Consider the following 267069-nt stretch of genomic DNA (forward strand, 5'->3'; position numbering starts at 1 on the left):
TAACAAGCACAGGAGGTGAGTTAGGGTCTTCTGATATCTATTAAAATATTGCGCTTTTCTGTTAGCGCGGATTCACACTAGTTTCAGTCCAGTGTATATTCCATCCTCTCGTGCTATGTGGGCAAATGGCAGGTTGATTCTGCTAAGAGTATAGACTTTGCTGGTTAGGGTTTATTGAAGCTAATCTATCTTCCATTCCTTCATTTATTCTTTCTTTCTGAATCCCCTCCTCCCCACCACCAACTTTTGCTGCCTGAGAGTTGTGAAAATGTAATATTCCTGTTGGGTGTATGACTGGATAGTGATCCAGTGCTTTTTTTCTGAGGAAAGAGGTGGGGGAACTCTCACCCGGAGCAACTAACGGGAAGAGGTGGTGTGCCTCTCAATACATGCGCGCATGCACTCCCAGAACTGCATGATGATGTCAACTTCTAGGAAGTGACATAATCACGCAGGTGTGGCTGCCCTGGGAGCACTCCTGTGCTCCATGGGAAGGTCCGATTCAGCCCGGAACGGGCCACTCTGCCCTGGGAGAACACTCCCCCACCTGACAGTGGCAGGATCTGGGCCATTTCAGGCCCAAATTGAGCCAAAATGGGCCACAAACAGGCTGATGCCATCCGAGAGAGCGCTCCCCCACAGGGCAGCAGCCTGAACCTGGCTGTTTAGGGCCTGTTCTGGACTTTTCTGGGCCAAAATAGGCCAGAAACGGCCTGGATTGGCCTGCTGCCACATGGGAGAGCATTCCCTCACCCGGCAAAGGCATAATTCTGGCCTTTTCAGGCATGTTCCTAGTTATTTGGGGCCCAAATTGGGCCCAAAGTGGTCAAAAGGTGCTCAAAATGGCCAAGATTGGGCTGCTGCTGGGTGGGGGAGTGTTCCCTCACCCGACAGAGACCTTATCCTGCCCGTTTTGGGCACAATCCTGGCCAATTTGGGCCCTAATTGGGCCCAAAATGGCCAAAAGGGACCCCAAATGACCAGAATCGGGCTGCTGCCAGGTGGGGGAATCTTTCCCCACCTGGCAGGGGCCTGATGCTGGCCATTTTGGGCCTGATGCTGGCCATTCTGGGCCTGAATTGGGCCCCAAATGGCCGAAAGTGGCCAAAATGGCCAGGATTGGACTGCTGCTGGGCGGGGCCAAAATGGCCAGGATTGGACTGCTGCTGGGCAGGGAAGTCTTCCCCTGCCTGGCAGGGGCCCGATGCTGGCCATTTTGGGCCTGAATTGGGCCCCAAACAGTTGAAGATCCTGCCCTTACTGGGAAAAAGAGGGAGAGAAGGAAATACTAATTCCTTTGTTCCTGTTGGGTGTATGACCAGAGCAACTAGGAGCCAGTCAGGATCCATAGAAGGGCTGGCAGATGGGAGGAAGGGAGTGAGAAAGAAAAAGGAGACTGTCTTACTTTTTAGTTAGGTAAGAATTGCATCCCCAGATTGATAGGTTGGAGAGGCCCTGTCTCAGGACACCTCAAAGCCAAACTACATATTATTACAGCTATAGTTCCAACCCATCACCACAGACACCATTTTAGTCATTTAAATTTGCCACAAGTGCCCAATTTTGATCAGGCCAGTGGCATGGCAGGCTGTTGTGGTGTTTGAAAAGGCATGGGGGAACAAGATCTCAAGGTGCTGCCACATTGACCTTGTGGCAGTTTTTAAGTGGCTAAATTCTCCTCTGAAATGGCATTGGTGGCCATGGGTTGGACCCATGGCTGCTGGAATGTATGATTTAGCCCCCCAAATCAGCCTTTTGAGTGAGGACAGGTGTAAATAGTAATGGAGTTGAGATAAAATTTTGCCTCCAGAGGAGTGGGCTGAAAGAAAATCTTTGCTAAATATTCCTAAATATTCAAATGCTCAAATCTTCTAAATATCCACATTATAAATGAATGTGTCCAGCAAGACTGTTTCACCTATAAATAGTTTCTATCCTTTTTATGAATCATCTTATTCCTCTATCACTGGAGGCAAATAAAAGTTATGTTCTCTTCCTTTTTTGCTCTCTTGGTGCTGAACTTTTTTTTTTTAAAGTGACAATGCAAACTTTTACATTTAATATTACAATTATTTCAAAAATATTACAAGTTGAAATGTTTGGCAGCAGTTAAGATACAGAACTGACATCCGAGTCATCTTTCGTAATCTTTCAGACCATATTTCCAGTCATGGTTCCTTGGAATTGGTATGGTTTAGGCGATCCAAAGCCATCTTTTCTGCTTTTCTGCTATTGTTTTTAAATCCTTAAGACTGTGTTAAATGCTTATAAAATTTTAATTTTCTGTTACACTAGTATGTTTGGCTATGAAATGTTTATATGAACATATATATGTTATTCTTCATTGTATTTATCTTACTGGATTTTTAACCGCTTTAATCCCAAATGGTGCTGAACTTATTATTCTGAGCATTTCCATTTTAATATCTGATTTGAATCTTGTGAAGAGACTGCCCAGTCTGGTCAGTGTATGGATAAAGGGGCATTCCTGGCACCTGACAGAATATGTTGTGTTTGAGGATGTACAGATGAATGAGTCCCTGATAATGAAAGTTATTGGGAGTCTGTGATGTCACTTAATACCGGGACAACATTTATTGCAGGGACTAATTCTTGGAGTTGTATCTTCACTGAGTGGTCCATTGTTGTTGGTGAGTGCTTCAGGTTGGAGAGGTGCCTCCAAGCAAGAACAGATCTCCTGTACAGGGCCTGTGAGAGGGGTGGATCTAGGATAGGCTGTAGTTCCCTAATGATGCAGTGGGGAGGTTTACCTGGGAGCTGTAGGTGATAGTAAGTGATGCTTTGTTGTTTTCTCTTCTGGGTCTGCCCTGTTAGTCCTTTTCCCTGAGAGTACTATTGTTTTAGGAATGTTTTGAGTAAACCCTGCAGGTATTTGTCCCAGTTGGTGTCCTTATATAAGACAACCAAATCTAGCATCTTCTTTTCTTAAAACAATGGGTCTCAAGCCAGGGTCTGTAAGCTGAACTCTTTGATCTGGTGGCATTTACCTCTGATCCCAGCCAACTATATTTCCAAGGGATGAACTTTCGAGAGTCAAAGTTCCCTTCCATTTTGACTCTCCAAAGCTCATCCCTTGGAAATTTAACCGGTCTTTAAGATGCCACTGGACCTGAATTTTGCTCTTAGATTGCAGACCAGCACGGCTACCCACCTGAAAGAGACAGATGCAATTACTTGGCGCTGTGGAGCGGAGACATTCTGCACGTACTCAGAGACACTATTTATTCTTTCTTCTGGGCCTCGGGTTGTCGGCTCTGACATTGAAACCGTTCTGGAGCGCCGATCTTTTTCTCTGTGTGTTTAATTTCGGTTTTTTGCCTACTGCAGAAGAGAAGAGGAGGGCACAGAGCAGGGGGTGGATGCGGGGGTTGTTTTGGGTCATGTGGTTGCATCACGTGAAAGGAGAGTCAGGCCCAGCAGCAGCGGCACGACTGAGAGACGGAGACAGAGGCAGACACTGGACGCTGGGCTTGTCGGGACGAGCGACGGCAGGCTGGCTGGCTGGGCGGAAGCCACCCAGGGTGAGCTCCAGCGCCTGCTGCTGGCTCTGCCTGCCTGTTCTGCTGCGCCCTGGAGAGGTAAGACGTTGGCCTGTCCCCTCTGAATTGCAGCAGCCCCGATCAGCCTGGCGGAGGGGTGAGAACGGGATCCTCCTCTCTCCTCCCCCACATCCCCATTCGGGTGGCGTTTTCCCTTTCCCTCGGGAGGGTGCAGGACCTGGGTGGATAGGCAGGAGAGCCCTGGGGCCGATGGAGGCTGTAAATCCTGCCCCCCCCCCCCGGTCTCAGATGCCGTTTGTGAACGTTGAACTATGGTGGGTTTTTTCCCTTGTGGTAAGGAAGAGGGTTTCTTGCTCAGCAGAGATTTCCTGTGGTGAAAATGGAGAGGGTTCATGGGCGGGCGGAAGGGGGGGAACAGTCGCGAATGCAAGCTTGCCCTAAGGTGTGGAATAAGGGGTGGGTGGGTGCGAAGGTGGTGTGTATGTGACATGCACGGAGCCAGGTGGTTTTCTGATTTGTGTTCTTCCTTTGTTCTAGTGGATCATCTGATTCCCCTCCACCCTACCCCCATGTGTGTGTTTTGCCTACATTCTGTCATCCAGCCAGGAGGCTATATGGGAGCGAAAGCAGTGACTGGGAAGGAAGCCTCTTGTTTGTGTGTGTGATGGTGGGAGACTTTGCAGCAGATCATCTCTCTTTCTCCTTTTATAACACCTTCTGTGTGCTTCCTCTCTATCTGTCACCATACAAGAAATCTGATGTCTAACCCTCTTCTTTGGGATAACTGTGGGGATGGCAGGTCCAGCGTTACTAAATAGCACCTAAGAGTAGCTGTTTTGTTTGCGGGAGGAGAAGGGGGAAGCTTTCGTTGTTGCCTGAAAATTATTGATTTAATTGGCTTGTTAGTCTTGTTTTATGGAAAGAGTACACATATTATGCTCTGGCCTATGTACAGTAATTTCTTACAAATAATATTTACAAATTATTTTAATTATTATAGGTTGGTAAAGCTGGTACCTGAAAACGCAAGTGGAGGGGAGACTGTAATGGAGAGAGTGTGCTTTTGTGAGATTTGTTTGCAATAAGTAATAATTGATAATGTGATACATTTTGCTACTTTCATAAGCAGAATCTCCATCCCTGGGTTAATCTGTGCATGTCTAATCTGCTTTCATTTCAAATACAAAGGAGATCTAGTAATTTGCTGGCAAGGTTGCTCTTTTCTCCTCTTTAATTTGCTGGTATGTTTCCATTGCTTCAAAGATGGTTTGTATTCAATTATGCTCTCTTGAAAAGTGTAGGAATACTTTGATTACATAGCCAATAGGGTGTAAAGAGTCATCCAGAAATCACTGTAGGTCTCCTTTAAAACATACACACAAACACACACAAGAGATATACTACACAGTATGCTGTGAAGCCCATTTTACTGTTGTTGAAATTTGCCTGCCCATGGCATGCCCTTTCTTGAGCCACATGCTGTGTTTTCAAATAAGAGGTTTTGATAAGTGTTTGCATTCAGCAGGGGTTTGCAACACCATAAAACATACTGGCAAGATTGGTTTTTTTGAGACTGGTATGTGAAGTTTAAGATGTTGAGCTAGTCCCCGTTTAATGAGATTTAAATGTACAGTATCAAAATAAGAGTGGTTGCAATAATGTATAATGTATTGTATTTACAAGTGCCAAATATGGTTACATGTTTAGGATTCTCTTTTTTAAAAAACCTCATTCAGTACCCTGCTTTTCATCCTAGGTTAATTTGAATAAAAGGAGCCCTCATTCAATCAAAATCCTGTTTGCATGGCTCCAGTGAAAATGTGAAAGCCCCCATTTTAAAGTGTTGATGATGTCTTGGTCCCTGTGACTAGACATAAACTCACTCCTTCCTATAAACTGTTCTTATTTCTTAAAATCACTTTTTTACATGGCCACATGGAAGTAAAAAACAAAAAGGGACCCAATGATAATATAATCCAGTTCCATCTCAAAGCAATCTTAACCCATGCTCAACCACCAATTGCCCTTCTTGCAGATCTACATTGCTGTTCTAAACAGAATTCTACCCCTCTGAACCCATTGAAGTCAGTGACACTGGTTATGATAGCATTGCTAATGTTTTTTATGCTGGTTATAGAGGACTACAGGCATGGAAGTGGACTGAAGAAGGCAGTTCATGCTGGTGTTCTAAAATACTTCTTGAACAGACTGGATGATTTAGGCAAGAGATCCAAGCTGCATATTACCAAGGAAGGCAAGAAAAGTAGACAGTTTGCCCTGGGGAAAAATTCTCCCTAACCCAAAATACAGTAGATGAACTTTAAACATGAAGCAAAGTCTGTTCATCAAGTACTATGTGATTAAAAACCAATAAACAAGATGGAGCTGCAGAAATACTACTATATTTATGTCTCTAGTGCTTAAAGCATCACCAAAGGCTGTGGAGAAAGATTCAAAATAACACTTGTAGGCAAACAGCTTGCATTCTAGAACACATGACATGCAAGGAAAACAAAAAGGAGTGGAAAATGGAATAAAAGCAAAACTCGAGCTTAGTCATAAACAGTCTGAACCTAGCCATTCTTTACTCGCAAACACATTTCACAATGATTTACTTCTACATTACGCAAAGGACTACAGCTAATGTTAGGTAAAAGTAAAAGCTAGACGTGCAAAATGAATGGAGATTGCTACTGAGCCTTCTTGCCTGGGCAGACTGTTCATCCCTAGGTATCCATACCTTCATCAAGCATCAGCTTAATGGGAAATGATTGAGAAACATTCAAATTCGGGGGTGCAAGGAGAGCACCACATTTTAAGGTGCCTGATGTCCAGGCTTTTGGGAGTTTTCTAGCTATTCCTAGTTTGTTTACATCAGTGTTCTCTTTCCACAAAAAGGCAACTTTTTAGGAGGTTCCAATACATGCTTAATTATTGTGTATAAACTCTAGAAACTAAGATGTAAGGCTTTAGAATGAGCTGTGGGCTAGGACATTTCAGTTTCCTGTCTCACCTCAGTTATAAACTTGCTTGGTAACTTTAGATAACTCATTTCTTCAGGCTTACTTGTATGATGGGAACAGCAAGACTGGCATATGTTAATTTCATTAGGATTATTAAACAAGTATATCTTAAGTGGTATACAATTATCATCATCATCATCATCATCATCGGTGTAGCAGTTGGGGAAAGCCCTATATGTGTTTTTACTTGTTTGATAATTTGTCAGTTAATGCCAGTGTCATCTGTTCCTTTACATTACTTCTAAGTGGAAAGGCAATAGTAATACAGATAATTTTCATGATAAAGGAGCAAATTTGAAATTGATGCCAGATAAAACCTAAGAAAAGATTTTGGATAAGAACTTGAGAATGGGACTATGTCTTGCCTCTATTCCACATAGAATGTATTATGTAGACACTCTTTATTCAGTATATTTATGTAGGTGGATTTAGTTGAAGGTGCTAAATGAATGTAGACTTTAGAACATGCACACAAGGACTTGAGAATGACCTGAATCAGCAAGCATGTTTTTCTAGTAATGTTTGGGATTCCCTTATCATAAATCCATTCTGAGGTCTTTGTTCGCCTTGAATTAATGATCTTTGTCCTAACCTAAGATTTCCTGGATTTTATATTTACAAATCAGTGAGTGTGTTCAGTAAGCAGCTGCCTGTGGTTCAGGTTGGAAAGATCTACTGATAAAGGTAGTTACATTTTTGTTGTGCTGATCTTAGCAAGCCAATTGGACAACTAATACTTTGTGTGCCCCTGGTCCCACAACAATACCTGACAATTGTGTGATCAGGTGCAGTTGGAAGTGTTGGAAATAGCTCATACAATGCATTCAATTTCAGTCTTGTCTCTCAAATGAACATTAATTAGGATTTATTGTATTTTAAATATTTATGCCCCACCAGGAGGGATAATTGGTCCTTGGTTCCATCTCCAAGAATGCCCTCATCTAACTAATCTTGCTAGCACAACTGGCTTCTGATCAATCTCAGATGGCCATCCTTACTATGAACATATGAAATAGCCTTCTTCTGAGTCACACTGTTATTCAAGCTAGCCCATAACAGCCCTCTTGGAGTGGAGTGGATTTCCAAGGCTTCAGGCATAGGTATTTCCAGCCCTGCTACCTGAAATATTGAATATATCCTTACATACTGAGAAGGCTCATTTGCCACAACACAACCAACTTGGAAATGAAATGACATATGCGAGTTTGCAACACAGAGGTTGATCAGGCAGCTGTTCATGTTTAAATAATTGCTTGGATATTTGGGCAGTCAGATTTGCAATATTAGAATTTTAAAAACTCTTAAAAACAAATTCTCATTGATGCCTTTGCGGCAAAATTTTGTTCACCTTATATCTTTAAGAGTTTAATATTGAAATCAACCCAATAATGCTGATCCCTTCCCACTGCAACCCAAATGCTGTAGCATTTTAATAATGATAAAAATAATAACTGCACTTATATACTTCTCTTTTTGACAGATTAGTGCCCTATTCGGAGCAGTGAACAAAGTCAGTGTTGTTATTATCCCCACAGTGTAGTTGGGGAGCTAGGGCTAAGAGGAATGGCTTACCAAAGACCACCCGTGGAGTTCATGGCAGTAGTGGGATTTGAACCAGCAGAGTGCTGATTTTCAGCCCAGCCACTTAACCCTTATGCTACAGCAGTGGGCACTGGTAGGGGTAGAGGGAAAAAATGCATTCCTTGGATGTGAAAAGCCTTCTGTCCCCTGAAATGCTCCTGTGGATTGACACTGAGACTGACTTTTGATCCCCCTTGCTCAGTCTTGTTTACTCTGATAGGCAGTAGTTCGTCAAGGTCTCAGGAAGAGAAAAGTCTTTCTTAACACCTGATTTCTGAGATATTTTAACTGGAAATGCTGAGGATTGAATCTGGAAACTTCTGTATACACAGAATATGTTCTGCTACTTAGTTGTGGCCTCTCCCTTGCCATTTGAATTACAGGAGGCAGAAGGTACTTGTCTTCTGCATCTGAAGAGACCTGTGAGACCTGATCATATACAGTGTGGGGGGGGGGGGGGTTCACTGGGCCCAAAGCCACAAAGTTGTAGTTCAAGTCTTGGGAGTTTCTAGCATGCTGTGATTGGTTCCAGTGTTGCTGCCATTTTTTTTTTGCTTGGGCTCTCCATTCTTCCTCTCACCCACTATGGAGTTGCATGGGCAGTTCTGTTGGAACCATGATGGTCTGGCTCAAAACACTTTCCACCTCCTTCCTCTTGACTGGTTTGTCAGAGGTGTGAGAGGTGGAGGCCATTTCATGCATCATCTTATAATTTTTCCTGCACTTTTAGCAGTATGAAATATGTAACTAATCTAGATGGAAGGGCCAGAGTGTAAGATGCCAAGTCTTGTCAGGGCTGTCACAAGGCATCATCCAATCAGTATTGGCAAATCAACAAACATACTTCTTGCATCAGTTTCTTGGCTGTTTGCTTGATAACCAATTCAAAAGTTGTTTCTAGAGGGTTTATTGAAGCTTGAACCCCAGTCACTTTTTCTGGCTAAAGTATAATGACCTGTGACCTGCGGTTTGTAGAACCAACAGTTCTACAACAGTTTGGTGTAGTGGTTAAGAGCATGGGAATCTAATCTGGAGAACTGGGTTTGATTCCCCACTCCTCCACTTGAAGCCAGCTGGGTGACCTTGGGTCAGTCACAGCTTCTAGGAGCTCTCTCAGCCCCACCCACCTCGCAGGGTGATTGTTGTTGTGGGGATAATAATGACATACTTTATAAACCACTCTGAGTGGGTGTTAAGTCGTCCTGAAGGGCGGTATATAAATCAAATTTTGTTGTTGTTGTTGTTATTGTTCTTAACATACACAATCAAGCAGCTACATGGTGGCAAACTTCAACTGCCCAAGTGGCAGCCACTATATGAGGCAAACCATGTGTGCTGTAGGCTTGTCTTTCTCCCAACCAGCAAAAGCATTTTATGGGATGTTGTACGTATGCTGCTCTGTAGAGGAAATGTCACAGGGAAGCAATTGAAAGTGAATTTCACAAGGCCAAGCCCTTAATCAAGGCAGTAAACCCAGACAAGCAATTATTTAATTAGGGTATGTAACAAGATCTTAATTCCATTTTGCTTCGAATATCTGTTCACAAACAGATTTGAAAACTCAAAAAACATCTGAATGAGTTTATCCAACAAAAGACACAACTTATTTTGTGTCATGGTTACGATGAACAACCTTCACTCCATAAATGAGTGAACCATTTTGAACTGAGTGATTCAGAAAATAATTGGTATGTATGAATCAATTTTTGGGGAGGGCAACTGCCAAACTCCTAAACACATGAAGAGTGAGTAATAGTTATCATTACCCTTATCATGTCAGATTACAGCCTTGTATTTTGTGCAGAATTTAGGAATGAATTAGAGGGGTTTTTTTGTGGAGAGAGAATTATGTAATGTAGGTAATCTTCACTTCATTTAACAGAAATAAATCCTTACAAAAGCCTATACCTGCTTACTGAACTACACAATAATTTAATCTATGCTTTACATATGAAACTAGTTCGTACTGGGTCATTTTTCCAGTCTTATCTAATTCTGTACATTGACTTATGGTGGCTCTGCAGGGTCTTGGGCAAAATCTTTTCCAGCCTGGCTTTGGTGCCAGGATTGCATATGAATATGTACCTGCTCTGCTACTGAATTAAAGAGTTCATTCCTAAAAACCATTAAAATGGAAGGTCAGCCCCTAGATGGAATTATTAAAACAAAGATGGTTTAAAGAAGTTCAGTATCATTGTGCTTATTTTTCTTACGTATAAATTCCATCATAATTTCACTTTTCATAGGTTTGTTTTAAAGCTATGAACTGATTAGCTTGATCAAACTGCCCTGATGGGAATCACAAAACCGACTCCTTCTCTTTTTGCTAAAGAATAAACAGCTTGCTAAATGTGTCTATTAGCTACAAATCATCTTATTCAAAAGTTGCTAAGTTACCGTAGTAACCAAAATAATACTTAGCATTTTACAGTGTTCAGAGTGCTTTACAGATACTGTCTTTTTGTCATTCTTACCACAGCTTTGTCAAATAACCCAGTATCACCCCCCCCCCATTTTGCAAATTGATTGGGGTGTTGAAGTGAGAGTGCAAGCAGCTTATATGAGACCTCCTAGTGAGTTCATGGTAGAAACAAGGATTGAACCAGGGACCTTCCAGATCATGGCTCATTCTCTCAGTCACTCCATGACACCAGATCGCATTTAAGTAATCTTTTGTTGATGAAGTCTCTGTAGAATGAAGAAGATCCTTTCCTTTACATTGGTGACAATTTACATTTGAGTTTCTAGTCCTGTGTAGGCAATATTCTTGTCTGTAATTACCAAAAATAGCTAATAAATTGGGAATGATTTTCAGAATAGGCACAGCCATATTTTTATGTCAGACTCCCTACTTTCCCTACCTGGGAACTATGTTCTCATTTGATGATTGAGGTATGAAAACAAACAAACAGTGTGGACAAGGAGTTACAAGATACAGGTATATAAGGTGAAATGTAATTATGTAAAATTCAAACTGGAAGGACAGGATCCATTCATTTCTGAAGAATGGGTAATTCATGCAAGCTTGTGCTGTAATCAATTTTTGTTAGTCACTGTGCTGTTTATTTTTGCTGCAGCAGATTAACCTGGCTACCTCTTTGGACATATTGGTGCAGTATATGATGGGCTTCACTGCTGCAGCCACAACAGCTGTTGTTCAGTGTGGAAAGTCATCATTGTACAAAGTGCAGCCTAGGGCTGCTTACCTAAGAGACCGTTTCTCTGTATATATTCCTACTTGCCAATTCAGGCCACCTAATAATATCTTCTGATTATTCTGTCTGTTAGCCAAGAGTGACTGGTTTCTACTAGAGCATGGTCTTTTACCACAATGGCCTTACTCTCTGGAGTAGCCTTCTGGAAGAAGTCCAAATTGCTCCTTCCTTCTTTTCTTTTAAACAGAAATGTAAGACTGTTCTATTTAGAAGGATACATTAAAAATAATAATTGATTCTGTGGTTCTAAAGGTTGCTTCATCTTGAAGGGCAGTTGATTGAAATTGTTGTGAAAAAGTTATTTTATAGTGTTGATTCATTGTCTTAATATATTTTATTGTTTGCAGTTCTGGGAATGCTTATCTATCACATTTTTATCCCTCCTTTCCTTCAGTGAGCTCAGGGCAGCTTACATTGTTTTCCTTTCCTCCATTTTATTCCACATAAACACCGTGAAGTAGGTTAGGCTGTGAGAGAGTACTGTCCCAAGGTCACTCGGCAGGCTTCATGGCGGAATGGGAGTTTGAACCTGGTTGTAGATACCCAGGCTTCAAACCATTCAACGACACTGTTTCTAAGTATATTTCAGCCACCATGGAACAGCCTAGAGGCCATTTTGTAAGTGGAATTTGCCATGAACAGCATGTAACACTCTGAGCAAACTGATCATAGTTAAATGTCCTGAAGATTAGTACTCTGTCACTAAGGTTCCTGTTCTATTGCAGTCTTTTGATTGATAGCCATAATGGAGCTCCCACCTCACTGGGAGTATAATAATGTATCTGTTGCATTTTTCCCTTGTCCTTATTCTGAAAACCTCAATGTATACAGTTCTTCTTCATTTTTTCACAACAGTAACCCTGTGAAATAGGGTTCATCCAAGAGTGTCTTGACAACAATCACCCAGTGATCTTCAAGGCTGGGTGGAGATTTTGACAAACATATCCCCAATCTTAGCTGGACAACTAACTGCTATGTCGTGGTCGCTCTTAGTACTGGCCTACCTTATAGGGCTTACCTTGCAGGGCTGTTATAAGGGTTACATCAGGATAATGCGTTAAGTACTTTGAACACTGAAAGCACTGCCTGCTAAGCCTTATTATTATTATTAGCCATGAGAGCTAGAAAGATAGTTTACAAATAAGATGACTGTGCCATAAATCTAGACGTTAATTTTAGGGCTATTTGCAAAGCATTGTTAGTTGATTGATATTTGCCTTTTAATTAGTTGATCCGTTAATTGATTAAAGTTTAGTAAACTTGCAAATTTTTAAAATTCAGTAACTTAGTTTTTTGGGATGCTAAAGGAAGGGTGATACAACTTTAATTTAAATGGACAAATGTTACCAGTCATGGTTAGAAGGAAAGCCTGTCTTTTAATGTTCTCTTTTTCATTGCCTGTTACAGTAACAAACCAAAACCAAAATAGCCTCGGAAGGTGTGCCCTTAATTTTCAGCCCCCAATTAAAGTTAGCCCTCATGATGACTAAAATTGTTCCCGAATCTTTAGTTGATTAGTCCACTGATTAAACTGATTAAACACTAGTTATTTAAAACTGGAAGAAAGCCAGTGACTGGACAATCTATGTGTAAGAAGAAGCTCACAGTAAAACTAGTGGTCCTTATTTCCAGGGCTTTAAACGTTAATGAAATGAAAGAACAGCATAAGATTGAGTAGCATGGAACAAAGTTACTAGGGATAACAGGAGACCCTTTTTGTGGTTTGACTGGTGCTCTTTAGTAATTGATTTATTTTATACCCTACTTTTCCCTTGCAGCTTACCATTCTAAGATTAAAAACGTACAAAATATAGTAGCCTCCTGTACAAGAAATGCCTGCATGTTAAACCTCATTAAAAACGATTGCAACTAAAAAGGCCTTACAGGACCTCTTTAAAATGGTGCCACCTTCACATTCTTTGGGAATCCATTCCACAGAGTGGGAGATGGAACAGGCTGCAATAGTTGGCAACAACTAGAAGGTATCCTCTCTACCTCTGTAGCTTCTTTGAAGGAGCTGTGAATGTGGCTTTTGTGAAAACCACCTAGAAAAAGATAAAAACTTGTCTATTGGAATATAGTACCAGGACCAATAAATCTAGCACTGGGTTTAGGCAGTATTGGAAACAAAGACACAAACACATAGAAGTGCTGGTACTCTAGGGGAGTTAATAGGAGGCAACCTCTTTGGATAATGTATTGTGTGGGAGGAAGAACCACTGTCTTCAACATTTTACAGCTATTCTGATTTTAGATATTTTATTAACATTGAATCACTTTCACTGGAGTCCAATTCTCATACTTCCTCTGAAAAGATCTCTTTAGCACCAATTCATGTCTGGGTTTTGAAACTAATATGACTTTTTCTTTCAAATAGATAGTGGGTGGCTCATTGTGAGAATCCTGCTACGCTGATGACCAGTATTGAGTTGTGTGGGTTTTTAAAAAAAGATAAATGATTGTTTTTGTTGTGCTGGAAAAAAGGGAAAATGTATTTTGGCGTTTGCTATATATTTTCAAGGTTGAGCAGCTGCTTGACATGAGCCCTTTTCCCAAGAGCCCACGAGTCTCTCTCCTCCCTGCAAGGAGGTTTCTTGTTGATTATTAGAGAATATAGCTCTGATTCAGATTAAGCTATCTTCTCCAAGTAGTAATGGAGCAGTCTTGAGGCAGTAAAGGCTTCACGTCTTTCTCTAGTTTCAGAGATGGCACCAGAAAAAATAATAATCAGATGGACGAAGTAAGGATGTGGTTGATTCTGGGTGGCAGAAATACATGTTCCTAATTCAGACAACGGAAAGATAGATGGGCAAGTGTTCTGTCCCCCTTCCCTCTGCCTCAGCATTGTCTGGATTTATTCTGGCTCTATCAAGATTGTCAGATGCTTTGGTACTTCTCTGGCCTCTGGTCTAAAGCCTATTTCTTGGTGCGGTAGATAGTCTACTGGATGCTATATCCTTTTAAGAAGCTCATTGTGTCAAGCTCTCTTTCCGTCTTATTAGTATTTTATTGTTTTTTTTTAATTAGTGCATTAATGTGCAGATGTATCCTTCCTCTCAGCAACTCCTGCACTCTTTATCTTTTGGTATTTTGTTGGGTCTCAGTAGGCTACCCAATGCACCACCTTTCTTGAGGTCACAATAATGATAATAATAATAATGACTACGACTACGACTACGACTACACTTATATACTGCTCTTCTAGACAGATTAGTTCCCCATCCAGAGCGGTGAACAAGTTAGTGTTATTATTATCCCCACAATACAGCTGGGAAGCTGGGGCTGAGAGGAGTGGCTTACCACATACCACCTGCTGAGCTTATGGCAGTAGTGGGATTCGAACCAGTAGAGTGCTGATTCACAGCTGAACCACTTAACCATTGTGCTACAGCAGCTTTCAGGACTCTACAGCAGTTTTCAAAACTCTACAGGACTTAGTGGGAAATACTGAAATACCTGAGGACATGGCGTAAAGCCTACCTTGGATGGAAGTTTGAAAAGAAGCAGACTTGCCCTGTGAGGTCCCTGCAAGTTACTAGCCTACATACACTTTATATGCCCCACCTATGTGTCATTTTGTGGTATGTTGACACTTGAAAGGAAACAAAGAAACCAAGTCTTTCACAGTAAACTTCTAGTTATTGGGAATCATACTCCCACCTTATCGGTGGCAGACCAGGTAAGTGGGCTGTTTACAGATCAAAGAGAAATGAAGCCACAAGAGGGAAATGGTTTGCTTTCACTTGGAGTTAAGTGAGGGTTTGTGCCAAGGAACGTAATTTGTGGAATTAAAAAAAAAAACTTTTGTCAAGTGGTTTCATTTGGAACAAGCCAGCTGCTGCTTGCTGTGTCAGTGTTGTTTGGACTAGGATTTCAATTATATGTCAAGGGCAACAAGAGCTTGGACTCTTCCATGTTGCAATCTGAATAACAGCTCCCAAAGTGTACTGTGTGTTGTGTGTTCTGCATACAAAAAGACCTTGCATGAATACAGAAAGGAGGAACTACTGTTATTCTTGCAGGCTGTTGAATAGATATGGGATGGTAAAGCCATTTGCTCCCTGAGCCTGCAGATTTCGCCTCAGATTTCATCCATAATGTACCATTAAACCTTTTATCACTTAATCCAGAGCAACTCTTGGATTTCTATCCACAATCAGTAATTCAAATTAGAAATTTTTATTTTTAAATAAAGGGAGAATATTCTACAAAGAGAGGGGGGCAGTGACAAGCAAGGGAGATATGAGATTTAACATCCAAACTAATTGCTCAAAAGTTGATGGTTCTGTAACAATGTATAACATTTTGTGCAATAAAATCAGAAAGTTAAGTGGTGATCAGGGACCTAACACAAGATAGGGTGCAGACTGTTTCTAGCTCCTGGTGGTATGATCAGTAGAAGATCATGCAGAAAATGACCTGTTTGGGGAGACAGACACAATTCTGTTTATCTGTGCTTGTTCTCCAAATGTGTTACAGATTTTGGTTTTGGGCAAAGCTCTGCTTTACCACAAATATACAGGTTTAAGAGAAAATGCCTAGAAATCAGATGGGGCTCAGGCATATTGGTAAGAGAGACAGAGTTCTGTAGATCCTGTATATCCTCCTGTCTTCCCTCTATGCTCCCTCTTGTTCCATGAACAAGTACAATAATGGGTGGGTGATCAAAATAACAGGAAAAATAGCCAAATTAAACCCCCAAACCATGTGAATAATCTAATGGCAGAGTAGTTCAGTAGCCTAGAAACAGCAAGAGCTAGAGGCTGTGGAAATCATAGAAACTGAGGGGTGGGAATCAGTGGGTATTAGGAGTGGACTTTGGACAGGCAGGTATCACCAGTGGAGGATGCAAGAGCCATCTTGTTAAATATGTATTCCTCATCTGATCAACTAGCAGTATTTATATTAGGAGCAGCCAGTCCTGGGTTGCCTTCAGTTAGGGGGTCCACATTCATTATCTGGAGAAGGGCTCTGGTTCCTTCATGAGCGACATTGTTAAATAACAAACTTATTACTGCTGAACCTTCGAGCCCTAGTACAAGGCTTACACATTCCTGTACACTGAGTTTTTATGTGGGGAACCTGTGATTCTGAAGGAGTAGGATCATACTGGCAGAACTAGCTACACAGATGGTTGGATCCAAGTTGTCGCCTGTATTAAATTTGAAAAGTATGGCTGTGCAACATATGGCCAGCCAAAGCCCCAATGTTCATAGAGCTGCTCCCCTAAACATAACAATGAGGAAGAAAAGCAAAGCAAATATTGGTAATCCAGTAAAAGTGGAACATACAGGCATGTAATTTTCAGTATTATTTGAGCATTGATGGAAAAACTACCAAACAGCCGTCTGTTTTCTGGATATTGATGAAAAAGTATGCTGACTGACGTGTCTTGTGCTTAGCAGTGGCAGGGTTATATTGATCAATCATTGGCAAGGTGGCATGTGAGTACGCAAAAATGAAGTTCACTGTAATTGCTTAATGTTTATCTTTCACTCCTGGGTAATAAAATAAGCCATTAATGATGATTCAAGCAAGCATCCCAGACAGATTTTCTTGGATGTATTAAGGGGCTATTTTTCCTGATGGATCTGTAGGGGAAAGACATTGATTAAATTAGTTATTCTCTCTGGTATGTACTTCCATCACATGTAAATTCATCTGTCTGTTAAAAAATAAAAGACGGCATTAGAAAATACACCCACCTTCCAGCAGAATAAGTAACTCCTGTCCTTCATAGCTTTGCCTCCATTTGCCCACATGTCATCATCCGAACAGACAAATAGGGATGCTGTATAACCACTGCCTGAGTGTTGACCTAGAATTCTGTTTCTCAACAGTCTTCCCAAAATGCAGGATTCCTGGCAATTCCTTTCTAAAGTATCAGAAGAGCATAACCCTATTTTTATTATTCAGAAGCTTAATAATGAAGCATCTATTCTCTTTTGAATGTTGCAAAACAACATAAAATGAAGAGTTTTAAATTTCTTTTTCAGGGACCACTTTGATTTCTCATAAGGCTGTAGGAAAGAGCTTTGCTAGGTTGGGTTGCAATTGCTTAGGTGTTTAAGAATTGTACAATGGCTGTTGTGGCACTCCCAGTCTCCTGGTGCAGGCTGCTTTTAGGAAATAGTGAAAATTTCTGCTACCTTGGAGTGATGGTTTTCTTGGGATAAGACACCATAACATAGGATTTCCTTCCCCATTTCCCCACATATCTCTGTGCTGAGGTTTCCAGTGGAATTTTTAAAAATGTAAGGGAATAGAATCTGGGCCAGGGTGTAAACTCACCAGAGCTTGGATTGATAACTGAGGGGTAATGAGATAAATGGACAGGAGCAGAAGAATTTATTTTTAATGTAAACAAGAAAAAAGTTTATTCAGGAAGACAGAAAATAAACAGCTGTACCCAGTCAACCATGAGATGTGGGATGTCAGATTTTAAACAGTACATGGCCAGGTAAGAAACCCTTTCCCAAACAGGATTAGTTCCACATTAGATCCTGTTCACCCTACTGGAATTTTTGTTACACCTTTGTATACACAAACTGGGGAACTTAACCAAATGTCTCTATAGATTTTTGAATTCATACTGCTGTTAAACTAGCCTTTCAACAACCCTTCTCTTTCATTCCCAAGTTCCAGCCACATATTCTCTAACTGACTTCTAAACCTCCAACTGTCAGATCTTAACGGCTTCCCACTACCCAGCTCTTATTGGCTGGTTCAGCTCCTGTATTGCTGGAGTAGTTTTCACTGCTGTACCTGTACAGGCAGGCTCTCAAAAACTAGGAGATTGAGGTGGATTGCCCCATATAATGTCTTCTTCCTCAGGTGCTTGCCAACTTACTGTAAGTATAGCAGTTTCTGTGTGTGGTATTGTTGCTTCTCAGGCAACACTTAATTGGAAACCACTGTTTTTATATCTCAATCTTGTTAAAGTGGCTAAAATAGAAATATAATTTGAATATTTATTAGTAATGGGGGGGCAGGGAATCCCAGCTAACCTCCAGACTTTTTTCACAAAAAGCAACCAAAACTTTTGAAAGTTTTTAAAAATAGTTAAGTCCCATTTCTATGGTGAGAACCTTCGCTCAACAGCTGTCCTATGCAAGCTAATTGACTAAATAAAAAGAACAACGCCAGGCAGCAAGGCTGGCCCTCTGTATGGCGCCAGAGGAAATGGGCAGGTCACCCTGGCTGCTGTGCAGTGCCGTGGTGTGTGGCCAGGCTGCCCAGCCAGCTTCCCACACAGTGCCACCCAAGAAGAGTAGCCACCCCACCTGGCCATCCAGCTTTCTGTGTGGTGCCCTGGAGTGGTCAGCCAACCCCCCTGGAGGTGGGGGTGGCATGATGATGTCACTTCCAGTAGTGATGTTATTGTGCTGGGCTGGGAGCATTTGCGTGAGTAAAGGAGAAAAGCAAGTCCCATACACATACCCTCTCCCCATGGTTCACTATTCTTCCAGGCCCCATCTGGCAATCCTAGATAGAAAATATGTGGAAATACAGGGAACAGCTGTATCACTTTAATCTCAGTGAGCTTTTAGCAAGAATTTGTGGATTTTTTCTCACTGAAGATCTCAACCAAATATCTTTTTAAAAAATCCAGTAGCATGGCATGAAATTCAATGATAATGGTATTGTCCTTTGGGTTGTGAAAGGCATTTGCACAACTGAATGAAGATAACAAGAACCTGCCACTGCAGTCTTTGGTTTATTACTATGAGAGTGTTTTTTTAATATTTGTATGAGCAAGGGCATTTTAATCAACAAGGACAGTATGGCACCAAATGGTTTTACTATTCCCTCTTATCCCTATGTTCAACCAAAGTTGGAACAGCTTCTAATACCTGGGGGCTACTGGCAGGACGCCTACAGCTTGCACATGATGTTTCCCTGGCTGATCACTTCACAGTTGAGAACACCTGGGATCACTTAACATGGAGGTTCTATTGACCCAGAGTTCGGGTACAGGTGGAGCACTACTCTGCATCTTACCTGAAATGATGGTTGAGCTGGCTGGCAGGGGGGAAAGAAATTGCACCAATTCCCGTGCTCATCATTTCAGTCCCATTAGAGAGAGTTGTTGAATGTACCAGCCGTTGATCATACTGATTTACACTGTAATCGACCATGAGTCTTAATGAGAAAGACAGACAATAAATAAATAAATCACCATAGCCAAGAAAAGAAATGAGTAAGAAGACCTGCAATGTTGCACAAAATGGACATATGAGGTCCAACCTACACATTTCAGTTTTCCTCAGGTTGCATCTAGGTTCTCCAACTTTACTTTTAGGCAGTCTTCCTACATTAGTTGCAGATTCCCAGCTGGGAACTCAGTTTTCAAACACATGGGCTCCAATTTGGATTGGGACTGCAGTACAAGGGGAAGAGGTTTCAGCTTTCCCTCTCTCTGCCATTTTCCCAACCTAAAAGAGCCAGTGTGAATGTGTGAGGGGGTAACCATCAGTAATCCTAAATCCTTCTAAAGCCATTGAAGTTAGTTTGCTTAGAAGTATATAAGTATACATAGGATGGAAAAGTAAGGCTACAGTCTTCTGCCATTTACAACAGGACTCACTTCCGTGTAAGCATGCATAGGATGGAGCTTCATGAGCAAATATTCTGCCATTCTGGCACACAGGGCTCTATGAGTCCAAGCCCAAGTGCAAATTCAGTTCTAAGGAAGTCAAAATACTCTACTTTGAGAAAAAAATGATACAGATTAGGCAGATTATTTTGCATAAATTATTCTGCTTCCAGGATGAAGTTTTGTCATAGCATACCTTTGTCCAGGTTGATTTTGTTTATTTTCCTGCAAGAACTAGAGGAGTAGCCAAGGAGAATGTCCCTGGTTGGAGGAAGGCAAAAATGGCACATGAGCAAGACAACTTTTTTCTTTATTTTTACATTATATTTTTTAAAAAAACATGCTTTGAGCTACAAAACATGGACTGCCAAGGCAGCTCACAAGAAGGAAAGTAAGACACCCCGCCCCTGCTCCAAGGAACAGTAGCTCTAGGAGGGCAGTGGTGTAAGGCAACAAAAACCTCAACATGATATCCCAGAAGTCTTGCTCAGCCTTCCTCTGGGTTTTGAGTTCCCCAAACTATGTCCAGATTTGTTCTTACAGACTTACAAACTTAGTTTTCTGAAAAGTAAAAAGATTCTTGGAATGTCAAATTTTGTATCAGATACCAGATTCTGCACATGTATGGGGAAAGGATGGGTTACACATAGCACTGCTTGTTTTGCTCTGTGATATAGTCTAGCAGCTTCTAAGCACAGTTCCTTTATACAGTGCTACTTGTTTCTCATTTTCTCTCTGCTTTTTAGAGAAATTGTTTTCTCTCCTTTTTCTGCCCCTACTTCCCTTACCCTGTTTTCCTTCTGATGAAAGAATGAAACCCCCACTATGAATTCATGAGGTGCCTTGGCTAGCCCTCTAATGGGCTTTATAGTCTCAGAAAGCCATTTGTCTCTGCATGATGTTGTGTGACTTTCATGTCCCCTGCTTTGCACTGATGAGCAGGCATAAAGTATTCTTTGGTAGGGCGGCTGCTGGTGTACATTAGTGCTTAGCAAAGAGCTTGATTAGCAGTGATGGTGCCAGTCATAGGCTGCCGGCTGTGAAGTAGTCTGGGCAGAAAGAGTGTGTGGGGTTTTGGCAGATACTTCTAATGGCAGAGAAACAAAATCCTTTATACTTCATATAGGAGCAAAAAATGTCTCGGGATATGGTCCTGGAGGTTTAATGCATTGCATGAGTGTGGCTAAGGGGACTCCCTTGTCTTCAGCAATCCTTTAAGTGCTGCTTATTGTGCTACAGCCATTAATGTGAGTCCCCAGCTTTGGTGTGCCTTGCAAGTCATAAAAGAATGATGTGACTTTATTAAATGACTTGAAAAGCTTTCTAAGCATGAATCCAGTTGTAAGCAAGATGATGGTGTGTGCAAGGCTTTTAAATGCAGCCTAGCCATCCAGTTTTACAAGCTGTATTGTTTTTCCATTGGAAGTATTATATTAGTGAAGCAGTAAGAGAATTTCTTGTAGTAGATGAGAACAGTGCCAGCTGCATGCCAGTGCTGTAATGGTTTAGATTGAAATACTTCACCTATGGGAGATGCATGAGTTTCCCTTTTACATAAGATTCAGGAAGCATGCTACCACCCTAGTCCCCTAACTATTAACACCATTTACTCTCTGTTATTCCTGAGTATGCCTCACCCCAAACTGTTACATTGTTTTTTCCCCTTGTTGGTATCAAATGCTGGTTGGAGGTAGGTTTCTTTTTGTTTTCCTAAATCATCCACCACAATGAAAGAATAAAACTTTCAGCGATGATCTGATGAGTGCTATTGTTTCATCTAGTTGGAGTGGTGATTTTTGATGTGATGTTCTCTGTGGAACCTTGCTTCTCTTCCCTTCTCAGCCTGCCCCTTGCCATGATCTTTTCTGGCCACTTATCTGATGGCCAGTAAAACTGACAAGATGAAGGAAAGCCATGCCCTGCCAATTGCACCCCTGCGTTACCAATTTCTTCATTTTTTTAAAAAAAAACTAAATATGACTGTGCCTACCAGTAATGAAGTACATAGATATATTTTAAAATAATACCCTCCTTGAAGCAATAGCAGCAACACCAAAGGCAGTGCAGCCAATAATACTTGTTTCATAGAATCATAGAGTTGGAAGGGGCCTTACAAACCATCTAGTCCAACCCCCTGCCCAATGCAGGAACAGCCTAAAGCATCCCTGAAAAGTATTCATCCAGACGCTCCTTGAAGACTGCCAATGAGGGGGAAGCCACCACCTTCCACTGCCTAGGCAGCAGATTCCCCTGCTGATGAATCCAGTGTGTGATTGCTGCTTTGATACCTGATAAAGAGAGAGACTACAAGTGACACAGTAGCAATGCTCATTAGTGCACATGCTTCCTGGCCTCTGTAATTTCTGCTTCATCCACTCACCTTATAGTGTCTCCTTTAGAAGTAGCTTTCCTCCTCCTTATCCCGTTTCCAGAATAAAGGGGGAATGTGGGGGTTAAGGTACATTTTAAGAAAATCAGAGTTTGAGAATGCAGGGAAGGGGGGGGGGGGAGAAAAATGAGAATGAAAAAGTGGATGCAAGCAAAGCTTTCTACCCTGAATTCTCTAGTTTTGTTCCATGTATAGTTTTCTTGTGGACAGAGTGTTTTTATATGGAAATCGGATAATGCGATTTGTCCTAAACAGTCTTTAGTGCTAGCATAGTGTTATCAAACAGGGAAAACACACACATTCCTCTTTTGGTTGTCTGGAAGTACCCCCACATGCATCATATGCATAGAGGTTATTAATAGGTAGAGATGTTACTGCATCAGACCCGTGGAGCTTGTGAACCATTAAATTATATGCAGCCCATTCAGCAAAGTTTAAGGCAAGACAATAATGAGATTGAATTGAGGAGAGAATGATGTAAGCCGTTTGGATCCACATTGGAAAAAATGGTGAGTATAAATGAATAAATAAAATAAAACTAAATTTGGTGGCAGGATTAATAATGGTTTGACCATTGGTACAGTCAAGCTTTTATCCCTAGTTTATTGGTAACACCATTCTGCACCTCCCCACCCCCACACACTACCAGAACTAACATTACATTTTATGAATGTTCCCTATCCCCAGTAGCCAGCATGCACAATCCTGCTTCTTTCCTTCTTATACATATGCTGTGTTCTTGTACTTCTCCTTTTATGTCCTAGGAGCTCAAACATGCCCATGCAATATATTGTCGAAGGCTTTCACAGCCGGAGAACGATGGTTGTTGTGGATTTTCCGGGCTGTATCACCATGGTCTTGGCATTGTAGTTCCTTTGATATATGGCAAAAACACTTTTCCTGTGGGAGACTGTTTTTCCTTAGTTGTTTAATTTATCCTTGGTTTAATCCAGATTTCATTTCTGGAGTAGCCATTTGCTTGAAGTGCATGGTTTAGATGATTAATTTCCTCGTTGAGAAAGTGCGGTTCACATATCCGTCTTGCACGGTCTATTAATGTTTTTATTATGCCTCTTTTCTGTTGGGGGTGGTGATTGGAGTTTTTGTGTAAGTACCGATCCGTGTGAGTTGGTTTCCTGTAGACCTTGTGACCTAACTGAAAGTTTGTTTGCTGATGACCAAGGTATCTAGAAATGGGAGTTTACCCTCGATTTCTTTCTCCATGGTGAATTGTATGTTCAGGTGGATATTGTTGAGGTGGTTTAAAAACTCCATCAATTCTTCCTCACCATGGCTCCAAATGATAAAGGTATCATCCACGAACTGGAACCAGACTGTAGATTTGTGGGCTGCTGATTCTGGAGCTGTTTTTTCAAAATGCGATTAAACCAAGGATAAATCAAACAACTAAGGAAAAACAGTCTCCCACAGGAAAAGTGTTTTTGCCATATATCAAAGGAATCACCGATCAGATGGGAAAGCTTATGAAAAAGCACAACCTACAAACAGTATTCAGACCCACCAGAAAAATACAACTGATGCTACGATCAGCCAAAGACAGTAGAGACCCCCTCACCTCTGCAGGAGTATATCGCATACCCCACAGCTGTGGACAAGTTTACATTGGGACCACACAGCGTAGCATCCAGACAAGAAAAAAAGAACATGAAAGACACTGCAGACTTGGCCAACCTGAAAAATCGGCAGTGGCTGAACATAGCCTAACTCAAACAGGACACAGTATCTTATTCCAGGATACTAAAATACTGGACAACACTTCCAACTACTTTGTCAGATTGCACAGGGAAGCCATTGAAATTCATAAGCATAAGGGGATTCGGTTTCGTTTTCTCAGCCATGTCGGACGCTCCTCTTCGCAGGTCCGAGAGGAAGCGCCCGAGCACCCTGTCCGGGCGGCTGATCTGCGAAGATTAGCCCCCAAAACTCCCAGTGAGGGAGGCTGGGTCCAGGATGCTGCGGGAAGAGCCCCCCGGAATCAATGTGGGGGGTTAATTGCCCGTTTGTCCCTACGGAGGCCGGCAGACGTGCGCGGCGCCTCGAGTGCTGCCGGGCCATGGAAAACGGCAAAGAGCAGAATTAGGCGAAAGCCTGCAAGTAAGCGAATCCCTTCTGTTATTACAAGCGCACGCGAAGGAGTGGTGGGATCTGAAGCTAAGAAGGCTCGTTCTTCCCCTTCACTGAGTTTCAGAATCTGGTTGGCGGTTCCCCCCCCCCCTAAAATGGCAACAAAAAAACAAAGTCCCGCTCTGGGCAAGTCAGTTTCGGCTGCCCTGAAGGGAGAGTCGTTGGAGGAAGTAGTGCGGAGGGCGGTTGGTGAAGCCATAAAACCCTTTGTTGACAAGCTGAACGAAACAGATCAAAGGGTGGGCTTAATTGAGAGCGAAGTGAAAACCATTAAGGAAGCAGCGGGGGGGGCAGAGAAGTCTGCTCGGGAAAGTGTGTCACTCGTGAAGGCTACGAATAAAGAGCTTAAGCTGGTGGAGAACCAGCTGATCGGGCTACAAGTGGAACGAACACAGACAATTTTGCGCCTCCAGAATGTGAAAGAGGAGGAAAATGAGGATTTACGGGGTCTGGTCTCGGAACTACTGGCGACACCCGCGAGGGCAACTAAAGAAGAAGTAAAAAGCGCCATTTTGGAAGTCCGTCGGGCTACTTCAAAATATGCAATGAAGCGTCAGCTGCCTCGCGAGATCATCATTGATTTTTCATCTAAGAGGATCCGGGACACTATCCTATATAATTCATACAATGCAGATTTGGACTTTTTGGGTAATAAAGTTAAGATATTGAAAGATGTCCCATTTCTAGTTCGGAAAAGACGTTTTAAGTATAAAAAGTTCGCAGCTCTTCTGAGAGAACGTGGAATAAAGTACAAATGGTTATTTCCGGAAGGAATCTGGTTCAGTCACAAAGATCAAGCTTTCAAGATATTATCAGAAGATCAACTAAGGGATTTTGAGGATGAAAATCCGGAATTTCAGTGCACCAAGCAAGACGAAAAGGAGAAGTCTGAGGGGGGGGGGGGAGGAAACGAGCACTGCGGCTGCAGTTGCTCAGAGAGAATTGCGTCCGGGACCCAGGAGGGGAAGGAAAATTTAATTTGAATTTAAATTGTAATTTGCATTTAGTAAGGTCAACCACTCCATCAATATAACATAAAGCTTTAACTTTTGAATAATGGCAGTATGAAGGGAAAACATTTTGTGTAGCATAGTTGTTACATGTTGTAGTTGTTGTGTTTTTTTTCCTTCCTCCCCTTGTTCCCTTTCTTCCCTTTGTATTGTTAGTTAATGTAGTTAATAAAAAATAAAAATATTTTTTTAAAAAAAGAAATTCATAAGCATAAGCACAACTTCAACAGGAAGGAAGAGACTTTAAGAATGAATAGAGAGCATGGTTTCCAGTCCTGAAAAACACGAGGCTAACAAAGTACTCTACATCTTACAATAGCCCTGCAGATAAGATTAGCATATCAAGCACCAATCCATATGCAAAAGAACCTCCTCAGGATACAGTGAAGCATTAGCATTCCACACCCTGGGAAACACTTTCAGGATGACGCAACCCAAACCCACCTTCCTGAGTAGATATAAATTACCTGCTAACATCTACTCCACAGTTTGACACTGAGAGATCTCTTTCTTTCGATGCTACACCTCTGAAGATGCCAGTCACAGCTGCTGGCGAAACGTCAGGAACTACAATGCCAAGACCACGGTGATACAGCCCGGAAAATCCACAACAACCATGCCCATGCAAATTGTACACATAGAATGATACTTGGAGAAAATGCCAGGGCTCACAGCTTGAAGACCTCTCTTTCTGCATAGCTAGTTGAATCTTATTCTGAAAGTTGACTGGCTTACCATACTGTAAAGATGCTACTGTGATGAGCTGGGAAACTTAGCGCTTTCTCAGTATATAACAACAACAACAACATTTGATTTATATACTGCCCTTTAGGACAACTTAACACCCACTCAGGGCAGTTTACAAAGTGTGTTATTATTATCCCCACAACAAAACCCTCTGTGAGATGGGTGGGGCTGAGAGAGCTCCTAGAAGCTGTGACTGACCCAAAGTCACCCAGCTGGCTCCAAGGGGAGGAGTGGGGAATCAAACCCAGCTCTCCAGCTCTTAACCACTACACTAAACTGGCTCTATATGAAGGCATCTGGCCATTGCTGTGGCTTATGTTATGGCCTTGTTCAATTTCCACCTGATGTGAGATTTCTTTACTGTTTTCTGAAAAACAAAACAATGGCTCTTAGTTCTCAGTGAATTCCTAAAACATCAGCTTAATAGTGAATGTGATGAAAGACCAAATAATTATTAGATTAACATATGCAGTAGTATTTCCTCCCCTGAAAGCTTTCCCCAGCGAAGCTTCTGAAAAATGTTCAACATCAAATATGCTAAATGCAGAACATAGTGTTCACTGGCTGGGCTATTATTATTAAGCAAGATCTCAGTAATTTGTTTACAGTATTTTGAGTTTTTTGAAACAACTTTGTTTCAGATGTTAATTGTGATTTAACAACTCAAAAAAGCTTGTTAGATTACTTGATATTAATCCTTATTGGTAGTTTCCCCTAATTCTTAAAAAGAAATCCATTTGGAGCTTCTCATTTCCTCATGTGTGATAAATTGATGTAAAAATTATTAATTCTAAAGGAAATTGACAAAGTAAACTGGGCAGCCGTGTACAACATGGAACACTTGTTCAACAATTTGCTGTATTATGTGTCTCTACCTAAGAAGATGTGTTAAAATGAAATTATTTTTCATATTTGTTTAATGGCTGTAATCCAGACAATGTTAATCAATTTTTTATTCCCTATGAAAATAGCTATTCTCATCATTGCTATATGAATTTTTTTTAAAAAATGACAGTTTGACTTACCTCATTAATTTGACCATACAGAGGCCAATTCATCCCAAAGCAGATTGAGGTAGCGAAAGTGTTATGGACTGGTACATCTGAAAGCAGAGTTAGGCAGAGAAAATGCCCTCTAAGCTAACAGTATTTGTTGGGATACTTAGATAGTATATCACAGGCTTTGCTTCTCCTCCCTCTGACAGATTGGATATTCCATATAGGACAGGGCATCTGTGTACATTCCTTTTGACCAGTGGAAAGACTGAATCAGTAAAACGGGAGAGGGTAACACACATGCTTTACTTCTTCCCATCATCCTTGTCAATGTTTCAGTCTTCTCTAGGCTTAAGGAGTCATTGTCAAGAGTCTGGAATAGTAATGCAAAGAGAGAGCATTCGAAACTGCATTACTGTGGCATTCTAACACTTGCAAAGGATAACTGATACTCCAACTCTTGTTTACTCAAGAGTCCTAGATAATATGGTTCTGCTTTGCATGGTATAATTGTAGCTATACACACTTGTAAACCCAGATTGTGCCTATCTCAGTTATCTTCTGTTTCTGAGTTATTTCTAAAATTGGGAAGAATGGCATAGAAGCACCAGTCATTTAGGTGGTTTTATTTTTAGAGACCTTGGAGTATCATCAAAGACAGCATTTTTCAGCTAGGGAATTATCTTGTTTAGTTGGTCTGAGTGCCTTTTTGAGGTCTTGGTTTGACTTGTTTCAGTTTCTATAATGCTGTAACAAGTAGATAGCATGGGCCCAGCAGCAAAAGGGATTGGGGTGGGGGCGTGAAGACAAAGTAACAAAACGGACCCAGAACCCAAATTGATGGAAAATGAAAAGGTTGATGGAAAATTAAAAGCTTTATTGGTTTATAGCTTACAGACCTATGGGGTAGTATAAGGCAGATGAGATGGCTGGCCAACCTCTTCCCCCTAGCCCATCTGCTAAGGGGAGGGACTGTGGGATGGCAGAACTGAGATTCCACATGGATGCAAACCTCTGTGTGGGTCACCGTGCCACCTGGGAGTAAGCATGCCCCAACAGCCCTGAGCTGGGCTTGGTCCTGAAATGCAGTGCCTCACTCCCAAAAACTCTTAAGTGGATCCTCAAGTATGGGGAAACTGAGTGCACAAACCCTGTCCCCCCCACCCCCCTGCAGAGGATCTGGGCTCAGTGCTTAAACTGCCACCTTAAAGTTGTGACATAGAATAGACTAGAACCTCCAAACCATGATACAACCAATGACAAATTACAGAGCCCAGAAACAACCATAAAGACCACCCAAGCTACAGATGAATTTTCAATGATTAAATCAACAATCTCATTGAACTGATGGGTGGCAGTGGTGGAAAGCCAGTCCAGAGCAAGGCAGAATAGAAGCAGCCTTGTCTGCTCACAAATAAATACCCTGCATGCAGACCAGAGGGAACCCTTTGCCTTCTAAGTCCGCTGGCAGGGTCCTGTCCCCCTAGCCCGACCAGCCTGATGCTGATTGGCATTTTAAACTTAACATTGCCCGTGCAGCCTTGCTAGAGCTCTTGGGAGCTGCTGGGCTGCAGCAAAGATGGCTTCCGCCTTATTCTGTGCCCCACCCCCATGCACATGTGCAAACAGAGCCCCAGGTAAGTCTGGGGCTAGGACTTTTCACATTTCCTCAAATATGGGGAAATTATCACAAACATTTGCACTTAGGTTTTTCCATACAAGCGGTATTGCCAAATACACAAATGGTTAATGCCTCAGAAGTAGGATTATCTTTATATAATTGACAGATGATGGTCAGTGTAAGTGTAAATATAAATGTGCTTCTAATTTCGAAGAATTGTTTTAATCATATTTTGCTCAGTAAATGCACATTTTCACCATTTGTTGCACACGGTATAATCACTTTTCCAGAAACTAGCATTTTCATTACAGAGATGATATTTTCTGAGTGTTCATAAGTGGTACCTTCAGAAGAAAAAATTTAATTCCTCATTAATTAGCATTGTGATTTGGTCAGTTATTGAATACTGTTTGTGATATTAGTGAAGAGAATGCCCACATGTTTTTTAGTGTTTGGAGACTGTGTGCTTATGCAACAATATACACATCTATGTAGATCAGGAGAGAAAAGCAGTTCATCTTGCTATGCCTAAATCAAGGCCATCTTCTGACTTATTATGTGTAGATGGGATATTTCCTGTGGTTGCTGAAAACCCCCACAAAACTGATTGCTGTAATATTCTGGGTTATCAAAACATCTTTGTTAATATGAAGCCTCTAATGGTTCTTAGTACTTAAATTTATGTGAAATGTGAGGTTGACGAAAGAGGAGAAGGCAGTTTAATGCTTCAGGAATGTTAATAAGCATAATCAGCATCTCTGATCAAGTCATATAGGTCAAAGAGGCTGATTAGAAGATCAATCAATAGAGCGTCTGTCTCCTTGTTAGCAAGGTCGATGTCCCGGCATTAGAAGTTGATTACCTTGAGACCAGGATTGCTACCTGACTGTGCTGAAAATCTTACATCTGTGCTGAATAACTTTAATCTGTATTTATTATTGAGGAAGATAACATTGCTATTCCTGAGAATAACCCCTTAGTGTGCACAGACCCATTTCTCTGCCTGCCTAGGCATCCAAAAGGGCTCTCCCTTTCCATGGAGACCAAAGCAGGCATCAGTTGCTCTCTCTTCCTCCTCAGAACCAGCTATTTAAAAAGGTATGCCTGGAAAAGGAATAGAGGTGAAGATGTGGAGACTCTGGGTTCTTTACGATCAGCAGGGCAGGTGCTGTGTGTGACAGCCATCCCCTTTCCCAATCTTAAACATAGTTCAGTGTATTTCCTTCCCACTCTGTACAGTTAACCACTGTAGAATGTTCCTCCCTCCCTGTGGTGTTTAGCTCATAAAGTTCATGCTAACTTCTTTGTACTATCTGGCTAGAGAACAGGGTCGCCAGCAGGCCTGGAGAAAAATGTGTCCATTTAATAGAGGCTTGCTATGTGGAGATGTGTGAAGCTGTTGATGGCATGGAGGTAAATAAAATGACCTTGAAAATAATGTCCCATTAAACCTCTGTTAAAAGGATGTTTTTTCTCTAGGTAGTAGACAATCCTATCAGAGAGAGAAATGCTGACAGGAACATGGCCAGTAAGAGAAAAACCTGCAGTGCAATCCTAAGCAAAGTTGCAGTCTTGAAGTTAATGGGTAGACATGGGCACGAACTGGAAAAAAAAGAACCACGTGATTCGTGGTTCGTCGCATTTCCATGAACCAGGAACCACGAACTTCCACAACCTTTTCTCAGTTCACAAATCGGTTTGTGGAATTTCAGATCTTTTTGAAACAGACAGCCCCCTTCTCCTGCTGCTCGCGGCGACAGAAGAACGAGGCTGTCACTATCACACACCCCAAGCCAGCTTCAATTGGCTGTCAGACCCCGCGCCAGGTTCAGCCAATGAGCTGAAGCCGGTGTGGGGTGAGTGAAGCTGACAGCCCCGTTGGCAGGAGAATGGGGCTGTCATTTTCACTCACCCTGCATGGGCTTCAGCCCATGGGCTGAACCTGGCGCAGGGTCTGTGAAACTGACAACCCCGTTCTCCTAACACCCAGGTGGCAGGAGAAGGGGGCTATCATCTTCACTCGCCCCACACGGGCTTCAGCCTCTGGGCTGAACACGGCTTGGGGTCTGTGAAACTGACAGCTCTGTTCTCCATCTGCCCGGGAGGCTGGAGAAGGGGGCGGTCAGCTTCACTTGCCCTGCATGGGCTTCAGCCCATGGGCTGAACCCAGCGCGTGGTCTGTGAAATTGACAGGGCTGAACCCGGCGTGGGGTCTGTGAAACTGACAGCCCCCATTCTTCTACTGCTGGTCAGCAGGAGAAGGGGGCCCGTGGGCTGCACTTGGCGTGAGGTCTGTCAAACTGACCTGCTCACTGGTGGCAGGAGAACTGGGCTGTCAGTTTCATACATCCCTCAGCACGCCAGCCTGTCTGGCTTCTTGAACTGCTCACGACTCTCATGAACTGGGCACAAAAGTCGTGGAGTTTGTGGAAAACATGGCCCCACAAACCGCGTTTTCATGAACCACGAATTGGCCCGGTTTGTGGGGGGTTTTTTGCTTCATATTGTGATTCGTGCCCACCTCTATTAATGGGTCTAGAAGGGCATAGGATCGCATTGTCAATCTCTAAAAGAAAAATTGATGAATTGCACAGACTACCAGGATTTGCACCAAGTGGCACATTAGAGACCACCAAGATTCCGGGGTATAAATTTTTGAGAGTCAGAGCTCCCATCTGAAGAAGGGAGCTCTGACTTTTGAAAGGTCATATCCTGAAAATATTTCTGGTCTCTGAGGTGCCCCTGAAATCAAATCTGGCTGTTCTACTGCTGACCAACATGGCTACCTACATGAAACTCGCACAGAACAGTTAATCACAGCCCAGTTTAAACTTTTGTCAGAACTTCAGTTTTTCAGAACATACGTGTTGAGACCAAAGCTTGCACTCTTGAAGCCTCTCTCACATTGTATGCCAGCTTTTCTGAATGCCATTGTGAATTGCTGTATACAGAAAAAGAAAAAAAATCAACCATAAATAAAATTGCTGCCCCTTAGACTTTCAATATTTATTGTCTTTCTAGTATACCAATTAATTACACAGCAGAAATTACATTTATGCCATGTTCCTAATCATTATGATACTGATGCTTTTTTCCTTTGTATTTTCTTAAATATCAACACCTACTCTTCTTTTATTATGTACCAGAGTTCTTACCATTTGATGCTCTTGCCTTCACTTGAGCTAACCTGTGATGAGGATGGGTTTTTCCTAAGACTGCTATAATACAGTAGTACTCTTTATCAGGGATCTAGAATTAAATATTTATTAAATAAATATTTTTCTTCACCTAATGTTCCTGAAACAATTTGCAAAAATAATGAAAAATCACAATCCAAACAATAAAAAATGCAGTATCTAATAAAAAACACGGAATCAAAACCTAGAATTCTTTTAAAATCCTTCTTTTTCCTTGGAGAGAGGGAGAATTGAACTTTAATTCCAGCTTATCGACAAATATTATCCCTGAGTGCATGTCCTGGTTTGTTTTTTTTAATAGATGGTCAAATGTTCTTGGAAATAGGCTGTGTAATGTCTTTAGGAAAATCAATAGGAAAAAGCACCTTAGCATCATTTTTGTGTATTGTCTCATTTGCATTTATTTGTGGCACTTGAATAAAGTTCCTGGAATGTGTAGATCCTTTTAAGCTAGTGATAGTTGTCCTAATACTGAATTTTAAAGGTATAAGATAACTTGTAAGAGGGGGAATTGTGAGAGACAGGTGAGCAGCACTCCCTTAATCCCGAATAGCAAGTTGATGGGGAAGGGGTTCCTTTGACTATGATGCTTCAGGGTAGCACACCAGCTCCAGGACCTGGAAAATATACCAAGTGCTTAAATGGCTGACACTGATGCATGGGACACTGCTTAATGGGTGTGAGTATGGCTCGTAGTTCTCTATAACACACAGGAAAAGGCAAGCCAAATGAGAGTGAACTTCTTATTCAGGAGTAGTAATCGATAGTATGTTTTGTTTATTTAGAAAAAAAATCATGCTGCCTCTCCAGAAACTTGTTTGAGGTGGCTTACAATTAAAGTAATAAAAAATCCATTAAAAACAAAGCCTGAGAGAGATCTGTCTACAGGGTGCCAGTCATATCTTGTTCCATGTGTGTACTAACCTGGGTACTTTCTGTATACCCCCCCTTTCTTTTGCCTGGTTTTTCCATTTTACCCCTTCTTCCTCTTCTTTCCCAGCCCCCTGTTGCATATTCTGTGGGTGGAGCTGCTGGGTGAGCAAGTCAAAGAGTGGACAGGAGACGAAAATATACCTCCCTTCCTTTCCCTTCTTCCCACCTTCTCTGTCCCTTTCTTAGATTCCTTGGATACTGTTTGGTCTGTATCCTATACACTACATTTCCCAGGATGCTCTAAGATGCTGGGGAAGGGAGAAGGGAGTACAGTCAGATTCCCTTTACCTGCCTGTCAGCTTGATGCCTGGCCAGCTGCCTGCCTAACTGGCCAGCTGCTGCCATCTTTATCCTGCATTTACATCAGCTAGAGGCACAGTAAGTGCTATTCTGTGGAGGGGAGAGGCTTTTTGAGCTTGAAATTGGGCTCCAGTGACCTGAGGTATTTATCTCTTTTGGCAAGTAGCTTGCTTTTCCTAAGCTTAATTTTGAAGTGAGCTCAGAGGGGATCACCCATAAGAATGACAAATAAACATGCCAGTTTGTAGCCACAATTACAGACCATTCTGTGAAGGACTAATAGGCAGATTTTTTTTGTCTAGTGTAACAAAAACCTTTGTTATGTTCTGGGTAATATTTTACAATAAATGAGTGTTCCATTTTCAGTGGGAATTCATTTAAATCAGACCATGGCATATCCACTGTATATATTACCTACTTGTCTCAGCTCTTGAAAACCTGATACTTTATGCTATTTTATGCTCCCCACCCCAAGGGTGGCTCTTTAGTTTCTTACGAACCTTACATTTCTGTCCCAGACATAAGGTTGCTTTGTGTTGGAGCTCTAGAGGAAATACTTGAATGACTGTTTGTAAGAGTAGCATTAAGCAATGGTGGGCAGATATTAGATAATTAGGAACCATATAGAACTGCCTTAGGCTTTTGAAGCTATTTGCAGATTATAGAATGATCCTGGGGGAAAGAGGTTGCTCTGTAATTGCAGGAAAGGCCATTCCTTAAGTTTCCATGGAAAAAAATACTGAATTGGAACTGATCTGAAGTTACATGAATGTTACTAATGTAATAGATTTTTTGTGAATAACTTTTTTGAGAATTCCCTTTTCAGAATGTAGGTGTTTCTGCAATACAGGGAAGATAGGCACCTTAGCTCATCTAGCTATTGAATGCCCACATTTCAGTGAGGAGACACAAAGATGGATTACTTTGATACTTGAGAAGAATGAGCTCACAAATATTAATCAGAGCCTTTCATTTCTTTTACAAGATAAGGACACATACATTACCATGTCACTGGCATCCTGCCTTTTAGTAATCCAGTCTAAAATTAGAAAACTTTTGTGATTAGAGTGAGATTCTTTTATTATTATTATTGGTAATAGTAGTAGTAGTATTTTGTTTTTTGTTTGTTAATGCAGAATCAGGCTCAAAGCTATGGCCAAAAGAGCTGTACTGGGAAAAGAAAGGAAAGGGTGAATAACTTTAAATTATTATTGTTATTATTATTATTTAAATTATTACTAGCAGGGCTTTTTCATGGTTGTGCTCACCAGTGCCCTGACCTGGACGGCCCTGGCTAGCCTGATCACATCAGATCTCAGAAGCTAAGCAGGGTCAGTCCAGGTTAGTAATTGGATGTAGACCACCAAAGAAGCCTAGGGTCACTGTGCAGAGGCAGGCAATAGCAAACCACCTCTGAATGTCTCTTGCCTTGAAAATCCTATAGGGTTGCCATAAATCAGCAGTGACTTGATGGCACTTCCCACCACTGCCACCCACTGATACTACCTGGGGCTCTCTTGAGGGGAGGATTGGTGGAAACTGGTGTAACCTTATATATGAGTACCAGCATCTTAAAAAAAGAAAAAGCTCTGAGTCTTAGAAACGTCTTATCCGTATGACTAATTTGATAATAGAGGTAATTAGAGTGTAGGAGTGGGCTCTTCCTTTCTAGAGGTTTTCAAATGCAGTCTGGATAGCCATCTATCAGGGATGCTCTAGATTTCCTTCATAGAGTAGGGAGGTGGGCTTAGTGGCCTATAAGACCTTTTCCAGTTCTGTGATTCTAAATATAACTTCCTTCACTTGAGTTCTCTGGAAGAACCACTTTACATATTACTTGTACTCAAGTGTGAAAGGATGTTCACTGCTTGTGTGTCAGATGCTCATCTGTATTTCAAATGTCCAGCTCTGGCAGAATATTGGTTAGTACCAGGGCCGGTGCCAGGGTTTCTGGCGCTTGAGGCAAGATACCTTCTTGCTCTCCTTGCCTTGCACATGCACATGAAGTGTGCGCATGCTCCAGCCCTGCACAATGACGTCACTTGTGATGTCATCACACAGGAGCGTCCCCCTCACTGAGGCGGGCGGCAGTGGCAAAGGGGCAGGGAGGCGGCCTGCTTCCCCACTCACTTCCCTGCTTGCTGCCGTGCCGCTTGGGCGCCCGGCTCACCAAGAGCCAAGCCGAGGCAGGCAGTAGCGGCGAAGGGGCGGAGAGCTGAGTGGGGATGCAGCCCGCTTCTGGGTGGGGGGGGTCATCGGGGGCCGGCACAGTGCCTCCTTCAGAGTTCAGCGCTTGAGGTGGCTGCCGGCACCACCTCCATAGATGCGTTGGGCCTGGTTAGTACCCAACACTGGCGCTGTGCCCAGGTGAGTTTTGAAGCTCTGCTTTTGAGATATTTTTGGCACCTTCCCTACAAGAATTTCTAGTTCATGCCAGGTGAGTTATATGAAAAAGGGCATTCGAGGTCTGATCTTTGATGAGAAAGCTGACCTAGTGTTTTTAGCAAAGATCTGGTTTCATAAGGCAGCAGGTACAGTATTGTTACTGTTTTGTCTAGATAGGTACTACGTACAGAGTCAGTGTTTGAAGGATGGTTGGGGAGGTGGGGTTGCTGTGATCCATAGAAATTACTTTTTTTATTTACCAGCAAAAGATTCTGCTGTCTAATACACTTTCTCACTGAGGTTGTCTTGGAGGTGGTTTTGGAAATCCCCAGGGTTTTGATCCTGGAGTACCTCACTGTCCATGCCAAAGCCTCCTTGTTTGATGTAGCTATCCTAGATTATGTCTGGCTGTATGCAAGTAGCAAGTGTAGTGGTTAGAATTACAGTCTAGGATTCCTTTCCCCCCCCCTCAAATCGCTACTCAGGCATGGAACGGGACTCTCAGCCTAACCTACCTCAGAGAGTTGTTATGAGAATAAGATGGAGGCTAAGATAACCATGTGTATTGCCTTGAACTCCTCATGGGAAGGGGTGAGATAAAAATGTTCTGTGCATGTATTTGGTATTATGCTGTAAATCAGAAAGAAGAGATTTGTGTATGGGAGAGCCTGTTGTGATTTGGTTGCCATAGACCAATTGTTATCTGGTGAAGTTTGGATTTTCCAGCTCTTCTATTCTCCACAGCACTATGTAACCCATTGAGAACTGAAGCAGCCCTTTGGTTGTCTGTGGGGTTGATAATGGTGAAATGGAGAGAAAGATGGCTTTAGTGCAGGTAGGTTGTGATGTGTCCAGCCACAAGGACTTGCAAGAGGTACTTCATTTTCCCCTGTACCTCCCTGCCCGCACTATGTCCTCTTCTTTCCTCCTGGCAACTCCTATGCCCTCACCTTTCCCTGCTTCCTGCTCTCCTTTCCCTCCAGCAACCAAATCTACATTTTATCTCCTGAAAGACCTGGCTCTTACCTCCTCCTCCTTCTCTTAATGGTGCATTTATGCATGTGATTTGGGGCCCAAATGGGCAAAGCTCAGGAGTGCTCTCAGGGAACTGTGATGCTCGAAAGCTTATGCTACAATAAAGTTGGTTAGTCTTAAAGGTGCTACTGGACTCTTTTTGAATTATCTTTTTGTTTGTGTGAATGTCAGTCTCAGCTTCTAGGATGAAATAAAGCTGTTTCTGCTGGTGTTACCTTTACTGCATTAACAGTGAAATCCTAAGCAGAATTCTGCCTGTCTAAACCCATTGATTTCAATGGGCTTAGACTGGAGTAACTTTACTTAGGAGTGCTCTGTAAATCTGGCTTCATTGAAGTCAGATTTGAATGTATGGAAATTTTTAAAAATCTTTTGAAAGCATTTGGTTTAACTAAAGTAATAAAATTAGCTTAACATCTGTATGGAGGACTGAAAGAGAATTGCTATCCTAGTTACCTTTTTACATTATTCAAATGAAATAGATATGCAGTCCTGCTTCTCCATTACGTACAAATATAACTTTTTAATTTTTGTTTTACAGAATTGGAAGCATCCAGGCAGTCCCAACTTTGAGTGACAGATGGCTTACTAGACTGCTGTAGCTAAACTGAGCAGGCAGATGCAGCCCGAATTGCCAAGTTGAGAGAGAGCCTGTGCATACTGTATGTATGTGAATATACAGAAACACAGTTCTACCATCACACAGACTGACAGTTGCATACTTTAGAGGGGTTTTTTTGGCAATTGATGGGAATTTAATTCAAGCACCAGATGGAGCAACCTGACAGCACAAGGACCAAAAGCCCATGGAATACCATCTGTTACTTGTGGTCAGCTTTCCATACAGTCTGAGACAGGTGAAGAAACTTTGCAAGACATGTAAGAAGGAAAACAGCTTCTGCACAGAACAAACTACACAAATACCTCTGAAATTATAGCTGAAACAAAACTGATAGAGAGGAGACTGATATTGTAATCTTCAAAGAGGAATAATGTACAAGTCTTGGGTGTTTCTCTGCATTAAACTGAAAAATTCCGTTAAATTGTGAATAAGCTTGCCCATTAAATAGGGACAAACTAATTGTGTAGTAATGACTGGAAGAAAGTGGTTCAGGAGCAATGGAACAGATCTGAGAGCTGAATTTTTACAAATGTTGTCCTGTGTTGAGTTTTTCAACTGAATTTGCTAATTTTCTTCTTTTGGATTGTTTCATATAACATGGTACAAATACTAGTCATTTGAAATAATAAATATTACTCAAAGCATTTGAAACACTTAAAAAGAAATTGCCAGAGTGGTGGTTCAAATTATGAATTTGTGCTCTCAAGAAGCACCAGTAACGAAGGAGCATACAAAACAGCAAGGGAGACACCAAAGGAAATGATTGAAGAATGGGGAAGTTGGATTTTCTGTGCAGTTCTCCTGTAAATTTTTAATTGGCTCTTTTTCATTCTTTCTTGAATCCAACAAGATCAGCAAATAATTGCTTATTTGATGGGTTTTTAGGTCTGGTACTTGTTTTTACAAGAGGATGAAAAGGGAGTTCTGCAATTCTCTTACAGTGGAAAGAAGGGAAAAATCAAAGGCGTGAAACAGCTGAATGTTTTGGAGGAGGCTTCATGGTTCACCTCAGGTGAATATACCTGTTTCAAAGGCTTAAAAGCTTCTAAGCAATTTTTTTTTAATACTGCTAAATGAAAAGGGGCTTTTGTGTTCATGAGTGGCAGCGAGTGGTGAGGAAGCAGCCAGGTGATAAACAGAGTTTCCAATGGACGTGGTGGGGAAGCCACCAGGTGCAAAGGAACTGGGACTACCTTTGGATTGCAAAGACCTTTGGGTTGAACAGTAAGCTGTGGAGTTTGGAGACAGTTTTCTCATCTGCTCTGGCATATTAACTGCACAAAGCTCTGGTCTGTGGTCTCGCACAGTCTGTGTGCCTTTTTCCCTTTATGCAATCTATTTCAGCTTTAGCAGCAGAAATTTGTCTGGTAGGGAAGGTATGCCAGAGGGCAGCTTTGGGGAAGATGAATGAATGTCCTATATGTGTATGTGTGAAAATCCAACTGGAGGAAATCTTTTTAAAGCCTTAAGTTACTTGAAACCTACACATCTGCAAACCTTCGTCTCTGGAATTGCGTAATGCTATACTGGAAATCTCAGGCTGTTTGGCGACTATATCAAATGAGCAAAAAGGCGGCTCGCCGTTTCTTTGAAAGCCTCTTCTGAAGTAGCTGTTTCTCCAAAGGATAAGTGTACCCTCATTCTAATGACACTCAGTCAAAATGAACCTGATTTGTTTTGGTTTTTTTTAATTATTACATTTTCTTAGCCAACTGTCATCATCTTTTATAGAGAAATTTTTCACTATGCATTTGGTGGATATTTATAGAAACTGACCTTCTCTCCCCTTCCTCGTATTCTGATCTGTCTAAACTTTTGGTCTTATCAATAAAACAAAACACTGATTTATATTTTCTGCACTAGACATAGTACTTTTTATGTCAAAAGGGAAAAACACGGCAAAGCATGTATGCAGCAGTGGAGCATGGGCCTGTTCTCTGCAGTGATTCCAACATCCTCTGCCTCTCTTGGAAAGGCAGGGTTCCTAAAAGTGAAAAGGAGAAACCTGTGTGTCGAAGGCGATATTATGAGGAAGGCTGGCTGGCAACTGGCAATGGCAGGGGAGTTGTAGGGGTTACCTTCACCGCCAGCCACTGTAGAAGAGACAGGAACACCCCCCAGAGAATCAACTTTAATTTAAGGGGTCACAACAGTGAGGTGAGTAATCTGCATGTACCAAGTTGAGTGTTTTAGAAATTAGCTCTCATTTCAGTAAGAATATCATGATAACCTTTTTCTTTAAAAAAAAATCAAACTCTGCATGCCAAAAAAACTTGAAGGGAAAGGCTTGGAATGCTGCTTGTCTAGGAGGCTCACTTTTTCCTTTGTTCTTGTCATCCCCTGTCTGGTTTGATAAATGCTGGTGGTAGATAGAAAGTCTGTGTGTAGTAAAGAGATTTAGTGGAGGAAGAACTAATTGGGTTTAGGCTAGACATGGGCACGAAACGGAAAAAGCCCGAAATGACAGTTTCATGTGTCGTCGCAATCCACGAATGACGAATCACGAAACTTCATGAAATTGACACCTTTGCTGAAACAATTAGTTTCGTGATTTGTCAGAACCTGGGGCATTTCAATGGCCCCCTTCATACCCGGAGATGCCAAACTTGCAGGGAGACTTCAGCAGGCTCTCTTCCACCCACCCTCCTAGTTTGCAATATGTTGATTGGGAAGGTCAACAGGAAGGGTGGGAAAGAAAGTGCTGCCAGAGTGCATGACTGAAACGGGGACTGGGAGTTGCTGGATCAGAGGAGGACGAAGGACCGGCCAAGGTGGAGCTGGGCCGGGAAGATGGAGTGAGGGGTAGGGTGGGGTGGAGGAAAAAAGGCACCCTCACCCAAAGACCTTCCCACAGCAAGGCCAAGAGCTGGAAATAAAAGACCTCTTTCAATCTCTTTAAAGCAGCAGCAGCCAGAAGCACAATCCCAAATCCTTCCACACACTCTCCCACTCCAGTCCCAGCAACAGGTCCTCCTCCCTCTCCCTCTGTCTACTGGAACTGAAACTTGAGGCAGGGAGAGGTGCCTTTTATAAAAAATGCTGACATAGAGCAGAACGGGAGGTCTGTGGTTGGCTGACAGACCTGCCTAACAGGGTTTGGAGGGGTGAGATTGGTGTGCCCATGGCTACAGAAGGCCCACCTCTTTGGTTGCATAGGGGATTTGACCCCCAGCTCCTGGCTGTATAGGGCAGAATGGAAGCTCTCCAGATGGCTAGGAGAGCTGCATCATGAGCAAGTGGGTTATGATTGGGGTTTCCAATGGCAACAAAAGGTCTGGGCCCATTGTTGCCCAGGGAATCAATGGATCAGCGCCAGCCTGTCTGCAATTACAAATTGTTCATGGAGCTAACGAAACAGGCCAAAAAAGTCGTGAATTTTGTGATAATTTTGTGATAACCGCAGCCCCACAAAATGCTGTTTTGTGACACATGAAACGGCCTGTTTCGTGACGAAATTTGCTTCGTATTTTGATTCATGCCCGTGTCTAGTTTAGGCTAGAAATTGAAACACACAGCCTATTCAAAATTGAATAATGTATGGTGGAAGATTGGGGTGATGCAGACTCACCCTACCCTTGGCCCACACAGAGTCATCTTTGCATCAGATATCAGGCTTCCTTAGGGACTTATATGTGCAGAATCCAGTGAATGTAGGCCTGAATTTCATAATTTGTACATATCAAAATGAGAGTGGTTGGGCCTTCATGTCTTTAGATCCATTAAATAAGAAGCCTTGCTTCATGTAGTTGAGGAGAGTCATCCGGTCCCACCCCTATGTGCATAGGCCCTATGCAGACTTGGATATCCAAGACAGATTTTGGAAGGACTTGGAAATGGGGTGGATGTGCTGAAGAGAAGGGCGAGAAGGTGAGCCTGTGTGATTTTGATCATTTGCCATGTGTTAGAATGTGCTGAGTGAGATATAAGGTTGTCAGGTCCCCTTAAACTCCCGGTGGGAGGGAGAGGGATCCAGCACTTGCCTTTGTGATCTTCTCGCATGCAGCGGATGCGCTCCTGGCAGGTGCGATAGATTTTGGCCCTTGTGATGGGTGGGAGCATGTCCTCTGCTGGGTGCAATAATGTCACTTTTGGAAGTGACATCATTATGCCTGTGGATAGCATTCCCACTTGGGAGTTTTTTGACTTCTAGGCCAGTTCCCTGGGGCCTTTTTCTCCCGCTGGCCAGATGAATGGCAGCAGGAGGCAGAGGCTGGGAGTGGGGGATCTCCCACCCCCACCAGGGGACCTGGCAGCTCTAGTGAGTTACACTGGTTCACTGAGAAGTGATGAGGAAAGATCGCATTATACTTCAACTGTGCTTTGCTTAGTTACTATAAAAATTATCCCATTTGATCTTAAGCAGGTTTTAAGATAGGTATAAAGACATAAGATGTTAAAAGTGGGAAAGAAAGCTGGGATAGTAATGTTCTGCTACTTCCTAGCAGAGTCTCCATTTGCCTTAGGCATTTCCTCACTGTAAACATGGAAGGAAGTGTACAACTGATGTTCAAAGCAGTGAAAAGAAGAATCAGACAAAAAGTTGAGAGTTCTGTACTGAGAATTAATTTACCTGGTTTTTAGTAAGAAGGCAGTTGAAATATTTAACCTTTGCTCAAAACCTGCACTCCTACACTGATGTGTGGCATATTGTTTCTTCTGTTTCATCTAATATGAATTGCTGTGAATTGCATTGTTCATAAGGCAAACATGATTTTTGTTTCCTTTTTGCTACTCTAAACAGGAAAGTTTTTAAGACTAGCTTTAATGAAGAAGTAACTTTTATGATTGCATTTGTTGCATGTCAGAGTGCTGATGTAAAGTGTTTAGCTCTTGAAGATTGCATTCAGATGTTAAAATAAACTGTAGTGTAGAACTCATAAGTAGACCAAACCCCAATTACTTGTTATGTCTGAATGCACATGGTTCAACAAACCCAGGTTTATTGCTTGTGTCAAATTGATATTTCATGCCCTCAGTTGTAGTAATTCTGGTGTGTTGTAATGTCTGAATTCATAAATCACAGTGTCGAATAATACCATCTCTTGTGGCCACAGAGACAGCAATGTAGAGAAGATGTCCTTGCTGGAAAGCATTATTTTGCTGGACAGCATAAATTAAATTTATGCACAAACCAGGACCTGCTTCTTACATCAGGTAGACTAAGCAGAGTTTGTTGCGCCCCAACTGTTTAATCAAGCCATGGTTAACATTTGAATGCAGCTGGAATCTGGGGAACTGGGAATTTTTACTTTCACAAGGCAGTGTTTAGATTACAAGATACTGCAATATAGATGATTAAAATCTTTTTAGTATATATTTCATTATAATGATTTAACTTCCTCAATCTGTAAATCTTTTTAAAGGATACTTGTTGTATTTGTAGCCAAACATAGTGTGCTTTTGTGCTCTTTCTGCAATGGGTTTCATTTATTGAATTTATCAGTTGATTCTTGTGTATGGTTATTGTAAGACACCCAAATGCGACCCTGCAAAAAAATTCCCCAGAGCATTTACTAGCCCATCAGATCTCACAGACAACATATAAGTCATTTGTGGCATGTAGATAGTCTAAATGAAAACATAAAGCCTGTTCTTTTCCATTTTATAAAAAGCTTTCCTTACTTGGTCATCTTGAGGTAATTCTTCCTCATTAGAAGAGTGACTATTTTATAGGTCTGCCCAAATGAAACTGTCCATAATGCTCAAAAAGAGGGTGGTAGTAGTAATGGTAGAGAGTATATTTATGCATCAACTTTTTCCTGAACATTTATATTCCTTGATAGGCTTTGCTGGTTGGGGATTCTTCTTTGTGCTTCCTTTAAAGAGAGAGAGTCTGTTCTTTATCTTTTCTGGCTTACCTTGTTGCCTTAGCATTAATACATGTTGCTTTATAAGAAATCCTTGTATTCACTGAGTAACTATGTGGGATAGGATAATGTGGAGGCACATTTACTTAAATTTAAGAGGGTAGGATAGGGAGTGTCTTGGTTGAATGCCTTAGTAATATATTCATGGAGTAAATTTTAGTGATTGGGTAGGTTGCAGGAATACGTGGGCATGTGGTCACTCTTAAAACATGTTTGTGAAATGTAGGAGAAAATTAAACACCATTTTTGCTTGCCAGTGTAGTACTATTACAATGGGAACAGTGCTTTTAAAACCCACTTGTAGGAACCTGCTTCGTCCAATTGTACATTTGTTTCTCTTTACGCATTGCTGGAGAAGAGCCTCTGATAATGCATTACTGATGATACCTGGAACAGTGGCTGATCCTCTCTGTTCTTAAATGACTCATAGAGCCACAAACAATTGAATATGACAACCTCCACAGTACAGCTGTGGCTGTATTTCCCCCCAATTATATTGCAAGGTAATTAGATGTAAACAATGGTTATCATCTGAAACTAGGAAATGGCTTAGTCTTACTTGCAACTCCCAACCTTTTTAAAAAACAAAAACTGCATCATGCAAATACAAATATATGGGATAAAGCATACTCTTCTGTTGCATTTTGGTGGATAGTACTTTCTTCTCAGGCCTAGCTGTGCTAACCCTAACAGGGATAAAACGTTTATGAGCTTGATTTATAGCAAATTCTAAACTATAGAAGAAAAAAATGACAGTAAAATTGGTCTTGTGCTAGCCCTAGATCAAAGCAGATAGAAGGCTAGAATTGGCTGCAGGAAACCTGGCATCAAATCCCAGTTCATCCAAGAATTTAGTGGATGGCTGTAGTTGAGTTCTCTCAGCTTCTGACTCTATTTAAAAATGGGAAATAATTATGCACAGACCAATGGCTAGAAAGAGTGGAGGATTATAATAAAATTGGTACGATAAGATGTCATATAAATGACAAATGATAGCTTTTTAAATAGTAAGGTATAATTTTCTTTTACCTAAATCAAGACCCACAGTTTTTCAACCCATTTTTTAAATACTTTGCCTTCTGTAATTCTCGTAAAGGTCTAGTTCTCATTATGTCTGGAATGCATCTCCTTAAATCAAACTTAACATGATGCAACCAAAGCCTATGCATTTGTATATTGCAGAAGTAGTCAAATGACAGTCAGCATGCAATTTTAAGCCACGATCAAGAGCAACTCCCCTTCTTTTTTTAAAATTCTAATCTGTTCCATCCTCTTTTGGGCCAAATGCTGTAGCTTTTTCCTGCTACTTCTTCTTAGGGCACAATCTAAGTCTGTAATAGTGTAGTTCTCTTCGTCCTGCATCTGACGAAGAGAACTGTGGTTCTTGAAAGCTTATGCTACAATGAAGTTGGTTAGTCTTAAAGGTGCTACTGGACTCTTTGCCATTTCAGTACTCTAAGTCTGGGTTTAGATTTGGAAGGAGGAAGCAATGGGAAATTGGGGAGTGTTGCCAAGTAGGCCCCCTCCCCTGCTTTAAGGCCTGCCATGAACTGTGTTAAAGTTTCCTGCATTACTGTTTCACTGCTACACCAAAGATTGCTTTGCACGTGTGTGCTCTGATACACGTGTCAGTTTCCTGCCTGCGTGTCAATTACCTTGCTGCCGCTATAGACTGTGTAGTTTACTGACTCCATGTCTGGTTAACTGCACAAAGGACTCTTTTTCTGGGCAGCCATGCCCTGACCTGTATCTGGACTTCCTAGTGTGCGTTTGGACTGTGTTACAAGTGTGCCCCGTGCCTGCATTGCCATCTGCCACGGACCGTGCCTGTTCCCTGTTCTGGACTGTGTTTTAAAGTGTTGTTCCCGCTGCCTCCATGGAAGCCTGCCTCATATGGGCCCAAGCCGCTGCTAGCAGCCGGGCGCCTGCCGGGGAAACCTCCAGCGAGTCGGGCTAGGCGCTCCCTGGTCAGTTCCCGCCTGGAGCCTCCCGCGAGCCGGTCGCCGAGCTTGCCCTCACTACCGGGCAGCCTGCTATCCAGCCCCAGCTATGCCCAGCCGGCATCCATGTTCTTAGGCAGCCAGAAGACCCAGAGGAAGAGACTGCTTTGAGAAGCCATTTCGGCGAAGCGGGCACACCACGTCCGCAGCGAGAGCCCCTCGCCCCGCTCTGCATATCTTAGGAGCCGCCCCGGAGAAGGAACTAAGTGCCGACCATCCCAAGCACTTAAAGAATGCATCTCAAAGAAACCTCCGCATTCCAAAGCTGATGACATCAGGACAAGCCCTGTCCGCTGGAACATCCTTTCAGCCCACTTGGATTTCCCCCTCCCTCTTTTGTCCCCTCTTCCTGAGGTGTCACTTATCACAATCTGATTACCAAAGTGGCCCATCCAAGCCATTCAGTAGCCCATTAGAACCTTTGTTTTAATCTGTGAGAACCACCAAGTACAGCACCAGCCCCAGGGTACGTTTTGGGGTATTTAAGCTGGTCTCCCAGACCACTCGGTGCCTCGGCCATTCCCTATCCAGACCTCCTTGCTGTCCGTCTGTGGTCCCAGTGCTGGCATTGGGCCACCCTCGCTGCCGTGTCTCTGCTTCGCTCCAGGATTGTGAGTATTTCCCTTACCATCGTTGGGAACCCGCTAATGCGAACGTCTCTGTATTTCCTACTCTGTATTTCTTAGACCTTGTGTGTTCCTTGTATGATTGTGCAAGCTAGGCTTACGCTACACTCAATACACGTGTTTGGACCTTACTCCTTGTCTGCCTCTTTTTCACTAGAGTGTCTGGGATCGGGACCTCCGTAAACATAGGTTATGATCCTCGCTTAATATTAATAGTTACAGACTGCTACAGCTAATTCCCCATTATAATAAAGAGCAGTTCTGGTAACAGTTTACTGGTGGAGAATATGCGGGCATAACCCGGTTCGTGTGAATACACGTGAGTCGACACGCGTGTCTTCAGCGAACTGACTTAGAGGAAAATTTTCCAGACCTCAGTGTAAAGAGCGCAATTTAGCTCAGGGAATTAAAAGTGTGAGTGTGTGTAGCTCTAGTGAGCATTTCTATCTTGTGGGTTGGCTTTTCCCCATTTCCTCCTTCAGCCAGCTTTGGACTACTTGCCTTTTGTGGTGCACCGCGAGGCCCTCCAGCCGTTATAACCGGTGTACTGTGGGTGAGGACCTCTGAACTGGTGAAGTTCCTGGCCACTTTCCGGGCCGCCTAAACGCGTCTATGTGGGTGGGATCCCAGAAGTAGGCTCTATATATATATATATATATATCCTGAAGCAGCACATATAAAATTCTTTTCCGCCCTCCCCCGTCTCTCCTAAGCCCGTCCAAACCCCCGTTCCTGCCAGCACTTAGGCTTCAATCCCCGCTCCGGAGGAAACGTGAAGGGATCGATAGTCCGTTTGGTTAGTTAGCTTTGGGAATCTAAAGCCAGGTTCCTGAAGCCCCGCGGCAGCCGGCCGCACCGTGCTTAAGAGTTTTAAGGTAGACTCTTGGGCGCTTTTCCGCTTGCGAGTTTTAAGTCAGACTCGTGGGCGCACCCTGCTTGGGAGTTGTTTGAACTCTTGAGCGCTTTTCCGCTTGGGAGTACCGTAGTTTTACTCCTGGGCACTTTTGCTTGGGGACTTGCAGAGGCAATCCTTGAGCGCTTTAGTCTTTTGGTCGAGGCTTGGAGACAGTTTAATCGTTTGTCTCTGAGCGTGAGGCCTGGGGACACTTTGAGTACAGTTCTTGGGTAGAGAGCTTGAGAGCATTTTGGCTTCTGAGCAGAGGCTTGGGAGCATTTCTGGTTGCCTAAGCAGAGGCTTGGGAGACCCCCTTAGTAGCAGTTCCTGAGCAGAGGCTTGGGGACGCTTTTTGGTTTTCCGAGCAGAGGCTTGGGAGACCCCTGAGCTTTGGCTTCTGAGCAGAGGCTTGGAAGCACTGAGCGGTTTTTTCTTTTGGGCTTAGAGAGCTTGAGAGCACCTTCTGAGCCAGTAAACGTTTCCTGGTCCCGTGGCTTGTAGGCAAGCTTAAAACGGGAATAGGAATTTTCCCTTCTCCCCCGGTGGAGAAGAACCGAGTGTAGGACCCTTAAAATACCCTGTAAACCCTAAAAGTAGAACCTTAAAACCCCCTGGTAAAAACCCTTGAGGACCTGAGGGAAGGATAAACCTCCCAAAAGGAACATAGAGAGGAAGAAGTTGTTAAAACCCTTGAGCAGCTTTAATCACCCCACCCCTGGTGTCGCTGATCTACTCTTTAACCTCCCCCGAGATCAGCCTTAAACTAAAAAGAAAAATGTACCGGGCAAACCCCACCGTGCCCCGCCTGGAGAAGTGGCTAGTTAAGAAGGGAGATTGCCCTTGGGAAGCTGGTTCCTTCAAGGGACCCGACCCACTCCAGATAGTTAGAAGTGCCTTCCAAGATTTTTGTGAGAAAGAGAAACCCAAGTCGAGCAAGAAGGACAGATACGGAGCTTGGGCACTTTTTACTGCCTTACAGGACAGCGTGTCCCTGATAAATAAATTACATATAGCGCAGGAAGATAGCGAGCAGGAAATAGAGAGGCTCAAAATAGCCCAGGACAAAGAGAGGAAGGAGCTAGAGGAGAAGGCAGCGCGAGAACAGGACGCCCTGCATCTAGAAATCCAGAGTCTCAGGGCCAAACTAGCCGAACAGGAAAGAGACCATGAGGAAAAGGCAGTTGAGTGGCGCGCTGAACGCGTCAATTTCATATTGGAAAAACAAGGATTAACTACCGCCCTCCAGGACGCCCAGCACAAGGCTGAAGCGGCCACCGCTCGTGCCGACATGGCTGAGCATGCAGTAATCGAGGGACAGGAAAGAATCGCTAAGCTAACCCATGCCGCCCAGTTCATGGCAGAGCATAACCACTCCAAGGTAACCTCCGCTGACCACTCCGCTTGTAAGAGGGAGCTAGAGGCCCTAAAACAGCACCTGGGGATGCAGCAGGCCGTAATCTCCGCCGTGCATCCCGCAGCCCTCTTGGCCCTCCCCGAAGGTAGTACCGACAGTTGGTCACCTCCTTCGCCCCAGCCCGAGGAAGCTCCACAGCCCCTCCATCCGATAGCTACCAAAGAAATTGTCACCACAGACGAGGATGGCAGGAAGACAGACCGGGTCATTAAGGAAACCCGCAATTGGAGGCCCGATGAGCTCCAAGCCATAGCTGACCGCATGGGACCCCTGAACCGAGACTCAGCTATACAATGGTTCACACACGTGACCATGTCCCAGCCCTCTGCCAGTGGCTCCGATGTAGCTCAGCTGGCTCGCCATTGTGCCAGCGCCGAAATAGTCACCTCTCTTAACGCATATATTTCTAACCGGAGACTAGCCACTCGCAGTCAGTATGGTGCCATGAAGGAATTGTGCGCCTTCCTCTGGCCTACCAAGAGCTTGAAGGCCTTATACATAGCAGAATCTCAAAAACCCGGAGAGGACCCAGAGGCATATTTAGCCAGAAAGCAGCTCCTAGCCGAACTAGCAGACGAGGTAGACTTAGACTTGAGCGACATGCCTGACTTCGATGACTTAGAGTTTAGGAGAGCAGTCATAGATGGACTCAACAGCACCACTCGCCTAGCCCTAGCAGGAGTAGAGCCCGGGAGCATTACATGGGGAGAGCTGGAATCCCGCATCAGGAGCATTGCTGGCCTGTTGCGAGAAACCGGCGCCATCCGCCATGTGAAGTCCCCGGCCCCCCATAGGAGAGAGAGTGAGCCCATCAACACAGTCACGTATGCCAACCATGGTCCCCACTCCCAATATCGGCCCCAAGGGCATAGCTCGTACTCGGAGCCTAGAGGTGGCATCTTGCGTGGGAGAAGCGGTAGCTTCACTCGGGGCCGCAGCCAAAGGGACTCTCATCCAGGAGTAACCTTTGCGCCCACCCCCAGTCGCTACCCTTCCTCCCCACAGGGACCCTCTGAGCCCTGGAGACCTGCGCTGCCCTCGGCACCCCCGCCCCCTCGGGCACCTCACCCCTACAATCACCAGGTCTACCCTCCCCCAAGTCAGGCTGACTCCTGGAGACCGCAGCCAAAGGACCACGAGGAGCCCTCTGACCTAGAAGAGCCGCCACCAGCTGGGAACCCCTTTCTCCAATAGGGATGCCCGGGGGTCACACATTATTCTCCCCACTTAACTGCCCGTGGGAGAAAACCAAAGGTTGAGGCTAGCCTTCGACCTCCGGGAACTAAAAATAGCTGGAAACTTAAAAGAGAGAAGGAAAGTTTCCAAAGGGTGATTCGCACCCAGAACCCAGCACCAACTTTGCCAGACACCTCTGAAAGAAATCTGACAGAGCTGCAAAATAAAATTCAGGAGCTCATAAGTGTAAATAGGGAACAGAATTTAAAAATAAATGATCTTAATAAAGAGAATGAGGAATTAAAAGAAAAATTAAATGCTTGCACAATAGAGAAAGAGCAGCTCCACAATAAATTCCTTAGCATGCAGACTTTGCTGGAGGACCAGAATAAGGAAACTGCCACTTTAAAAACCCTGATGCAAAATCTCCTGGAATCCCAGAGACTCACTGAGGCCAGATTAAAGACTTTAGAGGAACAATCAGTGATTGAATCAGCTCCAGCCCCCACCCAAGGCAGTGAAATGAGTAGTCAGTCACCTTTGCCTCCAATTTCTGCCTCAGCCCCCATGCCCAAGAAGCCAGAATTCACTTTAGCCTCTGAGCATGTGCAGAGTTTAAAAGTAATTCCCCAAGAAACTGTCTTGGCTCCCATAGACCGCCCCCAGCCAAGCTATACACAGCCCACCGTGACTGTGCCCTCTTGCAATGATCCTGAAGAACAGGTAAACAAAAGTAAAAATGCAGTTCCTTCAAAAGAATTAAATTGCTTTGAGAATCCAGTGCTTGCAACTACACACCAAATAGCTTTCTCTCAGCCTTCCCTGACTAACACCCCTGAAGAAAACCTCATGTTGGGCCTGTGTGGTTTAATAGTGCTTGAGCTAATTCAAAGACATTTGTGTATCTGTTTGCACGTTTTAAAAGGCTCAAGCCCAAAACTTAGTGAAAAGGTAGAGCCTCCAGCAGTAAGTGCAGACAGGAATGTAATAAGGCAAGTGAGCAGACTCCAGAAAGAATCCCAGTTGCTAGCAGCGCCTGAAACAAACTGTCCCCACTCAGCGCTATACCCCCACCCCTCATTGAAATGGAAAAACTGGCCAGACCAGGATTCTGACCTCCTCCCAGTTCTTCCTTTTGTCCTCTCCCAGGCTGAAGTAAGCCCAAATAAATGTAATCACTGGTTCCCTGTCAGAATTTGGAAGGGATTGGAACCGGGAGTGGAAAAGCCACCTTAAGGAGACTTGAGTTCAAGTCCCCGCAGCCCCCGTCCCTTTTCGTTGTGCAGTCTTAACCTTATGTGTGTGTGAACCTGAAGCCCAATTCCCTTTTGAAATTAGATGTAAAAAGCCAACTTGGCTTCATATAATCATTTAGTGTTTTTGTTATTTCTTGTCAGTCCTATTCTTTAACTTCATTAGGTGGGCCCCACAGTTGGGAGCCTTGGGGGGAACATGGCAACCAAAGCCAAATAGGACCACCACCGAGAGTGATTCTTAATTGGATTGTAAGCCGCATGTTCGGAAAAAAATTGCACAGGCAAAAGAGATTTGCTGTGTGTGAAAGTGTTTGGAGAGGCTTTAGCCCAAGAGTGAATGCATTTCCAATATTGGAGACACACCAATAAAGGTGATCTCTGTATTTGAAAACATTTCACCCGCCGTGCTGGTGAAGATCCCGCATCTACGTAGATTCGGGGTCTCACCTGCCAGACCCACGCTTTCGCATGATGGTCGGCTTTGGCTTTGAGGGCCGTGCCTCCCCTGGAAAAGGACCCCCAGATAGCCCAACATCCCCCTTTTACTAATGTTCATATTCGTCATGGTGAGTTGCTATACGGCGCCACCAGTCCGTACGCTTTAGTGCAAAGGTAAAAGACCCGCCAGTATTTTGTAAATATGTGCCCTCTGGAATATGTTATTGGGGTGCGTTCGCCACGCACAAGGGGCAGCGTGCCTCATTTACATAGCCAGGATCCCCCGCGCCAAGATGACCCCCGAATAACCCAGACCCAGTGGCGCCGGCAGATCTCGGCCGTCTCCGCCGCTTTTCGATAAACGCCGCCGAGCGCCCTCGGCTCCACTTCGGCCCTTTCCGTCAGCAGCCGCCCGCCCCACGTAATCTTTTCCCTTGCCCGTACCGTACAAGGGAAAAGAAGGGGGGGAGACATATTGAAGTTTTAATGAAGCCCTGCCAGGCCTTCCAAGTGAGGGCAACCTGAAAATAGCCCACGCCCGTGTGCTTTTGCTTTGTGTGTTTCTTACTTTTAACATGAAATTGGGGCCTCCCGAGGGAGTCCCTCCAAAAATTGATCCTAGGAAAAAATATGGTCCGCCGAAATACATACATGAGGTCCTGCAAAAAAGCAGAGGGAAAAAGGCAAAGCAAAAGCAAACCATCATAAAACATACCTTCAACCCTAACCACCCCTACTTAAAAATTATTTTAGAAAAATAGAACGAAGGTCTCCTTTAGCAGCAACCCTTATAGTTAATGGAAACCGCTCGCTAGTTTTTTTTTCGTTTTGAAACGGCAAGGCCAGGCCAAGCCGGACCGATAGCTCTCAGCCCGCAAAATAAAAGCAGCCCGCCACAGAGCAAGGGGCACCTGAAGGCCACATAGCCTAGGCACCCAGGGACCCCTGGGGTGAGTTTGCATAATCCCGCCTAACGCACAGCCGACCCTAGCCCGACGTAAAGACGTTCCCCCTTGAAATATACATGCTTTAGAAAGAAGCCCCCGCACAGGAGTTCCCCAGAGCAACAAGCTGGAAGGCTCGCTTAATGCTCCGGGACTTCTCGTTCGAACCCCGCCTAATAAACAGTGCTGGCAGAAAAACATCCTCCTTTTTCCCCCCTTTACTTCATTTATTTTGCTGCAACAAACTCAGGGAACCTGTACTTATATCCGCAGGTCTCCCCAGGAAGGAAAAGGAAGGCCAGGAGATGAGGCACCTGGCTACTCTGTGTTTGCTCATGCTGGCAGGCACCCTAATAGAGGGACGCCCGTCCAAATTAATGCCCTACCCCCACTGGAGATGTATTAATACATTGGCAGGAAACGAAATGATGGTCTGCAAAGTTGTGCAGCAGAGCAATATGACCACCCCCATGGATCGCACTAACTTCCGCAGTTGCGAAGAGCAGTGGATCCGACCCCCAGAGCTCGTTATTTTATGTGTGGGAGTAAAAACTATGTCCCAAGAATTAGTATGTTACTCGCCTACTGATACGGTTTCACCTCTTGCTCCGATTCCTTGTATGTTTCTCCCCCGTATCAGGCCAGCCCCCACCGCAGTCCCGGTGGTAGACAGATATACCACCCCTGCCAACTTCGAAACCTCGCCATTTGTCACTGAGGCTTTCGGACCATACTGTGAAGTTATCTTAGTGTCGGCCGCAGTATGGAAGGCAGGAGACCCCTTCAGAATGACCATCCTACTAGGCACCACTGCCACTGAGTCTGCATCAGTCACTGTCACGCCCCCTTCAGGCGCAGTTCTCTCCTTCGCTATAGAGCGCTGGGAGAACCTGACCTGGATTGTAAAGGAGGAAGACCTAGCCAAACACGGCCCACCCGATTGGATACTGGTTCAGCAGACGCCCGAATGCCAAACCAAGCCCCTAGTAGAGAAATTTCACTGGCTTGGGCTGCTCTTTGTAAATTTGACTCATGAACCAGGCAATTATTCCCTGCTGATCCGGACCCAGGAGACCCACACCATCCAAATTGACCCTTTGATTGCTAGCAATGAACAATTAAGCCAAGGCGGCACGCATATAGTGGGCTCCCATGTTTTGAAAACTGACATTCGAGAGAGAGTTCTAGTCCGCCCGCAAATGTCGTTAAAAGAGATCCGCATAGACTTAGCTGAGCTGAATGTAACCCAGAGGCTGCCGCAGTGCGCTCCCTATCTGGAGGCCGGTAGCAAGGGTTGGAATGCATGGCTACAACTGTGGATCGATCCCTCCCCCTCTCTCTCGCGTGCCAGACGAAGCATTGCCGACTGGACTGCTCCTGCAGCCGGAGGCTTAGCAATCATGGATTCGGTCAATATTGAGACTCTCGCTAACAAGTTTGCCCATGTCACGACTAGCATCTCCGACTTAGGTAAACCGGTGGTGCAGTCCCTAAATTCCATTTCGAATGGGCAACACGAGATCAGCTCCATTCTAGTTAACTGGGAGAGTCAAATTGAAAGAGATTTTTCTCTGCTGCTCAAAGGAACACAGTCTTTTGAACGCAACGTGTCAATAGCCATGGCATGTATGCAAGCCCAACAATTAAATCAGGCTGTGGCCATGGGGCTAATTCGGCAAGCCACGGATGGGCATTTGCCCCTGGAAATTAAAAGATTGATTATGCCCAAATTGTCACCCATAGAACTGGAGCTTGAATCCTGGTGGTCTCTTGTAAATTCCTCATTCTCACCGACCACCCAGGAGCTTAAATTATTTTTGTTAACGGCCAGTGCGCACGAGTCATTCCATGTGTATCCAGTCGTGCCTCTGGGACTCCAAGTCAGCGATACCGAAGTCCTCTACGCCCGCCACCCCGACCATTGGGCCCGCTTCACCCCGACCGGATGGCAGCTCGTCAGCCTCCTAGGGTGCCAGCATCGAGACCAGACCGGCTTCATTTGCCAGGACCAAGCCTTTGCACCTCATCACCCCTGTGTAGCCCCGCAAGTCGACGCCCTCAATGAGTGCCCTTTTGAGGTCGTCCGGGAGAACAGCTCCGCTGTGGTCTACATTGGGAAAGGATGTGCCTGCGTGCGAACGGCCTGCGACTTTGTGGTCCTGAATGCGTTCCAGCTTAAGCCCGTGATCCCGGGAGTCAATCGCTGCTTTTGCAACCTGTCTTCGGTGGCAGCCTGCGACTTCACCTACACGGTACCGGTCTGGACCCAAGAAGAGATCCTGGTGGCACCCTCCATCTATCGACATGTGAAGCCCATCTCCCTCGGCATCGGTCTGGAGCTAATCCACGAGCTCCTGGCCCACCCGCAGCTCCACCGCACCCTCCAGAGCATCCAGAGGGACGGGGACACTACTGCTTTGGTTGTGTCCCACAACGGAAAGGAGATTTTGGATCTTGTCCAGCGGATTAAGACCACCGGCGAGCACTCGTGGTGGGAGACCCTCTTTGGCTGGAGCCCCACCGCCACTGGAATTTACAATTTGGCTTTGCACCCAATCATCGTTATCTTGGCCTTCCAGGTTTTGTTGTGTGCCTCACTGCTTTATTTGGGCTGTTGGAGCCGCCGACAGCTCCAGCAACTCCAACTGTCCTACCGTCTGGACCATTACAATCCAGACCTCCTCTTGCCCTAATGGTTATTCTTGGCGCCCTCCTTTAACCCTTGTTTGTTTTATTGCTTGTGCCGGTATGGACTATGATTATGTTTAATACTATGTGTACGGATCCTGCACCGGCCCCATGGACGCTCTGCTGCCGGACACCGCTCCGAGGCCCTCTTGTGGACTAGGGGGGGACGTATTTTCCCGCCTCCCAGCCCACGGCCCGCCTGCGAACGACCGCCAACGGAACTACCTCCATGTGGACTAGAACTGTGTGCCCGAAGCCCTTCTCGCCGCCCAACCGACCCTGCTCTGCGGATTGATGCAGACAGCAAGGGGGGGTGGAAGTGTGTTTTGGAGCACATGGACTAAGTTTGCTTGTTCTTGTATATATGCAACCCAGTCCAGCAGCTGTACTGCGGACTGAGCCGTCTGTGATCTTTGTTACTCTATGGTCTTATGAATTTCTTGCCATTGCTTCTTATGAATTTTAACTCCCATGAATTTAGCCCCGAACTAGCCCCTCCCTCTATCTATCGCAAGTGCGCCCATGATCTTCCCATGGACTGGGACCCTTTTTATCACCCCCCATTAACTTTATCCCTATGAATTTGATTTTAACCTTAGGAATTGCCTTTTTAACCTGACTCCCTCCGCCGAGGCAGTTCTAGTCTATGAATTTGATTTTAATCCAGCCATATTGATTTGGTTTTTAATCGCAGAGTTTATTTTTCTGTCCCCCATGAGCCCTTCCGCCGCTTACCCCCCCATGAATTATTTCTCCGCACTTGCTTTTACTATTGCTGCTATCATCTATGAAATCGGTTTTAACTTCCTGAATTATCATTTTAAACCCTATGTATCTATGTATTTATGATTTTAACCATTTATGAATTAGCTTACCCTCAATGAATTATGCCATGCTTGCACATTTCACTTTACCCTGTATGAATTATCCCTGCTTTTAGTCCTATGTATTTATGATTTTAATTATCTATGAATTGATCCATGTATATGAATTGCTCCTGGTTTTTAATGCTTTTAACCCACCATGAATTCCGTATGAATTACCTCCCGCCATGAATTGATCAATGTACCCAAACATGAATTGTTGTTGTTTATATGTATGAATTGATCATTGCTGCCTATTACTATGAATTACTATTGCTATGAATTATTGCTATTTATTTTGACGATTGCACTTAGCACACCCCCTGGTGTGAACCCAGAGACCAGCAGCCCATTGGCTGATCTAAATTGCACTTATTCGGTTAGGTGGTTCTCCAAACTAAATTTTTGAGTGACGCCTCCCCCTCCTTCCCTTCCCACTCCTTCTTCGCTCGAAGCTCGACCACCGGACATTGCCGACCACCTCGCCTTTGAAGTCAAGTTCGGAGACCCGCGTGCCTGACGTCCCGGGGTCTCCGAGGGGGGGAATTGTTGCCAAGTAGGCCCCCTCCCCTGCTTTAAGGCCTGCCATGAACTGTGTTAAAGTTTCCTGCATTACTGTTTCACTGCTACACCAAAGATTGCTTTGCACGTGTGTGCTCTGATACACGTGTCAGTTTCCTGCCTGCGTGTCAATTACCTTGCTGCCGCTATAGACTGTGTAGTTTACTGACTCCATGTCTGGTTAACTGCACAAAGGACTCTTTTTCTGGGCAGCCATGCCCTGACCTGTATCTGGACTTCCTAGTGTGCGTTTGGACTGTGTTACAAGTGTGCCCCGTGCCTGCATTGCCATCTGCCACGGACCGTGCCTGTTCCCTGTTCTGGACTGTGTTTTAAAGTGTTGTTCCCGCTGCCTCCATGGAAGCCTGCCTCATATGGGCCCAAGCCGCTGCTAGCAGCCGGGCGCCTGCCGGGGAAACCTCCAGCGAGTCGGGCTAGGCGCTCCCTGGTCAGTTCCCGCCTGGAGCCTCCCGCGAGCCGGTCGCCGAGCTTGCCCTCACTACCGGGCAGCCTGCTATCCAGCCCCAGCTATGCCCAGCCGGCATCCATGTTCTTAGGCAGCCAGAAGACCCAGAGGAAGAGACTGCTTTGAGAAGCCATTTCGGCGAAGCGGGCACACCACGTCCGCAGCGAGAGCCCCTCGCCCCGCTCTGCATATCTTAGGAGCCGCCCCGGAGAAGGAACTAAGTGCCGACCATCCCAAGCACTTAAAGAATGCATCTCAAAGAAACCTCCGCATTCCAAAGCTGATGACATCAGGACAAGCCCTGTCCGCTGGAACATCCTTTCAGCCCACTTGGATTTCCCCCTCCCTCTTTTGTCCCCTCTTCCTGAGGTGTCACTTATCACAATCTGATTACCAAAGTGGCCCATCCAAGCCATTCAGTAGCCCATTAGAACCTTTGTTTTAATCTGTGAGAACCACCAAGTACAGCACCAGCCCCAGGGTACGTTTTGGGGTATTTAAGCTGGTCTCCCAGACCACTCGGTGCCTCGGCCATTCCCTATCCAGACCTCCTTGCTGTCCGTCTGTGGTCCCAGTGCTGGCATTGGGCCACCCTCGCTGCCGTGTCTCTGCTTCGCTCCAGGATTGTGAGTATTTCCCTTACCATCGTTGGGAACCCGCTAATGCGAACGTCTCTGTATTTCCTACTCTGTATTTCTTAGACCTTGTGTGTTCCTTGTATGATTGTGCAAGCTAGGCTTACGCTACACTCAATACACGTGTTTGGACCTTACTCCTTGTCTGCCTCTTTTTCACTAGAGTGTCTGGGATCGGGACCTCCGTAAACATAGGTTATGATCCTCGCTTAATATTAATAGTTACAGACTGCTACAGCTAATTCCCCATTATAATAAAGAGCAGTTCTGGTAACAGGAGGGGGAAAGGTGGAGACTACTAGTGAGTAAAATGAAGGCTGTTTGGAGAAAATACAAGGAAGTGTGCACTTTGTTGAATAAAGTATTGTTTGAGTCTAGAATTGTAGGAGAAGGAAAAGCTAAGCACTAAGGAGGTGAAAAAAGAGGGACCATTTCAAGATGAATGGCTGAATTGTAAGGGAAGCTTGGCACTGAACATAAGGAGAACCTTGCTGGATCACACCAGTTGTTCATCTGGTCCAGAATCCCGTCTCACACTGTGGCCAAGCGGTTGCTCTAGAGGACCAACAACAGGGCACAGAGGCCAAAGCCTCCCCCTGATGTTGACTCCAGGCACTAGTATTCAGAGGTAGAGTTGCCAGTCCCCCGGTGGGGTGGAGGCAGAAGGTGGGGGAACACGCCTCCTAGGGCACGCTCCCGCGTGTTGGCCAATTTTGGCCCAAATCAGGCTGCTGTGGAGCGCAGGAGCACTCCAAGGCTCGTCGAGCCGCCCAGGCAGCAGCCCTACTCCCACCTAGAGGGTAAGGGGACCTGGAAACCCTATTCAGAGGTTTACTGTCTCTGATTATGGAAGTTCTCCCTCTGAGGCGGAGGACATCTTGGGTGATTCCCACCATCCAATCAGGGAGGCAGGAACTAACTTTCTTCCTCTTCCTGTCTAGCTTGTGGGACCACCCTCTCTTCAGTTCTGTCCTGCCTCCAGGGAGAGCAGTTCTATGCTAGGCTAGCTCTGCTACCTACATTCCATTCTTAACTCTTAGTCTATCTATTCTGCTTAGCTTCTGCTAGATTTCTTTTACAGTGCCTTAATCTTTTCTATTGCCTAATTCTTTCTACTATTGACCGCACTTTTTTACTGTGCCTCCTGTTCTTTGTCTTCTTACTTTCACTTTCCTTTTTCCCTCTCTTGAGGGGAAAAAAGGCAAAAGGAGCCATGGCATCTAGGGAGTCTTCGGACTCAGAAGACAGCTTCTTAGAACCGACAGCAGGTTGCTCACATGGAACCGTCCTGCCGACGGCGGGAACGCAACCGGCTGGCGCCGGCAATCCTCCAAGGCTTGCACGGCCCCCCGGCAAGAAAAAGTCTCAGGCTGAACCTAAGCCTCCAAAACGGCCCCGTCTTGATCGCCGGGAGGCAGAAAAGGCAGTGCGCCCCATCCAGCTGGCTGAGGGCGACGCTGATCGGCGGAGCTCCATTTCGGCGGGAAACGCTGCAGCGGCAGAATCTTTCCTGCGCAAACCTAAGGACACGGTTACCATTCTCCCAGCGGGAGAAGATCATCTGGAACAAAGAGGCACCGCGCAGAGCTCCAGCCGAGATGGGCCTGAGGAAACCGTGAGTGACCCTGACAATAGCCTGTCTCCTGCAATCCTGTCGGCCATCCTGTTACTTTGCCAGTCAGAAGCACCTTGGCCCTATAAAGATTCCAGGAATCTCCTTAACCCCTGGCACCACGTGAATGTGCCCATGCCAAACTCCTGGCTGGAGATTTTACAGCAGGCCTTTCCCCTTTGGATTTAGCCCTGCCTTTACAACAGGATTTAGCCCTGCCTTTCCCTGTTAGATGGGTAATGTATAAAGGGCGCAAATTTGCCGGTGTCTTTGGACTTTTTAACTCTTAAGACTAACCAGGAGGGAGGAAATAGTGGTGTGGGTCTACCTCCTCCTCCCTCCATGAGTAAGGCTGTAGCTCTGTGGAAGAGCTTCTGCTTTGTATGCAAAGAATCTAGGTTTGTTCCCCATTAACTCCAGTTTAAAAGATCAGGTAGATGAGGGGAAACACCTCTTCCTGAGACCCTGGTGACCTGTTGCCAGTCTGAGGAGATAACACTGACCGATGGTCTGAATAGGCAGTTTGTGATGTTTATCAGTCAGGGATCCCCACGGAGCAGGGGGATCGCCCTCGGATAGAGTCTGTAATGACAAGGAGAAGGATGAATTCCTTCAGATGTGGAACTATCCCTACCAGAACAGTCAGCCCAGCTATCTGAATCTGAGGTCTACCAGTATTTACTATCTAAGACATTCTCAGCCTTAGAGCGGTAGAAATTACCCTTGGGGGAGTAGGACCCTTAGACTGGGAATACCAAATCCAGCCCAGGGTAACAGAGTCTCTTCCTAGTGGAGGTTCCTCAGAAAAGGTCCTCCCATTTTCAGAATATTTAGGGAGAAGGTTCAAGGCTGAGTGGTCTAAACCATACACCAATTAATAATCCCCAAACTTGGTCCCAAAACAAAACAAACTGTACTCACTACCTTTCTTTGCTATGAGTTGTTGCAGGTACCTGCGATGGAAACTCCAGTGGCTACACTTCAGTCATCTGGGCTCTGGTCAGAAGATGGATAAGGATCAGTCAGAGACCACTTAGACAAGAGGAGAGAGGCCAGGCTAACAAGAGCTTACGAGGCCGTGACCATGACTATTAAGACTGCAGTTATTGTCTCAATTGCCTCAAGAGTGTCAGGAGTATGGATCTGGAAACTGATCCAACTCCTCCTGTACAACAACAGCTGCCCCCATTGAAGGGGCAAACAGAAATGTATGGGCCAATACCTTCAAGACAGACGTCATCCTGGATACATTTACCTTTTTTCTTCCAGGATTAGGGTCTGGACAGCAGTAACAAGCTGGCACGCTTGACTAAGAGCATGGCCAGCAGATTCACACTCTAAAAATATCGTCCTGGCTTACCTCGTTCAGAGAGACAAGCTATTTGGGGTTGCACTGGGAAAGATCTAGATTGAGACCTAGGACAGAGGAATGTGTTGCCAGAAACTCTCAATCTGAGAGGCGATCCAATGGCCCTCAGCCTTTTATTCACAACACACACTACTAAGGTCCAGACAAGATTCCAAATGGCCATCCTGGGGTTAATCTAGGCAGCCCTTTATTAAGGGGGGTCCTTTCAAGACCCCACTTGTAGTATAGTGGTTAAGTAACTGAACAGTGATGCAGTACTCTGCAGGCTCAAATCTCACTGCTGCCATGAACTTGCCACATGGCCTTGGATAAACCAGTCCTCTCCGTCCAAGCTCTCCAGCTGTATTGTGGGGATAATGCTTACCTTGTCTCAAGATCAAACAGGCAGTTCTCCACACGTGGAAAGAGATTCAACCTTAATACCCAGATCTCTAAGATAGGACTTGCTAGCTGTCCCTGTGAGAGGCCAACTACTCTTTACCATCAAGCCTAGGTTGACAAGCAGGCAGGCCTTACAAATAGTCTCACAAGGCTATTCCATACAATTTGAAAGCTGCCCACCAGAAAGGGGTCTACTCAATCTTCTTCTCAGTCCCTAGAAAGAATAGGGACTGGAGGGTGTTATTAGCCTCAAGTTTTTTGAACAAGTTTATCAAATTGTATCACTTCTGAATGGAGACTCTACACTCAGTCGCAGTGACCAATCAATCAGAAGAACACATAACATCTACAGATCTCACAGAAACATACCTCCGTGTACCAATTCTGACAGCCCTTCAACAATACCTAAGATTTTATGTTAAAAACAAAAACAAAACCAGCAGTTCTGAACTATCCTGTTTTGGCCTGTCCACACACCAAGAGTATTCACAAAATTCATGATCAACCTCATCATAGTTTCAGGGACAGGGGGTATTCATGTTCACTTGTACCCAGATGATCTCCTGATCAGTTCAAGTTCAAGAGAAAATCTCACCACAACACTCAATTCACCATTCAGGTCCTACAAGCTTGAACACCTGGGTTAGATCACAGTCACCAAAAGGGTTTTTTCTATCCCTCACCAAAGAAAAGGTCAGGAAGACCAAACAGCTGACTGAGACTGTCATCAGAGTACAAAACAACTTCTCATGACACTACTGAAACTGATGGGTTGGCTAGTGGCCACCTACAATGCAGTACCTTTGTGGTCATCTATAGGCAAGACCACCTCAGACTTTTCTTAGATCTCATTAACAACAGATCATGGAGAAGACAGATCTTCCCATTCAGATACCACTTCAGATCAAAACCCATCTGAGCCAAGGTCAACAACCCAATGCAAAGCAAAAGATTCATGACCCCTCAAGAACAACAAATATTTACAGGAGTAAGAATCAGGTTAGACATGGCTTCCTATCAATGACTTAGAAAGGTGAGCAATTTGTCTGGCCCTGTTCCAGTTCAGAGATCTGTGTGGACAAGGTTGCAGACAAAACATATATAAACAAGCAGGGGGGATTCAAGACATTGAGGCGACACAAGGTGGCAGCAAGGATACTTAGATGGTCACATAGCTTCAATCAGAACTGTACACATCAAAGGCATATCCAATGCCCAGGCAGACTGGCTGAGGGGACAACAGGGAAACAGTCCCTCAAGAAACATCTCATAACATTGCACTTCGCAACACCTCATGGACCTGTGTGCGTCCCAACACAGCCATCAACTACCAGGGTACATGACAAGATTTGTTCTACCCACAAGCAGATGCCCTGACATTGCAGTGGCCATTAGGCCTCCTCTATGTATTACTACCCTTACCAGTAACACCATGCCTTTCCACCCTCCAACAGATGGTGATATTTCCACCTCTCATCATACTGACCTCTCCAGTCAAGTTACAGCAGGGACTGATTTGGCTCTCTCATTTAGACTTACTCTGCTTAACCATGTGGAAATAGAAAGGAACACCTTCCTAAGATGGGGATAGTCCTGAAAGGTGGCCAACACTCTCCTAGCATTCAGAAAACAGTTTATGCTCAGAATTTCAAAAAGAGTCCAGTGGCACCTTTGGGACTGGCTAGCTTTGTTGTAGTGTGGGCTTTCGGGAATCACAGTTCTCTTTGTTAGATGCTCAGAATTTACAACTCTTTTTGGGAAGCCCTCACTCAGTAGACGTTTTACACAGCCCTGACCAAACATCCATTTGAACTGGTCAAGGATGTTCCCCTGAGAAGGCTGAGAATGAAGATTATCTTCCTTATTATGTTCGCATCTATCAGAAGATTTAGTCAGACCTGAACTCTGTATCTTTCCCAATGGTAAGGTGATGCCCTGTACTGTCTTCCAAAAGCGTATTGCAAACTGCATAGTTTGCAAGAGATAAGGCCACCATTTTTCTACCTGTACCCTAAATAGACTAGTGAGAGGCTCTGACACAACCTAGATGTCAGAAGGAGGCTCAAGGCAGTGCAAATTAGAAAGTCAGTCTTACTGTTAAATACATCTCCCCTCAATTTGGGGAAGAAAATGTCTTCAGTGGTAGGTGCCAATAGCAAAACCAAACAAAACAAAAACTCTTCGTAGAGGTTCCTTGTGGAATGCCGGCTCACTCTTTGAGGAGTGCTACTACCAGTGCAGCACTACACAGGAACACTTCTGTAGAAGAAGTCTGCCAGGCAGCAACGAGGTTGTCAGTCTTGACCTTATTAAGATGCTACAAATCAAATCTATGTGATTCGGCGGACACTAACTGCAGTAGAAAAGTACTGCAGTGCATTATCATGGACGAAGACCACATCCCACCCAGAAACTGGGAACTGCTTTGGGAGCACCCAAGATGTCCTCCGCCTCAGAGGGAGAACGGACCTTTGGACACTTACCATGAAGGGTCCTTCTCCTCTGAGGAAAGGACGACATCTTGCCCTCCCTGGGTCTCCGTCCTTCTCTATCCTGCTGCCTCATTCTTCTTCCTCCTCCAGGTTATGCTTTATTTACAGTACATGTTAATGCAACAGGTGTTTTTTCTATCAGTATTGACAGTTGCTGAATGATAAATTCAATGTTACTGTTTTGTGGAGTCACCTGAACTGAAGAGAGGGTGGTCCCACAGGCTAGACAGGAAGAGGAAGAAAGTTAGTTCCTGCCTCCCTGATTGGATGGTGGGAATCACCCAAGATGTCCTCCTTTCCTCAGAGGAGAAGGACCCTTCACGGTAAGTGTCCAAAGGTCCGTTCCCTTCAGTCACCATAGTTAGTAGCCATTGATAGACCTGTCCTCCATGGATCTGTCTAATCCCCCTTTTAAAGCTGTCAGTGCCTGTGGCCATCACTACATCTTTGGCAGCAAATTCTACATTTTAATCACTTGTAGTATAAGAGATATATTTCATTTTGTTCATCCTGAATCTGTTGCCCATCAACTTCATTAGATGCTCTCTAGTTCTCGTGTTTTGTTCACCCTCTTTTTCCTGTGCATAACTTTATAAACTTCTATCATGTTCTTCAACTCCTTTAATCATCTTAGTTGCCTTCTTCTGTACTTTTTCCAGCTCTGCAATGTCCTTTTAAAGATATGGTAATTCCACGTAGCATTCCAAATGAGGCTGCACCATACATGTATACAGGGGTGTTGAAACATTGGCTGTTTTATTTTCAGCCCCTGTCCTAATAATTCTCCTTTTCAGTTTTGTGGTACACTGGTTTGGCACTTTCATTATGCTACCCACTACCACCACAAAGTCTCTCTCCATCTCTGTCTCAGCAAGTTCAGACCCTACTAGCATATACTTGAAGTTGGGAGTTTTTGTTTCAATGTGTATCATCTTACACTTGCCTACACTGAACTTCATTTGCCACATTGTTGCCCCCTTACCCAATTTGTGGAGATCCTTCTGAGGCTCTTCACAGTCACCCTTGGTTTTCACCATCCTGAAAAATTTTGTGGCATGAGTAAATTTGACCACTACATGCTCATACCCTGTTCCAGATCTCATAGCCTTTGGTTCTTGATCTTGTGTGATCTAATGGATTTTGGCCATATGAAATTTTAATTTTTGATCTTGTAGAATCCTTTTAAGTTTTATTGTGCTACATCCAGGAGAATTTTCTGTTTTCCTAAAATCAAGTCTGTCAGAGTAAAACATATGTCTTCCCAATTGATTCAGTCTACATGTTTGTATGAATTAAAACAAAATTGTTAGTGTGCTCAGTAAAACAGAACAACTCATTTGCTTTTATCTTTAGTTGTTGAAATTGATCTTCAGCAGTAACTCAACCCAACCTGTTATTCTGTACAGTGGTTAGTAATGAAGGGCTAGGGTGTGCTAATGAGACCTTTGGCTGTAGAGGTGCCATTCTTCGTTTGCTAACATTTGTGTTTAAAAAAGGGGCCAGGGCTCACCATATCTTGAAAAACCTGAATAATTTAATTTAATTTAATTTAATTTAATTTAATTTAATTTAATTTATTATATTTATATTCCGCCCTCCCCGCTTTCGCAGGCTCAGCATAAATCAACACAGAATGTGTGCAAAATCCCAGAAGTAAAGTAATTAATTTCATGATTAGAGTGAAGAGTAGACCTGCCAGGCTGAGCAGGAAAGCTGCCTGGCAACCAGCAGAAAGGTTGGGTGTGTGTGTTACATAATATTGGCAATATCACCAACATCATTAAGTCACTTCTGGGTATAACCCAGATGTAACAAAGGTTGCTCTAGGAATCATCACAACTCTATGGTAAATCTTTATAGTGATTCCTAGAGTGACCACTGTTACTTCCAGATTGTACCTGGAAGTGACATGCCAGCAACTAGGCTGGAGCCTTTTTCCCCTCCTTTATTTTTCTCCCACTTCTGCTACGAACGGTGGCAGGCATTGTGTCCTGGTAATGACAAACCTAAGGCTGTTGCTATTGTTTTCACTTTAGTGTATATTTAAATTTTAATGTTTTGGTTGATGATTTTGTAAGCAGCCTTTATCCAATCCTGGCGGTTTTGCCCCTGATCCCAGCCGAAACGGGCCCCAAATGGCAAAAAATGGCCATTTGGGGCCCGCTTGAGCCTTGATAAGGGCTGAAATGGCCTGGACCAAGTCAGTGCTGTGCAGGGGAGGGTTCCCCCACCTGGCACTGACCCGATCCCGGCAGTTCCTGCCCCAATCCCAGTGGAAAAGGGGGCCCAAATGGCTAAAAATGACCATTTTAGGGCTGGATTGGGGTGGAAATGGCCTGAACTGGGTTGATGCCGGGTGCGGGAAGCCTGCCCCTCCTGGCACCAACCCAATCAGGATGGTTTCGTTCGATCCAGGCCAAAATAGGCCCTGATCTTGGCCGAAACGGGCCCCAAATGGCCATTTTCGGCCGTTTGGGGCCTATTTTGGCCTGGATCGAACGAAACCATCCTGGAACTGGGTCGGTGCCAGGCAGGGAAGGCTTCTTCCACCAGGTACCGACCTGATCCAGATGGTTTCAGCCCTGATCCTGGCCAAAACGGGCCAAAAATGTCCATTTTGGGCTTGTTTGGGTCAGAATCGGGGCCAAAACGGCCTGGACCAGGTCAGAGCTGGGTCAGGGAGTCTTCGTCCTCCTGGCACCGACCCGATCTGGATGGTTTGGGCCCCAATCCGGGCTGAAACGGGCCCAAAATAGCTGAAAGCGGCCATCTTTGGCCAGTTACGGTCCAGATCGGGCCTAAACAGCCAGGACCGGGTCAGTGCCAGGTGGGGGAGGCTTCCCCTACCTGGCACCGACCCTATCCAGATGATTTTGGCCCTGATCCGGGCTGTTTCAGCTGCGATCCAGGCTGAAACGGGCCCCAAATGGCCAAAAATTGCCGTTTTGGGCCCGTTTGGGCCCGGATCAGGGCCTAAACGGCTGGGATTGGGTTGGTGCCAGGCAGGAGAGCATTCCCCCACCTGGCACTGACCTGATCCAGGCTGTTTTGGCACCAATCTGGGCCATTTCGGCTCCAATAGAGTCCTAAACAGCCCAAATTTTTCAAAGTCAGTTGGGCGCGGGCATCTGACTGTTGGGGGAACTACTGGAACGGCGTTCCGATGCGTTCCCCCTCCAAATGAGCCCTGGATGAGGTTCTTCAGCTGCTTCTGTTTTATCAGAGATGATATGCCTGCACCTCTAAGCCCAATGCTTTTGGAAGGCAGTTTTTTCCTGTGGGATCCATGCATGCTCACATTCCCTTTTTCTTACTGGGGAATGGTGCTGGCTCTCCTCAGAGTTCTCAGTCTCATTGCTGTAAGATTCAGCAGTCATTTAGGAATGTGCAGAGGGTCTCTTTTAGTCAGCACAGAATAACTTGATTCAGCAGAAAGAAAGAAAAGGACACAAGGCCTAGCTCAGACCTTCCCTAGCAGTCCCTCAACCAGATTACACAGACATGAGTAAAACTTGTACTGGAACTGCTCCAGATTTTAGTATTCTGGGCCTAACATAACACATGAAACAGACCCCACAGCATTACAATTGCCACTGCTAGTAGAGAGTTTTTATTGCAGTTGTGTTTATCCTGTTTCTGAGGTCATTCCTGTATGGCACCATTTCTAACAAGAACTAGTTTGGATACAGTGCTTAGGTCATTGGGTTAAGAGCTGGGAAATTCAGATTCTAATGCCGGTCTGCCTGAAAGGTTTACCTGTGACCTTGGGACTGTCACATTCTCTCAGATTGGCCTGCTTTATAGGGTTCTTGTGTGAATGGAATGGAAAGTTATAAAATGTTATAGCCACTTTGAGTCCCCACTGGGGCCCATCTTTTTAAAAGACATCTTATGTTTCTACTCAAAAAGTGTGCCCCAGGGCAAGAAGACCTTGACACACAAACTTTCATTGACTTGGCTGCTGTCAGGGCCCTGCTGCAGTCTTTTAGCAATTTTATACTTCATTCCAGTGGTCGTCATTATTGCTGTTGATAGCCTGCAGATTAAATAGCACTTCACTGTAGACTGAGAATGCTGTAAGCTGTTAGCCTATATGGGAATCAGAATTCCCCTGATGCAGATTTTCTTTCAAGCTGTTAATCAGCAGGTCATTATGACTCTTTTTCCATCCCCTTTGAAGGGAGCAAGAAACATGTTTTAACTGTATCCTGGGGCATAAAAGGTATTGGCCAACATGTTATAAGTTGAGGCCATTGAACATCTCCAATAGCAGATTGCATCTTTGTAGAATAAGATAAAAGCCCAGTGGCTCCTGAAGGACTAACGTTTATTTGCTATGAGCTTTTGTGAGTTCAGCTTACTCCTTCTGATATCTGTGGGGTTCACAGTGTAGAACTGGTGTATGTGATGAGTCTGTTACTTTAATCTGGAGCTGGACTCCCTTAGTCCGTGCTAGGACTTAAAAAAAAAAAAGTAGTGGCTGTTACTGTGACTTCACTCAGAGAATCTGAATTCTTCAGTCCAGATAGATAATACTCTATGGGGAGGGACAGGCTTGCTCTCGAATCTTTTAAATTCATTTGTCTATCATTATTGATGATTTACTCTAAAAGAGTAAGTAAAAGTTCAGTGGTCTGCTGTCTTGTCCACCACTCAGTTTTCCTGCAATTCTTTTTCACATCTTTGTCCCGGCACTTCACCCTGCTCCACCAGGGGAAGTCGAGCAAGCAGGTGTGTCACACTATCGACTACAGTCTGGCCGCACCCTGGAGGGCAGTGGAGTGGGCATGTGCACCACTCAGCTGAGCCACAACCCAGTGCCCAACCCTGCCTGTCCTGAGAGCCGTGGGCTGTAGCCCTTCTGGGGGAGATCAGCTTGGGGGTGGGTGAAGCCTTCACTAGAAGTGGGTGTCCCAACCCACCTCCCCGACAGAGTGGAGGGGGGAGGTACCCAGCATGGGCCAGCACACGTTTTCCCACCCTCCCGTCATATGTGTTCTCCCCCTCGCCTCACAGGAGCAGGTTTACCTTCCAAAATAGCCATTTCCTCTAGGGAAACTGATCTCTGTCTGGAGATCAGGGGGGCAGGGCCACCACACACGTGATTTCTTTTGAGAGGTCCTGGAATGCTGTTCCACTGTGTTCTGGCAGAAAAAAAGCCCTGGTGCTATCTCATGGGCTGCCCCTATGGTGTGGGGGCCCTATTATGAGGGTGTGCCTCCAAGTGGCTCCTGGTCTTTTGCACAACAACTTTGTCATACTACTACTACCTTCACCAAGAGTACTAGATGTACCTTACCTTTTTGTCTTTTGTTTTACTGCAAATGCTCTATGTCATTGCAATAATGTTTCCTCAACTAACTGGCACCAACTCCTAGATATTCTGATTGGAGGCGTGAGTTATTTGGCCTTATGATACAGTGTGATGGTCCATGGCCTGCCCTTTTTTTCCTGCCAGGGACCCCCCCGTCATTGGGGAATGCCCTTGCTAATCCACTGGCAATGTAATCTGTTACTAAGTTTTATTTTCTGGCTGGTTTTTGCTGTTCAGATTGTTCCGCTAGCAGTACAAGGTTCATTGATGATGCATGCTGTTCTTTAGCCCTATTGTGTGTGCTTCACTGTTTTTGTTATTCTTGTGTGGATCTGCTATGTTTCCCCTCCCACTGATGTCTTTGGCAGTTTTGGTCAGCTCCTTTTCCTGCACTATAGCAGTCACCTCATTTTTTTTTCCCGAGTGGCAGCTGCTGCTCCTTGACTACCAAATCTTGCACCTTTAAGTAGGTAAGAGTCTCTACAGAGGCTATAGCAAGACTTTGACCCTTCTTCTTGTTTTATTGACTATGTTTGGGACTCAAATACTCTAAACTTTCCTCTTCCTTATTGGATCTCCAGAGACATTTAAAGTAGGGGTATAACCCTTTGTTAACTTTTGTACTTCCCTGGTGCTTCATTTTTAGTGTACAGCAGTTCTACCTGTGGAGTGAGGACACTGGGGGTCTCTAACCTATGCCCCCCCATTCATTCATAAAGTTTCACAGTGTTAATGTGTTCACTGCCCTGGCCAAGATTCCCTACCAGGGGTTGACTTTGAGCCCTCATGTTTCACACCACTCTCGGTTGTATTAGTCGTTCAGTCTCCAAGAGAGACCTGGCAGTATTCTCACATAACCCTTCCTTTTGGGTTGGCATAGGCTTTCACATTCTCCCTTGAGTGCATGACTGTTCAATGGCCTTTACCTAGCATGCCTAGCATACATGCAAAAAAGAGGGGAAAGACCCTATATAAACTAAAAGACTTCTGATTTTCTCCACAGCAAATATTAGTATTTTTAAATTTCCTCTTACTGTACGTTAAAAATAAACGCTCTCTTTTTTTCTCATGTCCAGATTCCTTAATCCAAAAATCCACAAGTCATCAATTCATTATTATCTATTTCACATAGAAAGTCAATAAGAGGTTTCCATTTGGCAGCAAACAAATTTATTGTCTTCTCTCTGAGCAATGACATAAGTTTTGCCATCTTTGCCAATTCCAACGACTTTATCAACCATTCATCCATTACCGGTCGTGTTGAACACTTGCAGTATTGTGCATATAATAGTCTTGCTGCAGTGATCATATATGAAAACAAAGTTCCACGGTTTCTTTCCAAATGACTATCCATCATTCCCAACAAAAAGGTCTCTAGTTTTAGTCTTCTGAATTAACAATTGTATTTGTATCCATAAGGTCTTTGTTTTCTTTTAAGTCTACCACATGTGATAAAACGATCCTTCATGTTGAGCACATTTCCTGTATAGGTTTGAAGAGTCCTCATACATTCTAGCCAGTTTCTTAGGAGTCATACACCAACAATACATCATCTTATAAAAATTCTCTTTAAGACTGGAGCTTAATGCATATTTTAACCCCTTTAACCATATATTTTCCCATTGTTCTATTAATATATCCAAACATTTTTGCCCGTTTGGTCATACGTTCTTTCACTTGTTCTTCCTCTGTCCCAATTTTCAACAAGAGTTTATACATTTTGGCAATAATATGTTCATCATTTGTACATAATTCTAAAATTCAGTATTAAATTGCTCAAAATCATAAAACATCTTGTCTAATTTACACCTTTTCAAAATTTGCATATAAGAAAACAATTGACAAACATTTCCTTCTGTTGATTAATCTTCTCTTGATCTTATTTTAATTTCACCCTATGTAAATTCCAATATATCACAGTTCATTAACCATTTAGATATACTTGCCATTTCCCTTCTAAAATGGGCTTCTTTCGGCAGAGGGGTATTTTTAGACAGATCCTCAATTTATATTTAGAGAGCTCCCAGTTTCTTTAGAATCACCTTTGGGTTAATGTCAATGAGACACTATGCATCAGTTGGAAATGTGGTCTTCCATATTGTCTCTTTATTTTGGGAGCTTCACACCCACCTCCTTCAATGTGGGACTGCACAGAAACCACGAAGATGAAAACAGGGTTGCACTTACCCGTAACTGTTGTTCATCAAGTGGCCTTCTGTGCAGGCACGCATCCCTCCCTCCTACCCCGCTGTGAACTCTCTTAGTTTCTTTCCGGCAGCAGCATGGAAAGAACTGTAGGAATAGTGCCCCTCTGCCTGGTCATGTGATATTTTTGGCGGGAAAACACCAAAGGGAGGAGGGGTGGTCCTAGTCTTCTAAAAAACTCTGGAAATCTTCTTTGTAGGTGGCCTACGTGAGCGTAGTCCCAATGTGGTGAGTGTAGTCCCAATGTGGGACTGCGTAGAAGACCACTCGATGAACAATAGTTAGGGAAGTGCAACCCTCTTCAGCAGAGGATAGGACTTGAAACAGGACATTAGCATAAACTTCTTCACATTGATAATTCAGTAGTGGAATTGGCTGCCTAGAGATGTGGTTATGGGTTCCCACTCATTTGCAATATTTAAGGAGCAGCAGAATGAATACTTGTTGGGGATGCTTTAGGCTGTTCCTGCATTGGGAAGGAGGTTGGACTAGATAATCTGTAATACCCCTTCCAACTCTATGATTCTAAGTAGGAAGTACTGAGCAAGGGAGGTAGGCAGGTCAAGAGGGTATGCCAGGAGACCAAAGAGAGGCCCATACTAAACAATGCTATTAGGAAACAGAGTACAGGTGGGTGAGAACACTTAGTCCTGGTAACCATGGTACATATTTGAGGTACTATGTGCAGTACTTGCATGTGATATCTGTTTGTGTGAGCATCTTCCTATACTACAATTTTCTGTGTTGTTATACATTCCCAGTTTTAACAAAATCTTATTTTTCATTTGCAGAGTTTTACTGTATGTGTGGTTTAGTTATCGGTATAAATATGTACATGTATAACACAGAAAGCTAGCTACAATTTTCTAAGTGCTGCCTAAATAGGAAACAATTTCAGAAGTAGTTTTCAAATGTGCACAGACCATATATAACACTACGGTTGTTTCGCAAAGTATATCTCCAGAGCATTTGCAGTAGAAATCAACAACAGCTGTTGTGTACTGCAACCAAGGGGAATGATGAACTGAAAGCTAACTCAGGAGACAACAAGGACACAATCAAAAATAGAAAGAATGAGGTCAGCGTATGGTGCAGTGCAAGGTAAATTAAATACAGGGGTTGACTTGGTTAAGTAGATGGACAGTTGCCTGAGGAAAATGGGAGATGGAGCAGCTGAACAGTGTGACAAATCATTGTTGATGTTGGTTTGTTGTTATATGAATCAGTTTGTTTCCTAAAAGAGTTTAACATGCAGTCTGGGGGTAGGGGGAGCATAACATGAGACTGTTGCATCCTTTAGGTGATACCAAAATTTTGTTCCAGCTAATGCAGGTAGCAAGAATTATATGTTTGTTGGCAACATCTCACTGAAATAGTCTTTGAAAAGCCACTGTTACCAAACTTGAATAGAAGGTGTAGATTGGAACTGACTGAGGAATAGACTTGATTTGTGTCCATATGGTGCTGTTTAAAGTGCTGCCATGGTATACAGCTATATTTCTCCAGCCAGGGATAACGCAGCCCTTTAAAGCCAGGACTGAAAGCTACCCGTCTTAGAGGCTGGTATGCTAGTGTGGCGCAGAAGCTGATGGTGGCAGCGGCAGGTGTGAGGACAGACCATTAAGCCTCTCTGGCTTCTGAGTTCTCATCAGATATTGTCAACACATTTTCAAGCCAAGTTATGCAACCATTAGAGCTAGGAACCTGCTTTCTAAGATAAATGAAATCTGAATTTCTCAGTGATGTGTACTTGTCATATTCAGTACTCCTTTGGGCTTACAGTATATTTACTGTCCAAGCTCTATCTGCTCTGTGTGCTGTTTGGGCTATGCGTGGTTTAACTAGTGGACTTCTAGATGCAGATCCTTGAAATAAGACTGTGAAAGGATGCAATGTGAATTAAGTTTATATAATGTATAAAGGATGTTGCAACTTTAATAAAGACTGTATCTCTCAAATATAGATATCTAGAATTCTGTGGAGGAGCGTGTATGTAGTAATCTTGTCAGAATTAAATCTCTTTCAAAGCACTCCTTGCAATCTGTTGCCAAAGATACTTACATCCTGTTTTGCCCACGGCGCTTACTGTGTCATTTCTTGGACAACCATAGACAGAGGCCTCTTGCAAGAAATCAAATATACAAGCATCTTTATGTGTAACATCACTATTTCACATCCCGATTATGGGCTGCCAGTAGATCTTTTTTGTTTTGTTTTATTCTGACTTCTAAATAACATTTTTTTTCTGGTTGGAGAAAATAAATTAATTGTGGGTGCTACCTGTCTCCCATCAAGACCCTATTAATCTTATTCCCTTTTATTAAAACTCTTATTCCCTTCCAGCTGTAAATATCTAGTATTTTATTTAAACAGTTTATCTCTTGCCTTTCTCCGTCTAGATCCAAGGCAGCTTATAAAAATTCAGCTCATTAATTAAATTTTCACATGAATTATAAATAGCAAAGACATACCTATGAGGAAAGTCCTATGAGGAAAGGCTGAAGGAGCAGGGTGTGTTTAGCCTGGAGAGATGACTGAGAGGTGATATGATAGTCATCTGTAGGTCAGCGGTTTAGGCACACCTGCCCTGACCAAAGGACATTCCGCTGATGCTCATAAATGCTTAACAGTACAAAGTCTTTCTCTACGTGCAGTTTCCCTGTCTCTGCTAGTAACTGGTTAACCGGATGTTAGCAAAGACAGACATCTATTTCCTTATTCATTGTTCCTGGGGATTATGCAAGAATGCACAGGCTATGCTTAAATAAAACGACCGCTGCCCAGTGGGGCAGACTGGTGTTCGAATCTTCACCCTGGGTCGTGTTATTCCTACAGTCATCTTCTGGTATTTGAAGGGCTGTCACTGAAGTGATGGAACAGAGTTGTTTTCTGTTGCTCCAGAGGGTTGGACCAGAACCAACAGGTTAAAATTAAAGCAAAAGAATTTTTGGCTAAATATTAGGAAGAAGTTAGAGTGGTTAGAATGACAGTTAGAGCGGTTACTTAGTGAATGGCTTCCTTCTTTGGAGGATTTTAAGCAGAGACTAGATGGCCTCCTGAAAATGATGCTGATTCTATGACTCAATATGAATGTAGGCCAAGTGGGAGAGGGATGCCGTGAAGGGATGAGCTCGTGCTCGGCTCTTGTGGCCCTTTCTTACATGCCCAGGATAATGCTGATCACCATTTTGGGATTAGGAAGGAATTTTCCTCCAGGCTAGATTGGTCAGGGATCCTGGAGGTTTTTTGCCTTCCTCTGTGCATGGAGCAACGGTCACTGCGAGAGGGTGGTGGTGGTAGCTATGAATTTCCTGCATTGTGCAGGGGGTTGGACTCAGCACAGGCTTAATACCTGTATTATGGCTGGCACCAAATCAACAAATAGGCAACTGCAATGGTACTATTTGCCGTCTCTAGATTGTTTTTAAGGGCAGTGCCACGTACAGCACGTTATAATACTTTAGCCTTGAGTTTCTCATAGCATGGATCTGCACATACTGTGCCCAAAAAGAGATCCAGTTTCCACTGCAGCTGGAAGAAAGCCCTCTTAGCAACTGGCAGCATTTATTTTTTGGTAAGAGGGCAGAATATTACAAAACTCCCAAACTGGTAGCAACTGCCAAAACATCAACTTTACTGACCAGCATCATCTCTGTCTTATCTGGATTCAGCACACACACACACACACACACCAGCCACTTTATTGCAGCAATCAGACACTGGCTTATGAGAGACAGGTGGCTGCTTCTTGGGACTTAGAAAAAATACGTATAATTGGGTTTCTTCAGCATATTGATAGCTAACTCCACAGACAGGAGACAGAGTAAATACATGCATTCACCCACTATAGAACTGTACTCCTGTTTTTCTGGCAGAGCTCAGGTAGGCTTTTCCTAGCTTTAGACAAGCCTGTTTTGGATTTAGCAGTAGGAACACATGGACTTCACTCTCCCTTTGCATGAGGAAAAGGAGAACTTGGAAAAAGTGGTGATTGTTTAGGATGTTAACTTTTGCTCCAGTAGATCGGAATTCACACCAGGAACACAGAATCCAATTATCAAGAAAAAAAATGTGATTGTTGGTCCAAAATCAGAAACAGAATAAAGTGAACTGGGGAAAACTTAGCCAAAAGGAATCCAAGTAGTTCCAGGTTATTCATATTAGTAGCCTGAGATGCATATTTTGCTCAGATCAGAGCCAGCCCAGGGCAGTGAATAAACACAGGATAAATCAGGTGGTAAAGCTTTTCTTGAGCTTGTTACCACATCAAAGTGAATCTATGCATAGGAGGTGGTTTGCATATTTTCTCCCCCCCCCTTTTTAAAAAAAGCTCCCTGTACACGTATCACTTGCATATTAGGGAGAAGGATTCATCCAACCCCCCAACCCCCACATGTTACATTGTGGGGAACTTAGAGATTCTCCAGAGGAGGAATCAATTGTACTAGTCAATGCTTTCTCTCCTACTTATTAGAACTGTCTGCCCTTAGTTTGACAGGGTTTGGGGAGCAATGCAGTGGTTGTTGGCTAAAGTATAAATAGAGTGAGCATGACTGAATTCTATATACAGATTTTTTTTCAGGTTAATTTCATTTCCTATGCTGTTACCTCCACTCCTTTTCATTTTTGTTTTAACTTTTGTTTTCTTTTTCATTGATTTCAGTAGGAACAATATTTTTGGCTGCAAACTTTCCCCCAACCCAGTGGAAGTGAAGTTGTCAGCAGTTGTACCCTTCACCCAAAGGATCTTAACCCCACAGCTTGGGAGCAGGGAGTCAGTACACTTGCTCCTTCATTTTGTTGTTGTTTATCAAACCAAGATCCAGAGAAGCAACCATGCTGGCTCTGACAGGTGAAGCTGGAATATTTGGAAGAGGTTGGAGAATGTTTGCAAGACCTTTGTCTTAAGGAGGTGCTCATCTAAAAGGGATTTGGGGTGAAGACATTCCCTTGACCCAGATCTAAATCCCTCCTTTGCATTCTGCCTAAAGTCCTCTTGGGGATAAATGCCTGCTACTAGAATGGTCCTTTTGTTCCCCAGTTGTGAGGAAGCCCAGCCAACAGCCTAAGAGGAGTGGGGCGTATACTGATGCCGCTGAAGCTACTTGCTGAGGGCTTAAACAGCAAATGCTATATCTTTGATCTTCTTCCCCCTCCATCCTACTGCTGCTTGTGCCAGGAGCAGACTTGAGTGAGTTGCTGCCAGTCATCTGCTTTAATGCCTCCTGTTTCAGTACTCTTGCTTGGCTTCTGCAGCCTCCCCAAAGCTTTGACTTGGGGTGACCTACTGAGACAGGTGTCAGCAGCACTGCCTCTTTGTCCATCATACCCCTTCCCTGGAAAGCAGCATTACCTTCTTTGCCTTGGGCTTCGTCAGTCCTCCAGGACTCTTGCTCAGATTCAGATAGGTTTTTTTTTTCAGTTCTTGGTGAACAGCAAGGGCTGCAGTGGTGACACTTGATAGTAATTGCACAAATATGTGCACACTGCAGTGAGTGCCAGAATGTTGGTATGTATGTACTCTGTTGGTCACAGTATGAGAGCAGCATAAAGGAATCCATTCACCATTTGATTAATCACAGTATAGAGATTAATTACGTATGTTTGTGTAACACTCATTAGTGTGAGAGTCACACAGCATAACTCACCATTTGTGTGTGCTACAGTTCATCACAGTAGCATGTATACACAGAGAGAATAATAAGTATATGCAGAAGACTGCATTAGACTAAAAGAGAGCAGTACTCTCCTGCACTTTTGCACACAACACATCTCAATATAGCACCAAGCAATTGGTAACCATAAAGCAATGCACAGTCTTAGTGAGACAACTATTCTTATACAGCTGAAGAAATTCCTCTCCAAAACCATTTAAGACTGTAGTGATTAGTGGAATGCCATGCACCAGCACTTTTATTGCCATAGCCCATTTTGGTAGGAATGTCTGCTAACTCTTCTGGTTGGATAAAGTGCCTGATTATATTATCTGTTGATAATATACGTTTTTCTCACAATCTCCTGCTTCCTCCCCTTTGCTGCCTATGAAAAGCAGACAAAATTTACAGCAGATGTTTCCAGAAAATTCAGTATTATTTTAGTCTTTGGCAGTTGGGTGTAGAATACTAACAGTGCAATCATAGGTAGAGTTACATCCTTTAGAGGGAATAGAGATTAATTAAAGTGTATGAAAACTGGCCAGGGAGACAATTTCCCTAGAAACCACCCGTAGTGTGTTAGGAGGTTCCACTCCTCCCTTTTAGAATCCTGGTTTTCTACGTACCCATCACTTTACCTTATACTTGAATGTGGTGAAGAGAAAAGTTACTGCTGACTGCAATTTGAACATAACTTGCTATTTGAACATAACTGCTATTTGTTGCAAATCATGAGCATAGCTACCTGTGCCTGACCCTTGGAAAGAAATACATTCATATGGCTCACCAGTTCTCTTATTTCAGAAGCTGTTGTTTCTCTCTTCCCTACTGTTCATAACTAGAAAGCCAGCTAGTAGAGTGAATAATACCATATATCATTCTGTATAGGAGAAAACATCAAAGCACACCCACTGCTGTAATTAGAACAAGGAATGAAACATGATGATGACTTTGGAGCAAAAGAGAAAAATACATTGGTGAAAGCAAAAGTACATGTGTGCTTTCATGAATGTTTTTTCTCTTTTCTCACTGACTGATGGGTAATTTTGGAGGCTGAGATGGTCTACTTGTTTCTCCTGCTGGCTGGGGAGGAAACCTCCATGAGTTCAACAAGGTGAAAAACAAGACATGATAGTTAACTCTCGATAGGAAATTGCTCTTCAGTTTGCTGGATTGTTCATTTGTAGATGGATTTTAGTTTTGTAGTTCTTTACGTGCACTGATCATGATGGGAATTTTTCTGTAGCTGAAAACTGAGACAGAAAGCAGAAGTGGTAGAAAGATGAAAGAGAAATGATAAAGAACCAATGCAAGGTAAAGAAAAGATGGAGAATTCATAGAGCATTGAAGGGTGGGCAAAAGCAAGAAACATAATATCTCTAATCATGCATGCATAGAACCAAGTAGCTGGAAATAGCTTCTTTTGTCACTTACAGTTCATCTTCGTTCTTCTATGTAGCCCCACATTGGGGACTGCACATGCTCAGGCCTGCCAACGGAGAAACTTTTTAGCTTCTTTAGAGCACTATTAGGGGCCACTTCTCCTTGGTCACAGAGATTAACTGCTTTTTCCACTTAAAGCAGGCACGTGACCTCGGAGGAACAACCCCCCCCCCCCCCATAGTTCTGTCTTAGCTGCCACAAAGAGGGGAACTTTGCTTCAGAGCGCATTGAGTTTTCTTCTCTTTGATACTCTCCTGATGGATTTTTTTGGTGATTTGAGTTCTGGACTGGACTTTGGACTCCGTTGTTAGCTTTCCAATTCTATTTTTGTCGACTTTAGACCGCATTTCTCAGGCTGAACCAGTCAATCACAGTATTGGTGAGTCTTTCAAGATGTTGGAGAAATCGCTCTTCAAACAGAGTACACAGTGCAATACTAAAATGACCAGATCTGACCAACATTATCTGTGTTTTCTGTGTCTTGGTGAGGGGCATAAAGTTGGTTCTTGTATCTTCTGCCAACAATTTACCCCAAGGCCGGAAATGAAAGGGCCCAGAGACTCAAATCCGCATTGTGGGAGAGTCTTCTCAGGAGCCGATTCTGCATCGAGAAAGAAATCGAGCTCCAAAGGAGAACTTGGCTGTTCCTTCTAAGAAAGCTGACGAGCCCTCGGCCACTCTGTATCGACGCTCTAGGGCAGGATCTGTGACTTCAGTATCATCAACTCCCAGACTGGATCTGACGGCGTCGAAATCTTTGGCTCCGCACACTTCCCCAGAACCGAGACCCTTCTCAGAGCCACCAGCTAAGAAGCCAAAGAAGATGAAACATGCATCCCAATCCAGTCGGAGCCAGGAACATCAGAGTCGATCCAAGGAACATCAATCTGAGGAGGAGATTATCTTAGTTCCTCCGAGGACTCTGTCCCCTCATCTTCATTCCTCTGGCCATTCTGTGTCAGAAGGTGAGTTGCGAGGGTTGGATCTAACCTCATTGGTGACTGACTGGTCTTTAGATGACGGAGCATGATTTTGAATCCGCTTCGTTTGTGGAGCCTGCTCCAGTGGGCGAGTTGTTGAGTCGGATCCAAGGTGCAACTCCCAGAGCGTGATCTCCGACCCCGAGCCAGCATAGTGTGCACAGATCCAAGCGTAGGCACGCTTCGGAACTGAGTTGAGCAATTCAACGGGAACACCATCTGTCCTGCTGTATCCGCCCCCCCCCCCCATATCATTGCCATTGGGCTGGGGGTCCTCATGGTTTTGACGCACTGGAACAGAGACCATCTACATCATTGAGAAAGGCTTGGCTCCCTCCTCTGTCTCCTGCTCAACTCCACCAATCTTATGACTCCAATGAAGAGGATGCTGATTATTGCCCAGAATTATCTGATAACGGATCCAAAGCATTGGAACCATCACCAAATGAGAATGTGGCACCATCCTCAGGGTCACCTAATGAGGACCTATGCTTATACGTCAAACAAATGACTAGGATGGCGCAAGCACATGACCTAGATGTGTCGTCTTCTACTCCCAAGACGTCTGGCAAGTTTTAGGCAGACTTTACAGTGATGCACCAGCTTTGTTCCTAAAAAGGATGGGGTTCTATGACCCATTTTGGATCTCAGGGGCCTTAATTGGTTTCTCAGGGTGTCTAAATTTAAAATGGTAACCCTTTCTGCTATCGATCCAGAGGAGTTAGCTGTGATAGTCTGCAGTAGCAAAATAGTAAAGAGTCTAGTTCTCTTCATCAAATGCATGGAGGATATGAAGAAACTGGCCAGATATATATAGGTGGTGAAGGGAGGGGGGAGTAGATGTAATCAGTTGCAAAAGTCATGAAAGAGGTGGAGTGCACAGTCCAGGCTGGGTGTGACTCCTCTCCTCAATAGCTGAATCTGAATAGAATGCCTGAAAAGCAGTTACTTCTGATAATAGGATAACCATTCATAGTTTCTATTCAATCCAAGTCTGACTGAGTCAAATTTATATATGAATTCCAATTCAGCAGCTTCCCATTGGATTTTGTTTTTGAAAGGTTTCTGTCGAACTATGGTGACCTTTAAGTCCTTGATGGAATGTCCCGGTAGATTGAAGTGTTCTCCCACTGATTTCTGGATGTTGCCATTTTTATTGTCAAATTTGTGTCCATTTATTCTTTTGCACAGAGGTTGGCTGGTTTGTCCAGTGTACAGAGCAGATGGACATTGTTGGCACATGAGGGCATATATCACGTTGGAGAATGAGCAGCTGTATGATCCAGAGATAGTGTAGTTGACACCATTGAGTCCTGTAATCGTATTTCCTGGGTAGATATGAGGGCAGAGTTGGCATCTGGATCTGTTGCAGGGTCTGGTACCCATGTTAGTTACTCTGCTAGCCGATTCATAGTTGTTAGTGAGAAGTCGTTTAAGGTTGGGGGGCTGTCTGTAGGCAAGGAGAGGTCTTCCACCCAGGGCTTGTGAGAGAGAGGCATCATTTTCCAGGATGGGCTGTAGATCACTGATGATATGTTGGATGGGTTTGAGCTGGGAACTTTAGGTGACAACCAGTGGTGTTCTGTTGTTAGTTCCTGTAGGTTTGTCCTGGAGCAGTGGGAGTCCCAACTTCCTTGAAGGTACACCTGGTAGCCTTTCAGCCTGCCATAAGCAGGTTAAAGGGCATAGTGTTTTCTCACCCGACTCCTAGAAATTTCCTGAAAGGGATGTTTAACCTTCATTCACCTCTCACATCTTCTGTTCGCCAATGGTCACTATCATTGGTGCTCTCACAACTTATATTGAAACTTTTTCAACATGGTCCTTAGAGTTGCTTTCCTGGAAAGTATGCTTTTTGGTAGCAATAACTTCTGCAGGAAGGGTGAGTGAAGTCTCTGCACTCAGGGCTTACCCTCCCTTCCTGAGAATCCATTCTGACAGGGTGGTGCTTAGACCTAGTCTACAATTCCTAAGATGGTGTCACCATTTCATGTTTCTCAGGATATCATCCTCCTTGTGTTCTATTCTTCTCCTCAGTCTAAAGCAGAGAGGGCACTGCATTCCTTAGATCTGAAAAGGGCACTGTCCTTTTATTTAGACAGAGCAAAGGGGCGTTGCTCAGACATGTTCCTCTTTGTATGTTTTCTGAGACCAACTAAAGGGAAAAGGGCTTCAGCCCAAACTATATCGAGGTGGATTGTGTCGACAATCCAGAAGATGTATCAGCAAGTGGCTATGGAATGCCCGTTACAAATCAAAACCCACTCTACCAGATTGCAGGCATCTTCGTCTGCCTTTTTGAGGGGACTGCCAGTAGTGACATCTGTAGGGCAGCAACTTGATCTTCTTGATCTTCAGTACTTTGAAGGAGTTAAACAGTTGACTTATTTAATTGCCATGACTTTCAAGTTGATTGTACGTGAATGAACACAAAGAGTTTTTCAATGTTACTAGTGTATAGCTTATTTATATTTGAGATGTACAAATCAGAGTATTACTATATTTGTGTCCGGAGGAGTTAGCCATGTTAGTCTATAGTAGCAAAATAGTAAAGAGTCCAGTAGCACCTTTAAGACTAACCAACTTTATTGTAGCATAAGCTTTCAAGATCCAAAGCTCTGTTCATCAGATGACAAAGAGATCTGTGGCTCTGAAAGCTTATGCTACAATAAAGTTAGTTAGTCTTAAAGGTGCTACTGAACTCTTTACTATTTTGTATATGATAAGTAATTACACAGTTAATGTTGAACAGCTTGAAATATTGAACTGTTTATTCATATTCTTCCCGTTGGAAATAAAATTCAGTGATGCATTTATGTTGTAAGCAAATAAAATTGAGTTGGAGAGATTCACTCCGCCTCCTTATTGTGTCTAGCTTGGTAATCACCCCATGTGGGACTGCACAGAAGAACGAAGATGAAAATAGGGTTGTACATACCTGTAACTAGTGTTCATCAAGTGTTCACACATCCCTCCCTCCTGCCCCGCTGTAAACTCTCTAATGGTAAATAATTGGGAGAGCTCAGGAGAACTGGGAGGGGGGTTGCTCCTCTGAGGTCACATGCCCATTTTAGGCAGGAAGAATGGTTAACCTACATGACTGGGGAGAAGGGGCCCCTAATGGAGCTCTAAAGAAGCTAAAAAGTTTCTCCGTTGGCAGGCCTGCACATGTGGAGTCCCCAATGTGTGTCCCCAATGTGTGTCAGCTCAAAAGAACTCGATGAACACTAGTTACAGGTATGTACAACCCTGTTTGTTTGATGATCATTGGCCAGCCAAGATATAGGTGGTTTAGACTGGTGGAAAAGTGGTTTTCTCATTGTTGTAACAACTTGTAAAGCAATGGTCTATCTTCCCCATTGTCTTTTAGCTACAACTAACAAAATGTCCATTATGAAAGAAGGCAGAAAAGAAAAGGCCTGTATATTGTACAGGTTCTTGGAGCATTACAACAGGCCTCTGTATGCTTTACAAACAGAGATTCATTGTGTGCATGTGTTTGGGCACATGCACTCACCCACTCCATGAAGGCTGAGTAGTCCAGTGACTGGGGCAGTAGTGGCTTTTGTCTTTATAATAGCACTGTACTCTGTACACTGTACTCTGTTTTTTACTTCCAGCAGTGAGCAGCAGCTCTTGTTATATTCAGGCCTGTGACAGATTTCATTCAAATACTTCCTTGGCTAGATGTGAAAATGGTGGTCTCTTTCTTTCTGCCCAGAGTTTAGTTGATGCAGGTACCATGAAGAACTCCCTGCAGACTTCGCAATAGTGTAATGGTGCCTTAGTTCTGTTCCATTTCATTTGGAACTGTGTGGGTGGTAAGGAAATGCAGCCATCTCCCTTGATGCCTGATTATGTGCCAACCCAATTCCAACAAAGCTGCCAGAAATCAAGCAGTGCTTCTTCAGGGCACTGACACTTTCCCCCGTTCCTCCATCAAGTGGATTATAGGTTGCACTACAATAATCTTAGTTCCTATTTATTCTAAGTTATTATGGAGGGTTCTGTTTGGAAAAATAAGAAGATAATCTTTCAAATGAATGATTGCTGGAGTTGTTTGTTTATATTTTAGGCCTAATGTTTAAAGAAGAACTGCCAGAATCTCAGTCAACATTTGAGGAAAAAAATTATAGCTTAGTGAAGAAGCAGCCATATGGTGGTTTACCTAATTTTTACAGATGGAGAATAGAATTGGTGCTTTGTATTCAATATAAGTTTGTATTGAAAAATCCAGCAGCAACAGAAGAACCCCTCAGGCAATTCTCTTAATTTCAGCTGGACTTCTGAATTTACAACGTTACTTTGATATTAGGCTGCTCGTCTGTTTGGGAGAATTGAGAGTTCTATTCATGAGGAAGATCCTTGGAATAATGCCCACTGAAGTTATGCAAGGGCACAGCAATAATTTAATTAACTTCATATTAGGTTGGGCTGGGAAAAGCATCTAAAGAGCTGTTGCCAGTTAAAGTAGAGACTATACTGGTCCAACTCTGTATAAGGTGGCTTCATATGTATCTCATTCTCCAAAATAAATCATTCTGACTTAAGCAATAATGCTGAAAGAGAGAAATATACCTGCAAGAACTTACAGGTAAAAATTAAAATACATAATGGAAGGTGTTCCTGCAGTGGTTTTACTTGATAATTATGCCATTATTCTTTTTATTTTCTTCCTTTGAAATTAAAAATTGCTAGATATTATATAACAAAGTTCATATGTTTGTTGATGCGGCTATAGCCCTCTCAAACAAACTGTTCTATCACTGCTCCCATTTATTCTGACGATGCTCTCACAGGATAATTTCCAGTGAAGTGTACCCATAACCTTTAAGAGAATGATTTGTTTTGAATGGCTATGGCCCCATCAGGAGATGTGAGAGCTTTGTTATGAAAATATCAGAAAAATAAACAAACGAAAAACAAAAAATGCTGGAAGTACAGACAGACACGTGTCGCTTCGGCCCCTGAATCTTAGGCATGCTTTCTCGCCTCTTTCCCTCCCAATCTAATTAGGAAACTCAAGGGATAAAAACATAGTACTCATATGCATACTCCTGGTTGGCCCTGCAGGCCATGATTTTTCTGCCTAGTGAAGATGTCAGTGATGAATCCATGGAAGATCCTGGTAGGGACCAATTCTGCACCTAGATTTAATTTGGCTGTCACTACCCATCTGGAAATTCAGCACAAATGCCTACTAAATCTAGATTGCACTCAGAAGCTAAGGGGTTGGCCTTGGTTAGTAATTGGGTGGGAGACTGCCAACAAAGACTAGGGTCGCTGAGACAGGCAATGGCAAGCCATCTCTGTTAGTCTCTTGCCAGGAAAACCTCACCAGGGGTTGCCATAAGTCAGCTATGGCTTGAGGGCTCTCTCTACCACCACCCATCTGGAAATTCAGCACAAATGCCTACTGAATCTAGATTGCACAGAGCATGTAGTTCAGGCTATGCTGTCCTCTAAGACATCCTTAATATCCATGATGTATGATACTACCTGGGGGGCATATACATGTTGGTGTAAAAATTAGAAACTGAAGCCATTAAAGGCCACGATCCATCTGGTGCTTCTGTTTTTCCAGATGGGCTTAGAGCAGAAGGTGTGTACCAGTACTCTACACAAGCAAGTAGCTGCACTGCCTACAGTGTTACAACCCATTGACAACATACCACGAACAAGACATCCACAAATGTCTTCCATCCTTTTGTCTGAGTAATCTGAGGGAGAAATTTTGAAATACACTAGATGTCTGCAAGGCACTGAATATTATTTACACAGCATGGTTTCTATCAGAGAGTATTTGTTTATCTCATATCATCTGCTTGTGAGAGGCAAGAAGGTTTCCAAATCTACCTTGAGCACATAGATAAAAGAGTACATTATTCAGGCCTGCAGCACACCGAAAGAACCAATCCCACAAGGAATTACAGTGTACTCTATTTATAGCACTACTATGTCTGCATCATCTGACTCAAATCCTTCACTAGAAGACATCTGTAAGGCAGCTACATGGGCTTCATACGCAATATTTGTACAACACTAGAAAATGGATAATCTTGCCTCAACTGATGCAGCTTTTTGTTTGTTATTTAGTCTACCTTTTGTAGGACTCTTCAGGAACCTGTCATAGGCCCAAAATAGGAAATGCTATTATTTGCTGTGTCATGTTTAGATGACCTCCCCTTCAGAGAGAGAAAGGAGGGCATCTAGCCCCATTTTGAAATGAGGGGAAATTAATGTGGTTCATTACAGATCAACCTTGTCTTCTGCTTTTTTGAGTTTTCTATATTTAGTGGTATTTACATTTTCAGAATTGTAATTTACAGAGTTTTGTATTAGTAGAAATGTCAAGTTTTTGTCTCCATCTTGGGAAGATTCTGAATTGAGGATCTTGCAGGAAGAAACAGGAAATAGGACCTGTGTTATGACTTCATGTGAGAAATGACTTAAAATACCCTTCCTACCTAGACTAGTAATAGATCTCTCTCAGAGCAGACTCTGTAATAAGTCCAGTGTTCTTGGCCAGCTTTATGCGTGCCTTTCTTACCTGATCTCCTATGTCAAGTGAAAACCATTGTTCAGGGAATCAAGCAGAAAAGTGTTTGTAAACTGGAAATAGTTGACTTGTTCTGGCAGGGCCGGATCGAGGGGGGGCAGGGGGGTAGTCTGCCCCCAGTGCCGCCAAAGAGGGGGCGCTGGGTGCAGTTGCCAGCCGCCAGGAGTGCGCCGGTGGCAGCGTGGACAGCTGAGCGGCCGCCCGCACCTTTCACCTGCCCAGCAGGACAGGGAGCACGTGGCAAGCTGGCTGCCCCCTCAGCCGGGCAGGTGAATGGCACGGAGAGCTGGAGGCTGCCCGTGCCACTTGCCTGCCCGGCTGAGGGGGCAGCCAGCTTGCCACGTGCTCCCTGTCTTGCGGGGCAGGCGAATGGTGCAGGCGGCCTCCCAGCCCTCCGTGCCATTTGCCTGCCCGGCTGAGGGGGCAGCCAGCTTGCTGTGCGCTCTCTGTCCTGCTGGGTAAACAAGTGGCACAGAAGGCTGGGAGGCTGTCTGCGGCATTTGCCTGCCCCACAGGACAGGGAGCGTGCGGTAAGCTGGCCATCCCCTCAGCGGGGCAGGTGAGTGGCACTGGGCAGCCTTCCAGCCGCTGGCGCTGCCGCCACTCCGCTGGCGTACAAACCAAGAATTTACCCATGTAAACTTACTAACATATTCTAAGTTTTATTAATATACACTAATATATAACCACGTAACAATATGTAGAAATTAATTATTGGACCGTATAAATACTTAATAACCACGTAACAATATGTAGAAATTAATTATTGGACCGTATAAATACTTAATAACAACCCCGCTCACAGTCAGAAAACCATTTACACCTGTGCTAACATGCCAGGCTCCCTCAACAATTGATAAAGTGCTTAAGTGCTCAAAGTGCTCACAATATTAATATTGCACAAACAATGTAAAGTGCAAATGCAAGTAAAGCACCATGCGAACACTAGTCCTTCCAACAGCTTATAGGGTCCTGTGCACCGTGTGTCCAACTCGCAGGGAAGAAACGTTGTTAGATATTATTCACACCAGATGACTGAATTGATTCCAATATGCAAGTAGTCTCTTGGTATTATTTCTTCCTTAATAAATCCTCTAGTAGTCTCTTGATATTATTTCTTCCTTAATAAATCCTCTAATGGGTTGTCTAGATCCTGGTAAGGCCTGTTTCAAAACATTTCTCAAAGAGTACACCGCCAGCTGCCAGGCCCTCCCGCCCTGCATAATGATGTCACAAAGTGACATCATCACGCAACGCCAGGAGCACAGGCACGCTGTGCGCGCATGTGCAAGGGCAACCGGACTTGGGTTGTTCCGGGCTCCGGGAACCTTAGATCTGGCCCTGCGTTCTGGATATCTGTATCACAAATGAAGTGCTACCAGATTGGACAGGCAGACTACTAAAAACTTCAGTGGGTTGGTGCTTCTGTAGACTGAATTGAAAGGATGCTCTTTACTCCCAATTAGTTATAAAGGCCTGTTTTAAAAACTAGGTTTTGTTTAGATTCGATGAGGTGGATCCTACTCCTGTCCTCCACTGAGCAAAGTTTAGAAGCCTTCCTCCAGCCTAAGGAGCCTTCCTCCAACTTAGGTGGCTGTTTCTCCAACAGAAGAGCCAGTTAAGTTAGAGAAAAGCTTCATGGAGGATGGCTGAATCCACCCCATGGCTTTTATCCTACAGACAATTTCCAGTGACAGAAGGGTACTTCCATTGCTGGAGAAAAGAGGTGTTTCTGCCAATTACAACCTCTAGCTGCAGAACTCCATTTTTTTCTTGGTTGTTCATGATGATCCCTTGATCCCCAGGAACAAATCTGGAGCAAGGGACGGGGAGACAGAAAAGTGCCGTTCCTCAAGTTCCTCTCTGCTCCTGGATCTCATAGAAGCCAAGCCCTTGTCTGACCTAACACTCAATCACAGTTTACTGAGATATCCAGTTTAGAACTGTTCTGTCCTGATCTTTTACTCTTTTGGGGGGCTGGATTTTGCTTTCATTTGTGTTTTGTATAATAATATGATATACAATATACATCTTGTGCAGTGTGTTAGGCCTCTGGCACATAAAAGCTTGTCATTAATATGTGTATTAGTCTTTAAGGTGCTACCAGTTAGTTGTTTAGCATATTCTGTTTTGATTGGCAGTGACACATCAGATTCTCAGACAGAAAACAGTCTTTCCAGATCTTTTAATGGAGGTGCTAGAGAATCTAGGACATTCTTCCTGCAAAGCATGGCCTCTCTATTTAACCCTGATTGTGTAAGCTGATCTGAAGGTATCAACTAGTTCTTTCAGGCAACACAATAGAGAAGCTAAAGCACGCATATATTTGCGATTACTCCTGTTTCACTGTGGTTTACATAGGGTAGCACTGCATGTGTAGATACAGATCTGAGATTATGTGCTGCTTTGTTAGGCTATATGTGTGGCTTTTCTCAGATGTGACTGAAGGGCTATTGGCCTTTTAAGGCAAAATAAATACACTGCCACACCTGCAGTCTGCCATGGCAGTATGGAAACTGTTTCAGTTTCCCCTAGGCTTCAAGGGAGGCAGCAGCAGGGAGTATAGCAGAGTTTGGTTTGGAGCAAGTATTTGGGAAGAGCATCTATCATTGTTTCCACTTCACCCCAGCTCTTAGTTGAAGGCAAGCAGTGAAAGTGCAGGCAGAAGAGGAGAGAGAAGGAAATAGGGATGGAAGAAGGAGACGGGTAACAACCCCTAAATAACTAGTTGCAAGTCTCATTAAAAATGTGTGATATATGCATATGCTGCATTTTACTTTTTGTAAAGAGAACTGCATTTTCCAATTTGACCATTTATTGAAAGGTATAAACATTCAGGAGTCCTCAATTTTGCAGAGGTCTGTGTTTTAGAATTTGCCAAATTATTTAAAGAGAACAAATAATGATTTAGCTGCTTGCGGTTTTTCCCACACATGACTAACCATTTTGTTTTAGAAAACTGTCCCAACTAAAAATTAACTCTTTCCATCTCTGTGCTGAGCAGTCATCACCTATTGAGACAACTTTGTATAAAAATGATCACTGCTTTTATTTTATTTTTGCTGTATCAGCATATGATGGTCTTGAATAAGCCCATGCAAAATGTGCCGCACTGAAAGGAAAAGCTGTTTGACAATGGAAGCCAAAAATAACTTGAATGGCTTTTAGAATGTACATTCCTGTCCCGGGTTAACTGAGCAGAGCTCAGAAACAAGAGTTGATAAATCACATTTTGTTCATGTCAAAAGTAGCAATGAAGTTCCCCATTTTTTGCCATGTTGGAACAGGAAACATTTGCAGGACAGGACACTATTACTGGCAATTAACACACAGCTTCATCACCTTACAAACTTAATACCAAGGTATTTACTGAACACTTAGCAGGGATAATCCAAGACATTTTGGTGCCTGAGCTGGAAAATCCAAATGACATCCTGCTGTCACTGTTTTATACACAGTTCCCTATGAAGTCTGATTAGACCCTCCATTAGAATGAATGAGACCTCAAGAGCACTCAGTGGGGTTAAGTCTGCACTTCATAGCACGTTATACGTTATACCCTATGGACTGGATCTGTCTGATACCCATTCTTAGAGGCATCCAACATTTGCTGCCCCAGGTGGCTGCCTCAGCTTGCTTTAAGGTAGGGGGCCATTCCCTGGTCTTCTGCCTACTTATCAGCATCATTCACAATATGGGGGACAGTATATGAAATCTTGTAGCTGAATGGTTGAGTCATGCATGAGTACCAACAATGAGAGCCAGCGTGGTGTAGTGGTTAGGGTGTTGACCAAGGATCTAGGAGATCCAGGTTCAAATCTTTGCTGTGCCATGGAAACTCACTGGGTGACCTGGGACCAGTTACACATACTCAGCCTAACCTACTTCACAGAATTATTATGATGATAAAATGGAGGGGAGGAGAACACTGTATGCTACTTTGGGGAGAAAGTCAAGGTATAAATGATGTAACAATAAAAAAATAATACGGAAAAATTGACATCATAGACCTGTATAAGATGGCGATATCTTTATTTTTCAGGGTACTTTGGCTATAGAAGTAAATAATAGCCTGCATAATAGGCAGGCTGGCATGAGCATGAAAAGCCATATTTTGAAAGGCAACAATAAATTTGTTTTGTCCATTTGGGGGCACCTGGCTGATGATGGCATTATTTCATTTGTTTTGTTTTTTAAATACAGCATTTGATATTTTTACCATACTTTGAGATTATGAATCATTTTCTTAACTCTCCTACAGAATCTGCCTCTGTTTTATCAAAGCTCTTCAATCAGCAGCTTGTTTTTTTAAAAACTTGGTTGCTGTAAATATGTAAGGTAGCAGCTGACTTGAAATGTCAAACCCCTCTTGCAAACCCATTATGTATTCAGCAGTGAAGATTGTGCACACATAGTTTTGGAAGGCAAAGTCCATCTCCTTACTTCCTATCCCAAACAACTGATTTGCCTCAGACAATTTAATTAAGGCTGCATGCATGCCAGCCCAATTGTTAGATGGGGCTGGGGAATTGTGCATCTATTTGTGGAGAAATTCCTCAACAAGATAAAATATATATGCAAAACTGTTTTTACCTTTTGTTGTTGTTAAGTCAGAGATCTTAGGTGCAAATGTTGGAAAAGGGTATACAGCAAAAAAAAATCACTATTATTCAGATCCAAGTATTAGGAATACCATAAATACTCATTATTCCTGATATTTGAGTAAAAAAATACTGGTATAGTATTTAGAATTCCATTATTCCTTATGGGGAAATCTTTAGGAGGAGGGCTGGGGGAGCATTTTCAAGCAAACTACATGAAAATTGCAGGGAACCTAGTCCTGCCTGTACACTAAAGACACCCCAAGGTTTTTTCTTAGGAAATTTTTATTTTATTAGTAAGATTAAAAGCCCAGTAAAAAGGGCAGAGAAATAGAAGAAAAAAGTAAAGAAAAAAGAATTCAAAGAGAAAAAGAACAAAGATTGAAAATAACAAAGAAAAATAATACATATTTAATTTCCATTATTCTCTACAACACCTATCATATTTTAACAAACATTATACTTTGTTTTAATATCTCCAAAATTTACCTTTTCAATACTGCCTCCCTTCTATTTATTTTTCCCAAATATATCTTTTTAAAAATCAAAACCAGAAATCATCAGTTTATTTTTCATTTTCTCACGCAGAATGTCAATAAGGAGTTTCCAGTTAACCATAAAAGTAGACCATGTTTTGTCTCTGATCAGAGCTGTAAGTTTAGCCATCTCTGCTAACTCCGTCATTTTCACAATCCAGTCCTTGATTGAAGGCAATACTGTACTTTTCCATTTTGCACATATAAAAGCCTAGCCAATGTTGTCATATATAGAAATAAAGATACCATGTTTATTTTCCAACTGTCTTCCATTAATCCCAACAAAAAGGCTTCTGGTTTAAATTGTATATTGATCTTCAACATTTTTTGTATTATCATATGAATTTGTGACCATAGTTTTTTGCTTTAGGGCAAGTCCACCAAAGCTGATAAAATGTTCCTTCATATTGCTCACATTTCCAATATCTGTTTGACATACCTTTACTCATTTTTGCTAATTTATCAGGAGACATATACCACTGATACATCATTTTATAGAAATTTTCTTTAAGTGTGGAACTCAAAGTGAATTTGTGCCCCTTTACCCACATATTTTCTCACTGGTGCATTGGTATATTATACCCAAAATTTTAGCCCATTTTACCATACAGTATTTCACAGATTCTTCTTCTGTTTCAAATTTCAACAAAAGTTTATACATTTTGGAAATAACATCTTCATTATTTATACAAAGCTCTTTTTTAAACTCTGTCTTTATGTAATCAAAGCCTCATTATTTTTTATCTTATTTGAACCTTTCCAGAAGTTGAGCATAGAAAAATCATTGACATTTATTATAACCTTTAGCTATTAAATCTTTCCTTGTCTTCAATTTACAATTGCCTTGTGAGAATTCTAGTACGTCTCCATAGGTCAGTCATCCCTATTTGGTATTCATCTCACCTCTATAAAACGCTTCCTGTGTTGAAATCCAAAGAGGAAGATACCCCAAGTTTTAAGTGAATTGGACCAAAGAGTCCAATTCTACAGGTCTCTGAATAAGCTGCCCCCAACCACTCTCCATTGCTTCACACTGGGGGAAAAAATCCAAGGCTTTCTCCAGGACAAAGCAAACACACAACAGCAACTAATGACCAAAAGCCTCCCAATGCAAAAAGAACCAAGAAAACCAATATCAAACCAGAGAATCCCACCAGAACTCAGAATCCCAGCAGAACCAAACTGAAGCAAGGGACATGGTTCCAAGCCCAACAGTGCTAGTTTCAAACCAGAGAATCCAACCAGAACATATGTCAAATCAGAGAATCCCAGTTTACATCCTAGCAAGCCACTAATACTAAGGCTAGACTTGGCAGTGGCATATGGAAAGCAAGCAACACTGACACAGACACACACATTGTAATGCTCGTCCCTTGCTCCTCCTGTTTCCTTGGAAGCCTGCAAAGGGAGGAGGAGCAAACTGCTGCAACCTTTAAAACAAGATTCCTAGATAGTCCCAAATATATCCGGATTATTTGAGTACGTAAATTTTGTTTTTTCCAAATATATCTGAATGAGCTGGATATATCTAGTTATACCTAAATAATTCAGAATAGTTATTTTGGAGGAGTATATGTTCAGTGTTCCCAAGCTGAATGACACACTCCTAGTTGGCATTCCTTGGTTCAAGGAAACCAACAATGAGTCGTGAGCTTTATAACAATTCACTCAGCTCTTTTCTATTTCAGGGATAAATGTTTGCTATCTAGAAATCATGCCCCTGCTTCTCTGTCACATCCATCTAGCTTAATTCAAAGCCTGAAAGGGAACAGCCAGTTGCCTTGAGGCATGTTTTTCACATGACAGGAGGGAGGAAAATAACATCAGGAGGATAATGAGAGGCAAGGAATGGTCTTACCTGCTTTAAATAAAATTCATTCCTTCAGCAGGTTTTTGTTTCTGTCACTTTCCAGATGCTCAGCAGGCATACTGGTGTCCTGAGACAGGAACCATATGCAAACCTTGCCCAAAAGAATCCTTGTCAAAAATTTAGTAAAATACATAAACAGGACATTTTATTCTAAAAATTCTCTCATTCTTTTCTAAACTATAACAGAAATAAACAGATGAAGGGTTGGTACACATTTTTCAGCTGTTCAAAGCCGTAGTTTCTGAGCCTGCGGAAGCGGGGAGGGTGGAATATAAATACAATAAATTAAATTATGACCGTAGAAAACCTCTAACTCGCTACTATTGAGTAATAAGTGAGCTGGAGCAGATTGGGAAGTGAAAATGGCCCTAGAGGAAGCCAAGCTGAGAGGCCCCGTAGCACTACAAACCAGTAGTGCAGGAGTCACTCAGCTCAGCAGTGCAAACTAGTGGGCATTCGCCCACTCATTCCTTCCTCCTGAAACTGACTTCAGTGCAGGAAAACACAAGTGGTGAACTAATCCCAGTTATCATTGCTGATTAACAGCCTAAACCATGCAGTCCCTGAAGTTCTGGCTGGGGCTTTGCTCTGCTTGCTGCTGGTCACTGGTGGCCTTCTAGGGCAGAGGCCGAATGGGAAATTTCCCTCTAAGTTAAATGGTCAGTCCACCTGGTAAGTAGGTTTTCCCCCCTGTCTGTTTGCAAATTGGAAATATACAAGGTACAGCAGGCATTTTAGGTTTTAAAATAGTATCTTCTTTAGGGCCTCACACAGTAATCTTCATTGTTGAGACTAGATTTGAATTGGGTTCCAATCTCACTATATTATCCATTGCATCATGGTGACAATGGGACAACTTTTGCTACCTCTGTTTTCTGCTTAACTGTAGCAGTAGAAAAGAGCAAGAGTCCAGTAGCACCTATAAGACGAACAAAATTTGGGGTAGGGTATGAGCTTTCATGAGTCACAGCTCACTTCTTCAGATACCAAATACCAGCTTCAGATACATATTGAGTGGAACTATTCCAGCATGCCTCTGCTATCTAATAGTCTTTTCTGGGGCAGAGCAGATTGCTGTGCATTATTATCAACCTGCAATTTTTATGTTATTTGCAGGGTTTTATAGGCTGGGGTTGGAACTAGAGTGATTTTTTATTATTTGTGTTAGGCTGTTTTATTGTGATTTTATTTAATATATTTTTGTATTGTTTTTAACCATTGTTATTTTTGAGATCTTAATTGAAGAGAAGCGGTATAAAAATGGATAAATAAATAAATAAATAAATTTAAATTTAAAACAAGCTTTAAATAAATTTAAAGTATGTTTTAATTGCAGCAATTTGTTTTAAAACTCCTAATCTCCCATGGTGAAAAATTACATGTGGAAGTTATGATCTGCTCTTTAAAGGGAAAAATGAAGATGACAGTAATTGCTAGACATCTTGTCCAACTATAGCTACAAACACAGGATGAAGTAACAGAATTTGAAATGTGAGTTCAACTGGAGGCCACTGTCCAGTGTGACCTTCTGGGTTTCAGTGCATCTGCATTGCTGTCATTGTGAGTTGTATGTGACAGGTTTTACTCCCTGTGGTTGGGAGGCTTTAAAGTCATTAAAGGCTATTTCCACCATTCCTCTAACAACTGAATGATGTTCCTGGAAGTTAATGTATATGTGAGGTTTTTGATTTTTTTGTGATTACAGATTTTCCAGTTAAAGAGAGAGCTCTTTCCTGCAAGAGTTGACAAACATTGATCCAGTGTTCAAATGTATTTATCAATTTTTATAAAAGTTAGGAAGTACAATGGTTAACAATTAGGTGCTTACATGATTTTTAATCTATTGTTTTTGACTTCAGAGGCTGTCATAACTAGAAATAGAATGTTGGATAGAATAGAGTTGACCTCAGATAAAATTTCCCTGGACAAGACTCAGAGGATGAATTTTGCTCCTAGTTTGAATGAATACTTATACTGTACTGTAAAATTGCAATTTTAACCAAGATCTGTTGCACAGGATCCAAAGTGTTCTGTCCTCTCCCACTTTTGCATTTTAAAAAATTAAAACATTAATATTTTAAAATGTTTGTTATGCTTTGCCTTCCTTTCTCGCAGGAAGTCATGGTTTGTTTAGTTGAGCCAATAGGTTTATATAAGTCTCCTTTCCATTCTGCATGTTGCAGTTGGGGTTCTGTAGGATGGTAGTGCTGATAGCGAGAGAAAAGCTAGTCCTGCGTGACTGCTGGACTTTAATGGGCTGGCCTTTTGGTCCTTTGTAACTCCATTTTTTTTGTATTTTTACAGCACTTCCCTCAGGATAACTCAATTCAGGCTTTCATTAAGGTTATGTGAAGCTAAACTTACTGACTGGTAGATTCTTATTTATTTCTTGCCAGTTTGTTGTAGTGCTTAAAGTGTCAGTCTCAGACTGGGGAACCCAAATTCAAATTCTTGTTGAGCCATGTAGCTCACTGGATGACCTACAGAAATTTTAGGGGAAACTACTGCTCATGCAAGAATACCTGCTTTTGCATGCAGAAGGTCCCAAATGTAATCCCTGGCATTTCCTGTTAAAGGATTCCAAGTAGAAATTGTTGGGAAATACCTTTCTTTGCATGAGACCTCGGACAGCTAAACAGACCTGTTGCCAGCTAAGCGGACCAAAAATGTGACTCAGTATAAAGTGGGATCTGAAGAAGGGAGCACTGACTCTCGAAAGTTTGCACCCTGAAAATCTTGTTGATTTCTAGGCTTCCACTGGACTCAAATCCTGCTGTTCAATATAAAGCAGTTTCATATGTTCATCTTCTGAGAGCAGGGTTGCAGCTGTGAAAGGGAACATACAGCAAATGTCACTCATTTGTAAGAGAGCAATCCTATGCTGGTCTACTCAGAATCCTACTCAAGTCTATCTAATGGAGCTTACTTCCAGGGGCAAAAAACTGCCTCACTACCCTTAGATCTGTGGTAAGAGGATTGCATGTGCTAGGAGAAAAAGGAGGATCAAGTTTAATGACACTTAATTGGATTAGTGGGATATGATATGTATGTACAAGAGATCCAGGTAATGAGATCTGTGTTGCTCCTGCCTGGTATCGTGTGTGGGAATTTGTACCACCATAATCCATTGTGAGTAACTGAAAGTGGGTTTCCCCCGGTGCATACAGATACATAAAACACATGGATCAGCGGTAATATTTGTGCAACCTCTGTAATCTGCCTTCAAGCTATTTAAATGCTTGGTTTATCCTCTTGGATCTAAGTAGCACTTACTCTTTTTCTTTCTGACAATGTGCTAGTATTACAAAATGGTCAAAACCTTCCTTTTTCTCTAGGCTAAGCTCATCTAATTATTTAGTATTTCATATATGCTCATTATAACTACTGACTGTAAGTCTGTTTTATTTTTAGAAACCATTGGAGACATGTTTATATAACCTTCCACAATATCAGACATTTTCCTTGTAGCAATTTGCAGGCATGAGGAAATGGGAAGGTGTGAGAGAGGAAAACACAGTGCTATGTATTTTCAGTAGATACAATTTCTTCTTTTTAGCATATTGGAAACTGATAATCATTTAAATGTTTTAGGGGGTGTTGATAACATGGGAGCTTTTAACATTTATTATATTATCATTGCATCCTAAGAATCCTTTTGTAGGTAGCCCCACTGAACTTGCATAGGATTGCTCTCCACAAGCTCTCTACATGAGACATCTTACACAAGTTTGCTCAAGTGTAGGGAGACACAGTGTTGGGAAGCATAGTTTTAAAAGACAGGGCCAAAGGCTCTGTCAATTTTACCTATCTACAGGAGGGTAGTTTAAAAAGACAGAGCCAGTGGAGATTGTTCCTCAGAGAGTTTGTTAATTTCATCTTTGGCTTCCCAAAGACTGTCAATTTAACTTCTCACCAGGTATCCTTGGCAGCAGCACCCTGATATGGACCATGGATTCCCCCATGTGCCAACCATGGCTTATCAGATGCCAGCAGTGCTGTGAGAGAGTTGGAACCTCCTTCCCAGGGCAGATATGCATGGACGACACTCCCAGTCCCATCCAAATCCCTTTAGTGTGTCTGAGGGGGAAGAAGGTGGATGGATGGGAAGCTAAGTGTGTCCTCAGCCTCCAAGGTGCCACTGGACCACTGTTCTGTGGTGCAGCAGAACAAAACAGAGGTCCGCTGCCACCTGGAACATTTTTTGGAGCCTGGACCAAAGAGACCATCCTTCAGGATGTGTGAAGGGGCATCCCTACAGGAAAATGACAGGGGGAGGGAATTGGGGCAGGGAGGGGGCATAGAGCTACTGTCATCCACAGGCAAGCAAACAGACAGGGAGAGAGTTGCAGTACAACACAGACTTCATTGAACTGACAAATGTGAAGAGGATGTCTGGGCGTAGATTGCCAATTCCCTTCATCCGGGGTGGTGACTGTGCATGTGTGTACTGCTCCCATGAGCCTTTTGAAGGCAGGTTGAGCCAGTCCTGCTGACACACAGGTCAGATGGCTGTCTCAGCTGAAATGCTTCCAGAGCTGGGCTGGAGATGCAGTCTGAAAGAATGGCTGGGGATTGTGATGGCAATACACCCATGTTTCCTGGTTGGATTGTCACATGCCTGAAGGAAAACAGAGACATGTGCAGCAGTGGTGAGGCCAGGTTTGCTGTACCTCAGGAGGGTCCATGGTCCTGGGGATGGTGGTCGGAGACACCACCGAGCAGAGGTGATAAGCATTCAACTGGCTCTCACCTATCCAGCCAGAAAGTACTCCTTGACTGTCTCAGCTTGCTGTGCTTCTGCCACTGTTCAGAGCACTGATCCTGCATGAAAATGACTGCAAGTGTTGCCTGGCCAAGGGAGTTCAGAGAGCTGGTGCTCAGGCACCCTTATCCATGGTTGTTCTCTGCCCAAAGGGGGAGGAAATTCCAGGCAAGGCAGTCTGCACACAGCTCTGTCACGAAGTGTAAGCATCCCCTGCTCCCCACCCCCTCCAAGGCAGCTCTGTCAAGTACAGTTGCCTGGGCAGCTTCCTCTTTGTCAGGCATGGGCCTTGGTGCCTAGAGGGCAGGGTCTGGCCTCCTGCCCATGCTGCCAGCATTGACTGCAGAGGCCAGCATTTGGGAGGAGGCTCTGGCTCATATCTGAGGGGAAGGAGAAAGATGACTGTGGATGAGCAAGCCAAGGCAGCAGGCTTGTGTGTGTGTGTGTGTGTGTGTGAGAGAGAGAGAGAGAGAGAGAGATTCTAAATAGGTTTTCAGAAAAAGTTAATAAAATGTATGGTACCACTTGTTTCATAGTACTTGTTTGAAAGCAGATTCAAATGACATTGAGGCCTAGTCTTATGGATGCCAACCTCCAGGTGGAGCCTGGTGATCTCCCAGAATTACAGCTGATCTCCAGACAATAAGGATCAGTTCTTCAGGAGAAAATGGCAGCTTTAGAGGGTGTGTTCTATAAAATCACATCCCTGCTGAGCTCCCTTCCTAAGCTCCACCCCCAGATCTCCAGAAATTTCCTAAGCTGGAGTTGGTAATCCTACCTAGTCTTCAGAGATGGTTGAATTCTGAGGCGGTAGAAAGGCCTATATTACTTCTGGTGTAAGATACCAATTGTGAATGCCTCCCCATGCAAAATCTTCTTGGAAGTAGGGAACTAGAAAGGTTCAAGCCCAGCCTTCTTTCTGCTGTGCTACTTTTCTGAGAGTAGGATTTTGTTTGTTTTTATTACATAGAGGATCATTTAAATAGTGTGGTCATCCATCTTTAGTGAAAGTCACTCTATCACTTCTTTCTGCTGCATGTATAGATCCAGCTTCAGAGCTTCTACACATTATACAGAATGAAATAGTACAGTTCTGTACAGACTGTAGATAAGAATCATATTTTGAATTCTTCCCCATCTGTGTTTTTTAAAATTTATTTTAGGAAATTTGCACCCAACAATTCTGTTATTAAAATAACACACAAGGCACATAACACACACACACACCACCACCAACAACAACAGTAATAGTAATATACTAAAACAATTACAACATCAGATGCTAAAGCTAACAAAAACATTAAAACAAGCAAAACATACCAGTGAAACAGCAAGCAATAAACCTGAAACAGCCATAAGATCAAGAGTCTATCCATGCAAAACTCAAAAGGTAAAGTCGTCTGGAAAAAAACAGACTTCGCCAACTTCTGGAGGGAGAGAAGTGAGGGTGGCGAAGTGAACTCTCTGTTGCAGTGCAGGCATGATACTCTCAATGTTAAGGGGATTCCACCATCTTGGGACTCACCACAGATATTTCTCTGGTGTGCATGCTCACCAGCCCTGGTTCTTTTATTAAAGTTGCACAGAGCAGTAACAAATAACACATATGGGAGAAAGGATTGATGTAGCCCTTTCTCCGGTGGTCTCTTGGGAGTGGGTCATTCCATACCAATGGGAAGCGACTCCTCTCCAGTGCAGGGTCAGTCAACTGAACGCTCCCGGAAGGGGAGGGGCTTCCTCGGCTCTTCAGTTTTTTCTGGCCCTGCCTGGAGCAGGACGTCGACTGTTAGTGCTCCGTTGCAGTGTGCGATCTTGAGAAAAAAAAGAGAGAGAGAGAAAAAAGGGAAGGAAGGCCGACGAAGAGGGGAGGAGCAGCCAGACAGCTCGCAAGGGGAAAGAAGGTGTTGCAACCTTTTCCCCCTCATCAGCCTTCGGTCGGAGGGCAGGGCTTGCGAGCAGCGGAGCTGACGGTGCTGGGCTAGCCCAGTTTCCACGGCTTGCACTTGGACTCCCGCACGGGGTTTCCAGCCTTTGGATGTGAGCCCCCCCCCCCCCGCCATCATCATCTTGGCGGAGTTTGCTCTGGGGGAAGCGGTGGAGTCGGTTGACGCCGGCGGAGGGCACGACAGGCCGACGGGCCTCACATCAGCCTTCGCACGGCCCTTCAGAACCCTCATCGCATGCTCGAGAGATGGCAGTTGAGGGAGCGGTAAGAGGCCGCTGAGGCGAATTTTGCTTCCCCCCTTACATTAACGTTTTTAACGGAAAAGGGGTGATTATGGCTGCAAGGACGGGGTTAGTGCCCACTGAAGGGTCAGGGGGTGCCCTCTGTGAGTTGGAGCTTCCTGGTTCCCCTAATTCTGTGTCCTCTCATCAGGCGCCAATAAACCCTGGGGGAAATACAGGAGAATTAGACGCTGCCAGCCAGGAGGTAAAAACACAAATTCTTTCATGGCTAGGCTCTGAAATGAGGAGAGAATTTAGAGAGGTGTTGAAGGAGAATGGGCTCCTCAGGGAGGGGGCCACTGTGGCAGATAAGGCCGGTAAATGCCTCAAAAATGCTCACCCTTTGAAGGCAGGCAAGAGGAGAGAGCTATCCCCTGCCCCCCACAATAACAAAAGATGGAAAAGGGATGAAGCAGCTTCTCTGAAAGGTTCTAGACCTATTGAGGATGTTCACTCTGACTCTGAAAAGTCAGACTTGTCTTCAATCTATGAGGAGGGTGAGCTATCAGAAGAAGAAGAAGAAGACGCCGTGACCACTCCTCAGGTGCGTCTTTTTCCCCAAGAGGTTTATGCAAGGCTTCTTCCTAAGGTGCTGAGAGCTTTGTAGCTTACACCATCTGAGGCTGACAAAAAAGAGACTCAGTCAGACTTCCCTCGTGGATCAGACCAGGTTTTGCCCAAAAAGGGTAAAAGTCAGATGGGTGTGCCGCTTCCTGATGTCTTCCATGATATGATGAAGGCAGAATGGGAGATACCAGCAAAATCAAAAGCTACTCAGCCTATAGTTCCCAAATTATATTCACTTACTCCAGCTGCAAATAAGGAAATCCAGTTACCAGTAGTGGATGATCCAGTGTCTAGTATGGTTACCAACTCGGTCCTTCCTATGGGAGCAGATGGTTTTCCAAAGGACCCCTGTGATAGGAGGATTGAACAGTCACTGGGTAAGAATTTTGAGGCTTCAGCAACTTCAATCAGAACATTGGTGGCTGGTTCATTATTTGCTAGGGCAGCCTTTTCCTGGGCTTCAGATCTAGCCGCAGCTGAGAGTAACGTCCCTAAGGAGATCAAAGATGAGGTTAAGAAGATTGCCCTAGCGACAGCCTTTGCTGCAGATGCGACCATGGATGCTTTCCAGTTCTCTTCAAGAGCAACGGGATTCAACGTGGTGGCAAGAAGGAATACATGGTTGCGAAAATGGGAGGTAGATCCCTCAGCACAGGCAAAGGTGGCAGCAATCCCATTCAAAGGAACCAATCTGTTTGGAGAGGCGCTGGAGAGGTATCTGGTTGAAGACAGAGAAAAGAAAAAGGTTCTTCCGTCTAAAAAGAAGGAGCCCCAACAGAGGAAAAGGTTTCAGTCCTTTTGGGACCCCAGAAGGGCTTCCAGATTTGGGGGATCCAGAGCCTCAAAAGGAGGTTGGAAACCTAGGTCCAGAGCAGACAATAGATCCACCGCCTTCTCAAAATTTGGACAATTCCATAAGCCGCAAAAGAAAGAAACTTCCGCGTAACTACGACGCATTAAGACACCCCATCCAGATAGGGGGCAGACTTCAGGAGTTTGCAGAAATTTGGCATCAAACAATTTCAGACAGATGGGCTCTGGACACCATAACAAATGGATATTCTTTGGAATTCGAGACGATACCACACGACAGGGTTGTTCAGCTTCCAAGAAATACATCCAATCAGAAAAATCATCTTATTCTTCAGGCGATTCAACATCTCCTGGAAATCAGGGCAATAGAACCAGTCCATCCAGATCAGAGGAATCAAGGGGTATATTCCATCTTTTTTATAGTCCCAAGGAAGAATGGAGACATCAGGGCCATATTGGACCTTCAGTGGCTGAATCGATTCATAAGAACCCGCAAGTTTCGGATGGAGACTCTGCGAACCATCGTGACAGCCATCCAGAAAGGGGAGGTGCTCGCCTCTATAGATCTCTCTGAGGCATATCTACATATCCCCATAAGGGAGACACACCGAAAATTCCTTCCTTTTGCTTACGATTGGAGGCATTTTCAGTATCGGGCACTTCCTTTCGGTCTCAAGTCTGCTCCCCGGGTCTTTACCAAGATTCTGGTAACGCTCATGGCCTTTCTCCATCTGCAAGGGATCTCCTTGTTTCCTTACTTGGACGACATCCTAATCAAGGCCCCTTCAATGCAGATGAGATTGGAAGCCGTAAGAACAACACTGAATTGTCTGGAGAAACATGGTTTTGTAGTGAACAGGGACAAAAGCTCATTAACCCCACAACAAAGAATAGTCCATTTGGGAGTAGTCTTAGACACGATTCGGGACAGGATGTTTGTGTCATTGGAAAGGCAAGAGAAGTTGCAGTCTCTAATTATACAGATTCTGAGGACCCAGCGACAGGATGTATTAGGCTTAGCACAACTGGTAGGCATGATGGTCTCCTGTCAGGACGTTGTTCAGTGGGCAAGATTACATACACGTCCCCTTCAGTGGTTCCTACTTCCATACAAATGAGCCATCATGCGCAAGAAAAACAGTGGTGACAGTACCGAGCAGGTTGCTATGTCAGTTGGAGTGGTGGATGGATCCACACAGATTTCTGGTGGGGGTCCCACTCAGAGAGCCGAAAAGGATAGTGCTGGCAACGGATGCCAGTCGCTGGGGTTGGGGGGCTCACTGCCAGAAGGCAGTGGTCCAGGGTCCCTGGTCACAAGCAGAGAGGCACGAGAGTATGAATTTACTGGAACTGAGGGCCATAAGAAACGGGCTATGTCATCTAAGCAGCCATCTGTTAGGCACAAATGTGTTAGTAAAGACCGACAACACAACAGCAAAAGCTTACCTAAACAGGCAAGGGGGTACCAGATTCAAGACCCTACACAAGGAAGCCTGCGCCATTCTATCCTGGGCAGAGAGGAATCTTCAATCCTTGAAAGCAGTCCATGTGGCAGGAACAGACAACATTCTTGCAGAACAATTAAGCCGAGGTTTAATGGACCAGGGAGAATGGATGTTGAGCAGGGAGGTCTTTCAACAGGTATGCAGCAGGTTCGGTATTCCACACACGAATCTGTTTGCAAGCAGTCAAAACTGCCAAGTGCCAAGCTACATATCCCGCAGAAGGGATCCTCGAGCATTAAACACAGACGCTCTAAACTGCGATTGGCCAAGACATCTATTATATGCCTTTCCTCCGATTCAGGTGTTACACAGAGCACTGCAGAAAATAATAGAACAAAGGGCGGAAGTGATTCTGATTGCTCCCCATTGGCCCAGGAGGGCTTGGTTCCAGGAACTGAGAAATCTCTCAGTAGCAGATCCTTGGCATCTTCTCTACAGAGGGGATCTACTGACGCAAGGACCGCTGGTCCACCCACGACCAGACATTTTTCAACTGACTGCATGGAAATTGAGTGCAGTCAACTTTGTCAACTAGGCTACTCTGAGGAGGTGGTGTCAACTATGTTAGCGTCACGAAAGAAATCAACGAGTAGGAGTTACAATGCTATGTGGCAAGTATACCACGCCTGGTGCTCTAGCAGACAGAAGGACCCTTTACCGGTTTCGATACATGAGGTTCTCCTTTTTCTACAAGGAGGCCTGAGAAAGGGTTTGAGCACAAGTACCTTAAAGAGGCAAATGGCGGCCATTTCTGCCATAGGAGGTTGTAAGAAAGGCAAATCCCTAGCGCAACATCACCATATTAAGAGATTCTTGAGGGGTACAGCACTTCTCAATCCACCAACAGTTCATAGATTTCCCACGTGGAACCTGAACTTAGTGCTTAAGGCATTAATAAGAAAGCCTTTTGAGCCTATGGCAACCTGCCCTTTAAGGGAATTAACATTAAAAACACTTTTCTTGGTGGGAATTACTTCGGCTAGGAGGGTCTCAGAGCTGAATGCCTTATCGGTAGATAAGGAATTGTGCATTTTTCACAATGATAGGGTGGTCTTAAGGCCAGACCCCACTTTTATACCTAAGATCAATTCCACCTTTCACAGAGGTGCAGATATTAATTTGCCATCTTTTTGTACTGAACCTAAACACAAGGAAGAGAGAGAGTGGCACTGTTTAGATGTCCGGCGTGCCCTCAGTTTCTATATAGATAGGACAAGTACATTTAGGAAATGTGAATCTATGTTTGTGTCCTTTAGGCAATCTTCCCTGGGGACACGAGTTTCAAATTCCACCTTAAGCAGATGGATTAGGGAGTGTATTGTGTTGGCCTATAAGGCTGGGGAGTTAACTCCACCAGAGGGAATCACCGCACATTCTTTGAGGGGAGCAGCCACCTCGACCATTTACCGGTCCGCTCCTTCATTGGAGATGATTTGTAAGGCTGCGACCTGGAGATCAGTTCACTCCTTCACTAGACATTATAAGATAGATAAGATAGCCTCGGCTGAGGCTGCCTTTGGGAGACGAGTGCTCCAGCTCGTGCTCTAAATCTGTATTTTTAGTAACCCATCCTGGGACACACTGCTTTTATATGTCCCATTGGTATGGAATGACCCACTTCCAATAGACCACTGGAGAATGGAAGATTTAAATCTCACTTACCATGAAGCTTCCTTTCTTGGTGGTCTGGGAGTGGGTCATTCCAACCCACCCAACAGAGATGGAGAGTGTGCTGGAGTTGGTATACAAGGAAAAGACTTCACTGGGGTTCTCACGGGGAACCAGAAGGTGTATATAGTTAACGTTGAGTAATATTACTAAAGTTGGTTGTTGAGTTTGTTATTCCTAGTATGTAGATTATACACAGAAATGTGGAAGGGGAAGTATTTACTAGTACGAAGGCTCACGGAGGCTCAAGGCTTGGAAAAGAACTGAAGAGCCGAGGAAGCCCCTCCCTTTCCGGGAGCGTTCAGTTGACTGACCCTGCACTGGAGAGGAGTCACTTCCCATTGGTATGGAATGACCCACACCCAGACCACCGAGAAAAGAAGCTTCACGGTAAGTGAGATTTAAATCTTCCATTCTCATAGAGGAAACTTTTAGACAGGAAGTATTTCCATCAACATCTTGGTACCTTTGGTTTTGCTGCTCCTCCCTTTGGGGTATTTATTGGTTTTGCTGTTCAGAGGCAGCAGGGGATAAAGACATGAAAGAGGCCTGATACTAAATGAAGGAACAAGCAACAAAGGAATTCTAGTACTAATGGTAAAACTAAGGAAGTAATTTGCTCTGGAGTTTGGGTATGAGGCATGGTTGGATGAATGAGCAACAGTGCCTCCTTCGGATTCTAAAGTACTGAGCTCACTGGAAGGTAGAATGAGAAAATCACAATAACATCTACTTACCTATTTTTGAGAACTGCAGAAATTGGAACTTTCTTGTATTGAATCAGCTCTGAAGTTGCATACTTTTATCAAATAAGATGCATGCAGCTGCATCAAGTTTTGAATAATGTATCTCAAAATAGCCAAACATGATGTTCAACAACAAAAGAAAGTAATCCTAAAACTTATTACTTCAAAGCAATTTTACCAATCCCATGCACTCTGTTTTATAGTTAAGAAAAGAGAGGAAATACTGGATGCTATATAGGGGAAGTGTGTAGTCCAGTGGCAGTTAAGCAAAGGCTATATGAACTTGTGAGGGTATGGAATTTATGCCCTTGGCAATGGGTCGAACTAAGGTACCAATAATATTATATGCAGATGGCATGGTTTTATTGTCACTGACCAAAATTGGCCTGAGAAGGCTATTGGACAGAGTGGGTCAGTATTGTAAAGAAGAAGGCCTCCGTATAAATTACGCCAAGTCCACCGTAATGGTTTTTAGGAAGCGCCCTAGGAAGTCAGTTTGGAGAATTTTAGGTGTACATATCGAACAGTGTAGTACATATAAATACTTAGGAATAATGTTTTCAGAAACTCTCTCATGGTGATCTCATTTAACACTGTTAAAGTCTGCTTCTATGAAGACTGTGAGGGCGATAGTGAAATTTTTCTTTTCCAAGGGAGGTGGTATGGTTGATCCTGTTATCAAGCTGTTTGAGAGTAAGGTGATCCCCAGTTTGTTTTATGAGACTGAAATATAGGGCTGGGAAGAGAAGATTCTGGATCAATTGGAAACAATTCAAAATTACTTTATGAGACAGACCCTCATGTAGCCAGAGGGTTCTCCAGTTGCACTAATGAGGGCTGAGCTTGGTATTCCTTCTCTGAAAGTTAGGGCAAATTTTAGAGTTCTGTCTTACTGGAAGAAGAATCTAGAGTGCCATCAGGATTCATTGGGAAGCCAAAGTTTCTGTTCTCTTTTGAATCATGTTACAACCTATAAGGAATATCTGGGATTTATACAGTCCAAGTATGTAATACCGAATGACCGGATCAGATCTAATAGATCAGGTCATGAACTGAGGGATTGGGTCTTTAAATGGATGGGAATAGATAGATATGCAGTTGTTCAATCTAAAGTGGCCCCTTCTTTCAATTTTTTTTTTAAAAAGATCATACTAGGTCACCATACCTTAGGACTTTAACAACAATGAAATTAAGGATGGCCTTTACCAGCTTAAGATTTCAAGCTATGCCTTCTGCTGTACATATGGGCTGCTTTTTAAATGTTCCCGCCCCTCTACGACTTTATTTGTGTGGTATGGAAGAAGTAGATGATTTGATTCATTTTTTTTTTTTGAAAAATTTTTATTGGGTTAGAATCCATTATTTCCACATTTACATTCAATTTTCCCCAATTTTTTCATCTCTAACCCCCTCCCTTTCCCCCCCCCTTTTTGTTGACTTCCAACAGCTTTCCAACCCTTTGTCCCCTTTCCCTTACTTTTATTAGCTTCCTCTATCTAAAACAAATATATATTCTCCATTATTCTAAGCAGTACATCCTTAACTATTTTTAACATTATATGCCCAAACTGTAAGTCTTTGTTTCCATCTTAGATAAACAATTTATCCCAATTTTTCAATTTCAGATATTTCTATATATCATAAACCATATAGATCATACATTCGTTTATATCAAACAATTTGACTTATTCTCTATATATATTACTCATTCTATCTTTTTATAATAGTTCTATATATCTCTCCTCACGTAGTCAATCAATTTGACCCATCTATATCTTCAGACATTCAGTTTGGTACAAAACTTATCAGAAAAAAAGAAAATATTGTTAGTTAATCGCTCCTTATATTTAGTCCTTATAATTAATTATTTTCTCTATGTTCTGTTTGTTAACCTATATATATCTATATATATGTCAATCTATTAATCTGACTGCTTATTAATTCACATTTATCTCTTCTCCCCCCGGTAAAGTCTCCCCCCTCTACTTCAATACTTCAGTAGTTCTCAAACTGCCACAGTTTTCCTCCCACCTCCCATTTCTTCTCCAGGTATTGTTTCAGCTTCTCCCAGTCTGTGTTGAACTGCCCTGAGTCCAGATCTCTCAGTTTTCTTGTCATCTTGTCCATTTCAGCCATATACAGCAATTTGTAAGTCCAATCTTCAATAGTTGGCACTTCTTGTACTTTCCATTTTTGCGCATACAAAAGTCTAGCTGCTGCTGTCATATAAAATATCAACGTCCTGTGTTGGGCTGGAATTCCCTCCATTCCCAAGTTCAGTAGCAGGAGTTCTGGGTTCTTATTAATTTGAAATTGTAAAATTTCACTCATTTCTCTTATTATTTCCCCCCAGTACTGCCTGGCTACCTCACACGACCACCACATATGATAGAGGGAGCCCTCATGCTTCTTACATTTCCAGCATTTATTAGAAGTATTCAAATTCCCTAGCGCAATCTTCTTTGGTGTCATGTACCAACGATAGATCATTTTGTAAATGTTCTCTTTGATATTAATACATGTCGTTGTCTTCATTGTAGTTTTCCACAAGTATTCCCATGCCTCCATTGTTATTTCTTTGTTAAAGTTTATAGCCCATTTCACCATTTGTGTTTTAACTATCTCATCCTCGGTATACCACTTCAACAGTACTTGGTATACCTTGGATATTCTTTTCTTATCTTCTTTAAGAAGGGTCTGCTCTAGTTCCGAATTCTCTATTCGTATACCTCCCTTTACAGAGTCCGAGTTATATAAGTCTCTGATCTGTCTATACTGGAACCAATCGTAGTTAGGTGATAGTTCCTCTTGTGTCTTTATTCTAAGTTTGGATGCTTCAGTTTTAGTTATTTCTTTATACGTTAAACATTGTTGTTCATTATCAACAGCTCTCGGGTCTATCACCTCATATGGAACCACCCACAAAGGGGTTCCTTCTTGTAGATAAATTCTGTACTTCTTCCAGATTATATATAGACTTCTCCGAACAAAGTGATGCAGGAACATCGAGTTGACCTTTACTTTGTCATGCCATAAATATGCGTGCCATCCAAATATTTTTTTATATCCCTCTAGGGCTAATAGTTTCTTGTTCTTTAATGTCATCCATTCTTTCAACCAAACTAGGCAGATTGCATCATGATAAAGTCTCAGATTGGGCAGTTGCATTCCGCCTCTTTCCTTTGCATCTTGTAAAACTTTCACTTTCACTCGAGGCTTCTTGCCTGCCCAAACAAAATCTGATATTTTCCTCTGCCATTTTTCAAATTGTTTGGAGTCTCTGATGATTGGTATTGTCTGTAGCAAAAACATTACTCTTGGTAACACATTCATCTTAACTGCTGCAATCCTGCCCAACCATGACAAATTCAATCTATTCCATTTAATCAAGTCTCTCTCTATCTGAGTCCATAGTTTTTCATAATTGTTTTTGAATAGATCTATGTTCTTTGCAGTTAATTCGACTCCCAAATATTTCACTTTACTTGTTACTTCACAATCCGTTGTTTCCATTAACAATTGTTGTTTCTGCTTAGTCATATTTTTGCATAATATCTTTGACTTCTTTTTGTTAATGAAGAAACCTGCCAAGTCTCCAAACTCCTTGATCTTATCTATCACTCTTGGCATGTTCTCCAATGGGTCCTCTACAATTAACATTATGTCATCCGCAAATGCTCTGACCTTGTATGAATAGTCCTTTATTTTTATTCCACGAATTTCATCATCTTGACGTATTTGTATCATCAGAATCTCCAATACTAAAATGAACAACAATGGAGATAACGGGCAACCTTGTCTTGTTCCTTTACTTATCGTCAATTTCTTGGTCAATTCATCATTCACCACGATTGCTGCAGTCTGGTCTCTATAAATTTCCTTAATTGCTCTGATGAATCTTTCTCCCAATTGTAGCTTTTCCATAGTGGCAAACATAAAGTCCCAGTTTAAATTGTCAAACGCTTTTTCAGCGTCTACAAAGAAGAAACCAACCTCTTTGTCACAACGCTTGTCATAATATTCAATAGCATTGATCACTGTCCTTAAGTTGTCTCTTATTTGTCTGTCTGGCAAAAAGCCTGCTTGTTCCTCCTCTATGACTTCCGAGAGCCACCCCTTCAATCTCTCCGCCAATATCTTCGCAAAAATTTTATAGTCATTGTTGAGTAGCGATATAGGTCTATAATTTTTCACATTAGTCAGGTCTTGGCCCTCTTTTGGGATCAATGATATATTCGCTTCACTCCAAGTTTCTGGAATCCTTTGATCCCTTAAAACCCCATTCATCACCTCTTTTAGGAATGGTGCCAGTTCATTAGCCATTGTCTTATAGAATTTAGCCGTAAGTCCATCTGGCCCTGGCGCCTTTCCTAGATTTGCAGATTGTATTGCCTTACTTATTTCCTCGTCAGTTACTTCACTATTCAACTTATTTCTCCAAGCTTCCGAGATTTCTGGAAGTTTGGTTTTCTCCAAATATGACGCTATTGATTCTTTGTTTACTTCTTTTTTATTATACAGCTTAGCGTAAAATTTATAAAAGGCTCTACTAATGGTAGCCTGCTCCAAATACGTTTTGTTATCTTCGCAAATTTTATTTATTATCTTCTTTTCCCTTTTCTTCTTCAATTGCCATGCCAGGTACTTCCCAGGTTTATTAGCACCCTCAAACGCTTTTTGATTCAGTCTTTTGAGATTCCACTCCAATTCTTTATTGCTCATTGCTGTTAGCTGTTCTTGAAGTATTTTAATTTCCTGGTATACCTTCTTTTTCCTTGGTCTCTTTTTTAGCTGTATTTCTTTGGCTTTTATTTTCTCCTCAATCTCTTGTCTTTTCTCCTCTTTCTTCTTTCTTGCTCTACCATTTAAGTCCATTAGTATGCCCCTTACAACCGCCTTGTAAGCATCCCAAACTTTATTGGTTGGTACTTCTTTATTCACGTTGTATTGTATAAAAAACTTTGTCTCTCTTCTCAATATTTCCATATTCTCTCTTTCCTGTAACAAGTCCTCATTTATTCTCCATGCTTTTCTTTTTCTCTTTTTTCCAAATTTCCACATAATTGGGTTGTGATCTGAGCCTACCATAGGCATTATTTCTACCTCCTTAGTCCATAATGCTAAGTCTTTTGAGGCCCAGATCATATCAATTCTTGATAATGTAGAATGCCTTGCAGAATAAAAAGTAAACTGTCTGCTTTTAGGATATTCTCTCCTCCATACATCTTCAAGAGTCTCTTGTTGAATCAACTCAAAAAAAAGCTTTGGTAATAGTCCTCTTTTCTTTTGTGCCGTTGTAGTCTTTTTGTCTAGTTCCAAGTCTGTCACTCCATTGAAGTCTCCAGCAAGAATTATCTGGTCATATGCAAGATCGTCTAAATGCTTCCTTAAATCCTCAAAGAAGCTTTCTTTTGCACCGTTAGGTGCATAAAGTCCGACTACCAACACTCTCTTTAAATTCCAAATACATTCCACTGCTACAAATCTAGCTTCCACATCTCTCATAACAAATTTTGGCTGTAGCTCCTCTTTTATGTACAACACCACTCCTCTTTTTTTCTTGTTGGAGGCCGCTACAAATTCTTTGCCCAGTTTTCCAGATTTTAAATATTTTACATCCTGCTTTCTGATATGGGTCTCTTGCAAACAAACAATGTCACATTTTTGTTTTAGTAGCCAGTGAAAAGTATTTTTCCTCTTATTCGGTGAGTTTAGTCCATTTACATTCCAAGATAATACTTTACACTCCATACTCATGATCTTGTTGGTAAGTCTTTTTCATTGTCCTTAATAAATCGCTCCATCTCTCGCTCAGATCTGATGCGTTTTTTGGCCCCTCCAAACTCAAAGGACACTCCTTCCGGTAACTCCCATCTGTACCTGATTTTCATGTCCTTCAAAATCTGAATTAGCACTTTATATTTTTTCCGGTCCAGTAACACTGATCTGGGCAGTTCCTTCATTATAATAATCGTCTTGCCATCAATCTCCAATGGATCTTGAAACTGTTTTGTCACAATCCTCTCTTTCATATTTCGTGTTGTAAACTGCACAATCACATCTCTTGGTAGTTTCCTCTGGGTTGCTATTCTCGAATTCACACGGTATGCCACATCTAGGATAGCCACAACTTCCTCCTCCTCCTTCCCCAGGTACTCAGCCAACACCTCAGTCATCTGTTCTTGCGCTGACTTTCCTTCCACTTCTGGCAAGCCACGAAAACGTAGCTGCTTCTCCATATGTTTAGTTTCTGCAACTGACATTCTCCCCTTCACCAATCTCATCTCTGTTTGTTGCGTGTCTGCTAAATTCTCCATCGCGTCTTCTACTGTTTTAACTCTCTGCTGCGTTCCTTGTAATTCACTTCGTATTGTTTCCATACCTTTTTTCACTTCTGACAGCTCCGATTTTACTGTCTGTGTAACCTCTTTAACCTCTTTAATCAGCTCCAATTTCGTGTCCTTAAGTTCTTTAATCATATCTAAAAGTTTTTTGTCCAGGTTTTTATCCAGGTTTTCTATTGCCGATTGCCACTCTTTTTTTGACATCGTGGGGCTTGCTTTAGCTCGCTCCCACGAATCCGCTCTCTTCCTTAACTCCGTGGCGTAAAATTTAACGTTTTTCTATTTTAAATGTCCCGGTCTTCTTATAGAAATTAAATTTTAAAGAGTCCAAAATGTCGGGCGTCTTTTCTCTATGGTTTCTCTATGATTTTGTAATCCAAGATGGCCTACTTCCTCTTCCGCTGAAGCCGCGACCCTTCCCCTTTCAAAAATGGCGATTCCCTACTTCCTGCCCTCCAGCAAGGGCCGCTTCTCTCCAGCCACTCTATTGTTATTACGCACTTCCTGTCTCCCGTCTTCCCACAGCAGATCTCGCGATGGTGTCTTTTTCTCACAGCTCCAAAGCCACAGGTATTCAAAACAATAGTCCCATTTCTTTAATAACTTCTTTAAACTTAGTCTCTTTTTAAATTCAATTCCTGCCGAGTCTTCCCCTCCTTTTCACTAGTCTGTTGCAGTTTAAAAATCTACTTTTTTTCCTCTCTGTTTTTATCAATCTGTCCCGTCTCAGAAGATAATGATCTTTACCTTCTCTTCACTTTTCTCGGGTTGTAATCGCTGTTTCGATTTTAAGTTCTCCTCTCAGCTTCTTCCCCCAATCGAAGCTTGGGTATGTAGGTCTTATGCCAGCCGAATTGGCCCCAAAACTGCCGCAGAGATTATAGCCGACCCGTCGCAAGGTGGGACCTCAAGGATCGGGAGGGGACCCGTTGTGTAGAGCCCCCCCTCGTCCGAGATCTAGCTCACCCTAGGGTCTTGAGCGTTCTTTGCCTGCTCCCCGCCTGAGAGCAGTCGGCCGCGGGCTATTTTCACCCCGCCGGCCGGTTAAAACGGCAGTCCGGTCAGCTCCGCAAGTGGAGCTGCGTTAGACCTCCATGGATCCCAAACAGGAAGTCTAGATGATTTGATTCATTATGTCCTGAGATGCCCTCTCCTTTTGGACCCCAGAAACAAATTTATTTCTAATATTTTGTCCTTGCAGGAAGGGGTTTCAGATATGGAATAAGTAATATTTTTGTTAGCTGATGAGGACTCTTATGTTTCCAATAGGGTGGAGGAGCAGGTGTCCAGTGGAGCCTTGGCAGTTCAATCCTCAGCCACCTTCCCTATCCTCTTCCCCCCTCGACTCCACTGCAGGTAGCAGGGTGGGACTTGGATGTTGTCTGTGTGTGTCTAGTGGGGTGGTGGGCGCCATGGAGGACTTTCATTCTCGTAAATGCTGCTGGCGTTTGATAAGCCAGCCAGAGTACTGCTGCATGCGGGGGACAAGCTTGCTGCCAGGAGGGTGTTTATGTGGAGTGACGTCCTGAAAACTGGACTAAAATTAACAAAATGAATTTCAACAGAGATAAATGTAGAGTTATACATTTAGGTAGGAAAAATCAAAGGCACAGTTATAGGCAGGGCCGGCGTGCCCATGGAGGCCAGGTAGGCGGTGGCCTCGGGCGCACGGGTACTGGAGGGGCGCTGGAGGGGGTGTTGGGGGCAGAGGCGCGCGCAGTGAAGCTGGCATGACAGGGCCGCCTGTAGCTACTGCTGCAGCCAGCCAGCCAGCCAGCCCCTTGCTGCCGCCGCCGCCGCCACACACCTCAGCCGGGCGCAGCCTCTGTGCGCCGCTTGAGCCGCGGCTCGCGGCTTCTGCACCCGGCTGGGGCGCGCGGTGGCGGCAGCACGGAGCTGGCTGGCTGGCTGCAGCAGCAGCTGTAGCCAGCCACGCCAGCTCAGCTGCGCGCTCCTCCGCCCCAGCCGGGCGCAGAAGCCGTGAGCTGCTGCTGGGGTGGCACATGGGGCAGCCTCCGCGCGCCGCTCCAGCAGCAGCCCGCAGCTTCTGCGCTCGGCTGGGGCATGTGGCGGCGGCGGCACGGGGCTGCCTGGCTGGCTACAGCTACTGCTGCAGCCAGCCACCTCAGCTCTGCTGCACACTCCTCCGCCCCAGCCGAGCGCAGAAGCTATGAGCTGCTGCTGGGGCAGCGCACGGAGCAGCCTCCACGCGCTGCTCCAGCAGCAGCCTGCAGCTTCTGCGCTCGGCGGTCCGCGCGCAGCCCAGCCCCCCTGTGGTGCGTGATGACGTCTGCAATGACGTCAGCACGCCTCCTGTGGGGTGCATGTGCGCCTGCCGCCGCAGGCGCTAAAACCTCTGGCGCCGGCCCTGGTTATAGGATGGGAAAGACTTGTCTTGGCAATAGTACATGTGGAAAGGATCTAGGAGTTTTAGTAGATCATACATTGAAAATGAGTTAGAAATGTGATGGGGTAGCTTAAATGGCAGGTGCGATTTTGAGTTGCATCAGACAAAGTGATGGTATCACTTTACTCTGCTTTGGTCAAACCTCACTTGGAGCACAGTGTTCAGTTTGGGGCACCACAGTTTAAGAAGGATGTTGACAAGCTGGAGCATGTCCAAAGGATGGCAGCAAAGATGGTGAGGGGTCTGGAGACCATATCTTATCAGGAAAATTTGAAGGAATTGGGTGTTTTTAGCCTGGGGAGAAGACTGTTGAGAGGTGATATGATAGCCATCTTTTAAGTATTTGAAGGGTTGTTACAGGTGGGTTGGTGGCAGTCTACAGTGAAGAGGGAAAAATCAAATGAAACTGCTTTTCTTCACTTTTGCTCATGGAGCTTTGTGGACTTTAAAAAACATTATTTCATTTATTTATTTATTTATTACATTTGTATGCAGCCTTTCTACTGAAAATAGGATCCCCAAAGTGGTGAATATTAAAAAAAGAGTTTAAAACAATATTTAAAACACTATTAAAAAGAATTCAGTAAATGCACACACACAACACAAAAAATAAGGAGGCAAATAATAGTTATTAGGGGTACCTACTGGCGGAAGATAACTATAGAGGGAGACAGCCTAATTTCCCTGGGGAGGGAATTCCAAAGTTTTGGTTCCATAATTGAGAAGGCTGTTTCTCGGGATGCCACCCATCTAGCCTCAGATGGTAGGGGCACTCAAAGCAAGACCTCCGAAGATGACTAGAGTGAACAGGTAGATTCATATGGGAGAAGGCAGTCCTTCAAGTATGCTGACCACTAGCTGTATAAGACTTTTAATCACCTTGAATTGGGCCCAGAAGCAAATTGGGAACCAGTGCAGATGGAACAAGACTAGAGTGATATGGTTCCTACAACCCTCTCCAGTCAGCATTCTGGTTGCAACATTCTGTACCAACTGAAGTTTCTGGACAGGCTTCAAGGGCAACCCATGTAGAATACATTGCAGCAATTTAATCTAGATGTTACCAAAGAATGTCATACAGTAGCATGATCTTTTCTGCGCAGGAAGGGCCAAAGCTGGTGAAAGGCACCCTGGCAACCGCTACCACCTGTTTATCCAACAAGATGCTTGAGGAGTAATTAGGATTATATGAGTAATTAGTTTGTAACCTACTATTTGCTTTTTTATGTTTTCTTAGCAACTGTCAAATGTCCCATCATTGTTTTATCAAGCATTAAAAGGCCTTATAAAAATTAAGCCACCAAAAGTATGATTAAAATCAGTTGAAACTGCAGATGGTCCGGACTGTTTTTTTAAAAAAATCTGCAACCATCTGCTGTCTTTTTTCAGGTAGCAAACAAGGTGTTTTCTTCACCTCTTTCCCAGTACTGTTGTGGATGTCCTAGGTACATGCTGTTAAATTGTTGCTGCATTTTGCCTCAGGGATGAAGGAAGCAATTGTTTCAGGTGTAACCATGTGAGAAACACAAAGAGGCATAATGGAAGGAGGGAGAGATGATGTTATATAAAGAAGTACATAATTTGAGCATTTTATATAGGTTTGTGGCCAAGCTTGTTCTAGCAGAATTTCCAGCCCAACTGCAGAATGGTTCATAGCAACAAGATACTGCAAAGTTTTGTTTTGCAAACAAGGGCAGCACACTTTTTTCCTGACAACATTGTGCAAGTGCTAGCTAGATGGCTGGATGCCCTTATTAGCCAGCAGACCAAATCTACTTATTAAGGCTGCAGAGTGAAACCATCACTGCACTGGGATTAGGGTTGTCAGGTCCCCTTACCCTCTTGGCAGGAGGGTGGAGAACCTGGCACTTGCCAGGATGGCCCTGTGAAGAGTGGAAGCATGCCTGCTGCCAGGTGCGATGACATCACTTCCAGAAATGACATCATCGTGCCTGCTGGACGCACACCTGTTACGCACTGGCCCAGAATGTTTTTTGCCTCCCTGACCCTTTCCCCACCACCAGCCAGGTGAGTGCCCCCTCTGGGGGACCTGGCAGCCCTAATTGGGATATACCTCCTAGGTCTCTCTGAGTTATAGGCAGTGATTCTAATGTTAAAATTAACAGTAACAACAACAGCAAAACACACAGAGGAGATATTGTTCATCACAGAGACTTATCTCCAAATCTGTAACATTTGAAAGAGGTGACAGGGTGTTTTCTAGGAGTATAGCTGTGCTTTCTGAAAATAGTGCTCTATGCAATTTTGTAAATGCATTCTAAAAATGCAGTAGACAGTAACAATGCAGTCCTAAAACTTTGCTCACTGCTGTCAGGGGTCCGCCTGCGGATTTCCAGCGCCATTTGGTCTCTCCTAAAGGACTTTTGCAAGCATGCAATGCTGCCGTGGCAAGGCCTGACCAGGAAAGAGTGCTCCATAGTTGCCCTGGCAGCGTTGGCAGAAACCACCAATTGCAGGGTAGCTGCAGTTGACATTGCCTTGAGTGGCAGGGAAAGATGTAGCCACTTTGTGGGCTGGGCTATGTGTGCCATTGCCAGCTGCCAATGCTACTTTGCTGCCCTACAGAGAACAGGTGTACAGGGGAGAAAGACCCCCACAATTTGACTTGCCACACCCCAACAGAGGTGCCTGCCCTGAGAGGAGCTCTGCCCTGTGTTGGGAAGTTACACTGAAGGTGCAGACAGGGTGCCTGCCCACTCACTTGCCCAACCCCCATTTCTGACAAGGACCAGGCTGACATCTGAAGCATGGCTCACTCGCAACCTCCATCCCCCCCCCCCATCGCTGCTCTGAATAGCATGCACTCACTCTCAGAAAAGTAAGACCCGAAAGGCAGCAGGACTTGGTGAGGATCACATCCACAGCCTCTGGCACTCAGAATCAGCCCTCCAAATCTCAGAGAGATAGCTCCTTAGAGACAAGACAGGGGGGACAATGGGAGAGGCTGGAAGGCCCATTGAATGTGATGGGATGGGAGGCACGAATGTTCATTCACTTGCAGTGGCTCCATTGAAATACATCATTGCATTGGAAACATGCGAGGAAAATGCAAGGTGAACCTCAAGAGTTGTGTTTCAGTGCTGCAATGACGGCCGCCAGAGTAGAATGATGGCCCCTGGGACTGGAGAAACTGCTCTGGAGGCCGTCATCCAGTCCCCTGAGCAAAACTCCCAATGTCCATCCCTGCCTCTGCAAACAGCAAAAGGGAGAGTAGTCTGGCCTTGCAGGGGAGCAGGCCCAGAGATCCCAGACCTTCTCTCCACACACCCCACATCCCAGCATCAACCTCACCACTTGCATGCAGCAGCCTTCTGCTTGGCTTATCAGATGCCAGCAGTGCTGTCGGAAAATGAGATTCCCCATGGCACCCCCCTGCCAGACGCATACAGGCAACACTCCCAAGTCCCACCCACTGCTTCCTGCAGTGAATTCAAGAGGGAAACGGGGGCTGGATCCTCCAAGGTGCCTCTGGACCCGTGCTCTTTTTGGAGCAGAGTTGCACAAAGGTGCAGAGGCACCTGGAGCCTCTTCAGGGTCACTCCATCCTTACTTGCCCAGAGCCAGAGACCATCTTTTGGGATATGTGAAAGGGCAGCCCTGTGGGGAAGTGAGGAGAGAGCTACTGTCATTCTCAGGCAAGCAAACAGGCAGGGAGGGAGTTGTTCAACAGACTTTATAGAACTGCCAAAAGTGAAGAGGATGTCTGGACATGTGTTGCTAACTGTCCTCACTCAGAAAGGGAGCTGTACCTGTTTGTACAGCACTCGGAGCCACAAGAACCATTCTTCATGCTGCTTTCTCAGGAGTGAGGTTGATTTGCGGACTGCCTGGGGAGCAGCTCCTGAGGCTGGGCTCGAATGGCAGTTGAGAAGGATCACTGTGGGCTGGAACAGCCATGGTGCTTGGCCTCCCTGACAAGTTGCAACCTACCTGAAAGGGAAACAGACACAGGTATAGTGAGGGGCCTGGCCTCATGCAAGCCATAGCCAGGTCTGCCATTTCCTGGGAGGATATCCATGGCCAGGGGCAGCAGCAGTGGCTACATCATCACAGGTGCTGCTGGCAACCAGTTGACGCATGCCTCTTCAGCGAGAAAGTACTCCTTGTCAGCATCTGGATGGTCTGCTCCTGTGGCTGCTTGTAGCTCTGATCCTGTGAGGGAGACAGTCAAGGGGTTGCGTGCCCACCATCACAGGGGAGTTTAAAAAGTGAGTACCCAGTCACCCCAACCCAGAGCTGTGCTCTCTCCTCTGTCCGAGGGGAGAGCTTGCCCTAGGGAGTCTGAATGGAGGGCTGGCATGGGCTGCTAGAAGCCCCCCTGAAACAGCTGTGTTGAGCACAGCTCCCTGGGTGACTGCCACTTTGGCAGGCATGGGCCTTGCTGGCTTGCAGGCAGGGGCTGCACACACCCCACCCGTGAGCTTCATCTGCAGAGGCCAGCGTTTGAGTGGGTGCCAGTGATGGGAGAGGGGAGGCTGACATGAACAAGCAAGCTAGGGCAACCGGCTCCTCAGCTGCTTCTTACCTGTTGGTACGCCCTCCACCTTCGCCGAACCAGGACTCAGGAGATGGGTAACTTGTAACCTGGGTGGTAGTTGTTAGTCAGACATTCTAGACTTAGGTCTCTTCCTGTGTGTGATTGTAAGGTACACGCTGATTTTCGCAAAGTTCCCCTGCTCACTCTTGCCCCACCACTGTGTGACCTCCCACTTCATGCTCTTAAGTCCCTACAGCAGAAGGCTTTCGGGCAGAGCCTCTGTCCATGTCCCTATTTACCTGGGTTCATGGGCGCCCAGCTGGAGGTTATGTAGGATGGGTGGGGGATTGATTGGCTGCCAGGGATGGGGCTCGGTTGCCAGGAGGCACAAGTGGATTGGTCACCACAGTAGTTAGCATCCTATGCTCCGCCAGGCTGCTTGGGTGGGGCTGAGTGTGTGTGTGGGGGGGGGGAAGTGACTTTGCCCCTACAATGGGCATCTGTGGACTACACCATCATTTTTTGTGGTGTAACTTTCCACCGCTGCAAAGGACATTCTCAAGCCTGAAAGAGCTTAGGGAGTGGACTAACTTGCCGCCCCCCCCCCCCCGGCTCCACCAGCACAAGGATTTACACCACAGATCCTCCCAGCTACAGCAGCTGGGCACCAGTGGGGAACCCAGGCGAAGTGATGCCAGAGAGAATTGCTGTCATACTCAGGGGCTAGGACGTCTGCCACTGGCAGGGTTGGGAGCAACTGGTCAACAAGGTAGCTCACCAGTGGGTTAGGCAGTCCAAGTTCATATACCATCAGGGCAGTCCAGAGTAGTCTAAACAGTCCAAGTCACTCCACAGGCAAGTCAGTCCAAAGCCAGGCAGACAGGTGCAAGTCCAAGGGTCAAGCTGAGGTCGTAAACCAAGAATTCCATCTGTGGGGAGCAAGATACAAGGTAGAGTCAAGAGCTTCCAGGCACAGGAATGCAGGTCGCAGGGAGTGGCAAGCAAGGTGGCTTCCACACTGAGCCCTGCTTTTATCCTCATACTCAGATCATAGGCTGCAGTGCAAGCATTCCCTCTTTGTCTGATTTCAGCCTCTCGTTCTCTGTGTCTCTCCCAAACTGCCACCCTACCCTTTACCAGTTCCTCTGTCTCGAGGTTGGCTTGGGAGGCTCAGGCCTCTCTGGTGCTGGTTTCTCCTTTGTCCTACATGAGCCCTCACTCCCAGCAGCTTCCCCAGAAGTCCTGGGCTGCGTTTCTTGCTGCTCCATTACGGGCTCTTCTGGTGCCACGGCCATTTTCTTTGCATGCTCCTCTGTTGTAGAGGCCAGCTCTGCTGGTTCCTCTAGTTCCTCGTCCTCCAAAGAGGACTCGACAGCGGGTAGCAAGGTGATGGGCTGAGGCTGGCTCATGACAACCGCCAACCTAAATGGAGATTACACTGGCGTAGCAGATGGGTACATTGACATGGGTGCTTATTGGCTTCCTAAGCATTCCCCCCCCCCCCCGCCCCGATTGTGCTGTTAGTCTTCAGTGGCCTTATGCTTATATATAGATTTGTCAGAATTTTTTTTGGTTTTGTTTTTCTTTTGTTTTGTTTTGCACAATTTTTTTAAAAAAAGTATTCAATGACCTTGGATCTCTCTTAAATATTACAGCTCTGTATTTTGGCTTCAGAACTGTGGGTTGGATCCCGACGCAATTATCCAATGGCAGAATGGGACTTTCTTGCCCCATTCCAGCCCAGTGATCTCCACAAAATGCTGCTAATGTTTGATAGGCGGCCTGAGGAATGACATGAGGAGGGTCTGCCAAACAAAGGGGAATCAGTGAAAAATGCCAGTTTAGTCTGGATCCAACTCAGTGTATGGAACAATATGTTATACTATGTTGGCCATATCGCAGGGAATCCATAGTTTAGAAATAAAACAAAAGAAACTGATGTAAATATGCAAGATATTTTGTTAAGGTTCAAGATTTTGGAGGGAAGGTGTGTAACAGTGATCACTGAATTTGAAACTCGGTTTCTTCAGCAATGAAAGTGTGCATGTTGCTCATTTTATGCACATCTCCCATAAATAGCAATTTGTACTGCAGCATTTCAAGCATGAGCCTGAGGACTTTGGTGAGAGGCGCTTAGGGCACATGCTGTTTTATTTCAGCAAGTTGTATTGAGTGCAAGGATGGAGAAGAGTGGTTTTGGTGCACTAGCAGATCTAACATATGACAATCAGAGATGCGTCAGACTGATCATGCTCACAGAATGAAAGCTATTCTCACAGCCCATTGTGAGAGTTTTGTGTGAATCCCTTTGAAGGCAGAATCCTTGTGTTTCACTTACCGCCAGGGAGTGCATTTGTGCTTGGAAAATGTTTCACATGCATGTTGGATTAGATTAATGATAGGTGCTGACTTCAGAGAGCAGAGGTGTTTTTTATGACTGTGAACAAGTGAATAGCAAGTTAGAAACTTCTTATCAGATAATGCCAAAGAGCGTTTAACCTGGAAGTACTATGTTGCAATGAAGTATATTCATAATGGAAGGTGTTCAGTTATTTTACAGCTACAATGAAATACATCCTTTGATTCCTAAGTATAAGCCTCACAATCAGTCTTAATTTAGAATTTAAACAGGATAGTTTAGTTTTGCTCTACTTGATGATGATAACATGTTGGCAATTTCTTCAGTGCCTTGGGAAAAGTTCTATTCTTTGGAAATTTTTTTAGGTCGTGCTTGTAAGATGGAACGAACCATTCCAGAAGCTGGCGACCTGTGATGCAGATGGTGGGATATTTGTTTGGATTCAGTATGAAGGGAGGTGGTCAGTGGAGCTTGTGAATGATCGTGGTGCACAGGTTGGTATTCCCATTTTCTTTCTTGCAGTTAAGGTTAGTAAAATAAGCCTGAGGCAGAGCCTACAGTTTAAGGACTGTGGTTATATCCAGCCCTCTGAAGCCTTTTCTTCTATTGCTTGTACGTTTTGTCACAGAGAGAGGGGTGTAATAGTCTAGCAACCTGTTTCACACAGTGGCCAACCAGTTGCCTTGGAGGGCCAACAAACAGTGCACAGTGCCCTAGGCCTTCCCTGATGTTGTTTCCCAGCACTCATTTTTGGAGGTTTACTGGCTCTGAATATGGAGTTTCCCTTTACTCACCATGGCTTGTACCTATTGATGGATCTATCCATCATGAATCTAGCCCTTTTTTAAAGCCACAGCCAGCTGAAAGAAAGCATTAGTGGACTGGATATGACTAGTAATCTTGCATTACCTATCTCTGCTCTGTTTATTTTAGTCACTAGTAATTTTTGTTGACCGTTTCTTCTCATTAGAAACAGTCCTTTTCTCTGATGAAAGTGCCGTTCATTTATTATAGGGTCACCCAGTTAGATTTTCTGTTTCATGTGTCTAATCTGTGAAAGTGATCTAAGAAAGATTTGTAACACTTTATGTTAATTACCCATGAAGATTTACAATATGCTTAAGCACTTTGATACTCTGGGGCTAATAATAATTAAAAACAAAGGACAATCCCATCAAAATCAAGCATTTAAAAATCCCATTGCTTTCAAGGAGAGGTTTAATCACATGTTTACTACGCTATTAAGTACAAACAGTTAACTTTGGCTGGATTGTACTTCAGGTGTTTTTGTGGGGCAATTTGAAATCCTGAAATTCAAGGCAACAGTCACAGAACTGTGTTGTGCCATTTACTCTCTGGCTACTAAGTCAATATTCATGGCAACATTTCTAGAAGAAAAGAGATGGGAACATCTTGTCAACTAGAACATCAACTAGAGCCTTCCTGTAACAGCATCAGGAGGTTGGGGGACCACAGCCACCTGGAGCCAGGAGGACTACAGCCTGCAGAGAACCAAGAGATGCTGGTAGAAAAGAAGGAGTGTCCTGGCAGCATTGAGAAGCTGGCTCTAGGAAGGCAGAGCACATCGGAAGTGGAGCAGCTTTTGGCTGATGGCCCTGAGACTGAGCAGGTCTGGCACTGATTATCAGCAGCAGCAGCAGCTGGGAAAGAGTGGGGCCATGAGGCTGCTAGGTTTGACTGAGGGGACTATGGGTCATATGGCAGGAAGGGTACTATCAACTACTAACTTGGAATAAATGTCTGTAATTGGGCTGATTGGTGAGTCCAGCGTATTCTTGGAGGCATGGGCCCAAAAACCCTCTACATTTGCCTAGCTTGCTGCAGGCCCCTGTGTTCCTGGCTGCCTGGGAGCTCCTGCTATACTCCCCAAACTCTCATTGTCAGTTGATTATTGCATAATTTGCCTTTGTATGGTGCTAATTCTTTACGTATGGAATATATTTTAATATATTGTTTTAATGTTGTCTAAACTTCTACCTGTATATATATATATATGTATATTAAGGTGAGCGACTTCACATGGAGCCATGATGGAACTCAAGCACTTATCTCCTATAGAGATGGATTTGTGCTAGTTGGATCAGTCAGTGGACAGAGACACTGGTCTTCAGAAATTAACTTGGAAAGTCAGATCACCTGTGGCATATGGACTCCAGATGATCAACAGGTAATGTCACTCTGAAAACAAACATTGTACCTCTCTATAAGATATCCTACAAATAACCATCTCCAGTGCCAACCAAGGATTTTTGTTGGCTTACGTCAACTATGACTGTGCCCCTCACCATTCAGTACAGAGAAGAATGAGACTTGGCTTTCAAAATAAACAATGTAAAAATAAAAAAGATAACATATTATTATATTTTAACAGAGGAAAGAAATTCATTTTCACCTAGTTTGGCACCTCTTAAAGCCTGGAGCTATAGGTCACTACCAAATTTTGTCTGTATGGTCGGGCCTCCCCTATACCTCTTTGCTCCACACAGAAAATGTTAGATTCATCCACTTACTGGTCAGGCACACTCCCATAACTAGAGCCCAACTATTTAGATAGTCAACAATAATACAAATTATACACCTTACATGTGTGTATCAAACCTGGAATGCCTGGAAGCTACTTGAGACTAGAACACCATTGTAAGTGGTCGTATTTGGCTAAGCAAATACAGTGGGTTTTTTATAAGATATCACAATCCTGTGCTCAGCTCAGTAACTGTTTCCGCTACTCATATGCTTGAAGTTGGATTTGCAGTACTATGGTTGAGCCAGACAGCTTCAGTCCCCCTTCTTCATCATTTGAGATCCTCTCTGACCCTATGCCCCTACCTTCTTAGTTCAGCACTGGGGTGCAGTCTGACATTGTGCTGTGTTTCAGAGGCACTCAGAAAAAGGAAGAAGCCCAATGTGATCATCACAGTGACAAGGTTCCCTGTCTTTCTCCAGAGACTGGGAAAAGAATGCGGGATTTCATGTCTGCAAGTTGTGCTGGGCTTCTGAGACATTTGGAAGGAACAAGAAGTCTTGCTGCTTCCAAGTGATACCAAATCCCAGTACAAGGTCAGAGATGAGCTGCTGGCTAGTAAATTTATAGACTCATGATCTGAACCCTGCAATTGTATATATTTAGAAATCAGTCAATCCATATCAAGCCCATCTGTCCATAGTGAATGATCTAGAGAAGTTAATGAAGTATAATACTGGTGCTTAACATTTAGCATTCTCCAAGGATCTCATATTGCTTTGAAGAGAGAATTAATTATCTTCATGCCACTCTTGTTAAGATGCATTTCTCAGCTTCTCACTTTGATGCTGAGGGAAAAGAGAAAGAGAGATTACTTCATTTGCTTAAAAAGTCTCTCTGGGATGAACCAATTCAAATTTCATTGTAAAGCTAGTTCTCATTCATTTTAGTGGACAACTGTGCTACAATTAAATGTGAGTGCAGGGATCAAAACACGAACCTGCTGGCTCCTGAGTCCTGATTGTATTGTTTAATTGCTGACGTGCTCACCACAATGTGTGTTTTTAAATATGCAGTCTGGTGGTTAAAATCATAGCATTGTTTCTCTGTTTGCTGCCATTTTTACCTCATGTTAATTTATTAAGATTTCAGTGTAGCCTCTGCTGTTAAAAATTCAGGGGAAAGTAATAGGCTTGGACCCAGATTAAGCTTTCTGCAGGTTTTGGAGCTCACGCTTCCCTCCTCCCCTTCATGCAGCAGCATTCAGGGGGCATTTCAGACTGTTGCACTAGAGAGTTAGGAAAACTTCGCTCCATGGGCAAGCATCCTTTGATTCCACAGAATCATTGGTTTGGATCCAACCTTTATTTGTTGCATAGCCTAATGTTTTTAGTATTACCCCTTTCGCATGTTCTGGTGATATGGCTGCACTGCATTATAGACTTGACTGTGAGACCGATCTACAGAGAAGAAGAAAGTATAACTGCTACTTGGTCATGTGAATCATAAGCTGAAGTCAAAACCATTTCAGTTAGAATATGGTGAGCCCCGTTAAAAAGAAGGGACTAGGCAAGGCCCAAAGCACAGAGTCAGCACATGTTGGGTTTGGTAATTTCTAAGAACTTGTTCAGACTATGCACTAAACTCACTAATTCCATAAGAAATTTTAATGGGATGCCAGTTGCGCAACCTGAAATTGTGTATTTTAACCCCACATACATAAGATTACATCCTTGTATTCTTTGTTAATTTAAATGCAGAAAGATACCCTGATACTCCTTGCATTATCCTCTGGTGTGGGTTGGGTGCCTCCCCCAACCTACACCACAGCCACCAACTCACACCACCCCTCCCTCAGTCCAACTCCACCTCACACCTCTCTCAGCCATCACTTCTTACTGCCCCCAAGAAGCCTCCTGGCAGACTCAAAAAAAAACCCAAACCCCTAAAATGTTACATACCCTACATTATATTATTATATTATTATAATATGACTGGATTATAACTGGATTTAAAGTAGTTAAATACTGTATTATAACTGGATTTAAAGTAGTTAAGTACCGTAGCAAAGCATGGGTATCAAGCTAATTAGAGTATATTTAAACAATATGAATTGGAAATGATGGCTAAACTACATGTGCAAATGGTGCAGCAGAACCAGTAGCTAAACCATCCAGAAAATGTGCGCAACAGGAAAAGAGGACTTGGTGGTTCTCTTGTACTATAAACAAAACATCTTACATATAATATTTTTGACTATTTTTAGAATTGCTTGAAGTTTCATGTTAGTCTTGTCATTTAAAATTAATGAACTCTGTTTGCTCATGTTAAGATCTTTATGAATGTTTCATAATTCATTGCTGCTCCTTTTGGACTAGATACATGGTTTTCTTTCTAAATTTAGAATATTTGAACGTATTTTAGTGAAATTCTCTATAAATAATGGAAACAGATTCCAACTCCTTGATTCTTGTTCAGCTGCCTGTTTATGAGTCTCTGTGAAACAATTGATTCTGTATGAAAAGAAATTAGGGTCATCTAAGGATTGGTTTTTCCTCCCCCACCCCCCACCAACTGCTTATTTTAAATAGCACTATTCACTGCTAATGTACTATGATTATTAAACAATGCTAATACTGAATTTAAAAGATCTCTGTATGCTTTCTGGCATCTTTCTATAGCTGCCTTCAAGGCACAGTGGTCCTTTCTTTACCTTTTTATAGCAAGCGAGTGCTAAGGGCCAAGTCTCTTGTGTCAAAATAAAGCAAGAACATGTAAACTGAGTCACACAAAAATATTTTTTATGGCCACTTACTTCAGTTCAGAAAATTTATCAGTTATCAATTTATTCTTCTGTCCAGCTATTGAGTTGCTTGCTTCTAACTGCTGTCCATACACAATTAAAAGTAAAAGTAGTCCCCTGTGCAAGCCCCATTACTGACCCATGGGGGGGGGACGTCACATCACAATGTTTTCTTTGCAGGCTTTTTGTTATGGGGTGGTTTGCCGTTGCCTTCCCCAGTCATCTATACTTTACCCCAGGAACCTGGGCACTCATTTTACCAACCTTGGAAGGATGGAAGGCTGAGTCAACCTTGAGCCAGCTACCTGAACCCAGCTTTTGCCAAGATCGAACTCAGGTCGTGAGCAGAACATGGACTGCAGTACTGCAGCTTACCACTCTGCGCCACGGGGCTCTTCCACACACAATTAGAAAAGTGTAATGTTTTAAAAGGGGGAAGGAGTACCTTTAAGGGTAGCGGTTTGGTGGACTTTTGTCTGTTCTTGACAGGAGCAAAGCCATTTTTTTTACAGTTTCTAAATCATCTGATTTGTCAAAGAACTCCTACAAGTTTTAGTGATATGTTTTTAAAAGTTCACACCCAACTCTTCTTATGGTGTTGAAGTGTGTTCATCCTAGAGCATCCTTAGAATCCAGCTTCCCATAAAGGGAGGATTGGCAGGGGGGAAATTGGTAGTGATGGGCAAGCTGCCTCTCACTTTTGTTTAGTCCCTTTACCCTCCTGGCGAAGGGGCGGGAGGGGGACCTTGCACAATAATTTCACTTCCGAGAAGTGACATCATCATAAAGGGCCAGGAGCATTCCCAATGTGGACCCCAAACTGTCAGGGTACTCTCATGGCGGCATGATGACATCACTCTCAGGAGTGACGTTGTTGCATTGCCCCAGAAGTGTGTCCAGGAGGCCTGTTGCTCCACCTCCCCCCCCCACTAGGTGAGTGGTGGCAGAAGGTGGAGAGCAAAGAGTGGGAGCGGGGGATCCCTCGCCCTTACTGAGGAACCTGTGATCCCTACTCTCAGTAATGGATCCAGGCTTTTCCAGTCATTGAAGCATCAACAATTTAAACCAAGAGCAGCATTTATTTTCAACATGAAAATCATTTTTGAACGCTGAGTATTTGCTAAAAAAAAATGACTCCTTCAAAAGAGGGGATATTGAACATGGTGAACAGTTGGCACAGCAATGTTTTTGTGAAGTCAGAAAATGAATATAAAACTTTTCAGTCCTGCAGAAATTTCAGCCCATCACTTGACAATGTTACGTGAGTTATCTTTAAACTCAAAATTGTAACTTTGGAAGAAATCTCAAACTATGTAGCTCATTTCCTGCCCCAACAGCATTAATGATTCTTTGATAGCATCTACAGGAAAAATACCTTTAATGATGCATGTGGAAACAAATTTGTATGGTATACTAGTTCTCTCAGCCTCTCTCTGCCCACAAGCTTCTATCTCTTTCTCCTTCCCAAAGGCAAGTGAAAACCCACCATTCATTTTCTTTTTTTGAAGTTAAAATATATTGGAAGCACCTAAGACCTTTGGTTTGTTGCTACATTTGCTACACCATCTTTTAACTTTGGTAGTTATACTATAATAACTGAATCTTTAGTGGAAATGCAGTGGTGTACAAAAAGAATAGCTTGCAGCCCATATCCTCCCTCCCTGCATTTTAGATGTGAAGCAGCAAGATAGCAGGTAACTGCTTTACTGTAACTGGTGCAACTTTCATGTTCTGAGAGTTATAATAATAATAACAACATATACTACTATTCTAGATAGATTAGTGCCTCACCCAGAGCAGTGAACAAGTTAGCATTATTATTATCCCCACAATACAGCTGAGGAGCTGGGGCTAAGAGGCTTACCCAAGGCCACTTACTGAGCTCATGGCAGTAGTGGGATTCGAACCAGTAGCATGCTGATTCGCAGCTGAACCACTTAACCACTGGGCTATAGTAGCTCTGTAGAATGTAGAGGTGTAGATTACAGTGCAGTTATTGGAGATCCAGTTATTGGCTTGAATCCAGCCATGCACAAGTGAAACCATAAATGGAGTTAGCTTTCCTTCCCATATATTATGGGGCACAGAAATTGATTTGTACAAAATCATGCACAAGGAGAAAGGTAAGAGGGAATTCAATAAGTTTGACTTAGTGCAAGAAGCTATGTGGGCATTTCTGCTTACGCAAGAAATATTACACAAACAAAAACTTTAAATGGATCCAACCCCTTTTATCTATCTGTCACATTTTTATCCCAAATTTCCTTAGAGGAGCTCAGAGTAGTGCACCTAGTTTTCCTCTCATCCATTTTATTCTACAGCAATTAAATGGAGCCTTTATGATTCTTAGGAATAAAGCCTATCTTTGGATGTAGATTAGGCTAAGAGATAGTAACCTGTCCAAAGTCATCTATAGTTCAATCCTAAAAAGAGTTACTCCTTTCTAGATCTGTTTGATTCAGTGGGTTTAGAAGGGTATTACTCTTCTTAGGAGTGGATAGCCAGAGATTCATGGATGAGTGAGGATAAAACTTGTGTCTACCAAATCCTAACCCAACTCTCTAACCATTACATCGCATTGGCTCTTGGAATATGTCAGAATAGATAAATTTTAAGAAAAAGAAAAAGAAAAAAGAATACTAATTAATTTTTGTAACAATGAAGACAAATTGGTTTGCAGTTAAATAGAGCCTTTTTTTGATTCCTAGGAATATAATCCAAGACGTTTTATTATCTAGCCTATATACCTTTTGCCCTATAGACATGTCTAGAGACAAAGGGCAACTCTGAAATTGTTTACTTCATATATTAATGAATGGACAGAGGTGAATTAAAGCAGACCATGCTTTGCATTGTACCTACGACAGACAGACAGGTCTTCTGTTCTCTCTCCTTAGCATGCCATTTCCCTCAAAGGTTGATTATGAACATGTCTTACAGTGAAATCCTAAACAGAGTTACTCCAGTCTAAGCCCACTGGTCTCTTGTCAGGGGGCTGCATAGTCATCTTGGCCCCCACACAAAGTGATAGTGTGAACGGTAATGACTGTTCCCTCACCCTTGTGCACGGTTGCAGGGATGGGCTGTATTAATCTCTATTTGGGAACTGTGTTCTGTATTAATTATGATGCTATTTTATTATGTTTTTAAAATGCATTTATAATTGCTGTAACCCGTTCTGAGCCTGCTTGTGGGAAGGGCGAGCTAGAAGCCTAATAAATGATGATGATGATATTCAAATGAAATTTAGCTTAGACAAATGTGCAGCGGGGAAAAATAAAAAATATTGACGGAATAGAACTTGAAAATGGCAACATTATGAAATCATTATCAAACAATGAAAATTATAAATACCTTGGAATATTAGAATCAGATAACATCCTGCATGTGAAAGTAGAAGAACTGACTCAGAAAGAATATATCAAGAGAGTACAAAAAATTCTGAAGTCGAAATTAAATGGTGTAAATACAATTAAGGCCATAAATACATGGGCAATTCCAGTGATCAGCTGGAATAATAGATTGAACACAAAGCGATTTAGAAAAATTGGATTGAAAAACACGAAAACTAATGAATATGCATCACTCTTTACACCCAAAAAAGTGATGTTGATTATGAACATGTATATCTACCACGAAAAATTGGTGGAAGAGGACTGTTACAAGTACATCAGGTAGTAGAAGAAGAAAAGAGAGGCCTGAATGATTACATCAGTAGAAGTACAGAAAAATTACTTCAGGCTGTGAAAACAGAGAATGTACTAAAAACCACCGAAACAAAGGCTGAAGAGAAGAAGAAACAGTTTTAGAATAGATTAAATGGCTGGAAGAACAAGCCATCTTGGGTAACATCTAAAAAATATTGAAGGAAAAAGTGACAACAGCCTAACTTGGGCATGATTGAAGATGGGTACAATCAAGAAAGAAACTGAAGGTCTGATCTTCGCAGCACAAGAACAATCATTGCAAACGAATGTTATGAAAGCCAAAATTCAGAAAATCAATGAAAATCCAAAATGTTGACTTTGCCAGGAAAAAGATGAAACTGTGTCCCACCTTATCTCTGAATGCAGCAAAATTGCACAGACGAACTACAAAGCTAGACATGACAGAGTCGCAAAGCTGATTCATTGGTCATTGTGTAAAAAGTATAACTTGCCAGTATCAAAAAATTCATGGGAACATCAGGTGGAAAAGGTGCTAGAAAATGAACAAGATCTCGTGTTATTTCAGAATTCAAACTGATCGGCACCTTGAACATAATACACCAGACATAACAGTCGTGGATAATCAAGAAGCGGATAATCGACATTGCAATTCCTGGGGATGCCAGAGTTGAAGAAAAAGAACAAGAAAAAATGATTAAATATAGAGATCTGGCAATAGAAACCACCCGACTATGGAAGAAGAATGCAACATTAGTCCACATCGTGATCGGGGCACTTGGAACCATCTCGAAAAACTTTGCAATTCATACAGGAAAACTGCAGCTTTCTGACATAACACCTACAGAACTGCAAAAGATGGCGCTACTTGGAACAGCATACATATTACGCCGATATCCGGTTGATACTTAGGTCTCCGGCAGAAACCTGTATCAGCTTAGCAATGCCAATCGATAATAACATGTGACCTCTGCTTGTTGATTGTTTCAGATAATTCGAATAATAATAATAATAATAATAGATTTCAATGGGCTTAGACTGGAGTAATTCTGCTTAGGATTTCGCAGGTAGAATTTTCTTTATTTAAACTATAAACTATAAACAATAAACAGAGAATAAGAAAAAACACAACATTCTAAATATAAGACACACAAACAATACATATATCTATATAATTATATTATGCTTAGGATTTCAATGTTATTCATCTGGCTCCCCCCCCCCCACCCCCCATGGGTCCTTCACATTTTCCATGGCAACTTGGGAAGTCTTAGAAGTCAGAGCCTTGGGAAACTTCTTAGAAGTCAGAGCCTCTTCTTTAACTGGAAAGTCACTAAAAAGTAATGATGGCACCAGAAAAAAGTATCGGGAAGGCACAGAATGGGGGAGGAAAAATAAGTTTTGTTCCATATGGCAGATTTCTAAAAGAGAAATAATAGCATATTCACTGTCATCCCCCAGCCTAAACACATTTTCTCTGAAGGAGAGTAAATTGAGACAAAGCTTATGTGTAGATGAAGTATAGAATTTGAATATTCCAGTTCTTATGTAATTTTGTAAATCAGCAACAGCCTCAAGACTCTTCAGAGAGTCTAATTTCTACAGCCAATGTTGTTTAGTTGTTTAGCCTTCATTGCCCATACTGCTCTTCAAATCAATCCTAATTTATTGCAGACATGAAAATATTCATTTGTGGGTAGCCCTTGATGGAGATATTATGACAGGAATGGCACACTGTCTATAGAGTTCATGAAAGATGTTTTCAGTGCCTAAGAAAGCCAAAGCACTCAACCAGTTGTGGTAACTTTTATTTGCCTTTCTCTCTAGAAATTTGGGAACTAGCTTGTATTCTGCTTCAAATCCAGCTGTAGTAATCTACTACCATTGGGGTTTTTTTTTCTGAATCAAGAAAGTTTGGATTGAAAGAACAAATTTAGTGATTCTTAACAAGATCTTACCTTTTAACAAGATCTGTATAGTCCCCCCATCCCCAAGTGGGGATTATATCCTGGGAGGCACTCTGAATTTTGGACTGCAAATGGGGGCCTTTTGGGATTTTAGGCAGAGCAAGTGGAGGAGATTTTATACTGCTCATTATGGCCTGAGGATGAAACGTCAGAGCATAGATGTCTCCTCCAGGTCTTTCAAAAACAGCACACAGCAAATAGAAATCCAATCTAAAATTAAGGATTGACTGATGGTCATCAGGCACAAGGCTCTAACTAAATGTATGCCTGATATCTATTATATGAATATATCCTACATATGTCTGTAGAAATAAAATAGTCTTGTATGGAGTGCTATTTTTATGTCCTTAAAAAAAAACCCTTGTTATAAGCTGGTCCTTCCTCCCATCCTCCCAGGACGTCTTCCAGGTTGAGCCTCCTTTTGAGATAGCTGTTTGGCCACAGCACAGGCCCTTTTCCAGTAGTGGCATTCTGGAACACTGCTCTCATGGGGGTGGGGAGGGCTTCTGTGCTGTTTGCCTTCCATAAGAAATGTAAGCCATTCTTTTTGGGTGGTCATTTTGGAGTCAATTTCACAAGTAGGATATTATTTGGAGGTAAAGTTCTGTAGCTTTGTTTTTCTTGTCTTTTTTAAAAAAAATGTAACTGTTGCCTGTGGATCAGGGTTTTTTGTGTTAGCCAGTTTAAACTGCCATGGTTAGTGGGAAAGGCAACATAAATAAATTAGAGGCACTCATTAATGTTGTATGCTTGGGGGTAGCAGAGGATTAAAGATTAAGAACCACTGTCCCTTCAAGAAGAACCTTCAACACACTGCAGTTGTTGAGAAGATTTCTAGAGTTCACTGACTGTAATTGACAATAGGAGGGAACACTTCAAAACCAACGTAAGTTTTTGGATACATATGATTGACTTGGTTTAGTTCAGTAACATAAAATAATTTTGGGATACAATGATGTAGCTGCCTTGGCTTCCCTGTGGGACTCAGGGACGCAGTGGGATACTTTGGATAGCCCAACAGGAGGTAAACACAGCTAGGCCAGAAGTGGCATGCTGGTGGTGGTGAGGTGGGACTTAGCCCCACCAGTAGGGTATTTAAAGGCCAGTGAGGCTCCAGCAAAGGGAGGAGGGGTGGAGCAACCAGGGAGGCCTGTTGAGGCTTGAAACTGCAAGGAAGCAGCAGGACCAAGTATGGATGCCTGGAAGCCCAGAGAGGTACAGGGAGGATGGGAGAGGGTGGCTGGGGAAGCAGCCCTGGGGAACCTGGCACAAGCCAGGGAAGGCAGGGTTAATGCTGTCAGCCTCCCGTGGTAACAAGGATGGGTCAATGCAGCCCAAGCACCAGCAGAGGCAGCCAGATGGTGTTCAGGACCCTGACAGCAAGGTGAATAGCAGCTTCAGGAAGTGGGAAGGTATGACTGTATAAGGCACATTTGTGGGGGAACAAGAGAGAAGGAACCCTGGGGGAACCCTAGCCTGACAACAGAAGGTGGGGATTCAGTCTGAGGCTTGCCAAAGATGTAACAGACTAATAATTGTCTTTCTCTTAGTTGATATTTTGATGGGAATTTGAGGCATGAGATTAGAATGGACTTCATTATGGCATCTCCTAATATGTACTGTCTTATTAAAATGTTATGAGAATAATACCTGAGAAAGCCAAACTGTGCCTTTCTAATTCTTTTTCCTTATAATATCAAGCCATCTTTACTCTTACAAGGAAAACATGAATATGCATAGATCCAGAGGAGTCAGCTGTGTTAGTCTGTAGTTGCAAATTAGTAAAGAAATCCAGTAGCACCTTTAAGACTAACCAACTTTATTGAGGCATAAGCTTTCAAGAACAACAGCTCTCTTTGTCAGATGCATCTGATGAAGAGAGCTGTGGTTCTCGAAAGCTTATGCCTCAATAAATTTGGTTAGTTTAGGTGCTACTTGGCTTTTTTACTATTATGAATATGGCAAACTGTTTATGCAAAATAAAATTCCTTGATTAAAATTTGCACATTTCTCATACCCTGTTAAAATGAGCATGCGTTTAGCTCCCAGAACATGCCAGAGGCATATTATACCACAAATTCTATGATCTCCCATAATGTTCTTAGAACCAAAATTCCCATCTCATAGTCAATAACAATATTTTGCTGTGCCCTCCCAAAATTACACAAGGTAGCTAAAATGAAAAATTCTAATTTTAAGAAAAATCAGCAGATCAAATGCAAATAATTTGTTTCTCTAAATTTTGCAGTAATCCAGAAAAGCATTCATCAATGTATAAAAAATATTCTGCTACCTTTTTCCTGGACACACATACACAGTTTCTTAGACACTTGCTCACAAGCTGGTTATTTATTTATTTGTTTGTTTGTTTGTTTATTTATTTAATTATTTATAGTCTGCCTATAGTCTGCAGATTACACAGTATGAGATTAGTACAATCAGTACATTTCAATACTGAAACAATTTCCATAAATTCTAATTTCCATAAACAATGCCATAGGGTAAACAGACACAAGTTTAAAAGACATAGCATTAGCAAGAATCCAATACAGAGTAGAACTGTATTGAAGCAGTTCTGAAGCAGAACATAATCAATTCTAGGACTAACATTAGACAAGTGGAGCACTGGTGATACATAGGAGTACATATTTAAAGCATCAGATAATATGTAAGGCAATATAGTGATGAAGTCTATGATCCCTAATTCATTAGCGAAGCATCTGAGACCTCATCCCTGCAATACAGCCCTCCCATTTGAGTAAAAAGCCTTTTTGAATAGTTTGGTTTTGCATCATTTATGAAAAGCCAGGAGAGTGGGGGCTCTTCTGACTTCCTCAGGCAGGTCATTCCACAGGATAGGGGCCACCACAGAGGAAGCCCATGTACGGGCTGCACCTGCAGGAGACCCTGTTCAGATGAACGAAGCTGCCGTGGAGGAACATAGGGAGGGAGGCGGTCCCATAGGTATGCTGGACCAAAGCTGTAAAGAACTTTGTACAGTTTCTACAAGCCTCTTCTGCAAGCCTCCTTTTCCTAAAAGGAGATGAGAACCAAAGATGTAGTATTGGGGATGTTGTGCTATGGATACTCCCCACAAGGAGAGGAGAGGAAGCTCAAGGATATCTGAATGTTACTGGCTTGGGAAGAAGCCCATCTGTTGCTTTCTGCATCTAAAGTTCTCTTCCACAACCCAATTCTGTCACTCCAAATAGAACAGACCCCATGGGGAACTACTCTTATATGTATGTTTATAAAATACATGAAAATACAGAAAAGTGATGGGGGGAAATGCCTTTTCCTCAGGGGAGCTCAGGGTCCAGTAGTGAAGGGGCAGCCAGAGGCAAACATGTTGTCAGAAGGCATGTGCCCTCCTCACCCGCTGTGATGGTGCTTATGACTGTCCCATTCCTTTCCTTAAATAGACTGTACAAACCTCTCAAATATATTCAAATTGACAATGTAAATGAACTCCAATGATGCAATCTTAAAAATGTCTTTGTGAAAGAAAGCCTATTGATTTAGGCTGAACTGTAGTGGAAGTCTGTGTGTGTGAGAGAGTGAGTATGTGAGAGAGAGAGCGGGGCTTACTCTTTTGGGGTGAGATTGTTACTGCCATTGCCTGGATTTGTTGTATGTCTTCTAAAATCCATCCAAATGTGAAAGCTTGTCCAGTACATCAGGGAACAGAACATGCTCAAGGGGGAGATATCTTCAGTTAACAGTCTCTCTTATCCCTGCTGGTGCTCTTTGGTTGTCTCTTAACTGCTGTTTTAAACAACATTAAAGCCTTGCTTCATCTCTTCTGTATTTGACATTGTGGGTGGAAACTTTCACTTATATGTTGTTGTTAACTTGTAACATTGCTTTCTTACCTAGGCTCTAAGGCTATAGCTCCAACTGGTTGATTTGCATTGACCTTTGCTACCTTTATTGAAGGGCATGGATGTTTCTACATGCCCTGAGATTACTGGTTACTCTTTGTTAGTCAAGCATATCATCATCCTCGTAATTGTACCTGCAGCTTGCTGATTATGTTGTGTCTGTTGTATTAAATATTTTGCACTCATTCCACTGTCTGTTTGAGATGATACATGGTATTAACACTTTACCAAGTAATCAGGAACCATGTCAAATCTAAGGACCAAACTGTACATTCAGAAGCATCTCATGGAACACCCTTTTTTTGGACTCTGCTATTTCTGCTATAGGTGGAGAGAATACATGTTTGAAAGCTCCCTGCAAGTCATAAATTTCCTTCCTATGTAAAGCTAGCCTGTTGGGGAGAAGAGTCTGACCAAAGCTGGACCGTGTTACAGATTGGGGGTTGGTAGAGAGTGGAAACAAGCAGGGAACTAGCTGCTGATTGGGAATAGGAGAAATAAACAAGTTGTGTGGAAGAGGCCAGGAGAAATGGGAGGGAAGAAACCACAGTATTGTCTCATTCAGTCATTCATTCATTCATTCATTCATTCATTCATTCGAGATTACTTTGCCATGGAACCTTGCAAAATGACCTTGGGCCAGTCACACGCTTTCAGCCTGACCTATCTCACAGAAGTGTTGTGAGAATAAAATTGAGACAGGACGAATGTTGTAAGCTACTCTGGGTCCCCATTGGGAAAAAATAGGGAACGAACAAATGAACAAACGAACGAACTAATGAATGAATGAATAAATACACTTTAAAAACATTAAGTCTACAGAATAACATGGAAAAAGTTGCAATAAAAACTACTGTAAAAATTAGCTGAATAAAGGCAGCTGCAGCATCCTTAGAACAAACAGATCCAACATCTCAGCCCCCAAAAGCATTTCTAAAGAACACTGTATTGTTTCCTGAAGGACAGTAAGGAGGGGACTTTCTGGGCCTTTTGGGGAAGGCCATTCCAGAGTATGGGGACTACCATTTGGATTGTGCCAAGGAATCTAAAGCAAACACAAACTGTTCTGAAGAGCTTAACAGAGTGAGTGGGTCTGTACAGTCTTGCATTCATTATGACTATGAACATTTTAGCATTTCATTGACTGACAGTTCCTTGATTTGTCTGTGCTGTGTGTTCTGCATCTTTTAAAATTGTTAAAGATCTTCTTCACATTCTTGCTTACTGCATCCTTGTCTCATTTTCCCAGGTCCTGTTTGGCACTGCTGATGGCCAGGTTATTGTCATGGATTGCCATGGCCGAATGCTGGCACACGTTCTTCTTCATGAATCCGATGGCATCCTTAGCATGTCTTGGAACTACCCAAGCTTCTTGGTGGAAGACAGCAGTGAAAGTGACACCGATTCAGATGATTATTCTCCACCCCAAGGTCATTTTGCCTCAGTGTAGTACTCATAAAAGAGGCTATTGCCTTTTTCTCCTTTGGTCATAAACTTATACTTTGTTCAGAAATGAGTGCTAAAGAAGGACATTTTCCACAAGTTTGGGGTTTTTTTTTTAAAGAAACTTTCTATGATCAGCTTACAGGAGTTCAACAATACATTGCTTGAATGCAATGCCTTTTGGTAGCACCAGGTTTCTTACTGAACTCTACTCTCATAATGAGCTTCATCTTCACGCAGAGAGATGTTTTCAGTTCCTTAGATCTCCTGGGACAAGTGACAGGAGTGAAGAAGAGTAGGGTGGACATATGCAGTACCATTGTGTAATATTAAGATCTTGTTTCTGAAACAGAGAATTGAAGAAAATGGTTCCTTGTGTGTGACACTTCCCTATTTTGACTTTTTGTATATAATTTTGCTTTCTCAAAACATGGTTGCTGCATATTCAGAACATGTATATCCAGGCAATTTGCAGATTGCTGTGGCTGTTGCACTTCCCAAATTATTATTGCGTATTATTGTGCATTTGAGCACAGTTCACTTAACTGGACATTTCCCCCAGTCATAGATCTCAACAGCTGCCTGTCTGGATCAGTATTGTGCAGTTGTGTGGCAACAACTCATGCAAACCCATCCCCCACCCCAAGTCAAATTTGTTTGCAAATTTGCCACTGGTTCAGGACACTTACCTGCAAGAGCAAATATACAACTGTTGCCCTGGGAGTGGAAAATCACAAGTATGCACAATGTCCCTAGATGAGCCCCATAAAGGACTACTTGAAAGCTTACAATTTACCTTCATGAAAATATGCCCTGATATATTAGACATTTGCTTTTGTTATGGGATTGATTTACATTTCTATGAAGGAAAATTGCAATACCTGATATAGTTGGTGGATGACTAAAGTGGTCAAATGTGTAAATGATGATGAGTCAGTCAGCAGAAGTGGGTGAGTTTGTTACAAACCTGCTTTTAATTATTGTAATATGACTTGTTCATATGAAGTATGACCTGTTCCTTGGAAAACTTTCAAAGGGGACACACCTTCAACTCACACAGATGAGTAGGAGTGAGCTGACTGAATTTTACTCATTATTTATGTGGCCCAGAGTTTTAAAAATTCTCATTTACAGCATCATTTTCCTTAATTTTAAATGCCTTACAGGTTTCGATTTTCTCATGGATAACTATGTTGTCTCTGCTCCTAAGCCACTGCATCCAGTATGATCGGCCAGGATACACTTAGCTGATCCCTTGAAAGCTTCTTTATCGTGAGACTGCAGCACCTTCTGCCAAAACTAATTAGAGAAAAACTGAGAGTGAAATAGTAAATGCCACAGATGGTGCTGTGTGCAATGAAATATTAAATATGAAGAGAATTAATGTGAAAACCGAATAAGAATCCCATAGAATCAATGCTCTCTTATGTAATGGCTTAGATAGAAATATCTAATATACTAAAAGAGCATGGCGTGGAGTCATTTTTTCACTATTACAACTGTTCACACTAGTAGCTAGCAAAGAGTTAGAGGGCTGGCTTTTGTACTTTTTTTGCATTAAATCCTCCCCTTCCCCCCCTTGCAGATGGCCCGGCTGCATATCCAGTCCTGGTGCAGAACACCAAACCGCTACTCACTGTCAGCTTCACGTCAGGGGATATTAGCTTAATGAACAACTACGATGATTTGTCTCCTACCATCATCCGCTCAGGGTTGAAAGGTATGAGGGGAGACATCTTCCTGTTTGCCTCCACCCACTTTTCTTTCGTTTTAAAATTTTAATTGCTTTGACATGAATATTTCAGCACCTGTCTCTTCAAGCTCAAGGTACTCTCTACAGTGATTTACACTAACAGCAGCGACACCTACTGGTAAAAACACAAAGCTCAGCCATGGTATTCCTTTTGAAACACACTGTTAGCAGCTAGTCCTATGCGTTCATTCTCAAATGAAAATCCCCAATTGATCCCCCAAAGTATTCTACATCTTTATATAATGACAACTTTTGTTTCATTTGTTTCTGTCTTACAAGGGCTTCATGAGGCTCTAAGGAAACTGAAGCTGAAGAATAGCAGGTTCTGAAATTATTTTAGCTTGAAGAATTGTTTTCAATGGTTTCAATATGGCTGCAAGCTTAAATTGTATTAATCAGTAAAATGATAAACTAAAGTTTCAGTTAGTTGTTCAGTGGGGTCAAATTAAATTGTCGAGAACAACATTTTAAGCAATGGATTTGAAATATAACCGCTCAGTTGATTATGGCTAAATAAAAACAGAAAGGGGGTGTAAAAATCCTTAGATAAATAAATACATGGACCATTCATGCTCAAAAACACTCATGTGATGACATTCCCTGTTCTGACTGCACCTCCCTACACTGTTTCCAAAGGTCCCCTAACATGAAGGGAGACAGAGGCCCATGGTACTCCAATGAGAAGAGAATTGTGGCAAAAGAAATCCCTCCTATGTACTCATTCTGGTTTTGGTTCTGTAGGGTTAAGCACTAACAGTGCTATTCTGTGCAGAGATACGCCTGTCTATGTCCCTTGAAATCCGTGGGTTTTAGACTCTAGTAACACTGCGTAGGGTGGAGCTGTAAGCTATTTTTGAATTACTAGAGAAAGTTTCTGAAAATAACAAACTGAAATTGATCCTGTCAAATTTAATTCAAATTTTGCTTCTTCACTGGAAATGGTTTGAGGCTGTCAAATGTAACCAGCGGTTTGCCTAAAATGATAGACAAGAATCGTTTCTGAGGTTAAGTATCCTAGAGCACAGGAGCTTTGTGTTTACACTCAACACTGACACAAAATAGATGTCATGCTGGCTACCTTAGGAGCACACAATATAAAGCATTTTGTACTTATGCAAAACACCCATTAACTTAGAAGACAAAACCATTGTCATTCCTGATGGATATGAACCTAAAGCAGTTCTTTGTGGATGAGGACTGAAAAGGGAGGTTTTCTATTGGCAACAATAAATTAGATAATCTTTGTGTTCATAACTCTGTATTATGGATACTGTTATTAATTTAATTTTTTAAAGTTAGAGATCTCGATTACTCACAGTAAGAACTTCACACCAGTAGGATGCAGTATAAGTTATATTTGACAGAAGGCTGACACCTAAAATGGTAGCCATGTGTCACGTTCTTCCATTTTCCTGTAACATTAAGAGGTGCTTACCCATGCCATATAACATTGGGTCATGCATTTGCCCATTTGTACCAAGTGATAAATCAATGGCAGGAAAGCTCGTGATCTGATGATGAGTAAGCATGTCTGAACCTTATGGGAAGATGGAGGAGAATTTAGCATTGGGCTGCTGTTTGGCTGCCACTTTTGTCTTATGTAGTTCCACCCCGATTCATTTTATGTATAGTTCCACTTAACTCGTAACAAATGGCTCCCATTTTGATCAGATTTGTGAAGAAAGCAAAACTGGGCCTGTTGTACATTGCAAAGTAAGCCTCTACTCCTTTCCTTTGTGATTTCAGATGTAGTTGCCCAGTGGTGTACACAAGGAGACTTACTGGCTGTAGCAGGCATGGAAAAACTAAGCCAACTAGCTGAACTTAGCAGTGCTTCCTTTCTGAAAAGTGCACTGGTCAAGTTCTACAATGTTCATGGAGAACACATCTATACCCTGGAGACACCTGTGCAGGTACAGTTTTTTTTAAAGAGAAGTCATAATGCAGCCTTGCAGATAAATAAAAAGAAGTTACTTCAGTGCTCAGTGTATCCAAGGGGAGGTTTGCACAGTGGATCAGGCCTTCATAAGTTTGTTGTAATTTATATTATTTTCTTTGTAGTTCTGCTGTCAACAAATTGCTTTTGATTTCTTATTAGCAGTGATGCTAATGTTCAGTGAAAATGAAGAGTATTGGCAAAATTAGGAAGGGGGGAAATACCCTTCCAATCCATTTAGGTCAATAACAACTAGAAGGGTGGGACAGTCTGAAGTGGTGTAGATCAAGGAGGAGTCTACCTCTTGTATGTATAGGTGTTATCCTTGACAAAGATTTTTGTCTACTATAGTAGCCAGTGATTCAGCCAGTGATTTCAATACTATTGAAAAAACCCTTGCTACATTATTAACTGAGAGGAAAACGTCTTTGATAGTGCACTGTACCATGTTTCTTTCCCACAGCGTCCCATAATCTCAATCTGCTGGGGCCACAGGGATTCTCGACTGCTCATGGCTTCTGGCCCTGCGTTATATGTTGTTAGAGTGGAGCATAGAGTTTCCAGCTTACAGCTCTTGTGCCAGCAAACCATTGCTAGCTCCTTGCGGGATGACAAAGATATAAGCAAACTGACCTTGCCTCCCCGACTTGGCTCATACCTCACCACTGCCTTTATGCCAACGATCAAGGTAAAAGATGTATTTGAACGTGAAAAATTGTGAAGTGATAATTTTGGTCACAAACAGCAAACAAAAGAGAGGTAGTAGTGATGGAATTATAAAAGCATACAAGATGGGGGTTTATTATTAGTACTAGTGAAATATATATAGTATGTTAAATGTATAAAGCAGCTTCCAGGCTATTTCTAGTCATTTTCATAGAGTTCCACTTTGAAGACTGATCCAGAGTAATATGACTGCAGCTATCTAGTAAACCAGTGTGATGTAGTGGTTAGAGTATTGGATTAGGAACTTCTGGGTTCAGAACCCACTCAGACATGAAATACCTTGAGTAAATGTAGGCCATTCACCCCCTCTCAGCTTAACCTACCTCACAGGGCTTGTTGGAAGGATAAAATGGAGGCGGGGCGAACCATATATATTACAATAAGCTACTTGGAGGAAGGGCAGAAAAAATTATAAGAATATGGTCAGTTCACCAATGATTTTTTTTGTATAATTAAATAGTCATGATAACACATTAATGGACTAGTCATTAATGGACTAGTAGCAGTTTATGTGATTGCAATGGGATTTTTTCTAGCTGCTGCAATCATGCTGAGCTCATGTATCCATGATCAGATGGTTCTCATTTTACATTATCTACATGAATGCACGTGCAGAGATGCATGAGATTACATGAAGGAATAAAACGTTGTGCATGAAATGAGCCTGAGTTTGAATTAAGCTGAAATTGAAGATTTTCCAGTGCAGTGTCCAACATTAACTGCTAGATCTTTCTTGATTTTTACCCCTGAAAGATCCAGCAGTTGTAACTTAAACGTAAAGATTCAGTGACATGGTGTTCCACAGAGGAAGAACAATTTAAATGACTCTCATTGTTTCCTTCTATATTTAATGCAGCCTCCTATTCCAGACCCCAATAACATGAGAGATTTTGTTAGCTACCCAACATCCGGTAATGAAAGGCTTCATTGCACAATGAAGAGGACAGAAGATGATCCAGAAGTTGGAGGGCCTTGCTATACGCTGTATTTGGAATACTTGGGGGGTTTGGTGCCTATTTTGAAAGGACGTCGAATTAGCAAACTGCGACCTGAGTTTGTCATCATGGATCCTAAGACAGATGGAAAAGCAGGTACGAAGCAATCAGTTGACAGCTGCCATTTGTTCAGGATGCCTGCTTAATGTCGCCCAGTTCCAGACCTGGGTGTTCTAATGTAGAGATTCATGTACTATAATATATCTCAATGTGGATCTCTTGTAAATCTTGTCGATTTTACTATAGGAAACCAATCTGCATATATGAGGAATACCCACAGGTCCACTCTGTATTAAAATAAAAGTGGAGGGATTCTAAATCTGGGAATTCCATATGCACATTGGAGCTTCTGGGCATAGAACAAGTCAATGGACTAAGTTTCAGAGATTTTATAGTAATATATAAAAATTGCAACATCCAGATAGCCATCCATAGCAATGTGGGTTTTCCTCCTATTGTCCGTTTTTAACTAGAGTTAAGTACCAGGCATTTGCCAGCTTTCCTTCCAATTCTGAATATATTCTGACGTAAAAGGGAAAGGCCTCTAATTAGCTGTAGAGATTTCTCAGTCTGAGAGACAGGCCTGTCAGCAGATATAATTGAGTGCCATTCGTTTGATTTCAGGCTATTGCTGATTCTCCTTTACTTTCAAAGAATACTCAGTGCTCCTTGCTGCCATTGTATCTTGGTTCCTACTTGTAGGATATCCTAGAGATGATTGACAGTTGTAATTGGGATCTGGTTTCTGAAACAGTTCTTTAATTTTTTTGTGGGGCCTGTTGACAGATGAAATCTATGGAAATAGTTTGATTTCCACCGTGATTGACAGCTGCAACTGCTCTGATTCCAGTGATATCGAACTGAGTGATGACTGGGCTGCGAAAAAGTCTCCCAAAATCACTAGAGCTAGCAAATCACCCAAACTTCCCAGGTAATCATTTTGGCCTTTTAAAAACCACATCTTCCTTTTCTCTGAGTCTTTGTACTTCTGTTATGGCAAAAGGGCATCATGTATAGTTAGAACAAAGGGGAACATTTCTTTCATAGGAAACTAGCAGCTTGGGATTTTTTTTCATTTTCCACTGCGACGTGTTGTCTGTTGAATTCTTCTCTAGAGTTAGTTACAGGAATAATGCAGACATAATCCCATTTTCAGTCATCTGTAGATGGCTCATCAACTCAAAACAGTTCTTTTGCCTAAACTAGGATAATCGAGCCTTAGTGCCCTGTGTCTTACACTGGATAGTTTCAGATGTTTGAAGACGCATATAACACGGTAGAGACACCTGTTAAGTTCTCTGTCTATTTGCAGTCAATGTTTTAAGTAAGGAGTTGTAGTCTCCTTGTGTGGAGGTTAATGTGCATGCATGCTAAAAATCCCAAATTCTGTTAAGTGAAATTATGCAGCCTACTTAAATTGTTATTGATTGACTTACTTTGCATACTTGCTTTCATGTTTTCCAATAATTTGGAACAGTTGGCAGGTATTAGGGGGATGAGGGACAGTATGAGTAGGGGTTTGTGTATGGTAGCTCTCCAGAGTGCTGAAGTCCCGCCTCCAGACCACAGCATCTTTCTCAGCCACTTGCTCACTTGTTTGGTTTCATCAGGTACTGTCTAGACATTTTCTAGTTATTTTGGGTGACCATAAAAGCATGATAATCTACAGTAACTGTTTAATTTTATCTTTTTCTTTTGCACTTCATTGAAAACTAAGGTGTGGTTTTACTCATGGCTTCCATTTTAATTTTACCAGTTCCTCCATTAGGGTCTTTGTGTCGGATTGCATGGAGAGCAATTCTGTTAAATTTCCCTTGGGATTACATGATTGGTGGAGGTTTTTAGTCACAGTTTGGGGGATATGACTGCCATAGTTGGGATCAGGAAGGAATTTCCCCAGTACAAAACTGATAATGATGCAGGGAGATCTTTGCTTGCCCTTTCTACTTGGGTCTCTTTCTTGCATTGTTTGTTCTAAAAGCCTTTTTCTGTTCTCTGATTCTGGAACTCTATGGGCTGGTTTGTTTATATTGAACAGTGTTAGGCTGGATTAGATGGCCTTTTGATCTGTTCCAACTCTGAGAGTCTATAAAGTAAGTGATGCTCCTTTGAGGTTGATAGATGCAGCCATGTGCATCATTTTAGAGCATTGGTGCCCTGCTTTCAAAACCATTGATGTTGCTCTGATCATGCTGTTTAACATAGATTTAAGCGAGATGCTGTGGTTTGCTTTATGGGTGTAAGCCTATTATGATCCTCAGTTTATGAATATGCAGATAAGACAGAAAGAAAGAAAAATTGCTTTGTACTTCAATTATTAACATGTACAATTTCTTCACTAGTTTACAAATTCCATTAAAAATAAATACATTAGATAAAGTACTCTGTTTAGAGGACAAGCACTAACCAGTTATTGTACAAATAACTAATAGTCAAAACTCCTCTCAAAATATTGAACCAAATCTCCGTAGACTAGTTTTCCTCTAATTTATTAAAGAGAATGTAAATCTAACTTCTTAAAAGTAGTAGAGCTACTTTGAAAGCACCCTTACTGCTTAAAATGCAAAAGTATCTTTTGCAGCCCCAGTTCTGCAATTTGGAAGCAGAAATCAGATGTGCACAGTACTCATTGGCTGTACTCTGATAACATGATGAAGAAATCTTTCCCTTCTTTTTTTTTAAAGCAAATACTTTTTAAAATTAATAGGATAAACTAACAAACTCATGAATTTTCATGAATAATAAAAAATATATTAAAAACATAGAGAACCTGAGAGAAACATGATGGATAGTCACAAATATATATGTCTTGTCATTTCAGTTGCAAGCCAGTCTGCCTGAGGGATGCACTTTGAGCTTTCATTTTATACTGTATTCTTATGCTAATTTGATTTATAAACCACGTGTTCCCTCATTTTTCTCACTGTCTGTCCAAGCCACATTATCTGAATAAAGACATTGTCTCTCCGTGCTTGCCTGATCATTGTAATCTTTGTTTTCAAAGCAGAATTAATATAGAAGCTCGCAAATCTCCAAAGTTGTCACGAGCTGCTCAGGAGATATCGAGATCTCCCAGGTTACCAATAAGGAAGCCTTCCATAGGTTCACCAAGTTTAACTCGTAGAGAGTTTCCTTTGGAGGATATCACTCAGGTATTTCATTGCTATCAAATTACCTACCAACTTTGGTTGATAAAATAATCCTTGTAGAACTAAAACAGAAGAAATCTCAGTTGTGGTGGGTGTAGTGGGAAAACGGAAAGGAGCACAGTGTTCATTGGGATGGCCAATTAAATGGCCCACATGCTAAATTGAAGCCTTGAATTATCTTTATGTGATGTCTAAAAGAATTAGCACATTTTAATTAAAATGCGGGGGGAAATTGCTCACATTAATTCATATACATTTTAGGGCATTCTGACAAGAAAAAAGACTGCTGCCAATCTGAGTCTGAAGGGATCTTTTAGGAAGCAGGTTACTTCCTCATGCCCCTCCCAGTCTATAACACACTGTCTGAGCACTTGGCCTCCATATGTATGAAATGTTTACTGCTAAGTGATGACAAGTTTGGTTGTTGTGGATTTTCCGGGCTGTGTTGCCGTCGTCTTGGCATTGTAGTTCCTGACGTTTTGCCAGCAGCTGTGACTGGCATCTTCAGAGGTGTAGCACCGAAAGACAGAGATCTTTCAGTGTCAAACTGATGACAAGTTTATTATAAAATCTGACCAGGAAATCAGATTGTATATCAGAATATGCTTTCCGGAGAACAGAGTGCTCCTTATGAATACAGAAGTTGGCCAACCCTGATAAGAGCAAAGAGTGTTGTAATATTTCCTTTCATTTTTCAAAATCAGAGCATAGAAAGTGGAATGAGTAAACATTACTGGTTGCTGAGCTTGGTAGCTGATAGCATATTCATGCAATGTTTGCAATGCAGGTCTGCACACCTCTTCATATTCAGTATTACATGAATAGCAATGCTATTATTTTGTATTATCATAGTTAGTTTGGATTGTAGTAGATGATAATTAATCAAAACAAACAAAAATTCAGTCTAGGTGAGCAATGGCAACAACTGGGTCATCCAATGTGGTCCTCATGCTAGAAAATACATGAGAGTTTCAGCAATCTCAGCTGTTTCATCTAAGCCAGGACTGGTGAAGCTGTAGGTGGGGCACTCATTGAGCTAGCTGAACACACACACATACATCTTCCCTAAGTTTCTCTGTCTGTTGTTCTCAGTGTTTCTTAACAATAAAAAGTTACCCTATCTACCTCACACTCAGCTGACTGACATGCCCATTATCTTAGTGTCAAATAAGATATTTTCATACTGGCCAGCACTTGCAATCTTGATAGGGTTCTGCAAGAAGGTTATGTTCACCAAAGAAGTTAAGCCATTGTGTAGCATAAAGGCTGTGAGCTTGAGCTGCAAACCAGGTAGTTTCTGAATGAAATCTCACAGTTACTGCTAACTCTCCGTGGGGCCTAAGGCTTTCTTTTAGTAGTGTCAGTTTCAGCAATACATGGATAATAGTACTAACCAACTTTATAATGTTGATTCCTAAAATAATATGTGAGGCTCTTCGAATATGCTGAAGTGCTATAAAGCTAAATAAATGGCTATTATTTTTTCTTTGTTCCTATTTTCCTTTGTTTACAGCACAACTACCTTGCTCAGGTCACATCAAATATCTGGGGAACCAAATTTAAAATTGTGGGCTTGGCTGCTTTCCTGCCAACAAATCTTGGTGCAGGTAAAAGTTAAACCTAACAATACTCTTCATTTCAGTTCTTTGCTGACCAAAAAAAAGCATGTAAACTTTTTTAGCGATAATAAAAATCTAAACTGCATCTAATTCTGATATGGAACTAGACACCAAAAACTCTGGAGTTTAAAATGAAAGTTTCTAGCCCACATGATAGCTTGCAAAAGTTTGTGCCAGCAAGATTTACTGAAGATACAGTATTCTGTCCTATCCATCAACTGACTCCAATTGACATAAAGGAGCTCTCACAACGTTGATTTATATGGCTAAGTCATTATGACCAGACTTGCTCTGGTATTATTTTGTGCAACGAGTTGTCTTGTGTCTTCTTTTGAAAGGTTCATTCAAATTCATGTAACGTTTTTCCAGGATATGGTGTATTAGACAATTCACATGACTGCTTTACCACATCACTAGTGCAATCACCTTCCCCATGTAAAGAGCAATCTCTTAATTTCAGTAGAGCACAGTCTTGATGATTATTTAAACTTAGACACTATGGATTGGATTCACCTGAGTTTCTCTGTAGATGCAATGATTTCTGCCTATGGAGCACAACTTCCTCGCCTCCCAATTTCCATGGCAGTCTAAAATGTGCCCCCATGCTGTTCTAGAGTACACAAGACCTCTGTCCTCCAAGAACTCCATTTCAGGGGGGCATTATGGGCTGCCACAAGAAGGTGGGAAGGCAAGACAGTTGTGTTCCGCTGGTGCAGATCTATAAAGATACTGTATTATTAATTGTTCTTGATGATTATGGAAAGTGCCTTGTAAACCCATAAGGGTTAGGATTCTGGGATATACATGTATTAAATAAATTCAATTCCTAGACAGTTTCCCATCCAGACAGCTTCCAAGGCCAGACTCATTTCAATTCAGCTGTGAGACAGCCTCATGTTCCTTCTGACTATTCTCTCAGCCACTGTGATAACAATTTCCCAATAGACTGTTCCTCATATGTTTCAGTCCATACACACACCCCAAACTGGTTTATCTCCAGAGAACAATCTAATGTGAAACAAAATCAAACAGATCTGGAAGAAAATATCTTGGTTAAATTTTTTGCACATATGCAGTGTGCATACATTCAATAAAGTACATCTGTGCCTTAGTATCACATGGAGCCATTCTAATATTACACAGTACTTTCTACATGGAAGTGCAGTCCATGTAAGGGGCTTTGTCATCTTTAAAGGGGCCCATATTGGTTGGTCCCTTTGTTAATGCTGGACCTTCTTTTATCTTTTTCACATAATAAATAATGTCTTCTCTTTTTATAATCCTTTCTGCAGTTATCTATAAAACCAGCTTGCTGCATCTCCAACCCAGGCAGATGACCATATATCTTCCAGAAGTACGGAAGATTTCTATGGACTATATAAATTTGCCTGTCTTCAACCCCAATGTTTTTAGTGAAGATGAAGATGATTTACCAGGTGAGATTTAACGGAATGTAACCCTCTGGGTTATAAGAATGCTGATCAGGTTTTCTCTTAAGCCAGGATCTAAAACCATGGGAACAGGAGAACAGCAGGGGGTGGTGTGGAGGTGAGATTTGTTCTAAGGAGGGCAAGGACTTTGCAGAAGAGTCTGGCTCCCAGGTTGCTAGCCACATGTAGCAGGGAGCCAGCATTGTGTGTTTACCCGTCCTAAGTGATAGAACAATATCAAAAGCTAAATAAACAATATTTGACTAAGTGCTGGATCAAAAAATTTCCAAAGTGCCTTAAAATACAGTATATAAGCCATAGAGAAGAAAGAATTAAGCTAGTATATCTCTTGTGGTTGAAAACTACCCTACTGTGTGTTTTTGTCTTTATACATGCTATAGTGACTGGAGCATCGGGAGTTCCTGAGAACAACCCCCCTTGCACCGTAAACATCCCAATCGCTCCTATTCACAGTTCTGCACAAGCAATGTCACCAACTCAGAGCATAGGGTTAGTTCAGTCTTTGTTGGCCAATCAGAATGTGCAGTTGGATGTCCTTGCCAATCAGACAACAGCGGTGGCAGCAGCAGAACATGTGACAGATAATGCAGTCCATTATCCAATTCCAAGCAGATATTCCAACCCAGGACAAGTCATCTTTGGAGGAGTAGAAATGGGGCGTATCATTCAGGCACCCCCACAGTTATCCATGCCACCTCAGGGTGCAATCCAGATGGCAATAGTGGACCACAGAGATGGGGACAGAGAACACGAACATCTCCAAAAACCAAAAACATTGCGTCCAGTTCCACAGGTATCTGAAGGAGAAGCAGCTATCTTCAGCACTGCTCAAGAAATTCAGATGAACAAAATGAACCCACCGCCTCCGTACCCTGGAACCATACCAGCAGCTCCGACCACAGCACCTCCACCTCCTCCTATACCCCCACAGCCTCCTATAGACCTCTGTTTGAAAAAGGGAGATTTCCCCCTTTATTCAGCAGGGCATTATCAACCCCCCCTTGGCTATGAGAGAATAACCACTTTTGATAGCAGCGGAAATGTTGAGGAGGTATGTCGGCCTCGGACACGAATAATGTGTGCCCAGAACTCATATACTCTGCAAGGCCCTGGTAGTTCTGCCACTTTAAGGATAACTTCATCAGAGAAGAAGATTCAGCAGCCTTGTACCAGTGCTACGCTGAACAGACTCACAGTTCCACGCTACTCCATCCCAACAGGGGACCCACCACCTTATCCGGAAATTGCAGCCCAGCTATCTCAAGGCCGTGGCATCACACAGAGGCTGGACAACAGCATCATCCATGCTACTCTGCGGAGGAACAGCAGAGAGGCAGCGCTGAAGATGGCTCAACTGGTTGACAGCCAAAGAGCCACTCTGCAGCTCCCACCCAAACTGAAGAGCAATGTTGTAGTGGCCCAGTACCAACAGCGGGTGCCAACGGCACTATACACCTGCAGTCAGTGCAGCAACAACAGCAATGGTGGTGGTAGCAGCAGCAACACAAATAGTGGAGGTGGGAATATCAGCAGTGCCAACACTAACAGCAGTGCCTCCACCATCAGCAGCATGAGGCCAGACATAACAACAGGGAACAGCACTCAACATAGCTCTGTCATCGCACACTCAGTCAGTACTTCTCCTTTGGCCTCCCAGTCCTCTTACAGTTTGCTGAGCCCACCTGATAACTCCCGTGAACGGACAGATTATGTAAACTCTGCCTTCATGGAGGATGAGACTCTTTCTCAGCACTGCCCTGTGGAGAAATCAATCCGTCACATCCCTATAGCCATGGCAGAGCCTGGCATTGGTGTAAAAAGACCACCCCCCTACCAATGGGAACCTATGATGACTGAGGAAATATGGGTTCCTCAGGAAAGGACAGCTCAGAGTACTTTGCCGAACCCTGTCAAACCACCTGCCCCTCTAGTCATTGGCCAAGCTCAGCACCTAGATATATCCCGAGTTCCATTTGTTTCACCCAAATCTCCAACCAGTCCCACTGCCACTTTCCAAATGAATTATGGAGTTGGAGCATCTTATGTGGGGAGTTACAGTGTTCCTCCTCCACCCCTTCCTCTCCATGGAATGCAGGTCCCCTGTTCCCCCAAAGAAGGTTTGTCCCCTGCCCAGATTGCACAACAGGAGCCGACAGTTGTGCTTCAGCCAGGCTATCCTTCTAATCTCTCTTATTGTCCCTTGCCCCCCATGTACCCTGGAAATAGCACTTGCTCGAGTTTACAGCTGCCACCGATGGCCTTGCACCCATGGAATTCATACAGCACATGCCCACCGGCTGCACAGAGTACCCAAGGTACTCTGCCCCCCAAGTCACTACTGGTTGTGGAGAAACCTGTAATGTCCCCACCACCCACAGAGACTCAAGGTCATGTGGGTACAGATGTAATGGTGGAGACTACAGATAACTTCCAGGAAGTACTTTCCCTGACAGAAAGCCCCATTCCTCAGCGGACAGACAAATTTGGGAAGAAGAATCGAAAGCGCTTAGATAGCCGAGCAGATGAAGGAAACATGCAGGCTATCACGGAAGGTAAAGTCAAAAAGGAGACAAGGACAACACTGACTGACTTCAACACGCTGATATCAAGCCCTAGACTGGGCAGGGAGAAGAAGAAAGTCAAAAGTCAGAAGGACCAACTGAAATCAAAAAAATTGAACAAGATGAATGAGTTTCAGGATAGCTCAGAGAGTGAGCCTGAGCTATTTATTAGTGGGGATGAACTAATGAACCAGAGCCAGGGCAGTAAAAAAGGGTGGAAAAACAAAAGGAATCTGAGGACAGCCAGTGAAATGGATGAATTTAAGTGCCGGAAAGCAAATGAAAAGGAGGATGGGCGGCTAGGAAATCAGGGCTTTGTGTATGTGATGGCCAATAAGCAGCCCTTGTGGAATGAGGCAACTCAAGTCTATCAGTTGGACTTTGGAGGGCGAGTGACCCAAGAATCTGCCAAAAACTTCCAGATTGAGCTGGAAGGAAGACAGGTAGGACAACAAATAGAGATTCCAAGACTCCTTATATTGGAGCTGTTGGAACTATTCCTATTTTTCTCTTACGTGGTTTACAAACAGTTTTATATGACTTTTTTTAACTGTTTTCCTGCAGGAAAAGAGTAGCAAGCCACAGAATATAGCTCCTTATCTGCCCTCATCTCTCATGTGCATCACACACACACACACCGCATCAATTCACTGTAACATATGATCCATGTTTACCCAGATTAAAAGCTCTCCTTCAGAATTCATGTTTAATCTGGGTTCTTGGAGGGAGCTTAGAAATGTTGCCTTGTTCTTATTAACAAGTGTTAGTGAAGGTCACATATGACAAACGAAGATGAGGGGAAGGATGGGGAAAAGCAGATGGGATTTGGAGAGGGTAGAGGTGGTTGGATAGTGAATGCAGTCTCACAGTCTGACCCATAACCTCACCACCACTACGCTGATATTGCTATGTTAGCAGCAGCTTTTAGGCATGTGTTCTTGCATAATTCTTTGCAATGCATTTATGTCTCTTCTTCTGTGTCACATGCTAAATGATTGAGTGCAGTATGTGTACAAAGGTTACATTTGTGACATGCTAGTTTATAGCACATGAAAGATTTGTATATATGGCCCCAAAGCGATGCTTTTCCAAAAAAGAGGACTTGGGTGTGATTTCTTAACATTCTGACTTCTCTGCCTCAGAGTAGCTGTGGTAGATCATGGGGATGTTTGATGTTGCAATGTGTATAGGCATATAAACCTATACAAATATAGTAAACATACCAATATCTGTGGCTGACGTTAAAATTCAGATCTCTGTACTATAGAGCCCTGGGTCCCCAAATAACAAAATATGAGAAACACCCTGTGGGCCAATATTGCCAACTTCCAAGGGGGTCTGGAGATCTCCTGGAGAAAACTGCTGCTTTGGAGAGCGGACCGTTAGGCATTATACCCTATTGAGGTCCCTTTCCAGGCTCCATCCCCAAATCACCAGGAATTTCTAAAGCCAGAGTTGGCAACCCTATTGTGGACCCCAGAGATTGTATAGAAGAACAATAATATATGATGGCCAACTAATTCAGTGTTCACATCATACCTAATGAGAAAACCAAGCAACAATGTGATGTGCTCGGAGGGAAAATGAAGGAAGAATGTATGATCTGGAAAACTTGACTATTATTTTCCAACTCTTATAATGAAATTCTAAGCAGAGTTACTCAGGCCTAACCCCACTGATATCAAACCATTATAAAACTAATATGTAGGAGCAGGAGTACAAAAAGATTTGCCAAACTTAGCCAACTCACTTTCCCAGAACACTGAATGCAGACAGTCCAACAAGCTGGTGGTGGTAAGAACCAAACAGGATTTCAAAGGGTCACAGCTCATCAGTTAACCATGGTTTGCATTAATGGTGGTTTGTCAAGACGTCTGAATTCACAAATCACAGTTTATTGGGTAACATTGCTCCTTCTGGCTACTTGGCCACAAAAACAATGTCTTGTGGAGGATATTCTTCCAGCTGGGAGGCAGAGAAGAAACAAGAAGCAGACACACTGGCGATTATGTGCATACCAGAATGTGTTACTTCTTGTGGACTAACCAGAACAAACAGAGTAGAAACAAGCCACAGCATTGTCATGATATCTGAATGCAGCTTAATATGCAGTGTGAGGATTGGAAGAACATTAGAATTCACATAGGCCACTTTTCATTTAACTTCTGTTTTTCTTATTCATCATTTATCTTTACCCTCTTATTTTCTTACTCTCCTCCCACTACCTTGTCCTTCAGGTCATGCAATTTGGGAGGATTGACGGCAATGCTTACATTTTGGACTTTCAATATCCCTTTTCAGCGGTGCAGGCCTTTGCGGTAGCTCTGGCTAATGTGACTCAGCGCCTGAAATGAAAACAGTGGACAGAGAGAGGAAGAAACAGAGAGGAAGAAACTAAAAATCCTTCTCTTAAGGGCCAACCCAGGAAGTGTCAGGGAGGCCTCTTAGAAATTTGCAAAGGATTCTAGGAGTGAAGAAGGAACTGCAGCTAGAACAGTCTCCACGTGTCCGAAGGAGGGCATCAACTTTAAACATTATTGGGGGTGGGATAGGGTCTCTTTGGTTTGGGATTTCTTTTTGTTGAATCAACATTGTGCTGGTTTTTCAGAGCGAGCAAAGGATGAGAGCTATTTAGTGTTATATGGGAAATGTGGCTTTGGCTTGTGATGGTTCTTCTGTGTTTGCTGCAAAAATAGCTGATGGGGGATTTTAAAAGACTGACCTTGTTCTTTCTTTTTCCTTTTATATACTGCCTTATAACATGCTCTTCTTTTTAAAACAGGGACCTTAATTTTTTTCCTGGACCACTTTGTACTATTACATCAACAATAGCAGCAAAAAAGAGAGAGAGAGAAAGAGAGAGAGAATAAATATGCTAAAATATACTTGAAGACATACATTTCTTCTCTGTTAGCACTGTAGGCACCATGGAGATTTTTCAGAGGTCCATACCTAATTTCTAAAATATTGTTCAGAATGAAAATTAAATGATTACCTTTTGTGTGGTTTGCAAATAACACTGTGCTGAAGAAGTTAAACACCCCCCCCCCCCATTGACTATGATCTGGGTTATGTCTGTACCATACAGAGAAAATGCTGGAAGAGAAGGGAATGATGAGGTGTGCAAATATACACTTACTGACTTAAAATATTTGTACTGATTCTAGTACAGATTTGTGGTGTACATAGATGTGACCTGGTATGGTGCTCTTGCAGGAGGTACATCTGCTGCTCCTTACTTAATGATGTTTACAGTTGTATCAATAAAAATGTACCCTCTAAACAATGCAAGGTACATGAGTTCCACCACCCTAAAATACTAACCGGGAAGGATGTGGGCATAAGCTGAACTATTGCGTATCTCTGTGTAGTCAATGGGCCTTATGCTGCTGGATTGGGTTTGGGCTCCTGGATAGAATTAGAGGCCCCTGCTACTGGGAACAGTTTGCTTGAAGGACTTGTGAAGGCAAACATTCCAAAGTGTGGTGGAAATTATTTGAAACTATGCTTGCTGCATAAAGAAGTTGTTTTCAAAGCAGAAAATGTGCACTGAAAGGACCTCTACCACCCTTATCATGTCTTTATTGTTCTCTGGAATGAGTCAAAGCTGAAATTGTCTCAGAGGGCTGAATAGAGGGAGAAGAGAGGGCAAGAGACAAATACAGAAGGAAATGCGGGGAACCAAACAGACTAGATGTTGCCCAGTTAAAGACACAGGCTGGACCTGGAAATAGTTATAACCAAGCGAAGTTAGGGAGGCTCTGTGGGCTGCTGAGAGGGGAGCTGTGCTAGAACCTCTTTGCCATCCATCTATTTTACAACAGATGACTCTTCACCATAGGTGCCAATACTCATCCCAGAAGATTCCTGATCCAACTCCAGCTGATACCCTGCTGGTTAAGGAAAGGAGAGAATACAATTGAAACACTTCCTCTTTCCTAAAATCAAAATATGTCTTTTCTTGGCTATAAAGGAAAGCGAGCAGTGCTCCAGAAATTGTATTGAAAGCCAGAATTTTACAAAAAATGTAATGGTTACTTTAATTAACTTTATTCAATGAGACTCTTTCTAGCTAATAAACTCTCCATTATATGCCAAAGGCCACAACAGGTATTTCAAGAGAGAGTCTGTTAACATACTGTGCTCTGATAGTTCCCATTTCTTTTTCAGCTTGAAATTACTTGGCCAGTAAGTATGTGCAAATAAAAATGTATTTCTTGAAAGCAATTTTCACACCAGATAGCAAAGTTTACCTACAGTGTTCCATGGCAAAGGATGAAATGGAAACATAAAAAGGTGTAGTAAAGAGAGAGGCACAGAAGCACTGATATTCTGCCCCCAACTGTGGAAATCCAGTTCCTCTTCCTTCCCCCTCCCCAATACTGCTTTAAGCTTCAGAAGTTCCATCAGACATTCTCCTTCCCCTGCCATAACTTATCTTTACAATCTCAAAGAATGGGAACTTGACTTAAAAACAACAATAACAAACTGAAGGCTGGGATTCCCAGAATGTTGAATTCTGTACGATCTTGGTTTTTTTGTTATATGCCTATAAAGGCTGATTGAATCGAAAATCAAATTATGTACCCAATACTAATGGCATCCTTGAATGGCTTGATAATGGAATCACGGTACAGACATAGCCTTGAACTATGTAATGCATTGATAATCCCACTCTACCTGGAGTGTTGCAGCCATAGTGAACTGCTCCCAGGATTCTTGGGGAAAGGCATAATTGGGGAGGGGGAAAAAACCCAGAATTTTGGTTTTTCCAAGGCTCACATAGAACATGGAGTCTGTCTGGTGCTCTTTGCTTGTAATGATGAATAAATCCAACTCCTCTTTCCAAACTGTACAGATCCATTTAATATCTGCTTCCATTTCCTCTACCCCATTTGAATTTCCACCAGTGATTTACACAAAGGTAGATGACTGCAACAGCCCATTGCAAGAAAAAGTTTCGCCTCCTGTGTCTAGTTATTAGGCTGCTGTTCAAGGCACCAGAGCAGATCCAGTGGAAAAGATGGCAATCCTAGTTCTGCACAGTCTGATTGTTTTTTGTGTGGTTTCTAATAGCTCCATAGGACTCATAAACAAGTTGGGGGAGGGTTCGATTGGGTAATAGTTATTGCAGTCAAAGGATTTCATTTTTAGAAATGTGTTGAATTATTTTTTTAAAGATAATTTAATCCAGATTTTCTAACAGGAAATATTATTACACTTAGTGGAGTCAAGCTGAATTCTTTTACAATGTAGAAAGTCATTTAATCATTATTATTTATTGGGGAGGGGCATCTTTACTTGCTTGCTGGCAAAGTGTTTTGCTGCAAGAAATTATTTAAGAGTCCTTTATAGGATTTGATTTTTCCTCTCCTGACTAGCTGCAGTGTGTTGTGAGAGTGGGAAAATATTTTCTTTTTTGCTAGACAAAAATTAATCATTTTGCCATATATATATTCATCAATCCTCAGGCTCCCTTCTGGTGGATACTATGCAGGTCCTTCTGATTTTAGGTTCTGTGTGCAAATACTCCTTATCCCATCTTCCCCACACCTCTACAGCATACTGACTGACCTTCCTGTCTCTGGGCATTTTGCATGGTTTTCCCCAGGAGTTCTTTCCTTCATCCCACTCATCTGAGAAACCTTAAAAGTTTCTACACCAATGGAAGACTCAAGGCAGAGATCCTAGCTAATTGGCCCAAGTACAGGAATGGAGGAGGAGAAGGAAGATGAAACAGACAGATAAGAACATGGCTGGCTCAGACCAAAGGTTCAACTAGTCCAGCATTCTGTTTCCCATAGTGGCCAAGCAGATTTATCTGGAAAGCCCACAGGCAAGACAGGAAAGCCACTGTCCTTCCTCATAATTCCCCTCTCCCCAGCAACTGATATTTAGAGATATTCTAGTTATGAACATGAAAGGTTCCATTTAGCAATTGTGGCTAATAGCCATTGATAGAGATATCCCTCATGAACTTCAGCCCTCTTTGAAGCCATCTATACTAGTTGCCATCACATCTTGTGGCAATTAATTTCATTTAAATTATGAAATTTGAAGCAATTTCCCTTGTCTGGCTGTCGGGTGGGGGGTGATCCTGAATTCTTAAAAGGTCTCTCTACTCGCTTTGTCCACACCACGCACAAGTTTACAATATATAATGTGTGTGTGTCCCTTCTGCCATCTCTCCCCCCCCCCCAAATCCCCAAACTATAGTCTTTTCTTATTGAAAAGGTTCACCACTCTTGATAATTTTGGTTGTCCTTTTCTGAACCTAAGCTTACTCTTACGATATTCTTTTGAGATGGGACAACTAGAACTGTACAATGTACCAAATCGTAGATTTATACAAAAGCATTATGGTACTGGCCATTTCCCCCAGCCTTTTTAAATAACCCACAGTATGAAATTTGCCTTTGTCACCTCTGTTATACACTGAGTTGATGTTTTCACTGAACTATCGAGAGCTCATGATTTCTTTCTTGGTTTATCATTGCCTGTTTAGACCCAAAATGCCATTGAGGTTCAAGAAGACATCATAACTCCAGGCAGGATAAGCAAAGAGGCTGGCAGGCTCTGGAGCTCCCAAACCAATGCAGGGAGGCAGAACGGAAGATGTTAGTATTTGCAAAAGGCATCAGTGTCTGGGAATAAGGTATCACTCAGAAGGAGTGGGAGAGATTGTAAAAGATTCCCTGGTCTCGTTAATAATGACCACATTCCTGGAAAACTAGCAACTGAAGGAATTCAGTATTAGACCCTCTTCTTTATTTAGAACAGTGATTCCTCCTTTACTATTAAGTAAAGCTGTGGCAATCTCATTCTCCATACATTTGATGTAGTGGGCATGGATTCTCTTAAACCCTTTTTGTGCATCTGCTTCATTGTCTTGTGTAAGCTGGGAGGAAAAGGCTACAACCAGGAAAAATGCTGAGAATGGGTAAACTGACCTTCAAAAAAATTCCTTGAGTGAAGACAGTAGAGTGTATTCATTCCTTTGGCTTGTATAGAAGGGTTTCATTTTTTAAAAAAAATCAGTTGGATGGAACACTCCCCCCACCCCCCTCAACCAAATGCCTGTCATGACATGGTGGTTTCCCAGCTGCAGCTATAAAAAACTCAGCTTTTGCAGTCATGGCACAGTCAACCGTGACTGTGCTGTAATCAGCACTTTTGACCACCATGTGTGTTTTCTGAGGCTATACTGACACAGCTAAAGACCAATTTGAGAATACTGATGAAGGCTAATTATATGCATATATATCCAGTAAGAGAACTTAAGTCATGATTTCTCCGTAATTGGAAGAGATTTCTTCTAAGCCCAAAGGGGTTATTCTTGATATATAATGGAAAATGGAGCTTGCAAGTATTTACATACTGAGAGTTGTAGATTGTTCATCCCTTTTAAAAGGTACCTAATTCTACCACACATAGTGTTAACCACTATAGCTGAGTGTAAAGCCCATCCCCTAATAAATACTTTTACAAGGCAATCTCTTTACATTATTTTTATTTTGTCCTCATAAAATTGAAATGATTCTTTCCAAGAAGTCCTGTGAATCCAGAATCCAGGCCTAATTGTAAGTATTTAATTTGAAGGGAAGTCTCAGAACATGTATAGAAAATAAAGTGTTTTGGTGCTGTGGTTTGTTTTGTTGTATTTGTGAAATTAAAGACAAGACCAACTAACCAAGGGGAGAAATATGGAGCCATTAAGGCTAAATTTCCTATTAGACTTAAAATCCTGAAGTCTTGGGATCTGGCTGTGCCGTACATTTGAGCAAGGCCAGTTCCTCATATGTATAGAGAATCTCATTGGATTCAAAGGGTTCCCAAAATGGATCTCAGTGCCTTTTGGAGACTGTAGGCCATACATCACTTATATTAATTACATTCCAATAACACTTACTTGGCAGAAAATCCCATTGAATTGGATGGGACACTAGATCTACTTTGGATTGGGCTGCCACTTGCATTGCTGGGGAATGATCTCAGCTGGTTGACTACTACAGCTGGATAATTACCAGCCTTTGAGTCTGCAGTGCCTGGAGTAGGTAGAAGACATTGGAAGGCCAATATTAATGCTATTTTTTCTCTACTGGTATCTTGAAGTCTTATACAGGAAAGGGAGAGAAAATTCCCCCAAAACTGGGTAAACCTTTGCAATGTCAGAATAATGTGAGCTGTCTCTGATATCAATACACGGACTAGCTGAGCTTTGCTGGCTGCATATGGCAGGTTTGCATTTGGTCTTTATGACACTTCAGTGTTTTGCATGTCTGGCCACTTTTTGGGGGTGATTTTATTTATTAGATAAAAACAAAACCTGAGTTGGCTGCCAGATGTTTAGTTAAAACAGAGCTACAGCCAATCACGGCTCCTTGATTGATAACACGTTTGCAAACACAAGGTAATCACATTCAGTGTTTGGGTCATATACCTGAAAACTGTAATATGAGAAAAAGGAGCAGATTGGGAAGTGAAAATATCCAGGGAGGAAGCCAAGCTGAAAGGTCCCTGTGGTGCTACAAGCCAGCACTACAGGGGTCATTCAGCCACTCAAAATAGTGAGCTCACTCATTCGTTCCTTCTGAAAACTGACAGCAGTGCAGGAAAACACAAGTGGAAAACTGATACCAATTATAATTGCTAATGGTCTAAACCACTCAGTCCCTGAAGTAATGGCTGGGGCTTGGCTGGCTTTGCTTGCTACTGGCCACCAGTGGCCCTCTAGGGCAGTAGTCCATCAGGAAATGTCCCTCTAAGTTAAATGACCATTCCCTCTAAGTTACATGATGAGTCCACCCTGGTAGAAAGTGACCTTCCCATACAAGAAAATATATGAGTAGGGAAAAAATGTTAGAACTGGCCCTTCCACTGTATTGGCTGAGCATTTGCTGTTTGTAGCTTGTATAACTGAGCATGACAGAGAAACAATGTGGCTATATCCGTTGCCAATCCTAGAATTTTTGGACTTGTGCCACTGGAACTGCCCTCCTACCCTTGCCATGTAATTTTGGGGTAGGACAGTAGCAGCAACCGGAAGCAGTTCAAATCCTTTTGTCCATAGACTCTTTCCACGTATAAGCATGCTAGGATATGATCACCAGAGGCCCTGGTCAGATCTTTTAAGTTTAAAAAGGAAATGTTTAAACAGTTTCATAGGAAAATAATTTTCATTGGGAAAATTGGGTTATTAAAATAGAGATACTTCTAAATTATGGTCCATATTCTGAGTCTTATAAAAATTTTGTTATGTTTTACCAATATCAAATCTGGAGACATGGCAGACATAACATTTGATTTGGACATAAGATTTTTTTAATCCAGTACCTAAAAGCTAAAAACGTCCCCACATGGAGGCATTTTGGAGAGTTAGGAAAGTCTTTGCTTGTTGAATGTTTGCTTTGTCTTGTAAATGGTTATCCTGAAGCCTTGAAGTAACGTGTTAAGAAGAAATGAATAAAACTGCAAGATGTATTGGAAGGTTCTTGTGTCCCCAGTGTTTTGTAAAAATAGTGCTCACTGAGCTTGTCATAACTCCCATCACTCATCAAGTTCTCTTCCAGACCCGTGAATTGTCTCCCCCCCCCCCCCTCCACACACACACCTTTGTCCTCACTTGGCCTTTGATTCTATTTTTTCTTTTCAGTCTGTTTTTCTTTTCTGTTCCTTAGTAGGGGAGGATTTTAAGATCTCGATGTATTGTAGATACAGATGTTTGGGGTGGGAGGGTATTGTGAAATTGCATGGATTGAAAAGCACTACACAGTGGGAAAGGGTTGATTTTTCTTTTGCATTTGTTTATAAATGCATTATTTGGTTCTTTGACTTTGGACATCCTTTCCAAATCAATTCCTTGTTTCTTTGTTTACATAGGATTGGATCTCATATAAGGGAAGAGCATTTTTGCTCATGCAAAATACTTGTGGGGGGCAGGAGAATTTCCACCAATTCCCTTTTCTACTCTGCCTTTGCTGTCATATCCCATGGCATTTCTGATGATTCCCAATCCCCAGAAACATCTTTGGAGAGCTCAAAGGGGCTGTGAAATTAAAGGGAAAGTTGCAGAAATCTGTTCTACTGGTGGAGTTATATTCACAACTCTATGGATCCAATCCACTTTTTTGTTATTTGAAGGATTTTTGTTTGGATTTTTTCCTTTTTGGAATTTTAAGAAAATTATGTAGTCAGGTGCATGGAATTCCTAACCATGCCATACCTGCATGATCTCAGTTGTGTGGAGAAAATTATACAATTACCTAATGACTGCTCTCTACCTACAGGATGTTCAAATGGCCTTTTGAAAGTCATGGATTATTTTTTTCATATGACATTCAGACCTGGGTTTTCATTGTAATGATGAACCTTGTCCTGACCTTCCTCTCCTATTATGTGCCCTGTGTAATAGATTGTGCAGAAGGTACCTAGAAAGCATTAAATGGTTTCCCTTTAATAATGTGATTTGTCCACACTTTTGACTGTCTATATGATTGAGACCAGTCAGTTGCCCTATTTTCCTTGATGATTTGGAATTGTAAGAGTTGTCCAAGTGTTGCTTATTAAATTTTTTGTAAACTAGAGAATCTGAGAATTGGTCTTGGTGTTCTACTTCTCATAACTGAACATTCTGATTTTTTTAAATTAATGTCTCAGCATACCTGGGATTCCATTTTTCATTATGTTATTTCTTGACCACACCTGCCCCCCTGCTGTCATTTCTACTGCAGGATTGTTGGTCAGACATCTTTGTAATACCCATTTACCTATACTTTGGATAACAACTGATTCCCTCTGGCTATTTAATGAAGAGATACAAATGGGATTTGTGTTTTTCTTTATACTTTCGTTGATATACTAGGAATATCACAGTTCTCTCAAAAAGTGCCCACATACTTTCTCCTCTTGAGTAAAGAAATAAAATGCCATGATGCAATCCTATGAGATTTTACTAATTTAAAAAAAAAATCCGCTGTGATGGCACTGGTAAAAAAACAAAAGGTATGACTTACCTGGAGTGGCCTGTTTGGAAGTAAATGTGTCTTTTGATGCAGAAGCTCACTAGAACTGGGTGTGGTCTATATGTCCTGTGCCATAGCTTTTCTTAGGAATTGCTGCAGTAAGGCCCCAGTTTGGATCTCAGCTCACCAATGGAAGCAGACAGTTTGCTGAGGAACATTGGTCAACATACCAAAAACATTTTGACACACATTAAGGCTTCTTATGATGCCATAAGGCTCTGGAGCAAGGTACCGGCAGCAGGATCCAAGAAGTCAGTTTCTGGCCAGACAGCATGAGTAAGACTGACAACCAGCAGTTAGATCCTGGGTAGTTCCTTTGATTGAAAATCAGTAGAAAGTCATAGTGAGAGCATTCTTTTTTCTAGTCTGGGAGATGCAGAGTGATTGTTTTTTAAAACCTTACAGATGCCTTTAAAAAAAACTTCAGATCCTCATTCAAGAATCACTACTTTGGGGGCTTACTCCTCATGTGAAGTAGACCAAAGGATGTAAAAATTGATGAATTAGTTCTCATGACAAGGCCCCAATCAGAGATTAAAGATAATTTTTGATGCAACTCTAAAAAGAGTTACTCTCATCTAAATACAATAAAGTCAACAGGCTTAGAACACTACGAGTGAGTTTAGGATTGTACTATTTTCTTTATCTTCTATGTTGGAAAAGGAGCTTCAAGTTCCAGCTCCTGTCTCCCAGATACCTGTACATGGGTTGGAATGTATGTGTCCAAATCCTTGCCTTAAAGCCCTGTAGCCCAACAATAATTTAAAATCGCAATGATGAGGTCAACAGGCATATTGCTTTGGGCCTTAATATGTGACACAGAAAACTCTAGGGAATAGTTTGGATCTAGTGGAGGATTTTCACCGACTGAAGGGGGAGTGATTCCTACTGGAGATATCCAACTCCCCCCTAATGCTGCTCCTGTGGCCCCCTGTCCCCAGGAGCAGCTTTGGGGAGGATCATTTTGGCTTCAGCAGTTCTGGATTACAGCATCTTTCAGAAGCAGAAACTAGCTCCAATATCAAGGATCACTGCCTATAATTTAACACTTAATCTTACAATAACTGATCCATATGGTATCACGAGCTGGAGATCCCATTCTGCTTTATACAGTTGAAGTCATAAGAAACAACCTTAACAAAAATTAGAAACTGTACCTACACTTCTACGCAAGAGTTTCCCATCCTGAATGAAAGGGAGGATGTCCAATTTCATACATTAACAGTTCAATTCCAAGAGGTCTATTCAGAAACCTTTGGGAGTCTGCTCAGTGGGGCTTACTCCTAAGAAATTGTTCTTAGGACTCTGCAGCAAGTATCCAAAATTATACTAGTGCTTGTGATAAATCTGAGCATATTTCTTTGTAAATAGAACAGGCATTTTCATAATAACATGATTCATCTTTGTTTTGTGCAGTCCTGCCAGTTAGAGAAAGTTTTCCTTAGCTCCTTAAAGTTCCAATAGGGGCCACTTCTCCCTGAGCATGCGAGAGCCTGTTTTTCCACCTTAAACAGTCATGTGCTCTGAGAGAGAAAGCAACCCCTTCCCTCAGTTCTCTCTTAGCCACTGGGAGAAGGAGAATGTTTCCTACTAGTTCTGCTTCATTTGTCAATTTACTATTTTTCTCTCTGATGAGGTTTCCTTCTAAAAACTTCAGATTTCTATAATGTCTCAAAAGGCATTATTTTTAAAAAGCTTGAAATGTGGTACCAACACAAATGAGCATGAATTATACCTCTTGTGTCTGGATGAAGGGCTGAGTGAAGGGCAATTTACCCCAAAGGCCAGGAACAAGAAAGCTCTCAGGCTTAAGGCTACACTTTGGGGGAAAGTGCTTATCAGCTCTGAATCTCCAGTTAAGTCACCTACCAGAAAGGAGCAATCTTCCAGGACTGGATCCGTAGCATCATTGAGACTGATGTCAAGATCTGGTTTCTGGTGAGGAGAAAAATGGAGGAGTGACACATCTGACAAGTGCAGAGGAACAACAAGCTGATTGCTGGCAAGGGGACCGACCCTGGCCAACTAATCTACCTGGAATGAAAGTCAGATCATGAGATTTTCCATATGTATTCCTCAGGACTGCTTTTGCAGGGGAGTATACAGCAGGGTGGAGGCTCTCACTTTTTTCTCCTGTACAAAGCAGCCTGGAATCTGGGAGTCCAACTGTGCTCAGAACTGTGGACGAAGCCTTAATCAGAACATTAAGCTCTCTCACCACTCATTTCTTTAAGATTTATGAGAATAATTACCTGAATGACGAAGAGAAGTTTTCTCCAAACACAGATACCATCCCTTTGGTGAGAAACCGTTTTTTCCTGGAGATTATAAACAGCTTCTTGGAAAATTATAGCAAGGACTTGTGGATTTATAAATTTGGTTAAAAAGTTTAATTGTTTATTCGGAAGAAGGAAGAATTAGCAGTGAAAAGACTTGCTGCATTAGATTTGATAGACTTTTAATGAGGAACTTTCTGTCTGCAGAAAAAAAACTTGCACTCCAGCAATAAGGTTTGGGTGTTTATCTGAAGTCTTCCATAATAATAGATAAGAGACTGAGATGAGCTGTCATGGTAACGAGCATTTTTGGAAGAGAAATAACTAGAGCTGAATGTTGTAATTATAGCTGGCCTACTCCTTGCTGTGTGTTAATTCACTATGGCTACTAGGAAAACTATGGCAAGATGGGCCTCTTTTGACGAAATGGAGGAGGAGGAACGGTCGATGGATTTGATCCAAAAGTGGTTCCAGCAAATGGGTGATAAGATGGAGCATTTGAATAAAGACTTGGGAGGTAAAATGGAAAAGAAATTGGACAAATTGCAAAAACAATTGACCAAAAATTTGACAAGTTAAAAGATGAACTGACAGGGCAAATTGCAACACTGGAAACTTCTATGAAGCAAGTGACTGAAGATGTGAACCAAATTAACGAAAAGTGTTTTTTTTTAAACTGGAATTTTTCTTTATTTAAGCTATAAACAATAACATAAAAGCTATAGACAACACACACAGAAGATAAAAAACAACATTCTAAAAAGACACACTAACAATACATAAACAAGTGAAAAAAAAGAAAGAAAAAGAAACCCTTAAACTAAACTACAGATTGAATTCTGATTTTCTCCGCCACAAATATAGATCATTTTCAGAGTTTTACTTATTCTAAGTTAAACTTAAGGACCCTCTTTTTTCTATTGTTCATGATTCTTAATCCATAAATTCAGATGTCATCAAGCCCTTATTAGCCATTTCATGTAAAGTGTCTATAAATGGTTTCCATTCAGACAATAATTTAACTAATGTCTTTTCCCTAATCAGTGAAGTAAGTTTTGCCATTGATGCAAACTCCAACACTTTTATCCACCATTCCTCCACTGTAGCCAATGTTGGAGTTTTCCACTTTTGTGCATAGAGTACTCTTGATGCCGTAATCAAATATAAAAACAAAGTTCCAAAGCTTCTTTCCAACTGGCTGTCCATTATTTCCTACAAAAAAGGCTCTGGTTTCAACTGGATTTTAATCTTCAAAATCTTCTGAATCGATGATTGTATCTGCAACTAGAAACTCTGCTTTCTTACATGTCTACTACATATGATAAAATGTCCCTTAGCACATTTCCAACATACATTTGCAGCATCCTTATAGATTCTAGAAGGTTTTTCAGGAGTCATATACCAACGATACATCATCTTGTAGAAATTTTCTTTGATACTAACGCTTAATGTAAATTTCAATCCCTTGTCCACATATTTTCCCATTGCTCCATTAATATGTTATGTCCACAATTATTTGCCCATTTAATCATACATTCTTTTACTTGCTCTTCTTCTGTCTAAAACCTCAACAAAAGTTTTACATTTTAGAAATAACATGTTAATCATTTGTACAGAGTGCAATTTCAAATTCAGTTTTGGATTGCTTGAAGTCATATTGATTCTTGTCTAGTTTAAATCTCTCTGAGATTTGCATATAGGGTAACCACTGGCAAGCATGCCCTTCTGTTCTCTTGATTTAATTTTAACTTGCCCTTAAGAAAATTCCAACAAGTCATGATAAGTTAACCATTTAGTTGGACTCACAATTTCCCTTCTAAAATGAGCTTCTTGCAACAACAACCAAAGGGGTATTTTCGAACAAAACCTAGGTTTGTATTTATTCCATACTCTCAAAATGGCACACCTTACATAATGATTATTAAACTCTGCATTGGCCTTAACTTTGTCATACCATAGATACCCATGCTACCCAATTTTAAGTCATGCCCTTCAAGGTCCAATAGTCTTCTGTTTTTTAACATTATCCATTCCTTCATACAAACCAAACAGTTGGCCACGAAATATAATCTCAAATCTGGTAGATCTAGACCTCCTCTTTCCTTTGTATCCTGTAGAAACTTAAGTTTAACCCTTGGTTTTTTGCCTTGCCATATAAATCTTGATATATCCTTCTGCCATTGTTTAAATGGTGCCTCAGTTGTCAATACTGGAATTGTCTGAAATAGAAATAACATTCTAGGTAAAACATTCATTTTAATCGTAGCTATTCTTCCCAACAACGATAATAGAATCTTATCCCATTTTAACATATCCCTTTTAATTTCATTCCAAGTCTTAATATAATTATTTTGGAATAACATACAGTTCATATTTGACAAAGTAATACCCAAGTATTTTACCTTTTTCTCAATTTTAAACCTTGTTTTGATATCCAGTTTCATTTGGTCCTGTATTTTCATAACACTTTGTTCTTCTGTTTGTTAACCTTAAAACCAGCCACTACACCCAATTCTTTCAATCTTGTCATTAAGGGTTCAATTCCCTTTAAAGGGTCAGAACTTCAAGTACCAGTATAAATAGCAAGCGTGACAATAGGCAACCTTGTCTTGTACCTCTTTGTATTCCACATGGTTTGGTTAACTCTCCATTAACGACTATGCGCTGTCTGGGATGTATAGATCAACTTAGTCCATTTTATAAAATTGTCTCCAAAATCTATATCTTCCAAGATCTTAAACAAAAATTTCCAATTTAAATTATCAAAGGCCTTCTTGGCATCTAGGAAGATCAAAGCGGCTTGTCTTTCATTATGTTTTCCCAAATACTCCAGAATATCCAATACTATTCTTACGTTTTCCTTCAGCTGCCTCTTAGGTAAAAATCCACTTTGACCTTTGTGAATAATGTCCTGTAGGATACTTTTAAGTCTTCCCACCAAGATCATGGCAAACAGCTTACAGTAATTGTTTAATAATGACATTGGCCTGTAATTTCTTGTCTATGTCTGGTGTTGACTTTCTTTTGGTATAAGTGTTATTTATTTATTTTTGTAATAGATTTTTATTAGGTTTTTTTTAAAAAAAAGAAGAAAGAAAGCTTGTTAGTATCAGGTTCGTGTACAAGATAATCATTATGCATCCAAAAATTCAAGAAATTTGCAATACAGACATCAATCCATAGAAAAAGAAACTGAGTAACCGACTACCCCCCTTTCCCCATTTATACAATACACAGTCCATTTAGATCTCTCCAAGCACCTTTTAAATTCCTTGCTCTTTTACCCAAATACTCAATTCCTTTTCTCATTTCTTACAATTATTTATGTTCCAAGTGAGCAGATTCTTAAGACGCACTTCAATCCTTTAATTCTTAAGCCTAGGGTACTAAGTCCATAGCCAATCCGGAGACAGAGCTAAAAAAAAACAGCCGCATCTTTATATTCTATTATTAGTCCCATTATTTGTGTATATCATTGACTAAATACTTTCTTAAAGGAGAAAAGTGTACAAAAAGGTTTTTGTAACAGCCTACCCTCCGTCTTTCATACATCAAAAGCCAAGCCATCTGAGGTTTTGTACTTGTATTTTCATTACAAAAGGCAAAAGAAAGTGTATAGGTAGACTTAGCTTAACCAATAGTTTAAGTTCTGAAATGTAACAAATTTACAAAGTTCCTTCTACCTCCCTAGTGTTTCCCCTATTAATCCTAGAAGATATCTTGTCTCAACATCTTTCTTATACTTTTATTTAAAGGAAAGAAATCCAAAGAAGAAGATAAAGGGTGAGAAGGAAAATAGAAGACTACAAAGACCCACTTGCCACACTCCCTCTAGTCCAGTAACTAAACATAAACAATATCTAATATGTTAGGAAAGCATAGAGGATTATATTAAGCCTATATTAAACTGCATGAAACAGAAGGAGACATATTAAGCCTAGTTTCTTCCCAGATTCTCTAAGTTTTTTGTTAAAGCAATTTAAATAGCATTTAGAACATGGACATATAAAACCCACAATATATCCCATATACCATCCTTATTTGCAAAAGCCCCTAACAACCCTATTAGCCCACCCTTTTAATCTCACTTCAGTTTAAAGCTCTATGCCATATAAACAGAAAAGAAGAGAGAGGGGAAGAAAAGATAAAGGAACAAGGGTCGCACTTTAAGTTTCATTTTCTTTCTTCTTCTTTCTCCCTCTGAAATAGTATTGAAACTCTTTCTTTCCAATGATCAGCCATAACCGACTCTTTTTGCCTTCTAGCCATTCATGCGAAGTGTCATTAAATACATTGTAATGTCCCTGTTTATCTTTGTGATATGTTTCTTGATTGGAGTATGTTGCATGCTTTGTACTTCATACAGAAGCAGTATGCTAAAACTCTTCCTCACAGCTTCCTTTTCACCATACTCCTCCCACTTCTCCACTTTCTGTACTTTCACAGAAGAAAACTGATTTTCTCCTCCATTTTGTTGGGAGTATTTTTCACAGTTCCACTCTGATTTTCTTTTAGGTAATTCTGTCCCATCAAAATTCTCTTCTAACTTGGCATCTAACACAGTGCTCATGCCTGTTTTTATTCCAAGTGTTTCGTCTGCTTTTCTTAATACACAATTCATCAGTTTAGAAATTTGTTGCAGCTTTAAAAGTATCTCTTCAGAAAACGCCATTTTGTCCACTCACTTACAAATGTTCAATCACAGATCTTTTAAAACTGGTAAACAGCTCCTTTGCTCTTACTATTTGTAGTTGTAAAGTTTTTTTTGCTCCCCAGAAAACCTCTCCTTACGCTTCACTTCTTGAGTGTCAGTTTCCTAGTCCATGAGGTGGCCGCCTCTCTGCGGGATAATAATAAAAACCCTCATCAAGCTGTTTAGCCGTCATAAAGCAATAAACAATACTCTTACTTGGAGAGATGTCAGGTAAAATCACTCTTTTTCGGTCTTTCAGTTGTCCTTGCATCTATCTTGTCAGGAATCCTTGCTTTGTTTTCGCTTGTTTCAAAGTCTCGGGGTTCGTAGCTTATGCGCCATTAAGGCTTCTTCCTCGGTCCTTGCCTTCAAGCCGGTGCGGGAGCTCCAACAGGGGTTTGTCAATCCCCATGAGCTCCTCCACCTTGCTCTGGCCTTCCCCACCTCTCCATGGGAGAGTCTTGGGGGCCCAAATCCTCGGGTCCCAGGGGATCGGGAAGATCACAGTCCTGAGCTCATAAGCTCAGCTGCCGTGACATCACCACACCATTCTAGAATGGTATAAGTGTTATGTTGGCTTCCTTCCACGGCTCCAGCATTTTACCTCCCTCTAAGATAGAGTTCATAGTCGTTTGTAAAGGCTAGAGGAGTTCATCCTCAAAACACTTAGAGTAACTACTTGGGAATCCATCTGGTCCAAACGCTTTTCCCCACTTTTTTTTTATAGCATCTCCCACTTCTCTTACTGTTATAGGACCATTCGTAATTTGTCTTTGTTGTTCTGTGATCTTAGGTAATTTCTGCTTATTAATATATTCATCTATTTTTTCCACTGATAGGTCTTGGGTAGGACCTCTATTTTAACCACCCTGGTGGCAGTGTCCCTTGATGTCAAAATCATATCTATTCTTGAGAAAGATCTATGTTTTTCTGAAAAAAAAGATATAGTCTCTTGCATTGCCGTTTTTCTGTCTCCATAAATCAATCAAACCCAAATTGGCCATTAAATCAAAGAAAGCTTTGGGCAATTTACCCTGGAGCGTCTTCATATGTTTCTCAGAGCATCTATCTATTTTCAGGTCAATTACTCCATTTTGGGTCAATTCACTGCTTCTCCTCCCTGGCTGGTAAGGTTCCTGTTTGGATCACTGCTGTCTGTCTGTCCCCACTGCCTTTTCCCTCTCTCTCTGCTCTGGCCCTCTCTGGGTTGACCCCACTCTCCCTGCCTGGCCTCCTAGACTCCCACTGGAGGGTGGGACTAGCTGGCCTCCACCTGCCCCTTCTAACCCGCTGAGGCTTGGGTGCTTCTTTCCCTCCCTCCTGTGTAGGTAGGTTCTGGCCCTGGGAGCCTGCTGGGACGACTGGGTGGCTGTCTCCTGGCTGTCTCCCGTCTCCTCCTCCTGGCAAGTCCAGGGGCTGTGCCTCAGACCCTGGACAGTTTGCATAAAAGGAAAGATTATGCTTTTCTGGTAGAAAAGCTGAGACAGAAAAAGATTCCCTTCAGGTAGGATGTCCCAGAAGGTGTGATTTTCATGTTCAGAAAACAAAAACTCAGGCTGAATTCAGTCCACAAGGCCAGAGATTTTATAGAAAGTTATAGGGACTGGGATGAAGTACCACCAGAAAGTTCAACAGACAGACATCAGAGCAGCAACAGGATTTGGATAGAGAGCAACTGGAATGAGGAGCTTCGGGGTTCAATTAATATTTTTTTTTAATAACAAAAAAGAGAAGGGTTTCTTTTTCCTATTTTTGTTTAATTTTTAATTTTTATAATTTGATGTTACTATGGATTACAAATGTATAACATGGAATGTAAAAAGGGGCAAACTCTTCCCAAAAGAGGAAAAAGGTATTTTATTATTTGGAAAATTTAAAACAGGATATTATTTGTTTGCAAGAAACCCACATTAGAAAAAAAAGATTTAAAATATTTGATCTATAAAGCTATTTCTGGTTGCTTATCAAGTCGAAGGTAGAGTTAGGTGTCATTAGAATACTGGTGGCATCTGACCCCATACCTCCTAACAACATCAGCTATAGGGTGCACATATATATTAAAAAACATGGGGACAGGATTGATCTCTGTGGGACTGCACAACGTAGTTCCCATCAGGATGAACCTCATCCTCAATGACCACCCTCATTGAGCGTCCTTGGAGGAAAGAAGCAAATGGTTGTATGATGGTAGCTCTTACCACCAGTTAGGCTAGGCAATTGACCAGGACCAAATGGTTAATTATGTCAAACTCTGCTGACAGATCTAATAAAATCAGCAGCTCACCCTTATCTAGCTGAAGCCGAATGTAATCAACCAAAACTCTTAAAGCAGTCTCAGAGCAAAGCTACAAGTGGGCCCCATTTGGGGCCCATTTGGGCCCAGATCCCAGGTCAGTGGCAGGCAGGGGAGGGTTCCCCCTCCCAGCATTGACCCAATCTGGGCTGTTTTGGCCTCTATCTGGGCCGTTTTGGCCCCAATCCGGGCCTAAATTGGCCCGAAATGGCCAAAATTGCCCATTTTGGGCCCATTTGGTCCCAAAACGGCCAGGCAGGGCCAGATCGACAAGGGTCAGGGGGGTAGCCTGCCCCCGGCACTGCCAAAGAGGGGGCGCCGGGTGCAGCTGCCAGCCCCGGGAGCACGTGGGTGGCAGGACAGGGTGCATGGCAACCCGGCCGCCCCCTGTCCTGCGGGGCTGGTGAATGGTGTGGCTGGCCTCCCAGCCACTTGCGCTGCCACCACCAGCTCCGTGGTGCGCCGGGACAGCCGGTTCACCACGGGGTGGCATGCACCACCCTGTGTGATGACATCACGAAAGTGATGTCATCACACAGCACCGGGAGTGAAGGGCCGGACTTGGGTTGCCCTGGACCCCGGCAACTGTAGATCCGGTCCTGTGGCCAGGACCGGGTCGGTGCCAGGTGGGGGAGGCTAGCTCTCAAGTTTTAATGGGCAGTTTAATTATGTAGCAACAGTAAGGTTTTCTTGTTTTAATGCTTGTTGCCTGAGTAAGAGAGCTTCATGCTTTTTGCAAACATTCCTTGACTAATAAATTTATCTTTTATTTAAACTGCATCTGGAACTCATGATTTGTGCGTGTGTACACCCCAGAAACAAACCCTGAGATTGGAAAGCCTGGCCTTTGAGAAAGGGAGACCTATCAGTCTCACAAAACAAAAAGGGAATTCATCCCACCTGCTTGATTACTGAAGTGGCTGTGATCAGCACTCAGAATTGGGAGGAGAGGTGCCAGGTCCCATATAGCTACCTCATCCACTGACTTTCTGTTCAAGGTTGATGAAGGACCAGGTAACCTGATGGTGTTAATTGCATGAGAGGGACCACATCTCTGCCATGTCTCAGTCACACAAATCAGGTCACAATTGCCCTTCTTAATAAGCTCCCAGAAGGTATCAGTTTTGTTCTTCACTGACCTGGTAATACACAACATCAAACTGGAAGAGAAGGGAACACACTGAGCCTGACCACCATCATTCTGAGGGATGTGACCAAGGTTAGAAGGGAACTGAGCATATCCATATCTTGACCCATTTCTTTGAATTCCATCCCTCCCCCCTGCTATACTTCCCCCCCCCAACCAAATTGCAATGATACTCTGATCCCGGGCGCACATTCCAACCTGCCGGCCTGAGATGTTGACAGCTAGAACTAAAATCCAGCTGAGCGACAAAACGAGGCATACAGCAAATTAATACTATTCAAACAGCAGATCTCTCTCAGCATAGGCAGGCGTTCTCCCTCCCTGTCTGGCAGCACAGGCCCCTGGAGGCAAGCTCTCTTACAGTGCCTCAGGCACAGAGCTGGGCAGGGCTGAACAGCCGGCTTCTCTCAGCAGAGGGAGGAGTTTGTTCGTTCTCCCCTCTCTCCCCACCTCTTTCCCTCAAAAGTATTCTGTTAGCACACATTGCCCTTAAAATAATAACATAATAACAATAATAATAACATTCGGTTTATATATTGCCCTTCAGGACAACTTACACCTACTCAGAGCAGATTACAAAGTATGTTATTATTGTCCTCATGAAAATTACCCTGTGAGGTGGGTGGGACTCCAAGAAGCTGTGACTGCCCCAAGGTCACCCATAGCGCCAATATGTAACAGACGAATGAAGCTGAATAGATATTCCTCCTCTTGAACATGAGCACAGATTCCACATTGTTTAAAAACTGTATAAACTAAATGTAGGTTCTGCTGAATTTTAATGACCCTCCCTCAAAAAACATTAACTCCTTTTGAGATACAGCAGCCGTTACAGAAGTACTTGGACTACTGCAGCTTACTTCTTCCCATTGGAGTCAGCAGCAAGGGATAACTATATACCAGATTTCAGTATTTGCATTAAACTAGGAGATCAGATCCTGTTGGTCCTTCTTTATTTCCAGCTGTTCCCCAAATTGAATCAGTTCCCCCAACATTTGGGGGAATTATTCCAAGATGTTAGGCTGCTGTTAAACTGTATGTCATTCAATGCTCTCAGACATAAAGTGACTAAAATAAAACAGAAATTAAGTGGCACTTTGAAGACAAACCAAGTTTATTTTAATATGTTAAAAGTGTCTCTTCATCTGTTTTATTTTGTAATAACAAATGAACTTTCTGACATTGCAAAGTGACATTCACACTAGCTCAAATCAATGGATTAATAACAGTCAGTCAGTCATTTATAGTCCATTTTTCTCACTGAAACTCAGCATATTAAGTTGCCTGATACTACTGGCCCATCTAACTCAGTATTGTCTAACTGTATTGGAAGTGACGCTACAGTTTCAAGCAAAGAAAGGTCGTTCCTTATATCTGCTACTTCACATCCTTCAACAGAAGATGGGCAAACCTGGGATCATCGGCATAAAAAACTTGTGCTCTGATACTGAAGCACAGCCCTTCCCCACCAAACATAACAAGACTATTTCATTTCTATATAAGCAGAAGTTGGAGGTCTTTTTCAAAAGACACTGCTCCCAACTAACTGTTTTTCATATCTGAAATAATACGGGGAGAAAATAGGAAGTACCACTGATTTGTGTTTCCTTTGCCTCTCTTTTCCGAGATGGCTTGCTTTCTTTCATGACGGGCTTGGGTACTGCTATGCACGAGGGTGGGGGGTTAGCCTTGCTGATATTTGCTAATGCCACTGGGGGTGGGGAATCACCTCTGAAATTGTTGCAGCCTTTGTATCGGAAGAAAGTCGTCCTGTCACCAGAACTGTTCAATAGTGTGAGGAAAAAGTATATTTCCTAGTGCGCTCTCAATAACAGTGGCCACACTGGATGAGGAAGAACTGCGTTTTCACTTCCCAGCAGTCCAGCTTGTCGCGATTTTGAGGCTACCAAAATATGATACCGGCACCAGAAGCTCTTGCTTGACAGCTTCTATCTGTGCAAGAACCAAACAAGCTACTTACTCTGTGTTTTGATTTACAAAGCAGCTATGTTTGGAAAGTCCTCCGCTCCAATACGACCCTCCGCCCCCTTCTCAATGCCCTGAAAAACAACCATCACGGAACCTGTTACGGGGCGGCCGTTTTAACCTCCTCGCCAGGGGAGCTGTCCACGGTGCTGACGCTTGCCCCCCCCCCCTCCTGCTTCCAGCTGTCCAGAGAGCGTGGGGCCTTTGAACAGCCCCCGTACAATATGTTCAGCGGGCCATTGCGTCGCAAATGTTACGGATTTCATCCACAAAAATGGAGCTGCCGTTAGTAATGCTGCGTGCAACTGGGAACGCCTGCCGCCCACTAAAGTCCCGCTAGTGCCCAGCAGCGGCGCTCTGCTTCGAGAGGAATCGTCGACGAAGGAAGTGGGTGAATTCAAGCGCCGGTCATTTGGGCTTTTCTCTTCGGCAGCCCAGAGAACCGCGAGCTAGCAAGGATCGCTGCAATGGCGGAGAGAAAGAGGAGAAGGGCATAAAGCCGGGCTGTTGCTGCGGCTACCACTTTAGGGGAGATCGCTTCAATGTCAGGGTGCAGAATGGAGGCGGATTACCCCGCCTTTGAGAACCCGCTCTGCAGCGAGCTCAAGCACATTTGCAAAAGGATCAAAGAGACCTATAAGGAGATCAAAGAAGATCTAACTCCTTACAAGGATGATCGTTACTACAGGTAAGAAAAGAGCAAGGGAAGCGCATCGTAGGCGCCCTTCATTTCCTTCCGCGCGAAGGAGAGGGGTAGTTTGAGGGAAGGCCTATGCATTTTGTTATGGAAGCGATTGTTTTAATAGTGCAGCTAGGTTTGTTGATTTAGAAAAAAATTCTAGAGTTCAAAGGCTGTAATCAACTTTCTCATGAGCAATCCTATAACAGTCAACAGGGCCCTTCGACAGCAAGCAGTTAATTCAGTACAACAGACCTATCTCACTGAGTCATAATAACCTCTCTCCCCAGAGGTTGTAAAGGTGGTACTCGCCACACAAGCGCTATTGCAGCAGCCATTGTTTATATCAATGGAAAAGGGCTTTTTCAACATCCAGGGTTTCAATATGGCTGTTCAAAAGGGAGGGCTGATTTTGCACAACTGAGCAATCCATTGATTCTATTGCAATGGGGGTTTGACCAGATATGATAGAGGGGTGTTGTTTTGCCTTAAAAAATGACAAATAGTTGCTTCTGCTAACCTTCTTGAGTGTGTCAACCCCATCCTTCAGCTTTGGAAGGTATCCTCAGAGCTCCAAAATCACTGGAGCAAAGTGCTCCACTGAACTAGCAACAAGAGAATGATCTCTCTATCTAAGAGCAGAATGGAAGGGTGGCCCCCTGTGGTATGACAGAAACCAGGCTATGGGGCCGCTTGCAAACAAGTTCTCTATGGACTCCAAAAGTATTTGGAAAACAAAGATGGCTTTGTAAATTAACCGCTCCACCAAGCAGACTTATGAGTACTGAAAAATTCTCCAGATGGAAATGGATAATACCACCTGCCAACTAAAGGAAGGGGGGACGGGAAAGGAGAAATCAGTCTGCCCAAGCCCTTGAGTTTAGTGAGGAAGATTTAGGAGCAGTGTAGTGAGATTTCTGTATTATCTCTCCTCTGTAATTCCTTGCAATCCCCCTGCTTGTTACTCTGTGAACTGGTACTGTTATCAGTTAAAATGTAAAATGACGAATTCTTATGTACTATGATCAAACTCATTAAAGTCTTAGCAGACTTTAAATACCTAGGTTTTTCTTTATAATTTCAAACTCTCATAATTTTTTAAGCAGAGTGTTTTACTATTGACTCAGGTGTCATGCAGTTTCGCTCCTGCCTACAGGCTTAGCTTGATAACAAGAGTATTTTGCCACTGGGCTGAGAGGCTCTGGCTTCAGCAATTAGAAATCTTGCGGCAACTAATTCTCTATATTCAGATAGACTAGAAGGAATCAAATGTGATTTGGTTATTATCTATGTTCCTTCACAGTTCTTTTATGTCTGTTTTGATTCTATTCTTACCTGTCAGAGTGGTTCCAGATAGTGGCTGATTCCGCACATGTTGGATAATGCACTTCCAATCCTCTTTATAGGTCATTTGGAACAGATTTTTTTGTGCGCGGAACAAAAAATCCACCTCAAACGATTGATAAAGTGCATTGAAAGTGCATTATCCAACGTGTGTGGAATCAGCCAGTGTCTGTTGGTTCCAGATGGTGGTGATGGGGAGCTTTTGCACAATGAGTATGACAATGAAAGCTCTTTTTTTGTCCCCATGCTATTTAGCGTCTACATAAAATCTCTAGAGGAAGTTGTTCAAGAATTTGGAGAGTGGCATCACTGATATACTTATGATATTCAGCTATACCCCCCCAACCCCCAATTCAGTTGAAAAATGCTGAACAGGTTCCTGGCCCTAGTAATGGACTGCATGAGGTCTATTATACTGGAGCTCAAGCCAGATAATATGGAGCTGGAAAGTGTTGGTTCCTCTTTTCTAGATGGGACTGTACTTCCTCCTAGAAATCAAATTTACCACTTTACAGGGTACTGTTGAATGACCAAAAGGCTTCTGTGGGACAAAACATCTTTAATTAGATGTCACTATGTCATGAAACTTGCTGCATGACTCAGGTCAGTTACTTTATTCTAACCTCACCTACCTCACAGGGTAGTTGTGAGGATAAAATAGAGGAAGTAAAAGCAATGTATGCCATCCTGTGCTCCTTGGAGGAAGAACAGGGTGAAAATGTAATTGACATATAGTGGTCAAGAGATAGGGCATTCTTGGTTATCCCCCCTCCTGTTGTTTACCTCCTCTCCTCTCCTTCCTACTTAAAACAACCTTGTAAGCCAAGTTAGGCTGAGGAATTGTGATAGACCCAGGGTCACCTGGCAAGCTTCTATGACAGAGCACAGATTCAAATCCGGTTATCCCATCTCCTAGTCTGACACTCTGACTACTATGCCACACCAGCTTTCAAAAGATGAACAAATAGTATCTCCAGGGCCATTCATTTAGCTCCTGTTTTGACAGATTATAGGTACCTGGTAAATATAATTTTATTTCCACAAGCTTTTAAGAGACATTTAATAGACACATTTTCTGCTTCTTTTTAGCTTTTATCAATTCTGGTTTAAACTTTTGTAGTTTGCTGCCTTAGAAACTTAGGCTGAAATATGGGGTAGAAATTCTTAAAGACACATGATATAACAGATGTTTGTTCAGATTAAAATAACCAGTGTTTTTCACTGCTGATGGATTTCCCTCTTCCACACTCTATGCATACTAATTCAGAATTAAGTTCCACTGTGTTCCAGGGGGCTAACTCTCAGTTACTTGCAGGCAAGCTTAAAGAAGGTCTGCTCAGAATCCTACTGAGGTCTAGTCAAGGGACTTTACTACAAGGAAAACGTTGTTAGGGTCGCATTGTTGGGCTGCAATCCTGGGTAGAATTATGACCTTAGAGTGCTGTTCAGGCAGTAAAAATTTCTGCCACACATACATGTGTTAGTTTTTAAAGAAAAGTGATTTTAATTCTTATCCTCACTGCAGAGACTATTTCTGCGGCTGCAGTCTTAAGTACAGTGGGACTTACTTTTGAGTAAACATGCTCCATAAATCTAGAATTAGCAGCAACTGTTACTAAGCATGCAGCTATAGGTTATCATAGATTTTGCACGCGCTGTTAATCCAAGTAAGTGAGAAATCTACCCTTTACAGTACAATTTTATGCAGAATAGCTGCATAGAATTGCAGTCGGCCTCCCTAAGTGTGGTACAAGAAACTGCAAATTCTCGAGAGCAAAGAACTAAGGCGCCCTGTCAGTCTTTCTACTTTGCACCTCTATGCGGGCGGAACTTCGTGTTCCACGGATCCACGGGAATTGTAGTTCTTTGAAAACTTACGCAATACCGATAAGGAAATCAGAAAAATCTACGAAGGAAAAAAACTACAATTCCTGGGATGTCTTGGCTCACCAGCCTATTATTTTACTTATTACTTGTCTCCCTGGAATTAATATAACAACTAGTGGACTGCAGCGGGCAGACAGTATTACATAAGCTCCTTTTATCCTTCGGGGTTTTCCCCTTACAATTTTTAAACTTCCCCGCTACACTCCTGCGGGCATTTCGGCAGCGCGCATGCGCCACATCTTCCCTCTCCTCTAAAAGACTTCATCCGCAATGAGGGGGGAATTTGAAGCCAATCGCGTTGCGTTTTACAGATCACGTGCCCTCCATCCCGCTGCCCGCCTTGAGGCGGGATTCTTCGCTGGTGACGTATACGGAAATGCGGCGCGTTGGGCACCGCTGATTTTTCTGCCACGAAGCTTGTTCGTTGATTGGTGCTGCGCTTGCTCAGTGTAGCGCCGCGGATGTAGCAATGGATATTGAACGGTGAGTTGAAACGATGGGAGAGAAGAGCCGCCCTAGTGGGTTGCGTGTCATCTTGCATTTGGGGAGGTTTCGCGCGTCGTTGCAGTGACCGTGCTGTGGGAGCTGCTGGTTCTCTTGTGCGCAGTCTTTCACCTCGCGTGACGAGAAGCCGGAACTTGCAGCGTTCGGCGCAGCTGGGGGCCGGCGAGAAGAGCTTCTTCTCCCACTTTTCAGTGAGGTTGTAGTTCAGTAGGAGAGATATCCCAGGCCAGGTATAAGAATCTGAAAAGATCCTGGCTAGAAGATTTCCTCAAATCTGTTGTCCTGTTTTCAACAGCTCTGGAAATGGGAAATTATTAGAGTTCCCTTGAACATGTGCAGAGTGTTCTAAGTGAATAACTACAAGCAGGCCATGACAGCAACAGCTCTCCTGTTGTATGGCCCCAGCAGCTGGCATAATTTAGCCCTAATGCCTATTTCTATGGCAAAGCTGGCATCTAGAAAGCAATATTCAGTTGCTTTGAGCCTCTGTTGGGTGCGTTTGTTTACTGTTAAACTGCCATATTGTGTCAGAAGTGACTTGACAGCACATAATTGGCGCTCCTGCATTTATCATTAAGATAAGGGCTGCCAGGGCAGTGAATTTCCTTTCAGTGTGGGTTGCATCACAACACCACTCATGTTAGAAACAAAGCCCTGAGGCGCAGCCTCTGCTGAGTACCTTTCTCTTGTTAACCGATGTGAAGAATGTAAACCCGTATCTGTCACCTGTCAGGAGCCACTTGCGCTCGATCATACCACATGTCTGTTGTTGTTTAGAAGAAATACATAATGGAAGAGGGTTGCATGTGTATTTGCACACCCATCCAAGTTGCTAAGTGGTGAAGTGTGAGCTGGTGGGGCAGAGAAAGAAAATACATATTTGGGTATTAAAGGTGCCTGGAATGTTGACTGGATTGTTTTCCTGCAAAGGCATGTCCAATTGTTACAACAATACTAGGAAAGGAGTTGGAGTTCTTTGTGCCTTTACTTCTGCTGCTGTGTCTGAAGAGGAATTGCAAGCTTCATTTGTTGTAGAATCCTCTGATCTCACTGTGGGCGAGACCCATGCATTCCAGTCTGCACTATAAGAGAAGCATGTGCTCTCCCTATTTTTTAATTTTTATTCTTATTTCCATTATTGTTGACTTTCCGGAGCTGATTTTGCATTGTAGTAAACTTGATTGATTGATACAGGAGAAGCTGAAAAACCAAAAGTGGCTTTTTTGCAACTTTTCAATTCAGTATGACGTATGAATTGGATGTAATAAAATTTGAAATTAATTTTAATTTTTACAAAAATGATGTAAATTTGATACAGTGTTACTCTGGCTGAATACTTTTATCACAGGGTTTACAAATGTCTTTAGAAAAGACCTATTCACTAAATTTGAGGTGGTTCAAACTTGGATAACCCAATACTTATTTTCTGCATGTTTGACCTTTATTATCTCAAGAAGAGTAGCTGATTTTTTCTGCCTGCTTCTCAAATTCTGTAGGGACAAAAGTTAAAGAATCTGGTCCTAAAAGTTTGTTTTAATGTGAATGTCATCAGAATAGGCTGGGAAACTAGGTCAGCTGATGGTTTTCTTGCTCTTCTGTTAAGGGGTTTAATGTTATGTATCCCCAATTCTTAAACTGCAGTTTTCCAGTATCGTATATTGTAGCCCCAACCTACATATTATTATGGCTCTGGGAGGAATTCTTATGTTTGTTCATTTCCATGAAAACTTCTACCAATATTTGGAATACAGCCAAAATTAATGCTTTTCAGACAATATACCAGAAATAAGCTCTCTTAAGACCTGTTCTTCAAGGATCAAATTTATTCAGCATTTATGTCATGCCTTAGGTGTTCCATGTGCTTTATGTACATTATTTTACTAACAACTATCCTGTAAGTAATCATCATCTGTATTATTTTATTGTAAATGATGAGACAGGGCTAAGAAAATAATGGCTGGGAAGGTTTGAACAGGAGGCTTCTTTGTACACTGTTCAATTTCTTAGCTACTATTCTATAGTAGCACAGACTTCTGAAGTATACAGGTGTCTTACTCCACTTGCACCGTTCCCTTTTTATTTACAGGTCTACCTCCCTACATTTTCAGTTATGCAGTGACCAGCAAGGGCAACAATATAAAAACTATGCTTGTTAGTAACACAGGAAGTAGCTTTTGGAGGGAGCTTTGTGTATCAGCGGTATTTGCAGTTTTTAGTCTTACGCACATTTGTATTTAAAACTGCCCAAACAAAGACCTTATGCTGTTTGCTTCACATGCAAGTTGTTCCTGTGCCTACTCTGGATGAAGCCTTAATGAACTAATTGAGACAAGTGTCCAAGTTAAGTGTATATTGGAATGAAGCTCAAGGATATCCAACCACAGTAAGCATGGTTGGTATATAGGACTAGCATGTCGCATGGTCATGCAATCATTGAGAAAAATAACTTGAGTTCTGTCTCTACTGAAATTGCATGTATCATTGTTGTCTAATCCAGTACTTTTCAAGTCCTGCTGTCTCTTAACTGGAGATGCTGGGGAGAAAGGTGGGGTATAAATGAAGTAAATACAATAAACCTAGTGCTTTTTGCATGTAAAGCAGGTACTTGGCTACTGAACTGCAGTTGCTCCCTCTTGAGTGAAGCTGGACCAGAATTTTTAGTATGTACTCTCTTCAAATATTTGTTTGCTATATGAGGAAGTTGTTGGGTTTAAAAATTGCACTTCCAATTGCACTGAGATGTCAGCTATGTAGCAGATTTCTGGGTGTACACAAATTTCTGAAATCCATACCCTATTGCATTGTTGTTGATTTTTTGAACCACTGACTGTATCGACTTTCTTATAATCTGCTTTGTCTCAGTGAGAAAGGTGGACTATAAATGACGTTAATAAAAAACAATTGTAAATCACAGAAATAATCCTGTAGCTTTTTGCCCAAGCAGTCATGGTAGAGACAAAGGCATATTAAACCATTCTTGATTAATTTTTTCTGTGCGCCATGAATGTGCAATAGTTCTCTTGCCCCGCTCCTCTTGTAAATCTTCTGTTTTCTCTCTCTCTCCTGCTTTTCTGATGCTGCTGAGTGATGGGGTTAAGACGTCTTTTCCTTTAGGACTGTTGCATCAGAGGTAAATCAGGGATGATTTGGTGCGTGGTGCCTGTATTGCGCTCATACAAATAACCAGATTTGGGGCCTGGAGGTGTTTTTCTCCTGGGTCAGATTGGCTTGTGACCTGGGTGAGTTTCCTCTCTCTCTCTCTCTCTCTCTCTGCCTGTTCTTGCAGCTTGTTGACTTGGCTATCTTGCATGACTCATCTGGAGCAAGCTCTTCCTGCTGTGTACCTGCTCATCTGCTTTTGGACATCATAAAGTGTATTGAGTTGGGGAAGACTGGATGGCATTTTGCTCTCACCTTGCTCTTGGTTTCGTATGACACTTTTATTTGGCACAGTACAAAAGAGGAGCAAGTTTCTGGCTTGGGCGTATTTTGTATTCCCCCCTCCCCCAAGTAGAAATTAACACATGATCCAGCACAAAATGAGGTTCTTATCTATGCCAGAGCTTTTCTTCTGGGTGGAAACAGGTTTGTACAAAAGGGCCCTTTGTTTTCTCTCTTCTTAGTGCGATCCACATGTTTGTCTGAAAACATAAGGTTGGGAACTGCAGCTGCTGCTTCTCCATTGCAGCACACATACTGAATGATCTTAAGGGAACATCAGTTTGGGAGAAAAGCGGTCAGGACAGTTGGGATGGAAAAGTGATGGGCAGGGGAAAGGTTAAGCACCTTAAGCACTGTGTGTATGTTGCTAAATGTGTAGATAAACCCTTAATAAAAGAGTTTCTTACCTGTTGTGTATTGCAAAAGCCTTACTGCTTTAATAACTCTTTACTTGCCCCTGCTTTCTTCTCATTTCCTATCTTCTTTTAATCTTGTAATATTTGTAATGTGGAAATGAAATTATGCTTAACTAAAAAATGTAACATTAGGGAAAGCGTTCAAAGTAATAACTGAACATTTTTTAAACAGAAGCCTAATTCCTGTATGGATGATCAGTAGACTCTGTACTGAACACACCATGTTTTTGAAAGGCTACCAGATGACAGACCAGTTATAGTGTGAAAAAATGGTCCACTGTGTTTTTGTGTTGCCTTCCTATGGATTCAAGTTCAATTTTAATGGCATTTCATGACTTGAAACTTTCTTGGTGGCATGGACCCTGATTCAGTGGAGACCATGGATTCACTTCTCCATTACTATGTTGCATCAAATTGGATTTGCCTTTTGGCACATATATGTGGTACATAAGTAATAATGTAACTGTGTGCTTATATTCCGCTCTTCTGGACAGATTAGTGCCACACTTAGGGCAGTGAACAAAGTCAGTGTTATTGTTATCCCCACAATGCAGCTGGGGAGCTGGGGCTGAGAGCAGAGCTCATGGCGGCAGTGGGAGTTGAACAAGCAGAGAGTTGGTTTCCAGTCCAACCGCTTCACCACTATGCTACAGCAATAGACAGTAATCAGTGCACACACAGTTTGCTTGTGTCAGGTTTGTGTCAGCTGAAAGATTATCATCCGTTGTATCAGAGTTACAAATGCGCCTCCTTGTAGTCTCTGCTTAGCTGTGAGATATTGAGAGAGATGTTTGTCCGTATGCTTCTATCTAGTCAGTGTTTTGAATGGAGTTTTCTAGTGGCCACCTTATTGGGTTAGCTTTCTGAAGAAAATATAGTACACTTAAATGCTGTCACTGAATGCTTGTCTGCAGTATACTGACATGTTCTCTTTCTTGTTTGTAGGTTGGCCCCAATGCGATTGTACACGCTATCCAAACGGCACTTTGTCTTGGTCTTTGTCGTGTTCTTCATTTGTTTTGGTGTAACTGTCTTAATAGGCATAGCAGGTAAGACTTTTCTATAAAAGATTATATTCAGTATCATACTTACCTCACATTTGTAGGCTCTGGTATATCTTAGGAAGATCTTGAGTCTTATTAAGGACTGAACGAAGAGAGTTTATTCAAGAACTACAACTTTGATAGAAAGCAGATAGAAAGAATAGACGCTAACTAACTTAATAAACTGGGAGAGGGGACTTCCGGGAAGAAGCAGGAAGTAGCCAAACAGTGCAGTCCTATGCAGAGTTACTCCAATCTAAGCCCATTGAAGTCAATGGCCTTAGACTGGAGTAACTCTACATAGGATTGCACTGTAAGAATACCAATCTGGAGACATGCAAGAAGGACAGAAGAGAGGAAGAAGGATCTTATTTTGCTATCTAACTGTCAGATTTGCTGTCCCCTGTAGGTATTCTGTGTCTTCTGCCTTCTCTGTACACAACTCTTCCCTACTCTTGTGTTTTCACATCTTGTTGGCTATATTTGGAGTGGGTCCCTCCTTGGTTTAGTTGGTTCTCTGTACACAAGACATTGTATTTCCAACAACATTTACCCTTATAGCAATGAGAAAAATACAAAATATTTCCTTCATTCCTTCATAGTGTTTCCTTCATTTCTTTGTGCAGGGTTGTATTGTGAGAAGGGGAAAGTGATCTTGAACAAGCTTCTTCTACTCATAACAACAACAACAACAACATTCAATTTATATACCACCCTTCAGGACAACTTAGTGCCCACTCAGAGTGGTTTACAAAGTATGCTACTGTTATCCCCACAACAAAACACCCTGTGAGGTGGATGAGGCTGAGAGAGCTCCAGAGAGCCATGACTAGCCCAAGGTCACCCAGCTGGCTTCAAGTGGAGGAGTGGGGAATCAAACCCAGCTCTCCAGATTAGAGTCCTGCGCTTTTAACCACTACACCAAACTGGAGCCAACCCATAGAAAATCATGATTGTATGCATGTGCCAACCCCCGCCCCCCATACACACACTGTTAACCATTTGGTGAAGTGGATTTCTTTACAGAATCTCCCTTGAGAACCTCATGGTACTTTGTACCATGTTGGAAGAATCATCTTGACTTTTTAAAATCCTTATAAAGTTACTTGGGTAAACTGATTCATTAACTTGAGCCCAACATATTGATAGCTGTTTTACTTGTAAAGAATGCTTTGCATTCACCTTCTGAAAAGTAGATTTTGTGACTTTTGTTTCTTTAACAAGAATCAGAGAACTCTGATGCTTCAGAACTTGGAGTTCAAAGCAACAAATAGGGAGGCATAGAAGAAAGAAAAATGGCAGAAGAAGATGCCATTCAGGGTAAGGATAATGAGACAGTGTTGAGCAGAGTGCAAGGGTGGGCTCTGCAGGCTACTTTCTTCTCTCCCGCTGTCCAAATCTTCCATCAGTTCAATTGTTTGAGGGTTTATGTTGGAGCAGGTAAACCCTTTTCTTGATACACTCAATAGACTCTAGTATTGCCGAAGTACACTAATGAAACATTACTTTTCTGGGGATTCATTTTCTGCAGTCTAGGTTTTCTTCTAGAGCTTAGTTTTTACACTTTTTCATGCTATGCTCCCATTCCAGGTAGCCTTCCAGTTAGCATCCTTATTCTCTTGACTAATTCTCAGATCTGCTTTTGATAGAGGCAAAAGTTTCTTCTGCTCATGCCCAGTGGGGGAACTGTGTAGGTGTAAAGAGCGGATGAAGCTATTTGCCAGGCGCAGAGAAATTTCAGGTCTCTTCTGGCTTTGAAAAACTATTGTATGTGGGGACTAAAAATATTCTAGAAAATGGTTTACTATATATCTATTTTTAAGACATATTTCCATTTTTCAAAAATAATATGTAATATTGACACTTCTATAGTATAATCTGGGTAAAGAATGATCCACTCTTTATTAGGACCCCAGTACAAGTCCTGTTTCTCTTTTGCCAAATGTAAAAGTCTCACCCCCAGTCATAGAAACTGGATGATTACAGGATCTGGTTTGTTTACACTGCTCAGTACCTGAGGAATCCGGTAGGCTTGTTCAGTCTGCAACTGATAATCAGCAGGGAGCTGCAGAACCTTATGAAGTAAAATCTCTATGAGTTCAATCAGCCTTTTCTGTCCTGTATTTTCAGATAACCCAAGAACACGAATATTTAGATGCTGGATATAAGTCTCTAGATGAGAGATTCAGTTAGAGAGAACATTATGTGAAGCTGAGACACCCATCTCATGAGCGAAGGTTCAGTCTTCCAAGGCAGCATATTTAGTCTCCATGTGTTGAACTCATATACTGATAGCCTCAGTTGACTCCCAAAGTTGTTGAATCGACTTATCAATTGCCTTATCGTTAGCGGAAAATTCTTTTAGTTGCTCAGATTGTTTTTCCATCTGAGCCCCATATTTTTCAGCAGAGAAATTACTTCTCCCTGAGCTTCCACACCAGCTCCAGGGGAAGAAGGAAGAACTGTCTTTGTATCTTTCCCCTTATGGCTCATATTTGAAAGTTATAAACCCACTTCTCTCAAGTTGAAAGCAAGAGAAAATGCAAAACCGTAAATAAAGGCAAATTACTGCTGCATCAAAGAAGATCACTCCAAATCAAAGTATTGTTACCCAAACGGGGGTCTCCTTGTGAGCTGGGGGAATTAGTGTGCAAGGAGAGGCAGTGAGACGGGGTAACGAGCAAGATCTCTACCTCTATAAATGGGGATTGTTCCTCTAGAGAACTCTTTTTAATAAACAAGCAGATGTTCAGTCAAGAAGAGTTTTTATTTATCCTACTATATAAAAGGCTAACCGTGTTCCTGTCAACTCACTTCCTACCCTAGTTCACCTCTAGAAGGTGCTGCCGTAGAGGGAAGCCAAGGCCAGAATCAGGCACGAATCAGGCAGCAATACCGCCCCCCCTCCTGCCCAGGATGAGGAGTGGAACAGGTGGTAATGCTTGCCCCCTGCCTTCCCCCAGCTGGGATCAGGAGCAGATACAAAATAATAGTCCAAGAGGGACAAAACACTCCCCTTCCATGTCTTCAAAGGACGCAGGATAACAACTCTGAGTTCAAAATGCAAGGTTAATTGCCCGAGCTGAGGCCAGCTAGAACATCAGATTTCATCTCACGGACTTCCTCAGGGGCAACCACGGATCACCATACAAGCCTTCAATTCTTTCTTTGAACCCAGAGGGTGACACTGACGGGACAATCTATCTCTGTGGATCCCTGGTTCTGGAAACAAGCTGAAGACATCTGCAAAAAGAAAAAAGAGAGAAAATTTGAACATCTAAAAAGGACAAAAAACTACTGACACTTACCTTGTATTTTGAACTCAGAGTTGTTACCCTACTTCCTTTGAAGACGCGGAAGGGGAGTGTTTTGTCCCTCTTGGACTATTCTTTTGTACTTGCATTTGAATTGTATGTTCATTGATGTGTACTTATGAGTGTAATAACTGTGAGCACTGACTGAGCGTTGTCACTTTGAATAATTTATTTACTATTCCTGGGTGGTTTTTCACTTCATGGTTGAGCAATTTTGCTGGGAATTGCATTTCTGGTTCGTTACTATTTGGGATCAGGAGTGGAGCAGGTGGCAATATCCACCCCCCCATCTTCACCCAGCTGGGATCAAAAATGGAGCAGGTTACAATACCTGCCCCCACCTTCACCAAGCTGGGATCAGGAGCAAAGCAGGTGGCAATGCGCGCCCCTTGCCTTCACCCAGCTGGGATCAAAAGCAGAGCAGGCAGCAATGCCTGCCCTTCCTTCACCTGCCCAGGATCGGGAGCAGGTGGCAATGCCTGCCCCCCTTACCCTGCCAGAATCAGGTATGGAGCAGGTTGCAGTGCCTGCCCCCCCCTCACCCAGCTGGGATCAGGCACGGAGCAGGCAGCAATGCCCGCTCCCCTTTCACGCAGCCTGAATCAGGTGCAGGACAAAAGAATGGCTGTTCCTGTACCAAATTAACAATGTCAAAAAGAGATACACTCACAGGAGCATACAAATTGTGAATTTATAGACATTAAAGTTCCAAGTGCTTACGCTACACTCTATTTATAATGGATGACCCCTTTCATCTAAGTCCATTCCAACTTCACAAAGGAAAAATACAAAAATCCGTGTTCCTCTATAGTCTCTTCAATTAAAGCAAGTGTCCCAAATATTATTTCTCTTCCTCCTCTTCTCCAGGACGAATCCTCAACGTGATATTTGAACGCGGTAATATTCACACGATTCAATCTGGCTGCCGGCTGTACAAGCTCAGATTTCGTTCACTTGCTTCCTCGGGGGCATTACGTACCGCTGAAATACATACATATATATACATATCTCACCTATATTATCAATTTAACAAAATAAAATAAATGAATTCCTCACTGATTTATCCATACAGACCTGCTGCTGTCCAGTATTTTCTAAATTTTCTAAGTAGAGAGGAAGGACACCGGTGGCTGCGTGTATTCTCGCGCAGCCTCCCTAATTCCTATTGGTGCCTCTTATACTCTTTCATTTTAAGACCAATCACTCCATTTAAAGGGACCGACGAATTCTGATTCTCAAGTTAGTTTACCCCACATGAATCCACATGAATCGTTGGTATAATATGTTTGTTATGGGGTAAACTAACTTGAGAATCAGAATTCGTCGGTCCCTTTAAATGGAGTGATTGGTCTTGAAAGAGTATAAGAGGCACCAATAGGAATTAGAGAGGCTGCGCGAGAATACACGCAGCCACCGGTGTCCTTCCTCTCTACTTAGAAAATTTAGAAAATACTGGACAGCAGCAGGTCTGTATGGATAAATCGGTGAGGAATTCATTTATTTTATTTTGTTAAATTGATAATATAGGTGAGATATGTATATATATGTATGTATTTCAGCGGTACGTAATGCCCCCGAGGAAGCAAGTGAACGAAATCTGAGCTTGTACAGCCGGCAGCCAGATTGGGCGTTAACAATCGTGTGAATATTACCGCGTTCAAATATCACGTTGAGGATTCGTCCTGGAGAAGAGGAGGAAGAGAAATAATATTTGGGACACTGTTGCTTTAATTGAAGAGACTATAGAGGAACACGGATTTTTGTATTTTTCCTTTGTGAAGTTGGAATGGACTTAGATGAAAGGGGTCATCCATTATAAATAGAGTGTAGCGTAAGCACTTGGAACTTTAATGTCTATAAATTCACAATTTGTATGCTCCTGTGAGTGTATCTCTTTTTGACATTGTAAATCAGGTGCAGAGGCAATGCCCGCCCCACTTCGCCTGGCTGGGATCAGGAGTGGAGAAGGAGACAATGCCCCCCTGCCTACTCTCCTCCCCCTTTCTAGAGCCTGTTGTATTTTTTTCCACAACGGGCCTTGTTACTAGTAGAATAATAAAGATCAATTGCACCAAAATACATGCAGCACACAGACACTCAGAGCCAAGCTACAAGTGACACCTTGCACAGGTTGGAGACTTGTCAGCTTACCTCAAGTTTTGATGTGAAATGTAGGCGTCCTGGTTTTACAGCTTGGCTCTCCATTACAGCTGCAAGATCAGGATGCCTACATTTCCCATCAGAACTTGAGGGAAGCTGACAAGTGTCCAGCCTGTGTTAGGCATCACTTGTAGCTTGGCTCTCAGAGCCAACTAGAAAACAGGGAGGAAAAGTGGAGAGAGTTGCAGGGTTGTGTGATAGTTACCAATCCAGAAGAGAATGGGGGCATCCATGAGAGAGTAGCCTTAAGTGACTAGTGCTTCACAGCAGAAAATAAGAGGCTCAGACAGGAGTCTGAGGGTGAGTGTTGGATCCAAAGGCACACAAACAATTATGGCAGAAGGGTAGCGCAATTATACTGTGGAAAGTGCCTTGGGGCAAGGTTGCGTCTTCTGCCCATAAACAATAATGACTGGCTCCGGGGCAAAACAATGAAACTTCTTCTTGGGTGAAACTAAAGTTTTTAGTGATGATTGATGACCCGTGATGGCTGGATGAGAGGGGCTATCAGACCCCTGAATATCCAGAAAGGGAGAGAAGATAAGGGAAAGTTCTGCTGGGTATGAAGATGATTAATTCAGGAACTCTGGGAAACCCCTATTGTTTTAGGATCTTTGTACATCTCTGGGGGGTGTGGTGCTAAAAGCTAGTCTTGCCTGGTGACTCACATGTCAGTAGTTTTCCAGCTTCCGACCAGGAGTTGGTAGCCATTTTCTGCCTTGCCAGGTGGCATTTCTGTGTTTGGAACACAATCTTGTGTTCTAAATCTTCCTGTGGTACAGGTATCTGTGATGCATGTAAGAAGTTCTTGTTATTTGTAAAACAAAGTGATACTTGACATCCTTACAGGGGCGTTTGTGAAATGTACTGAATAGTTCCTGAAATGTTGAGTTGATAATGTGATTGTTGGCCTGGTAACACTATGTATGCCACCTTGAGTTAATAAATACATAAAATAATTTTATGCCACTTATTAGGTGTGGTGTCTTGAAGCCTGTTTTGCTGTATGTCCCATAGGTCCCAATGTCATTGATGCCATTGTAGACGCAGCTCCGCCAAGCAATGGTCCTGAGGTAAGACTTGTCATGCAGTGATTACAAATGGTGCATGTTGACATTACACAGCCTCTTGATAATTCACTTACATTCTTATTATGAGGTCATGAGATATTGTTGAGAATTCTCTAATGTATTCAGTGTAATACTGTCATGTGTGTGAGAACCACTTGAAATGCATATGTTCATGGAGCACACAGAATCAGAGTTGGAAGGGGCCGTACAGACCTTCTAGTCCAACCCCCTGCTCAATGCAGGATGAGCCTAAAGCATCCCTGACAAATATTCATCCAGCCTCTTCTTGAAAACTGCCAGTGAAGGGGAACTCACCACTTCCCTAGGCAGCTCATTCCACCTTTTAACTACTCCAACCGTAAAAAAGTTTTTCCTAATATCCAGCTGGTACATTTCTGCATGTAATTTAAGCCTGTTGCTTCAAGTCCTATCCTCTGCTGCCAACTGGAACAGCTCATTGTCCTCCTCCAAATGACAGCTTTTCAAATATTTAAAGAGAGAAATCATGTCCCCCCTCATTCTCCTTTTCTCCAAACTAAACATTCCCAAGGCTCTCAGCCTTTCCTCGTAGGGCTCAGTCTCCAGACCCCTGATCATCCTCATCGCTCTCTTCTGCACCCTCTCAGTTTTGTCCACATCCTTTTGAAGTGAGGTCTCCAGAACTGCATACAGTACTCCAGGTGCAGCCTGACCGCAGTATAGAGAGGGACTATGACCTCCTGCGATTTCGATGCAATGGCCCTTTTGATACAACCCAAGACTGAGTTGGCCTTTTTTGCCACCGCGTCACACTGACTGTTCATATTTAGTTTACAGTCCGCTCTTACTCCAAGATCTCTTTCGCATACACTACTACCCAGAAGTGTATCCCCCATCCTGTATTTGTGCTTCTCATTTTTGTGGCCCAGATGTAATACTGTGCACTTATCTATGTTAAATTGCATCCTGTTCACAGCTACCCACTTCTCCAGAGTATTCAGGTCTTGTTGAATTTTAACTGTCTTCTTGGGTATTTGCCACTCCCCCAATTTGGTATCATCAGCAAGTTTAATGAGTAGCCCGTTTACCCCTTCATCCTGATCATTGATAAAAATATTGAAAAGTTACGGGCCCAAAATCGAGCCCTGTGGCACCCCACTTAACAGCTCCCTCCAATCTGATGAAACGCCATTGACCACCACTCTTGGGGTGTGGTCCTCTAACTAGTTCCCTATCCACCGAACTGTCCTATAGTCCAGTCTGCAGTTTTCCAGAGTAAGACTTTTTAAAAATAGAATACCAGCTATGCAAAAAAAGGTGACCTATGCTCCATAATGCTTACAATATAAAAGATAATGGCATGGTCTAAAGAGAGACCAAAATGTAAGAAGAATGTGGCATGACATCACCAAACTGAGATTCTGAGCCCATGTCCTTTAGTTGTGCTTGTGGTTTGCTGAGACCTGAGAAATGAGTTGCTGCACATCTTTGTTGTAAAGATTTGTCCTGTAGTTTTTCACTGTTATTAGACATAGTAAGCTAGACATAGCTATGAGGAAGAGGGCCCTTTCCTCTGCAGTCTGTGTAGCCATGCTGTGGGTTGATGGGAAAGGAAATGGCTCAGTGGTAGAATACGTGCTTTCCAACCAGAAGATCCTACCTTTAATCCCTGGCATCTCCAGTTACAAATTTCAGTGTGATCTTATGCAGAGTTACTCCAGTCTAAACCCATAGATTTATGCGGGTTTAGATTAGTGTAACTCTGCATAGGGTTATAGAGCTGAGTGTGGGTCTTGTAATATGACAATACTGGGCTGGGGAAAGCAATGAATCAGTCAAGGCAGCTTGATTCCTAGGAACTTCTCAACTGTCCTGTGAGTGCTGAAAATACACAGGCATATGAGAAGCATATTAGTATATTTCATATTACAAAGATCAGCTTAAATATAAAGCTCAGTAACCAAAAGAAGCTCCTAAGTATTTCCCCCCAGAATTTGTAGGTGTGTTCAAGTATCAAGATTTCTAGGCCTATTTTATGCCTGCAGGGATGAAATGTTTGAAATTAGGAGACATGTGGCCTGCTGTCCTTATTTGTATAAGTAATACTAATTTTATAAAAATATTCTTTTGCTTGCGGTAGTTTTTTTTAATATGGTCTTCTATTACTGAAGAAATTACTTTACCTCAGGCTAAATAACTTTCACCATATTAGTACTTAGCAGAAATAGGTGGTCAGTTTATAAAGAGAGGTCTTCTGTCACAGCTCTTAACACGATAATAAAATCTTGAATAGCTAATGCAGAGGAATGAATGTGGATTAACTTTTGCTTCCATTTTGTTCCAGATAAGAAAATTTAATTTAAGTTCACAGTCATTATCTACTTATAATCAACAGTTGTGGCTAACATGTATAATACAGATGGATCCACGTGGTAAGAATTTTCATCTAGCTATGAATAGTTTGCACTAGATTGACTATGCATGTGTTTTGCACACATCTTTATATCTCATGCTTGTGTCAGTTGTGTATTTGAATTTTTTTTTATTTTTTTATTTACATTATTTATAGTCTGCTTTTCTCACTGAGACTCAAGGTGGATTACACACTGTAGTTAGTACAGTCAGTTTCAAGGACGTCTCAATAAACAATGTAATAGGGTCTATAAATCCAAATGTGCAAATATTTAAAATCAGCAGAAATCCAATACATGGGTGAAGAAATGCTGACACAGAGCAAAAGCAGTTTTAAGACTGATACATTGAACAATAAACAACATAGAACTATCCAGTAGGATCATACAAAGCAACAGTAGCACTTAGTAATAAAATCTGTGGTCCCTGCCTCTTCACTGATGCATCTCTTTGAAACAACTTCCTGACAGTACAGCCCTCCTATCTGAATAAAAAAGCTCTCTTGAATAATTCAGTTTTGCATTATTGGTGGAAAGCCAGGAGAGTGGGAGCTTTCCTGACCTCTTCAGCTAGGCCATTCCAAAGGTGGAGGCCACCACAGAGAATGCCCATGTATGGGCAACTGTTGATTTTACCCGCAAGCAATGTGGCACTTGCAGAAGGCCCTGTTCAAATGAGTGAAGCTGCCCTGGGGGAACATAGGAAGAAAGGTGGTCCTGTAGACATGCCAGACCAAGGGAATTGAGCCTGGTAACTAATAGGTAGCCAGTGGAGTGATTGCAGAATGAGGGTAATATTCATTCTTCTAGCTCCCAATAATAACAGAGCTGCAGCATTCTGCACCAACTGGAGTCTCTGAATTAGCTTAGAAGGGAGAGCAATGTACAGTGCATTATGGTAATTAAGTCTCAGTGTTAACATGACATGGATCCAGGTGTCCAGATCAGCCATGTCGAGGTAGGGGGCCAACTTCCAGGCTAGACGGAGGCTGTAAAAAGCATTTTCTACAGCTGCATAAACTTGCTTTTCTAGCAGTAGCTCTGGATCCAATATAATCCCTGGACTCTTAACTGAGTTTGCAGGGGTCAGACAAGTTCCATCGAAAGTGGTCCTTCAAGGTCTCGGCCTTCCCAGTAAGCATCACTTCTGTCTTTTCTGGGTTCAATTTCATTTTTTTTGTTTGCTTTTAGCCATTTGAACACAGCTACCAGGCAGCAACCAAAAGTTTCTACTGCATCCTGCAGTGATTTGAATAATGAGATCTAGAGTTGGGTGTCATCTGCATATTGATGGCATCCAATTCCAGCTACGAATGAGTTAAATAACATGGGGGATAAGATTGTGCCTTGTGGAAGCCAGTAAGATAATTCCCATTCTGGAGATAGCTGGTCTCCAGCCGCGACCCTTTGAGTCTATTCTGTGAGTAATTATTTAAACCAGTCCAAGGCACATCCTTTGATACCCACTTCTTCCTCCAAATACCTCAATAAGGTAGAATGGTCTGCTTTATCAAGGGCTGCAGATAGATCCAGTAGGAGCAACAAAGAAGCATGGCCTTTGTCTGTATTCAGGTGGAGATCATTCACTAAAGATACTAGAGCTGTGTCCATCCTGTGGTGTGGTCAGAATCCAAACTGAAAAGGGTCCAAAGCACTAGAGTTATCGAAAAAGACCTGGAGTTGTTCAGCTACAGCTCTTTCAATCACTCTGCCTAAAAAGGGCAGATTAGAAACTGTACAACAATTTGTCAGATGCTTGATAAATCTTATTTCAGCTGCCCACTTGAGGCTGCAAAGCTGGAGATTTAGTTAAGCAGGTGGTGAACTGCAGTACATTGGTAATACAACTTGTGTTGTATACTGTGTAGGTCTGGTGTGTCCAGCAAAGCCAGTTTAGAATGGGAATATTTCTGCATAGTCTTTTCTAATACGGAATGGCTATCTGCATTACTTTATTATGCAAATCAGGATTTCACAAGCTGATGGAAAATGTCACTTGTATTAATATTTATAAAGCACCTTAGAAGCAAGGCACTGTTCAATGAATGTTATTAGCCAGAAAGGACTAATTTCCTTCAGGACGCCTGTATAAAAATGGAGTATGCATTTAAACCAGTATGTAATTTGCGTGAAGTGTAAAGGGCTACTTCAGTAGCTTTGACAATTACAGTAGCAGCCAATTACCTATGTTACGCGTAGACAGTTACGGGAGGATTTACTGTGCACATGTTACTGCTGCCTGGTTAGAGTTGATGCCCACTCCCCTAGGTTGCATTAAGGTTAAGAAAACCTATGAGTATACTCAAGATGTGAGGAGGAGGAATCTATTCTCAGAAATGAGCTTAATACTGTTTCCAGTGTTCAGATTCTATGGCAAAAATTATAGTTGAACAGGGAAAGAAGGTAGATCCATAGAAGCCGGGAGCAAGCGTGGGAAGAACAGGAATGGTAGCCATAGGAGCAAGAAAAGAGGACTCTACAAGATGTTAACTTCCTTACCACAAGCAAGCTGCTAACTTTAATGGCAAGATGATGTTGAGGAATGGGGTGTATCAGATTCTACTACAGAAGATGCAGCAACAACCCCTTTCATTCTGGGTTGTTGCTGCCTATGCTAACTTTCCAATGTTATATTTCAACCCACACCTTAACAGCATCTGAATTGTTTGTTTTGCTTTATTTTCAGATAACTTGAAAGTTGCGACAGTGTCCTTGAATATGTTGGTTAGAATAAATGGTGTAATAGAGAATGCAAGTGTAAAATACTTCAACAAGGAAGTTCACAACCGGACAAGAACTCTCAACTGTGCAGAAGTAAGTTTTCCCTGAAATAACTTCTTGGTGAATGATTTCCTTCTGTGGTTAATGGGTGAGGAGGGGCATTATCTCTGTGAGAACCATAAACAAAACAGTGCCTTCTAAGAGGCTTTTTATAAATATGGCTCCTCAAGGAGCAATAACCACTAGACACCTTGGAATATCTCTGCCAGCCAGAATCAACAATATTGTGCTGGATGAATTTTTTAAAGCAAGTAAAAGGGCTGAAACTGAGTGGAAGAGAGTACATAATTGCTTGTGTGTATCTAAGCCTTATCCCTAGCGTCGATAAAGCTAAACTAGATAAGAGATATTAATGTTCATTAGTTGTTCTGATGGCTCAGATCTTCAAAGAAACGCAATAGTCATGATGCAGCTCTTGTTGCAAGTGTTACACGCAACAGATGCCCCCAGTTTAACTCTTTGTCTTATGAAAGGGACACAGCTGTGATGGGAAGTTTTTGAAGTGGTATATAGCAAGAAGCAGGATGGGAATGCTCTCTCTGGGGAACCTTGTACTCAATTGTATCCCAAAGGAATTCTGATCTATTCCTCACCTGTTACAGTGGTTGATCCAGCACAGAATGACTTGAAAGCTCCAAATTATAAATTGACAGTTGGTGTTTTGTTCTCACACTGTTCCTGCATTCTTTCTTCTGTACGTTCATAGCAATGTGCTGAAATTATTGTGGTTCATCTTGGCTACCTGAACTATACTCGCTATGATATCACTGTTGCCTTTGAAAACCTCCCTCCGGCTTACCACATCAAGAACTTCATAGTAAGTGCAATGATAAAAGCAAACAAAATTGCAGTTTTAATCTGCAAATCCCCTTGTCTTTTCTTTGCAGTTGTAAAGGGTTTGTTGTTTTCTAGCAAAGATTCAATATGTATACAGAGAAGAGCCCTCCTTGTTCCTGATTAGCGTTTTTTGAAATGGAAGTGGAGCTTTCTGCTCAGATAGCTCAAAATTGTTATTTAAGAATCTCTTATGGAATGAGAGAAATTTTTATTCCTAACAACAGGCATGTGGTTTGGTTGTGGCCTTAATTTGACTACAGGCTGAAAGAATCCATCCCACCCCTTATTTATTGTTTTGCCCTCTCTGCTTCTTATGAAGTATAGTATGAGGAAAATCCTTTAGTCATGGAATATAGCTCTGCACGATGAATTCTACTAATTTTCAAGATATATATGGGGTATACAGAGTTTGCAGGGTGCTTTACAAAATTAAACTTTATAAAAACCAAGATTCGGTTCTAAAGTACCTGGTAGAGTATATTTAAAATTAATTAAAAATTTTTGTTCTGAATTGATTCTGATTTTGATGGTGATACCATTTTTATTTGTGAGCTCAATTACTCAATCTGAAGGCATGACGTCAGTCATCAGGCATGATTCTGTATCTTTGTACTTTTGTTTACTCCCTGAAAATGCTGATGTAGCCTCAGGTTTTGGGTTGCTGTGTTGACAGAAGAGTAGTTGATACTCTCTAATGCAGGGGTCCCCAACCTTTTTGAAGCTGCAGGCAACTTTGGAATGTTGAGAGGGGTTGGTGAGTGCCACTCTAAAATGGCTACCACAGGAGGTGGAACCAAACCCAAAATGTCTGCCTCTAGAGATGAAACAAACGGAATACCTCCCTCTTCATAGCACCTGGGAAGATGGAAACCTTGAATGGAGAATGGAGCCATGTACTGAATAAAGAAAGCCCAGTTGTTTACTAGTCCTCTTCATCTTCCAGTGGAAGAACCCTGCATTTGAGTGAGAGAAGCTAAATAGTAAGACCTGCCTTACAGTGACCCCACCCACTTACTGAAAAGCTCAGTAGGTACTGGGGAAAGTACTGGCAGGTCCCATGGACACCATGTTGGGGAGCCCAGTCCTAATGTTAATGGTAACATAACAAGCCTTGCTGGCCACATTTGCTTTGAAGGAGTTGGAATATTAATTTTCAGTTAAGCAGAAAGGCATATCCATTCAAATGTCTTATTGGTGGCATGTTACATTGTTTAGTTCATACTCATAATAGTAATAATAATAATAATAATCTGTACTTATATACCACTCTTCTAGACAGATTAGTGCCTCACCCAGAGCGGTGAACAAGTTAGTATTATTATTATCCCCACAATGTGCAGCTGGGGAGCTGGGGCTGAGAGGAGTGGCTTACCCAAGGCCACCTGCTGAGCTCATGGCAGTAGTGGGATTCGAACAAGCAGAGTGCTGATTCTCAGCCGAACCACTTAATCACTGTACTATGGTGACTTTCCCTGCTAGGAACAACCTTAGACCAAACACTCGAGCAATTGGCTGCTACCACTGAGGTACTTCCTGCGAACAGCTAATTCATGGTCTTCCAGCTCAGCCCTAGCAAAATAACCAAGTAACAGGGTGGAAACCCTGGAAAACTTCCTTATAGCAAACTGTGGGTAGTGCCTAAGCGGTCTGGCACGTAGGGAAGAGAATCAGAGAAATATCCCAGAGAAATGAATTGTACCAAGGAAGCCAAAAATGCCTTTATAGAAAGAAGGTTTATTATAGAAAAAGGGGAAATGGTGGGTAGATTCAAAAAGGGGTAGGAAGGAGAACAAAATATAAAATACAGGGAAGAGCACACTATCACACTGCACACAGTCTGTCAAATAAAACAATAATGTTGAGCTATCTCAGCTAAGCACACTTCACCTAAGTGAACATTGTGCTTGTCCTATGCTGCTCCTTTACGACTAATATACATATATATGAAGACGATAGTAATGTTGGTATTTTCCTGGAATCCTCATAATTTGGTGTGAAGGTTGGGGTCTTGAATGATGTTGAAGCAGAGGTAGCATGTTGTAGAGCTTGACTAGTGTGGTCTATTCCCAACCATTCTATCTGACAGACTTAGCTCAAATGGCTTCTCGGTGTAATAAATCCAGCACCAAGAGAGGGAAACAAGAAAAGAATGGTAACTTTTATTTTGCCCTTGGGACAGGGGAATAAGGTAGTTCAGAAAAGAAGATAGGAACTGTTTACAGGTGGAACATGGTCTAGCTGGACTGATTCATTTATAAGGTTACAATTGAATATTTAGAAGTATGGAAAGCAGTTAACAACTAAATTTTCTCCAGAAGCTAGACTCTAAGACACCATAGTCTCCTAGCAAAGATTTTTTTCCAGCCCACTCCTCTGGAGGCAAAATCCTATCTCTACCCCATTACTATTTTCTCCTGTCACTCAAAAGGCAGACTCTGAGGCTTTTGAAGTTTCCTGAGTCAGGACCTCTCCAACCTAGCACTCTGGAGATGCAAGCGCTATCTTTAAAAAACCCTGAGACAATCTCTTTTTTTCCTCTCACTTCCCCTCTTCTATCTGGTTTTTCCAGCCCTTTTAGGGATCCTGACTGGCAGCTACTACTCTACTCAAATACCAGATAGGACTAAAAGGGATTGGTGTTGCCCCCCCCCCCCCCAAAAGGGCAGCACCTTTGTCCATCTGTCACACTTGGCTCTAAGTGAAATGTTACCTGTGCAATATGGAGCGGTTTAGATGTAGTCACCCCATGCAGATAAGGTAACATGACATGGTTGCTTTCCATGCCTGTAGTGCTATATCCTTGGGCATTGCAGTGATGTGGAATGTAACCATGCTAAAGCAGCTCCCACACCTGAAAAGAAGAGCTGGCTCTCAGTCTTCATGACAAATCATTTCTAGCCCTCCTGTATTGGTTGAAATATTGTCTTGATGTTTAATAAGTGAGAGCCATTGGGAATGATGTGCAGATGCTTTGATACACTGCTGTGCCTGTAAATGTTTAATCCATGACTTCCTCTTTTTGTTAATATGGTTGTTTCTTTCTTCTAGTGGAAAACCTATAACCCAGCTTTCTCACAAGTGGAAATCTGGTTCCGATTTGTCTTTGTCGTTCTTACATTCATAGTCACAGTGAGTCCTGCTCCCTTAGTTTCTTTTTAATAGGCTTAGAGGTGGCTCTTGAGAAAACATTCATCCATGGTGTTAGAACAAGTCGTTCAAATAATGTATGTAACATGTTATGGTATTTGTAGCAAATATGATAGTGTCAGCAGGTCATCATCTAGTTATTCCTGTTCTTCTCTTTTTGTTCTGTTACTCGGTTTGCTCTATCTGAACATTATCATTGGCTTTCTAGTGGAGATTTTCAATGGTAGCACAGGCAGCTTGGCCTCTGTGCTTCATGGAAACACACTTTGACTTGGTAGGGAGCTTTTTCTTTGCCAGAGGGTTAAGGAAAGAAAGGATGGCCAGAGGAATGGAATAGGATACAAAAGGGCTGTATACACCAAGTTGAGCAACAGAGAGACATAAAGGTGAAAAATTTGATCAACAGGTTTGCTTTGTGCGACCTCGCCAGGGAAGATCCCTTGTATGATTTGAGAGAGTTTCTGTTCAGTTGATGTTGGCTCTGCTGTTTCTAAATGTAGAAAGATGTAATCCGGTGCAAGTCCTGGTATTTTATGTATTGCCTTTGTGTACTGCAGATTCTTTGCTGATTTCTTTTGTATTCCTCTGCAGTGTCTTTTCGCACATTCCTTGAGGAAGTTCTCCATGAGAGACTGGGGAATAGAGCAAAAATGGATGTCTATCCTCCTTCCTCTGCTATTGCTTTATAATGGTAAGTCACATAATTTATGGAACAGATTCTTATCCCCTGTAGGTAAGGTTAGCAAAAGGAAATTAAAAAGATGCTCTTTTAAAATAGAAATAGATTTATGTTGCAGTTAGTCTGATAATCAGCATTATCTAATGGAGAAAACGTCAGACTTGGCTGAATATTGGGTTCATATATCAAGCCTGTTATGGGCTAGCTACAATGGCCTTTAGGTCCTTTAGTTTTCTAACATGGGGAGCTTCTGCTACCGAGAATAATAACCTGTAACAGAGCAGGCATAACATAAAATTAGGATTCAGGCGGTGGTTGCACTTGCCTAACCTTTCTGTCTTGGCCCAAATCTCAGTTAATAGGCGTTCTGCTTTCAGCAGTAAGCATCAAGAACAGAAAGACCTGGATTGAAATCCCTGCTCAGTTATAGTGACCTTAGGTCAGTCACTCTAAGGCTGACAAACTTCACAGGAGTGTGTGGATAAAATAAAGATGAGAACCATAGCCAACATCCTGAGCTCTTTGTCAGAAGGGTGGGATAAAAATCTAACAGGTTTAACATAGGTCTGCTTTATGGAGGCTGTGTACAATTTTTTTTCATTCTAGGCTCTAAGGCATGAGGAGAGATGGGATGCAGCTGTCCTGGCACTATCCTGTTTAACATGGGGCTACATTATGAAAACTGAAGATGTGGCTTTTTCTAGAATACAAAATTCGAAAGCTACAAGGGATATAAGCTTACACATGGCCTCTGTTGTGCAGCCCAGTTTAGTTCTCATGCTGATTATATAAATGTGACACTGGAGTTGCTTGGTAAAGATGATGGTTTTCTCCTTATGATATCAGAAACAATGTTTTGGGAGAACATGTCCTAACAATAAATTTTCTCAGCTATGGAACTGGAATCCTTAGTAGAATGAACTGCAAATGACATATGGAAAGGGCATCCCATATGGTACATATTTGCAGTTATTCATTTAATGAATCTGAATTATTCTTAAAAATTGCTCTCTTGCTTATCATGGTGTCTTGTGACAATCTTTTCTTCTGTTCCATTGTAGATCCATTTTTCCCTCTCTCATTCCTAATTAACAGTTGGTTTCCTGGAATGTTAGATGATCTCTTTCAGTCACTGTTCTTGTGTGCGTTGCTGCTGTTCTGGCTCTGTGTCTATCATGGGATACGAGTGCAGGTGAGGTGAAGATAAAATACTGTCTGAATGCTGACCTCTTTACTGAGCAGCTGTCCTCCAAGGAGCTGTGGTGTGGTTCTTGCTCCATTCTGTGAGGCTGGGCTGAGAGATAGTGACTGGCTCAAGTCAGTGAGTTTTATGGTTGATTTGAGCGTGGTTCTACTCAGCCAGAGTACAACATGGCATGAAACTGACACTATTATTTTCTGTTCTTGAGCCTCCATAGCAATTTTCTTGTCCCTGGTAGCCCTACAAATCTTTAATATCTCTAGAAAAAATAACTTGCCCAATGTAGTATCTCATTTGGATATTGGGTTAGATCCAAATTACATCATCCACAGACAGAAAACACTTCTCCAGCTGAATGGAACTTTCCTGCGTTCCCCCTCCTACTGCAGCCCACTGAATTCCCTGAAACGCTGGGGTACAGTAGACCTTAAGAAAATGCATAAGGAGCAAATTTGGGGGATCTGCAGTGGGAAGGGGGATTTAGTGGAAATTGCATCCCCCCCCCCCCCGGTTTGTGGAAAGTTTAGTCTCCATCCAGTCCTGTGTATGTAATAATCATTGGATCTAATTCTTTGTATGCATTTAAACATATAGCTATGCCTAAGTGAATGGGCTCCTTGTCACTTATTGCTTGATGGTTCCAGCAATGTCATACATACCATACATGAAAGAGTTAGTTTGTATGGCAAAATAAACTCCCCTTTGCCTCCCCATCAGACTGGGAAAGCTTGGGTTCCGGGAATATGTTAACCACCCCTAACCAACTCATAATCAGGGCTTTTTTTGAGCCAGAACGCTCCAGAATGGAGTTCCGGCACCTCTTTAAAATATCCATGTGACTGGTGTCATGTGGGTATTTTTAAAATGGCCTACGTTTACCATTATGGGCCCATTTGGGCCCGGATTGGGCCCAAAATACCCTGGGTTGGCCTGCTGCCAGGCAGGGGAGGGGTAGGGCCCAAAATGGCCCAGATCAGGGAACCCGATCTTGATCTCATGATCTTGGATCTATCTGGGTATTTCTGTGAATGAAAGGATTTTAACTCTCAGACCATGACTTTCTTAACTCCTCCCTCTTGCTGTAGCCCAAAATACCCCCCAGTGCTGCTTCTTTGAGACGTGCTCAGATGGGTCTAGTATATAGTTATGGTTATGAATTCATAGGAAGATTAATAGAAAGACGTGGGGTGAAAAATGATCTCATGGATTTTTCCTTTCATAAATGCTGATTGAGAGGATATTGTGATGGGAGATGCTAATGTTTTGAATGTCACCCTGACACCCTTTCTTGTAACACTCCTCCTGCCTTCTTCCTGGGATATAAAAGCTTAGGTATCTCCATTCCTACATTTATCTGATGAAGGGAGCTTTGACTCCAGAAAGCTTATGCCCTGAAAATTGTGTTGGTCTTTAAGGTCCTACAGGAGTCAAATCTACCATTTTGAATTAATGAACTTTCTCTAGAAATGTGAGAAATTTTTGCTTGTTTGTGTATGTGTATTGTTCAGTTTCAGCACTCCTTTTCTTGAAGAAGAGATGAGGTTCTATTGTTCTGAATAAAAATAGCTTCTTATTAAGCCTGAAATTACAAGCATTGAAATAGTTTTTCCAAAAGAAATGCAAAATAGTGTAGATACTGTCCCCCTCCCAGCTGCCAGCAAAATCTGGCAGTACAGTAATAAAAAGTGCCTGAAAAAATAGGAAGCCTTTGTTCTTTTTCTAAAGAACCTCCATAACCTAGACCAGTGGTCTTCAAGCCATCACAGAGCCCTATTTGCTGGTATGTGAGCCACTGTAAAGCTGTTGTTTTTTGCTACATTTTTGGATGGAACTACTGCTAGTGTATATATGTAGTGAGAACAGCATGCTTCCTAACTCCTTTGGTGCATGTGCTGAGAGGAGCAACAGGCCGGTGAAGCAAGGTCACTCACCAGTGAATACAATTCCTTTTAGTACAGGCAGGTCTGGAGACTGACTCCTCTTCTGGTTGCATGATGGATGTTATGTGACTTCCTGTCGTATGCCTGCATATCAGTGCATTTCAAGTTGTTGCCTGGGATTGAAGATCATTCCTGGGATCTGGAAAGTTTGAAGACTGCTCACCTAAATGACTATTCCATGTTAGGTGTTATTTTTTCCATCTGGGTGGAAAAAATGGGTTTCAGCTACTAAGAGAAGTTACTATAAAGTATATTTTCACATATTTAATTTTAGCATGACAAAAGCAGAACTTTATAAAAATATATTATACATAAAATATTGATGATGTTGTCTTTTAAAGAGAAATCAAGTAATATTTCACAATACAGTGTATACTAAAAAATGTTCAATATTTTTAATCTTTTTTGTTTTTTAGGGAGAAAGGAGATGCTTAACATTCTATTTTCCAAAGCTCCTTATTGTTGGTCTTTTGTGGTTGGCTTCAGTTACGTTAGGAATATGGCAGACGTAAGTTCATCTCTCTCTCCCTCCCCCCCTCCCTCCCTCCCCCCCTTCACCAATTAGTCCTGAATGAACAAAGCAATTCTGCAGTGGAAGGATTTGTAGTGTTCAGCTCCTCCGTTTGTCTTTAATGTTATAGTCTTAAAAAGAGCCTATTTCTTTTACTTTATTTGTTTTCTCCTTTGTTTCACCATGACATTTTTCTTTTCTTTTTTTTGAAAAGTTTTTATTAGGTGAGTACAAATTACAAATAAAGTTTTTGTTTAAAAACCTAAATATCAATTTCCCCCCACCCTTTCCCTCCCCCCTTTTTCTCGGACTTCCAACAGCTTTCCAACCCATATCTTACTCTATTACTTACTTATCTATTCCCTTTATATATTATTATCCCATATTTCCTTAATAAACTAAATAATATCCATTAAAATCAAATCTATTCAAAACTTAAACTTAGCAATAATTAAAACTTCACTTTAAATGGTAAAGATCCCTATCTCTAATAATTCCCCCAATTAATAACTTTCAAATTGCCATAATTTCCCCCTCACGTCCCACTTTTTCTCCAAATACTCTTTCAATCTCCCCCAGTCATTGAAAAATTCTTCCGAATTCTGGTGTCTCAGCCTTGTCATTTTGTCCATTTCTGCATGTACAGCAACTTTTGTATCCACTCTCCAATAGATGGTGTTTCTTGCACTTTCCATTTCTGCGCATATAGTATTTTTGCCGCTGTTGTCATATAAAATAACAGTGTTCTATGTTGCATAGGAACATCTTCCGTATTTAAGTTCAGTAGCAGGAGTTCTGGGTTCTTTATTATTGAAATCTGCAAAATCTCATTTATCGTTTCTAAAATATCTCCCCAGTACTGCCTAGCAACCTCACAAGTCCACCACATGTGTTACAACGATCCTTCATGACTTTTACATTTCCAACATTTATCAGACATCTTAGCATTTCCATAAGCTATTTTTTTAGGCGTCAAATACCATCTATATATCATCTTAAAAACATTTTCCTTAATACTGGTACAGGTTGAAATCTTCAATGTATTTTTCCACAAATACTCCCATGCCTCCATTGCTATATCTCTTTGACAATTTATAGCCCACTTCACCATCTGGACTTTTAACAGTTTCATCCTCTGTATACCACTTCAAAAGAATTTTATAAATTTTGAAATTTTCTTCTTACTTTTTTGTAGTATAGCTTCTTCCAGTTCTGAGTCTTTCCATTTAATTCCATCTTTTGAACGATCCGAGTTATATAAGTCCTTTATCTGCCTATATTGAAACCATCCATAACAAAAAGCTAGCTCTTCTTCTGTTTTAATTCTTATCATATTTTGTTCCTGAATAAGAATCTTTTTATAGGACAGACATTGGTCTCTAATATAAATAGCTCTCGGGTCGATAGTTTCAAATGGTACCACCCACGAGGGGATACCCTCACCCAAATGACTTTTATATTTTTTCCAGATTGTGAAGAGACTTCTTCTAACATAATGATGCAGAAACATAGAATCAGCTTTCAATTTATCATGCCACAAGTAGGCATGCCATCCAAACAATTTTTTATAGCCTTCCAAAGTTAGTAGCTTACAATTCTCCAGTGACATCCAATCTTTAAGCCAAACCAAACAAACTGCTTCATAATATAATCTGATATTCGGCAATTGCAGTCCACCTCTCTCTTTGGCATCACACAGAACTTTCATTTTTACTCGAGGTTTCTTGCCTACCCATACAAAATCGGAAATCTTCCTCTGCCACTTTTCAAATTGCTTACTGTCTCTGATAATTGGAATTGTTTGTAATAAAAACATAATCCGTGGTAACACATTCATCTTGACTGCCGCTATTCTTCCCAGCCATGACAGATTTAATTTATTCCATTTAATCAAGTCTCTATCAATCTGCTGCCATAGCTTTTCATAATTATTCTTGAACAGGTCAATATTTTTCGCTGTAAGCTCAATTCCTAAATATTTTACTTTATGCGTTACTTCACAATTTGTAATTTCCATCAATTCTTGTTGCTTTTGTTTAGTCATATTCTTACATAATATCTTTGACTTTCTCTTGTTGACATAAAATCCAGCCAGATCTCCGAATTCCTTTATTTTGTCTAGCAGCTTTGGCATATTTTGTATTGGATCCTCGACAATAACCATCACATCATCCGCAAAAGCTCTAACTTTGTAGGTAAAGTCTTTAATCTTTATGCCTCTTATAGCATCATCCTCTCGAATCTGAATCAATAGCATTTCCAAAATCAAGATAAACAACAATGGAGATAATGGGCAACCCTGCCTTGTACCCTTTCTGATTTCCAGTTTTTTAGTTAAATCATTGTTGACTACAATTGCTGCACATTGGTCTTTATAAATCGCTCTTACCGCTTGAATAAAATCTTTTCCCATTTGCAGTTTTTCCATTGTGGTGAACATAAAACTCCAATTTAGATTATCAAAAGCTTTCTCTGCGTCCACAAAAAAGAAACCAACTTCTTTTTCACAGTGTTTGTCATAATATTCTATCGCATTTAAAACAGTTCTCAAATTGTCTTTGATTTGCCTATTTGGAAGGAAACGTTCTTCTGCAATAAATTCCACAAGCCCTTCCTTTAATCTCTCCGCCAAAATTTTTGCAAAAATTTTATAATCATTATTCAACAACGAAATAGGTCGATAATTTTTAACATTACATAAGTCCTGGTCTTCCTTTGGTATCAATGATATAATGGCCTCATTCCAAGATTCTGGAACCTTTTGTCCTCTTAAAATTTCATTCATTACCACCTTCAAAAAGTGTACCAATTCATTTGCCAATGATTTATAGAATTTAGCCATAATTCCATCTGGACCTGGTGCCTTGCCTAATTTGGTCGACTGAATAGCTTCTTTTATCTCTGTCTCTGTAATTTCTGCATTCAGCTTTTCCTTCCATTTTTCTGATATCAATGGTAATTTAATTTTATCTAAACATTGTTCAATAGCATCCAAATTAACTTCTTTCCTTTGATACAATTTTGCATAAAATTTAAAAAATGCTCTACTAATCGCTGATTGATCCATCAATGTCATTCCATTTTCTTGAATCTTAGTTATCACCTTTTTTTCTTTTTTCTTTTTCAGCTGCCACGCTAAATATTTCCCAGGTTCATTTGCTCCCTCGAATGACTTTTGATTTAATCTCTTCAGTTCCCATTCCAACTCTTTATTCTCCATTGCTTTCAATTGTTCTTGCAAGATTTTAATTTCTTGATATAATTTCTTTTTCCCTGGTCTTTTCTTCAATTGTACCTCCTTAATTCTTATATTCTCCACAATTTCTTTCTTTTCCCCCTCTTTTCTCTTTTTATCCCTTGCATTTAAATCCATCAATACTCCTCTGATAACTGCTTTGTAAGTATCCCAAACTTTGTGGGTTGGGGCGGTGTTATTCATATTATACTGTATAAAGAATTTGGTCTCCTTTTGTAACAGTTCTAAATTACCCTTTTCCTGCAGCAAATCCTCATTTATTTTCCATCCTCATCTTTTGGTGCATTTTCCAAACTTCCACATAATTGGATTATGATCTTAGCCTACTTTGGGCATTATCTCCACATCCTTTGTCCATACAACCAAGTCCTTAGAGGCCCAGATCATATCAATTCTTGATAATGTCGAATGTCTTGACGAAAAATACGTATACTGCTTTACTTTAGGATTATTCCTTCTCCAAATATCCTCCAAGTTCTCCTGATCCTTAATTTCAAAGAAGGATTTTGGCAATAGTCCTCTTTTCTTTTGTGCACCCTTTGTTTTTTTGTCAACGTCTAAAGCCGTAACTCCGTTGAAGTCACCTGCCAAAATTATTTGTGAGTAAGTTAGTCCATCCAGTTTTCTCTGTAGATCCTTAAAAAAATTATCCTTAGCACCATTTGGTGCATAAATCCCAATCAGCAAAATCTTTTCCATATTCCAAATAATTTCCACGGCTATATATCTGCCTTCCACATCATTAAATATCATTTTAGGTTGCAGTTCATAATTAATATATAAAACGACTCCTCTTTTTTTTTGCTTCGATGAAGCTGCAAATTTCCTTCCCAATTTAGCATTTTTTAAATATTTCACATCTTGTTTCTTAATATGGGTCTCCTGTAAGCAAATTATATTACAATGCTGTTTGGATAGCCAATGGAAGATAGTTTTACGTTTAGAAGGTGAGTTCAGTCCATTTACATTCCAAGATATGATTTTGCATTCCATAATCAAATTCTGGATCTTTTAGGTAAATCTTTTTCATTGTCCATAAAAAACCTCTCCATCTCATGACTGGACCTGATCATTTTCTTAACTGTTTGAAATTCGAAACTCAAACCCTCTGGTATCTCCCATCTGTATCTAATATTCAAATCCTTCAACATTTGAACCAATTCTTTATATTTCTTCCTTTCCAACAAAACTCCCCTAGGTAGCTCTTTCATTATTCGCACTCTTTTTCCAGCAATTTCCAAAGGGTTTTGAAACTGCTTACTCACAATATCTTCTCTTGTTCTTTTTGTTGTAAATTGCACTATCATATCTCTTGGTAGATTTTTTTGAGCTGCATATTTTGAATTAATTCTGTACGCCACATCCAGAAGAGCCGCAATTTCTTCCACTTCCTTGTCCAAAAATTCTGCAAGTATTTCTGATATCTGCTCTTGGGCTGATTTTTCCCTCTACTTCTGGGACTCCACGAAATCTAAGTTGTCTTTCTATGTGTTTACATTCCATCACGGCCATTCTTCCTTGCAAACCCTTGGTTTCTATCTTAAAAGATGCAGACAATTTATCAACTTCATCTTCCATTACTTTCACTTTCAACTGCGTCGTTTGTAACTCCTTCTTGACCTCATCAATACTCTTGGTTACTTCTGCCACCTCCGATTTAAGTGTCTCTTTAAAGTCTTTTGCCATATCCCTTATCATATCCTTAATCTCTTTATTTCCATCCGCCACTTTCTTGTCCAGACTCTCCAACGTCGACTGCCACTCCTTCTTCGACATCGTGGGGCTAGCTTTACCTCGCTCCCACGAGTCCGCTCTCTTCCGCAACTCCGTGGCGAAAATAATTTATTGTTTTCAAGGTTAAATCCTTTATTTAAAACAAATTCTTCTCCAATTAAAAAATTCTGGTGTCCAAAATGGCGGGCGTCTTTTCTCTATGGTTTTGACTCGAAGCTTCTGCCCTTATCCTTCTCCAAGATGGCCCACTTCCACTTAAATTGAAGTCTTGCCCTTGCCCTTTTCCAAAATGGCGCACTTCCTTTTCCGGGTTTCTTTTAACCGCCGCTTCCAGCCCGTTACTCTATTCCTTTGACGCACTTCCTGCTCCGTCACAGCCACACAGCAGTTCTCGCGTTTCTTCAAGTTTCCCACAGTTCACTCTCTCTCTTAGACCGCAGGTATGTAAACAATAATTACTTTTCCGCTCTAATTCTTCTAAATAAATTCTTTTTAACTCAATCACTTTACCGGAGCATAGCCAATAAGTCTTTAAAACTTAGCAATCTTTATCTTCCAAATTAATTCAGTTCCTCTTATCAAATTTCTTCACGGAAAGAGAGATAGCAATCTTTACCTTAACAATTCTATTTTCGGGTTGTAATCGCTGTTTCAATGCTCAAAATATTCCAAATTAGTCCAAATTAGTTGCTGAAGCTTGGGTACGGTGATCTTATGTCAATTCAATGACTCCAAAGCCGCTGCAGAGATCTTTGCCATCCTTCATAGAGCGGGACCTCAAGGCTGGGTGGGAGACGGTTGCGCAGATCTCCCCCCACAGCCGAGATCAACGCACCCTCTGGATCCTGAGCGTTCACGCCTGTTCTCTGCCTGAGAACGGGGCCATGGGCGATCTAGCACCCCACTAGCCCTCACAAACAGCGGCTTGGACAGCTCCGCTCTCCGAGCTGCGTCAGACCACCATGATCCCAAACCGGAAGTCACCATGACATTTTTCTAATGGCTGGTGTAATTATGCACAGACACATAAAGCTGCCTGGCTTGTTCTCCTGTTAACGTATGACCAGGATTTGGAGTCTTGTACTGTATGCTTGTCATCAGTGTTTCTGTTTAATAACAACTCATCCAACAATTTTTATTTAATCACACCCACAAGGTTCAGTAACCCTTATCATTTAAGGAAAGTGCTTTTGTTAATTGCTAGTTTCTTTATCTAGCTGTGGTTTCTTTACCTCCATTATTTTATTTGAGTATGTAGTTCTCTCTTTATTCTTCAGCCAGCATACAAGGTAGTTTGAAAATAGTTTTTTCATAAAGGGTTTTTTTTTTGCATGAATGTGATTTATTGAATAAAATTCGGGTTTGGACCTGGGAATTTACCCATGGAGTCACACCTGGGGACATTGTACACATATACTTTCTCTCCCCCTGATTTGCAAAATGCATTGTTAGTAGTTATCCTAATATTAGTTTAATTTTACATCATGTCTAAGATAAAATCCAGCCAAATATGATTGAACTATGTCAAAACAATACTGTTTTCTACAGATGGTGGAGGTAAAATTTGTCTTAATGCTTAATGTAGATACTGTTTGAAAAACAGAGAAAAGTACCTAAGAATTTTGGTCTTTGGAGGTATATATTTATATAAAGAGGTGATCTTTATTACTTGTTAGACAGAACTGGTTCAACTTCCTCAATTTTTGTAAATAGTTATGATTATCCTAACACTTGTGTATTGAAATGAGAAACTTTCTTTCTTTCTTTCTTTCTTTCTTTCTTTCTTTCTTTCTTTCTTTCTTTCTTTCTTTCTTTCTTTCTTTCTTTCTTTCTTTCTTTCTTTCTTTCTTTCTTTCTTTCTTTCTTTCTTTCTTTCTTTCTTTCTTTCAAGCAAATGGAACTGTTTTAGGAAACATCAGAAGAGTATTTAAATCTGTCTGAATGCACCTGCATGCATACTTGATAACTTGTTATTTAATTTTTTCTTTAGAAAGAGGCATATTCTGATTTTTTTTTAAACCTAAAACTTGCCTCCTGTGTCTCAGATCTTTGGCCTCTCTCTCCTCCCTTTCTGATTATCACAGAAAATATTTTACTACTTCATGCAATACCTTATATTCATGATGTTGGGTTCTCTTTTTTTCTAAGTGTCAACGAACTCCATGATCCAACATATCAGTATGGGGTTGATGCAAGTAATTTTCAGGTAAGTTAGTGTCAAACACTGTTTTGTATAGCAGACTCTGAAATAGTTTATCTGTTCAGCCATCTGTTGTATATGTAAAACAGATTGCTAAATGGAAGAAGCATTCTGTCACTTAATATTGATTGATTTCTTATTGGAGTTTTCATAAAAAACTTTTACAAAACGATGCCTTTGGGGAGAGTATAGTTTTTTTTTTATTTCATGCAACTTTATACCTGTGACAATTTTGTTTTGTAGCTCAGCATTAGATATTTTATTTTGTTAATCTGTGATGATCATGTCTGCAACACGAATTTGCTGATGTAATAAAGTGTTTTATGATACATTGCCTTTTGTAGTCATTAGAATCTCTTGTTCAGCAAAATCTTCTAATTGTGACGTCCAATTGTTTTCCACTTTTTTGATGGTCATTAATTACTTCTTTCAATTGATTCCAATTGTAGTTTCTAGAATACAACAAAGTGTCTTATTAATGTAGTATGCTGAAATACAGTATTAAGAGAAAATGAGACAGCAAGAAAAATGAGGCTAAATACGTAGGAGAAAGTCTCAAAAGCTTTAGCGCATGGATCACTTTCTGAAATGTGAACTACATTCTGAACTACATACTGTAGTTAAGTCAGAATCTGAAGAAAATGTGGGTGGGAGAGCCAAACAGACAGCTGAAGCTCTGCCTGTTTTCACCATGGGAAGCCAAAAAGATGAGCAGCTATTTTAGCATTTTGACTCTTTAGCTAGAAACAGATGTAGTAAACTACAGTCAGTTGACTTCTGGTTATGCACATGTGTCAGATCTTTCAATCCTGATCTTAATGTTTTTCCTCAGATGTTTTCATCACAGTAAATTTCTGGTACCTCCTGCGGGAAGTATCCTTTTCTTCTACTTTTGTCTGACTTTTTAGAAGGTGTACACACAATCCAGAGAACCAACTAACTTAGCTGTGGAAGTGACATTACATGCTCTCAACTGCCATTTTAGATTTCCTCATCAAATAAACACCTCAGAGTGCCATATCCTCTTCTGCCTAGCTACTCTAGACTGTTGGGCCAGATATTTATGCTTGTAGAGATGGTGGTCTGTTTACATAATACAAAGATGTAAGGTAAAGGAAAGAAACTTGATTAGGCTAATGCTGGTTGGTAACACTTAGTTTTATATTTTTTTCCTTCAGGGGATGAAAATCTTTTTCCTTGTGGTGGCTACTGTGTACATTTTGTACCTCTTGTTTCTGATAATCAGGGCATGCTCTGAACTTCGTAACATGCCCTATGTTGGTAAGCTGTTTTCTGAACATGCCATCTGTATAATGAAGTATTTTTCTGCCAGTGAGGTGTTTCAGATAACTCTTAGTTCTCCTTTTCCCAGATCTTAGGCTAAAATTCTTGACTGCATTGACATTTGTGGTGCTTGTAATTAGGTAAGAGGCTTCTTTCTTGTAAATAAGGCTTCTTGGTCATGTAACTTACAGTGTAAAAGATGGTAAAAATAGAATACTTTGCTGAAAATAATAAGTTGTAGATCACTTAAAACTATTTCATTTTGCCAACAGAGCAAATATTAGATGGTGTGCCCCTGAGTATACAATCAAGGCAAAAATATTGAGAAAGCATAGCTCAGCGGAAGATCTGTTCCTAGAGGTTCATTTCCATACTTCTCCAGTTTAAAGGATCTTGCAGAGCAAGACTATGAAAGGCTTTTGCTCTTTGGAAAGCTGTTGCCAGTTATAGTGGACCATGCTGAGTTAGATGGACAGTAGTCTGAACTGAGATATGAGGCAGCTTTATATGTTCATAACAAAACTTGCCCTGCTATGACTCAAGAATTGTTATAGGTTCTTTACATTGTAAAAATATAGATTGTTCAAATACTGCTGCCAGTTTCAGTTGTTTGGCTAAGCTATGAAACAATAGGTTTGGCAAGAAAAAAACAAGGAGGAGTCTCGTGGCACCTCCTTGACTGACAGATGTATTGAAGCATAAGCTTTTGTGGGCTAGAGCTTGCTTCATGCATCTGATGATGTATCTCTAGCCCACAAAAGCTTAATAAATCTGTTAGTCTGTTGCAGCAAAGCCAAAAACAGGAGGCTTGTGCGCCTTCAAGACTAACATGGCTGCTCCGCACTGACAGGCAACTTCTCCAGGCAAGGCTCTGCCCAAGACCATTCTCTGTGTTGAAGATGAGCTGATGCTTATTAGGAAATAAAAACAAAACGTAACTTATTTGCTGGATCAAATGAAGGTCCATCTTTTCTAGTTCAGTTTCCTCTTTTTCTGTGATAGTCATCTGTAAGCCTCTGGAAAGCTCATAAGTTCATGTTGGTATCTCAGACTGCCATTTGTTGTCATGGATAATAGTGGCTGATAGACTTTTCCTTGATGAACTTGCTCCAGTCCCTTTAAAAAGCTATCTGTGTAACTGGCCATCACAACATCCTGTGATGCTACAGTTCAGAATTTGTGGTGTAACTGTTTTCTGTCCTGAACCTAGAACAGTGCCAGCTTTTCTTTGTCCCACCCTTGCATTACCTGATTTGTTCATAATAGTATAGGAAACAAAGTTTTTGATCTGCAACTTTCTGCCTTAACCCCACCCTCTTCCAGATGTGTCAGTGCATCTATATTTTGAAGTGTAGGGGTTTCCCATTCACTGATGATAGATTTAAACAGGAAGAATAGCACTAAGTATTCTGCTCAAGTGAGACTTGATTTGAAAATAGATTACAAAATATAGAATGATGCTTCTTTTTTTTCTCCCTTTCCACAGCATTGCTATACTGTATCTGCGATTTGGAGCACAAGTTTTACAGGACAACTTGGTGGCTGAACTTTCAACTCACTACCATAACTATATCCTTTTCCTCCATCCTCCTATTAAATGGAGGTTTCAGTTAGACTGTGGGGATGAGTGTGCTTTTGAAGGATTAGTAGTAGAGGCGGGCATGAACTGAAATACAAACCAAAGTTTGTCACGAACCAGGCCGGTTTGTGGTTCATGAACTGATGGTTCGTGAGAGCTCATTTCTCACAAACGGTGACAAATTTTAGCCTGGCTCGTTTGGCTTGAATTTTGGTTCGTCACTGCAGACAGCCTGGCATCGATCAATCAGTTTCCTAGGCAACGGGGGGTGGGATGGGAATCTCTGCAGACCTTCTGCTGACCCGGAAGTGATGTTTTCACAAACTGGTTTGCGAACCGGGGCAAGTTCGTGAAAGTTTGTGGTTCCTGAAACGCAACGAACCATAAACCACACGGTTCAGAATTTTCCCAGTTCATGTCCATCTCTATTAGTAAACTATATTTCCATTGAAGTGATGTTCTCTGATTAACTGTTTATCTGACTCTAACATGGGTGTAGGGTGATAGCTTTCTGATGCACCACCAACTTAAGCATTCTGAGGCATAGTAACTCAAAAACATGAACATGTAGTTCCTTAGAGAAAGCATCAGTGACCTCATCTATTGAGAAACTGCTTTGATGTTCAAGGCAGAATGTCAACAGTTCACAGCAGAACTCTTGCGCCACCAGTAGGGTAGCGCAGACCCCCTTGGGTTCCAGTTTGACGTGGAAATGGTCTTGATTTCCATCTGTTGGACAGGGCCAGCCTTGCTTCCAATAGCAGAAAAATAAAATGGTGGCATAGAAAGGTGGGTGGATTGGCCATGATTGATGTAGTGTAAATTGGTGGTACAAGGGCACTGCCACTCGCTGCTGAGTTTATACCCTCTGAGTTTATATCCTCTGCTTCCGTGTATGCCCACTTTTGTACCTAGGGTGGATACCATTTTGATTTGTTATAATATGGATCTCCATATATGACATACCAGTTTACTTGAACACCTGGCAGATTTTCCTGATCCTCACCCCTGTTATTGCTTATAAATGCATAAGACGTTAACAAGAGGCATAGTGGATAACCACTTCCACTTGATCTTTTGAATGCTTCCTTTCCATTTTGTAGCCATCTGTAGCTCCACTTTGCTTGGATGAGGGCTGCGTGCAGGTTTTCTGTTCACTGTTCAGAGATAAACATCAGGAGCTGTGTTGTATAATTTCCTTGACTATCATCACCTGCCGAGTTCTTGTCCTTCTATGGCTTACTGAACTTCTATCTCTACACATTAGCCTTTGTGTATTCACCATCCATAAATGCCTTGTATGGTAAGTGACTCTCAGTTGTTTCTTAATAGTGAACAATTTTGTTGCAAAAAAATTATCTTCCATACCGTTGACTAAAAATCTCAGGGGACTTTCCGCCCCGGCCCCCCCTTAAGCCTATAGAATAAGAAGTGTTGACTTTGGTGTCAAATGGTGCTTCATGTAACAGAATGAATGAAGTGCACATTCTCTGCTTATTCCTGCACTGGATTCACTTTTTTGTTGCTTTATTGTTTATGTTTAAAAGAAGATAATTGGGTCTGTTTTAATCCTTTAAACATTAGATGTGTAGGGAGACCTAAACTTGTTGCTTGAATAGAAATGACACTTGGGTTAGCTAGACACTGCTTAGCCACATTTTAATAATGAGATTAAACAAGGCTGTGGATCCCAACAGAGGGAAACAGAGTTGAATCACTGAGAATGAATCCTGAGTTCCCCTTTATATACATATTACTTATTTCAGTGCTATTGCTTTACCTTTGACCCAGAGCTTTTTGCTTAATTTTGATAAACCTAGAGAAGAATGTGTGTGTGTGTGTGTGTATTTTTCTAAAATGAAATTATATTCAGTGAGAAATTATCCCTAAACTTTTAAAAGATTTTCATGGAAGAAAAAACTAGCTTAGAGTTTAATTTTTCTGTACCTAATTTAAATTATGGGAATGATTAGCCAATGTAAATTCTTAAGTCCTGCTGATATCAGTGGGGAACTTAAGCATATATTCTTCCTCACAGAAATCGAGTTTTAAAGTGTCTGCACTGGGGTGCCTCTAGATAATACATCTCTGCCCGGGCATGCACTAGTTCTATCATGTTCCTTGCAGTCACATGGCAGCTGAGGGGAAAGGAGAGCTAAAATCGATTCTCCACATGGAACTGAAAAATCAGCAAAATAGCTCCCCTTGTGCACAATTCTCATGTGAGAAAACTGCATTGGGGGAGGGCAGGATCCTTCCCCTGCAGTGGCGCTGTTCTGAACTTCTTTTAGCTCTCCTTTTAAAAAAAGCAGCAGTTCACCTCAGCTGCTGTGTGACTGCAAGAAACATGTTAAGTACATGTCTGTGCAAAACAGTGTCGTCTACAGGTGCCATTTGTGGTAGAAGTTGGCATACTATCTGCTTGCTTTATCTGTTTTTTTTCACTGCTGTATTATGAAATGCAATGTGTAAGATGTGGTGAGATTTAGTTGGTGCTAAATTCCCCACCGTGGTTATATGTACAGCTAAGATAGAATGGAATAAGCTACTAATATTATGTGAATTTCATACTTTGCGATGGCTTTCTTAAAGACACTTTTGAGTTTTATGTAAACAGATGTACTGATGTAGGCCCATGTTAAAAACGGTCATTTCCTTCTCTCCTTGCAACTTGTATCTATGAGGTTTTGTTGCTTGAAAGGCGAGTATAATTGAAAAATTTGTCAATTCTCAGATGGTCCACAGGATGGTGTATATCAGGGGGCATGGGGGTGGCTTACAGCATTGATTTTCATTAAAGAAGGGGAGAGGAGTGTGCATGTATTTAGAAGACCATTAGCAATTTGACACACTGTATGGATGGGAGCCCCCAGAGTTGGATACCTGTGGTTTGTTAAATGTATTTCTTTCGGCAAAACCTTACAGAGTCTCAGTTGAAAGACAATCCTGCCTTTTCCATGCTGAATGACTCAGATGATGATGTGATTTATGGGTAAGTAATGTAATACTTGAAAGAAATCAACTGTATTATCCTAATCTTCAATTTAAAATCAGTGGGATATTGCCTTTGGATTTCAAAAGGACCACTATGTTAGTGGGGCTTCTGTAAATGAAGGGAAATTCTAAGGAATTCTGGCTCTGTGGTAATACGGCATAAAATGCAAACCACTTAGTTGAAAACTACATTTAGAATGCTTCCAGGTAACTGGAGAGGGGCAAAGCAGTGTAAAAATTGGCTTTAAACCTTAATTAAGGGGGAGAGCATCGCAAGCCAGTTTAGCTTTTGCCACAGAAAGCTTTGAAGCGAGTTTTTCAAGTTAAGAATTTGGTTCCAAATAGGCACAGTGTGGGTTTTTTGCAGCTAGATTTTGTGATGAGGAACAATGACAAGAGAACTGTAGCCCAGTGATGGTTAGCTATCTACTTACTAGATATTCCCCTTTTGCCCCTATATTTGTGAGCTCAAAAATGGTCCTGGGGAGCCCTATGTTCTAGACTACTTGAATTTCTGATAATGAAATACAAATGTACTGGAAAAAGCAAATGTCAGGACATGCTCTGCTGAGGTTGTGTGTGGGGTAGTTTAATTTGCATTATTTGCAATATAATGTATTTAAAAGGTACGGGGTATTGGTTTGTGTGTACACAAATGATAGCAGTTCTATGAAAACTGAGGGTGTTAATTCTCATCTCTTGTCAATGGCATTGTGGCCCTGTTTATTCCCTTTTCCTTTCATCTGCTCTTCCTTTTGCTGGACATAAGGCACATTCCCAGCTGAACTATGTATATTTATGATGTCTTGAATAATAACTTACTTTAAAAAAAATTGCGACGGTCATTATGCTAACTTTCTTTTCTATTATTGTTCATTCAATCCAGTGGTCTCGAATGTAGCCAGATTATGAATGTCAATATAGTCATATTTTGAAAACATCACAGGAAGCTAAATATTCATATAGATCAGAAGCAAATATGGGATACTAAATTGATCCTTTGGTTAAGTGGGTTGAAACAATAAATCCTTTAGATTAGTGGTTCCCAATCTTTTTGAATACAAGAACCTCTTTTTAATGTAAAAAAAAATTCATGGAAACTACATGATAGTAGTGGTACTGTTAGTATCTGTGGACTGAGAAAATATGTAATGACAATGAACTTGTATTTCACAACATCATCTATATGCATTTGAAAAACAGTAATACTACATATGTGTGCAAAACATTTATTCAGTGTACAAAATGTATGTTTCTGCATATTTATTATACTGAGTCATTTAATGAGATGGCTGGTGCTGTTTCACAGCTTTGAGACTGGAAGTCTGGTTGAAGGCTGAACAGTATAGACCAATGACTTGATTCAATATAAGAAAGATTCATATGTTTGCATTGTTTGGAGTTACTGGTGTAGCAGCCTAGAATTACCCCTTTGCTAACACTATTAGCAGTTAATCTGTACTCATGGGAATTATTGGATGCCCAATGAGCTTTCAGTCCTCGACAGAACAATTGGTGGATGCTTATTTATTTTGGTTTTAACCCTGCTTTTCAGAGATAAGTCTTTTCCACAGTTGCTGATGTAGTTATTACTAATCTAGAAAATAAACAAGAAGTCCAGTGGCACCTTAATAAGTAACACAGTTTATCCCTGCATAAACTTTCTGGAGTCAAAGGTTACTTCAGATGCATGAACAGTCTGGAGGTGACCCGTCGCCTCCTGCATTTATCGGGCTACCCTGGGGTAGTCCTGGTGAAGTCCTTGACAGCTGTCTAATGTAGCTGTGGGCCTCCCTGGGCTGGCAGAGATATGGGAGGCCCACAAGTAAGCTGCTGGATGAACAGCTGCTCCTTAAAGGGCCATAGCCCATACCTCCATGTATGGCACAGGCATTTTCAGCAGTCATGGCAGATGAGAGTGGGTCCCTCATGAAGAGTGGTTCTCCTCACTAGTAGACAAGCAGCCCTGACTGGGCCAGTGCTCAGGTGAGGGCCTCTGGCTGAGACTAGCCTAATATCACCTGGCTGGATGGGGGCTCGGAGCAGGTGGACCCAATTGGGGAGGTTGCTGCAGTGCAAGGTGGGGGAAGGCAGAAATCTTCCCAAGCCAGATGGATTTGTGAACACCTTACAATAACTCTGTGGCCCCCAGGGGTCTCCGGTTCACAGGCTGGGAACAGCTGCTTTAGAATGATGTAGAGTTTTGATTGATATGAATTTCTGTTCTTTGTCCAGAACTATAGTCTGTGCTGCTTACATCTGAAATGTTGTCCAATCTGTTTTTGGACAGGAGTGACTATGAGGAAATGCCACTTCAGAACGGTCAAGCCATCAGAGCTAAATTCAAGGAAGAATCAGACAGCGATTAAGTGTGTATACTGTACATTAACTGTGTAATATAAAAACAGAGCAATTGTGACTTCTCCCCCATGTTTCTCCTATGTTAATTGATGATTGAGCATATTTTTCTATGGCGGGACTTACCATTTCTCCTTTTCTGTTTACAAAAACCTGAAATGGAATGGAAAACTCATTTTTGGAAGAGATTTATTTTAAATGACTACTATGAATATTGGAAAGACTTGTGATTGAAAGTTTTCAGAACAGGTTACTAAATCAAAGATGCTTCAGAGGTCTTAATTCATTGTGAATCGCTCATTGATATCCCCAAATGAAATCAGCTCAGTTCAGAGTAATTTATTTTGATTGTTGCAAAAACGGGTTGGAGGGAATGCCTCTTGCACCATCCTTTTTTATCCCAAATTCTATTCAAAGATGGCACTTTTTTCTTCTGGGGAACCTTGGAGTCTGTAAACAAAAAAAAAAGTGTGATACCTTAGAACCAGAGTGATAGAAAACAATGTGCAAATTTTCAAGTTCTTCAGAACATTGACCTGTATGCTGAATAGAGGCTTTTGGAGAACCTGAAAGTTTGCACACTGTTCTTTGTTACCTTTTATTAAGACCAACAAAAGTATTAATTTGTTTCTGGATTTTGCTTTGATCAGATGTGGCTACCTGTATCTACAATGTGTTTCTATTTCAGGGATGAAGAGATGGCAAGTAAGAATCATGTTTATATTTCACTCAGTACCTAAGTTCATCAGATTAGGGCACTTAATGAGTTGCTGACTTTTGTTAGGTACAATTCCTTTTGTTATCAGTGTGGTTGTACTTGAGGGCAAAAAAGGCTGTAGAAAGGAGATTCCAAGGCCATTATATCTAAAAAGGTAGATCACAGATGTCAGTGAAAAACACAGCATTGTACCTCAGCATCTCCTGTTTAAAAAAAATCTAATACTGGTTTTCTTATAAAAAGGTGCAATTTGAAATTTATATACATATTCCATTAAACTCTCTAGATCAGCTTTCTAAATGGGGATTTAACTCTAGATAGGTAACCAGGTTAATCTATGGTAGGGAAAGTCAATCAGGACACTAGTGGCACCTTGGAGACTAACTTACATCTCATGAATTGAGCTCTAACTCATGAAAGCTTTTGTTAGACTCCAGAGTGCCCCTGGACTCCTGTGTTACTTAAAAAGTTTGGTGTTTAATAATCAGAAAGATAGAAACAAATACATAATATAACGTGGATGTGTGAACGAGTGTGAAATATCTGGGAAGGTAATTTTTACGCAGTTGGATCCAGCAGTCATGGATATTTCTTGTCCCCTTCTCTCTCTGTACCCCTACCCCAGTAATCCTTTTCAGCTCTGGGAAAATGCATCTACCACCAAATTGGATCTTCCCTGATTAACTATGAATTAAATTCTGTGATCTGCCAGCATGAGGTGTTTTCCCTTGTTCCCTTCACTCCAGCAGTTCTTTCTGAACTCAGGAAAGTTGATTCCTCAACTTATAGGATCTGCTTAAATGAATAAACATATGTGGGGGACTGCATAGAAAGTGGGAAGGAGTGAAAGTGCCTTGTCCTCTGTCTTCCCAGTCAATGGAGCTCTGCTGACAAAAGAGACAGGGGGATTGATCCCCCCCCCCCCCCGCCCACACACACACCTCAGCACAGCCCACTGACCTGCATAGTTATTAGTCCAGGCAGATCTTGCAACCTTAAGAATTCACTTTCCTAAGGATGGAAGGGACTGCTGTATGTGGGTGGGTGGGTGGGTGGAAGGGAACAATATGCATGCCTCGGGGCCTTCCATTGATGTATCACTGGATTTAACTCATAGTTAACTGGCCAGAATCTAAATTGATAGTTGATGCATTTTATTAGACCAACTGAATGTTAGCAGGGTAGAAAAGAACTTCACAGGAGATTGCAAAGCTCTGCAATAATTCCAGAATTCATTCATTCTTACAAGCCTGCCAGCAGCAATGCCACATTTAACATATGGAGACCAGCTGAAATAGTTTTTGCACAGCATTTCTCATGCTGATAACTGGTCAAGTGGGACTCCATTGCATGTGTGCGCGCTAGGGGTTAAGCCATTTTACACAAGATGGCAGTGGCGTGATGCTCCCTCCACATAATGATGTGGCATGTTGCCTGCCATTGGTCTTATAAAAGGTGTAATCTTGGCCATCCTGTCTGCATCTGGAACTAGCATTTCTTTAGATTAACCTACATTTTGCAAGCTTCCTGTGTAAGCAAGCCATTGATGGTGCCAACTGCAATTTATTGGGAAGTCCTCTTCATACCCACTGGGGTAGCCTTGGTTCCAAAGAGATTCTGTGAATTAATGTAAATTAACTTTACTGGGAAGTTACCTAAGCACAGAATTTGTCAGTATTTTGTGCTTTTACAAGCTCATATTTCTATCTGTGTAGTAAGTTCCCCTTGTAGGAAAACTACATGCTGTTCACTGTGTTTCCACTAGCTATGCTTGAATTACTGTAAGGCTGTTCCTTTTGTTTGGCCAACTTGTGCTAATAGATCATAAAGCAAGTCATAATGAGTACAAAGAGCCTCTTGCCAGAGTGTAAAGCATTCCTGTGCCTGCATGGAGTATGGTTTTTTTTGCCAGTTTACCCCATGCTGCATTGCATATTTTTAAGAATGTGAATGGCTGTATTGGTAAGAATGGCCTATGCATACATGAAATAGTGGATGTAGTATTTTGGGACCCAGGCATCAGCAGTTATGTGATGGATAGTATCACAGGACTACAGGATTTCCAATACTATGAAGGATTACTTTTGCAAGTCAGTATCTGTAGATATTAATGTTATAAGGGAGTGTAATATACTTTGCATATAAACGTTCTATATATTTATAAGAAAATAAGCAGCTAAAATATAATTTGCTTTTGCTAAAAGTGAAATTTCTGGTAAACCATTTGAAATTTCTGTGTTTGTGGCTGTTAGCAAAGTAGAGTGCTTATATATACTTAGCACTGTGAATTTCTCTAAACAAAAGACAGGCTACATTCAGATGTCATGAACAAGCTTTGTTGAACTTGATTAAAAGTTGTGTTTATGTGCAACCTTGTTCCACTTGTGTATGGAGCACAACAGAAGACCTGCAGAAGTCTTCAATCTGATTTCAGTTTGCTGTAATGTCTGAATGTGAGCACCTAGACACTGGAACTTAATAATAATAACAACATTCTATTTATATAGCTCCCTTCAGGACAACAAAACGCCCCCTCAGAGTGGTTTACAAAGTATGCCATTATTAACCTTTTCCTTCCCCACAAACAAGGATTTCTAAACTGTGGTTTAGAATCTGTGTCTGCGGTGAAGAAACAAACTTCCTGTACCCAGGTGTCTGCATTTGAATTTCATGACCAATTTGAATTAGTTTGCAGACCTGAAAATGAGGAAAATCTTCAGTTGCACTCAAGGCATGATGGGGGTGTGGGGGGAGGAGTGATCATGAAGTTTGTTCACAGCATCTGAATACAGCCATAGAAGGGATTCAAAAATGAATGTCATAAAACAAGCTGGAAGTTGTTTTTGTGTGTGTTCCTAATTTGCTTATGTTGACTGTTAGAAAACTATATAGGAAAAGCAAACTATTCAGCTGATGTGTGCAGATCTCTTAAATTATTGTTGGTAGCTCTTCTACCTTTTTAATATTTAATGTATCTCCCAAGTTACTTTTCCCCTCTTAATTTTAAAGAAAATAAAGGAATGGGTTTTTTTTGTTGAGTGTCCCTAAGGTAAATTGGAATTTAGGATTAGCATTTGGATTTGAGATGGCTTGGGATCCAGTCATCATAACATGTGCCCTCCACCCTCAGTCCTACTCAGTCAACAGTTCAAGGTATCAGTCCCAAGGACACTTTTCTGAGAAAAGCTTCCACTGAATAACATGGGATTTACTTCTGAGTAGGCCTTCTTAGGATTGCTCCCCAAAGGAGCAATCCTGGGGAACAGAAAATCTGTTAATGCCAAAGTACTTTGAAAAAAAGAGAAGGGTGTTGAGTAAGAGACTAGCAGCATGGTTTTGTGTGTGTTTATTTGGGTTTTTTCCACTAAACTCAGTGTGACATGCTTTTAAATGTACAAAGGACTGCAGCTTCACAGTAACAATCCTCATGACTGGTGATGAAGCCAAAAGGCATTGCATTGCTGCATTAAAATTGTGTAGTCCTATCTATTACATTTTTTAGCCATATGTTCCAACTGTGCCAGTAATTTATATGAAAAACTCTTTAAACCACTGTACAACCAAACTCAGCCTTTGTAAATAAATGTAAAATAAAGTAAATCTCTAGGGAGAAATTTTATACCAAAATGTGGCTAGAGGATGTGCAGAGTATATGTTCATGTTAATGAGAAGGTGTAAATACAATTTTGGTTGGGGGAGGATATGCATGGCATGTCATGTGTCTGCTCCATGCGTGGGGAAGTTACTGTTTTGTAATTATTAGTCACCAGGAACACTGGAGTTTAACTTTCCCTGGGCAGGAATCTAAGAGCAAAATTAGTGTCTACTTTCAGTAAATATTGTGTGCCGAAATCCTTAGGAGGCCATGTGCATAATAAAATCATTGTGTTCAATATGTTCATAATAAAGGTTTTTTTTTACTGTACCTACATAAATTGTGTGTGTTCTTGAATATGACAATAAATAGGGCCATTTTTTAAAAAAATTTCTGTGCCTGGATATGTAAATTAATCTGGAAGTACATAACTAAAACTGCTTTGACACCGGTGAAATGGAAGCACTTTTATTATTATCCATTTTAATTCCCTGAGACTCTTTTGACTTTGATGCTAGAAACTGATTTGAATGCATCTTACAAAAATGCAGTTGGTGTTCTTTAAAAAAATCATTATTAAGTGGATATGTTTAGTAATACATCCTGTGTGAGCCAGAAGAGGACCATAGTAGAGTGGTAAAGCACATCTTGAATGGAATAGATCTTGGGTAGTTGGGCCAGAGAAGGCCTCTGCCTGACTCTAGAGTACTGAGCAGTTGGATCAGTGATCTGACTTGATATAATGTTGCTTTATATATTCACAAGTGGAGGATTTGTAGGGGGCATCTCCCCCCATCTCCCCCTCTCTACACTATTTCTTTTTTCCTTTCCCTGAAAGCCCCCATAGCTTCTCCAGTTTTCCTGCTTCCTTCTCTCCCTTCCACCAGCCAACCTGCCTCTATCTCCCCCCACCCCCATCAGCTTATATCTCCCCCTGGCAGCCTCTTTCCTTTTCTCTCTCACACCTATAATTTTCTGATCTCTCCCTGCTGTGAGCTTCTATCTTCTTTTCCTAATTCCTTCCCTCTCTTTCATCTTCTACCCTTTTCAATCTCCATCCACTCAACACTGTTGACTGACAGAAACTAAAGCTTTATTTTTAAGGTTGCCAACCTCCAGATGGGGGCTGGAGATCTGTTTTTACAACTGATCTCCAAATGACAGAGAATAGTTCCCCTGGAGAAATAGTTTCAGGTGGGTAACCATGTTGGTTTGCAGTTGAAGAGCAAGATCCAGGTCCAGCAGTACCTTAAAGGCCAACTAGATTCCCAGGTAAGAGCTTTCAAGAATCAAAGCTCTGTTCGTCTGACAAAGAGAGCTTTGACTCTTGAAAGCTCATACCTTGGAAATCTAGTTGGCTTTAAGGTCTGTTGGACCTGGATCTTGCTCCTGAAGAAAAGGCTTTGGAGAGTGGACTCCATGACCTTATGCCCCACTGAGGTGCCTGGCCTCTGCAGGCTTCACCTCCAGATCTCCAGGAATGTCCTAACCTGGAGTTGGTAACCCTATTTTATTTAAAACATTTCTATACTGTCTTTCCACCCTAATAAGGTACCCAGAAGGTGAACATCAAAACATTAAAAAATTTCAACATGAAAATAGCTTTTAACTAGGATATGTACAAACTATGTAAACAATTAAACAAAAGCATATAGATTACAAACGCATATAACCAAGGAGGAGGGCCAAAAACAGTTATTAAGGGTACGCCAACAAAGTCTTCATCCACCAGCAGATGATAATAGAGAGACAAATCTTGGGGAGGGAGTTCCAACATATCGGTGACTGAGATGGCCCTTTTCTCAGGTTGTTACCCATCTAGTCTCAGGTGGCAGGTCAGCTGAAGCAGGACCTCCAAAGACAACTGGCTTGGATGAGTAGATTCATATGAGAGAAGGCAGTTCTTCAGGTATGCTGACCCCAAGTCATATATGGTTTTAAAGGTCACGTTGAATTGAGCCTCGAAGCTAATTGGGAGCCAGTTTAGGTGGAATAAGACTGGAGTGATATGATCGGTATTATCCACTCGTTAACATTCTAGCTTCAGCATTCTTTATCAATGTTAGCTTCTGGACAGCCTTCAAGAGCAGTAATGTTATCTACATGTTGCTAGGGTATACACTGCAGAGGCAAGATCTTTCCTTCCCAGGAAAGGCCACAACTGGCTTACCAACCAGAGCACCTGAAAGGCACCCTTTGTTGCTCCAACTTGGTAATATTGTTGTGATTGCTCAGAATGGCCACCAAAATATCAGAATGTAGTGTTACGACATCTCAGTGGGCATGCATGTTTTAAAGTTACAGGTGTTCTTTTTTTAACTCCCCCATTGTAATATTTGTTAATATCAGTTATTTCCTGCAAATCTGAGGCTTTCCTCAGTTTTGTAGAAAAATCACCCCCATGTGTCTCAGGCCCTAATGTGTGGAATTTTGGATCCACACATTAGGGCTTGGTTCAGAATTTTTTTTATAGAGAGCTAGAGATCTATAAATATATATAGAGGGGTATGTGTGTATATGTTCACCCACCACAAGAGATTGAGATATTTGTAAAAGGCATTTTAAATGAATTTTCCTAGGATTGTACAGTTTTTGAGGAGAAACTAAAGTTGTTAATGATCTCCCCCAATAGCTAGAAGCTAGTCTCTGGCCAATGAATTTGTTTTGTTTTATAGTTGGATGAGGGTTAAAAGGATGGAAGTAGGTTGGAAAATAGTTTTAAATAATAGTCTTTGAAGAGATGAAGCTTTTGGCAGATGGCAATTATTTTTCCAGTTTTCTTAAATAAAAATGAAAGAAATTGATTATACTTTGTTTATAAGAAGCAGTTGTATCTGATGAGCCTGAGAAAAAGCAGTCTCAGGCATGAACTTCTGTAGATCCAGAGAAGGATGAATAGCAATTTTTTAAAACTGTAAATTGTATTTTTAATAAAATACAGCATGAAAAACCTGATTTAAAATGAATTTTTAATGCATCAGTCTCTTAAAACTGAACTTTTAACCCTATTATGAATTTAAGAAAAGTTTTATCTTACAAAATAAAAACTGGAAGAAACCATCAACTTTTGCCATAGAATACAATACTTAATGTACTTATATTATGGCTTGATATCGAGGCTCATAGCTGGCAAGTAGTCACAGGTGTTGGCTTTTGTTTTACTTCTGCTTTCACCAGTAACCCAAACCTTGCTCCTAGCTGAGGTATATTAGGGCAGTTCAAGAACAAAGGGAAAGTGGCATGAAAGCAGAAAGGGAAAAAAGCACCACCTTTTAGCAGTATTTCTAACCGCTGCCTGTCTACAAAAATCCATCATGGCTGCAGCTTGTAAGAGAGACCCGAATTGCTGAATTATTGGATCATTTATTGCTTATTACTCCAATGCTGTATATTTTTGAAATAGTAAAAATGCTAACTTAAAATATTTAAGTACTTATAGTATACCCTTGAGATTGTATAAATATATTATGCAGTTTCAAACACACACACACACACGGTCATAGCAACAAATTAATATGCAGTTTTATTTAAGTATCAGAATAATTAGCACTTTTGATTTAAATTTGACTTTGCCTTTTTCTCTTGGAGATTTAAATTGCTGATTTAAATCAATCTACCCTGAACCATAACATGGAAAGCCAGGAATGGCGGTGGAGTTAATACACTGGTGGGGGTAGTAGGCTCCAAAAGTAGGCCTGATGATGATGAATGCCATCCAGTTCCAATGATGATTGCCGTTTAAACAAAAGCTGGACTGCATACCTAAGGGCTTGCACACAGCTGGTAGGATTTTTTTATTCCATATTTTCTAAAGTGGCTGTGGAATGATGTGCTTGGAGGATGGGGAAGGGAGGTAAATAGCCTTAGGAACCTTTCATAGTAAGCATTTGTCTGGTTCGCAGATCTGTCCTATTACTCTGTTCAGCTTATGACCTTGTTTAGCTGTAGCATAATGGTTCAGTGGTTGGATTGTGAATCAGCAATCTTCTGGTTTGAATCCCTCTACAGCTATGAACTATGCAGGTTGCCTTGGATAAGCGGCTCTTTTCATCCCCAACTCCTTAGCTGTATTGTGGGGTAATAATACACTGACTTTGTTAGCTACTCTGAGTAGGGCATTATGTCTAGAAGAGCAATATATAAGCACAGTTACTATTATTTAATACCTCCTCCTGTAAGACCAGTTAAGACTCAGTATGCACCTTATTTTTATATGTCTCCAGTAGGGGGCAATATAAGATGCAAAAAGGTAGCCTAGGCTCTGGGCTTATACTGTATAGGTCTACAGCTAAAGGAAAAATCTAAATATGCTTCCTGAAGCTGCTGTTCAGTGACAAATCAGTGTAGGATGATCCATGCCTATAGATCTTATGTTATTTAACATTAAACTTAAAATGTTAATGCTAACATGCTTTGTATTGTCGAAGGCTTTCACGGCCGGAGAACGATGGTTGTTGGGGGTTTTCCGGGCTGTATTGCCGTGGTCTTGGCATTGTAGTTCCTGACGTTTCGCCAGCAGCTGTGGCTGGCATCTTCAGAGGTGTAGCACCAAAAGACAGAGATCTCTCAGTGCTTTCATTAGAAATCATTTTCAATCATAAAGCCAGGTGCAAGATTTGTTGTTGTGCTTAGTTGTAGCTCTGGTTCTGTTACCACTCCCACCACCCCACCTTAGCAAATAGAAATAGATGAACTGTGCATGACTGTTAAATTCATGGGCTAGGATGAGAACGCAACATTAATGCTTTCTTCCTGTTGAAATACTGGTCTGGTATGCATACACATACCTCAGTGGCAGATGAGTATCCCTAGGCATGATTCAGAATAGATTTGTCCAAAATCCGCTAATTTGAAAGGGGCCTAAACTCACTTAATTTGAGGCCTACTCCAAGATACAGGGTTGACTGTGCGGTCAATGTTGTCATTGAGAACACAATGAGGCTTAGATGCTGCCCCTTTCTGTAGAATCTCCCTTTCATGGGGTCATGAAAAAGGCTATTGACACAGCTCTATATGCTCCAGAATGTTGCTTGAATACCATTCTTACAGACCATCTCAGTCCAATTCCTTGCCCAATGCAGGGATAACCTAAAGCATCCCCAACAAGTATTCGTTCAGCTGCTGCTTAAAGACAGCCAATGAAGGGGAACCCACCACATCCCTAGGCAGCTGATTCCACCACTGGGTTACTTTTCATGTGAAGTTTTATCCTAATGTCCAGCTGGTACCTTCCCTCCTGTCGTTTAAACCCATTGTTTCAAGGCCTATCCTCTGTTGCCGACGGGAACAGCTTCCTTCCCGCTTCTAAGTGACAGCCTTTGAAATACTTACAGAGAACATTCAGGTCTCTCCCCCTCCCCACACACACACTCCCTCTTTTCCAAACGGAACATTCCCAAATCCCTCAGTCTTTCCTCATAGGGCTTGGTCTCCATGCCCCTGTTCATCCACGTTGCTTTCCTCTGCACCCGTTCTAATTTGTGCACATCCTTTTTTAAAGGAGGCCTCCAGAACTGCACACAATACTTCAGGCAGAGCCTGACAAATGCTGTATATAGTGGGACAATAACATCCTGTGATTTGGAAGTCATGCCTTTGTTGATACACCCCAAGATTGGTTTTGTCTTTTTTGCTGCTGCATCACATTGACTGCTCATATTTAGCTTTCCATCCATCTGTATCCCAAGATCTTGTTCACACACACTGCTACCCATTATGTATACTTTGCATTTTTGTTAGTCAGGTGCAGAACCCAGCACTTATCCTTGTTAAGTCACATCTTATTCAAATCTGCCCACTTTTCCAGTGTGTTCAGATCTGGTTGAATTCGCCTTATCTTCAAGTGTGTTTGCTATTCCTCCCAGTTTGGTATCATTTGCAAATTTAATGAGGAATCCTTCACGCCCACATCCAGATCATTTATAAAAATATTTATATATACTGGACCCAGAACCGAGCCTTGTGGCACTCCACTGGACACCTCCCTCCAATCAGATATGATGCCATTGAAGCTACTCTTTGGGTGTAGTTACCCAGCCAGTTCCCTATCCCTTGAGTCCAGTCCAGAGTCCTGTAGTTTACCCATCAGAACATCGTGAGGAATCTTGTCAGAAAATTTACTGAAATCCAGATAAACTACATCGACAGCATTCCCACAATCCAGTAAGCCTGTCACTCAGTCATAGAAGGAGACTAAATTGGTGTGGCAGGATCTGTTGGGGACAAATCTCTGCTGACTTCCTCGTATCACCATGTGGTCTGTCAAATGCTTGCAGACTGAGATTTTTTACTATCTGCTCCAGTATCTTCCCTGGGACAGAAGTCAGGCTGGACTGGCCTGTCATTCCCTGGATTGTCCTGTTCCCCTTTCTTGAAGACAGGGATGACATTTGCCCCCCCCCCCCTCCAGTTTTCTGGCACATTACCTGTCCTCGAAGAGGCCTGGAAGGTGATTGGCAGAATCTGCAAGCTCTTTTCAAAATTCCTTAAGCGCTCTTGGATGCACCCCATCTGGTCCGGGGATCTGTAGTCATCCAGTGCTGCAAGGTCCTTCACCACTTCTTTGCCCATGTCAACTAGCAGCCCTGAAGCCATGCCTTGCCTACTATCATCTCTAGGTGAGTCTGCTCTCTCTTTCAGGGAGGAAACTGAGGCAAAGTAGGCATCAAGCATTTCTGATTTCTATCAGAATTTCTCAATTTTCATCCAGCAATGTGGGTATCACCTTTACCTTCCATTTACTCCTCATGTATCTGAAGACAGTCTTTGGGGGGGGGGGTGAGCCCCCCTGGCCACTTTCAGCTCATTTGAACTTTAGCCCCTCTGTCGGCTACCTTACAGTAACTAACTACCCCTAGATACTCTTCTCTGGATGTACTTCCTTCCCTTCATTACTTGAATATGTCCTTTCCCCTACCTAGTTCATCTCAGAGCTATCTGTTCATCCATATTGGCTTCTTAGATCCACTACCACATTTCTGTCTTGCTAGAATGATGATAGCCTGAACCTGCAAGAGCTCTTCTTTTAGGAGAGTCCACTCTTCTCTCACTCCTTTCCCTTCCAGCATTCTTGTCCATGGAATAACTGTCATAATATTTCTAAGTTTATTAAAGTTTGCCCTACTAAAATCTAAACTGCATGTTTGGCTATAAACTATCTTAGTGCCCCACAGCAAAAGGAATTCTAGGAGGACATGATCACTTCTTTCTAAATTCCCACCACCTTTACCCTATCAACCAACTCTTTCTTGTTACAGTAGAAAAGAGCAAGAGTCCAATAGCACTTATATGATTAACAAAATTTGTGGTAAGGTATGAGCTTTTGTGAGTCACAGCTGATTTCTTAAGATACCAAGCAGTGAGCTGTGACTCATAAAAGCTCATACGCTACCACAAATTTTGTTAGTCTTATAGGTGCTACTGGACTCTTTTCTGCTTCTACAGAAAGACTAACACAGCTACTCATCTTGATATTTCTTGTTGGTTAATATCAGTTCCAGTGGCTGAGCCCCTCATCACTTCCTCCACCATTTGAGATAGGAAGTTGTTGGCCAGGCAGGTCAGGAAGTTGCGTGACCCTGAATACTTAGCAGAGTTGGTCTCCCAGCGCACATCAGGGAAATTGAAGTCTCCCATAACTACAAGGTTCATGTTTCTTGGATACCTTATTAAGCTGCTCACAGAGGGCAGAAACCACCTCATGTCCTTAGCCAGGCGGTCTATTTGCTCATCCTTCCCTCATCTTCACCCTGACACTTTCCACTGTGTTGGCACTCTCCTCTTCCAGTATTTCCTGACAATCAAGCCCTTTCCTCACATACAGCACCACCCCACCTCCTCTCCAACACTTCCTGTTCTTCTTGAATAACTCATGCCCATCCACTACTGTATTCTAGCCATGGGAATAATCCCACCAAGTCCCTGTAATGCCTAAGTCATATCTTTCCATCCACATTAGTAGATGAAGTTCCTCCTTATTGCTCACGCTTTAGGCATTTGTACATAGGCACCAGAAGCCCTGCAACATTCTTCTTTGACCTGGCCTTCCCAGATAGGCCTCTTTTATTTGCTCTCCTTGTTCCCTGAAATTCCTATGTCAATTATCTCTATTCCCCTGCAATGTCAGTTTAAAGCCGCCCCGATTAATCTCCCCAGGTCCCTTCCAAACATTCTTCCCTGTCCTTGACAGGTGGAGCCCATTGCTTGCAAGCAGGCCATCTTCAAGAAAACATAGTCTATGGTCCCAGAATCCAAATTGCTCCTGCCAGCACCATGAATACAGCCAATGGTTCATCTCCATAATCTTCAGTTCCCATTGCATTCCTCTTCCTGACTGGCAGGATCGAAGAGAATAACACCTGTGCTCACATTCCTTTCAGTTGGCTCCCAAGGCCTTCATAATCAGCCTTAATGTGTTGTTTTCACAGCTGTGTAATTTGTTCCCACATGGACCATCACAAATGGGTAATCGTCTGTTGGTTTGACTAGCTTGGCCATCCTGTCTGTAACATCTTTGTTCTTTGCCCCTGGCAAGCAATACAGCTCTTGGGGCCATGTGGTCAGGCCAGGACACATGACATTCCATACCTCACAGCAGAGTGTCACAAATCACCATACTGTTTTAGTTCCGTGATTCAAGCTGATAAATATCTTGAACAATGAATTCTATGAGCCTACAGAGAAAGCATTGTACATGTTGATCAGTGTTTGAATATGGGCCTATTATAAGGTTTCTTCGGGCAGGGGTTTACTTAGTTTATATTTGGTTTCACACAAGATGTATTATGTTATATGGCAGCTGGAGCTCTCCACAGAGCAATGTGATACATTGAAAATTTCACCATGATTGAGAACATGGTTGAGTGCACTTATTTTTGGTATTTCCATCTCTCCTTAGTCTAGCTTTGCAGTGGGAATATGGGTACCAGATTGTTCATCATACCATTGATATCTTATTTCCAGAGTAAGAAATAGGATTTTTTACTAAGCAAGGAAACTGCAGAGAAGAATTGATAGTGGTAGGATATTTTTTTTTACTGTGGACTAAAAATACTCCAGTGAGCATCTACTTATAAAGAGCTGAAATTTGACAGAGGGAGAATTGCTTTTAACTGAAGGGTGAATTTCAGAACCACTCTGACTTTCCATTCCACATGTTAGGAAACCATAGTAAAATTCTTCTGTTCCATACTACATTTCTTCAGGTGAGTATATTTCTTCTGTAGTGAGAGTCCAGCCAATAATGCCTTTTGTTGCTGTAGAAGTAGCTGTAACGTAATATTTCTGCAGTGCTAGATACATCTGCTTGTTAAGTTTACTATCTCCTTGCCAACTGTTGATGTTATACAAGATGTCACTTTTGCACTTACGGTTGAACATTTTGTCAGTCCAGATGAGTGATCTGACAATATTCTGTAACATTTGCATGTAGGAGATAGAGCCAAAGGCCTGTTTTGGACACATCACACACCAACAAGGTTTTCTGAAGTCTCCCATTATGAGGGAGGGTGTAGCACTATGGATTTAAACACAAAGGGTGCTCCTCTGCACATACAGAAGCCCTTGAGGCTATGGTGCCTGGGATAAAAATAAGAAACAGTTGTAACAAGACTTTTAGAGCTTTGTGAAAAATGCCTAAAGACCATCACTACAAAATGTAAATACTGCTGCAGGGGGAAAACTTTTTCCTGGAAAGCTATTTCATACTGTGACACAACCTCATTACTTACTACAATCAGCAATACCTGCAATGAAGTCTTGAACTACGTTCTAGCCCAACCCTACTATCCAGGAACCTTTTAACTGAAGAGCCCTTTCCTAAACTCAGCCCTTTCTGCAAGTAAAGCATGTGATGCCACTTCTAAGCTGAAGCTTATCTAATGCCACTATGAATTCCCGTAAACGGACACCGTACTTGCATAGCTGTTCTATGTATCAAGATTTAGTGTAAAGCCCCACATTCCAAACAGTTTCCATGCTAAGATCACCCCAGGAAACTAATCAGTCTATTAGAATCAGGCTATTAAACACTTAAGGTTAGTCTCTCTTCTTGAATTTATCTTTCAGAATGACTGTACAGGTACGCATTCAGAACTTCAATAATTTAATAACAAAACAAACTGTGAAAGTTAAGTATTCAAACCACAGAGTAAAGCTGAAGAACTGCAGCAGTTTCAGGTTTTAGCACCTTAAAACAGAGTCCTTAAAGAGTTAAGAGAGTGCATTGATATAGATAAGGAGCGACGTGTTTATATAACCACATAAAATTGCTCTCCCATTCTCTCACAGGAAGAAAAAGTTCTTTCAACAGTGAATTCACAGTTTTAGTGGACTATGGAATGGAACTGATGAGACAAGCTGAAGAATTCCAAGGCAATCATATTGCAAGTCCAAAGGCACTGACAATACAGTACATAGTCTTGTTCTCCCATCTCACAGTGCAGGTTCCTACAAGGAAAAATGTTCAGAATTAGATAGCTCCTGTATACATTTATGTTTCCTTTCTGCATTGATCTTAAAGCTACCTTTTTAAAATCAAGTGGAGCAAAAATATCTTTCACAGTGTTCTGCCTGAGGCAAGGGTTCTTTAAGAGATCTGGAAGATCGATGAAAGCTCACAGAGGCAACATATAAAAGGGAAACAAACAATACAGAGACAACAAAACACCAATCCCTTAGTAGTGTTGAAGAGCTCCAAAAACATGAGGCACACTCCCCAGTATCTCCAGGTCTCTGGTGAAAGCTCTCCCTCCTTCCAGTCTGTTTCTCCTCTGCCTTTATAATGGCCTCTGCTTATCAAGCATGGCTTCTCAGAAATAGAAGTACTGGATAATAATAATGCTTTGTAAACCGCTCTGAATGGGTGTTAAGTTATCCTGAAGGGCGGTATATAAATCTATTTTTATTATTATTATTATTACTACTACTACTACTACTACTACTACTGGCAATCTGATAGGTCATGTGGTCTGGGGCTACAATCTACACTTGAACTCCCTTAACCCTTCATTGGAAGGCTGAATGTTTACAGGAGGAGACAATCCTGTAATGACTTAGTTACGGAATCTTGCTGCCAACATACTAGAAGTCAGAATAAAGGTCACCTGACAACACCATCCTTAATCCTCCTCAGATGTTCTTCCATGCTGGCACTACATATAGCTCTGTTTGCTAAACTTAGGTCCAAGGTAATTTTGCAATATGTAGATAACACAGCTCTAAATTGAAATGCTTATCTAATCTACACTGCTCCAATATTCAGGCACACTATATTGTTCCACAGAAACCACATGATACTCTAAGGACAAAGAAAAAAGTTACATGTTATTACATGATATACCCTACAGTAACTATTGGACTTGAAACTTGTTACCATATAATGTTTGCAAAGAATGCTTCCTGGCTCGCACAAATTCCATATGAGACATTTCAATAAGAAGTTAAGAGAGAAAGTATTAAAACAGTCATGTACCATCAGCAGAGTTGTCCCAGAAGCAAGAGCTTGCTGTGTGAAGTCCAGCACCATTCTTTTGCATGATCACACATGTCACTGTAAATTGCAAAAGACATATTGTTTGTTAGAAAATGGCACATGTCCCTTCAATGAGCAATACAGGGCTTTTCTGCACACTCAAATTATTCCTGATTTTCTTAATAGTTGATCCCCAAGCATTTTGGGTATGGCTCTTCCACATGTCTGCCCTTCCTTTGCATATTTACAGTTATGGGGTTAGTTTATTTTGTTCTATATGTTCCTTAATCAGGATTTTCAAGGGAAGGTACTGTCATCAAAGGTGACATCACAGCACCCTACTTTTTATGTGTGTCTGCATGCTTAAAATATATCAATATATAAGGACTGAATTTTCAAAAAATATTGCAAATGATCACATGAGAAAGTCTTTGCATGGGGAAGCCTAAATGGAGAGCAGCTCCACCACCCTTACCTAAAACCTCTCCCCTGCCCTCCCCAGGGTCCAAACTGGAGAATACTGCCTGCAATGACCTAGAGATAGGAGGTGGAGGATGGTACTGGCAGGGCAAATTGATCTCTGTTTGGATGAACCTCGGAGCAGCAAAAAAACCTGTGCAGAAAACCCCACGATCACATCTATTTTAATTTAAAAGGTATATATGTGGTAATCTTTCATTTCTGTGTCTTTTGAAGATCACACCAATTTTGAAACTAATTATTGCTGCCCACCTCTGCTCTGTTCTTTTCATTTGAATTTTTAATTTATCTGAAACTATTTCTATCTAGTCAAAATGCATTCAATGTAGAAAACTACTAACTTACCAACATATTTGAAAGGTTTCCCCAGCTTTGTTAGCTGACTTAGAATTTGCTCTACAACACTGGTTGTCCATTGGTTCACTTTGCTGTGCAAATATGCATTGCCACCTATTGTGCCTTCTATAGCCTACAAATAAGAGGAGGTCAGTAAACCAACAGTAATATTAATCCACTCTTCTACTCACCATCGCCTTTTAAAATCAACTTTATAGTGAATAATCTTTTTCCAACTGAACTGACAAGCACCTGGCTTGCAATCTCTGTATCACTTCCCATTATTTCTCCCTCAACTCCCATCAAAGTTTCAGGCAGAAAGGAAGTTATTATCTAAGAATTTCACTTTAAATTTATCCTGAGAAATCTAAATAGTAAGAGCTAGAGCAACTATATAATACATTAAAGGCATGTTTCAATGAATTTCGATGCACTGTATCACCAGAAAGACCTGAGTAATTCTGAAGACACAGCAAGAGTGGCAAAAGAAGCCTACAACTGAAAGTCCAGTATAAAACTGCCCAAATTAACCTCCTATAAGGAAATGCATCATCCCATCCTATCCTGTGTTGTAGCAATGAATCCCACACTTTCCATATAAAGCCTCAGCATAAGGCAGCTTCATGTGTGAATGTACTTACAGACTGTTAAAAGAAGATGTTTATCAAACACAAGCACCAATTTGGATTGCATTTTGGTTTCCCCACAAATTCTAACCCCACAAACTATACAAGATCAAAACATACAAGAGCCTGGTAAGCATTTTAATATGGTAACCATGGGCACATAGCACAAATAAGTTGCCAGTGCTAACTTTGCGAGAATTAATGGCGTCATTAATGGCGTGAATCTTCTGTTTCTATCCTATTTTGTGCATGCTACTAAGCATTTTGTAACCTTCACTACTTGAAATAGAGGTTGCCACAACAGAAGTTCAGTAATTAAAACACCAGTGTCTTGGCAATACATAACTAGGATTCAGTTGTTTTAAGCAGGCTAACCACATTGATCTCAAGTCACACCACAAACCAATTATCATGGAACTTAAAGAAACAAATGGGAATGTGAGTCAATCCAGACTGAGGGGCTGAAATTTTTAAAAAATCCAGTAACTTGAAGCCCCATTTACTTTCTTCAGCCTCATACTTTGAATTAAGAATCCTGTATGCATGAAGCTGAATCAGACCATGGATCCAACCACGGTTAGTACTGTCTAGTGTGACTGGCATCAGATTTCCAAGGTCTCTAGTAGAAATCTTTCATGTCACCTCCAACCTTCTCCTCTTACCTGGAAATGCTGGGGATTGAGCCTGCAACATAATGCACACAAAGCAGACACAGTACTTCAGAGTCACAGCCCTGTTCTCTGCCTCCCTGCCCAAGTGTAGCATTATCTAAATCTTGGCCTTTATTGAGAGACAGCACCCATGTAGCATAATAGTTAAGAGTGTTCAGTTTGGACCTAGAGGATTTGGGCAGGACCCTGAACCCCTGCTTGGGCCACTAAACTCACCTTGTGACATTCACTCTTTCTTAGCCTTACCTATCTCCCAGAGAGGGGGCGGGGGGAAGATGGGCCAATTCCCTCCTGTTAAGTCCCTCTCAGCTACTTGGATAAAGGAAGGGATATAAAGATGAGGAATAAATGTGCTTCTCATAGAAAATGCAGCTTTCACTGCTCTCTTCACATTTTTCCAATGAAATAGCACAGATCTGCCATTAGGGAACTCATCTATAACAAATATTTAACTGCTACAGATAGTTTTAGATGGGTAGCTGTGTTAATCTGCAGTAGAAGAGCAAGATTTGAGTTCAGTAGCACCTAAAAGACTAGCAACATTTCCAGAGTATAAGTGTTTGAAAGACAAGCTCCCTTCGTCAGATACTTTGACTCTTGAAAACTTATATCCTGTTGGTCTTTAAAATGCTACTGAACTCAAATCTTGTTCTTTAACTATTTCAGTATCTGTTCAGAGACTGGTAACATAATTACACTAACTGTTATTTCTCCTTTAACAATCTCCATTTTACAATATAGTGTAATAGGCATTCCACATAAGTAACACATTTATCTTAATAAAGAGAACTACTATTGGGAAAAATTGCTACATTTGAAAATACATTCTTGGTAAAATGCAGCAGAAACACTTCCCTACCTCTTTTATGATGTTGCTGACTTCATCCACAATAAATGCAGTCTTTAAAAGAAGATACAGGAATTAAAATTAATTAATTTGGCAGTTTAAAAGATACAGACGTTAAATTTCAATCAAATGTACTACTTGCATCGTGAACAATAGACACAAGATTCCTGGAAGCTATAATGCTTAATCAGGTATTTGATTGCCTATTTTTAAGCACTTAATGCCTTGTTTTTGCTTCAAGGCTTTTTCATTGCAAGAGTACCCAATAACTAGTAACAGCTGCAAACTTACAGTGGAATCCTAAATGGAGGATTGACTTCAATGGATTTAGAAGCATGTAACTTTGCTCAGGATTGCACTATTAAGGACTTATGTAGATGCAAATTCCAAAGAAATGGTCAAGATCCAGTGCAAAATTATGCAAAACTGAATTATTAAAGAGGGCTTTTCACTCAAATAGGATGGCTGTACTGTAAGGAAGTGGTCTCAAAGAGATGCATCGGTAAAGAGACAGGGACCATAGACTTTACTGTCTGTTGCTGTCCATATGATCCTACTGGGTAGTTCAATGTTGTTTAATATGTCAGTCTTGGAATTACTAATGCTCTGTTTCAGCATTTCTTCAACTCTGTATTAGATTTCTGCTGGTTTTAAATCTTTGCACATTTGCATTTATATACCTTATTACATTGTTTGTTGAAATATCCTTGAAACTAACTCTACTCAGGCACAGTGTAATCTGCATTGAGTCTCAGTGAGAAAAGTGAAATATAAATAATATAAATAAATAGGATAGGGATAACAGTCACATACATGTGCTTGTGGAACACAAAAAATACCATTCCTGCTCCCTTTCACAGCCCATTCAGTTGATAACAGGATGCACCCAAGCAAAACGGAAGCTATTGTTCTGACAGTACACACCCAGCAGAGAACCTACTGTAACCCATGCAAGTTAGATTTTCCTCTGCTTGGCAGGTTTTTTTCCCTCTCTCTTTAAAAGATTTGTAAAACCGTGGCCCTACAAAGAGTTGCACAAGAAAATGGTATGGGATTGTCCCTTCCCCATTATCTTCCCTTTAAACCCTCAGGGGGTTGAGCAGTCCAGTCTCTCCTCCTCTGCTCACAACGTTCCATATCTCCTGGAGCGTTTTCAATCCACATCAGGCTGTTACGGATCCCCACCCCACCCCTTTTTTTTTGGTTTCAAGAGCTGCAGTTCTCCACGAGGCTGGGGAGCCCGCCCAGATATGGAGAAGTCCCCTTTTTGGATATGAGCGGCACTGCTGCTTCTAAGATCCTAACAGGGAGCTGCCACTGACTGTACTATGACAAGAAACGATTACTTGAAAACAATGACCCGAATCTTACTATGTCCCCCTAGCCGTAGGAAAGAATATTTTGCCGTATCTTTCCCTTAAGGTACCATACTGCAGCAAGCAGTAGCATATTCTTAACGTCTCACTACAATATTGTGGGAGTAGTGGTGCCACCGAGGAAAGCTGGCAAGCCCCACAGGGCTCACAGGCTGCGATTCCCAGATTGCGGGCGAAGAATGGCAGATCCTCAGCGCCTATTCCTGGAGGCGCAGGGCTGTGGAGCAACAAAGGAAAAGGGGTGGGGACTGGCTTCTCCTCCCCGCCAGGAACAAAGGGACCGGCATGCTCGCCGCCTCTTCTCTCCACAGCCACCCGCTAGAGTTGGGGGCGAGGGGAATGTTGGCCCTCTGGAACCGTTATACCTCCTCAGCTGTCTGCAGCTCGTCCATCTCCGTTCCTCTCCTTCAGCTCCGCCTCCAGAACAGCCACTCCTCGGCGCAACTTGTGAGCTACGCACGCGCAGCGCGTCCACCCAAGCGCTTTCTCTTGTCTTTTTTGCTGGGCAACTGGGCAGGACATTCCTTCGCCTTCCAACCAATCAGACGCGGCTAACTAAGCTTCCCGGAAACGTTGCTATGCGATTCATTTAAATTTTCCGCTTCCGCTTCTTGGCGACAGGGGTTGTCAGCTGCTGCCTGTTTTGACGTCATTTCTGCGACGAGGCTGAGCCGAAGAGACCCATGCGTGTCTTTCACTGCGCTTGCGCACTGAGAAATGACGTACGTTTAGGTTTTTTGTTCTTCGATTTTGTCAAGTGAGCCAGATTGTTTGATGGTCTCCATGGAGACGGAGTCTCACATGACATTGGACTTAACCAACATATTTGAATGACGCAGAAACTTTTTCTCAGCGCTATCTGCCCTCTCACCATCTCGAAGTTCTAATCGTTTAAAAATGCCCCCCCCCCCATTACTGCAGCAGCATTTTAAGCAGAATTACTGCACCTTCGTAACAAAGAAGAAAGTGGGGAATAATTAAATCTCTGCTGGGAAATAATGGGGAAAGGAGGGTGATTTAACATAATGGCAGGCTTTGTGAGGTAGAGCCTTGAGGGTTTCTTGTCAGCCTCCACCAGTCAGATGTGCAGCTGCTAACTAGGCAGCCTGGCTGATAGTTGACCTAGCAACCTGCATGCCTCCTCTGTGTACATACAACACAAGAGTATCACGCCTCGTCTGTTTAGCAACACCTGCTAGTAATTAATGTAAAGTTTCTTTCCCCTCAGGAGTTGTGACCTCTTTTTCTCTGTAGAAAAGAGCAAGAGACCAGTAGCACCTATAAGACTAACAAATAGGGTTGCCAGCCTCCAGGTAGTGGCTGGAGATCTCCCAGAATTACAACTGGTCTCCAGGCCACAGAGATCAGTTCACCTGGAGAAAATGGCTACTTTTGGGGATGGACTCCATGGAATTATGCCATGCCAAGGTCCTTTCCCTCCCCAAACCCCACTTTCTCCAAGTTTCTCCAGGTTTCACCCCCCAGATCTCCAGGATTTTCCCAACTTGGAGCTGGCAACACTACTAACAAAATTTGTGGTAGGGTATGAGCTTCTGTGAGCCACAGCTCTCTTCTGTGGCTGACAAAAGTTCATACCCTACCACAAATTTTGTTACTGGACTATTGCTCTTTTCTACTGCTACCAACAGACTAACAAGGTAACCCATCTTGATCTCTCTCTTTCTCTCAGTGTGCCATATTGTCAGCTGCTGCAAGCAAAGGGAAAAAAAGGTTAGTACCGCCATAGAATAGGCATTCCATCTTCTCTGCAATTTTGGAGGGAATGCCTCATGTAAAGATGGGGCCTGTTGCAACACATGCAACCGTCATCTAAAACTGAAGAAAGCAGGCTCTTTTCTTCAGAACTGTTGTTTATTAGTTTAATACACCTGTAAATTTATACGGGGTTAATTAAGTTAATTAAAATGATTAATCAACAGCCCTATTCTCCCCCCCACCGCCACAGCCAACATCTAGTGTTGCCTGTTGCCTGGAGGGGGAAAAAGCTCTGCCAATTTTATAGGGAGGGATTTAACTCCGTGCCACAATTAGCTTAAATTGCCTTTTCTCACACTCCCACAGCCTCTGCTAAAGGGACATGATATGTTTTGTCCATGTTTTTTTTTTTTTTTTGAAAAATTTTTATTGGGTTAGAATCCATTATTTCCACATTTACATTCAATTTTCCCCAATTTTTTCATCTCTAACCCCCTCCCTTTCCCCCCCCTTTTTGTTGACTTCCAACAGCTTTCCAACCCTTTGTCCCCTTTCCCTTACTTTTATTAGCTTCCTCTATCTAAAACAAATATATATTCTCCATTATTCTAAGCAGTACATCCTTAACTATTTTTAACATTATATGCCCAAACTGTAAGTCTTTGTTTCCATCTTAGATAAACAATTTATCCCAATTTTTCAATTTCAGATATTTCTATATATCATAAACCATATAGATCATACATTCGTTTATATCAAACAATTTGACTTATTCTCTATATATATTACTCATTCTATCTTTTTATAATAGTTCTATATATCTCTCCTCACGTAGTCAATCAATTTGACCCATCTATATCTTCAGACATTCAGTTTGGTACAAAACTTATCAGAAAAAAAGAAAATATTGTCAGTTAATCGCTCCTTATATTTAGTCCTTATAATTAATTATTTTCTCTATGTTCTGTTTGTTAACCTATATATATCTATATATATGTCAATCTATTAATCTGACTGCTTATTAATTCACATTTATCTCTTCTCCCCCCGGTAAAGTCTCCCCCCTCTACTTCAATACTTCAGTAGTTCTCAAACTGCCACAGTTTTCCTCCCACCTCCCATTTCTTCTCCAAGTATTGTTTCAGCTTCTCCCAGTCTGTGTTGAACTGCCCTGAGTCCAGATCTCTCAGTTTTCTTGTCATCTTGTCCATTTCAGCCATATACAGCAATTTGTAAGTCCAATCTTCAATAGTTGGCACTTCTTGTACTTTCCATTTTTGCGCATACAAAAGTCTAGCTGCTGCTGTCATATAAAATATCAACGTCCTGTGTTGGGCTGGAATTCCCTCCATTCCCAAGTTCAGTAGCAGGAGTTCTGGGTTCTTATTAATTTGAAATTGTAAAATTTCACTCATTTCTCTTATTATTTCCCCCCAGTACTGCCTGGCTACCTCACACGACCACCACATATGATAGAGGGAGTTTTGTCCATGTTTTATGGTATCTCTACCAGGCTCTAAAACAACATCATAAGTGTATGAGGAAAGAATTGCTGTGGAAGATATTAGCAAAGAAGAAAGTGTGTGGGTTGGAGGTGGTACTCCTCCCTCCCACTTGCCTTTTTACCAGGGGTCATGCTGCTTCCCCCAGTGTGTTTTTTGGTGGGAAGATGCATTTAATTGGCCCAGATGGACTTTAAACAGTAACAAAATTCATTCCAGCACTAGGGTTGCCAGCCCCCCCCTTACCATCAAAGTGGGGTACTGGAGGATTGCTAGGAAGGTATATTCTAATTCTAAAGGGATGCCAAAGAGTGCAGCAACTGTCATACCAGTGTGTTAATCTCCCATGCAAGCAAAGTGATGCTCAAAATTCTACACCAAAGACTCTTGCCATACTCGGAATGAGAAATGCCAGATGTTCAAGCTGGATTTAGAAAAGGAAGAATCACTAGAGATCACATTGCAAATCTATGATAGCTAATGGAGCATACCAGGGAATTTCAGAAGAAAATCAACCTGTGTTTTATAGATCATAACAAAACTTTTGACTCTGTGGATCATGAAAAGCTAGGGATGGTGTTAAAAGAAGTGGGGGGTGCCACAACATCTGATTGTTTTGATGCGCAACCTGTACTCTGGAAAAGAGGCTACTGTTAGGACAGAATATAGAGAAACAGAATGGTTTCCATTTGGCAAAGGTGTCAGACAAAGATATATATTATCTCCCTGTCTGTTCAACCTACACACTGAAAATATCATAAGGAAATTTGGGTTAGATTTAGAAGAAGGTGGGGTAAAAATTTGTGGAAGGAACATTAACAATTTGAGATATGCAGATGATACCACGTTACTAGCAGAAAATAGTGAAGACTTGAAACAACTACTGATGAAGGTTAAAGGAGAAAGTGCCAAAGCAGGATTACAGCTGAAAAAGACAAAAGTTATGACTACTGAAGAATCAAACAATTTTAAATTTGACAATGAAGAAATTGATATTGTTCAAGATTTTCTATTCCTTAGCTCAATCATTATCCAAAAGGGAGACTGCAACCAAGTACTCAGAAAAAGATTGTGACTTGGAAAAGCACCACTATGGTATTCTCCATTACTATGGATGGATGTGGTAGCTGGTCAGTGAAGAAAGCTGACAGGAAGAAAATTGATTCATTTGAAATGTGGTGCTGGAGGAGAGCCTCAGGATACCATGGACAATCAAAAAGACAAATAAATGGGTTCTAGGTCAAATCAACCCTGAATTATCCTTATAAACTGAAATGACAAAACTGAGGCTATCATACTTTGGTCACATCATGAGAAGACAAGACTCTCTAGAAAAGACAATAATGCTAACAAATATTGAAAACAACAGGAAAAGAAGAAGACCCAAAATGAGATGACTTGACTCAATAAAGGAAGCCATGTCCTCCAGTTTGCAAGATCTCAGCACATCTGTTAATGATAGGACGTTTTGGAGGCCTTTCATTCATAGAGTTGCTGTGAGGCCCCGCCCCGCCGACCGCGCCTTCCCCTTGTCCTGCTGTCCTCCGAGCCGCCACCAGGGGGAGGTGGGGAGCTCCCTCTGCCTCAGACTGGGTAGGGGCAGTGGTTTAGGCACCAGGGTCTGCCCCCTACCCGCTGTCCTGGAAGTCACTCGCTCTCTCTCTGGCATACGTTCCAGTCAGCCGTTCCTCCCTGGCGTCACTGGGAGCTTCCCTGTTATAGCCCCTCCTTGCTTCACCCCTGGACTCTGCCCCAATCCCCCCCGGTGATTCCGCTGCCCCCGCCCTGTGCACCTGGCTTCCCTGCCCCCATTGGGCCTGCCGCCCGTCCTTCTTACCCCTCGTGCTTCCCATTCCCCCTGAGCCCTGTTCCTCCCTCCCCCATCCCCGGCCAATCCCTGGCTGAGGCAGGCCAGCCTCCACCTGCGCCTTAGACAGGGGAGCCCTCCCAGGAGCCGTCCAGCCAACCCAGGTCTGGGACGGCTTGTTTGTTGCCCTGCCCCCCGGCCTCTCCGCCCGGGCCCTCCCCCAACCAGCGTCCGACCGTGCCCGTCCTCGGGTAGTGGCCCGGGCGGCCCCGGTGGCGGGGGCGGCGTCAGCTCCGTTGTGCTGCTCTCGGTTCGCCGCCCCGCTGCGGCCGGCACGCTGGGCCCTTGCTTCGGCCCCGGCTGCTCTGCCGGCGGTGGCGGCGGCAGCGGCAGCGGACCCTTCGGCTCCTGCTCCGGTGGCAACAGCCACGGCGGTGGGCCCGCCCGTTCCCTCGGCTGCGCGCCAGCTGGGCCTCTGTTAGCGGTCTGCTCCCTGGCCAGGCTCGGCGTCATCTCGGGCCATCCCGTGAGTGGGGGCTGCTGGGGGGGGGTGCTGCGGGTGGCGGCGGGGGGCCGGGCGGGGCGGCCGGGCGGGCCCAGTCCAGGGCGGGAGAGGCCTGCCACAGACACCCCCCGGGGCCAGGCGTCTCCTGATCCGGTTGTTCCTCGGGGATCCGCAACATGTAGTCCGCATTCACATGGAGCCGCCCCGGCGGATGCTGTAGCTTGAAGCTGAAGGGGAGCAGAGAAAGGTACCACCTGAGAACCCGAGGGTTATGGTCCTTCATGCGGGCCAGCCAGAGCAGGGGGGCGTGGTCGGTGACCAAGGTGAAGGGATTGTTGGAGAGGTAGAACTGGAGAGCCCCCACGGCCCACTTCACCGCCAGGGCCTCTTTTTCTACTGTGGCATACTTGACTTTGGCTGGCTGCAGCTTCCGGCTGATGAACAGCACTGGGTGCTCCTGGCCCTCGACCTCCTGGGACAGGACCACCCCCAGCCCGACGTTGGAGGTGTCCGTCTGGACCAGGAAGGGCCGCCTGAAGTCCGGGTTCCGGAGCATGGGGGCCCCCGACAGAGCCCTGCGCAGCGCCTCGAAGGCTCAGATCCGGGCGGGGCCCCAGCGGATGGTGGCGGGTTGGTCTTTCCGTAAGCAGTCGGAGAGCGGACTGGCCTGGCTGGCGAAATGGGGGATGAACTTACTATAGTAGCCCACCAGCCCCAAGAAGCGTCGCATCTGTCGTTTAGTCCGGGGCCGAGGGCTTTGTTCCAGCATAATGACCTTGTCGGGCACAGGATCCCCTGACCCACCTGGAACCCGAGGTAGGTGAGTTCCCGGAATCCGATTCGGCTCTTGCGATGGTTGGCCCGTAAACCCGCCCCGCCCAACGCCTTCAGGACCGCGTCCAGGTGCCGTAGGTGCGACAACCAATCCGGGCTGAATATAATGATGTCGTCAATATAAGCCCGAGCAAACCCTTGGCAGTGGGCTAGCACATGGTCAATGAGCCACTGGAAGGTGGCGGCGGCTCCGTGCAGCCCGAAGGGCATGATCTTGAACTGAAACAGTCCCTGGAGGGTTGCAAAAGCCATCTTCTCTTTGTCCTCCGGAGCCATGGGTATCTGCCAATACCCCTTCGTGAGGTCCAGGGCCGACAAGTATTGGGCCCAGCTGATCGATCAACATGTTGGCCCGGGGCATGGGGTAGGCATCGAAGGTGGCGATGGCGTTAACTTGGTGGTAGTCCACACAGAAACGGACGGAGCCATCTGGTTTCCCCACCAGTACTATAGGACTATTCCACGCGCTGCGGGACGGCTCTATCACATCGAGCCGAAGCATGTCCTCCACCTCCTGGGCCACAACCTCCCACCGTTTTGGGGGCAGCGGCCTCCAGGGGGCCCGTGCAACCAGACTGGGAGGGGTAGGTATAGGGTAGGACAACGTGGCAGTCCAGCCCGGCTGACAGGAGAAAAGGCCAGGATTCTGACGGATCACCGCCCGTGCCTGGGCCCATTGGTCCTCGCTGAGGTCGGGGTCCAGGACGGGTTCCTCCTCGGTGGAGCCTCCCGGGGTCCAGGGTAACTCCCCCTCCGGGAGTTCGAGAGGCTCAGGGGACAGGTTACACTGGGACAACGCCGCCTCGTGCCACGCCTTCAGATCGTTGATGTGTAGCCTTTTCCGGTGCCAAGGGCTCGGCCCACACTGGACCTCGTATGACAGGGGCCCCCTGACCTTGGTGATTTGACAGGGGCCCCTCCAGGGGTCCCCTGGGCCTGGTCCCATGACCTGGTGGTGGACCAGGACCTTCTCCCCGACCTGGAACTCTCGGGCCTTGGACCCCTGGTCATAGTAGGCCTTCTGGGCCTGTTGCACCGCCAATAGGTGCTTGTGGGCCGCGGCGCAACAGCTCTCGAGGCGGGCCTGGAGGTCCTGGATGTATGCGGGGGCCGGGCGGCCTTCCGGGGCAGCCACCGGGGCCCACTGCTCCTCCAACAACCCAAGTATCCCGCAGGGCCGTTGCCCATACAAGAGTTTGAAGGGCGCGTACCCAGTGGAGGCCTGGGGCGTTTCGTGGATGGCGGAGAGTAGGGGGTCTATATACAAGTCCCACTGGCAAGGGCGGTCGTGGGCCAGCTTGCGGAGCATCGCCTTCAGGGTCTGGTTGAACCTCTCCACCAGCCCGTCTGTCTGAGGGTGATAGACGCTGGTGAAGATCTGGCGGACGTTCGGCACAGATGTCTGGTCAGTTGGGCTGTGAAGGGCTTCCCACAGTCCGACAGCAGCTCCCTGGGCAGTCCCACTTGGGCGAAGAACCGCAACAGCACCCGGGTGACTCCGGGGGCCTTCATGTCCCGGAGGGGAACGGCCTCGGGGTACCGGGTCGCGTAGTCCATCAGGACCAGAATGTAGCGGGCCCCTCATGGAGTTCTGGGTAAGGGCCTGACGAAGTCCATGGCGATCCGGGAGAAGGGTTCCTCAATGATGGGTAGAGGGGCCAGTGGAGCTCTGGCGGGACAGCGGGTGGCCAGGCGCTGGCAGAGCGGGCACACCTGGCAGTATTGCCTGGCCTCCTTGGTCAGCCCCGGGCAGAAGAAATGGGCCTCGATCCGGGCCGTGGTACCGCGGGCGCCCTGGTGCCCTCCCCAGGGGTGGTCGTGGGCCGCCTTGAGGATGTCCTAGCGGCAGGCGGTCAGGACTAGTAGCTAGGCTACCTCTCCTTCTCCTCCCTTCACCAGGCGGGTACCAGCGCCCCCCCTCTCGGATGACCCGCGGCAACCGTCCCGCCCGGCGGGGGTCGAGATCCTGCCCGTCACTTACCGCGATCATCCGGCGCAGGCTCTCCAGCGAGGGGTCATCAGCTTGGGCGGAGGCGAACCGGGGCTCCGTCCTCCACCCTTGGCGGAGTTGGGCCGGTGCGCCCTCAGTCTCTCTCTCTTTGGCCGGCTCCTCGGGGTCCTCCTCAGCGTCCCCAGCCAGGACCTCCCCCTCTCCGCTCTGGTCTGGGGGGAAGGCAATCCTCATGGCGAGGCGGAAGTGGGGGGAGTCCCTCCCCAGGAGGACGGGGTAGGGCAGGGCCTGTACGCGGGCCAAGGGCGTCTCGCACGTCAGGTTGCAGTAGGTCACGGGAACCAGGACCACCGGGCATTCTTCCACGTGGAGATGTACACAAGCAATGGTGGCTTGCCGGACCACCGGCAGGTCGGGCGGCAGCAGGTGGGACCTAATCATTGACACGGAGCTTCCGCTGTTGAGGAGGGCCGTCAGCTTTCTTCCAGCCACCGAGACCAGGACGAGCATGGGAGGGGGTCGCAGGGTCTGGACCGTGGTGGGTAGGGCGGTGTCCCACCCCAGGTCACATTCCATAAGTGGGCACTCCCTCTTCCAGTGCCCGCGTTGCCCGCAGGTGAAACACGGCCCTTTGTCCCCGGCCTCTCGGGCCAGGCCGGCCGATTTGGCGGGTGGGGTCGCTGGGGGCGGAAGGGCCAGCTGGGGCCCCAGTGGGGGTCCCCCGACCGCCTGGCCCAGGTGAACAGGGGGGGTGGGCGGGGGCCGGGCCGGGCTCGTCCCCCTTTCCCGCCGATGCTGGGGTTCTCCTCACCGCCGGGCCGGGGCTCCGGCTTCGGGGGCTCCCGGGCCTCCATGGCCATCATGTTTTCCCACAGCATGGTGGCCTCATTCAGGGTAGTGGGTTTGTTGTACACCACCCAGTTCCGGGCCCGGACCGGGATCACGTGCAGCAGCTGCTCCAGCACCACCTGGTCCGCGATCCTCCGGCCCTCGTCGGAGGTGGGCTTCAACCACTGGTAGGCCGTGTCCCAGAGGTTGGCTACCAGGGTGCGAGGCTGGCCTGTCTTCTGGAAGGCGATGGTCCGGAACTTCTGGTGGTAGGTTTCAGGGGTGATCTCTTAATGGTCCAATATCGCCTCCTTGAGCTTAGTGTAGTCCGCGCTCTCTGCCTTGGGTAGGGCCTTCAGGGCCGCCTGCGCTTCCCCAGTTAGGTAGGGCCCAATGATGGCCGGTGGCCATCCTGCCGCCTCCGTGGTGCGCTCAAAGGCCTCCAGGAACGCGTCTACATCGTCCTCGGGGCCCAACTTTGCCAGATGGAAGGGTGGACGTGGGTTGGGGCTGGCACCCCCGCTGGCTACCGCGCTGGCCCCGGCCAGTGTCTGCTGGAGGTCCCGGATGAGGGTCGCCTGGGCATCTCGCTGCCGGCAGGCTAGCGTGGCCTGCGCATCCAGCTGCTGCTGAGCCACCTCCTTCAGCAGCTGCCCCTGGTGCTCAGTCAGCCACTGGCCGAACTGTGCGAGGTCCATGGCGGAGCTGGCGGCTTCCGTGGGGGTCTCTGCGCTCGTAGTTTTTAGTACCGCCGGGCTTATTAGGGTACGGGAGCTGCTCCAGCCCGCAGGGGTGGGGAGGTGCGGGAGCGGGTGCCTCACAGGGCCGCTAGTGCCTGCATTCTCCACCAGTTTGTGAGGCCCCGCCCCGCCGACCGTGCCTTCCCCTCGTCTTGCCGTCCTCCGAGCCGCTACCAGGGGGAGGTGGGGAGCTCCCTCTGCCTCAGACTGGGTAGGGGCAGTGGTTTAGGCACCAGGGTCTGCCTCCTACCCGCTGTCCTGGAAGTCACTCGCTCTCTCTCTGGCATACGTTCCAGTCAGCCATTCCTCCCTGGCGTCACTGGGAGCTTCCCTGTTATAGCCCCTCCTTGCTTCACCCCTGGACTCTGCCCCAATCCCCCCCCGGTGATTCCGCTGCCCCCACCCTGTGCACCTGGCTTCCCTGCCCCCATTGGGCCTGCCGCCCGTCCTTCTTACCCCTCGTGCTTCCCATTCCCCCTGAGCCCTGTTCCTCCCTCCCCCATCCCCGGCCAATCCCTGGCTGAGGCAGGCCAGCCTCCACCTGCGCCTTAGACAGGGGAGCCCTCCCAGGAGCCATCCAGCCAACCCAGGTCTGGGACGGCATGTTTGTTGCCCCGCCCCAGGCTTCCACCCGGGCCCTCCCCCAGCCAGCGTCCAACCGCGCCCATCCTCGGGTAGCGGCCCGGGGGGGCCCCAGTGGCGGGGGCATCGTCGGCTCCGTCGTGCTGCTCTCGGCGCGTCGCCCTGCCGCTGCTGGCGTGCGGGGCCCTTGCTTCGGCCCCGGCCGCAGACCCTTCGGCTCCTGCTCTGGTGGCCACGGCCGCAGCGGCGGGCTCGCCCGTTCCCTTGGCTGCGCGCCAGCCGGGCCTCTGTTCGTGGCCTGCTCCCTGGCTGGGCTCGGCGGCGTCTTGGTCCCTCCTGTGAGTGGGGTCTGCTGGGGGGGGTGCTGCGGGTGGCGGCAGGGTCCCGGGGGGCTGGGCGGGGCGGCCGGGCGGGCCCAGTACGGGGCGGGAGAGGCCTGCCATGGACAGTTGCCATAAGTCAACGCACACGCGCACACGCACACACACACAGGTGTTCCAGGTGCATCATAATGCTTTTTATTTAATTCTTGTTAGAACATTTGGAGTGGATGCAGTTCCCTGGACCTTCTTGTTTACTATGGCATCATATCAACCTGAGGTCCCTCCATAAATCCCACCCTCCCCAGGCTCCACACCCCAATTTGCCAGGAATTTTCCTACCCAGAGCTGGCAACCCTACCATATGGGTTCCTTCCACATGCTCCAATTTTTTTGGGTTTTCCCTGTCCCAAAGCCGTGTCTTCCCATTATGCTTCGAGAATTCACCTTCCACATGCATTGTCCTCATGCTTATTTTATGGGTGTTTGTCACGGAAAAAAAAGTCCCAAAACAGAAAACACGTTCTTTATCTGCGCCTTGTCAAAAATGATGTTGGTGCATTCCCGCTCAACTTTCCTTTCTTTTGAGTGCATGTGGGATTGCGCTATACCGTAGTCCTGTCTTTCAGCTTCTGTAGAAACTGGACGAGTGTAATACTCCGTTCTCTACCGTTGGTTTCCCGCTCAAAGTTTTACGTGCAAAAGTGTTTAATAAATATGCGAACAGTAGAGTAGCACTATCGCATGATACCTTATCCTACTATCTAAAAGGCAAACTGTATTCCCCACCACTCCTTATCCCCACGGAGGCACAGTACGCAGGGATAAGAAGGAAGTGGGGGGCAAAACGGTTTGCATCTCTGCTGCCTCCTTGGGGCCTCCAGAGGCCTGGAAGGGCCCAGCGTGGCTACAGGAAGGCTCAGCATGGCAGTGAGGCCCACCCAAGATCCCACAGCTGCGGGAGCAGGGCTCTCTGCCACCTCCTCAGAGGCCTTGGGAGGGCTGCACGCAAGTCAAGCAGCGGCCAAGGGATCGGAGGAGGAGCCCCGCTCTCTTCCATGATCCCTCCCTTAACTGATGCCATGGGGGGGGGGCGGGCCGGAAGCACTGCAAGGGCCCATTGTATCTTCCCAAACAATGGGTCTTATTGATAGTTTGAAATAAAACCAGAAATGGCATTCCATTCTCAATGTTAATCCTAGACTGATACTCTTCTGAGCGATTCAATGTAGCAAGCACTGCAGTATGATTCCCTTTGTATACATAGATATCGTAATAGCGCCAGTACCATTTTAAAAAGTTTAAAAAGGGTGTGTGTGGGGGGGGGAATTACACGATCGTGTGTCAGGGCTTGCCGCCACTGCCGCTGGGCAGGGCGCAGGCTGGGCCGGCCCTGACATCAGAGGGGTGCCAGGGATGCTGCAGGACCCTGCTCCGTGGAAGGAGGGGCAGTATACATCACCCAGACTCCCTCTCAGTCCACTCACTGGCCTGCTCAACCTGGCCTGCTCACCCCCTTTGCCCTCAGTCATCTCCTCCTCCCAGAACTCTCCTCCAAGCCTCCGCTCTCACTCCACACCATCACTCCTTACTCACATCCACCACCCCAGAGCTCTTCCCAGCCAGCCTTTATAGGGCCTTCTCTCACCGCCCCACCCTCCTTGCAGGTCCTGCCTGCCAGGCCACACCCCTCCTTGGCCTCCCAGCATTGGCCTGAGCCGTCTCAAGCTGCTGCAGCCGGGGTAGGCTGATTACTGAAGGTAGGCCCAGCTGTGGCCCCTTGGCTGGCTGCCCAGCTCTTCCCACAGAATGCCTTCAGCAGCTCCACCTGGAGGGGTTTGGTTCTGACCATCTCCTGAGCCAGGTTGCTGTCTTCAAGCTGAGGTGGAGGCTGGGGCGTGGCTCTGAGCTGCTGTGGCTGCTTCTCCTCCTTGGCTGGTAAGGGCTCTGTTTGGGCTGCTGCTGGGTCCCTATTCTTCCTGCCTTTGCCTTCCCTCTCTGTTCTGCTCAGCCCACTATCTTCCCCCTGGAGGGTGGGACTAGCTGGCCTCTCCCTGCCCCCTCTAGCCCTCTGGGGCTTTGGCCCTTCGCCCCTTTCCCCTGGGGTGGGTAGGCTCTGGCCCTGGCTGCTGGCTGGGGTGGCAGGGCAGCCCCCTCCCGGCTGCCTCCCCTTGCTTTCTCCCGGCAAGGCTGGGGGCTGTGTCTCAGACCCCGGACATTGTGCATGCGAGCGAGGTGCATGTGTGGGAGGGGTAATGGTGAGAGGAAGGGTTGGAGATTTGTAGGAGGGCACTTCAAAAGTGCAAAAAAAGTATCCATATGCATTGATATGGTAGATAATCGCACGGAAAAAGCAGCATCAAAAATGAAAACAGAATAAAACAGATCTTACAAAAAACGTTTACACACCGGGATCATCATGATCTGCTTGTGCATGGGAAACGATGACGTGTAATGATGAGTGAGATAACCTGCCAGAGTTCTGTTGGCAGGCCGTCTCTTTAAGGACATGTGGAAGTGACCGTGGTAAGAATGTCTTTGAGGTAGCTACTTACTTGTTACTTTTACTTTAGAATGCTGCCATTTGTCTTTTGCTTGTTCAGCATGACAACATTTCCCCCTTGTGTGAGGCCCATATGTGTGCAAATAAGTTTGAGATGAGGGTAGAGATTAGTGCAATGACTGCTAGTGTCATAAAAGTACTGATTGCTCTTAGCTCAAGAGACAATGGTGGTATTTTCCCTTGCAATTCTTAGGGAAAAGGGGGTGCTGCTCAGTTGAAAATTATAGGCTTCTTGTGCACAGTCCACATTGCTCCTTACTCAGCTGTCTGGTGTCAGATAAGACGCGTATAACACCGTTCTTACGCAAACTGCATTGGTTGCCAGCAGAGTACCGGATCAGATTCAAGGTTCTGGTATTAACCTATAAGGCCCTGTGCGGACTGGGACCAGCATATCTATGGGACCATCTCTCCCCATATATTCCCCAGAGGACACTCCGATCAGGGGACAAACAGCTGTTGGTGGTCCCTGGCCCCAAAGAGGCCCGCCTAGCCTCGACTAGAGCCAAGGCCTTTTCGGTCCTGGCTCCCACCTGGTGGAATGCTCTGTCTGCTGGAATCAGGGCCTGGCAGGACCTACTATCTTTTTGCCAGGCCTGCAAGACGGAGTTGTTCCGCCAGGCATATGGCTGAGGCTGGGCCTCTGCCGGCCTAGAAAAAAGGGGTGTATAAATCTTAACCCTCCCTGTGAAGGCTGTCCACCATCCTGTTTTAAATGTGTTGTTTTTAATGAACATGAATTTTTAATTGTATTTTTATTGTTATCCTCCCTGAGCCTGCTTGCGGGGAGGGCGGAATACAAATTTGAAATAAATAAAATACCACCCAATCCAGCAAGACAATTCCAGAATAGAAGATGGGCAAACTGGCAGATGTGAGACATAATACAAAAGTCTCTCCCTCTCCCGCTCTTTTTAAAAACTGAGTTGGCCTACAGGATCAATGTCAAAATCTGAAAAAATATATACACAATACTACAAATGTTTCCTCTGTAAAAATATAACAACAAAAATAACATTCAGTTTATATACTGCCCTTCAGGGCAACTTAACACCCACTCAAAGTGATTTACAAAGTATGTTATTATTATCCCTACAACAGCAATCACCCTGTGAGGTGGGAGGGGCTGAGTGAGATCAGGAAGAGCTGTGACTGACCCAAGGTCACCTAGCTGGCTTCAAGTGAAGGAATGGGGAATCAAACCATTCCAGACCTTCCTAGAACTGATGAGTGGGAGCTTTATTTATGTCTGATCCTACATAAAAGAGAGAGTTGGGTCAAGTCTACCATCTTTCTTTTTTCTTTGAAGGCATTTGGGAATGTTAACTGTACATTGATAATAATATCAAATACATTATTAGGACTGACATACACAGTCTCTCTCTGATACTGTCTTATTTCCAGTAAATGGAATAATGAGAATACTGCTGTTTTTCTTATTCTGAACCTTTGCGGAAATTGTGGTTTGCAATATTGCACACATCTAACATTGGAGAGAGAGAAGTATAATCGTTAACAACCACTAGTCTTCCTGTTGGGGGTGGCTTATAGGTTTCAAGTAGATTTTAATTAATGTCGTTTCTTACAGTGAAGTGTTTTCTTCCAAACAGTTGAGGCATTTCCAGCCTCTATTTGATAACCATTTACATTGGTAACAATTACCATTGATACAGATGGCTGTTGGATAATACAGCTGTGTTCACTGAAGTGCGTCGTTCCAGCAACAAAGAACAAAGTGTCTGTTATTCTTAAATAAAGTGAAGAAACTCCAGCGGCATCTCTTACGCGGATGGAATAGGTAAGTCAACCTGTTCTGAAGCAGGAGAAAAGGAAGGATTTTTGTTGAGCTATGTCCCAGTGTTTAACTGTTTGCAAGGAAAGTGCTCTCTGTTCTTGTTTCTGGCCACTTCCTGTTTTTTTATCACTCTGCAGACATACAATACATATTCTTTAGGAATTATTGGAATCAGCTCTCTACTTCACATTAAATTGTAGACATTTTTATCAATTGCAAAGCCAAAAGATAATGCAGTGGTGCCGAGAGATCCTGGGAATGTTTTATTTAAAAAACACACACAAAAATAGCAGTTATTTCTAATAAAGGGGATTCTTTTTTGCTGTTTCATGTTCTATGTACTAATATGTGACACTTCATAATTTTTAATTACTGTTTTCATGATTTTTTAAAGTTTGACAGAACAATGGGATTACATTGATTTTTCTCCCATTCAGAAATGCAGTTAATTAAGAAACTATTGAAAGCTTGAACAGTATAACAGTGACCATGATTATGAGTTGTGACCTAGATGGTCTCCAAGAAAAAAATTACCTCAGCCATACATCTGCAATATGACATTCAGCTTTGCAGAGTTGTCATAACGATTAATGAAATAAAGTACATGAAATATTTGGAGCAATCTAGCAATTGTTTGTGGCATAAAGGATGTCAGTTTCTATTGTTTTTATTGGTACTCAAAGACCCAACCAGTGCAAATATAAGTCTCAGTGTTTCTAATAAACATTGGTCTTTTTCTCTTTTCAGTAAGGCTATAGAGAATAATACCATTATAATTCAGAAAAGACTTTTGTATAGTAGTAGGACTGTAGTGTTATTCCGTGTTTCTTTCCAGTGGAATGTCTCAGGCAAAATATATATCAAGCTGCACAACTTAGTAGATTCTCTTCTTTAAGAAAGAAATGAGGCCAGTGCATTTTGAAATATATACATTCTTTTTTTAGTGAGGAATTGAATGCAGGATGGGTAGCCTTGTTTAATCTTTTGTGCTGGGGGGAACAGGAGTCTTTGGGTATCTTCAAGATTAATATATTTATTGAAGTATGAGCTTTCATGTGCTAGAAAGTAAGCAAGTATGTCAGTGAGAGACTATTTGTATTTCTGTATCTAGGAGTATTCAAAATACGCAAAGGACGAATTTGTTGGTGAAGATCTGTGTGGTTGTATAGTGTGAAGTGATGAAGGAACTTCTGTTCCTTCCTTCCTTTGTACTGCATGTACATTTAACTCTGATTCACAAACCTTAATTAAATTATATCAGAATATGTTATTCATATGATCAATAAAAAAGTTCAGAAAACATTACACAAGGTCCTCATAATTCTTAGAGAGTCACAGTCACCCAGGGTTGCCAGGGACCTGGAGTCCCAGGTCTCTATAGTCTCCCGGCAGGGGACTGTGAGCCGGTACTTACCCCAGCTTCCTTTCTCTGGGTGTGTGCGCAGTGCGCGTGTGCTCCCGGCTCGCGTGATGATGTCACTTCCACAAGTGATATCATCATGTGGGGTCAAAGGGTGCCCCGGGTCAAAGGGGGCCCTTGTTGCCGCCAGCGCTGGCTCTCGCTGAGAGCGTGGCCACTCACTCTCGCTGTCGCTGCTGCTGCTGCTCACTGCAACCACGACTGTGGCCTGTTCCCATTTGGCACACATGGGCTGTGGTGGCGAGATGCGGCAGCGGCGAGAGGTGGTGGTGGCGGCAACATCCGGTGGCAGCGACAGCAGCCTGCTCTTGCCACTCCTGCCACCACTGCTGCCACTGCGTGCTCTTGCAGTGAGGGAGCGCGCCCCCTGCCTGGGGGCGTGCCACGCCACCCGGGGAGGGGGCGCCCGAGAGAGTGCACCCCCCACCAGCCAGGTGAGTGGGTGCAGGGGGGAAAGGGTGGCATCTGGCGATCCCTCGCCCCCAGTGGGGGAATTGAAACCCTACAGTCACCCTAATATTACAGTCACCCTAATATTAACGTAATGTTATGTTGGCTTCAATCTAAGAACACTTTCCTGGAAGTACATGAATAAAATGGGACTTATTGGGAACACATAGCTTAGGATTGCTATGTGTGCAACCCCCAACAGAACAAATAACACCCCAGGGGATTTTTTGCTCCCCCTTTTGCCACAGTCCTGGTCTGAACTGGGCCCTTATGGTGCTTCAGAATTGACTCCTACAGAGAACTCACAGCTGCCACTTGTCTGCAGAGCCCTGTGGCAGTCATGTGTTACACGTAATGTCTAGTTCTTGCCTCAGTGGGCTTGCCTGGCTGGCTTGTGCATTTAAAAAAAAATTATACCCCACCCTTTTAGGCCCTGCAGCTAAGGGATTAAAAATAGTCAACATGTGCAGCAAACTCTATTTCACAACAAATAATTTTTAAAAATCCATCTTTAAAAAAGATTAAACCAAATATACAATTTTAACTTTTTAAAAAACAGTTTTAACTCTCAATAAAAAGGTTAACTCCCATGTGCTTTTTAAAAAGGCAGTTTCAGATTTCATGCTGGTAGGTTATGAGAGCTTTCTGGACTGATTCTTGGAACTCATTCCACTTGAAGGAGTGTCTTTTCCCATCCTATCTTGCTATCACACTGAGGCAGGTAGCAAGTAGAGACTGGGCTTTTTGTTGGTTGCGCCTCACCTTTGGAATGTTCTCCCTCTTGATGCTGCTCCTGCCTTACTGTCTTTTAGGTGCCAAGCCAAAAGGCTTTAACTTCAAAGCTGTTTGTGGTCTGCTTCTAGCCTGAAGACTGTCTTATGGATTTTTTTTTAATATTGCTCTGTGCTTGTTTTATGCTATTTTTATAACTATGGCTTGTTTTTAATATTAATATTTTTGTTTATGGTATGTGGTATGCTTTTTACTTGTGAGTCACCTTGGAGTGTTGGTCTGTACAATCTTTAAATAAACTATTGAAAAAGCTCTTGCACACGCCATGGTGGTTTGCATTGTCTGGCACTGTAAGGAGAATGTCTGCGATGTATGATGATGTCGTATGGCTTCATATAGGGAGAGTTAATTCTTCAGATATGTGTATTCCCAGGCCATGAAGTGTTTTAATGGTAAGCCCTGGCTTATACTGAACTCAGAAGCATATTGTTACACATACTTATATGGATTGATTCCCTTTGGAGGAGAGAGAGCACTGATACCATATTTGTAGTTTTTGTTTTATTTACACAAAGCACAAGTAGAGGCCAAGAGTAGGATTGACAGCTCTGGGTTAGGAAATTCCTGGAGATCTGGGGACTGGTGCCTGGAGAGGGTGGGATTTGGGGAGGAGAGGGACCCTAACAGGGTATAATGCTGTGGAGTCCATCCTCCAAAGCAGCCATTTTCTGCAGAGGAACTGATCTCTGTTGTCTGGACATCAGTCGTAATTCCAGGAGCTCTCTAGTCACCACCTAGAGGCTGGCAACCATAGCCAAGAGACACTTACATAGGGTGGCAGATCTAAGATCCCCAGAGGAAGAAATCCTTGTACCCCCAAAGTGCAGTCAAGTCTCAGCAGTGTATGTGTACTTCACTGTCTTATCCAGAATCTAGAATTGCTCTTTCTTTACATAGAGTCACATATTGTGTGTGTGTAGGGGGGGGGGGTCTAATCTCTTCCAGGCTCTTGTGGGCATTTCCTGAAACTTAGGCCCATTGAGGAGATTTGTACACTTGTTCAGACACATAACCATTCTTTTTGTCATGTGGCTTTGACTTATCCACAATAATCAAAATCTAAGCTTATACCAATATATAGGTAGCCAATTAAGTCGTGTTAATATTGGCATTTTATGTATATAATGGTTGATTGCTATCAATAAATAGGTTGCCACATGTGCCAACTGCAGCTTCTTCAAGTTGGCTTCAAGGGCAACACCACACAAAACACAGTATAGCAATCCAGTATAAAGGTTACAGGAGCATGGATTTATATAACCAGATCAGCTAAGTCTAGAAAGGAGGACTTCTTATGGATAAAATTAAAGAAAACTCTTCTAGTAGCTGATCAAAACTGAAAGGCTGGGTCCAGGAGCATTCACAAGCCCTTCATTAGCCGATACCAATGTAGTTGCAGTGCAGTGCCATGCTCACCCATGAAGTCTTGTACACTTTGTTTTTGGCAGTTCTGTGAATGCTAGGATATTTGCCTAATTCAATAACATTGATGTATTTTCATAACAACAACAATAACTGCACTTATATACTGCTCTTCTACACAAATTAGTGCCCCATTCAGAGTGGTGAACAAAGTAAGTGTTATTATTGTCCCCACTATGCTACAACAGAAATGTTATAATCTGCCTCCAAAACCTCTGCAGAAGATCTTATTTGCTCCTCAACATCAGCAATCAAGGCACAGATATATTACATTAAAAAGAAATTTGTCTTTCATTAGAATACATAGAAAATCACTATTTCATATTTCCCCACAGATTCGTATGCCTCTGCTACTTGTGCCTTTTAATGACAACAACAACAATTGATTTAAATTGTCCATCAGGACAATTTAACACCCATTCAGAATGGTTTACGAAGTATGTTATTATCTCCTGCGAGGTAGATGGAGCTGAAAGAGCTCTGGAAGAGCTGTGACTGATGTAGGGTCACCCAGCTCACTTCAAGCAGAGGACTGGGGAATCAAACCCGGTTCTCCAGATTAGAGTCTTGCTGCTCTTAAGCACTACATCAAACTGGCTCTCAATGAAGGCTTGTCTCTGGGCCTCAGAGCCCCAAATAAAGAATGATGATCTTTAAATCAGTTGCAATCTACTTTTCTCCTCTTTTATAGCCGGTTTCTTTGAAATGTATTCATGGTTGTGGTTTGCTTTTTTAAAAACTTCCTGTTAGTTTTTAGTGTGTTGTTCATCAGTACACATAAGGTTTTCTGTTTTGTCTGTCCGTCCAGCTAATCCAGGAGCTGATGTTATTGCACAATGACTGAAATAAAATGACATCCTCTTGATTGGTATAGGATGTGTGTTGTCAGTGATAACAGCTATTTTGTGCAGAACCTTTTTATCTAGCCTCAACAGAAACAAGCTATGCCTGATACAAATGACAGGCCCATTATTTGTGAAGGCCTATAAATAATTGATTTCTTTAAAAAAGACTCTCTAGAGCATCTCTTCTTCAATGTCATAGTAGTTTTTATATATTTCACTTGACAGGACAAGAACAACGTCTGCTAGCAAGTAGACATGCATGTATCTCAGTCTAGATATCTTTTTCGTCTAAATTGTTAAGGTACACTGCCAGCCTGTGACTTCTGTCACACCTTTTAATTCTTTCATTAGTTATATGAATTAAATAGTTTGTGTAGATTTCCTCTCTGTTTGTTGTTTCAGTGTAAGGAAAAACTATGATGGGCAACAGTAGAGTTGTTAACACCAGATAAGGAAATTCCTGGAGATTTGGGGGATGGGGTTGGGAAGAGGACGGGAGGGATCTCAGCTGGGTGTAATGCTATAGATTCTCCCTTCCAAGGCAGCCATTTTCTCCAGAGGAACTGATCTTTGTTTGTTTGTTTGTTGCTATATTTATATTCCGCTCTCCCTGCTGAGCAGGCTCAGAGCGGATTACATCACAACATAAAAACAGGTAGCATAATAAAACAAGATTCAATTTATAAAATCCAGCAGCACTCACATTGTCCTTCCCTCACTAAAACCCATGGGACAGGAGGCGAACTGAGAGATGTTATACAAACTGGGGGGCAGTGTCTCCCCCAGGCAGGAGGCTGGTCGAAGAATGAGGGTCCTCCCATCTCAACCACAATATGCCTGGAAGAACATCTCTGCCTTACAGGCCTGGCAAAAGGATAGTAAATCTTGCCCGGCCAGTGTTTCCACAGACAGAGAGTTCCACCAAGTCAGTGCCAGAGCCGAGAAGGCCCTGGCCCTAGTTGAGGTGGCACAGACCTCCCTGGGGCTGGGAACCACCAGCAGATGTTGATTTGCCAAATGAAGGGCCCCCTGGGGAACATATGGTGAGAGGCGGTCCCATACGTGTGCCAGTCCCAGTTCGTTAAAGGCTTTAAAGGTCAAAATCAAAATCTTGAACCTGATCTGGAGCCAGTGCAGCTGGTGCAGTATTGGTGTTATATGCTGCTGCATTTTGGACCAGTTGCAATTTCTGGAGCATGCCCAAGGGCAGCCCAGCATAAAGCAAGTTGCAGTAATCTAGTTTGCATGGATCACTGCAGCAAAATTGGGGGCTGAAAGGTAAGGGACAAGTTGCCTAATCTGATAAAGGTGGAAGAATGCAGACCTGGTAACTGCTGTGACCTGGGCCTCCATTAACAAGGAGGCATCCAAGGCCATGCCCAGACTCCTCATCACCTGTACTGTTGCAAACAGTGCCCCATCAAGGGCTGGGAGTTGAATCCCAGAACCTAAGAGCCCACAGCCCAGGTACAGGACCTCCATCTGCATAGGATTCAGTTGGATCTGTTTCAACCATCCAGTCAGAGCTCTCACAGCTCTGGCCAAACTATGTGAGGTGCTATCCAGTTAGGCATCCATTAGCAGATAAAGTTGGGTGTCATCTGATATTGATGACAGCCCAACCCAAGGCTCCATGCCACCTGGGCAAGAGAGTGCATGTAGATGTTACATAACATCAGGGAGAGTATCACTCCTTGTGGAACACCACACACTATAGGGTGGCAAGGCAATAACTGCTCCCCCAGTGCCACCCTCTGTCCCTGACCGTGGAGGAAGGAGACTAGCCATTTCAAGGTGGTCCCACAAATCCACACATTGGTGAGGCGGTGGGTCAAGTGATCATAATCGACCATGTCAAACACTGCTGAAAGAGGTAATAATATCAGCAGCACCAATCCGCCTTGATCCAGGTGTCTATGGAGTTCATCTATGAGGGCGACCAACACTGTCTCCACCCCATGGCCAAGCTGGAAGCTGGACTGGAATGGGTTCAGGACAGAGGAGTTATTCAGGAAAGCCTGCAATTGCTCCACTGCCGCCCGTTCAATCACCTTACCCAGAAATGAGTGGTGCGAAACTGGGCAGTAACTGAACAGGTTCGTGGGGTCCAAAGATGGCGTTCTCAGAAGACATTGCACCGCCACTTCCTTAAATGCTCTGGGAAATAGCCCGGAGGTCAAGGAGAGCTTGACAATGGCCTCCAAGGAGTCCAGAAGCCCATCTGCACTGACCTTCACCAGCCACAATGGGCAGGAATCCAGGGGGCAGATAGTGGACCTCACCATTCATAGGATCCTGTCAATCTAATCCTGAGAGAGCAGACACCAGGACCACAGCCTGTGAGGAAGTAGCACTAGAAGTTTGGGGTACTCCAAGGCCCAGCCAGCTACCACCTACAACAGACTCAGCAGGGAAGCTGCTGGTGCACTAGTTGGTCAGTACACCAGACAGATCACCAAGCCCTCTTCAGCACCCCAAGTCAGGCCTACATAATCTGTGCCAGGAATCTTTGGGGTGGAGAGCAGCCTGAAGGAGAAATACTCTTGAATGAGCATCATCACCCTTCCCCCCCAGCCACTTTTGGCAACCCTAGACACTGCCTGTCATAATTTATTTTATTTATTTATTTGATTTGATTTATACCCCACCCTCCCCACAGATGGGCTCAGGGCGGCTAACAACATTTAAAAAATACATTAAAAGTCACAAAAACATAAAATCAATAATAATTTTTTAAAAATCATTAAAATAGTCCAGGAGCAGGCTATTTAAACAAATATTGGGAGTCCGTATATGGGCATAGTAGATGGCTGAGGGCAGCCCCAGAAGAAGTGGTGGTCTTAGATGGAAGAAAGAGGACACCCGCTGGCACTCAGCCAAAGGCCTGGCGGAAAATCCCCGTTTTACAGGCCCTGTGAAACTGTAACAGGTCCCGCAGGTTCCAGATCTCTGGTGGGAGAGCGTTCCACCAGGCTCGGGCCAGGGCAGAAAAAGCCCTGGCCCTGGTTGAGGCCAGACGGATGTCCTTCGGGCCGGTGACCACCAGGAGTTGCTTATCTGCAGAGCGCAACACCCTGCAGGGGACGTAATGGAAGAGGTGATCCCACAGGTATGCAGGTCCCAGTCCATGAAGGGCTTTAAACACCAAAGTTAACACCTTGAACCAGATCCAGAACTCCATTGGGAGCCAGTGCAACTGGCACAGCACAGGATGAATGTGCGCTCGGATTGGCGTTCCAGTAAAGACCCATGCCGCGGCATTCTGGACCAGCTGTAACTTCCCGGTCAGGCCCAAGGGCAGCCCAGCATAGAGTGAGTTGCAGTAGTCTAGCCTGGAGGTGACCATTGCATGGATTACTGTGGCCAGGTCCTGGGGCAAAAGATAGGGCGCCAGTTGCCTGGCCTGTCGAAGATGAAAAAAGGCAGACCTGGCAACGGTCGTGACCTGGGCCTCCATTGAAAGTGTGGCATCCAAGGTCACACCCAGGCTTCTCACCATCAGCAAAAGTTTCAATTGTACCCCATCGAGGGCTGGGAGCCGGGTCCCCAGCTCGATTGCCCCATGACTCAGACACAGAACCTCCGTCTTCAGGGGATTCAGTTTCAGGCGACTCAGATGTAACCATACTGTCACAGCCTCAAGACCCTTAGCCAAGGAATCCAGAGCAAGATCAGACTGGCCGTCCATCAGCAGATAGAGCTGAGTGTCATCCACATGCTGGTGTCAAAACTGTAGTGTTCACATTTCAGAACTCGGCTGTTATCCAATAACTTTGTGAATAGGTCTCAACAGACATGTTTTATGCATGGTCACTTTAAACTGGTCATTCCGAGTATTTGCCCCAATTGACATGAAATCGACATGACTCTCCTGCGTTCTGCACCGTCAGAGGCAGCTTCGATTTCATGTCTTCTTTTCATTCTACATGCAAGAGAATGTGTTGGTGTAGTTTTGGGTTTTCGAGCAGAATTGCAATGAACGTTCTTTTTAAAAAATTCTGCACGTGCGTAGTAACATAGCTACATTACTACATCAGCTGTCTCTCATTCCCCTACCCTTCCAACAGCTGTTAATTGGACACTCCTGCACCTGCCAGATCTTTTCAATGTTGTGGTGAGACACTGCCAGTGCCTTTTGAACCTTCTCCCCCCCCCCCATAAATCTAGAAGATCAAGGGTCTCATGCTCTCTCCAAGACACCCCTCTTCCTCCAAGAGCTCTGGGAGCAGCCGTCTCAGGGATCATTTGTGCGCAACCATTCCCTGATGAAAATGGCACTGAAGAGTGAAGGGAAAATGATTCTGGTGCCCAGAAAACTGCTATAAACGATCATGTGACCAGGGACTTCTGGAATGGCGTGGTGCTGTCTCAGCAGCTGAGTTACGAGCTCAGTGCCGTGATCTTCCTGACTCCTTGGGACTTGAGGATTCGAGCCCCCAAGACCCCCCCACGGAGAGGGGGCAGGCCAGAGCAAGGTGGAGGAGCTCAAGGGGACTGGCAACCCCTTGTGAAGCCCTCACATCGGCTTGAGGCAAGGACCGAGGAAGAAGCCAATATGGCTCCCAAGCTGCGAAATCCAAAGCTCTGAAACAAGTGAAAATAAAGCGAAGATTCCTTGACAAGATAGAAACAAAGACGACTGAAAGACCGAACAAAGCGATCCTATTTGACATCTCTCCAGGTAAGAATTGTTTATGACTTTACGAGGGCTAACCAGCTTGATAAGGAGGGTTTTATTACCCTCTGGCAAGGTGGCCACTTTTACGAGTCGGGAGACTGACATGGAAGAGTGATTGCAAAGAGGAGTCTTCTGGGAGAAAGCTGGAGAGCAATTAAACTCCAGAACAACAAACAGTAAGAGTGGAAAGCTTTTTACCACTTTGATGAGATCTTTGATAGAACATTTATAAGTAATTGAATAAAAATGGCGCTTCAGGAAAAGATACTTTCAAAGCTGCAAGAAATTGCTAAGCTGATGAACGAAGTACTAAGAAAAGCAGATGAGACATTTGGATTGGAAATAGATAAAGATACTGTGCAAGAAGCCAAGTCAGCAGAAAACTTTGATGAGGTGAAGGGAAAGCTGTGAGGAAGAGACCTAGCGTATCGCCTCTGAATGAAGAAAAAAGCATGCAACGCACTACAAAAAAGAAAGATAAACAGAGATATCACAACATAGTCACCGACAGCTTGCAGAAATGGTTAGAAGACAAAAAGAGTCGTTTGGCTGATCACTGGAAAGAAAGAGTTGCAATACCATTTCAGAGGGAGAAAGAATAAGAAATAGGATGAAATTCAGATGATGATCCAACAACTCAGGCTTAATGTAATGTTATATGTCCCCCTTTTTTTCTTTTTTCCTTACCTCTAATTTGTCAGATACTGTTTATATGTTGTAAATTGATTAGAGAGAGGAGGGTAAATGGGTCTTTAGAATCTTCTGTTCTCACTCTTACCCCTTAAGAGAGAGAGAGAAGAAGAAATAAGATGAAACTCAGATTATGATCCAGGGGCTTGGTGAATAAGATGGTATATGAGATAAATTGTGATTTCTTTGTAAATATTTAGGTTTTGAATATAAAAAGTCAAAGAATAGGGAAAGAAACTAGGTCTCATATGCCTCTTTATGCTTAATGAAGCTCAACACAGACATAATGCAATTTTAGATGCTTTTAAAAAATGTTCTATAACATGTTAAGACACTGTGTATGTACTGTTAATGGGCTAGTGAGAGCGTGGTAAATGGGTCTTTAGAATCTTCTACTCTCATTCCTACCTTTTAGTCTCTTTCTTTTTTAGATCTCTTGTCTTCTCCTTAATTAAAAGGTAAGATAACTTTTGAGTTAAACAGGAGAAATTCCAGAGAGATAGAGGGAGCCTTATAAATCTCTTAATGTTTAGAGTATAAATTAGTCCTTAAGCGAAATCTATTTATATACTTATTTCTTTTCTCCTTCCCCATTACAACGAAAATACAAATACAAAATTTTAGATGGCCTGGATCTAGACAGATGAAAGGTTGAGGGTAGGCTGGTACAAAAATTTCTTTTCATATTTCTCTTCCTTAAGAAAATATTTAGTTAATGATATACAGTAATGTCTATATATTTTTCTGCTCCTCTGCATTGTCCTTTTTCTTTGTTCTGTCCCTGGAAGAATTAAGGGATTAATACCCTTGGCTTAAAACTCAAAGGACTGGAAATTTGCCTTAAGAGGATGTATACCTAAAATATAAATAATTGTAAGAAATGAGATAAGAAATGGAATATGTAGGTAAAAAAAAAAAGCAAGGAAATTAAAAATTGCCTGGAGAGATTTAAATGGACGGCTGAAGGTATAAAGGGGAAAAAAGAAAAGGGGAGGTATTCAGTTAGCCAGTCACTTTCTTATGGATGGATGGCTATATTGTAAAATTCTTGAAATAATGACTACACAATGACTATCTTGTACATGAATCTGATACTGAAAAGTTTTTCTTTTTTCCTTTTATAAAAATCTAATAAAAAAAATTATTAAAAAAAAATCATGTGGCCAGGGATGGGGCAATTGTGGGGGTGAGGGTAAGTGTCGTGGGCTCTGATTCCTCAGAGGATGAAGACCTCATGGAGGATGACGGGGGAGTGTTCCAAGCTCCTCCAGAGCCAGCCACATGGAGGACCAACAGGGAGGGGAACAGCAGGAACCCTTGCCAGAGCAGGCTGAGGAATCCAGGGCAGAATCAGAGACAGCAGCTGTTCCCTTACTTGCACCAGCAGCTGAGACCAGGGCAACATCCCCACCAAGCTCCCCTGAACCTGAGAGGCAGCATAGGGTGCGGCAGCGTCTTGCTGCACAGGAGAGGAGATGAAGTGCAAGGCTTCAGGCACTCAAACAGCAGCGTAGTGACCTTGAGTCCTAGCAGGATGCAGCACTGCCTTGGAGGTGATTGCTCTTAAGCCAGGACGCCCTTTCCCTCATTGCAGAAGCACCTGTGCAAAGACTCGCCCGGTTCTACTGCGACCCAGTGCTGCTCTCTCTGCTCTTTTGGCTCTGACCTTTTGGATTTGGCTCCCTGGACTACGCTCCCTGCTTGTTCCCCGGTCGGCTTAGTTGAACTCCGGACTTCAATAAAGCTTGTGTCGGATTCCCCACCTGCATTCCAGCACAGTAAGTAGATAAATGCTCTGCTGGCCATTTTTTGAGACCTTTCCTGAGCCCTACTGTTGAACTGTGAAATAAGTGAAATAAATTATAAAAAACCATAAGATATGTAGAATAATCTTTAGGAATGCTGGACTCTACTTATGGAACACACAATTTAATCAACAAGATCATTCAGACACAACGAAGTAATGCAGCAGCATTGATATGATAAACAATAATAATAAAAAAGGGGGAGGTAGAACCGCATTCGCTGCATTCGCTCTACGGCAGCACAAAACAAACTTTAGAACTTATTCAGAAGGGAGTAGCTAGAATATTGTAACACAAGCTCATGTTGATGTTTTTGAAGAGTTTAATCAAATCTGGTGATTAATTGTGTTTATGTTGCAGCGTTACAGTGCTTTCACTAAACAAAAAAAATGGTGGATAAAGGCTTTGGGGAGCTTAGGAAGGTGGGTGTGGTTACCAATGGACAGACCAATCAGCTCCTGGGGAACAGGAAGAGGGGGGCACCAGAAGCAGAAAGGAAGTATTTGATTATGCATGGATAGAAGGTGGGCTAGCAGCAGCTGGGCAGTGGCTTAAAAAAAATTGTGGAATATGCGCAGGGGGGAAAACTGGGGAAAAGATGGACAAAACTTGTATCTGCTTCCCATGACTCCCTTGCAGGTGCAGAAATCAGGAGAACATGGGAAACAGAACAGATTCTGAACTGCTGCAAAGTGACCATGCATAAAACACCATAGTGTGTTTTTTTTCCAGAAAATACTAAAGCTAACTGTATAGTGCTGTTGAGGAGAGGGAAGACAAGGTTGGGGAAGTAAAAATTTCTTATGTTTTTCTGTAGGTCTTGAGAAGTACAATCTGTCTCCCCCGAATCAATTCCTAATGGAAAATTCTTTATGAGATAAAAGGTGAGTGAGATGAGAATCCCCTCCCTTCTTCTTGACACCCCCCTCTTCTTGACAAAACTATTTATTTGGGACCAGATGTGTGCTTTTTTATAATTTTAGGAATTACTTCACAGCAGAGTTAGTATTCCTTTTTGTTCACAGGAGACAGCAGATTACAGTGGCCTGCACAA

The 267069-nt window shown here is 42.8% G+C and overlaps 3 protein-coding genes across 7 annotated transcripts; 2 read left to right on the forward strand and 1 right to left on the reverse strand.

Moving 5' to 3' along the window:
- Positions 1–3466: 3466 nt before the first annotated feature.
- Positions 3467–161069, forward strand: TULP4 (TUB like protein 4). Of its 3 annotated transcripts, none has more exons than XM_054974712.1 (15): positions 3467–3599; positions 37235–39472; positions 120421–120549; positions 122082–122243; positions 136103–136283; positions 137882–138016; positions 139796–139962; positions 140449–140673; positions 141568–141802; positions 142493–142637; positions 144714–144858; positions 146369–146462; positions 147767–147910; positions 148306–150929; positions 152724–161069. In XM_054974712.1, the coding sequence occupies exons 2-15, from the start codon at positions 39221–39223 to the stop codon at positions 152838–152840; spliced, it is 4755 nt and encodes a 1584-aa protein (XP_054830687.1). In that variant the 5' UTR covers positions 3467–3599; positions 37235–39220; the 3' UTR covers positions 152841–161069. The 3 variants fall into 3 exon arrangements, with proteins under 3 accessions (XP_054830687.1, XP_054830696.1, XP_054830705.1); XM_054974721.1 differs by having other exon boundaries at positions 152788–161069; XM_054974730.1 differs by lacking the exons at positions 120421–120549; positions 122082–122243.
- Positions 161070–174362: 13293 nt separating this feature from the next.
- TMEM181 (transmembrane protein 181) lies at positions 174363–220394 on the forward strand. Of its 3 annotated transcripts, none has more exons than XM_055001860.1 (17): positions 174363–174590; positions 183119–183222; positions 189708–189763; positions 192084–192171; positions 194837–194964; positions 195638–195748; positions 198817–198897; positions 199507–199606; positions 200656–200786; positions 203152–203243; positions 210385–210442; positions 211615–211717; positions 211809–211860; positions 213207–213289; positions 214513–214602; positions 216225–216291; positions 218584–220394. In XM_055001860.1, exons 1-17 carry the CDS (start codon positions 174445–174447, stop codon positions 218660–218662), a joined length of 1569 nt encoding a protein of 522 aa, XP_054857835.1. In that variant the 5' UTR covers positions 174363–174444; the 3' UTR covers positions 218663–220394. The 3 variants fall into 3 exon arrangements, with proteins under 3 accessions (XP_054857835.1, XP_054857843.1, XP_054857851.1); XM_055001868.1 differs by having other exon boundaries at positions 218529–218596; XM_055001876.1 differs by lacking the exon at positions 174363–174590 and adding an exon at positions 178207–178295.
- A 12659-nt stretch (positions 220395–233053) lies between these two features.
- Positions 233054–239283, reverse strand: DYNLT1 (dynein light chain Tctex-type 1). The gene is made up of 5 exons (XM_054975988.1): positions 239136–239283; positions 237407–237448; positions 235260–235383; positions 234435–234512; positions 233054–233410 (listed from the first exon to the last, which is right to left on the reverse strand). Exons 1-5 carry the CDS (start codon positions 239160–239162, stop codon positions 233340–233342), a joined length of 342 nt encoding a protein of 113 aa, XP_054831963.1. The 5' UTR covers positions 239163–239283; the 3' UTR covers positions 233054–233339.
- Positions 239284–267069: the final 27786 nt, after the last annotated feature.

This window comes from Eublepharis macularius, chromosome 1 (assembly GCF_028583425.1).
Source record: "Eublepharis macularius isolate TG4126 chromosome 1, MPM_Emac_v1.0, whole genome shotgun sequence".
NCBI classification, from domain to species: Eukaryota; Metazoa; Chordata; class Lepidosauria; order Squamata; family Eublepharidae; genus Eublepharis; species Eublepharis macularius.

Bases quoted from the DNA above. Each gene is read 5' to 3' on its own strand.
- TMEM181 (XM_055001860.1), top strand. From the start codon at position 174,445: ATGTCAGGGTGCAGAATGGAGGCGGATTACCCCGCCTTTGAGAACCCG. The intron at 200,787-203,151 runs GTGAGGTGAAGA...TTTGTTTTTTAG, and splicing joins ATCATGGGATACGAGTGCAG to GGAGAAAGGAGATGCTTAAC. The intron at 216,292-218,583 runs GTAAGTAATGTA...GTTTTTGGACAG, and splicing joins GATGATGATGTGATTTATGG to GAGTGACTATGAGGAAATGC.
- DYNLT1 (XM_054975988.1), bottom strand. From the start codon at position 239,162: ATGGACGAGCTGCAGACAGCTGAGGAG. The intron at 235,384-237,406 runs GTAGGGAAGTGT...TCTTATTTGTAG, and splicing joins TCAGCAACATCATAAAAGAG to GCTATAGAAGGCACAATAGG. The intron at 234,513-235,259 runs GTAAGTTAGTAG...TGCAATTTACAG, and splicing joins GAAACCTTTCAAATATGTTG to TGACATGTGTGATCATGCAA.
- TULP4 (XM_054974712.1), top strand. From the start codon at position 39,221: ATGTATGCAGCAGTGGAGCATGGGCCTGTTCTCTGCAGTGATTCCAAC. The intron at 120,550-122,081 runs GTTGGTATTCCC...ATGTATATTAAG, and splicing joins TGAATGATCGTGGTGCACAG to GTGAGCGACTTCACATGGAG. The intron at 150,930-152,723 runs GTAGGACAACAA...CTTGTCCTTCAG, and splicing joins TTGAGCTGGAAGGAAGACAG to GTCATGCAATTTGGGAGGAT.